Here is a 257,500-nt window from a genome sequence, read left to right on the forward strand (position 1 = left end):
GAATTCCATATAATTTTCATGTGTTTAAAATATTATTCTTTTGATTTTTTTAAAAAAACTTTTAAAAATGTAAAGCCATTCTTAGCTTGAAGGCCAGACAAAAACAGGCAGTAGGACTGGATTTGGCCTGTGACCCATAGATTACTATAATCTTTACCTTAGCTACTTGGTAACTTACGCTGACTCATGTCAGACCTAGGAGAGGAATGACCTAGTTCTGTCATCTGCATTGCCATAATATGGTTTCTAACCTCTGTCATCACATTTATCATGTTGCATATTAATCATGTGTATGCTTATCTCTCTTATTGGACTCTGAGCTTCTTGAGAGGAAGGCCATGACCTAGTCATGTCATCTTTGCATACTTAGTATCTAACACTTGACCTGACCCATAGTGGGTGTTCAAAAAATATTTAATATGAATTTTATGCTCAATCAATATAAAATGCCATTACTGCTGCCTTAAAGAGAAACACCTGAGTGATACGCAGTATACCTTCCCCCTAAGGAGTCCATGGCAACTGCATTTGCTACTAGTGAATCTTGTGACTCAGTGGTTACATAAAAAAAAGACTTTTCATTTTAGAATTCTCTTTCAGAGAAGAGATGGTTGAACTTTATCTTTAAATCAATCATCATGATAAATAATGGCTTTCATTTTTCTTCTGAACCAGTGCTATATTCTGGATGCAAAAATAATACTAGCTATTGTTTACTGAGCACATACTACATTTCAGTCTCTTAGTCAACTCTAATTTTCCTTTAGACTTTTGGTAACTTCCTTACTACTATCAATTTACCTCTTTTCCTTTGTTCCCTACATCTGAAACAAAACTAAGCAACAATACTTATGCTTTTCCTCCATGCTATTGTAATGAATGAAAACACGGTCCATTCAGTCCTTCAAGTCAAATACGAATTCATCTAGACTCCTTTCTCTCCTCCCCATATCTAATTGACCACTAAGTCTGATCAATTAAAAACAAATCTATGGGGTCTTCCCTGGTGGCACAGTGGTTAAGAATCCACCTGCCAATGCAGGGGACACGGGTTCAAGCCCTGGTCCAGGAAGATCCCACATGCCGCGGAGCAACTAAGCCCGTGTGCCACAACTACTGAGCCCGCGTGCCTAGAGCCCGTGCTCCACAATGAGAGAAGCCACTGCAATGAGAATCCCGCGTACCACAATGAAGAGTAGCCCCTGCTCACCACAACTACTAGAGAAAGCCCACGAAAATCCAATGTAGCCAAAAATAAATAAATTTATTAAAAAAAAACACAAATCGATGGAGGTTTTTTCTTTCCATCTCTATGTCATTTGCTGTAGTTGGAGCTTTAATCATTTCTCAATTCTTTCAATATATAGTTGAACGTCTTTACTGGTTTTTCTGACCCCGGTTACCCCATCCTTCAATCTTCTCTTCCCATAGTTTTCAACATTGAATGCAGATAAGAACAATCTAGTCTTGTCAGTCCTGTGATTAAAACCCTTCTATCATTACCAACTTCCAGTCATGACATATGAGACCCTATGTGTGACTTCAGTGCTTAACACAGATGTTTCAGAATTCAAAATTTTTGGATTCTAGAAAGGTCATATGATGTACATAACACATATTATATAACATCCTCTGTTTGTTCTGGGTCAACACGCTATAATCAAGGACATCAGTATTTCTGCATTAAAGAGTATGATTGTTTATGCCAAGAAGAATAAAGACTTTAAATAGATTCCTATCAGTTCAGGTTATGTTTTGCTGCCACATGAGTTACAGGAAAATGTTTAGTTTTTGGATTTCAGAATTTGGGACAAGAGATCGTGACCCTATAGATATCCAGTGGTCTGCTGGAGCTGGATTGTGCCAGCTACAGTGAACCCATTTTTGTGCATCTCTTCTCAACTCTGTGGTCAATGACATCATGTTGGTAGCTTGAAATCATCCATGGTGGGAGTATTTACACCATTGGTCATCAGTAAATGCTACAAATTATGACCTTTCCCTTCTCAGAGATCAGGTTGTAAAGTGTTACCGGCACAGCGCTGTGTATACCTATTACATGTGTAGTATGTTATCACTGTGGCAAAACCACTTAGTCTATGCAGTATAGAACAAGAGGCCAAAGTTTTCAGGGAAGCGTAGAATGTAAAAATCAAGATGTGATTTGACGTCAATAGGACGGCAGTAAGAGAAACTGGATAAAACAGATGCTTTGGAGTCAGACAGGTTCAGTAGGTTCAAATTCTAACTCCATTATTTCCAGACTGTGTGACTTTGGATAAATCACTTATGGGTCTCAGTTAACACAGTTGAAAAATAGGGACTGATAATATTTCTCTTAAGGTTGTTTCAAGGATTAAAGTAGATATCATATGCAAAGTACCTGACATAGAATGAACAGAAATTATTTTTTACTATAAAGCATTTTTTTCTTGAGATGTTTATCTCTACAGATGTGACTCCCATTCTCTAATGTTCCTAGTGCACCCACAGTAAATATGCAGTTCAGCGCTTGGATGTTCTCTAGTTATTTCATTTTTTTTTTTATAAAGTATGTTTGGTTATATACTAGATATTTTTATTTTCTTTTTATTTATTTACTTGGCTATGTCAGGTCTTAGTTGTGGCACGTGGGATCTTTCGTTGCAGTGTGTGGGCTCCTCTCTAGTTGTGGCACATGGGCTCTAGAGCGCAGGCTCAGTTGTTGCGGTGCGTGGGCTTAGTTGCTCCGCGGCATGTAGGATCTTCCCAGACCAGGGATCGAGCCCATGTTCCCTGCATTGGCAGGCGGATTCTTAACCACTGCGCCACCAGGGAAGTCCTCTCTTGTGTATTTTTTAAGGAGTGGAGCCCCTTTGAGGGATTCTTCATCAGATAATGGTTATCTGCAGCGAGAGATCGAAAACTTAAAGAAAAAGATCTTTTTAACCTTTTATTAGAATAGTGTGTTTGAATGACTTCTAATGTATTATGATATAAAACTCTCTTAGGTACTTTTGTTTGAATGTCATTTGGCCAAAATCTGCTAGTTCAGATCCAATTTCAATCTAGATGTCATTTTAGATTATATTTTACCCTAAGATTATGAGTTATTTAGTCAAATATAGTGTCACTATAAGCTTAAAGTAAATTTCTAGGTCAAGAGGTAGAACACATTTATTTTGTAATATCAAAAGTCATAAATAGCACTCCTTTTTCTTCCTTAGAAAATAGGGTTCTTTAGGAAATCAACAGAAAAATAGGACAAATGAATATTTTGCAGTCTTAGTGGATTATGGTTGACTATTTTCCCCCCAATATTTTATTATGAAAAATTTCAAACATATAAAGAACTGAAAGAATTATACCCACTAGCTACAATTAACATTGTGCTGTATTTGCCTTATCACATAATCTGTCCATCTTTATGTTCCTCTAGTCATCATTCATCAAGCCATCTTATTTACTTGTGGTTTTTATTTTTATGTATTTCAAGTAAGTTGACGAGCTGTTTTTCTAAGCAGTCTTATCTTTGTTATGTTTTTCTGAATGTTGTAATTAAAATGTCAGTACATTCTGTGCAGATGTTTTCACCTGACCGTTTTTCCTATTTCTAGGAATCTGAGGTTGCCAATAATTGCTGTCAGATTGAGAACATTAAAAAAAAAAGTCTAGTAAGTGATGTCAAGCCTGAAAAATACACTCTTTCTCAATAGCTTTTATAATCTGAAGACTTGTAATTTTTAGAGTCATCAAAAATAATTTCCAAGGGCTTCCCTGGTGGCGCAGTGGTTGAGAGTCCGCCTGCTGATGCAGGGGACACGGGTTCGTGCCCCGGTCCGGGAAGATCCCACACGCCGCGGAGCGGCTAGGCCCGTGAGCCATGGCCGCTGAGCCTGTGCGTCCGGAGCCTGTGCTCCGCAACGGGAGAGGCCACAACAGTGAGAGGCCTGCGTACCGCAAAAAAAAAAAATATGTTTCCAGTACTGTTTTCAGTATTCTAAATACATGTTTATTCACATTATATTGTTTTCAGAGTGGAGAGATCTACAGACCAGGTCATCAAGCCAGTCAATGTGGGAGCTCTATCAAAATGGGTTGGGAAGATACCTCCAGATGTTTTACAAGACATGGCGGTGATTGCACCCATGCTTGCCAAACTTGGATATGACCCGTATGCCAATCCACCTAACTATGGAAAACCTGATCCCAAAATCCTTGAAAACACTAGAAGGGTAAGTGAGATTTTTAAAGTGAATTGAGAAAACTGGGTATGGAATTTGGGTCCTAAAAAGTTTTTTCTTATTTTGTTCCTTGCTTTTTTATGATCAGAAAATTATTTTAAATTAGAAAAATCCTATTTGTAAAATGCTTTATCATCAGAAATCTTCCACTGCATTTTAAGGATAACTGTGGCTCTTTCCAGGGACTATAGGGACAATTCTTTAATCTCTTTTTCCCAATTTCTAAGAATGGTGCTTACTGTTGGGGAGATTTATTCTCATAGCTGATTATCATAAATTTGCATAAACACCAGAATTATTAGTGACCTCACTTACTTCTAGTTTCTTTTTACTTTGAATCTAATGGCTACTTTACTTTTAAACCTTTGTTTAGATGAGGCATGATTTCTTGATACTTGAAAACTAAACATTGGCTACATGAGAAGAATTATTACATAGGTACAATAAACAACCCTCTGATTGAGAGAAAGTTACTATTAAAGTGTAGTTACAACTACTTCTTTTATAAGTTATGCTCACATCTTTATAATCCTATTTGAGAAAAGCTGAAAACTCAAAAAATGTGAATATATACCTTACCTGTATAATCTATTTCAAATCATACCTTAATGTATTTTTTTATTGTAAAATTTAAATAACAAAATTTACCATTTTAACAATTTATAAGTGTATAGTCCAGTATATTTGTATTGTTGTAGAACTGTCACCACCATCCATCTCCAGAACTTTTTTCATCTTTTCAAACTGAAACTACATAATCATTACCCATTCCCCCTTCCTCTAGCCCCTGGCAACCACAGTTCTACCTTCTGTCTATAGATGTGGTATTTTTTGAAACTACAGTTTAAATAAGACAACCGTGTTAGCGTAAGTTCACTGTTAGGCTGTTGGATTTCAAGATTAAAATTCCTTGCCTTTCTCTGGTATGTTTTTTGTTTTGTTTTGTTTTGTTTTTTACGGTACGTGGGCCTCTCACTGTCATGGCCTCTTCTGTTGCGGAGCACAGGCTCCAGACGCACAGGTTCAGCGGCCATGGCTCACTGGCCCAGCCGCTCCGTGGCGTGTGGGATCTTCCCAGACTGGGGCACGAACCCGCGTCCCCTGCATTGGCAGGCGGACTCTTAACCACTGTGCCACCAGGGAAGCTCTGGTATTTTTTTTTTTATGTCAGTTTCCTCTCCTCCCCACAACCTTATAATATATCATCTCTTTATTCTGTTCTTCTGTTGATACCTTTAATCGAAAAACAAACTTATATTTCATGAGGCTGATTTCCATCTGGATTTTTTACACTTAGATATTACTTTTGTTTTCTTTTTTCAAGTCATTAGTGGCTATATACGAAGAGCTATTTTCTTATAAACCATCATATATGGAGGCAGATTTTTTTTTATTTTTAAAATAATCTTTATCCTTTTTATATTTTTCATACATACAAGCATTATTATAAAACTATAAACTTAGGGGCTTCCCTGGTGACACAGTGGTTGAGAGTCCGCCTGCTGATGCAGGGGACACGGGTTCATGCCCCAGTCCGGGAAGATCCCACATGCCGCGGAACGGCTGGGCCTGTGAGCTGTGGCCGCTGAACCTGCGCGTCCGGAGCCTGTGCTCCGCAACGGGAGAGACCACAACAGTGAGAGGCCCGCATACCGTAAAAAATATATATATATATATATATATATATATATATATATATAAACTTAGTTTATAAAACTTATAAAATTAAAAAGATAAGAGAATAAAATTCACCTATAATGTTACCACCCCGACAAATACCATTTTTAGCATTTTGATGGATTTCTCTTTCTTCTTTGCATGTTGTTAAACAAAGGTAAGAATACTTGTCTTACATCTCACTTTTGCACACACACAATCTTGTATTCAGCCCTTTCCATTTAATATTCATGAGCATTTTCTCATTGTGTACATGATTTTTAAACATAATTTTTCATGGTTGTATAAATAAATCATTTTATGAGCCACCTTAAATCCTTTATGAAACACAGTAGTAAGTGAATGAATGAATGAACAAACAAATAAAATGTTTCCCTAGTATATGTTCTATAATTTATTTTACCATTTTTCTTTTGCTGTTTACAATTTTCTGTTTGACAGATAGTGCTACAGTGAACATCTTTGCACATACTACATTTTAGTGGGGTTTTTTTTAGGGCTAGACTAATGAAAGTGGAATTAAACCACGTCAAAATATCTGAAATTTTTTTAAGGTGCATGATATATGTTGATAATTTTTTTTTATTCTTTTGAACTACCAGCATAATATAGGTAATTTTATTTTAGATATTTGCTAATTTTAATAGGTTTCATTGATTAATATAATTGAACATTTTCCAGTTATTACCTATATGTATATATTCTTTTACAAAACATTTAAGTTTGAAAAAAGTTTTATATGTGTTAAAGTTTTGTGAATTACATTCTGCTAAAGGCGAAGTATACAGTGCATTATCATAGTCCTTTTAATCTCTTGGTAATTGGTAATTCATAGCTTTCTCCTTTGTACAATACTGAAATGGTTTTTATAAACCAAGGTACATGTGTAAGTGATATTTAGAGGTTCCCCAAGTAGTAGACATTATAGTTTTCCTACATGTGAGTTGACCAGCTAGATTATTCTTGGCTTGCTTGAGTGGTTAAGTAGGGAAGAATGCTGTGGTTTGAATCCTTGTGACTAGAGAATTTGTTTCATACACATTTGTGGCTTTTGAAAGAGTTTCAAAATGCACCCTGGAAAAAACCTTCCCACCATCTTTGTCTACCTCTAAAGTGACAAATAATTTTGAGGAAAAAAAGGTAAAGTGTGAACTATAATTGCATTTTTGAGCACTTTGTGATAATGCATACAAGCTGACATCCTTGTTTTGTGGGGTTGGATTATATATTTTCAGAGCTTTTTGCCTGTAAAAACTCAGATGCTAATATATCCAGCATTGATGATCATGAAGTTTCATAAAGTAATGCTTAAAAAGTGATCTTCGATTGTCAGCTGTGACATGAGATGGACTCCAGAGAAAGAAGGTGGCTGCGGAGATTGTGCCCTTTATTTATGGGATGGGAGTGGGGAAGAAATTCACGTTTTGACTGGGAATATAGAATCCAAAGCTCTAGGCCTAAAAATTCTAGTTTTCATACAATTTTGGGTAATCTAGAAGTACTGGTGTCTGAGTCAGTGTATTTTGGGGACGTGTTGCCCAATCTTGAATAGAAAATCATGTGCTTCATGGTTGCTGTGACTCAGATGGTAAATTGGAAATGAAATGCTAACATATTCCATACCTTTCCCACCATGGTCTCTAATCCCACAATTGTAGCACATTTTAGTAAGGAGTGCCCTCTAGGTTACATTCTAGCCATCTCCCTCCCGCATAGGTTTTTAATAATTTTAGAGTTAAAGACATTTGAGAATCTGATGAAATTTATGGATCCCTATCTGAGAAGTGCAGACACATACATACACAGAATTTTACCCACAATTTCAGTGGATTCATAGATGCCCCTAAAGCCTGTCAGATTAAGGACTTCTGTTCTATAGTCTCCTTATGCTCATCCACTCATGTGATTTTGATTACAACCTATTTGCTGATGATCATAAATCTTTATCTCCTACTGCGTCTCTTTCCTGAGCCCTAGGCTCATTTTTTTCCACCTGCTTTCTGTGTCTCTCCACTTGGATATTCACAAAGACCTCAAACTCAATGTCAAATGAACTTATTGTCCAAAGTTGTTCCTCGATAGGCAGAAGCTAGATGGATTGTTCACTAAACTGAGCAAGAATCTAGAATAGGGGTGGAATGAGGCTGTGTTTATCTATATTTGCGTTGTCTATGAGCCAGTGAGCAGGTATGAGGAGCAGAGTCCTCAGGACACGTGGGTCAAGCCAAAAAACAGTTCAAAGACCTGGTTACTAAACCTGGAGAGTGAGCTGAAAAGCAGATCCAAGTGTGAATGGAATATCCAGTTGAAAACCAGACTAGACAGTACTAAAGAAGAGCAAATAGTCAAATGGAAAAGCACGTATCAGTGTGCAGAACCCACAGAGCAAACAAGAAGGAACTTGAATATTAATTAAGTGAGCTGGGAGGGGGAGTTGGGTTATATCCCTGAGCCAAACAGTAAGAAGCTGCAGCAGTTAGAATTGATGTTCTTGCATTAAAGGGAGAGCCTGTAATGCACACCTGTGTTTTCTAGTTCCTGTACCCATCAGAAACTGCTTCTCCCTGTTTTTCCTGTCTCCATATGTAGCATTCCTATTTGTCTAGTCATCAAAGTTAGTTAGGATTAACTAGCTTTGCAGATCACGTGTAATTAATTGGTCACCAAGTCCCCTTGGTTCTGCATTTGAAAATATCTTGATTCAATCCTATTTCAGGTACCTTAATTCAGTTTCTCCTCATTTTTTACATGAATTATGGTTTATTCCCCTTTGTGTTATGTGAGTGTGTTCAGTCATTCTTCTGCTACATTTTTAAAATATTCAATGAAAGTTATTTTTTATAAGTTCAAATCTGAATGTATTATATCTGAATGTATCATTCCCTTGCGTAAACCTTGAATAGCTCCACTAGTACTATAGGATAGAGCCCAGACGTCTTAGAATGGCATGTACTTTTCAGGTCTTTGGAGATTTTCTGGTGATCTTTTTATTGTTTGTTTCTAGGTTAATTCCTTTACGATTAGAGAACTACTCAGTGTGGTTTCAGTCCTTTGAAATATATTGAAAATTGCCTTATGGCCAGCATATGTTCTCACATGTCACTCGATAGGATGTGTATTCTGCAGCTGTTGCAGAATTCTATAAATATCAATTAAGTCATGTTGTTTCACAGTGTTGCTCAAATCTTCTAATTCTTATTGGTAGGGGGTGTCTAATTTTATCAATTTTGGAAAAAGATTATTTTTTATTTCTGTTAATTTTGCTTCATGTGTTTTGAATCAGTATTATTAGGAGCAAACCCTTTTATATATTCTTGAGGAATTAACTCATCATTATGAAGTGTCTCTCATCATCTCTGATGTTTCTCTCTGGAAGTCTAGTTTGTCTGACGTAAACATAGCCACTTCGTTGTTTTTATGCATACAGTGTACATGGTATATTTTTTCCATCCTGTTACTCTTAATCTGTGTCTTTATATTTAAAGTATGTTGCTGATAAGTGGATATAGCTGGTCTTGTTGTTAAACTCATAATCTCTGACTTTAAATGGACTAGTTAATCTACTTACATGTAACGTTATTACTCACCTGTTTGGGTTTAAATCTACCACCTTGCTGTTTGTTTTCTATTTAGATGTCTGTCTTTGTCCCTTTCTTTCTTTTTTCCTGCCTTCTTTTGCATCAGTCTAGTTTGTTTAAGTATTTCATTTTATCTCCACTGTTGGCTCTTAGCTCCCCTTGTTAGCTATACCTCTTTTTTTATTTGTTTGTTTATGGTAGTTGCTCTCTGACAAGAGCTGCAAACTTTTCTGTGGGCCACAAATGGTCTTTTTCATCTTTTCTGAAGACTCAGAGTTTCATCTGGAATCATTTCTTTTTACCCTGATGAAATTCTTTTAGGATTTCTTATAGTAAGGGTATGCTGGCTACTAATTCTCTCAGCTTTTGTTTATCTGAAAATGTCATTATTTCTCCGTTATATGAGAATATTTTGCTGAGTATAGAGTTCTAGGTTGACAGGTTTTTGGGTTTCGTTTGTTTGTTTTACTTTCAGCACTCAGAATATGTTATTTTATTGGCTTTCATTGTTTTTATGGGAAGTCAGCTAAAATTCTTATGAATGTAATAGTTTTTTGGGTTTGTTTTGGGGGGAGCTGCTAATAAGACTTTCCTCTTATCTCCAGTTTTTGGCAGTTTGACTAAAATGTGCCAAATTCACTGATCGTCTCTTTTGCCATCTCTAGTTTGGGCCTCAGGTTTGATTTGTTTTTAATTAAACTATCTTTGAATTCATTGCTCCTTTCTTCTTCTGTGTCTGGTCTGCCATTAATCCCATCCAGTAACTTCATTTCAGATAGTTTATTTTTCAGTTTTAGAATTTCTGTTTCTCTGCTGGAATCCTCCATCTCTCCACCCATTCTGTTCATCTTTTGCTCTAAATTCTTATTTATTTATTCATTTATTTATTTTTGGCTGTGTTGGGTCTTCATTGCTGTGCGTGGGCTTTCTCTAGTTTTGACAAGCGGGGGCTACTCTTCGTTGCGGTGCAAGGACTTCTCGTTGCGGTGGCTTCTCTTGTTGTGGCTCATGGGCCCTAGAGCGCAGGCTCAGTAGTTGTGGCGCATGGGTTTACTTGCTCTGTGGCATGTGGGATCTTCCCGGACCAGGGATCGAACCTGTGTCCCCTGCATTAGCAGGTAGATTCTTAACCACTGTGCCACCAGGGAAGTCCCTAAATTCTTTTAACATATTTATAATAATTATTTTAAAGTACTTATACATGGGTCTCTCTTTTGGCCTTTTTTCTTAATTATGAGTTATACTTATTTGCTTCTTCACATGTCTTAGAAGTTTTGATTTCATACTGCACCTTTTGTATAAAAGAAGAGAAGAGAGTAACCTAGATAATATTTTTGATTTATTTTTCCCAGAGAGGGCATATTCTTTTTTCTGTCAGGCAGCTAGGGTAATTGGCTGATCATTCAAATTTCAGTGTGTCAGGCCGAGCTGTGGCTGAGCAACAGTTTTATTTAGTTTACTTCTGGATTTAAATGAGATTATGGAGATTTGACCTTTAGCCCAACCCACAGTTTCCTGTGTGCTGTAGAAAAAAGGTTGATTTCTTTGACTTTTTAAAAATAACAGCTGGCAGGGAGTTGGGTTGAAGCTTAAATTAATTTATTTCACCTCTGGATGGTAACTGCAGCAGGGCCCTGGAAGCTAAGGACCACACAAGACTGGGCGATCTCGGACTTCCCTGGTGGTGCAGTGGTTAAGAATCCGCCTGCCAATGCAGGGGACACGGGTTCAAGCCCTGGTCCGGGAAGATCCCACATGCCGCGGAGCAACTAAGCCCGTGCGCCACCACTACTGAAGCCCGCATGCCCTAGAGCCCATGCTCCACAACAAGAGAAGCCACTGCAATGAGAAGCCTGCGCACCGCAACGAAGAGTAGCCCCCACTCGCCACAACTAGAGAAAGCCCATGCACAGCAATGAAGACCCAATGCAACCAAAAATAAATAAATAAATAAATAAATTTATTTTAAAAAAAGATTGGGCGATCTCTCCTTTCTAGCTCTGCTCCCACTGTTACTTAACAAAAGGCCCTTGGGGTACAATTGTTAGACCAAGAGATTTATTTTTACACCTGGGGCTCTTCTAGATTTGGATCCATCATACCAGTCCACACTGCCACTAAAAGTTCAGCTTCTTTTTGTCTCATCAGCAAAATCTTTCACCTCTGGTAGGCCTGCTTTTCTGCCTACCTATATGCAGACTAGGCAGTTGATTCAAGGTAGAAAGGGGCTCTTTGCTCACCTTTGAAGAACTCATCCTTCTCTGGAATTGGGTTCATTTAGACTTCTTTGCATCCACTGCTCTTTGATGGCTCTAAAGAATAGTATGAAGTTTAGTTTATCTGGTGTTTTCTGATTGTTTTGATGAGAGCGGTGGTGTTTTGAGACCTCCTGCTTCGTAACCATAATGGAACTCAGAATAGCATTAAGATTCTTTGTCTTCTGCTTTCAACCTTCCTTTTCAACCTTATCTCGTTTTATCCTTCTAATCACACCCCACTACCTGCCTTTCATTCTTTTGGCACACTTGTATACCTCTGTACCTTTGCACTTACTCTTCTTCCTGCCTTGATCATCTTGCTTCTCTTCTTCATTTTACAACTTTGTCCTTTAAGACTCAGCTCAAATGACACCTCTTCTGTGCCACAGATCCTTCTACTATACTTCGTGCCTGCCTTTACTCTTGCAGTTATCACACTATATTATGATTGTTTATATTATATGTTGCTTCTTTTATACTAAGGACTTTTCAAAGGCAAGGACCACATATGCATTTTGTATCCTGAGCACCAAACTTAATACTTGAGAATTAGTAGGTGTTTAATAAAATGATTTTTATTAGGAAAATAAATCTTAGACATAGGAACAAGAATATTTCTTCAACCAAAAATACTGTATCCTGATATGAAGCTCTTGTAGACAATATTTGAAGTTATGGCCCAGTTCATAGGTATTCTACCTTATGTGAGAAATGCTCCATCACCCAGAAGTGAGCTCCAGTGGCTACGGCAGTACTTTATTACTGTATCAGTCTGCATTCAGTTGGGGAAAGAGAGCTACTGTAAGTATTATAGGAGTGAGGGGTTTAATATGTTAATTATGGCTTACACAAATGTGGGAGAACTGGAGAACTGAGGGTCTGGAAAATTTTTATCATACACTGGACATTTTATATAAAAGAAGAATAGAGAATGAACTGATAAATCTGTCATAGAAAGATTAGGAAAATAGGCATTAATGATTTAAGCCTGAGGTGGGTGGAAAGCCAGAGTTTGCAGAGAAGCCCTCAAAACTGCATCTAGCTGTCAGAGTGGGACCTCAGTAAGGGAGCCTAAGGAAGGACCTGTGAGGCATGCCATGGGGATGAAGTGGGAGCTTTAGGAGAGGTCTGTGGAAGCACTGCGTGTCTTGAGAATAATGGCTTCTGCTTCATTTCCATTTTATAAATCCCTTCCATAAAAGAGAAAATCATATTTTCTCTTATTGGCAGCCTTTTACTCAGAACCACACAGGGAAGGGAATTATGGGAGACTTAATTTTCTGCCTTAGACAAAAGTAGTTGGTGGTACCAGTTGACCACGGACAGTCCAGCACAGTTCATCTCTTTGCCAGCCTGACGTACATATGTTCCCATTTTAACCCTATTTAACTTCCAAATAAAGATAATGACATTAGGCTTCCCTGGTGGCGCAGTGGTTGAGAGTCCGCCTGCCGATGCAGGGGACACGGGTTCGTGCCCCGGTCCGGGAAGATCCCACATGCCGCGGAGTGGTTGGGCCTGTGAGCCATGGCCTCTGAGCCTGCGTGTCCGGAGCCTGTGTTCCGCAACGGGAGAGGCCACAACAGTGAGAGGCCCGCGTACCGCAAAAAAAAAAAAAAAAAAAGATAATGACATTGTACTTCCACCTTACATGATGCAATGATCCCTTACAAAACTAAAAGCATACTAACCATCTCCCCAAAAGAGGGGACTCTGTGTTACACATTGCACTTTATTCATTTCTGGGTGATATTTATTTACTCCCCTAGCTGAGTCACATTCCGTCTTTGATATCCTGAAACCTAAATACTGAGATATAGAGTCAGCCCTAAGTAACACACCTTATATTAGAGCGTATGGGAATGGTAAAGGGAGGGGAAAAAAAAGAAATAGTTAATCTATTCAGGTATATTCATAACAAAGCAGGAAGAATATAACACTATTGCAGTCCTCATTTCTGCACCTGCCACGTGATCATGGATGGTATTTGTCATTTCTTTCTTTCTCTAGCTATTTCATATTCCATTTGCCCTCATTAACCATGTTGGTTGTATGGTGACCCAAACCTTCATTCTAAAAGCATGTGTGCCAATAATGGTCATGCCTATATTGTTTCCTGTAATTTTCCATTAACTTTCCATTGTAAACAAGTGTAATAGCGGATCTTCTGGGTTCTAAGAAATGTCTTTCCTTCCTCCATTGTGTATTTCATTTATTTCTTTTAATTTATTTTATTTTTGGCTGCCTTGGATCTTCGCCACTGCACATGGGCCCTCTCTAGCTGCGGTGAGCAGGGGCCACTCCTTGCTGCAGTGCGCAGGCCTCTCACTGCGATGGCTTCTCTTGTTGCGGAGCACAGGCTCTAGGTGCATGGGCTTCAATAGTTGCGGCACGCAGGCTCAGTAGTTGTGGCACAGGGGCTTAGTTGCTCCACAGGATGTGGGATCTTCCCAGACCAGGGATCGAAACCGTGTCCCCTGCATTGGCAGGTGGATTCTCAACTACTGCGCCACCAGGGAATCCCCCCTCCATTGTGTACTTAAAATCCCATTTCCTAAGACTATACTTTCAGGGATCAACCAAAATTACTCTACCCAGCAAGGATCTCACTTAGATTTGACAGAGAAATTAAAACCTTACAGACAAGCAAAAGCTAAGAGAACTCAGCACCACCAAACCAGCTTTACAACAAATGCTAAAGGAACTTCTCTAGGCAGGAAACACAAGAGAAGGAAAAACTTACAATAAAAAACCCAAAACAATTAATAAAATGGTAATAGGAACATACATATTGATAATTACCTTATATGTAAATGGATTAAATGCTCCAACCAAAAGACATAGACTGGCTGAATGGATACAAAAACAAGACCCTTATATATGCTGTCTACAAGAGACCCACTTCAGACCTTGGGACACATACAGACTGAAAGTGAGGGGATGGAAAAAGATATTCCATGCAAATGGAAATCAAAAGAAAGCTGGAGTAGCAATTCTCATATCAGACAAAATAGACTTTAAAACAAAGACTGTTACAAGAGACAAAGAAGGACACTACATAATGATCAAGGGATCAATCCAAGAAGAAGATAAAACAATTGTAAATATTTGTGCACCCAACATAGGAGCACCTCAATACATAAGGCAAATACTAACAGCCATAAAAGGGGAAATCAACAGTAACACATTCATAGTAGGGGACTTTAACACCCCCCACTTTCACCAATGGACGGATCATCCAAAATGAAAATAAATAAGGAAACAAGCTTTAAATGATATATTAAACAAGATGGACTTAATTGATATTTATAGGACATTCCATCCAAAAACAACAGAATACACATTCTTCTCAAGTGCTCATGGAACATTCTCCAGGATCATATCTTGGGTCACAAATCAAGCCTTGGTAAATTTAAGAAAATTGACATCATATCAGGTATCTTTTCCGACCACAACGCTATGAGACTAGATATCAATTCCAGGAAAAAATCTGTAAAAATACAAACACATGGAGGCTAAACAATACACTGCTTAATAACGAAGAGATCACTGAAGAAATCAAAGAGGAAATTAAAAAATACCTAGAAGCAAATGACAATGAAAACACGATGACCCAAAGCCTATGGGATGCAGCAAAAGCAGTTCTAAGAGGGAAGTTTATAGCAATACAATCCTACCTTAAGAAACAAGAAACATCTCAAATAAACAACCTAACCTTACACCTAAAGCAATTAGAGAAAGAAGGACAAAACCCCCCCAAAGTTAGCAGAAGGAGAGAAATCATAAAGATCAGATCAGAAATAAATGAAATGAAGGAAACAATAGGAAATAATCAGTAAAACTAAAAGCTGGTTCTTTGAGAAGATAAACAAAATTGATAAACCATTAGCCAGACTCATCAAAAAACAAAAGGGAAAAGACTCACATCAATAGAATTAGAAATGAAAAAGTAACAACTGACACTGCAGAAATACAAAGGATCATGAGAGATTACTACAGGCAACTATATGCCAATAAAATGGACAACCCGGAAGAAATGGACAAATTCTTAGAAATGCACAACCTTCCGAGACTGAACCAGGAAGAAATAGAAAATATGAACAGACCAATCACAAGCACTGAAATTGAAACTGTGATTAAAAATCTTACAACAAACAAAAGCCCAGGACCAGATGGCTTCACAGGCAAATTCTATCAAAACTTTAGAGAAGAGCTAACACCCATCCTTCTCAAACTCTTCCAAAATATAGCAGAGGGAGGAACACTCCCAAACTCATTCTACGAGGCCACCAACACCCTGATACCAAAACCAGACAAAAATGTCACAAAGAAAGAAAACTACAGGCCAGTATCACTGATGAACACAGATGCAAAAATCCTCAACAAAATACTAGCAAACAGAATCCAACAGCACATTAAAAGGATCATACACCCTGATCAAGTGGGGTTTATCCCAGGAATGCAAGGATTCTTCAATATATGCAGATCAAGCCATGTGATACACCATATTACCAAATTGAAGGAGAAAAACAATGTGATCATCTCAATAGATGCAGAGAAAGCTTTTAACAAAATTGAACACCCATTTATGATAAAAACCCTCCAGAAAAAAAAAAAAAAAAAAGGAAAAAAAAAAAAAAAAAACCCTCCAGAAAGTAGACACAGAGGGAACTTTCCTCAACATAATAAAGGACATATATGACAAACCCACAGCCAGCATCATCCTCAATGGTGAAAAACTGAAAGCATTTCCACTAAGATCAGGAACAAGACAAGAAATTGTTAGTTATTCCCAGGTACTCAAGCTTAACACATTGCATCCAAAATCTCTGTATCCATATCAATAAATTTGGATTAATCCAACATTACATTTCTTCTGCTCTGGTCTTAGGATTTCTACTACACTTTACTTAGGTTTTGCAGATACAAAAAGACAAAATCTTGAAATTCTTGTGGTGTGTACAAAACCTCTTCTAGGGTCAGACTTAGTGTTCATCTCTCTGGGGCCTGCTGAGATTTAAGTCTAGTTCTAAGTTTAGAAGCAATAAGAGGTGGTGGGTGGGTCATTGTTCTCCTGCTAGGTGACTACCTCAAGAGAGATCATGAAAGGTTCTTTCGGCAAGAGGATGCCAACTTTTTCAGAGAGAAAAGACTGCCTCTATTGGCAAGGAAGGTAGGATGACCAACTATCTTGGTTTGCCCAGGACTGAGGGGTTTCCTGGGGTACAGGACTTGCAGTGCTAGAACCGGAATAGTCTTGGGCAAACTGGGAAGGTTGGTCGACTAGTAGATATGTTGTATTGTTCTGTTGTCAACTTGGTTAAGGCTGGGAACTGCCCCTCCCAGAATTCTCTTCTTTGTATGGTTCTAGGCGAGAGCTTGTCCATAGAAGAAATTGTGTGAGATTGAGAGGTGGAAGTAAAGCGATGGCCATTTCTTCCTGGAGGTTTTGCAGGCAGATGCAGTGATAGACACAGAGGAGGCTGGTGTTGTCGTGCTTGTCCTTGCTCTTTTCCATTCCACATCCAGCTCTTCCACCTGAGTGCTGGCCCTCCTGACCGACAGTGGCTCCAGGTCCACCACCATTCCGTTGGCAGCTGACCCACAGAGGTGGTGTGCTACCCAAAGGCAATAGCTCCCTGTGGACTTATCCACAAGCTCTCTTAATAATCATAGTGGTTTTACTGCCTTAACATTAATATGATACCTTACATGGCTGTGAATTCAATTAGCATTGTTATTCAAGCATATGCAGGCTCACACTTTGGGCTTGGTTTTCAGAAATATTGATTCAGTGGCTGTAAGTGATACGGACATTCAGGGCATCCATTATTTGAAGTCCTGTTCTAGTTGTCTATGAAAATCATCTCCAACTCTGCCCTTGCCACAGCTATGGGAGACATCCTAGTTCACTTCCAGGAAAAATTCCCTCTTTTGACTACATTACTGTAATTGAGCTTCTCCTGTGTATATCGAGGCATAAGAAAATAGGTTACTTACAAAGGAACAAAAATTATGCTGGTTGCAGAATTCTCTTTTGCAGTACTAAATAGAAAATGACGGAGTGGTAGTTCTTAACCTGCGTGTACTTTCTGGTGTCTTTGAGTCCCTTGAAATAATATGCAAACTTATGTGTGTTGATACAAGTTGCTATTCCTGGAAATAGAATTCATATCTTCTTTTAAATTTTATTTATTTTTTTATACAGCAGGTTCTTATTAGTCATCAATTTTCTACACATCAGTGTATAATGTCAATACCAATCGCCCAATTCGTCACACCACCATCCCCACCCCCCCACGGCTTTCCCCCGTTGGTGTCCATACATTTGTTCTCTACATCGGTGTCTCAACTTCTGCCCTGCAAACCGGTTCATCTGTACCATTTTTCTAGTTTCTACATACATGCGTTAATATACGATATATGTTCTTCTCTTTCTGACTTACTTCACTCTGTATGACAGTCTCTAGATCCATCCACGTCTCAACAAATGACCCAATTTCGTTCCTTTTTATGGCTGAGTAATATTCCATTGTATATTTGTACCACAACTTCTTTATCCATTCATGTCGATGGGCACTTAGGTTGCTTCCATGACCTGGCTATTGTAAATAGTGCTGCAATGAACATTGGGGTGCATGTGTCTTTTTGAATGATGGTTTTCTCTGGGTATAGGCCCAGTAGTGGGATTGCTGGATCATATGGTAATTCTATTTTTAAGGAACCTCCATACTGTTCTCCATAGTGGCTGTATCAATTTACATTCCCACCAACAGTGCAAGAGGGTTCCCTTTTCTCCACACCCTCTCCAGCATTTGTTGTTTGTAGATTTTCTGATGATGCCCATTATAACTGGTGTGAGGTGATACCTCATTGTAGTTTTGATTTGCATTTCTCTAATACTTAGTGATGTTGAGCAGCTTTTCATGTGCTTCTTGGCCATCTGTATGTCTTCTTTGGAGAAATGTCTATTTAGGTTTTCTGCCCATTTTTGGATTGGGCTGTTTCTTTCTTTACTATTGAGCTGCATGAGCTGTTTATATATTTTGGAGGTTGATTCTTTTGCAAATATTTTCTCCCACTCTGAGGGTTGTCTTTTCGTCTTGTTTATGGTTTCCTTTGCTGTGCAAAAGCTTTTACGTTTCATTAGGTCCCATTTGTTTATTTTTGTGTTTATTTCCATTACTCTAGGAGGTGGATCACAAAAGATTTTGCTGTGACTTATGTCAAAGAGTGTTCTTCCTATGTTTTCCTCTAAGAGTTTTATAGTGTCCGGTCTTACATTTAGGCCTCTAATCCATTTTGAGCTTATTTTTGTGTATGGTGTTAGGGAGTGTTCTAATTTCATTCTTTTACATGTAGCTGTCCAGTTTTCCCAGCACCACTTATTGAAGAGACTGTCTTTTCTCCATTGTATATCATTGCCTCCTTTGTCATAGATTAGTTGACCATAGGTGGGTTTATCTCTGGGCTTTCTGTCCTGTTCCATTGATCTATGTTTCTGGTTTTGTGCCAGTACCAGATTGTCTTGATTACTGTCACTTTATAGTATAGTATGAAGTCAGGGAGTCTGATTCCTCCAGCTCCGTTTTTTTCCCTCAAGACTGCTTTGGCTATTTGGGGCCTTTTGTGTCTCCATACAAATTTTAAGAGTTTTTGTTCTAGTTCCATAAAAAATGCCATTGGTAATTTGATAGGATTGCATTGAATCTGTAGATTGCTTTGGGTAGTATAGTCATTTTCACAATATTGATTCTTCCAATCCAAGAACATGGTATATCTCTCCATCTGTTGGTATCATCTTTAATTTCTTTCATCAGTGTAGTTTTCTGCATACAGGTTTATTGTCTCCCTAGGTAGGTTTATTCCTAGGTATTTTATTCTTTTTGTTGCAGTGGTAAATGGGAGTGTTTCCTTAATTTCTCTTTCAGATTTTTCATCATTAGTGTATAGGAATGCAAGACATTTCTGTGTATTAATTCTGTATCCTGCAACTTTACCAAATTCATTGATTAGCTCTAGTAGTTTTCTGGTGGCATTTTTAGGATTCTCTTTGTATAGTATTGTGTCATCTGCACACAGTGACAGTTTTACTTCTTCTTTTCCAATTTGTATTCCTTTTATTTCTGTTTCCTCTCTGATTGCCGTGGCTAGGACTTCCAAAACTATGTTGAATAATAGTGGTGGGAGTGGACATCCTTGTCTTGTTCCTGATCTCAGAGGAAATGCTTTTAGTTTTTCACCATTGAGAATGATGTTTGTTGTATATGGCCTTTACTATGTTGAGGTAGGTTCCCTCTATGCCCACTTTCTGGAGAGGTTTTATCATAAATGGGTGCTGAATTTTGTCAAAAGCTTTTTCTGCATCTCTTGAGATGATCATATGGTTTTTATTCTTCAGTTTGTTAATATGGTGTATCACATAGATTGATTTGCGTATATTGAAGAATCCTTGCATCCCTGGTTTAAATCCCACTTGATCGTGGTGTATGATCCTTTTAATGTGTTGTTGGATTCTGTTGGCTAGTATTTTGTTGAGGATTTTTGCATCTATGTTCTTCAGTGATATTGGTCTATAATTTTCTTTTTTTGTAGTATCTTTTTCTGGTTTTGGTCTCAGGGTGATGGTGGCCTCATAGAATGAGTTTGCGAGTGTTCCTTCCTCTGCAATATTTTGGAAGAGTTTGAGAAGGATGGGTGTTAGCTCTTCTCTAAATGTTTGATAGAATTCATCTGTGAAGCCATCTGGTCCTGGACTTTTATTTGTTGGAAGATTTTAAATCACAGTTTCAATTTCATTACTTGTGATTGGTCTGTTCATATTTTCTGTTTCTTTCTGGTTCAGTCTTGGAAGGTTATACCTTTCCAAGAATTTGTCCGTTTCTTCCAGGTTATCCCTTTTGCTGACGTAGAGTTGCTTGTACTAGTCTATTAGGATGCTTTGTATTTCTGCGGTGTCTGTTGTAACTTCTCCTATTTCATTTCTAATTTTATTGATTTGAGTCCTCTCCCTCTTTTTCTTGATGAGTCTGGCTAATGGTTTATCAGTTTTGTTTATCTTCTCAAAGAACAAGCTTTTAGTTTTATTGGTCTTTGCTATTGTTTTCTTTGTTTTTATTTCATTTATTTCTGCTCTGATCTTTATGATTTCTTTCCTTCTGCTCACTTTGCGTTTTGTTTGTTCTTCTTTCTCTAGTTCCTTTAGGTGTAAGGTTAGATTGTTTATTTGAGATTTTTCTTGTTTCTTGAGGTAAGCTTGTATAGCTATAACTTCCCTCTTAGAACTGCATTGGCTGCATCCCATAGGTTTTGGATCGTCGTGTTTTCATTGTCATTTTTCTGTAGGTATTTTTTGATTTCCTCTTTGGTTTCTTCAGTGATCTCTTGGTTATTTAGTAATGTAGCGTTTAGCCTCCATGTGTTTGTGTTTTTTATGTTTTTTTCCCTGTAATTCATTTCTAATCTCATAGTGTTGTCAGAAAAGATGTTTGATATGATTTCAATTTTCTTAAATTTACTGAGGCTTGATTTGTGACCCAAGATGTGATCTATCCTGGAGAATGTTCCATGCACACTTGACAAGAAAGTGTAATCTGCTGTTTTGGGATGGAATGTCCTATAAATATCAATTAAATCTATCTGGTCTATTGTGTCATTTAAAGCTTCTGTTTCCTTATTCATTTTCTGTCTGGATGATCTGTCCCTTGGTGTAAATGAGGTGTTAAAGTCCCCCACTATTATTGTGTTACTCTCTATTTCCTCTTTTATAGCTGTTAGCAGTTGCCTTATGTATTGAGGTGCCCCTATGTTGGGTGCATATATATTTATAATTGTTATATCTTCTTTTTGGATTGATCCCTTGATCATTATGTAATGTCCTTCCTTGTCTCTTGTAACATTCTTTATTTTAAAGTCTATTTTATCTGATATGAGTATTGCTACTCCAGCTTTCTTTTGATTTCCATTTGCATGGAATATCTTTTTCCATCCCCTCAGTTTCAGTCTGTATGTGTCCCTAGGCCTGAAGTGGGTCTCTTGTAGACAGCATATGTATGGGTCTTGTTTTTGTATCCATTCAGATAGCTTGTGTCTTTTGGTTGGAGCATTTAATCCTTCACATTTCAGGTAATTATCGATATGTATGTTCCTATGACCATTTTCTTAATTGTTTTAGGTTAGTTTTTGTAGGTCCTTTTCTTCTCTTGTGTTTCCCAGTTAGAGAAGTTCCTTTAGCATTTGTTGTAGAGCTGGTTTGGTGGTGCTGAATTCTCTTAGCTTTTGCTTGTCTGTAAAGCTTTTGATATCATTATTCTGAATTCTTTTCCTGGAAAGTGCCTATCTCCACTTTGTTTAGTTGTTTTACTGGGGTTTTATCTTGTTCCTTCATCTGGTACACAGCCTTCTGCCTTTTCATCTTGTCTGTCTTTCTGTGAATGTGGTTTTGTTTCACAGGCTGCAGGATTGTAGTTCTTCTTGCTTCTGCTGTCTGCCCTCTGGTGGATCAGGCTATCTAAGAGGCTTAAGCAAACTTCCTGATGGGAGGGACTGGTGGTGGGTAGAGCTGACTGTTGCTCTGGTGGGCAGAGCTCACTAAAACTTTAATCCACTTGACTGCTGATGGGTGGGGCTGGGTTCCTTCCCTGTTGGTTGTTTGGCCTGAGGCAACCCAACACTGGAGCCTACCTGGGCTCTTTGGTGGGGCTAATGACAGACTCTGGGAGGGCTCACGCCAAGGAGTACTTCCCAGAACTTCTGCTGCCAGTGTCCGTGTCCCCACGGTGAGCCGCAGCCACCCCCTGCCTCTGCAGGAGACCCTCCAACACTAGCACGTAGGTGTGGTTCAGTCTCCCCCGGGGTCACTGCTCCTTCACCTGGGTCCCGATGCGCACACTACTTTGTGTGTGACCTCCAAGAGTGGAGTCTCTGTTTCCCCCAGTCCTGTCAAAGTCCTGCAGTCAAATCCCACTAGACTTCAAAGTCTGATTCTCTAGGAATTCCTCCTCCCGTTGCCGGACCCCTAGGTTGGGAAGCCTGACGTGGGGCTTGGAACCTTCACTCCAGCGGGTGGACTTCTGTGGTATAAGTGTTCTCCAGTCTGTGAGTCACCCACCCAGCGGTTATGGGATTTGATTTTACTGTGATTGTGCCCCTTCTTATGTCTCTTTGTGGCTTCTCCTTTGTCTTTGGATGTGGGGTATCTTTTTTGGTGAGTTCCAGTGTCTACCTGTCAATGATTGTCCAGCAGCTAGTTGTGATTCTGGTGTTCTCACAAGAGGGAGTGAGAGCACATCCTTCTACTCCACCATCTTGGTTCCTCCTCCCAGAATTCATATCTTTCATCATATTTTTGAAAATAATTTCCATTACCATTCTTTGTTTCATTTGAAAATATGAATTCTTATAGTATTTCGAACGTTTTCACTATTATATTTGTTGTGATCTGTGATCAGTTATATTTGATGTTACTATTATGATTGTTTTGGGCACCTCAAACCATGCCCATGTAAGACAGTGAACGTAATTGATAAATGTTTTGCGTGTTCAACTGGCATTTCCCCCATCTCTCTCCCTCTTCTCGGTCCTCCCTGTTCCCTGAGACATAGCAATATTGAAATTAGGCTAATTTATAACCCTACAATGCCTCTAAGCGTTCAAGTGAAAGGAAAAGTTGCGCATCTCTTACCTTACATCAGAAGCTAGAAATGATTAAGCTTGGTGAAGAGAGCAGGTAGAAAGCTGAGATGGGCCAAAAGCTAGGCTTCCTGCACCAGTGGTTAGCCACGTTGTGAATGCAAAGAAAAAGTTGTTGAAGGAAATTAAAAGTCCTACTCCAGTGAACACACAAATGATAAGAAAGCAAAGCAGCCTTATTGCTGATATGGAGAAAGTTTTACTGGTCTGGTTAGAAGATCAAACCACAACATCAAACCACAGCATTCCCTTCAGCTAAAACCTAATCCAGAGCAAGACCCTAACTCTTCAATTTTGTGAAGGCTGAGAGAGGTGAGGAAGCTGCAGAAGAAAAGTTTGAAGCTAGCAGAGGTTGGTTCACGAGGCCTAAGGAAAGAAGCCATCTCCATAATATAAAAGTGCAAGGTGAAGCAGCAAGTGCTGATGCAGAAACTACAGCAAGTTATCCAGAAGATCTAGCAAAGATAATTAATGAAGGTGGCTACACTAAGCAACAGATTTTCAATGTAGACAGAGCTGCCTTATACTGGAAGAAGATGCCATCTAGGACCCTCATAGCTAAAGAGGAAAAGTCAATGCCTGGCTTCAAAGCTTCAAAGGATAGGCTGATTCTCTTGTAAGGGGCTAATGCAGCTGGTGACCTGAAGTTGAAGCCAATGCTCATTTACCATTCTGAAAATCCTAAGGCCCTTGAGAATTATGCTAAATCTATTCTGCCTAGGCTTTATAAGTAGAGCAACAAAGCCTGGATGAAAGCACATTTATTTACAAATACTGAATATTTTAGCCCACTTTTGAGACCTACTGCTCAGAAAAAAAAGATTCTTTTCCAAATATTACTGCTCATTGACAATGCACTTGGTCACCCAAGAGCTCTGATGGAAATGGACAATGAGATTAATGTCATTTTCATGCCTGCTAGCACAACATTCATTCTGCAGCCCATGGGTCAAGGAGTAATTTTGACTTTCAAGTATTATTATTTAAGTAATACATTTCTTTTTTTTTCTTAAATAGTCAGCACAGCACCTGACATTTTTTAAAATTAATTAATTAGTTTATTTATGGCTGTGTTGGGTCTTCGTTTCTGTGCGTGGGCTTTCTGTAGTTGCGGCGAGCGGGGGCCACTCTTCATCGCGGTGCACGGGCCTCTCACTATTGCGGCCTCTCTTGTTACAGAGCACAGGCTCCAGACGCGCAGGCTCAGTAATTGTGGCTCACGGGCCCACTTGCTCCGCAGCATGTGGGATCTTCCCAGACCAGGGCACGAACCCGCGTCCCCTGCATTGGCGGGCAGATTCCCAACCACTGTGCCACCAGGGAAGCCCCAAAGTAATACATTTCATAATGCTTTATCTTAGGCAGAAAGTGATTCCTCTGATGGATCTGGGCAAAGGAAATTGAAAACCTCCTGGAAAGGATTCACCATTCTAGACGCTATTAAGAGCATTCATTGATTCATGGGATGAGATCAAAATATCAGCATTAACAGGAGTTTGGAAGAAGTTGATTCCAACCCTCATGGATGACTTTGAGGGGTTCAAGACTTCAGTGGAAGAAGTAACTGTATATGTGGTGGAAATAGCAAGTGTACTAGAATTAGAGGTGGAGCCTGAAGATGTGACTGAATTGCTGCAATCTCATGATAAAACTTTAATTTATGAGGAATTACTTCTTCTGGATGAGCAAAAAAAATGGTTTCTTAAGATGGAATCTAATCCTGGTAAAGATGCCATGAAGATTGTTGAAATGACAGCAAAGGATTTAGAATATCACATAAACTTAGTTGATAAAGCAGCAGTAGGGTTTGATTGACTCCAGTTTTGAAAGAAGTGCTACTGTGGGTAAAATGCTATCAAACCGTATTGCGTGGCTACAGAGAAATCATTCATGAAAGGAAGAGTCAGTCAGTGCAGGAGACTTCATCGTTGTCCTATTCTTAAAAACTGCCCCAGCCACCCCAGCCTTCAGTAGCCACCACCCTGACTGGTCAGCAGCCCTCAACATCAAGGCAAGACCCTCCGCCAGCAAAAAGATTACGACTCACTGAAGGCTCAGATGATGGTTAGCATTTTTTAGCAATAAGACATTTTAAAATTAAGGTATGTACATTATTTTTAGACATAATGCTATTGCACATTTAATGGACTACAATGTAGTGTAAACATTAGTTTTGTATGCACTGGGAAGCCAAAAAATGTGTGTGACACGCTTTATTGCAATACTTGCTTTATTGCAGTTGTCTAGAACCAAACCCACAATATCTCCAAGGTATGCCTGTGTTATTTTCTGTTGTTGTTGAATCTGCATAGCTGACATTGATAGAAGTTCAACATTGCTTTTTTCAAGTGTTCATTTTTGGGACTTGAAATCTTGAATAAGCATCAATGGGCTTCATGTGAATTCTTCATATATTTTTCACTTAATGTATTTTGCATTTCAGCAAGTGACACATTCTCCTAGATAGTGATTTGACAGGCGAGAGAGCATACAAAGACCTCATCTTGTAGCAAAAACCTATTGATCATGTTTTATAATTGAAGGAAGATTGTGCAGACTATTGCCAGTTCCTTTCCGTTTTTCTACCATTTTTCAACCCAGAGATGCTTCTTTTTTCCTTCCAAGGAGATAGTAACAGTACCCCAGAAGCCTTCTGCCTGCCCCTCCAAATTATTTCCTCCTCCTCTTTCCTTCTTCCCACAGATAACTTCTGTCCTGAATTCTGCCATCATGGATTTAATTTTGCTTGTTTTTAAATTTCATATAAATGGAGTCACTCAGTATATTTTCAAGAAAGATGAAAAGCAGTCTCTGACATCTAAGAACTGATCTGACACAACTTCTAGGCCATGGTTTATTAGGAACTGGCTTGGTCAAATAGTTGGACTTCCTTGTCCACCCCATCTCTGCCTTTAAAAGCCTTCCATTTTGCACAGCTCCTTGGAGCTCCTCTCTGCTTGCTAGATGGAGTGCTGCCTGATTTATAAATTGTTAAATGAAGCCAATTAGATCTTCAGTAAAAAAGCAAATAGTTAAAAAAAAAAGAAAGAAAAAGAAACTGGCTTGGTGCTCACCACTAGGACATGTTGGTCTCTTATTGGGTATAAATGATCTCACCAAATACAAACACAAGACAAGATTACTCTTTAACCATGATGAACTGAGAAAAGACAAGGCCACTTTATAATTTTGTTTGAGCACAGAAAATATCAAGGTCACTGTGCAAACCACAAAATACCCAATACCCACCTCTTGTTTAATATGAGTTGATTGCTGCTTCTTACAAGTAGCTTTAGTCTCACTTCTAGTCTTCCTTCCTTTTAGATAAGATTTATTAAGATACCCAGTTATAGAATCATCCCTGCTTGCTGACAGCACCCAGTCCAGAGCAAACCCCTGTTTCCTTGGACTCTTCCCAAAATCACCTAACCAAAACCTGAATCATGAAAGTACTTTCTAATACTCTTTTACTGAGACATCCCCCATTTCCCACGTTGTGTGTCTTCCCTTGATTAAATGAGTAATGAATTCACCATGTTCAACTACAACTATATTCCTGGTAGTCTTCAGCTGGAGGGTATTGACAGTATTCTTTTGTGTCTGGTTTCTTTCCTTTAACATTCATGAGTTTCATGTTGTTGCATTTCACAGTAGTTCATTTTTGTTATTTAATGTGACACTATAGTTACACAACTATTTGGACATTTGAGTTGTTTATAGTTTTAGGGATGTTTTAATGTTGATATGCAGTATCCTTGTACATGTCTTTTGATGAAAATGAGTATGCATTTTTGTTGAGAATATGCCTAAGATTTACATTAGGAGTTCCGAAGACCACTCACAGTAATCCAAAATTCTTATGCTTACAGTTGCAGTTGATTATAGCAAAAGGATATAAAGTAAAATCTACAAAGCGAAAAGGCATATGGGGGAAACTCTGGAGGAAACCAGGTACTGTCTTTCAAATGTCCCTCACAGTGGAGTCACACAGGATTTGCTTCATTCACCCAGCAACATGTGTGACAACACATGTGAATTGTTGCCAACCAGGGAGCTCACCAGAGCTTTTGAATCCAGGGTTTTTATTAGGGGTTGGTCATGTAGACATGTAGACCCCCCCAGAGAAAAAACAGATGTTCACCGTAAATAAATTACTAACATAAACTATCTGCTGAAACTGGTACAGGCTGGCCCAAGGCCTCAGACATGGAAAAACATTCTTATAGACAGAACATTCCAAGCTCAGATCCCAGGAGCCAGCCAAGAACCAGTCCTGAAAATAGGCCTTTCTTGGAAATGTGCAACATTTGAGCAAGCTTAGGCCTGCTGAGTTATTCTTTTCCCTTACAGAATGAATGTATGGAGGGCATTTGTATGTACAAATTTAGCTGTTAATGCTAAAGAGTTTCCCAGAGTGATTATACTCTATCACTAGCAGGTGTATGAGAATTTCAGTTACTCTACATTGTCAATATTTGTTGGTCAATCTTTTAAAATTTTAGTCTTTCTTGTAGGAGCATAGTGATGTTTTATGACGGTTAAAATTTGTATTCCTTAATTACTAATGAGAGCTAACACTTTATATTATTTGCCACTAAACTATGTTATGAAATGCCATTTCAAGTCTCTTACCCAATTTTCTACTGAATCATTTGCTTTTTCCTTAATGATTTTTAGAAATTCTCTACATACTTTCATGTGTGGAGTTTATATGTATTTCACATATCCTTCTCCCACTTATCTGCCTTGCCTTTCTCTCCATTAAGGCTGTCTTTTCAAGAATAGAAGTTCCTGGGACTTCCCTGGCAGTCCAGTGGTTAAGACTCCATGCTCTCAATGCAGGGGGCACGGGTTCGATCCCCGGTCAGGGAACTAAGGTCCGCATGCTGCATGGCACCGCCAAAAACAAACAAACAAACAAAGAATAGAAGTTCCTATGCTCAAGCTAATGAATGGCTGCAGGTATGTCTGAGTATAGATCCCTTGTACTGAGATGTCTCTGGAAAGAATGAAATGAAGATTTATTACTTTTTTTGGTCTGCTCAGCATTTTTAAGCTTTGGAAATGGGCTGTCAGTCATGTAGCCCTGCCTTTCCTGTCGTGGGGATGAGGGGAATGAGGGGAGCAGGGAGTGGCTGGACTTGGGCTGGCCAATCAGATTACTCAGTATCCCTGGGCTTAGTGAATTGTCTGGGAGATCATATGAACCAAGGGGGCCAGAGTATTTTCATAGATTGATATAGATGCTGGGGGAAAGGGGTTCTCTTTCTTCTTACTGGGATTGGAAGCCAAAAGATGATGTAAACCTAGAGCTAATGGAGGCATCTTTCTCACCATTTGGAGAGAGCCTGTCTAAGGATGAAATCATTGTGATGATAAATTTGAGGACACTTGATAACATGAGGGAAGCATATCCTTTTTTGTTTCCTTGAGCTATTTTGATTTGGGTCTCTACTATTTACTGTGTATTTTGACTAATATAATACCAATTACCCAAATTTCTCCTGGTGTTAAAACTGATATTCCCTCTGAAAAGTGTTAAGCTGCTAATCAGAAACTAATGTGATTTTTTGAAAAATAAAAACACCTGTTTCTAATTTTTAAAAAGTTCCTAATTTTAATGCCTAGTAGTATCCTTTTCTTTATGTTTAGTGGTTTTGTTATACCATTTAATAAATCTTTTTCATAATCCAAGGCCATGAAGATATTCTCCTATGTTATCTATAAAAGCTTTATTGCTTTACTTTTCTTATTTCGATCTGTAGCCTACCTGGAATTGATTTTTTTTTATTGTGGTAAAAAATGCATAGCATAAAATTTACAATCTTAAGTATTTTTAACTGTACAGTTCAGTAATATTAAGTATATTGATATTGTTGTGAAAGAAATATCCAGAACTTTTTAATCCTGCAACATAAACTTTCTACCCATTAAACAACTCCCCATTTCTCCTGTCCCCTCAGCCCCTGACGGCCACTTTCTATCTCGAATTTGACTCTACTCTAGGTACCTAATAAAAGTGGAATCTTACAGTATTTGTCTTTCTATGACTGGTTTATTTCATTTAGCATAATGTCCTCAAGGTTCATCCATGTTGTAGCATATGACAGGATTTCCTTCCTTATGAAAACTGAATGATACTCATTTATATTTATATGCCATATTTTGTTAATTCATTCATCCATTGATGGATATCTGGGTTGCTTCTACCTTGTGAATAGTGTTGCTGTGAACATGGGTGTGCAAGTATCTCTTTGAGACCCTGCTTTCAATTATTTTGGATATATACCCAGAGATGGGATTGCTAGATTATATGGTAATCTTATTTTTAATTTTTTGAGGAACTGACATGCTGTTTTCCATAGCAGATGTACCATTTTACAATTGTACCAACAGTGTACAAGGGTTCTAATTTTTATACATCCTTGTCAACACTTGTTATTTTCTGTTGTTTTTTTTTTAATAGTAATCCTAATGGGATTACTAATGGGTGTGAGTGGTATCTCATTGTGGTTTTGATATGTATTTCTCTGATGATTAGTGATGTTGAGCATCTTTCCATATGTTTGTTGGCCGTTTGTATATCATCTTTGGAGAAATGTCTGTTCAAGTCCTTTGCCTATATATATATATTTTTTTTCTTTTTTTTTAATTTAGGCTGCATTGGGTCTTAGTTTCGGCATGTGGACTTCTTTTTTTTTTTTTTTGCGGTACGCGGACCTCTCACTGTTGTGGCATTGGCCTCTCCCGTTGCGGAGCACAGGCTCCGGACGCGCAGGCTCAGCGGCCATGGCTCACGGGCCCAGCCGCTCCGCGGCATGTAGGATCTTCCCGGACCGGGGCACGAACCCGTGTCCCCTGCATCGGCAGGCGGACTCTCAACCACTGCACCACCAGGGAAGCCTGCTAGATTACCTTTTTATCTGTGATGATGTTTCCTGTTTCATTTATACTATTGGTTATTTTTATGGTCTTTCTTTTTTGTTAAACCAGTTTTGCCTGAAGTTTTTGAAGTTTTTTAGTCTTTTAAAATCATCTTTTTGACTTTGTTGATTTTTATCTACTGTATCTGTGTTTTCTATTTTACCGATTTCTGCTTTTATCTTTGTTATTTCCTCTTTTTCATGTTTTTGGGTTTAATATGCCATTCTTTTTTTTTTTTTTTTTTTGCGGTATGTGGGCCCCTCACTGTTGTGGCCTCTCCCATTGCGGAGCACAGGCTCCGGACGCGCAGGCTCAACGGCCATGGCTAACGGGCCCAGCCGCTCCACGGCATGCGGGATCCTCCCGGACTGGGACACGAACCCGCATCCCCTGCATCAGCAGGCGGACTCTCAACCACTGCGCCACCAGGGAAGCCCTAATTTGCCATTCTTAATCTAACTTCTAGAGATGGATACTTAGATCATTGGTTTCAAACTTTATTCTTTTTTTTATTTTTTAAAATTTTGGGGAGGACTTCTCTGGTGGCGCAGTGGTTAAGAATCCACCTGCCAGTGCAGGGGACACAGGTTCGATCTCTGGTCTGGGAAGATCCCACATGCCTCAGAGCAACTAATCCTGAGCGCCACAACTACTAAGCCCTGCGCTCTAGAGCCAGGGAGCCACAACTACTGAAGCCCGCATGCTGCAACTACTGAAGCCCACACGCCTAGAGCCCGTATTCCACAACAAGAGAAGCCCCCGCTCGCCACAACTAGAGAATGCCCGCATGCAGCAACGAAGACTCAATGCAGCCAAAAATGAAATTAAAAATTAAAAAAAATTTTGGCCACACGACACGGCATGCAGGACCTTAATTCCCCGACCAGGGACCACCAGGGAAGTCTCTCAAGCTTTAGTCTGTCCTTAAATATTCATTTAAGGCTATAGATTTTCCTTACAGCAAGGCTGTATCAGCATTCTAGGTGTTTTTATGTGTAGTGTTTTTTTTCTATTTATTTCAAAATATTTGGCAATTTCCATTTTGATTTTTTTTGTTACTGTTTAGAAGTGTATTTCTCAATTTCCAAGCATCTAGGAATTTTCTAGTTGTCTTCTTATAACTAATTTCTACCTTAATACTCCTATGACCAGAGAATCTATTATGTTATTTTTATTAATACTTGCTTTTGCCCTAGCAAATTATAAATTTCAGTAAATCTTTTTCATTAACATGAAAGGAATATTTATTCTGCAGTTTTTGCTGACAGATACTATGTAATGACATTAGGTCAAGGTGGTTAATTGTAAAAATCTCTATAACCTTACCAATTTTCTTGTCACCTTGTTCTATCAGTTACTTAGACAAGTGTATTAAATCTCCTACTGTCACTGTGGTTTTATTTATTTATCCTTTTAGGTCTGTCAGTTTTTGCTTTAGATATTTTGAGACTAGGGTATTTAAAATATGCAAATTTAGAACTGTTATATATATCTAGTGAACTTAACCCATTACCATTTAGAAATGTCTTTATTTCTAAATATTCCTCTTACCTTAACGTCTGCTTTGTCTGATATAAGCATAGATATGCTAGCATTGTTTTGCATGGTATATCGTGTTAGGTCCTTTTCCTTTCAGTCTTCTTTTTTTTTATATTTAAGATGTGTCTCTTGTAAGCAGCATATCCAGTCTGACATTTTCTTTTATTTGAATTGGTTTGTTTTCATTTAATTTAAATTAATACTTATTTGATTTTAATCTGCCATTTTTCTATCTCCTCTGTATTTATGCTGCCTGTTATATGTTCCCTTTTCTCTCCTTTTTGGACACCTTTTGGGTTCACTAATTCTTTTTAATTTCATTTTTAATTCCATTAGCTTATAAATTATACATATCTTTTTTTACTGTTTTTCTCAGGGTTACCCTAGAGATTAAACATACCTTTTTGGCTGATTAAATCTTAACTAATTAAGTTAAGTAGTATTTTACTACTTTCCTATTTAAGGACCTTGGCACACTTTAGTATTTTAATATCCCCTCCAACCTTTTGTGCAAATTTTGGTTTATATTTTAATATCATATATAGGCGTACCTCATTTTATTGTGCTTTTGCAAATACTGTCTTTTTCATAAATTGAAGGTTCGTGCCAACCCTGCAGCTAGCAAGTCTATCAGCACCATTTTTCCAGCAGTGTTTGCTCAGTTCATGTCTCTGTGTCACATTTTGGTAATTCTTGCAATATTTCAAACCCTCCACCAGCAAAAAGATTGTGACTTGCTGAAGGCTCATATGATGGTTAGCATCTTTAAGCAATAAAATATTTTTTAATTAAAGTATGTACATTTTTTTTTAGACATAATGTGGTTGCACACTTAGGAGACTATAGTATAGTATACACATAACTTTTATATCACTAGGAAACCAAAAAATTTCTGTGATTTGTTTTATTGCAATATTTGCTTTATTTTGGCGGTCTGGAACTGAACCTGCAATATGTCTGAGATATGCCTCTGTGTGTGCGTGTGTGTGTTTCCATAATATATTTTTATTTTTGTATTATCAAGTCCATATTCTTTTATTGTTCTTTGTTTTGTATTTGTTTCTTCTTTTTTGGCATGCTGCGTGGCTTGTGGGATCTTAGTTCCCCGACCAGGGATCGAACCCGTACCCTCAGCAGTGAAAGTGCGGAGTCCTAACAACTGGACCACCAGGGAATTCCCAATATTCTTTTAACTTTATCCACATATTTACCCTTTCTACTGCATCTTCCTGAAACTTTCTGCCTCCATCTGTGATCATTTTCCTTCTTCCCAAAGAACCCCCTTTACTTTTTTCTTTTCTGTGAGTCAGTAGATGACAAATTCTTCCTGTTTTTGTTTGTTTGAAAATATCTTTTCTTTATCTTTTTACTTGAAAAGCATACTTACACTAATTCTAGAATTACACACGTTTATTTTCTTTCAGTAATTAAAGTTATTTCATTGTATCTAACTTCCATCTTGTCTCTTAACAGTTCTGGGTAATTCTCAGCTATCATATCTTTAGATATTGCTCCTGCCCTACTTACTCTTTTCTTCTAACATTGAAATAACACATATGTTAGAACTTTTCAACATAATTTATGTCTCTTATGTTCTTTTATTTTCCTTCTTTTTGACTTTCTGTGCTTCAGCTTAGATATTTTCTTCTACCCTATCTTCTAGTTCATTAATTTTCTACTCAATCATATGTAATATCTATGAAACCCCTCCTCTGAGTTCCTAGATTCTTTTTTTTTTTTGACTACACCTCACGACATGTGGGATCTTAGTTCCCTGACCAGGGATCAAACCCATGCCACCTGCAGTGGAAACATGGAGTCTTAACCACTGGATTGCCAGGGAATTCCCCTAGCTTCAGTTTTTAAAATATTTTTATAGAATTTACATCTAGTTCCTTTTCATAGTTGTCTGCTGAAATTCTCAATCATACTTCTGAGTTTCTTAAACATCTTAATTATAGTTATTAAATTAAATATCTGTGTTTGAGTACCCCATTACTTGGGTCTTCTGTGGGTCTGTTTCTTTTGCCTATTTTTCTTCTTGGTATCGAGTTACATCACTCTTCTCCTATATGTGTATATTTTTTAAAAACTGGACATATTTATTTGAAAATCTATAGAGCCAATTTGAAATCTTGGATGGTGTCTTCCTTTAGAGAGGATTTATTTATGTTTCTGGTAGGCAGTTAGGCTGAGGGTACTAACACTTTGAGATCAATTTAATCCAGTGTGGAAATATTTGAAGCTGTGCTGAAGTCTCTATAAAGGTTTGTCTGTTTCCAGTTTATCTTTAGTGTGTAGTCCCTTGGAGTCCCAACAAAAGCCTGGGGTATTTGCTTCTGTTTTAGTGGGTCCTACATTTCAATTTTCATCCCTTCCCACTTCAAAGTCATAAGTATGTCAGAAGTTTTGCTCAGCTTCTCATCCTGTCAGCCACTAATTTCAGAATGAGTAGCCCCAAGAGCCAGGACTGCCTTTCTAGGTTTTCCTTCTTTCCCAGTCTTTGCCTTGCAATTTCTTACTAAGCTTACTGAGTCTCTAGTACCTTAAGACAGCTTGTTGTTTGTTAGTTGGCTTCTATATTTTGTCCTGCTTTTCTGGTTGTTCTTAGTGTAAGGATAACTAAAAACATCTTGGTCTACCATTGTTGGAAAGGGAAGTACATTCTTGATAGTCTGGTAGTGTTTATTTTGGGGAATGTTAAAATGGTGGTTGATTTGTTTTAATTTCACTTTTATTTTGAAACAACACCAAACTAAAAGAAAAGTTTCAAGGACAGCACAGAGAGCTTTTTGTTTGCCTGAACCATATAAGAGTAGTAGGTTGCTGACTCAATGCCCCCATCACTTCTGTATACTTTAGTTTGTATTTCCTATAAACAGGACATTCACTTATAAAGCCACAATACAACCATCATAACTGATAGATTAACACCTTGTGTTTACTCCTGTCAATCATCAGACACCATTCAAGTTTTGCCACTTGTCCTAACATCATTTATTTTAGGAAAGTATCCAGGTCACGGTCACCTTTATAGAAAATTATAGCCGTCAGAGTCATGTTGCATGTAGTTATTATATTATTAGTTATTATGTCTCTTCAGTCTCTTTCTCTTTGGAAGAGTTCCTTAGTCTTCTCTTGACTTTTGTAATATTGACACTTTTAGAGTATAGGCTGGTTATTTTGTAGAAATTCCCTCAGTTTGCATTTGTCTGATGTTTCTTAATTCTATTCAGGTTATTCATTTTTGGCAGGAATATCTCAGAAATGATGCTGTATTCTACCCATTGCATCTTATCAGGTGGCACACAGTTTCAGTTTGTCTAATACTGATGATAATCAATTTGATAATTTATTAATATTTATGGTAATTTGATCGCCAGAATTATTCTCTGTGGTGACTCTTTTTCTTTACAATTAATTAGTATTTTTTGAGGAGGTTCTTTGAGACTATGTAAATATCCTCTTCTTCAACAAACTTTCAAAGTATTTATTTATATCACTGTAAACTCACAGTGTCCTATTTTACTCAAAGAGTTAACACCATTATTTTGATGCTCAAGTTGTCCAAAATCTGTTTGGTGGGAGCCCTTCCAAGCTGGCCGCTGTGTCCTTTAGACATGGCCCCATCTGCCTTTGAACACTTTCTTACTTTCTGGCATCACCAGATGTTCTCGGCTTATTTGGTAGTTTGTCTTAGCCCTGGTTCTGTTGTCTGGAGAATGGTATTATGAACCAAAGATCAGGATGCCAAGTGTGCTCATTGCAGGTGGGGTATTACTAACCCTAGACTCTCTCATTGGGCAGAGCTAGAGAGTACACACACACACATATTTTACATCTGTATTTATTTCTGTGTCTGTCTATATATGTTGCAAACTTTAAATTTATACCCATACTTTAATTCCAATACAACATCAGAGTTCTTTCTAGCTTTCTTTTAGTATTTGTGTCCTTAATAATAATGCCCTTGACTAGTAGTGAGAAACCTGGCTCCCACTATCTTTAATATATTTAGTTTTTTGCTCAGTCTCTACATATGTAATAAATTTCTCATCTCTGCTGCCCCTTTACCTGTGGAAATGCTCTACTCACTCCTCTCTGGCTCTGATATACTGTGTTATGTTGGGCTACCCCTCTGTGACCTGTCACCCCACCCAGGCTCTGACTCCTTGCCAGTATACTCCCTCACATGGATTCACACTCAGAATCCATCACTTTGTGCCAGATTGTTTCTGTGACCCCGCTAGAAAGATCTCTTTACCCTGCTGGGATTACAACATCCCACACTCCTACGTGAATGGCTTCCTAATTCTGCCCTTACATCGCTGCTTTCCTCACTCCACTTGAGTCAGTATACTTTTAAAATAAAGACCTAAAAACTGTGTTTGATATGGCTACTCTGTTAGTTGCATTTCACTCTATTGGGAAGGTGTGTCTTATGGACCAGATTGTGGTCTATCTTGGTAAATTTTACATGTGAGCTTGAGAAGTGTATTCTGCTGTTGTTAGATGAAGTAGTCGTTAGATGTCAATTTATATCCAATTGATTAATGATGTTGAGTTCAACTATGTCCTTACTGATTTTCTGCCTACTAGATCTGTCCATTTCTGATAGAGTGGTGTGAAGTCTTCAGCTATGATAGTGGATTCATCTATTTCTCCTTGCAGTTTTATCAGTTTTTGCCTCATGTAGTTTAATGCTCTGTTGATAGGCACATGCATATTAAGGATTGCTATGTCTTCTTGGAGAATTGACTCCTTTCTCATTATGTGTTGCCCTTTTTTATCCCTAATAACTTCCCTTGCTTTGAAGTTTACTCTGTCTGAAATTAATATAGCTACTCATGCTTTCTTTTGATTAGTGTTAGCATAGTATATATTCTCCATCCATTTACTTTAATTTATATGTGCCTTTATTAAGTGGGTTGCTGCTGTAGAAGTAGCCAATATGCTTAACATCATTAGCCATTAGAGAGATACAAATGCAAACCACAATCAGGGGAATTTCCTGGCAGTCCAGTGGTTGGGACTCTGCGCTTTCACTGCTAAGGGCCTGGGTTCAATCCCTGGTCGGGGAACTAAGATCCCGCATGCTGTGCAGTGTGGCCAAAAAAACACCCCCCAAACCCCCCGCCCCCGCCACAATCAGATATTACTTCATGCACACTAGGATGTCTATAATAAAAATATACAGAAAACAGTATGGTAGTTCCTCAAAATACTAAAATATGATCCAGCAATTCCACTTGTGAGTATAAACACAAAAGAAATGAAAGCAGGGACTCAGATAATTTTACACCAACGTTCATAGCATTATTCACAATAGCCAAAAAGTGGAAACAGCAACACATGGTCCATCAATAGATGAATACATAAACAAAATGTAGTATATACATACAGTGGAATGAAATTCCTTAAAATGGAATGAAGTTCTGATACATGCTACCACATCGATGAACCTTGGAGGCATTATGCTAAGTGAAATAGCCAGATACAAAAAGACAAATGTTATGTGATACGACTCATTTTAGTTGCCTGGAATAGTCAAATATACAAAGACAGAAAGTAGAACAGTGGTTATCAGGAGCTGGTGGAAGGAGGGAATTAGAAGTTATTATTTAATGAATGCAGACTTTCAGTAAGGGATGAAAAACAAGTTCTAGAAATGGATAATGGTGGTGGTTGCACAACAGTGTGAATGCACTTAATGCCACTGAACTGTACACTTGAATATGGTTAAAATGTACTTAACATGTATTTTATGTTAAGTATATTTTACCACAATAAAAACAAAAGAAAAAATATAATAATATGTTTCCAAGGATGTGGAGAAATTAGAACCCTAATACAATGCTGGTGGGAACGTAAAATGGTGCAGTCACTTTGGAAAACAGTCTGGTAGTTCCTCAAAAAGTTAAACATCAAATGGACAAAGGCCTTGAATAGATATACAGATGGCCAATAAGCATATGAAAAGATGCTGGTCTTATATTCTTTTATTAGATGGTCAGTCAGGTGTGGCTACAAGAATCAGAGGAGAGACTCGGGAATACAAAGTTTCTGGTACTCACAGGTCCTAGAGAGAGGAGCCCATGCAGGGCTACATGAGAAAGCCGCCAGGGTGGTCAGGAGGCAGAAGACAGGAACAAGGGGAAGGTTTAAGTCAGAAACTTAATTGAGATTTCCAAGGAAATGGCAAGACAGGGCAGGGTGAACAGTTTAAGACTGGCTATTTTTAGTGATTTTGGTGGGCTGTGGGCTATAGGGATGGTCCCTACTTACCTGGTACTTGACTTGGGATGATTAAGGCAAAGGAATATTGTCTACTGTGGTATAGGGGACAGATAGAGGAAGTTTGGCCCTGGATTATTGATTAATTTGTATAACAAAAATATCCTTCAGGTGAGGCCCTTTTCTATCTCTAAGAATTGGCTAGTCCTGGAGGGGCAGTCTCTAACCAGAAAGGTTTTGTTTTGGTTTGCTTTTTAATGATGGCAAAACATCATAGTGTACAATACAGTGCTCAGTATCACTAGTCATTAGGGAAATGCAAAGCAAAATCACAGTGAGATATACCTCTTCATGCCCACTGGGACAGCTACTATTTTAAAAAGCAAGGAAAGGAAATTACAAGTGTTCGTGAGGATGTGGAGAAATTGGAACCCCCATGCATTGCTGCTGGGAATGTAAACTGACGCAGCCACTTTCTGACAGCTCCTCAAAAAGTTAAACATAGAATTACCACATGACCCAGCATTCTGCTTCTAGGTATATACCCAAAAGGATTGAAAGCAAGGACTCAAACAGATTTTTGTACACCTGTGTTCATGGCAGCATTATTCACAATAGCCAAATGGTGGAAAAAACCCAAATGTCCACTGATGGATGAATGGATAAACAGGTGATATCCACACAATGAAATATTGTTCAGCCTTTAGAAGAATGAAATTCTGGTACATGCTTCAACTTGGATGAAAATTGAAAACATTCCACTAAGTGAAATAAGCTAGACACAAAAGGATAAATAGTGTATAATACTCTACTTATATGAGATGCACAGAATAGGCAAATTCATAGAAAAAAATCAGATTATCGGGGCTGGGCCATGATTTTATTTCTATAAAGTTCAAAGTTACTCTTATTGGAGGAGATATAACTTTTTGACTAGAAGGAGGCACAAGAGAGGCTGCTGGGTCATGTTCTATTTCTCAATCTATGTTCATTCTGTAAAATTTCATTGAGCAGTTCAGCCACAATTTGCACATTTTCCTTTATATGTTATACTTTAATTAAATTGTACTTAAAATCAGGAGGGGAAAAGATATCTGAATTTCAGTTTTTAAATGCCAGAGTAAAAGATAGTCGTTTTCTTCTTATCTTGGAAATCATCTAAACGCAATAACCATAACAAGAAATAGAGACATAAATTCTATGTTTGACACTTGGAGAAATCCACAGCCCCAAACCACAAGACACTGAGGAAGAGTAGACAAATACAGTGAAGAGAAAACAAAAATAAGAGGGATTGTTGAGAGAAGACATTAAGGAATGATCAACCAATGCAGTGAAGGTCGAGGAAAGGTGAGGGGGACACCCAATGTGGATGCTTTTAGGCAAGAACACAGGTTTCTACAGAATTGGCAAGCACTGAGGGCAAAACCAACAGTCTTTTTTTTTTTTTTTTTTTTTTTTTCCGCGTTACGCGGGCCTCTCACTGTTGTGGCCTCTCCCGTTGCGGAGCACAGGCTCCGGACGTGCAGGCTCAGCGGCCATGGCTCACGGACCCAGCCGCTCCGCGGCATGTGGGATCTTCCCGGACCGGGGCACGAACCCGTGTCCCCTGCATCGGCAGGCGGACTCTCAACCACTGCGCCACCAGGGAAGCCCCCAACAGTCTTTTTTTTTTTAACTGGCGCTGGAAACCAATTTATTTAACCTGAAAAGTCAGGGACAGAAGTGACAGCGTCTGTGGGTAAAAATCAACAGTCTGTAACAAGAACAGTACACAGCCAAGTTCCAATAGCTTCCCTAGACAGGGTTTGGCATGAAATATCACAAAACAGGGAAGATGGGGACTAAACACAGACCTTTTAAACCATATTTGTATAATGCTGTTGTAAAGTCGGTTGAAGGAGAGTTTTAGCAATGAAAGCAGCTTTGCAGTGTGGATCTTTGTTAGTTGTAGAAAAGTAAAGGTAAAAAACCCAATTCTCACACACAATCTGTATCATAAAGAGAATTCCTACTAACCTAGAATGTAGCCCTGGGCCTTCCCCAATGTGAACCTCTTATAAATATTTGACATATGAACAACTCTTCTCTTTCAAAAATGAATAATAAGGCAAAAAGGGATCAGCACCAGATGAAAATTTGACCAAGCATGTAGCCCTGAATTTAAAAAAAATAATGAAAAAAATCACCTTTAACAATTATTATAATTATTATTAATTATATAGAAGGAGATATGAAGCAGGGCATGTATGTGTTGTTTGCAGTTTTGATACAGGAGACAAGATTTGTCTCCTCCCGAGACTTATGAGGAGAGGCATTTCCTAAATGTAGGAAGGGGATTCAAATCCTGGGCAGCCACAGAGAGTAAAACTACTGCTATGTGGAGATGTACAGCGGGAGAAATACATGCACACACAGGGTTTGGTCTCCTTTTCACTGATTTCAACACTTACCAATCTCTGTTAAGTAAATCAGATTTTACTTTATGCTTTAAGGAAACTTTGAACGCTTTCCTTCTGCCCCAGTACTGATTTTGAGCTCTTCAATCTAGTTAAACTAAATATCTTAACAGAGTGAAGGTGTGACATACTTCCTTGTTCTTAGCCTCCCCTTTTCTTTACAGGTCTGCTTCTCTACACAGAATATGATTGTTCTAGCCTTGCTTTCCTTTTCTCATTGTGTCCATTTTATTCATTTATTTATTTATTTATGGCTGCGTTGAGTCTTCATTGCGGTACGCGGGCTTCTCATTGCGATGGCCTCTTGTTACGGAGCACAGGCTCTAGGTGCGCAGGCTTCAGTAGTTGTGGCATGCAGCCTCAGTAGTTGTGGCGCACGGGCTTAGTTGCTCTGCGGCATGGATATTCCCGGACGAGGGCTCGAACCCATGTCCCCTGCATTGGCAGGCGGATTCTTAACCACTACACTACCAGGGAAGCCCCCGATTTTTAAAAAAGAAAATAAGGCAAAGCACTTGTATCTGCAGCATGCTTTTTTTTTTTTGGCTACTTGGCACCAATTGGTTCCTTCATGAACATTTCAAAGTGCAATTAAGCAAAAGGGAACACTTTTTCAAAAAGCTATGTAATTTCTAATCAAAAAATAATTTAAAATTCTTGAATCCTTTTATTTCCAACAGTAGAACTGAATAGAATGAATAACAGTATTCTATAAGGTAATGTATCTGTAGCCCTGAAGGGTCAGCAGGTTCAAATCAGGGAGGGCCAGATGGAGTTGCTTCTTCTGCTTCTCTGCTCAATGTATACTGTAAGTTGGCCTCAGAAACTGTTCTCAGTCCATCATCTGTAAAAATGGAGACCACTATGAAAGGATCTCTTCATTTATTTCTTTTTTTTTTTTTTTTTTTTTTTTTTTGCTGTACACGGGCCTCTCACTGTTGTGGCCTCTCCGGTTGCGGAGCACAGGCTCCGGACACGCAGGCTCAGCGGCCATGGCTCACGGGCCCAGCTGCTCCGCAGCATGTGGGATCTTCCCAGACCGGGGCGCGAACCCACATCCCCTGCATCGGCAGGCGGACTCTCAACCACTGCGCCACCAGGGAAGCCCTATTTCTTTTTTTTATATTTCTTTTTTATCTATTCATCCCTGGATCCAGGATATACAGATGATTAAGGGTTTATCCTTCTCCTTAAGAAGTATGCTGAAAATAGATCTGTAATTAACTATAATTCAACGTGATAACTGCCATAAAAGTAGGGTATTTGGGATGCCATGTGGACACAGAAATGGCACTACTGGATTCTCATGTTTAAAGGATAACTAAAAGTTCCCTAGTTTGAGAAAAGAAGGAAAAAGCACCCCAGTGAAGGAAATTGATGAAATTATTATTGACTGTACTTGTATGTATGAACTATCCTTCATTGTTTCTGCAAACTATGTTCATTACATTTACCTTTGAATAGAAATGACTTAGCATTCTTGCCTGATAAGTGTCCCATAGTAAAATGATGTGATTTCTTAATCATTCTGCATGCTCAACTTTTCTCCCCAGGAAATCAAAGTCCTAATGCTATAATTGCTATATTTATACTCCTTTCTGTAGAGGTTCCTATAGTTACATGTTCACAATTCAATTTACATTCCAATCCATCATGTCCAACTTCACCCAAAAGTCAATACACTTTTTTTAAAAAACATTATTGGAGGAGCAGATCATGCTTCTGAGCTGATTAATATTTTTTCTTCTTGATATAGGGAGTATAGTATTAATAACATTTCTCTGTTGATTCTAGCACAAGATTATTGAATGCTTCAGGAGCCCAGTCTGAGACTTGCAAAGCTGCCAAAATATTTTAAGACAAATGAGAATATGTAAACATACATGTTATCAGCTGTTTCATATTTGTGTTTTAGAGATAATGAGTCTCTAGTGGGCCACAAGAGCCCAATGGGATTAAAGATGTAAATTTCAAAATCTAGATTCCTTCCTACATTATCATATCTGGCTGGAGTTGTGTTTTCTCTGCATGTGAAACTATCAAGTCATTGTTTCTCAAGGGGGAATGCTTTGTCTATTAATAAAAATAATGAATTGCATAACAAATAACAGCAGGCCAAGCATGGACCAATAATGAAAATTTGTCATGAACTGAGGATTATGAATAATCCAATTCTGTGCACTTGAGCACACTTGGAAAGAGGATGGCAAGAAGGAAGAGGGAAGGGAGGGAAGGAAGGGAGAGAGGGAAGGAGGGAAGAGAAGGAGGGAGGGAGAGAGGAAGGATTAACTATATTATAGAGTTTACAGTGAGTTTACAGAAAGGAGGAATAAATTAGGTCTGAGCTTACAGTGAAATTTGAATTCACAACCAGGGGTTATGAGACTAATCTTTTAACCCTTGGAGAGCAAGAGCGAGAGCGAGCAAGCGAGCGAGCGAGCTAGAGAGAGAGAGAGAGAAAGTGTGTGTGTGTGTGTGTGTGTGTGTGTGTGTGTGTGTACACATATGTGTATATGTACCTACACTTGAGCAAAACAATTTATATGTACACACATACACTTCGAAGAAAACAACGAGCAAAAGCAACACCTTAAAGTCTGCAGTGCGCATAGTGTGGTCATTAGTATGTATTTCTGGAGATTGTTTAAAATTCTCTTATTTTGAAAGAATGTTTTGAGTTAAATCAGCAATTGGCACTTCACAGCCTACAGGCCAAATTTGGCCTGCCACTTGTTTTATAAATAAAATTTTTGTAGAACACACTACACTTATTTATTTACATATTGTCTATGTCTGCTTTCACGCTACACAAGCCGAGTTGAATAGTTGGGAAAGTGACTGTAGCCCACAAAGCATAAAGTATTTACTCTCTGGCCTTTTGCAGAGTAGGATGCCAACCCCTGAGTTTAATCCTCAATTTCAGCCCCTTCACAAATTATATATTTCTTATAATCTAATGAGCTTTCTAAGGCTAATATGTTTGTTCTGTTGAAAATTGTTTTGATCTCTCTGATTTTTTCCCAACTTTTTCATACTTATAGAAAAATCTAGAAAACATCTATATACTGTAACAGATTCATTAGTTAAAATTTTGCCATATTTGCTTCATCTCTCTATGTACATGTATACACACATGATTTCTTTGTTTTGTTTTTTTTTTTTGCTGTTGAATTATTTGAAAGTTGCAGATATTATGCTCCTTCAGCACACATCTCTAAGAATAAGAGCATTTCCTACATAAGTCATTGTTTTAAAATTTAAAGATACATGTACGGGCTTTTTGTTTATGTGTAAGAACTATTTCATTTCTATAGCATTTTATTCAACCCTGTGTTCCTATTTATAAATGGGAATTCCAAGTATCGTAATTATTTAGCTATTGATTATAACCTGAATAATGGTCCTCTAAAGATTTCCATGTCCTAATCCCTGGAATCTGTAAACACGTTCATTACCTTATATGGCAAAAGGGACTTTGTAGATGTAAGTAAGGAATCTTAAATGAAGAGATTATCCTGTATTACCTGGGTGGGCCCAGTGTAATCACAAGGGTCCTTATAAGAGGGAGGCAGGAGAGTTAAAAGGCAGAGAAGGTGATATGACATTGGAAGCAAAATCAGTGAAAGAAATGTGACAGCGCTACGCTTCTAGCATTGAAGATGGCGAGGCTAAGAATTTTCAAACCCATTTCAAAACCAGCAACTCATGGCTCCTTTTTTTTTTTTTAAACAATGTTTCCCTCAATATCTCTCTTCTCTTGCATACTTTATTATAATTATCAAGAAGAAACCTACTGATACCTTCAGTACTTTGCTTGGAAGTTTCCTTCGCTGCTTCAGTACTTTGCTTGGAAGTTTCCTTAGCTGGACCATCCAGTTTGTTTGGTTCATTTTCTACTTTCTGTATAACTACAGGTGACAGGGTTGGTAAACTTTCTGTTACTGTGTTATAAGACCCCCCTGCCTCTAGTGTCTAATCAGGTGTCCCTACATTCCTTAAAACCTGCACAGGTGGCCTCCTCAAAGTCTAAAATCTACTGTCAATTCATGTCCATTTAGACTTTTACTGCTGCTCCCCTTAAAGTCCCTCTAGCTACCTCCTCCTGCCCAGTTCCAAAACTTCTGCCACGTTTTAGGTGTTTGTTACGTTATCACCCTGCTTATGACACCAAAATCTGTATTAGTTATTTACTTAGCCATAGCAAATTACCCTATAATTTAGGGTAATTAGCTTAAAACAACAAATTATTATCTCACAGTTTCTGTAGATTAGGAATCCAGGTGCAGTTTATCTAGATACCTTGGGTCAAGGTCTTTCATGAGGGTGTGGTCAAACCGTGAGCTAGGACTGCAGTCATCTCAAGGTTCAATTGGGAGAGGATCCCTTTCCAAACTCCCTCCTGTGAGTGTGGGCAGGCCTCAGGTCCTTGCTGGCCATTGGCTGGGCATATCAGTTCTTTTGCCACTTGGGCCTCTATAAGGCAGTTCACAGCATGCAGCTGGCTTCCTTCCAATCAAATAAGCAAGAAAGAGTACCCAAGACAGAAGAAACACTTTTGTGACCTAATCTCAGAAATAACATCCCGTCACTTTTGCCATATTCTAGTTGTTAGAAGCAAGTCACTAGATCCAGCTCACACTTAAAGGAAGGGGATTACACATGTCATGAATACCAGAAGCAGGGATCATGGGGGCTCAGTCTCAGGGAGTGTGGCCACAAACACTTTTAGCATGAAAATAATTTCGAAAAAGTTTAATATTCTCCGTAAGATCAAGCCAGATTCAGAATTAGGCCTCATAACATGTCTGACACTTTCTCCTGTAAATTGTAGAAGCTTGACTGTCTGAAACCCTTGGGGAACCCGTCATTCTAGAAAGTCAGGTTTCTGGAGAGATTTGTCCCATTTAAGACCAAACCTTAATATTTTGGTGTAGAATTCCTCTGCATTTTGATGACATATTTCTTTACCTTCTTAAATAAATACTTGATCATAATTAAAATTTTCATTTCATCCAAAGGAAATTATGTGTTATAAAGAGAAAAATGCCCATCTTCTCTTTATATAGGATATAGAACTGTTGGTCCCTTTCTTAAAAAAGGCTTCCTGTCTGCCTTTTATAATTTCTGTGTCTTCCTTTGTTTCATTTGTCACTTCTCAGTTATCAGTACTTGCCCATTGCCTTCCTGTTTGCTGTATCTGATTGCTACAGGTTGAGACCAGATAACTTACGATGGTTAAAACCGTGTAAAGGAAAAGGGACCTAATGGAGGACTGTATCTGCAGTCTGCAAGTGTGTTAACTGGATCTGCAGTCTGCAAGTGGCCTGAGGACAAGTAACAAGAATGATGCAGGGCTTCCCTGGTGGCGCAGTGGTTGAGAGTCTGCCTGCCAATGCAGGGGACACGGGTTCGTGCCCCGGTCCAGCCTGCGCGTCCGGAGCCTGTGCTCTGCAACGGGAGAGGCCACAACAGTGAGAGGCCAGTGTACCGAAAAAAAAAAAAAAAAAGAATGATGCATTGCTTGCTTCAGCCAGTATTCAGAACCCCTTCTTTCTTGGGTTTTTGAAACTTCACAGGCAGCTTAGATAAATTCTCCTCCCTTCTCTAGCTCTGTAGCCTAGGTAGTTCCACGATTGAAGGCTTTGCTTATAACAGAGTTAATTATACCTCACTCCAGAAATTTGAATCTGACTTTAGTCTATAAACCCAAAACAACAAATACAATTTACTTTTCTATTTAAGTTATTTCTTTTGAAATGGTGTACGTCACCAGCCAAAGCCTCTCAACTGGAAGCGTGCTATCACCGTCACAAGTAAAAGCTATAAGGCAGGGTTAAATATGCGGAGCTCACTTTTTTTTTTTTCCGGTACACGGGCCTCTCACCGCTGTGGCCTCTCCTGTTGTGGAGCACAGGCTCCGGACGCGCAGGCTCAGCGGCCATGGCTCACGGCCCCAGCCGCTCTGTGGCATGTGGGATCCTCCTGGACCAGGGCACGAACCCGTGTCCCCTGCATCAGCAGGCGGACTCTCAACCACTGCGCCACCAGGGAAGCCCTCACATTTTTATATGCATTTCTTTTAGACCTTGTTTAGTGTTTTGCTCTGTGAGAAGATCAAGAGCAGTGTGGTAATCTTTATAAATTGCTAGACACAGACCAGGAGGCCTGCTCGAGGGGGCAAGGGTGGAACTGAGAAAGGATTCCTTGTGGTATTCAGGCTTTGAGAAACTTCTTTCAGAATCGCAAAATGTTAGAGCTTGTAAGGGAGTGGTTAAAAAAAAAACCCTTAGTCCTTTTCCCTCAGCTCCAGTGTCTTGCACATAGTTAACAATACAGCTCAAGTTTTTGGGAAGTACACATCTCTCCTTCTTATCTTTTTTCTCTGCATAACATAGAATTCCTTTTCCAGTAATAATGTGTTCCTTTACTTAGCAGTCTTATAAATAGTGGTTTCCAGCTTCTGCAAAGCTTTCAGCCACACGTTGCTCACATGGACCTCAGAGAACATACATACTATGAGTACACCCTCACCACATGTTTCTTTAAAACTAAGTACTATTGGGTCCTTTAATTTTAGCATCTCTTCTTCTCCTTTTCTATCTCCAGCTTTGCAGAGACCACCAAACTAGAGACCCCAAACCCGTTTGTCACCACTAAAACGTAATATATGAAGATGGAAAGCTGTTGTAGGAATAGTAAATGACTTAGCAGAGTGGAAGATAGCTGAATTTATATGCCTGAAAAGAGGGGGATGCAAGCAAGCAGAGGAACAAGAAACAAGCCAGTTCACCCTGAACCCTACAAAAGTTCAGGGATTTGGAAACATCAGGTATTAGGGGAGGGGGATGAGGTCTGATACTAAAAAGAGAGAGATCAAAAGTCTGTATAGAGCAGTTAGACTTCCAGATCACCACCCTTCCCCTCCCCTTGCAGAAGAAGTACATTCTCTTAGAGGGAAAATAGGGACATTAGGAATAGAGTTAGGGCTCCAAATTGAAAACCAGAGCGTTAAGTGAAAGTCTGCTTTCTGAAAAAATAAATTATCATTAGATGATGCCTCAATTCTCTACCTCTACCCAGCTGAAGAATGCTGGTACCAAGGTAAGAGATTGTGGTGCTTTCTCTATGTTCTTAACTACCCCCAAAAAAAGCCTACAAACATGATACATGGAGAGCCCTGACCAAATAAAAGCTGGCTGAGGAAGTATACCTGCAGTTAGACTCAACCCTTATAAACGGAACTCTGCTTCATAGCCAAGACTCACTGGACGTTTGTAGAACTTCTCTAACATGAAAGAGACTAAAAGAAAGATAAAAAAGAACCTCAGAAGAAACAACATGTAAAGAGCAAAAGAAACGTAAATGAACTATAATTAACGTTCTTTAAAAGTAGAACAGGGACTTCCCTGGTGGCGCAGTGGTTAAGAATCCGCCTGCCAATGCAGGGGACACGGGTTCAAGCCCTATTCCGGGAAGATCCCAGATGCCACGGAGCAGCTAAGCCCATGCACTACAACTGAGCCTGTGCTCTAGAGCCCGCGAGCCACAACTACTGAGCCCGCCTGCTGCAACTCCTGAAGCCTGCGCACCTAGAGCCCGTGCTCCGCAACAAGAGAAGCCACTGCAATGAAAAGCCTGCGCACCGCAACAAAGAGTAGCCCCTGCTCGACACAACCAGAGAAAACCCACACACAGCAACGAAGACCCAATGCAGCCATAAATAAATAAATAAATTTATTTAAAAAAAAACAACGTAGAACAAAAAGACAAAGAGATGACTTGGAGAGGAAAAAAAAATTAGAGGCTTAATTCAAGTGGTCTAACATTTGACTAATCGGAGTCCAAGAAAAATAGAGAAAATGATGAGTGGGAAATTATCAAAGTAATAATTTAAGGATATTCCCAAGAACAGAAGGACATGCATCTCCAGTACCGATGAGTGAAGAAAATGAGCCTCATCAAGGCACCTTATCATAAAATTATAGAACCACCAGAGATAAAGAGAAAATTCTTAAATAGTGCAGAGTGAAAACAAAGGTCACATACAAAGGACCAGGAATTAGAATGATATCAGCCTTGTCAGCAGAAACATGGGAAAATAGAAGACAATGGAGCAATGCCATAATTTCAGAGAGAAAATTACTATATTCTAGAATTATATAACCAGATGAACTTTCAGACAGGTGTTAGGATAAGATAAAGACATTTTCAGACATGCAAAAAGACAAATACTGTATATTATCACTTATACGTGGAACCAAAAAAAATAAAGCAAGCTAGAGAATATAACGAAAAGAAACAGACTCACAGAAATGGAAAACAAACTAGTGCTTACCAGTGGGGAGAGGGAAGGGGGGCGGGTCAAGATAGAGGTAAGGGATTAAAAGGTACAAACTACTATTGTAAAATAAGTTACAAAGATACATTGTACACCACAGGGAATATAACCAACATTTTATAATAACTATAAATGGAGTATAATTTTTAAAAATTGTGAATCACTATGTTGTACACCTGAAACTTATGTAATATTGTAAATCAACTGTACCTCAATTTTTTTTTTTTTGGATAGGAAAGTAGGATTTATTGATGGGCATGAGTAAGGAGGGGACAGCGCCAAGGCTGTCATGCGGGCAGGGCACGCCATTCGTCCAGGGGCCACAATTAGGGATGTATTTGACTCCACAGCCTTCTGGGATGAGCTGCTTTTCTGGCACCATGTTTTCAAGTTCATCTGCATTAAACTTAGTGAATCCCCACTTGGAGATGTGGATCTTCTGGCAGCCAGGGAACTTGAACTTGGCCCTGCAGAGGGCCTCAAGCACATGCTCCTTGTTCTGCATCTTGGTGCGGATGGACATTATGACTTAGCCTATGTGGACCCTGGCCACTGTGCCCTGGGGCTTTCCAAAGGCACCGCGCATACCCGTCTGGAGCCTAGAGTGGGGACAGCATGCCAGTTTTTAATGTCCACTGGAAAGGGCTGTCTCCAAGGTCCCTTAGGGCAACCCGTACAGGCAAAGGGCTGCATACACTACTGAGGAGGCTGCTGTTTGCAGCCATTGTGCACCGGGCCCCCATGGGGATATGCCTCAATTGAAGAAAAAGAAAGAAAGGGAAAATGGGGAAAATGGGCAAAAGATCTGAATAGACACACCTTGCTGAAGGAAAATATACCAATGGCAGCTAAGCATATGAAAAGGTGCTCAACATTGTATGTCATTAGGAAAATCCAAATTAAAGCAATGAGATACCGCTACGCACCTAGTAGAATGGCCAAAATTCAAAACACTGACACCACCATATCATTGTGAGGATGTGGAGTAACAGAAACCTCATACATTGCTGGTGGGAATGCAAAATGGTGCAGCCACTTGGAAGACAGCTTGGCAGTTCCTTATAAAATTAAACATACACTTACCTTGTAATCCAGCCATCACATTCCTTGGTATTTACCCAAATGAGTTGAAAACTTATGTTCACACAAAACCTGTACACAGATGTTTACAGCAGCTTTGTTCATAATTGCTACAACTTGTAATTTGTAAGCCACCAAGATGTCCTTCAGTAGGTGAATGGGTAAATAAATATCCAGGCAATGGAACATTATTCAGTGATTAAAAGAAGTGAGTTATCAAGTTGCAAAAAGACATAGAGGAACCTTAAGTGCATATTACTAAGTGAAAGAAGCCAATCAAAAGGCTGCATACTGTATGATTCCAACTCTATGGAGATAGTAAAAAGATTGGGAGAAGGTAGGGAGGGCTAAATAGATGGAGCACAGGGCACTTTTATGCTAGTGGAACTATTCTGTGTGCTACTGTAATGATGGATACATGTGTCAAAACCCATAGAAAGTACAACACAGAGAGTGAACCCTAGTGCAAACTAAAACTTCAATTAATAACAGTGTATCTGTGCTGGTTTGTTAATTGTAACAAATGTACCACAGTAACGCAGGATGTTAATAATTGGGGAAAACTGTAGGAGATGGAGAGGAAGTATATGGGGACTCTGCTTTCAACTCACTTTTTCTATAAACCTAAATCTGCTCTACAAATAAAGTCTATTATTTAAAAAGTATATGAGGCAATTATTAACTCTAGCTAAAACAGCACAAATTGTGTAAGAAAATGTAACTGTGATATTTATATTGTCATAATAATGAAAACTTACAGAATGTGGCTTTAAACAAAAATTATTGTATAATTTTTGAGAGACTAGAGGAAGGGAAGTATTACAACCTAATATCCTCATCTGTCATAATAGAAAGTCTGTGTAACAGAAGTGAACGTCTGAACGTGTTCCTGTCCAAAGGCGTTTCCTCCCCTGTGTACCCAAGCCCATCTCCCTGTTTCCTATATCATCACATTTTGCATTCCAGCAGAATCTTTCCCATCAACAAACAAATATGCCTTTAATTCTTCTATCTTAACACACACACACACACACACACACACGCACACACACACACGCACACACACACACACACACACACACACACACCCTACACTTATGCCAGGTGCCCTGCCACTGCCATTCCATTTCTTTGCTTCCCTTTACTTAAAAGCTTGTTTTCTGTACTCCTGTCTCCAGTTCCACTCCCTCTATTTTTTCTTACATTCACTCCATTCAGAATTTCACAACTACCATTCTACTTAATTTGCTCTTGTCAAGTCACAGTGACCTTCACACTGCTTAGCCAATGGTCAGTTATCATCTTGTCTCCCAGCCTCTTTTGATACAGTTGATTACTCCCTCCTTGATACGTTTGCTTCACCTGGCTTCTAGACACCACTTTTTACATTTTTCCTTCTGTGTCATTGGTGACCTCTTCTCAGTCTTCTTTGCTGATTCTTCCTTTTCTCTCTGACCTCTTAATGTTAGAATGCCCCCATATCTCAGTCTTAAGTCCTCTGCTCTTCTCTCTCTACCCTGAGCACTTGGATAACCCAGGTATCAGGTATCAAGTTTTAAATACCATCTATAAGTTGATGATTCTCAAATTTATAGATCCCAGCCCAGACCTCTTCCATGAACCCTAGATTTGTATATCTAACTGGCTACTTGACATTTTCATTTATTGTCTAATAGACATCTGAAGCTTAACATTTCTGAAATTGAACGCCTGAAAAGCTGCTATATCCAGGACCTTGCCCAACTGAGTTGATGGCAACTTGATATTTCCAGTTGGTAGTTGCTTAGGCCAAAAGCCTTGGAGTCATCCTTGACTCCCCTTTGCTCTCTCACATTCCACATCCAGTCTGTTAGGAAATCTAGACATGATTAGGAAAAGAAAATCCACAAACGTACCACTTCTCACCACCTCCACCGCTGCCTCCTTGTCATCCTGTCTTGTCTGGATTACTGCTGTTGCCTCCGCACTTCTGTCCTTGGCCCTTTACAGTCTAAACAGAGCAATTAGGATGACCCTTTTAAAATCTAAGCCCCATCATGGTACTTAGTAGCCTCCCATTTCACTACACTGGAAAAATTAATTTCTCTGTGCCTCAGTTGCTTCATCTGTAAAAAGAGAATAATACCTCCCTCAGGAGACTGTGGGATTCGATAAGGTGATAAATGTGAAACGCATGCTCAACACTAACCTGATGCAGAGAAGATAACAAAGTTTAGCTGCTGTTCGTATTATTTTTATTGCCAATGCACCCTCTAAATCAGAAGCCTACTTTTGTTTCCTTGTTGTTCTTCAGTGCTTGAGGTGGGAGGGCTCTGTACGAGCATTTGGATTCTGACTGCCTAGCTCATTTCTGTCTAGCAAAATCCTCAGTTCATTAGTACCAGAGATTAGTATGTCCAGAAACACTGTTCCTTTAGCCAGAGGAAATTCCACTCCTAACTTTGCCGTGCTTGGTTTCCTGGACTAAATAGGAACTGCTTTGTCAGTAGAAAGTGTTCTTTTTGTCAGTACTGTAGTTCCTAACTTTTGAAGCATTTTTTCCCTAAAGGATAATGAGAGGAGACAGCTTCCCACTTATTTTTTGATTGAGCCTATTTTTTGATTGAGCCTTTTGATTGATGTCTTATCCTGAACTCCCCCCCCCCCACCTTTTTTAAATTACATTTGTAACATCACATATTTAAGGTTTTGGTTTTTCCCCCCTTTCATATAAGCCTTACCTCTCTGGAACTGTTGATTTCTGGAAGACACTTATAATATTTAATGTTCCCACTCGTATATTCTGTCATGCCTTACAACAAACCAAAAAGAGAAGGGAAAATTTAACAGTTAGATTTGCTAATAGTAGTAAAATGCAAAGAGCGTGGTATAATGGGAGAGTGCTGAGCCAGGGCCTTCTGAGCCTCACTCTGCCACTAACTAGCTGTATGACCCCGTGGGCTTGCGTTGAACCTTCTGCTTGAATTCTAGCAGAAGAGGCTAGCTAAGAGAGAGGAGAGTTGGTTTCTGAGAGGATGTGAGGAATATAAGAAAAGTTTCTTAGGGACCAAACCCACTAACACTGGAAGAGGCACTGGGGCAAACAAACTTGTTCTGGTTCGGTAAAGGAGCCAAGGCACAGGACCCTAGGCCTGAGCAGCTTATGCTTAGAGACTTGGAGGATGGGGGTTGGGACTCAGTTTCCTGAATAGAGGGAGAAGGAAAGACACTTGAGAATCTGGTAAAAAGCAAAAACAAAAAAGCTATTCTCATGACTTGAGCCCCTGCTTTGGATATAGTGTCTGCTTGTCCCACAGATAGTAGAGACAGGCACAGTGGAAGTCAGTGTTAACATGATACACACACACTTCCTACATCAGAAAGCTGGAACAGTAATACAGTGTTATATGTCAATTATATCTCAGTAACTAACTGGGGGGAAATGAAGAAAGCTGGAACACTCTCTGGACTGTGGTGCTGGGGTAAAGCAAACAGGATTCTGACATGCAGCTTCTTCAGGGAGCAGTTAGGCCAACCCTCCAGTGACCTGGGACTCTTTGAGGGTATGAAGGTTTCGAGGCACTCCTAGCAGCTGCATTGTTGTTATCCTGCACTCACCTCAGCTTCCAGTGTGATGCATATCTAAAGAAATATCTTATGCATAAGCCTCTTCTCTCTGCTTTAATTTAGCCTTCCTAGAACTGTAGCAGAGACCCTAAAGAATAGACCAGGTTTTAGAAATTGCAGAGAAAGAGACAGGAAAACAGTACATTCATTCTCTCAATCTCAGAAGGAATACTGCTACTTTTAGAAGTGGATCAGTCATCGTATGACCAAGTAAAAATCCTTTAGGTCTGTAGGCTTCAGTAGTCACCATTTAGAGGATTTCTTTGTGCTCTGAGGGGCTACCCAGTGGCTCTCTTCCCAATGACAATCCATAGTTTCTTCCTGTAGTTTCTCGAGTCCAGCAGTTAACAAACTGTAGCTGATGGAGACTTTCTTCACTCTTGATTGACATGAATAGTTCCCAGTTTTTTTCTGTTGTTGACAGTGTTGAAACAAACATCTTTGCACTTAAAGTGTGTGTGTATGTGTGTGTGAAAGAGAGAGCAAGACAGAGCGAGAGTAGTAAATTCCTAAGCTACTGGCTTGTTTTGTTATTGAAGTGTAACATACATAGAGAAAAGTATCCAAGTCATAGCTCAATAAATGATCACAAAATGAACACATCTTTATAATCGCTACCCATATCAAGACAGAAAACTACCAGCACGCTGGAAGCCTCTCTCATCCCCCTGCCAATCACCACCACCCTGCTCCTCCCCAGAGTAAACAGTATCCCGATTTCTAACATCAGAGTTGCTTTGCCTATTTTTGAGCTTCAAAAGTTTGAAATGGAGACATGTGTCAATAGTATATTATTTTTGGAGATCTGGCTTGTTTCTCCTCATCATTATGTGTTGGGATTCATCTACATTGTTGGTTTAGTAGTAGTTCATTTTTAAAATTGCAGTATGGCATATCATTATATAGATAAACACATTTATTTATTCGTTCTAACTGTACTGCTCTGCAGTGCCACCTTTGTCATAAACCAGTTATCTCTAAATGGGGGTCTGTTTCTGGACTCTTCATTTTGTTTCATTAATATATTTGTCTATCCTCATGCCAAAACCTTACCGTCTTGATTATAGCTATGTTTTTTGTATGTATAGGTGTATAATATTCTATTATGATAGAATAAGTCCTTCCACTTTGTTCTTTTTAAGATTACCTTGATTATTCTTGGCCCTATGCATTTCCATAAAACTTCTACAATCAGCTTGAAATTATTCCTACCCCTATCCCTACCCCTACCCCTACCCCTACCCCAAAAAAGCATGCTAGAGTTTTTATTGGAAATCCTTTGAGGAGAATGGACAGCTTTACTATGTTGAATGTTACAATCCCTGAAAGTGGTATGTCTCTCTATTTATTTGGTCTTTAATTTCTCTCAATAATATTTTATAGTTTTCTATGTAAGCATCTTATACACCTTTTAAAAAACTATTGCCTAATTATTGCTGCTATTAGAAACATACTTTTATATGTTGAAAAGAGTAAGTTTTTAATTATAAGATTTTACAAGGTTAAAAGTATATATCATTTTAAGAACCACCTAATATTCAAATTATTATGGGAATATTGGGTACATTAAGAAAAGTAAAGCTGAATTAAATCCAGAGTTGTAGGGTTGGAGATGTCAGAAGGAAATCAGGAGGAGCCTATTCCTAAATTATGTGAATTCTGTGTTGGTTGCTGGAGAGAGAAGGCTTGGGCTTGCTTTCTCTCTCAGCTAAAATGATTGGAACTTGGAATGTTAGGATGCTTTTCTTTCTTCTTCAGAGACTCTACGCCCTCTCCCAGCCAGCCCACAAGTTGGGAGCACCCAGGCAAAAGTAGAGCAAGTGGGGTCAGAGTGAACAGGGATTTCACTCAGTCCTCAACTCAGGCTGCTTCTGCACTGACGGGCTTCCTTCCCATTCTAAAACTTGCCAAAAATGAAGCAGTGAACCCATCCACTATCAGTCCTTGCAAGCATCCCAAAGTGATGATGACAGTACCTGTTTCCTTAAACTCATACTTGGCTTTGTTTTTCCAGGTCTATAAAGGAGAATTTCAGCTACCTGAATTTCTTAAAGGAAAACCTCAGGTACTGTGTCTGCTTCCTCCTCTTGATATACAATAAGATGGGCTCTTGCATTGAAGTAATCTTTTCAAAGAGATAAATCTATGTGCTGGTGGTAGAAAGACTGGCTTCTGCTGGGATATCAGCTCGGTGCTTTGTGACCACCTAGAGGGGTGGGATAGGGAGGGTGGGAGGGAGACGCCAGAGGGAGGAGATGTGGGGATATATGTATATGTATAGCTGATTCACTTTGTTATAAAACAGAAGCTAACACACCATTGTAAAGCAATTATACTCCAATAAAGATGTTAAAAAACAGAAAAAAGAAAGAAAGACTGGCTTCTGGTAATTGTTGGTTTTAACAATCTGTGTTAAACAGACTTGTTAAATTTAACAATTTAACACAGTTTGAATTTCAGAGGGCTCCGTGTCTTCCAAGAGTAGGGAAATACTTTATTGATAACTAAAATCTGATTGCTTGAGGTCGCCCACAAGCCACACAGTATTCCACATATAAGGAGCCTGCCTTGGTGAATCTGCTCCAGGCTTCTGATACCTAACTTGAAATAAAAATGTATAGCCACCCTTTGTTCTTATTACATATACATCCATGGCCTTTTCATTTTTCTCATTTGGAGCCTAGAAGACTTGTGAATACATTATACACACAGCCATTGACCCTCAACTGCTAAGTCCCCCAAGTTGGGAATGGATGGTATGAGTTTGAAGTTTATAACTTTTACTTTTTAAAAAATTAATTAAAACAGATCCAGAGTTCTCCTTGTAATGTCACACTGTCACTTACTTGGATTCCAATACTGTTTCTTGAGTTGAAGAGAAATAGGTGACGTTATGGCCGACAGGCCTAGAGTAGCCCAGAGTGTCCTGCATGAGCGCATCACCTGCCATTCCTATGTAGTAGTGGGAAGAAATCAATGACTACAGCCTGAGTCCAGCAGAAGACTTCCCTGTCCAGCATGGTGATAATACATGTTGCCTCCAGGCTGCTGCTATCAGTGATTAGCTTGTTAATAGGAAATGAAGACCCAGCACTGAACTCAGTTTCTAAAAGTGTTCCAGATCTGGGTTGTTGAGGGGAACCTCACAGATTGTGTGAAGTCGTGTTGCCTAAAGCAAGCCTAGAGTACATGGGCTTCTCTGTAAGAGCAGCTGTGTCTCACACCAGGATTGAAGGCTCTGTCTTCTCAGATCCTTGTCTCATAACAACCATCAATAACTGATACATATTACTTGACTATTTTAAACTACTTTCATGGTATATGCTTATTAACATATATTTAATTTTAATCCATCCATTCATTCATTTAAAAAATGTCTACTGAATTACTTTTATGTGTGAGAAATTGAAATAAGGCCTCAAGAGTCAGAGGAAAAAAAAAGATCTTCTCAGAGGAACTCCTTATGTATCCAAAAGACTCTGATCAACTTTTGCAGACAAAGGGGCACAGGGGCCCTGAGCCTTGGCTGGGCAAGATGTGCCAGAAACCTGGATGGATTCGTGAACAAGTTGTCACTCACTCACAGGCTATGGTAACTGGAGCCAGAGAATAATCCAAGAGGGAGAGTCTTGAAGAAATGTCAAATCCAAAGGCTGTTTTGCATAGTAATTCTGAAGGAGTCAAGAAAGGGAATTTGAGACTAAAACTAAAGGGACACCCCTGCTTCGCAGCATACATAAAAATCATTTCCAGGTAGGTTATAGGCCTAACTGTGAAAGGCAAAATAATAAAGTTTCTAGGAGGCAATAAAGGAGAATATCTTCATGACCTTAAAAGAGAGGGATTTCTTAAGTGAGTTATAAAAAATACTGATCATTAATTTAATTTAATTAATTAATTTATTTAAACATCTTTATTGGAGTATAATTGCTTTACAATGGTGTGTTAGTTTCTGCTTTATAACAAAGTGAATCAGCTATACATATACATATATCCCCATATCCCCTCCCTCTTGCATCTCCCTCCCACCCTTCCTATCCCACCCCTCTAGGTGGTCACAAAGCACCAAGCTGATCTCCCTGTGTTATGTGGCTGCTTCCCACTAGCTATCTGTTTTACATTTGGTAGTGTATATATGTCCATGCCACTCTCTTACTTTGTCCCAGCTTACCCTTCCCCCTCCCCATGTCCTCAAGTCCATTCTCTACATCTGCATCATTATTCCTGTCCTGCCCCTAGGTTCTTCATAACCTTTTTTTTTTTAGATTCCATATATATGTGTTAGCATACGGTATTTGTTTTTCTCTTTCTGACTTACTTCACTCTGTATGACAGACTCTAGGTCCAACCACCTCACTACAAATAACTCAATTTTGTTTCTTTTTATGGATCATTAATTTTAAAATGGATAATTTGGACTACATTAAAATTGAGAACATTTACTTATTAGAAAGCATCATAAAGACAGTAAAAAAGGACACCTTAAGGGGGGGAAATTTTTTTTTTTTAACATCTTTATTGGGGTATAATTGCTTTACAATGGTGTGTTAGTGTCTGCTTTATAACAAAGTGAATCAGTCATACATAAACATATGTTCCCATATGTCTTCCCTCTTGCGTCTCCCTCCCTCCCACCCTCCCTATCCCACCCCTCCAGGCTGTCACAAAGCACCGAGCCAATATCCCTGTGCCATGCGGCTGCTTGGGGGGGAAATTTTTGAAACAAAAGATTCATCAGTATAGAGAATTCCTACAAATAAATAAGGAAAAGGTAATAAAAAATTGGGCAAAAGACTTAACATAGGCACTTCAAGCCCCGTTCTGGTTAGTTTCATTTAATGTATCACACACATGCTAGAAAAAAGCCTATAAAAGGCTTTTATTTAACGTCTAATACATGAGAAAACTGAAGCCCACAGAACTCTCAGGATTACATTTAGCTAGAATTCTGACAAAACTCAGGAAAGTGCTATACTTAAGACTATAGTCTTGGGAATTCCCTGGCGTCCAGTGGTTAGGACTCTGCACTTCCACTGCCGGGGGCCCGGATTCGATCACTGGTGGGGGAACTAAGATCCCGCAAGCCACACGGTGTGGCCAAAAAATATATATATAGTTTTGTTATAAAGGAAACAATTCAAGACCAACCAAATGAAGAGACACATAGGACAAGGTCTGGGAGAGTCTCAGGCTCAGAGTTTCTGTGCCCATTCCCTGTGGAATCAGTGTACTTCTCCCTCAGAGCACATCAGCATGATCACCAACCAGGGCGCTCCACTGAACTTCGGCATCCAGAATTTTTACTGAAGTCTAAGTACATAGGCATGATTGATTGACTCATTCGCATGGAATTGAACTCAATCCCCAGTCATAGTCCCCTTCCCAGAAGCTGGGCTGGCTCAGAGCCCCAACCCTCAAATCACAGGTTGGTCTTCCTGGTGACCAGCCCTCATCCTGAGTCATCTCATCTCTTAGCAGAAACTCAGGTATGATCTAAGGGGCTCATGAATAACAAAGACACTCCTGTTACCTGGAAAATTCCAAGGATTTAGAGTCTCCCTACCAGGAACGAGAGCCAAAGGCCAGTCATCTTCTTTATTATACAACAGTAGCAGACGGAATTCATTAGAAAGTCTCTGATCACAGCCTGCAAGCTACACCTGATATTTTGACAAGAGCAGTCACTTCTCATGCTAACCAACGTTAAAACATCTTTTGCTTCCTTCCACAGACTGAGCAAGTGGAATAACAGAGCCAGGAACCTCTTGCATACTTGAGGTGAGGTTGGGGACATTGCTGGGTCTTTGGGTTTCACTGCTTAGGCTCTCGGGAGGCAGCGCAGCAGGTGGAGGGCACAGCCCTGGGGTCAGTTCACCTGCTTTGGAATCTCGGCTCTGTGTGGCATTGAGCAAGTTACTTAACTTCTCTGTGTCTTAGTTTCTGCATCTGTAAAATGAGGACCATGTTAATAAGAGAGTGGTAGAATTAACCATGATAATGTCTGCCAGAAGCCTGGCACATAGTAAGCACTCAAACAGTGTTAGTTATTATTTTCAGTATGAGGAGGGGTTTAAAATGATAAAATATTTTAGCTGAAAGAAACCTGAAGGCCATCAACCTCAACCCCCTGTTTACTGATAAGGAAACTGATCCTAGAAAGAGGATTTGTCAAGTTCACATCATAGGTCGGAAAAACCCAAGGCTAAAGAGCACCGTCTCCTGACATCCAGCCGGGGATTCTTTCACCACCCTGTACTGCTTCCTCTGTATGCTGGATGTGCAGATGTTTTTGCGCTAATATTTTCGGGAGTTGCCTGGTTGGTTTTTCAACCTTGCTGATGTTAATGCATTATGCTGTCTTAATGTTTGTAACCTATGTTGTCTCATTGTAGTTAAAGGCTACAGTGTGGAGCAGGACTTATCAGCCCTTTCTATCTGAGTAATCATGAGGTGCATGTCCAGGGATACCAGCCAATTAGTGGCAAAGCTGGTTTCTGAACCTAGACCTCCTGACATGGCTGCTCAGACCTCACACCCCTATCCCACACTTTCTTAAGATTCTGTTTTGCTCTGAATATTTTGGTTATGCCTTAGATCATTTGGAACTTGAAAAGCTTTCTTTAAAATATGATTTTTCCTGGGAATTCCCTAGCAGCCAAGGGGTTAGGGCTCCGTGCTTCCACTACAGGGGGCAGGGTTTGATCCCTGGTCGAGGAAGTAAGGTTCCACAGCCGTGCAGTGTGGGGAAAAAAATTAAATAAAGTAAAATAAAATAAAATACTAAAATAAATAAAAATAAAACATATTATAAAAAAGTAAAAAATAAAATCTGTTTTTTTCTTACAGTTTTGTTTGCTGTTTTATTTTTATTTTTTATAATAACCATGTATTGAGTGTGTACTCCATACCAGGTGTAAAATACCAAGCATCATATATATATATATATATAGTATATATGATATAGGATATACTATATTATATCTAAAATAAATATATATATTATTCATATACATACATATATGAATGATTTCATTCAAGTTTCAAACCACTCTGGCAAGTAGGTGATATTATTCCTCTTCTACTGTTGAGAAAATTGAGATTGAATAATTTGATTTGAATAAGAGGTTTTTATGACTTGCTGTGTGCTAATAGATTATGTGCTAATAGATTATAGATAGAAAAAACACATGAATGCTGCTGTGCCATGTCAAAATCACGGATGGCAGTGAGTTAATATTCATAGGTCTTAGGAATTATGATTGCCTTTTTTGCTAAGAAGCAAATGCTAAATGTAGACTTCAACTCGATGGGCATACAGGTATAACAGCCGTTATCAGGCCTTGGATAATTTTGTTTATTCAAAAATACTTTCAAAAGTATAGATAGGGCTTCCCTGGTGGCGCAGTGGTTGAGAGTCCGCCTGCCGATGCAGGGGACATGGGTTCATGCCCCGGTCCGGGAGGATCCCGCATGCCGCAGAGCGACTGGGCACGTGGGCCATGGCTGCTGGGCCTGCGCGTCCGGAGCCTGTGCTCCGCGACGCGAGAGGCCACAGCAGTGAGAGGCCCATGTACCGAAAAAAAAAAAAGTATAGATAAATTCCCTCCTGGAAACATGCATACAGGGATTCATTACTGACCAGCTGTTTTACAAGACAGAATGCAGTGTCAGTGGACTCCAGCCTTGAGTGGCCTCCACAGCAGCATTTCATCCTTGTTTGCTTATCGAGGCTTGTAGGTGCCCACGTGCAATGAGAGAAGGACTCAGGAGAAGCTAGGAAGACATCAAAGCATCTCAAGACAAATCATAGTCTTTCTCTTGTCTTTTGGATCCCTTTGGCATATGAACGACAGTCACTGTGTTTCCTAAAGCTTCCTATAAAGAATCTCAGTATCCACTTTTTCATACTGAGCCAGCATGTTCGACCCCTGGACATTTGACGTCCCTGTCAGTGCCCCTGCAGTAGCTTCAATTGCAGATGACAGTTGCAGTCATTTAGAAATGGTCAGGAACAGCCCTTGCTTTGGCTGCCATCCTTTTGTGTTGCACATCGAAGCTACTGGCAGGCATCTAAAAGCATCCCAGACTGAGGGAGAGTGTGCCTCTCTCATAGTCCTGAGGTAGCTGTTCTCATAATGGTCCATCCCCCTACCTGTCTACCTGGCTTGTGCCAGGCCCACAGCTGGAAAGGAGGCGGTGTCATGCAGGGGAGAACAAACTGACTGCATACCTGTAACACATTCTGTTTGTTTGCCCTAGGGAAGACTGCTGCCTTTTCAGCAGCAGAGAAGTTTCTAGGACTGGCTGTTTCTAGAACTGGCTGTCCCCTGCTGAGATCAGTGGAGCATAGGTACCATGGCCCGCATCTCTTTCTCATTTGCCAGTTCTTCCCACTGAGAGGGTGGGATGTCAGCACACATTCGGACCCTCCTGAGTGACCTGCTTCTTCCCGAGTACAGTGCTCTTGATTACGTGCACGGGCCTGTGGAGAAGGAGCCCAGAGAGGATGTGTGCTTTCTCTTAAAACTGCTCTGGTCCTCATCTTTTCTTACCAGATTCCAAACTTTGTTTTCAAGGGGAGGGTTTAAAGATGGGATTCTGTAAGCAAAATTGGGTAATTTCATCTTGGAATAGGTTGTCTGTACATGTTCTAATGTTTTGTAGAACACTTGTACCTGTTTAAATGTATTGATGTGGATAATATTAAATATCTTAATTATTTAAATAATTCATTGTATTGTTTCTGAGAAGTTGAGGAATTACCACATACATTTACAACTTGATGACTTTTGTATTTTATTTTTCAAAATAAAAGCTTTAAATGTGAAGCACTGGTAGTTTACATGTTTTCATTACTGTGATTTCTGAGAAGCAATAAGACCTATCAGATAATGATCTGATAAACCAGTTTCTTCAGTTGCTGTATTTTAGATATTCCCCTCTATATATCATAATTTCTTAGTGAAGTTTTTGCTATAATTTATTTCAGAGAGACCTGCTACCATCCTTTTGTCTCAGAATCCTGTTCTTCTCTTTCCTTCTCAATTCTCTGGTCTCCATAAATTCTAATTCCTCAGAAAGACTTTCCCTGATCCCCTTCCTGCCTGCCTTATTCACAATATCACCTTATCACACTTTGCAGTTTTTAATGTTTCTTAACTTCTTAAATTGTCTATCTCTTATACTAGATGGTAAGTTCCTGGAAGACAGAGACTATGTCTTTTCTTGTCCATTTTTGTACCCCTGACACCTAGCAGAATGTCTGGCACATTGTAAGAACCTAGTAAAATATTTGGTAAATGATTAATCCTCCCAGACAGAAACTTCTAACATATCATTTTCAGATGAAGAAACAGAGGCTCAGCCAGGTCAAGCCACGTACACAAGGCCCCTCAGCTACTGCCACAGTGGTGACCTGGTATCTAAGCCTGACTCTAGTATCCTTCTTTCCGCTCCACGCCCCAGCCGTGTTCCCTTCAACTGAAAATTAATACTGCTGCCACATCAATCCTTTGTTCAGCACTGTGTCTTAAGTCACTCTTTTGTTCAAAAACCTTCTTTGATTCTCCGATGCCTCGCACGTTACATGTAAACTGTTCTGTCTCTGCAGTGTAGCCTCACCACCCACTTGTGAACAGTACACCTCTTCCCTGTCTCCTTACACTCTGCTTTCTGCTTCTTCCAGATGCCCAGAAACCTAATCCCCTCTCCCCTCTCCCTGGGAAATCCCAGCCCTGTTAAGGGCTCAGCTGTTGTAAGTCCCATTTCTTGTTACTGCTCTAGTTACTGCTCCAGCCTCCAGATAGCAATAAAATCAGCTTCAGCGTAACATAATTTGTTTTTGGTTTTGGTTTTTTGCTTATTTCTTGTGTTAGTCTTATGTTACCAGCATTGTAGGGAGGAGGTCACATATCCCTCTAGAGCCTATCAGAATGGGAGGCGAGGACATTTCTAAACTATAACCCATCCTGACTCCAATACGCGCCCCTAGGTGAACATAAGGATTTTTATTCCCTACGCCTGCCCACCCCTGGAGACTCCACTGTCATGAGTGGGAATGTATTGGAATAGGAAAAGGGCAGAGAACCACCGCACAAAAACAGCTGACTCAGGAAAGAAGAAACCGCTGCACAACTGGCCCGGAGAAGCAGATGCTGTAATATCTCCCTCCCTGTTAACATTCCCTCCTTCACAAAGCCTTCTTTCTGGTCTGAGCACATTTCTCTTGAGCCTTGCGAAGCAAAGCATTTCTGTTCCATGTGACATCTTAGAAGACCTGTAGGAAGATGACTATATTTGTGAGATGTTGTGATTTGATGGAATCAAATGGAATTCCTGCCAAACAAATGAAAGATGCCTGGAGTAAAATTAAAAAATTGGTAACTGGGGGACTTCCCTGGTGGTCCAGTGGTTAAGAATCCACCTTCCAATGCAGGGGACGCAGGTTCGATCCCTGGTTGGGGAACTAAGATCCCACGTGCCGTGGGGCAACTAAGCCCGCGCGCCACAACTACTGAGCCTGCACAGTCTGGAGCCCACGTGCCGCAAGGAAGGGCCCACGCACTGCAGATCCCAAGTGCCGCAGCTAAGACCCAACGCAGCCAAAAATAAAATAAATAAATATTTTTTTAAATTAAATAAAAATTGATAACGGGGTAAGGGACCAGGGTAGATGTGTTGCCTGTGAAGATCAGAGAGCTGCCCAGGGCCAGCACAGCCATGGCTATAGCCAGCGGGTGAGCCTGTGGAGCCAGGGAGAGGCTGGCATCCTCAGTGGCTGCAGGAGGAGGCTGGAGAGAGCATCATCCATGAAGAATCAGAGAATTTTTAAATGAGAGAAAAAAATCTTAGTAATCACTTAGCCACGTAATCATTCTAGAAACATTTATCAACAGCTTCTCATTGTCTAGATCCTGTGCCTGAGTTTACATGTTTAAACTCATTTAATTCTCAAAATCACCGTCTGAGGTAGGTACTGTGACTACCTGCATTCTATAGACATTGGCTTGGGAGGCAGTACCAGCTTTCTAGACCAGCTAGTAAGTGACGGGATCAGAATACAAATACAGGCAACCTGGCTCCAGAGCCTACACCCTTAACCACCACTCTACCTTCAGTAATCATCTTTATACTAGAATAAAAACTTGTCATTAGCATTGAGTGACAACTATTTAAATACCTCCCTTGTACTTAGTAATTTGCTAAGAAGTATAGGCAGATTGCTGCCCTTGGGAATTTATGGTCTTGGTGAAAATCAAGAAAAATGTACAGAAAACAATTATTTCAAGCTTATCTAACAAAACCTATAGTATTACCTACGACAACCTGGCTTAGTAGGTGATGAGTAAGTAATAGTCTAGGCAGGACTCCATTCAGTGTTGCCCCAAAATTTGTTTTTCTAGGGAGCTACTGATCCTGGGGGCTGTCTGAGCTTTTCTCTGGCAAGGTCAGTAATTTCAGCATTGAGTTCCCTTTCCTGATTGTTTGTCACTACCCAACAGTCTTCTGCAGGGAATTTAGGCCTTTGCTTAAAGCAGAGCAGTCACTTTGTTATTCTGAGCAAAAGATCATTTTTATTCATTTTGGGTTTAAGTCCTAACAAAGCTCGTCATTTGAGGGGTTTTTTTGGGGGGGGTGATTCTGGCTAGACAGAAAAATAAATGACTTTGATTCTCCCTTTGGAGTTTGCTGATTATTACTGAACATCCAAAATTGAATCATTCTTCACAATAAAACCACTATTTTTGTTGTTGTATACTGTAGAAATGGCTGTGGCCTTGCCCTGAGAAGGAAAACCTTAAATGCCCTCTGTTGGTCAAACATGGAATAACTGCTGAACGTATGAAAAAGTGTTAAAAGTTACAAGAATTAGGGAAATTAGGGAAATATATCACAAAGGTGTGCAAAGCTTTCTCTACAAAGATGTCCGTTGCAATGAAGTTTATAGAAACAAAAAACGGGAAAAAAAACTTAACAAAGGGGGGGCTGAGTTAAATGAATTATGGTACATCCACGTAACAGAATACTCTTCAGCTAATACAGTATTGTAGAAAAATATTTCATAACAGGAAAAATGTTCATGTTACATTAAGTGAAAATTTGAAATCACAAAGCTGTTTAGTGTGCTCCCACTTTTATGATTGAAAGGGTAGACAGAAAACTAGAGTCACTAAATTGATAGAAAACAGAAAGGACATGTGCCAGTGTCCCTTGTTATCTCTTTATGTTGGAATTTTGGGGAATTCTTATTTTCTTTGTGCTTAACTCTGTTTTCTAGATTCGGCATGAATTACTTTAAGTAAAAAAGTGAAAAACAATGAGAATTTTTTAGAAAAGAGAAATCGAAATTGAACCGGCCTAATCTTAGAGATAAAATCGGGGGTCTAGAGTAGTGCTGTAACTTACCCAAGCCTACCCATCCAGTGAGACTTAACGTGGACTTTCAGTTCATTTATTTTCTGGTAAGTCTCATTTAGCTACTTCTTTTGATGAAAAATTAGTAGTGTTAATAATCTGAAGACTTGGCTATTGGTTGTTCTTCACAAATGAGTAAATGAGACTTGAATTAGAAATGAAACTGCGCTGAGATCTATTGAAAGTCAACCCTCGACACAAAGGTTTGTTTAAAAAAAAACAAAAAAGAAGAAGAAAAATTTTAAAAAAAACAAGAAATGAAGCTGAGTATTAGCTATTAGGACATTTAGATGGAGCACATTTGAAAAGATCACAATGCACTTAGAATTGATCTATTTCTCTTGTGTAGGGGTTGGTAAACTACAGCCATTGGGTCAAATCTGACCACACCATTTATGTCTTACAACATAATTTATGACATAACCTCTATGACATCACTTATGTCTTGTGTATGGCAGCTTTTCTTCAACAGCAGCAGAGTTGAGTAGAGACAAAGACTGTGGCCTGCTAAGCTAAAAATATTTACTCTCTGGCCCTTTACAGGGACTTCCCTGGCAGTTCAGTGGTTAAGACTCCACGCTTCCACTTGAGGGGTCATGGGTTCAATCCCCGGTTGGGGAACTAAGATCCCACATGCCACGCAGCATGGCCTTAAAAAAAAGAAGAAAAAAAAAAAAAAGTTTTCAGACCCCTACTCTTATAGATTATTTTCATTCTATATTGCCTCAGGATATTTTAATGTTTCACCAAAGGACTCTTAGCTGGCAGTTCAGAACAAATATTAGCAGCTAGGAAGCCCCCAAATGGCAAGTGGTTTTTCTCTGATACTTTTTTACTGCCTCAGAGAAGCAGGCCACTCCCAGCCTCAAATACAAGGCAGTTTCTAAGTGGGTGTGGGTACCTGGGGGAAGAAAGGCTGTGGAATGGTGGAGAGGCCCCAAGAGATGAGGACACTAAAAGATAGGGTACTTCTTGTCAGGGTACAGGGAATTATACTTCCAGCTAAATTATTTTTCCACTTGATGGAATCATATTGAATAATAGATATTTAAACTGTGAAGTGCTTAAACCTGAACTGACAGACCAGTGGAAATGCCACACAAATGGGCCATGGGGATGGGAGGGAAAATTGGGGATGTGTCTCCAAGATACTCACCCAGCCGCCAGTGGGGTTTGACCATAATGCTTCCAGAGGTGACTGGAACAAGAGCTCCCTTAGAGACACAAGGGATGAGAGAGTAATAGGCAGCAGCTGGTAGGACAACTGTGGACGCTGAAACCACATAAATAAAACACTATTTTCATTGAATTCTGGATGTGAGTTATTTTTTTAAATTAGTTTTTATTAGAGTATAGTTGATTTACAGTGTTGTGTTAGTTTGTGCTGTTGGATGTGAGTTATTTTTGCATCTATATTTTATGTTATTTGTTTTATTATAATTAAGTAATAAATGAAAAACAACATTCATCAAAAGCTTACCTATAAAGAGCTTGGGGTGAGAGCACTTTTGGGGCCCATATCATCTTGCACAGTGAAAACATCCATGGTTACCAGTGTGTACTCCAAACCAAAGAGCCCCCCCCCAAAATGTTCTGCTCTGAATAACACCCCTAGGACCTCTCACAACTTGAGGGGAGCCCCTTCCCACCAGCCCAGCATGATGGCATCCTGGAATTCCCTACCTCTATGATACCAGCAACAATCCATGCCCTTATATACTAATAATACCAATAAAATACATGAGAAAAAAATCTACATGGAGAGGTAACTCTTTGAATGTGATCACAGCACAAATTTCTTTCATGTATTCATCTACTGAGTTGCTACTATATGCCAGGCATTGTGCTGGACTTCGGAGGTTGATTACAGAGAGTAATGAGACAGTAAAATGGATGCCCCACCCTGCTTTCTGACACCCAGGAAGGCAAAGACCAACATGGGACCTCTGCTACAGCCACAGCAAAAAGGAAACGTTTTTAACACTCCCATATCCAAACTTGTCCACCGAAAGAGCAAGAAGCCTGGCCTCCAACTCAGTGTTCACTTTCCCCCTCCAAATCTCAAGTGCAGGGATCTGCTTGGTGAAGTTAGGTCACCTGGGGAACCCAGGATACAAGGTACCATGAGACAAGCAGCTTTTAGATTTCAAGGTTCTAGCATTCAGTGAGGCATACTGGGGTGGTGGTGGGGACCGGGGTTCAGAAACGAGATGTGAGAGGCAATCTGAACATCGGCTACATTTACCCTGTGCACTGTGCGAAGAGAAGTCCAGGAGACAGAACAGCAGTGGTTAACGAATGGGGGTGTGTCAGAGGCTGGGGGAGAGCTGAGCTGGGCTGAGAGCAAGTGGGCCCTTAGCCAAGCTTCTGTGCCTTGGGAAGCTGCTGGCAAACAACCTCCTCCTCAAGGCTGGGAGAGAAAGGAAAGGCGAGTCCTCCAACTGGAAGGAAAAGAAGATGGATGCTTTTGTTACCGTTTTCATTTCCGTTATTGTTGAATAAATTAGAATCGGAGAAAAAATTCAGTAGCTGAATCAGCACTTTGTTAATCTGTTGCCATTCAAAAGGTTTTTTCTTTGGTGAGGCATGGAGAACAGAATCCAATTGACTAATCTCAGGACTCCATGCCTGTAGGACTCTTTTTTTGGTTGACTCCTGGAGGAAAAGTAATCCCAGGGCTATAAGTGCTCGTGTTCTGAGAGCAGCCCACACCTCTGCGCGGCCATGTGCTACCCATCCCCCCCCACCCCCACCCCCCCCGCCGAGGCTCACTGACCCTTCCCTACAGCCCTCAAGCGAACTGGCCTGGAAGTCATTTCACTGCAGGGTGGGGATGGCCACTGCCAGCAAACTGCCCTGCTTTCCCAGAACGCCTGCTCCAACCCCTGCCTACTCAGTCAGCAAGTCCTCATTCCAGGCGGCTGCCCTTGGACTTCTCCCCACCGTGTAAACATAACCAACTGGGAAACTATATTCCTGAAGGAAATCCTCAGCTGAAGAGGAAGATGAAAACTCCAACACATTCAGTGACGTAACCGTGATTGCACATGGATTTTCCTACCTCCTGAGCCTCTGGGGTTCCTGTCCCATTCTCTTTATACAGCCTTGCTTTAAGGTGTAGGAATAACTGTCACTCTGATAGACCTTAGCTCTCTGGTTTCCTCATATGGATTCCTAGAGGAGGAGGGGTCATCTGGCAGAGTGGGTAACTGGAAGGAAGCTGGTCCAGGTAACTCCTTGTTGCGTTACTTAATGAACCAACCCAGAATCTACTCAGACTTCTTGTTATGTAAGATAATAAAATTCTCCTATTATTAAAGCCACTTTGGATTGCAGTTTCTATTACAGCTGAAACATCCAAAGGATGGAAAGAGGAAATTTTGTTATAGATATTGTTGAGAAAGGCTGGAGCAGGTAGTGATAGCTAAGAGATGGCCTCAGGGGGCCTTCTTTAGGGCAGTGCCATTCAAAATGTGATTCAAGGACTTGCAGCATCAGAATTACCTAGAGTGGGACTTCCCTGGTGGTGCACTGGATAAGACTCCGTGCTCCCAATGCAGGGAGCCCAGGTTGGATACCCAGTCAGGGAACTAGATTCCACACGCATGCCGCAACTAAGAGTTTGCATGCTACAACTAAGGCGCCCGCCTGCCACAACTAAGGGGCCCACGTGCTGCAACTAAGACCTGGTGCAACCAAATAAATAAATATTAAAAAAAAAATTACCTGGGAGTTTGTTAGGAATGCAAATTCAAGGGCTTCATCCCAGATGGACTAAATCAGATTCTATGGAGGTAGGGCTGGGAATCTGTATTTTAACAAGTTCTCCCTCCAGTGCTTTTGATGCAAGTATATTTGGAGAAAACACTGACCTAGGAGACTCCTAACAGCTGGGAGTGTGATTGGTCCAAAGAGGAAGTGCTGTGCCTCTTGCTCATGGCTGACCTCCCTGAAGCTGTTCTAATCTTCTAGGACTCAGTTTCCTTTTCTGTCACAACAATGTGAGATTCAAATGAGGAACTGGGTGTAAAAATGGTTTGAAGAGCTAAAACCTTGGCCCCCTAGGAGAGTCTCTGAGCTGACCCTGTCATGCCAGGGGACACAGCATCCGAGGCTGCCGACAGATGTGTTGGACCAGGCTGGACTCTGCCTCAGCAGCCTGTGAGCTTCTTTGGACAGGGCCTGTTTCCATCTGTGTCTCCAGGTGCCCAGCAGAAGAACTGACACATAGAGGGTGGAGAGTCACTGTCATTCTTAATTGAACTCAACTGCCCCTATTTTGAGTTTCCTTTTCGGACTGCTGCTTGAGTCAGTCAGGAAAGACTGGAGACCCAGGTTTTACCCTTGTGGTTAGAGGAGAGCCAGCCCCTGTCGCAGTGCTGCCCTTCCTCTCCTACAACCTCAGTGACCTCAGCCGTCCTCCCTCACAATCCTCCAGGAAAGGATGCTCAGGCTCTCCATTGAGGTGACCTGGTCCTCCCAGATTTCCCTGGCCTTCGACGCCCAGGGATGCACAGGACCCGTTGCCCTGGAAACGTACGAACGATTAAGTCACTAGCCCTCCCTCGTCTCAGGTTTCTAGGTGTGGACTTGGACGCGGGAGCCACTCCCCAAGCCTATAAAAAGGCCTGGCTTAGAGGTGGGGGCCTCGCGCGCACCCAGCGCGCCGAGCCAGTGTTAGCTGGCTGGAGAGGGCGCGCCTGCTGGCCAGAGGGCCAATCAGAGCAGGGCAGGCCAGCCGGTCCGGCTCCCGGTGGCCACTTAGACGCTGGCTGAAAGCGCTGCCTGCTCTGCGATTGGGCGAGCTTCCTGCCAATCAGGGGAGGAAGCCAGCAGGGGTTCGGCCAATAACGGCAGGCGACCGGGTCAGGCCGGTCGCCCTGCGGTCGTCAGGGTGGTCGGCGAGCCCGTCGGCGCTGAGGGAGCGACGGCCCTCCGGCCCGCGCGCGCTGCGCTTTCCGCCCCTCCGGCCCCGCCCGTCGGCCGCGCCGCGTCATGCCAGGCGCTGCTGGGTGCTAGTACCCGGGCCGCCGCCCTCCCGCCCGCCTGAAGCCGCGCCCACTGCCCAGAGCCAGAGGGATGGTGGTAGTCACGGGGCGGGAGCCAGACAGCCGTCGCCCGGACGGTGCCATGTCCAGCTCCGACGCCGAAGACGACTTTCTGGAGCCGGCCACCCCGACAGCCACGCAGGCGGGGCACGCACTGCCTCTCCTGCCGCAGGAGGTACCTGGACCGAGGGCGTGCGGGGGTGCGGGAAGGGGCGCGGGGGGAGGAGCCGGTGCCAGGCAGAGCTGACCTTGGGATGTGAGCAGCGCTGCCGCGCTGAGGCAGGGGTGGGGGTCGGGCTGAGGGCGGCGCCAGAGGAGCCGTGCTCCCCTGCCCACCCCGCTCCCACCCACCACCCGACCCCACCCCACCCCCGAAATGCACCAGGTGTGTCTTCCCAGCCCCAGGCGGCACCTGGCCCTCCCATCCCCCTCCTTCCAGGATTCACTGCCAGCAGGGTTGGTACTCCCATCCCTATGTCCCACCTTACCTACTGGAGGAGGGAGGGTAGGCCGTGGGAAGGGGCCCTTGGAGCCCCAAGAGATGATAGTGTCTCCTAGAGAATCCAAGAGGAGGCCTCAGTGGTTGCCCAAACCCAGTCTCCAGCTGCCCAGAGAGTGGGGTTACGGGCTGTGTGCAGATAAGAAGCAGGCCAGTTAATAGATGTGGCCTCACTCACCTGACACCTCCATGGCTTTCCCTCCTAGCTGCTGTGCTGTGATGCACAGTGGCTTCCACTGGTCTTACTTAACGCATGTGACACTATCACACGAACACCTGAAATGACCCTCAAGAGAAGGGAAAGGAGGGAAGGTGGGGCTCTGCTGGGCAGTGAAGACAGAGGCTAGGAGGTAGGGGCTAAGGTAGTGGCAGACATGACCTGTGGAGTCCTAGGTGAAGAGACTGAGACCCAGAGGGGCACGATGGGGCTGGGTGAGGCTCTCTGGGAACTGTAGTGTCCTCTTTGGTTACGAACCAGTACTCTAAACATCGTGGGGCAGTTGTGAAAATGGGCAGATCTCCAGAAGGACTCTTTGTAATTGGAAAAAAAGAAGGGAACCGTTGGAGACCCAGGGTGCCATTTTTTGTGCACTGTCACTGGTGAGACGGTGTGGCTTGAGGAAAAAAGCACAGGACCCGGAGACCATAGGCCAGCACTCCAGTGCCAGCTCTTTCACAAATTACATGGCTTCATGTGAGTAATGTGAAGTATTATTATCTCCAAATAATATTGGGGTCCTTGGTATGCACATAAAATAGTTTTAGAGGAGCTAGCTATAGAATAAGCAGAAGGCGTTTCCTGTCCTCTGGGTGCAGAAGAGTAACAGTACCTACATTCACAGAACTGTAAGTGCCCGTCCGTTTCATTCATCCATTCATTCAGTGCATATTTGGGGCTTTACTATGAGCCAGGCACTGCACAAGACACGGGGCAACTTTGATGTAACGTATTTGTATCCTACTTTATTTCACAAAGGATTTGAAAGTTGGGGGAAAGGACTGTCTAGATAAATACACATAGACTTTCACAGAGCCAGAGAGATGTCGTAATATTGAAAAGTATGCACTGGGATAAAATTTTAGTTAATCTGCAGGAGGTTTGTGGGAAAATTAGGGAGAACTGGCCTCATTTCTTTCAAAACCACAAACAGTGAAAGAGATTTAAAAAAATAAATAAAGGTCCTGAGCATTTTAGGGAGACCCTAGAGCTTCTCAGGGCAAATGTAGGTACCATCATTCCCTGCCCTTGCCTCCAGAACTGTAGCTGGACTGGGCACTAATCTCCCTGCACAGATTAAGGAAAGAAGTGGAGAGGTACAGAGGATGAGGAGTGGATGCCTGGCATTATTCAACAAACATCTGTGGGCCCTGCTCTGGGTGGCCTCAGTATAGGTGAACAAGATGCTGTTCCTGCCCTCGGGAAACTTGGGCAATAATAACGACCGATAGCACAAAGCTCCCGTTGTGCAGAGCTCTGTTATACAGGAGAACGTGGGCTACAGTGAAGGCACAATGGCTGGAGTGTTCAGTGAACCCTGTCTTGGGGCAGGCAAAGGACAACAGAGCAGAAATGCTCACGGAGTACGGGACCTTGAATAGAAGCTCTCAGAATGAGTGGATGCTGCTAACCGATATGGCGCCTTGGTGTGAATTAGCAAAAGGGTGTACAGCTGGGCTGGCAGACCCCGCTCACGCAGGTGCCCCTGTGCAGTGAACAGCGCACACTGCCAGATGGGGCCATTGCATTTGCTGGATGGACAGAGGGAGGGTGGCAGGAGCGCTGGGGACGGAGAAGACAGCATGAGCAAGGGCACAAAGGTGGGGAGTTCAGGAAGTGGAAGGAGGACAGTAAAGGCTTTGAACTCTAGAGCAGAGATTGTAGGACTGCGGTGCAGAGACCTGATTTAAGAGCTGTGGGAGGATGGGGAGGACTTGGTAATTGATGAATGCAGGGAAAGGGAGGGGAGAGAAGAGGTCAGAAAGATGCCTGGGTTTGGGCCTCGGGTGGCGCTCATCAGACCCAGGAAGGCGGCAGACGGGGCAGCCCCGGCTTGCCTCCCCACCGTGGGACTAAAAGTGCCGGTGATTCCTCCCCAGTTCCCTGAGGTTGTCCCCCTTAACATCGGAGGGGCTCACTTCACCACACGCCTGTCCACCTTGCGGCGCTACGAGGACACCATGCTGGCGGCCATGTTCAGCGGGCGGCACTACATCCCCACGGATGCCGAGGGCCGCTACTTCATTGATCGGGACGGTGCGCACTTCGGGTACGTTCCTCCCTCTGCCATCAACTGCAGGGTCCTAGCAAGTGAGCAGCCCGGGCTTGGGCATGGGACTTTGATGTCTTCCATAACACCTAGAAGAGGAGATAACCTGCTGGTGGAATTTAATAAATGTGCATATTGCATTGCATCAGAATTCTTAGTTTCTTTCCCAGAGGAGGCAAGGACAACCGGAGAAACCCCAGGTGACACACATTGGCTGGATGTGATGAAACTGATTCTCTGCTATGCAAATTAAGACTGGGAAGTTGTCATCCCTGTGGAATAGGTGTGACCGCACCGAGAGGCAGGGGAGTTCCAACACAGCTTCTGGGAGAAGACCCTCAGATCCAGATTCTGGGGCTCGGCATCGCTGTTAGGGAGAAACATGGGGTGTGGCAGTGGTTCCCAAACTTCTTTCAATAGTTTGAAACAAATAAATAGGACAAAAAAAGGTGAGGGAAGGGCCAACATAGGGTTGCCATCCTGTAATTTTGCCAAGTCTTTAAAAAACAAAACACCTTCAGGGACTTCCCTGGCGGTTCAGTGGTTGCTTCCACTGCAGAGGGCACAGGTTCAATTCCTGGTGGGGGAGCTAAGATCCTGCGTACCGCACCGTGCAGCCAAAAAAAAAAACCCCCCCAAAACGAAACAACCACAGCAAAAACACACACACAAAAACCCCACTTTCAATTGTTACTGTCATTTTAACAGTAAAACATGGAACAACACAATCTCAAAAAAAGATAGCCCTTCCCAAGAGAGGACTTCTGACAACCTTACAGATAAACAATTTAAAGACTTTATGTTTTGGTTTCCTTGTTTGTGAAATGAGAAGTAATTATAGCTGCCTTGCAGGCCTGTCATGTGGATTAAATAAAGAGGCTTGGTGTGACCCCTGGCCAGGTCCTTTCAGAGTATGTGGCTGAAACTCTTTGCCCCATCCGTCTAACTTTGGAGATGACTGGAGAACTAACATGGTCTTTGACCTTGAACAAAAGGAGACCCTCCAACCACTACGTCTCTGTGCCGGCCTCCAAGTAGGATTGCCCACACTGGGAGAAGGGTCATTTTCATCCTCAGAAAGGAGCCTCGTCAAATAATTTGCTCTGAAGCATCTGGGTTTCCCCATTGGGCGGTCAGCTGCCTCCAGTGCTGAGAAAACAAAGTGTCACATCGCTCTGCAGAGCTATAAAAAGATTTTTGTTTGCAGGCTGTTTGGGAGAGGAAAGTGCTCGGCCCGGCTGGCAGCTCCCACAGCACTCTTCACTGGGCCTTGCCCGCGGTTATGTTTTTCAGGACTCACCAAGATTTGCTTACGATCCTAGAGGACTGATTTTCGAAGGAGTGACGGGGAAGGGGAACCCGGTTTGGCCCTAGGCTGATGCGCCCATACCCAGGTGGCCACAGCTGGAGAGTGGCAGGGCCAGGCAAGGGCATGGCAGCAAGCAGGATATTGTGGTGTTTATCCTCAGGCTACTGGACTCCAGTGGCCTAAGATTCATCAGCAGCCTGTGGAGCTGTTGAAAGATTCAGATAAAATAAAATAGGGATTTAGGGCATTTCTCTGCGGGTGAGCTCACGTAGCCCCAGCAGCCACCATGGAGGCTGCCTGGGCCTCCACCTGGGGCACTTTCCCGTTGTGATCAGTGCACAGCGGCTTGGACTGGAGTCTGGACCACTGTGGGTGTGGATTTGGAGTCCCCCGTGTCTGCATCTGGCTAGCTGTGGCTCCTTTAGCAAGGGTGTTCCTTAAGCTCTCTGAGCCCCACTTTTTCCTCATTTATAAAACGGACGTAAGAAAGCACTTACCCCATGTCGTTGGAAGGATTAAATGGGATAACTCCTGAATAGTGACTGACACAGATTAGTACTTGGTGAGTGTTGGCTGGTGTTGCTTCATGGTCATAGACTCACTACTGAGGTAACAGCTTGGTCTTGGGGTTTACTGATACATCCTCACAGAAAAGCCCTTCCCACACCTACCAGTGATGGGTCTGATTACTTTCAGCCCTAAAGAATCTGAAGAGAGAATTAAAAGAACTGAATTGTTATTTTAAGAAGGTGCAGTATGTGATTTTTTGTTCACTCCTGAAGCCAGTTTATTCAGGTGTCAGGGTTAGGCATTCCTCTTCTCCGTATAGCTACAGAATGATACTGATGGCAAGGATCTGTGGGGAGTGCAGAACTCTTCCACGTGGCTGGTGCGAATAAAATGCTACAACCACTTTGTCAAACAGGCACTTATGACCGAACAGTTCTCCTCCTGATGTTTACCCAAGAGGAATCGGTGCCTGAGTCCACAAGAAGATTACAGGGAATGTTTATCACAGCTTTACTCTTAGGAGACCCCAACTGGAAACAATTCGAATGTCCATCAACGGGAGAATGGGTAAATAGTTTATAGTGTATCCATACAACGGTATGCTACTTAGCGATAAAATGAAGGAAACTTCTGCTACACATGATGACGTAGGGAATCAATCTCAAAGACACTAGGTTGAGGGGAAGAAGCCAGGCACAAAAGAGAACATACTGTGTGATTCCACTTACATGCATTTCAAGAAGAGGCAAAACTAATCTTTGTTGATAGAATTAGAAGTTAGAGTGGTTGTCTCTGTAGTGATTGGCTGGGAAGAGGCACAGGGAAACTTTAATTAGGTGGACATGTTCTATATCTTGATGTATGTGGTGGTTGTGTGGGTATATTCATACGTGAAAAAGTAATTGGCCTGTACAATTAAGATGTGTACCTTTATTGGCTATTATCTGTACCTCAATTCAAAATATAATTAAGGGGCTAGATATCATATCTTCCCATTTTTCCTGTATATACTTAACAATTATAATAAAAACGATACAATAACAACTACTAACACTTAGTGAGGGCTTGCTCTGTGCCAGGTATTTTCTAAGCACTTTTTATGTATTAACTTATTTAATCCCCTCATAACATTATGGGGTAGTTTTCTTATTTTCCCCCATTTTACAGAGGAGAAAGGGCACAGAGAGGTTAAGTTCACTTACCCAAGGTTACACAGCTGGCCATCTGGGTCCAGATCCTGTGCTCTAACCACTGGGTGGCACTGTCCGGATCCATTTACTCCTTCTCACCAACCCTCTTTCCTTCCTGCTCAGAGATGTGCTGAATTTCCTGCGCTCGGGGGACCTGCCGCCCCGGGAGCGCGTGCGGGCCGTGTACAAAGAGGCCCAGTACTATGCCATCGGGCCTCTCCTGGAGCAGCTGGAGAACATGCAGCCACTGAAGGGGGAGAAAGTGCGCCAAGCGTTTCTGGGACTCATGCCCTATTACAAAGGTGAGGGGCTCACTGTGCGGGGCAGTCGGGGTGTGAGGAGGGAGGGTAGCGAGGCATCTGTCAGTGCTGAGGTCTCCACCAGAACAAGTGGGTCATGGCTCGCCAAGACACCTGTCCTACTCAAGATGGGAGAGGATCCTGCTTCCCTTCCTGCCGCCCTCCCAGTCCCGCAGGAAGATTCAGATGAAATAGGGACCACCTTGCCTGCAACGTCATCAAATCGCATTTCAGAAGGGTGGTACTCATCCCATCCCCTTTGTTTCCTTTTGCCCTGCAGAACCACGATTCCTGTTTAAGTTTGTGCCCTTCATGGGCCCAGAGTCCCTTCCCCAGGGATCTGTCTCTTCCCTCTTGGGTCCACTGTCACTGGGGCTCTCTCTGTGCCCCGCCCCCCTCCCCACCCCCGTCCCACTGATGGGTGACGTGTTCACCCCCGCAGACCATTTGGAGCGGATTGTGGAGATTGCCCGGCTGCGCGCCGTCCAGCGGAAGGCCCGCTTTGCCAAGCTCAAGGTCTGTGTCTTCAAGGAGGAGATGCCCATCACCCCCTACGAGTGTCCGCTTCTCAGCTCCCTGCGCTTTGAACGGAGCGAGAGTGACGGACAGCTCTTCGAGCACCACTGCGAAGTGGATGTGTCTTTCGGGCCCTGGGAGGCCGTGGCTGACGTTTATGACCTGTTGCACTGCCTGGTCACGGACCTCTCGGCCCAGGGCCTCACCGTGGACCACCAGTGCATCGGGGTGTGTGACAAGCACCTCATCAACCACTACTACTGCAAGCGCCCCATCTATGAGTTCAAGATCACATGGTGGTGAGTAGCCCTGGCAGGGAGCAGAGTCCTGTCAGGGAGGGTGTCCGTTCCCCTTGGCAGCTCTGGGAGCAAGGTCCCTGGAAGGGCTGCTGGCTGCCCCAGAACCTGCTGAGGTGAGGACGGATCCTGAGGCACAACTCCAGGCGGACGGAGGTGCAGCCCCAGTCTCCTTGGCTGTACCTTGGGGCCAGGTTCAGGGCTGGTGGCCCACGAGGACTTGGTGCCTGCGCTCACCTGGCCTTTCCTCGAGGCACGGCAGTCTCTGCCTGAGGCTTATGGGGTCCGGCTAGCGAGGGCTTGACCAGGAAGTCCAGAGAGGTTTTGTCACTTTCTTGATCTTGCAAGAGAGTTTCTGCCCTTTTTAGAGTCACGTTACCAAACTCACGTAGGCATAACCACTCCTCCATCCTGTTCAAGAGTCCCTTCCTGTGCTCAGTGTATCAGTATGAATGTGGAACATGATGGGGGATTTACCCAAGGAGCCACCTAGAGCCCCTGGCTGAAGAAGGAACATTTTCTCTCCCTCTTCCCTCAACAGTAGCCCCACGCTTTGTTTTAGGATGTGGACTCTTTTCCTCCCAAAACATATTCTTCACCACCTTTTGGAGATGTAACCATAGTTGCCAAAGCCATGCACCAGGTTGGCCTTAGAAAAGCACAATGTTTACAGCCCTGCCTCAGGGCCTTGGCTTCTCCTACCTTCCACTAACCTTCCTTGCTTGAAGGGTTATCTTCTCATGGGGCTGGAATGCACATTTCAGGGACTCCTTTTGAAGATCCCTAAGTCAAGCAGGCAAGATGCCTAGTTGTTGTGTTATCTTTGAGATGTAACATCCTTTCTAGAGGCTCAGAATACATCCTTGACTGCTATTCCATGTTAGGATCCAATTTGTGGTGAACCTCCTTGGATGGGAACTCCTGTTGCTTTTTCCTGCCAACGTTCTCCTTCTCGGAGATTGTCTATCTTGGGGAAGGAAAGAGAGGGCCGGAGGAGAGGCGCAGCTATCCCAGGAGCTGTGGGAAGAGAGCAGCAGCCCTCCGTTATGTTTGCCTCTGCACAATTCAGAGAGAAAAAGATCCACCAGCTTCTGTTCCACTGCGTTTCCTTCTCGCGCTGTCTGCAGCCTGGGGCAGCCAGTCGGGGTGTGGGCCTGCACCCCCTAGAGGAAATGCTCTGCAGCACCAGTCACTGGAACGGGGACGTTCCCTTGCTGCGTGCAGGGCTTCTCCCTGTAATCGTGATTGAACTTGACTGCTCCTGGGTGTTGTTGTAGGGAGATTTTTTTTCTGTCAGCCTCATCGGTCTCAGTCTTACAAGACCAGATTGGCGAGGAGGGTAGTGGGGGAGCTGAGGAAGAGAAGGCCAAGCCCTGGGGCCTTGGCTGAGCTCCTTCACGGGGCAGGGACCCCTTGGCCCCTGTATGGGAGGATTCCAGGGCATGGTCCCCCGCTCTTACACTGTATTCTTATGTGCGTGGAGCAGGTGTCCAGGCTGACATCTAAGGGGACGGTCCAGTCAGTGGTTCAGGTTCTGAGATAACATGTTCTCTCCTTGTTCTCATCCGCAAACGGCTTGTCGCTTTTCCGGAGCTGATGTCCCTGCTTGGATCTTACCCCGACAGCACAGCTCTTGCCTTGTCCTCAGAGAAGGGTCTTTCATTTAAGTTGCCCAGATCGGCAAATAGATTGAACGCTAATACAGGTTCGTTTTTTGACAGACACTGAGGCAGGCTCTTCAGGAGGGAGCCAGTGTGAGGAGAGAGCAGATAGGTAAGCCCAGTGCCTGCAGTGATCCGACCTCGGCCCCTTCTCTTGCCTTCCCTGGCCCAGAGCATCGCAGCACTCGGTTATTGAGAGTCCATACACATAAGACAGGGAGGGACTGGTTCACGTAAGCTCAAGTCAGCTCAGAATCAGGCCCTGAAGACCTGCTTGGGGCTTCAGGGACGCTGGATAGGAACGCTGTCCCTGCGCCTCTTGCTGGAGCCCCTCCATTCCTCTGCCCCTGTGTTGTCCTCGCGGAGGTGCTCTGTGCCGTCGTGGGGGGACAGGGCTGTGGCCAGTAGCCCAGGCAGAGCAGGGACACTGGCGGCCAGCTTAGAGCTCCTTCTACATGGAGTAAAAGAATTCGGTGGCCCTGTTTGGCCATCGTCTGTTGAGAAGCCAAGGCCAGGCTGCGAAGCGCTCTTGGATGTGGAGGGTTTGTGGTGATCGCCTCCAAATAAAGGTCATCTCTGAGGAAGTGACTTCTCCTAGTTGGGTCCCTTTTCAGCTGTCAGCGGCCAAGCCCAGAACATAAGAAGCGTTGGGTAAGGAAGGAGGGCTCCAAAGGACGGCTGCTTCTCCCAGATTGAAAGGAAGTCTGTCTTCATGGAATTCTTGTGTGTAACGTCCTTGGGTCAAACCAAGGGGCCTGCCTTTGGAGCTTCCCTTATGTTTGACTTCGGGTACCTTTTCTCCCAGGTGCTCCATTCACTGGTTGGGAAGGTGATAGTTACAGGAAATAGGACCGCATGGTGCAATGCTAGCTGCAATTCAGTAAGAATGAAAAACTTAACTGCAGCTAAGTTTGAAAAGATTGAAACAAAACCACAGTGAAACCCAGCACACCATCCCAGGTGGGGGAATTCTTTGGGTAACGCTCTAAATAGAAGACATAGAGGAATCGTCACCATCCTTATTCTACCTCTGGTGAATTCAGCAGGCTGTCCAGCGCTTATCACGTGGAAAGCAGTCGACTGTGCTCTGAAAATTTCTGTTCTTTCTCTCTGGGGCTTGGGATGTTCTGGGAGCTGTCTGAGCCTTGTGCCTCAGGCTGCTCAGGTGATGTAATCTTCCTGTTCTGGGTTGCTCCTTGGAGGACTAGGAAATTGACATCTGCAAGCCACAGACTAGGAAATTGACATCTGCAAGCCACAGATGGGTGAGCCTTACTGTGTGCTCTTGGTCTAAGTTGGATCCTGAAATGGTTAAGACATATAACAACAACAAAACAAAAACCACTCACACTAATCATTTTGATCCCAGTTAGAATTTCAGATATCATCCTTCTGCATACCTTCTGTCTGTATTTGATTGTGCTACAAGTGAGTAAGCTTTCTCGGGTACCATTTTGCTGGGGCTCTTTCATGAAGGTGGCGCGCCTGCCTCGTGATCCTTAAAAGAGGGAGGCTTTATTCATCAGAAGCCAGAGTGTTGGGAACTGGGGTGGGAGAGGCACTTTTTGGAATTCTGGAAGAAACATACATGTATACATATGTTAATTGGAGGAAGGGCGGGCTGGCAGAGGGTCAGAGGAGGTGGGAACAGAGACGGGGAGGAGGGATAGGCAGTTGCCTCTGGGAGTGGGAGGTCGCGGGGTGGTCGGTCGTCTTCCTTCTGTACAGTGTGGGCTTTGTGTTCACAAGATAACGCTGCCTGTGTTTGTTCATTTCCTGTCTGTGAGCGCTTTGGTGCATGGAGCCTCAGTACCCTCACCTGGCATTAAAGTCAAGAATTAGAACCTGGGTGCCGTGCCTTTCTTGTTTAGAGACTTAACTCCTCCCTCCTCCGCCCTCCACGCTGCCAGCAAATATGTGTTGATTTCTGCTTAAAACGTGGTATGTTTTGGGATGCCATACTAAATCAAACAGGCTCTTCCCTGAGACATGCGGCTGAGCTTCCGCCCTGACCTGAAGTTAAAGGGAGACGGGCCCCTGGAGGTTCCTCTGCAGGGAACCTCCTGCAGAGGAGGTTCCTCACCTGCTCTCCGTCCCGGCAGGCGTACTCACCCGTGCCCCCAGATTTCTGGGGTTTATAGGCAGTGCTGGCCATTCGTTCATGACCCTCAGCTTCCTCACTTGACCATTCTGTCTTTTAGGAAGTGGGTTCACCTGATCCCTTACTGAAGACCCAGTGTTCCAGTAGCTGAAAGCCCTGTACATCTTTTCTCCTCTCCTGGCCCTATACATCCAAGGCACACTCCAGTACCTCAGTAGGGGTCCCAGGGAGGCACCAGCATGGGCAGCCTCTGCTCCGTGTTCCAACATCTCCATGATGCTGGGATTGGCTGAGCCCAGCAATCCTTATAGGTATGAGAGTTGGAATACATTGGGTTGGCCTAAAAATTCGTTCGGGATTTTCCATAAGATGATACACAAACCCGAACGAGCTTTTTGGCCAACCCAGTAATAAGCAGATTCAAGGTCCAGAGGCACCATGTGAGTATCTGTCCGTGCAGCCGCCTGGAGCGGTCAAGGTGAAACTGGCAACTTGGTCCACACAATGAGGGCAGGGCAGGTTTTTCAAACACTTTGGCTTCAGAAGATGCTGCATTACATGTGCAAGATCCCAAGAGGCCAGCAGAGGAACGGCAGCTCTGGTCGTAGTGGACAGAGAAGCCGCTTCAAGCTGCAGGTAGGTGCCCATGTGCAGCAGAGGCCAGCCAAAACCCAGAGCTTCCCAGAGCAGACACAGAAAGGGACAGTCTTCTCTTACAGCGGCTGACTGGCGTGCCAGAAGAGGAAACTGAACTCCCGCGCACCCTTTTGCCAACCATGTGCCTTTACATCCCACCCGTTCAAAGTGGAAAGTAACACAGAGACTCCTTGGGACCTTACGTCTGTCTCCGTGCCTGACTTGCACTTGGAGTCATTTGTATTAGTCAGGAGGGAAAAAACCACACGGTAATTTGAATAATATATATCTTTAATATAAATAGCTATTAATTATAGGAAGATTGGAGTAATGAGGGATTGGCTAATAAAGAGTAGAGATAACTATAAAGAATATAGGAATAGCAGATGTAAGAAGCAGCCACTAGGGCAGAGAGAGAGAGCGTCCAAGGACGAGTACCCCGTCCCCCCAGAGCTGATACCCAGACCTTTTTTGGAGAAGGCGTGACCATGGCTCACCGAACAGTAGAGGGAAGCCTACTTGGGGGAACTTGCTGGAAACCCACCCTCTGGGATGCTGGAAAAATCCGTTCCTTGGGAGGTGTCTTGCCAGAGGCCCTCCATGGCAAAACCACCCCAGGGGAGTGCCGGGGAAAGCTGTGGGCCTCTTTGTGCTGCTGACTACCCTGCATGGCAGGAGCTGGGTGCTGGAGAAGCTGTGTGAGCTGTGAGCAAGCACACCTGAGCCAGAAAGGAAACATCTCCCTCCTTGCAGTGTCTCACCAATGCCCTCTACTAACAAAGAATCATATCATGTTAGTCGGCAAAGGCAAAAACTACTCCTAAGTCCCAACCCAATTTTTGCGGAGGCAACGAAGGATGAATATGGGACTAAAAGGCAGTCAGTACCTGGCACATCATCTACATGTGCTGATGACTCCGCAGATGTATACTCCTGTCCAGGCTTCCTGCCTCAGCCTCGAATTATACACCCAATAACCTGCCAAATATTGCCACTTCAATATCTGTTAGCCATCTCAAACTTAATACATCCAGATGGAATTCCTGATCTCCCCTCCCACCCCAAACATCCTCATTCCACCTCCTCCCTCTCAGGAAGTGGCACCACCGTGCACCCAGTCAACAAAAACCTGCATCACCTTTCACTCCCCTCCTTCACCTTCCCCTTCTCCTTGCGATCCATCACCAAGTACTTGAATACATCTTCAAGCTGTATCGAGTTTTCACAGATTCGCTTGTTTGACTCACCATCATCTTTCATCCTGAGTTACTACAAAGGCCTCCTGGCTTAATTTGGCTCTCAATTACCCCGACTAACCTATTCTCCAGAATAGTCTTTTGAAACGGTTGATTAGATCCTGCACTATGCTGACTTAAAACCCTTTGCTTTTTTCTTTTTTTAATTAATTTTTATTGGAGTAGAGTTGATTTACAATGTTGTGTTAGTTTCGGGTGTACAGCAAAGTGAATCAGTCATACATATACATATATCCACTCTTTTAAAAATTCTTCTCCCATATAGGCCATTACAGAGTATTGAGTAGAGTTCCCTGTGCTATACATTAGGTCCTTATTATCTATTTTATATATAGTAGTGTGTATATGTCAGTCCCAATCTCCCAATTTATCCCTTCCCCCATGGTAACCATAAGTTTGTTTTCTACATCTGTGACTCTGTTTCTGTTTTGTAAATAAGTTCAAACCCTTGGCTTTTAAAATGAAATTGGAAAGGCTAACCATGTTTGATCTGGTTCCTGCCAACCCTTCCAGCCCCAACACACCACCCCGCTCCTTGTTTCCCATCCTCCACCCTGGCCTTCTTTCAGTTCCTGCCTCAGCTTTTTGTGATTGACATTTCCTCTGCCTGGGATGCCCTTCCCCCCACCCTTCTCATTTATGGCTGGCTCCTTTTCATATTTTATGTTCCAGCTCAAATGTTACATACTCAGTGAGACCTTCTCTGACCATGCCATCTCAAGCATACTCCCTCCCATTACCATCTATCACGTCACCCTATTTCTTTATAGCCTTTATTACCAATAGTAGTTGTTTGTTATGTCTCTATTTTCTTTCAAATAAGCCCCTCGAGGGCATAGATTTTGCCTCTGTTGTTCACACGTATATCCCAATGCTTGGAACAGTCAGTGCCTGGAAAAGAGGTGCTCATAGTCAAGATCTGTTAAACAATCTGTCCAGTATATGGACAGGAGACCACTTGGAGCATCTTAGTACACGGCCTGTGATTAAAGTCGGTGGGAAACTGCAAAAGGCCAATCCAGGCAGGATTACTAATGGGCCAGACCTTTCGTGAGTGAAAGTTTGGGTCACCCCACCAGGTAAAGAGATTGAGTATGGAGATTAAGTTTGATATAAGGAGATGCATATGGGTGCCAAGTTGACAGGGGGTGGAGTTATGAGAGCTAATTGTATGTGTCATCTTGATTGGGCCACAGTGCCCAAATATTTGGTCAAACATTATTCTGGATGTTTCTGTAAGGGTGTTTTTGGATGAGATTTACATTCAAATCAGTGGACTTGGAGTAAAGCAGATTACCCTCCATAATGTGGGTGGACCTCATCCAATCAGTTGAAGGCTTGAATAGAACAAAAGCCTCCCTCAGGCAGAGGGAATTCTGACAGCCGTCTGTCTTCAGACTTCACTGAAACACCAGCTCTTCCTGGTTCATCAGCAGACTGCCTTTGAACTTGAACTGTAATTCTTTCCTGAGCCTCCAGCCTGCCAGCCTCTCCCATCAGATTTTGGACCCACCAAGCCTCCACAGTCACATGGCCCAATCCCTTAAAATAATTATCTTCCTATATATACTGTATCTATCTATCTGTCTATCTATCCCAGGATATGTTATCTCTATATATATATCGTTATTCTAGAAAGAGATTTAGATACATCCTAGGAGAATATATATAATGAAATGCAAAGGTAGCATACCACATGTTTTGCCACCTTACTATTTTCATTTAACGTTATCTTTTGGAGATCTGTTCCTTTCAGTTCATGTAGAGCTGCCCCTCCCCCCCTTTAAAAATTTGATAGTATTCCATTAAAAATATGTTCCACAAAACTATTTAAAAATAGTTTCTGCTGCCTTTTGAGATACACATGCCTCTAACTATTTATCAACGGATTAATAAGCCTTTCCCACATTTAAGCAAATACAGCCCTCAGCTCTCTTGTTCTTGATATGATAAAGACTACTTAGAAACGTTAAAAAAAAAAAAGGAAAAGTAAGATGGAGGTCTTGGGTTTTTTAGCTGATTGATTCTATAATGCTTATAGATTTGAGTCATGGTTGACCACAATATGGTTCAGCAAGAGAGAATGTACTCCTTTGCTTATGTGAATGATCTGTTTTCCTTGATTTTGGGTCCTATGGAAAATGGCTTAAGTTACGTGGTTCCTGGATTGCTTCTCACTTGGGAACTTGGCAATTTGATGAGCCCTTCTGCTGTCACTAATCTGATTTTCTCCCAGAGTCTATCCCTGCGGCTTTCCCCTGGGTTGCTTCATTCTTAGGCAGCCTTTATCTACTACTGCAGAGATCGCCTTTGCCAGAAAACCAGAGAAGAGAGAGCGTCACTTTCCTGAAAGCTAGAGAAGTCCTAGAAAGGAATTATGGGCAATCCTCACGCATTTGTTGAGGCCAGGGGAATGGCAGAGCTCACATGCCTATTCTTGGAGCCAAGGGATAGGGTCATCAATGGCTGAACTCTGTGGGCTAATAATGTAGGGAGGTGCGGTTCCCCCAAAAGAAGCTAGGTAGACAAAAACCACACATCCTCTACTAGTTCTACAAAAGTGTATACTCTTTCTCTCTTCTGATAGGGACCTCTGTTTTCACTGGCAGACATTAGTCATAGCCACGTCTATGAGTTTAGCACAGATCTCTAGCTGTTAATGGTTTCTTAAAGTCTTGCATTCTGCAAAAACCAACAAAAAAAAATAATTTCCTCTGTGGGGTGAAGTAGGAGAAAAGGGGGAGAGGGTCAAGTTTTAACTCCTTTTCTCTTTAATGTATATATTAAATGGTTTGATATTAGTTTTTGATGAACTGATATGTGTCCTATCATATAGCAAGTAGAAAATTTAATTCTCCTTCTCTATGATAGTGATGTGATTTTACTATTACAAACCAGGCAAGTCTCATTAAGAAAGATTTGTTTCTTTTATATAACTGCTGCAAGAAAATGTTGCAACTGACAAGGGCTTATCTCCAAAATATACAAACAGCTCATACAACTCAACAACAAAAAATCAAACAACCCAATCAAAAATGGGCAGAAGACTTTAATAGACATTTCTCCAAAGAAGACATACAGGTGGCCAGTAGGTACATGAAAAGATGCTCAACATCACTAATTATTAGAGAAATGCAAATCAAAACTACAATGAGATACCACCTCACACCGGTCAGAGTGGCCATCATTAAAAAGTCTACAAATAACAAATGCTGGAGAGGGTGTGAAGAAAAGGGAACTCTCCTACACTGTTGGTGGGAATGTAACTTGGTGTGGCCACTATGGAGAATAGTATGTAGGTTCCTCAGAAAACTAAAAATAGAATTACCATATGTTCCAGCAGTTCCACTCTTGGGCATATACCTGGACAAAACTATAATTCAGAAAGAAACATGCACCCCTATGTTCAAGCAGCACTATTCACAATAGGCAAAACATGGAAACAACCTAAATGTCCATTGACAGATGAATGGATAAAGAAGATGTGGTACATATATACAATGGAATACTACTCAGCCATAAAAAAGAACAAAAAATGCCATTTACAGCAATATGGATGCAACTAGAGAGTATCATACTAAGTGAAGTAAGTAAGATAGAGAAAGACAAATACTATATGATATCACTTATATGTGGAATCTAAAATATGGTACAAATGAACTTACCTACAAAACAGAAACAGAGTCACAGACATAAAGATCAGACTTGTGGTTGCCAAGGGGCAGGGGGAGGGAAAGGGAAGGGAAGGACTGAGAATTTGGGGTTTGTAGATGCAAATATTTAGAATGGATAAACAGTCCTACTGTATAGCACAGGGAACTATATAATTGCTGCAAGAAATAATGGCTCAATGTTATATAAAGTCAAAATTCCTGTCTTAGTCACACATTATTAAAATTTGAAATGATAGGACAATTTGAACATGAAAATAAATAATTATAGCAATGGGTTATAACCCATTGAATAAATAAGAATCCATGAATTCATGTTGACACAAATGAATAAATAATTACATAAAAGAGGTAGAAAGGAAAGTTCTTAGAGTAAAATGTCAGCTAATAAATATAGAGAAAGAATGATGGGGTTAGAAAACCTCCATTTAGCAACCATCGTAATTATAACTGAATCATCATTAATCATCAAAGTATTTTCCTATAAATTACTAATTAATTATAAAGGTAAAAATAGTAACTTCACAGTGGAGACACCTGAAAGACTCCACCTTAATCATTAACCAAAGTTGTTAGCCAAAATGGGACAAACAGACATCATGCACATCACCTATCAATGCCTTGAGGAGAATACAACATTATGCCAGTGATTTTTCTGCCAAAAAATGAATAACCTGAATCTAATCATGAGAAAAAGTCGGAGAAACCCAAAGTGAAGAACATCTTTTAGAATGACCATCTTATACTTTACAAAAATGTCAAGATTATGAAAGACAAATTGAAATGGAAGAACTATTCCAGATTAAAGAAGGCTAAAGAGACATGGCAATCAAGTGATCCTGGGTTAGATTTGGGATCAGGAAAAACAATAGCTATAAGGGGCATTTTGGGGACAATTGAGAATTGAATAAAGGCTGTAGATTAAATAATGGAATTTTATCAATGTTAATTTTCCTGATTTTGATAATTTTGCTTTGGTTTTTCTCAGAGAATATCTTTATTCTTAGGAAATACACACTGAAATATGTCAGCATCAAGAACCATGATATTTGCAAGTTAAATTCTTTAGGAAGAAAGTGAGATAGAGAGGGTGCAAATGATAAAGAAAATGGGACAAATCTACAAGTTCAAGAAGCTCAAAAAACTCCACGTAAGATAAAGTCATAGGGCTTCCCTGGTGGCGCAGTGGTTGAGAGTCCGCCTGCCGATGCAGGGGACACGGGTTCGTGCCCCGGTCTGGGAAGATCCCACATGCCGCAGAGCGGCTGGGCCCGTGAGCCATGGCCGCTGAGCCTGCGCGTCTGTGCTCCGCAACGGGAGAGCCCACAACAGTGAGAGGCCCGTGTACCGAAAAAAAAAAAAAAAAGTCATAGAGACCCACAGCAAAACACATTGTAATCAAACTGTAGAAAGCCAAAGGAAAATACTATGGAAGCCAGAAGGGAGTCAGATGTCATATTTAAAGTGTTGAAATAAAAACCTGTCAACCAAGAATTCTGTATCTGGCAAAACTATTCAAGAATGAAGGAGAAATTAAGACATCGTTACTAGTAGACCTGCTCTGTGAGAAATGCTAAAAGGACTTCTTTGGGCTGAAGAAAAAAGGACACCAGAAGAAGCCACATGGAGAAATAAGAACACCAGTAAAGATAAATACCTAGGTAAACGTAAAAGCATTATTGTACTAAAGGTTTATAACTCCTCTCTTTTCCCCTATGTGATTTAAAAGACATATATGCATAAAACATTAATTATAAACCTGTGCTGATAGGCACACAATTTATAGAGATGAAATCTGTGACAATAACAGGATAAAATGAGAGGGACATAGTTGTATTGGAAGCAGAGTATATACTATTTTAAATAAGTTGGTATTATTCAAACTAAGTTGTTATGAGTTCAAAATGTCAATTGTAATCCCAAAGGTAACCACTAAGAAAATAACGAAAAAAATGTACAGAAAATGAAAATGGTAGGCTACAGAAAAACAATTAAATACCAAAATATGAGGTAATGGAAGAATTGAGAAAAAAAATATAAGCTATATAGAAAACAAGAAGCAAAATGGCAGAAGTAAGTCATTATTTAGCAGCAATTACTTTATTTGGTTTGTTTGTTTGCTTTTTAATATAGTCAATCGTAGCAATTACTTTAAATGTAAATAGATTACACTCTCCAATTTAAAGTCAAAGATTGGCAGAACGTATTTCCCAAAAAGTTGCATCTATCTGCTCTCTATAAGAAATTCACCTTAGATACAAAAACACAAAGAGGCTGGAAGTAAAAGGATGGAAAAATATATTCCATGAAAACAGTAACCAAAGGAGAGTTGGGGAATGTAAAAAAAAAGTTGGACTTCCCAGGTGGCTTAGTGGTTAAGAATCCGCCTGCCAATGCAGGGGACATGGGTTCGAGCCCTGGTCCGGGAAGATCCCCCATGCCACGGAGCAACTAAGCCCGCGCGCCTACAGCCCGTGCTCCGCAACAAGAGAAGCCACCGCAGTGAGAAGCCTGCACACCGCAACGAAGAGTAGCCCCCGCTCACCGCAAGTAGAGAAAGCCCATGAGCAGCAATGAAGACCCAGTGCAGCCAAAAATTTAAAAATTAATAAGTAAATAATTTTTAAAAAAAAGGTTATAAGAGACAAGAAAGACATTATAGACTGAAAAAGATTTAATCCAACAAGATGATGTAACAATTATATGCATATATACACCTAATAACCAAGCACCAAATATATATGAAACAAACAAAAAAGGCAGATTTAAAGGAGACATCAACAGTTTTACAATCAGAGTTGGAGACTTCACTATCCCGCCTTCAATAACGGATAGAACAACCAGAGACGAGATCAGTAAGGAAAGAGAGTACTTGAATGACACTATAATCCAATGAGACCTAACAGACATATATAGAATACTTCACCCAACAATAGTGGATACACACAGAACATTGTCCAGAATAGAACATATGTTGGGCCACAAAGAAAAGCCTTAGTAAATTTTGAAAGGTTGAAATCATACAAAGTATCTTTTCTAATCACAATGGAATGAAACTAGAATCAGTAACAGAGGGAAACTCACAAAAATGTAGAAATTAAAAAACATGCTTTTAACCAACGGTCAAAGAAGAAATCACAAGGGAAATTAAAAAATACTTTGAGGCAAATGAAAATGAAAACACAACGTACAAAACCTTTGGAACGACGTGAAAGCAGTGCTCATTAGGAAATTTGTAGCCATAAACATCTACATTAAAAAAGAAGGATCTCAAATCAATAACGTAACTGTACACCTTAAAGTAACTAGAAAAATGAAGAGCAAATTGAACCAAAGCTAGCAGAAGGCGGAAAGTAAAGATTAGAGTAGAGATAAATGGAATAGAGAATAGGAAAACAAGAGAATATAGAAAATCAATAAAACCAAAACTTGTTTTTTTTTAAAGATCATCAAAATTGACAAGTCTTTAGCTAGATTGACTAAGAAAAAGAGAAAACAAATTGCTAAAATCAGAAATAAAAGAGGGGACATTACTACTGACTTTACATAAGTGAAAAGGATTATGAGAATTCTATGAAAATATGTGCACCAACAAATTGAATAACTAAATGTAATGAACTAATTCCTAGACACATAAATCCTACCAAGTCTGAATCACAAAGAAATAGAAAATCTGAATATACTTATAACTAGTAAGGAGACTGAATCAGTAGTCAGAAGTTTCCCAACAAGTAAAAGCCCTGGACTTTATGGCTTTGCTGGTGAATTCTACCAAATGCTTAAACAACTAATATCAATCCTTCTCAAATTCTTCAGAAAGAAATTGAAAGTGGAGAGAATGCTTTCTAACTTATTCAGTGAGGCCAGCATTGCCCTAATACTGAGCCAGATAAAGACACTACAAGGAAACTACAGACCAATACTCCTTAAGAACATTAATATAAAAATCCTCCCTTTCCAACCCGGGACGGGCAGGATGGCTCCGGCAAAGAAGGGCGGTGAGAAGAAGAAGGGCCGGTCCGCCGTCAACAAGGTGGTGACCAGAGAATACACCAACAACATTCACAAGCGCATCCATGGAGTGGGTTTCAAGAAGCGTGCCCCTCAGGCACTCAAAGAAATCCGGAAGTCTGCCATGAAGAAGATGGGAACTCCATATGTATGCATTGACACCAGGATCAACAAAGCTGTCTGGGCCAAAGGAATAAGGAATGTCCTATACCATATCCGTGTGCGGTTGTCTAGAAAACGTAATGAAGATGAAGATTCACCAAACAAGCTCTATACGTTTGTTACCTATGTATCTGTCACCACTTTCAAAAATCTACAGACAGTTAATGTGGATGAGAACTAACTGTGCTTGTTCAATAAAGTTACAGAACCACCAAAAAAAAAAAATTCCTCAACAAAATACTAACGAAGAATCCAGCAGCATATTAAAAAGGTTACATGCTGTGACCAAGTGGGATATATTCCCGGAATATACAATGATGGTTCAACATATGAAAATTGATCAAATGTTATTCACTATATTGAAAAAACTACCCAGTCTTCTCAATTGATACAGAAAAGGCTTGTGACACAATTTAATACCCTTTCATGATAAAAACACTACAAAAAACTAGGAATATAGATATAAGAAAGCTACATATAAAAAACCCATAGCTAACATTGTACTCAGCAGTGAAAGATTAAAAGCTTATCTGCTAAAATAAGAAAGAAGACAAGGATGACTGTTTTTGCCAATTCTATTCAATGTAGTATTGGAAGTTCTAGTTAGAGCAACTAGGCGAGAAAAGGAAAAGCCATCCAAACTGAAAAGGAAGGAGTAAAATTATCTGTTTGAAGCTGATATGATCTTATATGTAGAAAACCCTAAGGATTCCCCCCACCACACACACACACACAACCTGTTAGAAGCAATAGACGAATTGAGCAATGTAGTAGTACGGAATCAACACAGAAATCAGTTGCATTTCTAATAATGAACAATCCAAAGAGGAAATTAGGAAAAGAGTTCCACCTACAATATCATCAAAAAGAATAAAATACTTAGGAATTAATTAAGGAGGTGAAAGACTTGTACACTGAAAACAGCAAAACCATTGCTGAAAGAAATGAAAGACGATGTAAATAAATGGAAAGACATCTCATGTAAATTGGTTTGTTGTTGAATTTTAGGAGTTCTCTATATATTCTGGATAACAGTCCCTTATCACAGATAGGTGATCTGCAAATATTTTTTTCCTATTCTGTGAGTTGCCTTTATACTCTGTTGATTGTTGCCTTGGATGCACGAAAGTTTTTAATTTTGGTAAGTCCAATATGTCTATTTTTTTCTTTTATTACCTGTGCCTTTGGTGTCATATCTAAGAAATTATTGCCAAATCCAATGTTTTGAAGCTTTTCTCCCCCGTGCTTCCTTCTAAATTTTATCTTTTACATTTAGGTCTTTCATCCATTTTGAGTTAATTTTTTTACATGGTGTTGGGTAAGGGTCCAACTTCACTCCTTTGCATGTAAATTTTATATTATGTATATTTTACAATTAAAAATAAAGTTAAAGAATTAATACCCTTTGATTAGAAAAACACCCAGTAAACCAGGAATAGCAGGGAACTTCCTCAACATGATAAAGACCATGTATGAAAAACCCACTGGTAACATCATATCATGGTGAAAGACTGAAAGTTTTTTTCGCTAAGATTGGGAACAAGACAAGGATGTGTAGTTTAAGCACTTCTATTAGTATGTTTTCATTTCTCTCTGGTAGATTCATCTTACCTAACTTTTCTGCAGAATTTGACTCATCTGATCAATCCCTTGGCTTTCTCTCTCTCCTTAGCCTCCACATTACTCCTCTTTTATAGTTTTCCTCTTTTTTTTTTCTCTTTGATGGCTCTTTTTCTTTTGACACACTCCAGGATTTACTCTTAGCCCTCTTTTATCTTCACTTTTTCCAATGGGACTGATTTTTATAAGTTAATATGCAAAACAACACATAAATTGAAATAAAGAATAATACAGTGAGTAGCCATATACCTATCACCCAGCTCAAGAACTAAAACATTGCCTGTTCAGTTGACTGTAACTTTGGTGCCCCTTTCCAATAGCCTTTACTGCCACCCCTTCTCCCAGAGGGAAGTGTGGTAGTTTGTTGCATTAATGGCCCCAATGAGTCAGACTTTGTCCTCACTTTTGCTAGTCCCCTCCCACTTTGACTTTGGAGTTTGCCCCTTACCTTTTGATCTCTTCTCCTTTCTCTCCTCAGTTCACTGCTACAGCTACACAAGTTGGCATCAGGAGGGCCTTTGCACTTGCTGTTCCCTGTGCCTAGAACACTCTTGCCCAAATACTTGCATAGTACTGTAGTATAGCTAGCTCCCTAACCCTTTGCTCTGGTCATCTTCTCAGCCAAGGCTTTCCTGTCCACCCTAAAACATCAAACTTCCTGGTTGCACTGGCTATCCCTCTCCCTTGCATTATTCTTTTCCATAGCAATGGTCACTATGCTATGTACTTTTGTAAATAATTTATTGTTTGGTGGCTCCTCCACCTCTTCCCTAGAATGTAAGCTTCTCAGCTTAGGTACTTTTTTTTTTTTTTTTTTTTAATAGTCTGGTATCCTCAGCCTAGCATACATTAGGTACTGTAGGGGAGGGAAAATAATTTTCCCTCTGAGTTCTCTTCTGAGTTCTTGGCTGAAACCCTTATAATAAAAGAGTAACAAAGAGGAAAACAAATAGAGATTTGTTAACATGTATACCTCACATATACATAGGAGATACCCAGGGAAAAGGCTTAGAATGCCAACTTAAATACCATTTTCCGGTGAAGACAAACAAGGAAAGGTGTCTGTTGGGGGGGTGGGGTGGGGGGAGGGTGGAGACCAGTTATGGAGGTGACCAGGGAAAGAAAACTAAACAAGCTAAGAAGTTTGTTATACAGGTTTAAGTCAGTGTCTTCTCCACTGATGAGTCTCTAGTGATTTATTGGAGTTGTCCTTTTCTTCCAGGTACAGAGGGGGAGACACTTTTACAAATAGCGATTTCCTTCCTAAATGTACGTTTCCCTTACAAAAGGTTAACTTCTAGTTTATTTTCAGGGCTTCTCTGTGTTTACTTTCTCAGAATAAGCCCTATGTCAAAGAGGCATATTTTGGGGTGGCATATTCTGCTACCTTCCAGCGTTTAGGAATAATTTGAGGAACAAATCAATCTCCATTTTGCAAATAACGAGCAAAGACTGAGGTATTAGGCAAACTGTCCAAAATCGCAGAGGCAGCATTTAGCAAACCTGGGATTCCAACCCAGGGCTCCCTCCCAGACACTGTACTATAGTATTTTCTTTTCTGTCTCTTATTTATTTATTTATTTTCCAGTCGTGGCTGCGCTTTGTGCCATAGATGGCATCCAGAATACAGAGGCAGCTGCTGTCTCCTACATTCCTGAGATGGGAATCACGGAGAACTGGATTCCATTTATAACTCGACCATTAATACTGTGTGACACTGGCTAACGTATTTAACTTCTGGAACTCAGTTATGCTCGGCTGTAAAACCGGCTAATAGATCAGCCAATCTCTTTAAGTAACTCAAGAACTTTTAAAATCCTAAAATCCGTGTGAAGCGATGGGATTCATTAGTTTCTCAGGCAGCCTCATTCCCTACGGGATGGAACCTCCACTGGCCCAAACACCGCTCTGCCGCAGCCTTTGCCACCGCCTCCCATTCCAAGCTAAGAATGGGCAGTGTCACCCTCAGGCTACTCCTAGTGGGATCCCGGTAGCAGGGGTTGAGGAAAAGACAAGGAAAACACCCGCTTCTCCGCTGGCTCCCGAACGCTCCAGGTCAGCGCCCCGGGGCCAGCGTCGAAGCCGCCTCCTTCCCTTCGCCCTACGGCTCTGTCGGTGCCGTCATCCACGCCAGCCTCGCACCCCCTCTCCACCCAAGGCAGACTCGGACTGACACCCTCATCCTCCCGGCGGCGCGCAGAGGCCCCGGAAGTGACGTCCGTGCGTGCGTGGCGTGCGCGCGCGGCGCCGGGGGCGGGGCTGCGAGAGGGAGGGCCGGCGTGAGGGCGGGTTGTGACTAGCACCCGGACCTACTCCAGCGACGCGGAGAGAGCGGCGGTCTGGACGTCGGTGGAGCAGCAGGTGAGGTACGGGGCGGATGGACGGGGGCCCAGGGTGGCGTCGGGGCAGTGGGGCGGCGGCGCCGTACCGGTGACGGTTACTGGGTCATTGGTTCGGGCTGTACACCCGGTTGGGGCCGTCTCGCACCGGTGCCTCCTGCCGCCCTCCGGCTCAGCCCGGGGCCCGGCGGCGCGGCCCTGGCCGGTCCCAGGCCGTCGCCGGCCCCCCTCATCCTCTGCGTGCTCGGCCTGCCCGTTTCGGGCGCTCGTCGCCAACTTCTCCGAGGCCCGGCCCAGCTCCGACGGGCAGACACGTATCGTTTCCTGGCCGCCGCCTGCCACCCGTCCACCCATCGCGGGATGGCTGTGCTCCAGCCGGCTCCCTCCTCACTGTCCAGTCGGCGGAGTGCCGAGGGACACCTGTAGTGGTGACCGGGCAGGTCGTGCCCCGAGCCCCTCGGGGACCTGTCGCAGCCCGGCTTGGGCAGGGGCGCCGGGACCTCAGGGACCCGCGTCGGTCTCGGGGAGGGAAAGGTCCTGGAGGTGGGAGGATGCTCTCTTTCGCAGCGCGGGGACTGGAAGACTGGTCCTAACTTTCGCCCCGTGGTTGAGGGCGAAGTTGTGGGCCTGGGGTTAGGAGCAGAAGTCCCTGCTTCCGAATCGTCTCGGAGGAGAGCAGAGGTGATGCCCATCACGGAAGTTTAGTCGACAGGGTGGAAGGACTCAGGCGCTTCAGAGAATAGGTCAGAGCCTGCTGGTGGTGTCTCAGCGCTGGTGACCAAGCCCTGTGGTTGGGAAATGTGTCATTGGGCGCCGGGACTCGCCTAGCAGAGAGATTAGATGTGAAAATTTGTCAGGATGAGTTCACAGCATCACTGGGGAATAGTTTTTTTTGGGGGGGGATCTGAAGAGTTTTGTTTGTTTGAGTTTAAAAAATAGTTGTACCTGTTTTCTCAGTAACTCTAAAACTGCAAAACAAACCCCCCAAAATCTATCAAGGTTACTAATTAAAATAGTTGTACCAAGAAAGCTTGCTGGAGTTGCAAGGAGATTTGATTTTACTTAATCCCTTTAATGATAAATAATGTTAATTTTAAGAGTTACTGGTTCTTAGGTGGAAGATTAAGGTGTTCAAGTATTTGAATTTTTATTGACCTTCCAAGCAATCATTTTCTTCTCTCTAAAAGTTAGCCACTTCAGGAGAGAGGGACAGCGAGGATACTCGCCATGCAGTGTGGTGAGCAGCAGAGCCCAGAGGGGGGACACCCCAGGTGTCTTGAGGGACTGCAGGGCGTGGAGGGTGGAGGAAGGTACCAGGGAATATTTCTGGAAGTGTCTTGAAGAATGAGTAACATTCAGCCTAACAAGGTGGGGTGAGAATTTTAGAGGTAGTGGGAATGTGGACGTGGGGCAACTAAAGGAGAAGAGGCCAGCAACTCCCAGGAGGTGGTTTTTGAAAAGTGAAAAAATGCAGGCAGAGGCGGGTGGCAGATAGGGGCAGAGATGCAGGAGATTCTTGGGCGTTTCTCTGATGGTGACAGAACCAGGGAAGGGTTTTAAGGAGGGTTATTTGCCTGCTTAACACACGGGCTGCTATGTGGCTGATGAGGATTGTGCCCTGTATAGTGCTTGATTATGTGCTAGCTTGTATTTTAATCGTTTCTGCTTGTTAAATGTTTGAATTGATTTTTTTTTTTTTTTTTTTTTTTTGCGGTACCCGGGCCTCTCCCTGTTGTGGCCTCTCCCGTTGTGGAGCACAGGCTCCGGACACGACGTGCAGGCTCAGTGGCCATGGCTCACGGGCCTAGCCGCTCCGCGGCATGTGGGATCTTCCTGGACCGGGTCACGAACCCGTGTCCCCTGCATTGGCAGGCGGACTCTCAACCACTGCACCACCCGGGAAGCCCTGAATTGAATTTTATATTCATTTACTAATTGTTTGTATGAGAGTGTGTGACCCTGCTTATTTGTAAACTTCTATAAACAGGAATTCTGCTTTTATCTCTTTGCATCTCAATCCAAGTCAGGCATTCATGAGTGTTCCATCAGGACGATGAGCAATCATTGATTTCTGATGTTGATTTTCAGTGAAAAAAAGACTTGACCGGTACTTATTTTATTATCTATGTATAGAAGAACTAAGGTCTTGTTTCATTTACTCTTCTCAATCTTTGGCTAGAGACATAGAATTTCTGTGTTGACAATGTGAGTTTAATTTTTGGCACATGTGTTTATATTGGTTGCAAAGTAAACATCTCTAGCAGAGATGACCCATCCCTAAAATATAGGAGATACCTATGTGACATAACATACCTGTCTATTCTGTGAGGTAGAATAGAAATGCTCTTAAGTAGCTTCTTAACCCAGCAATAAAGTTGTCACCCTAAAAAAAAGTTTCACAATAGAGGCCAAACATTTTGAAAGTCATATTAAATGTTCATTTCTGTCATAAAGCATTGTAGGAACATAATGTATGTTGTTTCACATGACTGAAAGGCCTTGAAATAATCTAGACTATTGTTTGTTGAATAAACACTTAGGAGAAACAACGATTGACTCATCTTTATCCCACATAATATTATGTGGCTCTTACTTTGTCTGTTTGTTATTTAGATAAAGCTCCTAAAATGCTTTAAGAAAAGGCTATACTTTATGGTGCTGCTTTCAAGTTACCCTGGGAGATTCCTGTTGTTGATGAAGTTACTGTTGTTGGGGTAGGCAGTGTAATTTTTATTGTGTAGTAAAACAGTTTTTCAAGTCTCTGGTAGCATAGCTCACTTGTTTGTGGTCACTAGGAGGGTGAAGGACTATAATTATAATCAATTAATTAGATAAATTTGTAGTTAGAAGTTATGATCAGAATGCTAAGTATGAGTTCATGATAGGGTAAAATTTTACCCACTAAGAGAATATTAAGCTTTTTGTTTTGCTCAGATGACAGCAATAAGATTACTGAAATCCCTGAAGCAAGAATGTAGCAAGAGCATTTGGGGCTTTAAATTCTGTGCTGTCTCCCAGTAAGGAATGGTTGGCAGCATCCCCTGTGCTAGGCACAGGGCAACTCAGAAGGAGCTGTACAAAAATTTTATAAATCATTTTTGAAGCTAGCCTATTCAGTTCTCGTTCAGAATAAATACTCAAATGCAACTGCATTTGTGGTGATTTCGTCTGTATTTTAAAAATAAAAATGACTTTTGGGGGATTTTTACATGGGATATATTTACAAGTTTCTGTGTGCTCCACAGTTAAAAATACATAATGAAAGTGTTTTATTTTGGTAGTTCCTCTGTTGTTAGAATTTCCTAATTTTAAATACAAAGTTTGCTACAACACTTTCTTTTTTTTCTTTTGGAGCACAAGAAAGATAATGCCTCTAGAAATTGAACTCGTAACATGTTTGTTAATGGAAGAAAATATCTTCCTATTGTGCTATACTGTTTTTTAAGTGGAGCATACCATTTACTTATATCACCTCTTGTTCCAGAAAGGATTCATAGTGACTTACAAAGATACAAACAACATGCTGTTTGGTAACAGACAGAAATAAAGGGGTGATGGATTTAGGACTGTGGGAGAAAAATTAAGATGGAAACAGAAATGAGATCTGTACACAAAGTAGCACTGAAGTCTTAAGTATTTGTTAGAGGGCCACAAATTTGACTCTGCTTTTTAGTAGCCAGTTCAGAAAGAAATGTAATCAGTTACATGGTTCAGTGACCATAAGATAAAAGACCAGTTTCTCCTTTGGATTCCCAAAGATGCCTTGTATTGAGAAACTCCTCAACTACATCCTTAAGTATAAATACAGCAAAATTCCTCATTGCCTCACTGTGTAGGGTGACGACGTAAGATCAAAACATAATTCAATAAAAACAGTTCTGGTGTTGGCAAAATAATGTGGACTAAGCACTTAGCTCTGTAGACTGATTTAATTTAAGGATCTGTTTTACATTATCTAGATAAGTAGATGGGGATCACACATTTTTCAAGTTACCTTTCATAAATGTTTTGTTTCTCAGTGGAGCTTTTGTTATTAATTTATCAGCAGTGGTGCTTCCCAACAAGGTCCTTAAGTACATACATTTTTTGTGTTGTTGGTTAATCACAGAGCCATATTTTTAGCAGGCATGCTTTATCGTGGGGGATATGAAAATGGAGGAGACTGACAAATATTTAAGTAAAAGTCACTTCACCTCCACACTCAGATGGGCTGAAGGAATATCAGTGAATACCAAGATTCATTTCTGGAAGTAGGTTTGGGGTGTTAGCTCCAGCACAGAGAGCATTGGCTTGAAAAGTCCAGGCATGTAATTAATTAATTAATATTAATTATTTTATTTATTTATTTTTGGCTGTGTTGGGTCTTTGTTGCTGTGCATGGGCTTTCTCTAGTTGCGGTGAGCAGGGGCTGCTCTTCATTGCGGTGGCTTCTCTTATTGCGGAGCATGGGCTCTAGGCGCGTAGGCTTCAGTTGTTGTGGCACATGGGCTCAGTAGTTGTGGCTCGCGGGCTCTAGAGCTCAGGCTCAGTAGTTGTGGCGCACGGGCTTAGTTGCTCTACAGCATGTGAGATTTTCCCTGGCCAGGGCTCGAACCTGTGTCCCTTGCATTGGCAGGCGGATTCTTAACCACTGCGCCACCAGGGAAGCCCTGTAATTTATTTTTAAGAAGGGAACAGATCCACTTATCTTAGATGTAGTGTCCAGTAAATTAATGTATCTGTATTTTGCTCAAGCTAAATAAAAAGTTGACCTTTTAAGTAATTAGTTAGAACTTATCAAGTGCTAGCATGGGCCAGGCATGCTAATAATAAGCTCTTTACATGCATTATCTCAATGTTGTCATCTTCCTTTATTCCCTTTCTTAAAAGAAAAATATAAAGAAATGTGGTTCGCAGCAGTAACTTGTTCCAGGTCATACAAGAGGTGATGGAGATTTGAACTCAGGTAGTCTGACAGACTCAGTGGTCTGCACATATGACTTTATACTGCTTGAGGTGGACTAGACTGGGCCCACAGATAGGGCTAGACCATACAGTTAATAGAGGTAAACCCACTGGCCAGTATTAGAACCCACCACTGCAGAAGGGCCTTGAACAGTTCTGAATCTTCCATCCAGAAGATGAGCTGAGAGCTACAAGTTCAGGGCATTTGGCCATAGTTTATAAAGCTGGGAAACATACATCTTCTAGGCATCTATCAGGGTTAGAAAAGTGGGAATATTATTTTATGTGTTTGTTTGCATCTGAAATGCATGTATTTTTTCTTTCTATTTGTTACAAATTTGTCTCATCAGATCAGGAAAACCACAATGATATAGTTTTAAAGATAGTGTGCCATTCTGGAAAGAGAGGTCTATATTTATATTTTAGAGTAAAACTTTAGCTGGTGATCTCACTGCTATGATTTGGGATGAATTTAGGTTATGCCTCTGTAGTGACATTGCTAGGTGTATATGTTCTTAAATCTTATTCCATGTTTTATTAGGAATTGTATTGCATTAGAGTTGTACAGATAAGTAAACCATTATTTATTGTGAGTTTTCATATGAGACTATTCCAGGTTATGCCAGATTATTTTATTTTGAAGTATTGTAATATAGTTCCTACAGTATATTGTAAATTGTGACCTAGCCTACAAAACTAAAGAGTAGAGAACATCCTTATTCATCCTTAATTAGTAAACAGTGGGTGGAACTGTCCTTGCCTAAATATAGTTATGTAATGTAGTGTTTCCTTAATTGCATTTCCACAGAGCTTTTGTCATTGTTAAATAGGTTCCTGAAAAATTAGGTAGGCTAGTGACTTGAGTTTTGAATAGGATATTATAAGAAGAATACAAATTAAAAATGTGAAAACAAACAAACAAAAAATAGGCCAATGAAACAGAATGTCTAAAATCCATTATAATTAGTGTCTCAGGAAGTAATATGCTTGGCTTTTACTTAGCAAATTGGATTATGTATTTGTGTAAATTAATTAGCCTTTGCAGTTGGGGTTGTAGTGTGATAAGTGTGTAGATTTCATTTGTGGTCTCAAATGTTGTATAGTTATGAATGGACACATCTTAAATATCATTTATAAGGAATAATCAGATGGCAAAGTATTTTTATACGACATGCTAGCTGCTGATACCTTTACAAAGCATCATGTGATGTTACCTGCGCCAGGAAATAGAGTGGCTGATGAGAGACAAAATTGAAATTAAGTCCTTTGAATATCAACTGTATGAAGTAGACACCACTTTCTCCCAAGAGCCTACTTTCATTTTATTTTATTTTATTTTTTATTGGCGTATTGTTGATTTACAATGTTGTGTTAGTTTCAGGTGTACAGCAAAGTGAATCAGTTATACATATACGTATATCCACTGTTTTTCAGATTCTTTTCCCATACAGCCCATGACAGTATTAAGTAGAGTCCCCTGTGCTATACAGTAAGTAGGTCCTTATTAGTTATCTATTTTATATATAGTAGTGTGTATATGTCAATCCCAATCCCCCAATTTATCCCTCCCCCCGGTAACCATAAGTTTGTTTTCTACATCTGTGACTCTGTTTCTGTTTTGTAAATAAGTTCTTTTCAAGAGCCTACTTTTATTCTTGCACATATTTGAGAACAAATTGCAGCAGATTTTCTTGTTGTTGTTACCCATAAGAGGTTGTAACCTATTTCCCTAAAGAAGAATTTTTGCCTTTTCAGTATGTTGGTCTAATGACTGACCCCCCCATATAAATAAATAAATAAATAAATAAATATATATATATATAATCTCAACTTATTTCTTACAAAATAATGCTTGAGAAATAAGTTGAGGTTCTTTTGAAGTTTAAAGTTCTTAGATTCTGACAGAAAAACTGACTAGGAGGTTGGATTTTAGTCCAATCACTTCCAGCTCCAAACACCACCAATAATGGTTATAATGGTGAGTCTGCCGTTTAAGTAAATGTAATACAAAGATTTCAATTTCAGTCTTCAGTGAACGCTTCAGCTGTGTTTGGAGGAGAACAATCTGAGTACTGAAAAATACTTAAAATTTTTTTTTCTTTTTCTGAGTGTTTCATTTCAGGAAGTCTAGTTTTTATAGTCATGAATTTTAGTGGCTTTACCAAACTACCTAGTCTAGTAAACACTACATCACCCCAGAATATCTTCTGATCTTTATTAATGTGTATGTTTTTGTTGTCTAAATCTGTCTACCTGTTATTTCTTGATTTTAAAGTTTTAATATTTTGTGTAAGCATTTCAGAACTCACCATAAGGTACATATGTGAGTCTTATTGTATTGCAAAGAAGTCCGGTATTTAAGCTCTATGTTACTGTGTAGTTCTACCCTTCTTTGAGCTGCTATAGATTTCTTAAACAGAATTGGTTTCAGCCAGTGTATTCTTCTTAGCTCCCAGTGATGACTAATTTCTAACCGGTTGGCTCACATTAGAATTTTCTTGGTGGATTAACACTGTTATCCTTAATTCATTAGTAGTGCTTTTTGCCTTAAAGTCTACTTTGTGTGATACCAGTATAGCTCTACTTGCTTTCTCTTGATAAATGTTGCATGCTATATATATCTTTTTCCATCCTTATACTTTCCAACTTTCTTTGTCACTGAAAGCACCATGAAGTTAGATTTAGTTTTTTTTTCTTTAGTCTGACAATTTTAGTCTTTAAATTAGAATCATTAGTCCATTTAATGTAATTGTCACTATATTTGGTATTATATCTACCATCTTCTTTTTGACTCACCTGCTTTGTTCCTTTTTCCTTTTTTTAACCTCTTTTTGGATTATTTATTATTCAATTATTATTTAATTTTTCCTCTCTAGTAACTTCTTAGTTATACATTCTTTTATTCTTTTGTGGTTACAATAGAGATTATAGCATACACCCTTGACTTCTTATAGTCTAATACAAATTATAACTTTGTTTTTTTTTTGGCTGCACTGGGTCTTTGTTGCTGTGTGGGGGCTTTATCTAGTTGCAGTGAGCAAGGGCTGCTCTTCCCTGCGGTGCATGGGCTTCTCATTTCGGTGTCTTCTCTTTGTTGCGGAGCACAGACTCTAGGCACGTGGGCTTCAGTAGTTGCAGCACGCGGGCTCAGTAGTTGTGGCTCACAGGCTCTAGAGTGCAGGTTCAGTAGCTGTGGTGCATTGGCTTAGTTGCTCTGCGGCATGTGGGATCTTCCCAGGCCAGGGCTTGAACCCGTGTCCCCTGTGTTGGCAGGCAGATTCTTAACCACTTCACCACCAGGGAGGCCCCAAATTATAACTTTTATCACTTCTTCAATAATGCTAGAACTTTATTTATTTTTTTAATTTTATTTTTTGGCCATGCCAGGAGGCATGTGGGATCTTAGTTCCCCCACCAGCGATCGAACCCAGGCCCCCTGCATTGGAAGTGCAGAGTCTTAACCACTGCCCTAGAACTTTAGATACTAACTCCATTTGTCTTTTTCCTGTATTTTTGTGTTACTCTGTTTTATCCATTTTAATTCGACATATATTTGAAGACCCATAAGAAATTATTGTTTTTGAATAATCAATATTCATGTATATTTCCTTACATATTTACTCTTTGCATTGCTCTTTATCCCTTCCTGTATTTTTGTTTCTGTTTGGGATAGGATAATTTCCTTTCCATCTAAAGAGTTCCCTCTGGTATTTCTTCTAATACAAGCCTGCCTATAATGAACTCTTTCATTTGTTGTTTGTCTGAAAAATATCTTTATTTTGCCTTCATTTTTAAAGGAAATAATCACTGAGCACCGCATTCTAGGTGGAAATTTATTTTCTTTCAGCACTTTTCTTTTTTTTTTTTTTTTGCGGTACGCGGGCCTCTCACTGTTGTGGCCTCTCGCGTTGCAGAGCACAGGCTCCGGACGCTCAGGCTCAGCGGCCATGGCTCACGGGCCCAGCTGCTCCGCGGCATGTGGGATCTTCCTGGACCGGGGCACGAACCCGTGTCCCCTGCATCGGCAGGCGGACTCTCAACCACTGCGCCACCAGGGAAGCCCTCTTTCAGCACTTTTAAGGTGTCATTCCATTGTCTTTTTTTTTTAATTAATTAATTTATTTATCTTGGTTGCGTTGGATCTTCGTTGCTGTGCACAGGCTTTCTCTAGTTGTGGCGAGCGGGGGTTACTCTTCATTGCAGTGCACAGGTTTCTCACTCCTGTGGCTTCTCTTGTTGCGAAGCACAGGCTCTAGGCGCACGGACTTCAGTAGTTGTGGCACATGGGCTCAGTAGTTGTGGCTTGCAGGCTCTAGAGCGCAGGCTCAGTAGTTGTGGTGCACAGGCTTAGTTGCTCCGCGGCATGTGGGATCCCGGACCAGGGCTAGAACCCGTGTCTCCTGCATTGGCAGGTGGATTCTTAACCACTGTGCCATCAGGGAAGTCTCTCCATTGTCTTTTGTCTTTTATTATTTCTTTTGAGAATTTAGCTGTTAGTTTTATTGTTGCTCTTAAGAAAGTAATGTGTCTTTTTTCCACTGGTTACTTTTTTTTTTTTTTTTGCAGTACGTGGGCCTCTCACTGTTGTGGCCTCTCCCCTTGAGGAGCACAGGCTCCGGACACGTAGGCTTAGTGGCCATAGCTCACGGGCCTAGCCGCTCCGCGGCATGTGGGATCTTCCCAGACTGGGGCATGAACCTGTGTCCCCTGCATCGGCAGGCGGACTTTCAACCACTGCGCCACCAGGGAAGCCCATCCACTGGTTACTTTTAAGAGTTTTTTATTGTTTCTTTTGAGAATTTAGCTGTTAGTTTTATTGTTGCTCTTAAGAAAGTAATGTATCTTTTTTCCACTGGTTACATTTAAGAGTTTCTTTGTTTTTGATGATCAGCCGTTTAATTATGCTGTGTCTTTGTATGGTTTTCTTTGTCTTTATTCTGCTTGGGGTTCACAGAGTTTCTTAAATTTATGGGTTGTCTTCATCAATTTGGAAACCTTCATTCTTTCCTCTTAATATTACTTCTGACCTAATTACTCTCTCCTCTCCTTTTGGGACTCCAGTTACACACCTGGTAGACTTTTTCACAGTGTTCCTCATTCCCTTTTACGTTCCCACCTGCCCTTGTATTTTCTGTTAGTTTTTATCTCTGCTTCAGTATGGTTATATTTTATTGACTTGGGTTCTAGTTACTAATCCTCTCTTCTACTGTGTCTGACCTGCTCTTAAGTCTACCCTTTGAATTCTTTTAGTTAATATACTTTTCAGATCTAGAATTTCAGTTTGATTCTTATAGATTCCAATTCTCAGTTGCAGTTCTTCATTTTATATGTTGTTTCCTCTTACTTCCCCTGTTTTTTGAAATAGGAAATTTAAATAGCCATCATTATTTAAAAGTCTTTCTGTTAACTTCAATGTCTGGATTATCTGAGCATCTGTTTCTATCTATTTTTTCCTTTTGGTTTTCAGTTATATGAATGCTGAGCGTTATGAATAAAATGAAGCTCCAGATGATGCTGTTCTTTTTCAGAGGAAATCCTCCCTCCCTTTTGCTAGCCAGGTAGAGTAGGGGCTCATCACCTAATCCTATTAGGGACTGAGTTGTTGGTTGAGGTTGTGTTGCCGGTTTGGTAAGGCAGTGTTTCCCTCTAGTTTGGCTTTAATGCTAGCAAGTAGCCAGGCATCCAGGGCTTCCAACTGATAGTTTTGTGAATTCACAGGGGTCCCTCCTCCTTGTATCTTCTGTACTGTAATTTTTGTCTCCTGAGAACAATGAGATTGTTGAAAATTCTACTCTTGATTTTCAGAGGCTTTTAGTTTTGTTTTGAAGCCTTCTTTGTGCAACTGCAGAATTTAGTAAATGTCTTCAGCGGAAAGCCAGCCTTTTGTTAGGCCCAGTTCTTCAACTCTCCTCTTTCACTGGGATCTTGACTCCTTGAGTCTTGCTTTTCACCTCTTCCAAAAGCTCTCATGGTTCCTCTGCTGAAGGGAAGTCTGGATTCTCGGCTTTTTGCCCCAGAATCGGCAAATGCACTTGGGGGAAAAGTGGCTGCAGAATGTCATTTTGTTTCTCTACAGTTCCTCTCTTTTTCCAGAACCTAGACCCTTCTAGTCTTGGTTGCTTCAGCTGCTTTCTCATGCCTTTAAACATTGATTTTTAAAATGTATCTGGCAGGCTTCCCTGGTGGCGCAGTGGTTGAGCGTCCACCTGCCGATGCAGGGGACACGGGTTCGTGCCCCGGTCCGGGAAGATCCCACATGCCGCGGAGCGGCTAGGCCCGTGAGCCATGGCCTCTGAGCCTGCGCGTCCAGAGCCTGTGCTCCACAATGGGAGAGGCCACGGCAGTGAGAGGCCCGCGTACCGCAAAAAAAAAAAAAAAAAATGTATCTGGCTTTCCTAATTCTCAGCAGGAGTGTTGGTGTGCCTCAAGCTACTCAGTCATATTCAGAAAAGAGAGTTTCCTGCTAGGAATGAAGTTATAAGAAGAAATTAATCTTTTAGTAATTGTGGTGCTTACTTTATAGCAGTGGTTCTCAAAGAGTAGCTCCTAGCTGCATCACCTGGAAACCTGTTAGAAATGCAAATTCTCAGGCCTTACCTACCCCAGACCTCCTGTATCAGCAAGTCTGGGTTGGGGCCCCGTACTGTGTATTTTAACAAGTCTTCCAGGTGACACTTATGCATGCTAAAATTTGAGAACCATGGCTTTATAAGCAAGTCATTTAGCTGTTTAAGTTTCTTTTCCTACCTCCTACGCCCCAGAGAGTATATAAGGGTGTTAAAACCAAAACTTAGCTGAGTAAATTTGAAGAGCTAATTGGCTTTATCAAGTGATTCATGAATCAGGCAGCATCTCATCTGGCAAACAGAGATACTCTGAGGGGTTACACAACATGGAAGACTTTTATAGGGAGGAGGGGGGACAGGAAAGGAAGTCATCAGCAAGGAAAAAATGAAAGTTCATTGGAAGCAAGTAAAAGTTCAGGTGACGCCAGCTTCTCATTGGCTGAACTATGGCATTTTCTGTTGGCTAGGCTGGTTGCTGGGAAAGAAGGAAGTCTTTCTCTTGCTGACGTAGTAAAGTAGTGTACTTCCTGTTTGGGAGTGCAAGGTACATCTTTTCCTGTTGGAGTCAGTAACTGACCTCTTTCTCTTTGGGTAATTGATGGCTTCCTGTTTGGGGTAACTGACGTAGAGGATGATGAGTGTAGTGGTAGGGCGTGAGAGCTCCCTTTCCAGGCCTTCCCGTCACCAGTTCTAGTCGAGATTTTCTTTTTTTAATTTTCACAAGGGACAAAAGTGAAAGAAAACCGTCTCTGCAGGTACTTTGTCAGTCTCCTGAATAAATCATTTAATACATTTAGAAGATACCTGTTGAGTATGCATTCTGTTCCTGGCACTGTGTTGTCTACGAACATGGAGTGGACAAGTAAGCAAGTAATTGTAATAAAACATGAGTATTATAATAGATGTATTTATAAAATGCTATAGAAGCCAGAGAGATGGAATTATTCTGAGGGTGGGGAGGGGGCATTTGACGTTATTTGAATAGGTGGGATTTGAAGGCAGACAAACAGAAGTGTATTCTAGGCTTGTTCATACATAAGATGACCATGTACTTTATTATCGAAAGCAGATCACTTTTGAGAACCAAAGGGATGCTTTTATACCAGGACAACAGGCATAAGCCAGGACTGTTCTCATTAACTGAGATATATGATCCTCCTGTTTGTAAAGAGCATGTAATGCTGTGAATCCACAGTTCTGTCAACTGGTGGAAAACTCATTTCTTTAAATTATTTCTAGAATTTACCACAATTCTTGTTGGATGGTTTATTGTTTCCTAGGGCTGCTGTAACAAATTACCACAAACTAGGTTCTTAAAACAACAGAAATTAATATTTTTGGAGTTCTGGAGGCTAGAAGTCTGAAATCAAGGTGTCAGCAGGGCCATGCTCTCTGAAGGCTGTAGGGAAGATAATTGCTGGCAGTCCTTGGAGTTCTTGGCTTGTAGCTTCATCCTTCCAGTCTCTGCTTCTGTGGCCACACGGCCTCTATGTGTCTCTGGGTCTCTCAGGGCCTTCTTATGAGGACACTAGTCATTCAATTTAGGGCCCACCCTAATCCAGTATGACTTCATTTTAACTAATTACATCTGCAAAGACCTTATTTCCACATCAGGTCACATTTACAATATTGGGGTCCAACCTATCTTTTGGGGGGACACAATTCAACCTAAAACAGATGGGATGGTTTTAGTAGCTTTTGAAAGTTTCTGCAGATGGGATGGTTTTAGTAGCTTTTGAAAGTTTTTGCCGTTTAATTTTTTGTTATGCACAAGGCACTTCTCAAAAACTTAGAATATACTACTAATATTTATTTGATTGAACCCTCTAACAAGTCTGAATAAATACATTTCTGTCCAGGCAATTGCTTTTTATATTTCTCTTATCTCATAGATATGTGTATGTCTAGCCCAGCCACAGCAACTGGCTAAGGTTGAAATGGCTGCAGCAAAGCTAAAACTAAGCTGTAAGTTTGCAGAAACAAAACCAAAAACCTTTGATCATTGAAACCACCTTATATATTGCAGTTTGCTGTTACTTTAAGTTAAGAGACATAATTTTTGGTCAGTTACTTATTGAATAAATAGACCAGTTGAGGAATTGGCTGTTTCTACGGAAGAGAGAGGGTAGAGCATGGTAGAAATAGACTCGAGCAGCCAGGTTGTTTTGCATGTAATTTTGAGTTATTTGCCTGGGGAATGGCATGCTCCGATTGGAGTCATAATTTCACTTTGATGAAGAGGGTGTGACATAATACAATAGAAGATTGTTGTCTAGAATTCATTCCTTAAGAATGTTGCTCTGCTGGCTCTGCTCATTCCAGCAGCATAAACTCTACATTATATTCCATGGGTTTGATTATCATTTGGAATTATTTGGGCAGGCTAGTGTTTGGATACTTTGTATTGTTATATTTAACATTGGAACTCTGCCACTGATTATCTGTGTGACATTCACATTCATTTTGGAGGCAATGTATTTAACGCTATGAAAGTCAGTGAAACCTGGATACAGTCTTTGATTAAAACTATAGTATCGGGGCTTCCCTGGTGGCGCAGTGGTTGAGAGTCCGCCTGCCGATGCAGGGGACATGGGTTCGTGCCCCAGTCTGGGAAGATCCCACATGCCGCGGAGCGGCTGGACCCGTGAGCCATGGCCACTGAGCCTGAGCGTCCGGAGCCTGTGCTTCACAACGGGAGAGGCCACAACAGTGAGAGGCCTGCGTACCGCAAAAAAAAACAAAGAAACCCCAAAAAACTATAGTATCTTAACATACACAGCCAAAGGCTAAAAGATAACATAAAAAGAGCACCTATAAAAAGAAAAAAGATGTCATAGAAAAGTGAGCAAAGAACAGGAACAGTTTAATTCTCCAAAGAAAATATGCTAATGGCCAATAAATATCTATAAAGATGGTCAATTTAAGGACATGGGTATTAAAACAAGAAATGCTTCTTTTTTTGCCTTTCAGATTGGCAAAAATTAAAGACTAATAATGCAGTTTTTATGAGTTTGTGGGAAAGTGGATCACTGTAGGTGGGAATGTAAATAGGTATAACCTTTTTGTGAGGCCAATTTGGTGATATAAATCAGAGTTCACAAGGCACAAACCCTCTGACATTCTATGTCTGTTCCCAGGAAGCTATTTCCGTTTTGTGAATGGTCGGCTCATATCCTTATACTGCATACCAGAGTTTTACAAATCTTATTAGTGTAATTTCTAAATATGGTAAAACACTCTCGTCCTGTTTACTTAAAATATTCTGCCTAGTCTCTTATTTGCCTTTCTATTTTGGTTCTAAGTGGGGCCTTTTAAAAACTAGGTAGAAGTTTCAATGTACTTATTCAAATCGGTTTCCTTTCTGATTTCTCCTGCAGCCTGTGAGCTTAGATAGCCCTCACCTCTTTAGAAGTTTCATAAATACTTAATTTTAGTCCTTTCTATTTTTTCATTAGTCTTTTAAAAACTTTAACTCTTTAAGATTCCTGTTTAAGATTCCTGTAATTAATTTGGGGGGTACCAGATTGCTGACCAGTTATCCCTGCATTGTTTATTGAAAGTTCTTCCCTTCTCCTCCTTCCTCTAATAATAAATTATTTTATGTATTAGCAATTCATTTGGGGGTTAATCCATTCTGAAGTGATTTGCTAGTTCTTTTGCTAAGTTCACACTATTTTAACTAGTTTGCAGAAAATTAAAGTTCAGTAAATTAAGAGGTTTTTTGGTTTTTTTGTTTGTTTTTTTTTTTTTTTTGCGGTACGCGGGCCTCTCACCGTTGTGGCCTCTCCCATTGTGGAGCACAGGCTCTGGACGCACAGGCCCAGTGGCCATGGCTCACGGGCCCAGCCGCTCCGCGACACGCAGGATCCTCCCGGACTGGGGCACGAACCTGTGCCCCCTGCATTGGCAGGAGGACTCTCAACCACTGCGCCACGAGGGAAGCCCAACTTAGAGTATTTTTTAAAATTCTTGCCTGTTTATTATTGCTGATAAAATATGGAATAATTTTGTCAAGTTCCAAAAAAGTCTTCTGGAATTTTTTTTGTCATTTATAGTAAACTTAAAAATTTTGAAACATTTGCCATTTATAAAATATTTAACTTTCTCATACTGTGCCCTGGTATGTGTTGCCAACTATTTAAGCCGTCTTTATATCTCAGTATTTTTATGTAGATGACATAATTTTCTTATTAAAATAGTACCTAGATGTTTTTACATTTCGATACTATTGGGAATGAGATCGATCTCTATATATCCTAACTTCTTATTGTCAGGCTATTGTAAGAATTTCATAGATTTCATGTACACATATTTAGCTTGTTTCATATAAATATAAATTCTTTTATGAAATTCAGTAATTTTAAAATTAATTAATTCCTCAGTGTTCATAGTGCTTTAATTTCTTCTTTCAGGCCTTCTAGGTATATAGTCACATCTTCCATACTTGACAGTCAGCTCTATGAGGACTGAAACTTTATTATTACTTAAATTTGTATCCTAAGTGCCTGTCATGTAATGTAAATCAGTATATAAATATTTGTTGAATAAATGAATGAGATCATGATGAGTAGAGAAAGCACTATGAAAATATAGTGACTGCCTCTGGGTGATGTTTTATTTTCTACTTATGTCTCAGGTTTTTTAGAGTAACCATCTTTTACTTCTATAACTGGAAAAAAAACAAATTTAAGGGAAAAAGCTTAACTTTAAATTCTATTTCTTAACTGAGGTTCAAGGATAGTTTATCATTTTAGTAGAGTTGATTGGATGTTTTCTGTAAATCCCAGGTGTGTTGCCCAGAGGAATGATCTATGAGGACATTACATCAAACCTAAGAATAGGAAGCAGGACTCTTACAAGGAAGATAGTGGGAAGCTACTCAAATCTACAAAGTATTTTTTGTTTTTTGTTTTATGAAATGAACGTGGTTTGCATGCAGAGCCTTAAGGAATAACATACACAGCTCTGTGGGCTTTGTGCTCCTCTGGCCCTTTTTAGGGTACCTAGCCCTGAGGCAGAATTCACAGGAATCTCAGCTATCTCAGCAACAGAGATCATTTTTACTCTGTCCTCCCTAATGTGAGTGGGCCAATTGAATTATGCAATCTTTGTACCCAGGTTGCTCAGTAAAAGACTACTTACTGGAGTGCAGAGCTCAAATAGGAGCTGGGTGTGGCCCCTCTGACGTCCCCCACTGGGTGCAGTAGTGATGGTAGTTGCCTCTGGATTGTGGCTAGTGATAGATCTTTCTGCCTGGGAAAGACGGAATTGAGTCTCAGAATTGATTCCCCCATGTTTCTCCCTAACTGAGGAGGGTATGGTGTCTATATACTCTGATGTCTAATCTGGATGTGCTGACTGTACCTGCTTTGCCTCACCAAAACAGCTTCATCATCACTGCATAGCCTTTCAAATCAGGGCGTGTACTTTTTTTTTGGTTGCTCACTTTGTTTTCCATACTTAGGAACAGAAATGATCTGAGTGATATGTACAACTGTCTGATACATGTTAATTCAATCATAGGTGTTTTTATTTAATAAATTTTAAGTGGAATTTTTAAAAAACACTTTTAGTTTGAAATTACAGATTAACAGGAAGTTGCAAAGATAATACAGAAAGGTCCTGTGTACTCTTCACCTAGTTTGCCCAATGGCTATGTCTTATGTTAACTATAGTATAATGTCAAAACCAATAAGTTGACATCTCTACAATGTGTATTATAGTTCTGTGCCACTTTATCACATATGTAGATTCCTGTAGCCACCAACATAGTCAAGGTACAGAACTATTGCCACTAAGATCTCCCTTTTACCACCCCTTTATAATCACGTCCTGTCGGCAGACCCCAAGACTGCCCCCAGGTCTGGTAATTCGCTAGAAGGGCTCGCAGAACTCATGTACTCCTGGCTGTGTTTTATTACAGTGAAAGGATATTAAACAGGATCAGTGAAGGAAAACAGTGCATTGAGCAGAATTTGGAGGATACCAAGCATGAGTTTCCAAGAGTCTTCTCCCAGTGGAGTTGACAGGGTGCATTTAATCCCTCAGCAACAAACTCTAGCAACATGTGTGAAGTGTTTTCTGTTGGGGAAGTTCACTTAAGCCTAAGATTCCAGGGTTTTTATTGGAGGCTGGTCACATAGGCACAAGCACCCTCATGATTGACCCCCCCTGCCCAAGAAGGAAAGCAGTATTCACCATACATCACACAGTCTGCACAAACTGTCTAGACAAGTTGGTACAGTGTGGATCAAGACTCCAAGCATACAAAACACCCTTATCAATTAGTACATAAAGATACTCTTAAGACCTCAGTTCCCAGGAGCTGGCCAGGAGTCAGCCACAGAAGCAGGCCCTTCTGAAAACGAGAATGTGCACAATTTGAGCAACTCAGGCCTGCTTGGTTAACTCTTCCTGGATATGGAGAAACAATTCTGGGCCCACAGTGGAGGTGAGGGTTGGGCAGGTTGGGGTAGGTACTGCTTTAGATAGAGTGGCCAGGGAAGGCCTTTCTGAATGTATGACATGAAAGCCGAGACCTAAATGAGGAGAGGGAAATCAGCATATAAATAGCAAGGGTCCCAGCATTTAGGCATTAGAACACTTGTGCAAAGGCCCCCAAAAGAGAGAAATTGAAAGGAGGCCTATATTAGTTTTCTGTTGTTGCCATAGCAAGTTACCACAAACTTATCAGCTTAAAACAACACCCAGAGTATTGTAAGTATTGTTAAGTCAGCACTCCTGGCCAGCTCAGCCAGGTACTCTGTTAAGGCTCTCAAGAGGTCCAAATTAAGATGTCATCCAATCTGGGCTCTTATTTGGAGGCTATGGGGAGAATCTGCTTCCAGACATACTTAAATGTTGGCAGAATTGAGTTTAATGAAGTTATGCAAGTGAGGTCTTCATTTCTTTGCTGGCTGTCAGCCAGGGGTCATTCTCAGCTTCTAGAAGCCACCCACATTTCTTACATTTCTCCACCTTCAAAGCCAGCAATGGTTCTTTGAATCTCTTTGACTTCCCATTCTGCCCTCCTCTTCTGCTTTATATTTTAAAAACAATTTTATTGAGGTATAATTCACATACCATAGAATTCACCCATTTAAAGGGCACAATTCAGGACTTCCCTGGTGGCGCAGTGGTTAAGAATCCACCTGCCAATACAGGGGACACAGGTTTGAGCCCTGGTCCGGAAAGATCCCACATGCCACAGAGCAGCTAAGCCCGTGCACCAGAACTACTGAGCCTGCGCTCTAGAGCCTGCATGCCGCAACTACTGAGCCCACGTGCCACAACTACTGAAGCCCCCGTGCCTAGAGCCTGTGCTCCACCACAAGAGAAGCCACCGCAATGAGAAGCCTGCGCACCGCAGGGAAGAGTAGCCCCCGCTTGCTGCAACTAGAGAAAGCCCATGCATAGCAACAAAGACCCAACACAGCCAAAAATATTAAAAAAAAAAATCATTTGAGGAACCATCAGATGGTTTCCAAAAGCATCTGCACCATTTTACATTCCCATCAGCAATGTATGAGTGCTTCAGTTTCTCCACATCTTTGTCAACACTTGTTATTATCTGACTTTTTTTTGGGCGGGCTGTGTTGGGTCTTCGTTGCTGCATGTGGGCTTTCTCTAGTGGTGAGCGGGGGCTACACTTTGTGGCAGTTGCACGGGCTTCTCACTGTAGTGGCTTGTCTTGTTGCGGAGCACGGGCTCTAGGCACGTGGGCTTCAGTAGTTGTGGCGCATGGGCTCAAGTAGTTGTGGCTCGCGGGTTCTAGAGTGCAAGCTCAGTAGTTGTGGCACACAGGCTTAGTTGCTCCGTGGCATGTGGGATCTTCCCGGACCAGGGCTCGAACCTGTGTCCCCTGCATTGGCAGGCGGATTATTAACCACTGCACCATCAGGGAAGTCCTATCTGACTTTTTAATACTAGCCATCCAACTGAATGTGAAGTGGTATCTCATTGTTGTTGTTGTTGTTTTTCTCTCATTGTGGTTTTGATTTTTATTTCCCTAATGACTAATGATGTCAAAAGTCATTTAACGTGCTTATTGACCATTGGCATATCTTCCTTGGAGAAGTGTCTATTCAGATCTTTTACCCATTTTGGAAATTGGGTTGTTTATCTTTAAAAATACTGAGTTATAACAGTTCATTACACATTCTGTATATAAGTTCTTTATTAGATACATGATTTGCAAATATTTTCTCCCATTCTGTGGGTTGTCTTTTCACTTTCTTGATGGGGTCCTTGGAAGCACAAAAGTTTTTAATTCTGATGAAGTACAATTTATCTCTTTTCTTTTGTTGTTTATGCTTTTGGTGTCATATCTAAGAATCCTTTACCAAATCCAAGATCATGAAATTTTACCTGCTTTTTGGCCAAGAGTTTTTATAGTTTTAGCTTTTACATTTAGGTCTTTAATCCATTTTTAGTTAACTTTTATACGTGGTGTGAGACAAGGATTCGTTTGCATATGGTGATCCCATTGTCCCAGCACGATTTGTTGAGAAGACTCTTCCATTTGATAGTTGTGACTATAGATATGTGGGTTTATTTCTGGACTCACAGTTCTATTCCATTGCTCCACATGTCTGTCCTTGTGCCAGTTCCACACTGTTTTGATTATCATAGGTTCGTAGTAAGTTTTGAAATTGGTAACTGTAAGTGCTCCTACATTCTTTTTCCAAGATTGTTTTGACTATTCTGGGCTCCTGTCCTCTTTTGCATTTAGGGTTCATGTGCTTATATTGGCCCCACCTGGAAAATCAGGATAATCTCTCTATTTTAAGGTCAACTGATTAGTAATCTTGTCTGGAAAGTCTTTTTTTGGCCATGTGAGATAACATAATCACAGGTGTAAAACAGAGTGAAGGTCATGGGGGCACAAAGCCTATGACGCTTAGATTTGTGAAAAGGTGGGAGCAGAAGTTGGATAGAAGGGTATGAATGGAAGTTTCAGAAATATTAATTTGTCCAAAGTCACATTTCAGAGCTGGGATTTGAATGCAGATTTGACCGATCTCCATGTTCTCATGTGCACATCAAATTGGTCTTCATAGACACATAGCTATTATTTTTAAGTTTTCATCTTAACCTGTTGAGTTCTTAGTATATGCTAAGTAGTCCTCACAGCAATTCTATTATGTTTTTCTGGCTCTCACATAGTACCTGGGCAAGTCTCTGAGTGCAGGTAATAGGCTCTACTGGAGCTGGCATAAGAAAAAAACAGTCAGGGATCAAGGGTTGTGTTTCAAAATCTGAGGGTAGGCAAGCAGCTAAACCTTAGAAAAGGATTGGAACTGAGAAATGGAAACCCCTCAGGACCTAGAGAGTATTTTTCTTCTGCCACTTTTCTCTGCTTCTTGTTGTATATCTTGTTGTATACCAGTCTGTTGTATCTGCAGACTGGTTACTCAGACCACTTGTTGGAAGGTGGTCATGCCACAACTTCTCCGTCATTCAAGAAAACAGCCCAGACTTAGTCCCATTTCCAAAACTTCATTTTGGGTCAAGTGTCCACCTCTGGATCAATCAGCTGTGGCCCTGCAGTGGTGGGGAAGGGGGGACTGCACCACATACAAACATGGCAGCTGACCTTTGTAGATTTGGGGAACAGTTCCCTGAGGAAAGGGAAGTTGCTGACACATGTGTTAGGTAGACTCCCTAAAATGTGTTCATTTTAGTAACAGACCTGTGCTATAGTCTTTGTAGTATAAAAAAATTTAAACTTACTGAATTGGTATAAGGAAAAAACATATTTCTTTTTGCCTACTCCTCTTGGAATTGAAGAAAGGGACCACAGGATGTTTATGGTGAGATTAGCTCAGACGCTCAAAATAGTTTGATGGCACTCAGGACTTAGTACAAGTGTAGGCTCTTGTGATGTCCCTGCCACTTACTACCTTTTTGATTGAACAAATCATAATTTCTCAGTCTCAGTGTCTTTATCTATATTATAATAGGAGAAAGTAGATGGCCTTTAAAGTTTCTTAACTTATCATTTTAGACTCTGGCTATATTTTGTTATTCTTCCTTTCTACCTCAGCCTCATTTACTAAATGATAAGTGCGATAGATCTAAATCCTGTCCTTGGAGGGCTTTAATCTCATAGAGGCAGTGAAGAGTATTTGTAAACGTGCAGGTCTCCCTGCCATGTCTCATTAGTTAACTCTTACAGACCCTACTGCCAGAGTGTGTTGCCATCCCTCCCCTTTCCATTCCCACTGTATTACCTCTATTATTATAACCTCTTACTGTATCTGTCTCTTGATCACTATCCCTGTCTCCTGTTCTGCACTTTTCACCAATCCAAACTAGAAATTGCCTCTCAAATTAAAAAAAAAAAAATCATACAGTAAAGTTGAATTTTGGGGGAGTATACAGTTCTGTGAATTTAAAAACATGTATAGATTTCTGTAAACACCTCCATAATCAGAATACAGAACAGTTCTATCACCTCTAAAAAAGTTCCTTGTGCTATTCCTTTATAGACACCCTCCCTCCAACCCTAATTCCTAACAAACCCTGATTATACAGTATGTAAACTTTTTTCAAAAATATTTATTTTATTTACTTTATTTATTTATTTATTTTGGCTGTGCCGGGTCTTATTTGCAGTATGTGGGATTGTCGTTGCAGCGTGCGGGATCTTTAGTTGCGGCACGCGGGCTTCTTAGTTGCAGCATGCATGCGGGATCTAGTTCCCCAACCGGGGATTGAACCCGAGCCCCCTGCATTGGGATTGTGGAGTATTACCCACTGGACCACCAGGGAAGTCCCTACAGTATGTAAACTGTTAAAACTGGCTTCATTCACTCATCATAACGCCTTTGAGATTTCATCCAAGTTGTTGGGTATGTTTTTTTTGTTGTTGTTGTTGTTTTTGCTGAGTAGCATTCCACTGCATGGATGTACCACACAGTTTGTTTATTCATTCATCTATTGAAGGATATTTTGGTGGTTTCCATTTTTTAATGATCATAAATAATGTTACTAGAAACAGTTTTGTATAGATTTTTGAGTGAACATCAGTTTTATTTCTCTGGAGGAAATAACTGGGAATAGGATTGCTGGGTTGTATGGTAAGTGTATTTAACTTTTTATGAAACTACCAAATTGTTTTCCATGGTGGTTGTACTATTTGCATCCCACTAGGAGGGTTCTAGTTGCTCTGCATCCTTGCTACCACTTGGTATTGTTCTTAATTTTAGCCATTCTAATAGGTGTGTAGTGAAATCTCATGGTGGTTTTTTTTTTTTTTTTTTTTTTTTGCGGTACGCGGGCCGCTCACTGCTGTGGCCTCTCCCGTTGCGGAGCACAGGCTCCGGACGCGCAGGCTCAGCGGCCATGGCTCACGGGCCCAGCCGCTCTGCGGCATGTGGGATCTTCCCGGACCGGGGCAGGAACCCGTGTCCCCTGCATCGGGAGGCGGACTCTCAACCACTGCACCATCAGGGAAGCCCTCATGGTGGTTTTAATTTACATTTCTCTAACGGATGATGATGTTGAACAACTTTTCATGTGCTTATTTGCCATGTTGTCAAGAACTGTGACTGACATGGGTTTTTACCCTCTTAAACGTAACAAGTTAGCCTGCCAGTTTCATGGATGCTGGCAGAAGTCATGAGACTCTGGAGTCGGAGACAAAGGACTTTATTATTCATAGGACATCAATAAAACAAGCTTCATCTCACATGGGCTACCTTTGCCCCCAAGTCCCATGGAGCTGGTGTCACAGCTGAGGAACCTAAGCTTAAGGGACCCAAATCCTTTATAATGGGCAGCTAACAAACCCACCTGACTTTTGACCTGGAGGGAAACATTATATCTATTTTACTTGACAGTAAACAAACTTGCCCTTTCTCTGGAGGGAGACAGTGATCTGTTCCTCCTGAGAATGTTAGATATGCAAATATCCTTGAAGAGATAGTCTGTCACGAAGGCCTCTTGTACAGAAATGTGAGACACCCGTGGAGAATTGTCTCCCAATGTGTATATCTTCTTCGCATAAGTCTGTTCAAGTCTTTTGCCCATTTTTTTAATTGGGTGGTTTTTCTTTCTGTTGAGTTTTGAGAATTCTTTATATATTCTGGATGCAAGTCCTTTGTCAGATATATGATTTGCGAGTATTTTCTCCCAGTCTGTAGTTTGTGTTTTCATTTTCCACGTAGTGTCATTGGAGAAGCAAAAGTTTTTAGTTTTGCTGCCAAGTTTGGGCCGCAGGTTCCAACCCTACTTCTGTGAGCTGTGGTTCCCACGTTGGTTCATTTTTCAGAGGCTTCGCAGTGCTATTTTGATCTGTTTCCTGCATGTGTCAGTCTGAAACCTGTGCAGTGGTCTCTATTAGTGTGAATTTTAGTCTCTGATCCTGAATAGCATCAGACCCATGCACACATTTTCAGCTTGCTTTCTTGAGTTCTCCTCATTGATTCCTCCTGTATTTTTAAAGTTCTCTTGGGGCTCATCTTCTCTCCTCTGGGTGGAAAGCTGTGGAATTAGTTACCCCACTCTGTCTTGTACTCCCATCGCTGTCTAGGAGACTAGAGAGTGGGAAAAATGGATAGTTCCCCTTCCTCCGAGTTTAGCTCCTGCAGTCTCTCATTCCAGCCGCTTCTGTGAACACCATGTGATTGCTCATGGCTCAAGAGAAGGAGGAAAAAAAAAGACAAGAAAATGGAGGGATTTTCATATTTCCTCTCAGTATTAGGAGTTCTTTTTCTCATTCTTTGAGCCAGAGCTAGAGGAGCTCTCTCTGTGCCCTGGTGTCCATTTCTGGGTTGGCTTGGTGATACTGGAGGGGAAAAAAGGGTAAACTCACTGAGGATTCAGTGATATTCTGAATTCTGGTCTTCTTCCTTAATTCTTCTCCTCCCTTTTGCCTTTGAAAATCCTCAAAAATAGTGCTTAGCGCATGCCATCTAGGTTTTATAGCTGGACTACACCTGTGAGGTCTCTCTTCCCCACACCCTGTGGCTGCTTATTGTCTGTCCTCATTTTTTTTTCTTATATTTATTTTTATCCTTGATTTCCTTCTCGGGGTCACCCATCTGCCTGCATCCCTTAATGTTTAGCCGAAGATTGTTGTTTGTTCAAAGACTGAATTTGTGCACAAACATCTCTAGCCAGTAAGGCTTCCAATGTCTGGCCAACAGAGACTGTGCATACACACAGGAGATGCGAGAGAGCCAGTTGGTGGCTTGAAGTTTGAATGCATTCCTTGGTTCACACTTTGATCCATCAGCAGAGAGGACGTTTTGTCTATCTTTATAGTTGATTTTGGTGGAGAGGATTTATTGTCCTCCTCACTTCATCATACTGGAAGACAGAACTCCACCTCTCAAGTTTTATGTCTTAAAATAAACACCCCTATCCTGATTTCCCCTTTTCACTGAAACAACAATGCTGTAACCCAGACTCTTGCCTGCAGTTTTAAAAAGCCATTATAATTGAACTTCACACGTAACTGCTTCTGTTTACCTCCTACTTATACCACATCATTCATGTTCTGCATTTGCTGTCCTGTCTCTGAGTGTTTTGCAAAAGATGTTCTTCCTGTCCGGAATGTCTTCCCTCTTTTGTGTCATCGCTCCAAGACCCTCTAAGCCTCAACTCAAGGCTCTTGAAGGTCTACATCCCCCACCCTTCACTCCTTGGCCCAGGTGGTCTCTCCATGCTCCCTAAGTCAGAATGACCTCACCTTCTCCCACCACCTCTCGATTTCATAGCACTTTTCTCTTTTTCTTCATTGTTCATGCTGCCTGTGTTTTTGTTTATGAATTTTCACATCTAATAAAATGGAGATAATATCTACCTTGGTTTTTGTGAGAAATAATTATCCTGAGTACCTGTCACAATATTAGGCATGTAGTGAGTGGTGGCAAACAGTAGGGCCTTGAATGCCGTCTCAAGGAGTTTAGATTCTATTCTGATGCTTTAATTACACTTGTTTTCTTGGTGAATGTTAAATTATCTCATTTGGGACAAAGTATTCACTTTTATATCGTTGAAATGAAGTTGTCTTTTTGAGCCAAATGACATAATGTAGTAAGAACACAGAGTATTTCAAGAAGATTGTACTTTGTCCCTCAGGTTTAAAATGGTAGCAAATAAGAAGGATCTGGGCTTCCCTGGTGGCGCAGTGGTTGAGAGTCCGCCTGCTGATGCAGGGGACACAGGTTCGTGCCCCGGTCCGGGAAGATCCCACGTGCTGCGGAGCAGCTGGGACCATGAGCCATGGCCGCTGAGCCTGCGCATCCGGAGCCTGTGCTCCACAACGGGAGAGGCCACAACAGTGAGAGGCCCGCGTAACGCAAAAAAAAATAAAAAAAATAAAAAAATAAAAAAAAATAAAAAAAAAAGAAGGATCTATTAGTCCCCCTTTTTTTAATATTAAAATCTTTTTTTATTGTGGTAAAAAACACATAACATACAATTTACCATCTTAACAATTTTTAAAGTGTACAGGGGCTTCCCTGGTGGTGCAGTGGTTGAGAATCTGCCTGCCAATGCAGGGGACTCGGGTTCGAGCCTTGGTCCGGGAAGATCCCACATGACACGGAGCAACTAAGCCCGTGTGCCACAACTACTGAGCCTGCACTCTAGAGCTCGCGAGCCACAGCTACTGAGCCCATGTGCCACAACTACTGAAGCCTGTGCGCCCTAGACCCCGTGCTCCACAACAAGAGAAGCCACTGCAGTGAGAAGCCCGCGTACCGCAACGAAGAGTAGCCCCCGCTCGCCACAACTAGAGAAAGCTTGTGTGCAGCAATGAAGACCCAATGCAGCCATAAATAAATAAATAAATTAATTAATTAATTAATTAAAAAATAAAGTGTACAGTAGTGTTAACTATGTGCACCTTGTACAACAGATCTCTAGAACTTTTTTGTCTGGCAAAACTGAAACCCTATACCCATTGAACAGCAACTCCTCTTTGCCTCCCTTCCCCCAGCCCCTGGCAACCATCATTCTACTTTCTGGTTCTGAGAGTGACTAATTTAGATACCTCATGTAGGTGGAATAATGTCTTTGATTTGCCTTTTTGTGATTGGCTACTTGACATAATGTTCTCAAGGTTCATCCATGTTGTTGCATGTGATAGGATTTCCTTCTTTTTTAAGGCTATATAATATTCCATTGTATATACCATGTTTTCTTCATCCATTCATCCTGTGTTTATAGATTCATCCTTTGATAGATATTTAGATTGCTTGGCTGTTGTTAATAATGCTGTGAATGTTGTGAATAATGCTTGAATGTTGTGAATAACAACTCTTGGCTGTTGTGAATAATGCTCAGTGAACATGAGTGTGCAGGTATCTCTTCAAGATCCTGTTTTCAGTTCTTTTGGGTGTATACCCAGAAGTGAGATTGCTGGATCATATGATAATTCTATTTCTAATTTTTTGAGGAACCATCATACTGTTTTCCCCAGTGGCTGTACCATTTTACATTCCCACCAACTGTACACAAGGGTTCCAATTTCTCCACATCCTTGCCAACACTTGTTATTTTTGTTCTTTTTGATGATAGTCATTCTATCAGGTGTGTGGTGCTATCTCCTTGTGGTTTTGATTTGCATTTACCTGATGATTAGTGACATTGAGCATCTTTTCACATGTTGGCTCTTTGTACATCTTCTTTGGAGAATTGTCTGTTCATGGCCTTTGCTAATTTTTAATTGGATTTTTGTTGTTGTTGAGTTTTAGGAGTTCTTTACATATTCTGAATATTAACCTCTTATCAGATATATGGTTTGCAGATATTTTATCCCATTCTATAGGTTGCCTTTTCACTCTGTTGATTCCTTTCCTGTGTAGAAGTTTTTAAGTTTGATGTAGTCCCATTTGTGTATTTTTGCTCTTGATGCTTGTACTTTTGGTGTCCTGTCCAAGAAATTGTCTCCAAATCTAACGTTGTGAAGTTTTTCCCCTATGTTTTTTTCTAGGAGTTTTATAGTTTCATGTCTTCTGTTTAGGTCTTTAATCCAGTATTAGTCCTTCTTAAAGTGTTCTTTATATTATTGGGCAGGAATAAGAAGTTTGTTCTTTAGTATGACAGTAATTTGTAATATTTAAACTTTCTTTTTCCCTCCTTTCCTCCCTCTCTCCTTTCTTCCGTTATAGCTTGAAGATGATAGACTCATTCATTTTTTTTTCTTAATTGCTTTGCTGTGAGTAGAATGATAGTGAATTCATTTTCAACAAAACTTTCTTGTTTGCTCTTTGATTAACAGGAAGAAGATGAGTCTTAAGTCTGAGCGCCGAGGAATTCATGTGGATCAATCAGAGCTCCTGTGCAAGAAAGGATGTGGTTATTACGGCAACCCTGCTTGGCAGGGTTTCTGCTCCAAGTGCTGGAGGGAGGAGTACCACAAAGCCAGGCAGAAGCAGATTCAGGAGGATTGGGAACTAGCAGAGCGGTAAAAGGACTTAACTAGGGGTGGTTTAACAGTGATATAACTGGATACATAGCTCTGTCATTGTCAGAATACATTTTTTTCTTCTGTTTTGATCTGTCAGCAAGTCAGTTTAATATTAAGAGAAATGAATTTTTTCCCCTCATTCAGCGTTTAATGAGTAGCTTTCAGTGATTTCTTTATTTTGTCTTTGTCTTCACTTTTAATTGTTCTGTGTTTGGGATGCGTTAGTCTTAGTTCTCTAATAAAGACAGTAAGCTCCTTGGAGTGGAAGAATGGAGATAAACATATTTTGTGGTGAAGATTAAATGAGGTTATTGCACATGACTTTCATCAAGCATTATTTTCCTTGTTCTTTTAATATATCCAGCATGGCATCTGGCACAGTGATAAGCACATAATAATAGAAACCTGTTGATTTGTATATATAATCCTTACATTATGGAAATTTAACTTTTCTTTAAAAAAATGGCATTTGTTAGTATTATGCAGAAATATGATTATGATAAAAATTAAAACATAGAATGTCTAGTGAGCATAGGAACTAATAAAATACCATGAATAATGTTAATCCTTTACCAAAACATCCTAGAAACTGTGAAGCTTCTCAATAAAAGAAAGACTGATCTCTGACAGCTTTTGCTAGTTTTTTTTTGTATTTAATCAGGTATATTCGTTGAGTGACTACTTTGCTACCATCTGTGATGAACTCAATATTATAAAGTACACTCGCTGCTTTCAGTGACTCCATAGTCAGTCAAAGACAGCAAATATAGACATATAACATTAACTCTTTCCTCGGGTTTCCCATTGCATTCCTGATAGTCTCTGTAGCTGATCCTATTTTAGAAAGAAAGTAGAGGCCACTAGGCATGAATTCCCTTAGCTTTCTCCCTGGTTATCAAACTGTGTCTTTATAGTAACTTCTGTTTTGTCTCAGAGAAAGATGTGTGCGTATTCCATTCTCACACCAACACCTCTACCTGTGATTTTGTTGCTGTTTCTTACTGCTTCCAATTGCGACCTTGCTTGAGATTTCCTACAGCACTTTCTGATATTTGAACAGGCATGAGAATCACCTGGAAAGCTTGTAAAAACCGTGGTCACTGAACCTCACCCTCAGAATCTCGGATTCTTGTAGGTTGGGAGTGAGGCCTGAGAGTTTGCATTTTTAACAAGTTCCAAGGTGATGTTGATGCTGCTGTCTGGGGAATCCACTTTGAGAACCATAGTTCTATAGATAGCCTTTGAGATTTACTATAAATACCTCAAATTCAGCTGGTCCAAGGCCAGATTTCTTGCTTTTATTTACTCTAATCCCCACTCCCAGCAGTTCCTCCTAACCCTCCTCCGGTATCAATTAACGACATCACTATTTATTCAGTTGGCTAAAAAACATTAATTTCTCCTTCACCTCCCACACTGTTTACAACTAATTAAGCAAGTTCTGCTTATTCTAGCTAAGAGAAGTGTTTTGAATTTCATCCTTTCCTTTTTTCCAGGTTCTTATTTCTCTCACTTAAATCTTTGTAATATATTCTTAATTATTGTCTCTGTCCCTAGTCTCTCTGCCCCTCAAGTTGTCACACAGCTACCTGCATTACCTTTAAAACACAGATCAGATAATGGTAACTTACTGGATTATAGTCTTTCTTGGTTCCCCACCACATGATGAAATCCAGGATTATAGCAGGCTTGGCAGTCAAGGTTTCATACCACCTGGTGCCCAACTGTACATCCAGCATCATAGTCCATCACACCGTCAGTGATCTGACTACGTTGAATGAGCTTGGTCCACAACAAACGCCACATCCTTCACATGTGTAGTACCTTCTTCCTGGAATGCCCTTTTACTTGGCGGAATCCTCTTGATCCTTCTAAGACTGGCCTAAATGTCACCATTATAAAACCTTCTTGGACTCCTTCAGCAGATTTAGTTTATTTTTTCCTATGTTCTCATAGCACTTGGGTTTTGCTCTCTACTCTAGGCACTGTTACATTGTGTGGTAATTATTTACTTGTCTTTTTCTCTCTTCCAACCTTGAGGTTGTCAGGGAAAAGGACTAGACTTTACTTGCTTTATGTAACACTAGTACAATTGCTGAATGAACATGATCCACGGAGAAGTCCCTCTTGAAGTTTGTAGTAGCACATAGGAGAGCTTCCTGTCAGAGACCTCAGACCTATTTGGTGTATTTAGCCACTAGCTCTACAAATTTTAAATCCCCAATTCATTGAGTTATTACCTTTAGATACAAGGAGAACTTGGAGAATATCAGGGTTAAACTTAACCTCTTCTTGACTTACAGACTACAGCGGGAGGAAGAAGAGGCCTTTGCCAGCAGCCAGAGCAGCCAAGGGGCCCAATCCCTCACATTTTCCAAGTTTGAAGAAAAGAAAACCAATGAGAAGACCCGCAAGGTTACCACAGTGAAGAAATTCTTCAGTGCTTCATCCAGGGTTGGATCAAAGAAGGGTAATTTTCTGATTCTCTTTTTTCTTTTGTGCCCAAAGAGGTATAGAGTAGATCCACAGTGTATGTGGGCTCAGCTTTCTAATTTCTGTAAGCGTTCAGAGAATATCAGCGCAGACTTGAGATGTTGGGTTTGAGGTGCAGATGACGTTTGAAATCTCTTTGGTTGGAGGACATTGTGTTTTAGAGAACTTATTTACTCTATAAGAGGAATAAAAGTAATTGAAACATGTAGTTTTGGTTGTAAAATTCATTCCCATCCCATCTGTTTGGATGTTTTATTTTTTGTGCCTTTAATTTTTGGATATTGGTTTATTCTCCTTTGTTTAATATCCTCACTATCCATACCTTATCAGAAATGACTGTTTCTAGCCTTAAAGTTGTCTAAAAAAGAAGTTTTCTGAGAGCTTGTTAGAGAGACAGCCTGTGTGTTGAGGAAATACTATGTAGAGAACATGTAGGAAAAGGCTTACTTTTGTATGTACTTGACCTTATTCATCCTACTTCTTAAAATTCGATATTAAACAAGCAGGAAGATTCTCGCTAGTGAGCAGATAGGCTAGTTGAAGTGGCCTAGTAGGAAGCAAGAAAGAATGTCTGTTGTTAGGGCTTAGTCTCTGAACCTTTATGTTGGTAATCAGAGCTATGCAGTAAATTTGAAATGGTGAGGGATACTGGGAACCAACACTGATGCTTTCGGTAGAGCTGTTCTCTTAGACACTCCCTTGCACCCCCTCACCCCCTGCCCCCCAACCTGGGGTAATTGTCATGAGATTTTTGGTCTGCTTAAAGGAAGGGGCATAATAATATCACACCTTTAAAAAATTAATAATAATAATAATAAATATTACACCTTAAGATCTTTTCTGGTCTTTCAGATTTAATGACTTGGTTTTTGTTTTATTAAAAGGAACAATTGCTTATCTAAAAACACAGCACGTCTCTTTAATAGAGGCAAACCTTTAAATAATCTTTTTGTTCACGTGAGTTGTTCTTGGTTGGCTGTCACTCAGCAGTTTTCTCTACAGTAGTAAGAAGGGAAATAATCAGTACCTGCTAGAGATTAAATGTATTTGATAAGAATGTATTTGGCTCATGATTTATTTATTAGAAGATAATGTAGTAGGGTGATTAAAACTGTAAGCTTTGGAGTCACCCTGGTTTGAGTCTCAGCTTTGCAGTTTGCTAGCTGTGTGACCTTAAGCAAGCTAATCTCTTTAAGCCCTGTCTATTCTGAGGGACAGTAATACCTATCATAGGCCTGTCTTGAGGATTAAATGAGCCGATGTGTGTACAGAGTTCAGCACAGTACCTGACACACATAGTTAATCTCCAGTAAGTGTTAGCTATTTTAAAATGCCTGTTGTTTTTCTGACAAAATAATCTCTGCTGGTAAGGAGCTCAAACGTATTGATCAAAGCCATGCATTCCTATTTAGCTTAAATTCTGTTTCCTGCTTTGAGAAAGTCTCATTAACCTTATGAATTTATAGATGTATGGTGAAATGGTATATGACAACAGATGAAATAGTAAAGAAATTGTAAAACACATCAGCTGTAACTGCCACATTTTACATAACAATATGAAAGCCCATAAAGGTTAACTAATTTACCCAGGGTCATATAATGAGTTGATGTATTAGACCTCAGGTCTCCTAACTCCTGGTTAAGCTTTTTTCCATTATATCCCTTGACCTTGAAATATGTGTTTTTATCTATAACTGTATCTGTGTCTGTATCTAGATAGATAGATAATGAAGTTTCTATTACTGAAGTGCTTAATAGTCACATACATTCATTGACTATACTTGGCAATTTAAAAAAATCATGTCCTAAGACCTTCTGTACAGTATACATTATATTATGGAGAGAAGATTTGTACTTTAAAAGAAAAATTTCAAGTGATTTTTTATCTTAAAAACTCTTATGTGGAATAGTTCTTACTTTTTTCTTCTCTTTAGAATGATAGATTTTTACTTTATTTTTTTTTTGATCTTTAGCTGTTTTTTTGTCTATAGAAAGCATATGGTGAGAAAGACCTCAGAGTGTTGAGGAAAAAATTGATGTGTGTACATTAGAAAAGAGGATGCTCTTGGATCTTTGTTTCACAGATTGCTTATGTAACTCTGCCAGGCGAACTTTGCATTTCAGGCTGATTATTTGTTTGGCCTTTGCCTGTGGATAAAGTTAGCCTATACTAAATGCAGTTTTAATTTATTGACTGTAGACTACAATAAACCTTTTGTGTTCTGTATTCTTTATTTCACTTTGTTCATCCAAGATGTCCTTGCTCTTAATATTTTACTTGCTTCTATTGGTAGCATGAAAGAAAGCTCTTAAGCCAGGGCAGGTTGGTAGTATATAGAAGTCAAATAACCTAAGGGATTTGAAAAGTATTTTAACTTCCTGTTAGAATTGGCTGTCCCTCCAGAGGAGGTAAATGGAACAGCTTGACTGTAAAGACTCAGAGAATTTACTTTTAGTTCTTTACTCTCCAAAGTAAGGTTGAGTGAGCTATAGTTTAGAGTAAATCATATGGGGTCAGCCAAGTCGAAATACGTGCTCATATGTTCTAAAATGCCCTTTTCTTTTGGAGCTCAAGTAGATGTTGTCACCCAGAGTAGACTCTTGTGTACATCTTTTACAAACTAATCTGAAAGCAGTGCTCTAAGGAGGAATATCTTTTCTTTTTTTAGAATTAAAATACCAATCTTTCTACTCAGACCTTAGAGTCTAAATACTGTTCTTCACTGAAGTGAATTAAGGTTCCTTGGAGAAATGACTGATTCTGGAACTTGAGCTGGGAAAGAAGGGCCCCTCAGAAATGTTGGGGACAGGTCAAAGGCCCAGAAGTCAGCTTGAATGGGTTCCCACTGGCCAAAGACAATAAATGGAGTGTAAATGAATAAAACAATAATTCATTAGTCCGTCCAACTAATAAAATAGATAAATAATTAAATAAAGAGGAGGAGAACCTTACCATAGGATCTTGACTAATAAATATAGGAGTGATGGAGATAGAAAATCACCATTTTGTAGTCATCCTAATAAGAATTGATTCAGACAAGTTTCATCAGTGTGGATGCTAAGTCTGGGATGAGAGGAGGGGGTTTCCTGAGGAACAAGTTATGAACATGATCTCAAATTAACTCCCACAACTTATTTATTAATTCCAAGTAGGGAAATGGCAGCTACATAATGATGGGGGGAAATGGACATCCTGTGCCTCTAGATATGTTACTTTGAGAAGAACACAACATGAATTATGTAATAACTAAGCTGAAAATTTATAACCTGAAATCCAGTCATGAGGAAACAGTAGAGGAACCCAAATTGAAGTGCATTGAATAAAATAAACTGGACTGTATTCTTCAAAATTGTCAGTGTCATAAAAAAACAAAGGAAGTCTGGAGAACGTTTCTAGATGAGAGGAGACTAAGTATACATGACCACTAAATGAATGTGTGACCCTCAAGTTGATCCTGTGTAAAAAACAAATACTTTTTTTCAATAACTACAGTTAGCAACAGAATATCCTTGTTGCTGAGAAATACTCATACTATAAGGGGTAAAGCGCATGAAACATACAATCTACTCTGAAAAAATTTAGAAAAATAATACACACAGACATGGAACAAAATGTTAAAATTTTGTAAATCTGGATAAAGGGTATAAAGGAATTCTTTGTAACAATCTTGCAGATTTTCTGTAAATTTGAAGTTATTTCAAAATAAGATTTAAAAAACAAAACTATAATCCTCTTACACTCAGTGCTATCCCAAGACCCGAATTTCAGATGTTAATTAAGTTGAAGCATGGTGTTAATTACATCATTTGAAGAATTACTAATGAATTGCTACTTTAATCATGTGGGCCTCTTTGGTACTTAGATGAAACTGAAGTAACGATTCCCCAGGTTGAATTTGGAACCAGTTTTATAATTGTGCCTGTTTTTACAGTCATTTCTCAGGTACACTCAGCTTGATTGCCTTTTCTTGTCTACTCCAAAAATTTTTTTATCTTGTAAAATCATCTTTTATAATGTTTTGAATATAATGTATTTGGAACATGATCAGTTTCTGACTTTCATTGATAAGGACAATGAGAAATTTTTTCCCTGAACCAAATATGTGGTTTCTTTTATTTTACAATACCAACTGGATATCCAGCAAGTCTGTCCTGTTCCGACCCCAACTACGCAGAGTCAGCACAGACTCCATAGGTTAAGGGCTGGACCCCACAAGACTGCCCCCACCTCAGATGCCAGTTGCAATCCCCAGGAGTGGGGACACCCGTACTTCTGACCAACCAGGTGTAAATAGGGGGTTCCCACAACCTTCTCCTTAGGTTTGATAATTTGTTAGAACTGTCTCAGGAAGACAGTTTGTTTATGCTTATGGGTTTATTAAAGAATACAACTCAGGAACAGCCAAATGGAAGAGAAATGCCTAGGGCAAGGTAGGGGAGGGGGGCACCAAGCTTCCATGCCATCTGGGCATTTGCTCCCAGCACCTCGATGCGTTCATCAATGTGGAAGCTCCCCAAACCTTGTCATATAAGGGTTTTTATGGAGGTTTCATTTTGTAGGCATGGCTGATCAAATCATTGGCCATTGGTGATCAAAAATATCTATCCCTGGGCCAAAAACCAAATATATATATTTTTTATTATACTACAGACTATCTGCCTTTTAGTCCATATTATATATCTATGGTCAAAACAGCTGAAAAAGTCAGAAGAACTATAATATTCTACTGAGTTATCCTTATTCTATTTGGATAATCTGAGAAACGTGGGATTTTCAGTAAATTTTTTTAACATTGAGATACAAAATATGTTTTTAGTACTAAAATAGTGTTAACCATCTTTACTACATGATCACGCTCTATTTTGATATTGACATTTTTAGGTTGTGTTTACTCTTTCACAGCTATCCTTCAAATAGCCTTTTTGTTGAAGATTTTGCTTTTATAAATTTATTTATTTATTTTTGGCTGCATTGGGTCTTTGTTGCTGCACACGGGCTTTCTCTAGTTGCGGCGAGAGGGGGCTACTCTTTGCACAACTGCAAGCGGTGCGCGGGCTTCTCATTGCGGTGGCTTCTCTAGGCGCGTGGGCTTCAGTAGTTGTGGCATGCCGACTCAGTAGTTGTGGCTCACGGGCTCTAGAGCACAGGCTCAGTAGTTGTGGTGCACGGGCGTAGTTGCTCCGCGGCATGTGGGATCTTCCCGGACCAGGGCTCGAATCCCTGTCCCCCCTGCATTGGCAGGCGGATTCTTAACCACTGCGCCACCAGGGAAGCCCCTTGAAGATTTTGCTTTTATAGGTTTACTTTATTGAAGATTTAATTCGATTTAATATGTCATCTGGCTTGCAGACAGCCTTACGTAGTAGGTGCTCAGTTGATACTCGTTGCTTAATTTAAATAGGAATAAATATGCTGTAATGATAGGAGGGAATTATGGTGTGACTGTGAAGAACTTGGGCTTGGGAGTCAAACAGATCTGGATTTAAATCCCAGATTATCTTCTTTTTCTTTGTTTTTTTTGTTTGTTTGTTTGTTTTTTTGCGGTACTCGGGTCTCTCACTGTTGTGGCCCCTCCCGCTGCGGAGCACAGGCTCCGGACGCGCAGGCTCAGCGGCCATGGCTCACGGGCCCAGCCGCTTTGCGGCATGTTGGATTTTCCCAGACCGGGGCACGAACCCGTGTCCCCTGCATCGGCAGGCGGACTCTAAACCAGTGCGCCACCAGGGACGCCCTCAGCTTTTCTTCTTAACCTGTGTAACATGTCTCACGTAAATGACTTAACCTCTAACCTCATTGTATTCATGTGTAAAATGATAATTCCACCTACCTAACAAAAAAATTTTATTGGTGTGTACATTTATTATTTCATATGGTTTCAGGAATATAACAAAATTGTTAAGGGTTGATGAGAATGTGGAGTAAAGCACAGTGTCTGCCATGTAGAAAATTGTCATTGAATGATAGCTTAAACATTATAATTCAAGAGCACATTTTGTTCTGCTGCCAAGACTTTTTAAAACTGAGTGTTTGGATTGGGAAATGGAAAGCTTGATAATCATAACAGACTGGCTATACTTGAAATACAAGTTTTGCTTCTGTATTAAAAACACAGGGCTATTTAGACTGCTTATATTTAATGAAATTTTTGATAAGATGGAGCTTAAACCTACCATTTTGCTCTGTTTTCTATTTATCCCATCTGGATATAATTCTTTCTCTCCTCTTTTCTTGCCTTCTTTTTGTGTTTTGTTTTTTTTTAATTATAAATTTATTTATTTATTTTTGGCTGCGTTGGGTCTTCGCTGCTGCATGCAGGCTTTCTGTAGTTGCAGAGAGCGGGGGCTACTCTTTGTTGCGGTGCGCGGGCTTCTCATTGCGGTGGCTTCTTTTGTTGTGGAGCACGGGCTCTAGGCAGGCGGGCTCAGTAGTTGTGGCCCACAGGCTCTAGGGCACAGGCTCAGTAGTTGTGGTTCACAGTCTTAGTTGCTCCGCGGCATGTGGAATCTTCCCGGACCAGGGCTTGAACCCGTGTCCCCTGCGTTCGCAGACGGATTCTTAACCACTGCATCACCAGGGAAGCCCTTAAGTAAATTTTTGAATGAGACAATGTCTTTTATAGTTGCCCACATATTTGTCATTGCTGATACTCTTTGTTCCTGCCTAGTAGGAAAAATGAATCATTTCCTGTCATGTGTGCTCAGGAGATTGTTCTGCCCACTCCTTTACCCAGTTTTTTCTCACGTGCATGTGCAGTACTCAGTCAGAGACTCAAGGGAACCCCTCTGCAGTTATCTGGAGATTTTTCTTTGCAGCCCATCCTCTATGTGTTTTGCCACGCAAATTCTGGAAACTCTGGCCTTCTTGAGCTCTAAATATTGTTTCCCCAATTCAGCAAGTCTGCTAGGCTCTGTTTGAGTTGCCTCTCCCTGTGCCAAGGCCTAAAAACTCTACCTGCAGTGAGCTGGGGCACTTGTAAGATTTACCATGTTTGTCCCCTTCTCTCAGGGGTTACTCTCCCCACTGCCTGTTGGCCAGTGTTGAAAACCATTTTTTCATATGTTTTGTCTGATTTTTCTAGTTGTTAAGGCAGTAGGGTAAACCTAATCCCTGTTGTTCCATCACGACTAGGGGTGGAATTTATCAGATTGAGTGAAAGGTTAAATTCCAAGTATTAAAGAATATTTTCTAATTGTACAGGGTGTCAAATATAATTTTAGGTTTTCCGTATTGGTAAAAAAAAGTTTCAGAAACGATGTGCCAGTTTTTGTTTTGAGTTAAATTATGCCTTATTTGCTTAAAAAAAAAAGGTACATCCAAATGGCTCAAAAATAAAAGGTATATATGGTCCCTCACCCGTCTAGTTCCCAGACCTTCCCCCATATTCAGACAACTTTTGTTACTAATTTGTGTATCATTCTTTTGTTTTCATTTATAAACACATTTGTTCTTATCCCAGTCCTCCTATTTTACATAAAAGCACACTACGCATACCCTGCTTTTTTAGCTTAGCAATATATTTAAGAACTCTTTCCTTATCGGTACATAAAAAGGATACTTTTAAAATTTTAAGCTACGTAATATTCCACTTTATGGATTAAGCCAAAGTTTATTTAGTCCTTTAGTAGTGGCCATTTATGCCATCTTCAGACCTCTCCTTTTACAAGTACTAAAATGAGTAGCCTTGTACATATTTCATTTTGTACATGTGCAATTATGTCAGTGGAAAATTTCTCAGAAATGGAATTGTTGGGTCATAGGATAAATGTATTTTTAATTTTGATGATTATTGCCAAATTGCATTCCATTGCAGGTGTGTCATTTTACATTCCTACCTCCATAGTATAAGTGCCTTTTCCCCTATATCCTCATCAGCATCAAACTTCAGATTTTTGCCGACTTGTTAATTTTTAAAATGACCTTTAATAATAGTTTTTTTTCTTTGTCTTTTTTAAAAATCTTATTGGAGTATAATTACTTTACAATGTTGTGTTAGTTTCTGCTGTACAACAATACTAGTAGGTTTAATTTGCACATTTGTTATCGTGTGTGAGATTGAGTATATTTCCTATGCTTAAGATCCATCTATGTTTCCCTTCTGTGCAGTGTTAGTATTCTTCACGCATTTTTCTATTGAACCGTTGGATTTTTCTTCCTCTATATTTATAGGAGTCCTTGTATATTAGGGAGAACAGCCCTTTGTGATGTAGCTTACAAACATTTTTTCCAGTTGGTTGTCTGACTTTTGACAGTATTTTTAGCCATACATATAGTGTGTTTTTATGTGCGCTTCTTGTCTTCTTTATGTTTTCTTTTAATATGATTGAATTCTTTTAGGGTGTCTACATTTTTTTTCATAACTTAAAAAAATTTTTTTCTTTAATTTAATTAAATTTATTTATTTATTTATTCATTCATTCAGGTGCGCCAGGTCTTAGTTGCGGCACTCGGGATCTTTTAGTTGCGGCACTCGGGATCTTTTAGTTGTGGCATGCAGAATCTTCATTTGTGGCGTGTGGGCTTTTAGTTGCAGCATGTGGGATCTAGTTCCCTGATCAGGGATCGAACCTGAGCCCCCTGCTTTGGGAGCGTGGAGTTTAAACCACTAGACCACCAGGGAAGTCCCAGGGCTTCTCCATTTTGAATCATAGTTAGGAAGCACCTGATACTTTAGAAGATAGGCAGATACGTGATTTGGAAAGATAACCATAAAGTGCAATTTTGATCTGCTAACTACTTAATATCAACATGCAGTTTAGAGGGGAAAAGGGGGTTTTTTGTTTGTTTATTTTTTCAGATTCTTGTCATTATGGTTTATTACAGGATATTGAATTTTGTTCCCTGTGCTATACATTATATCCTTGTTGTTTATTTTTATATGTGGTAGTTTGTATCTGCTAATCCCAAACTCCCACTTCATCCCTCCCTCACCCTCTACCCACTGTGGTAACCATAAGTTTGTTTTCCATGTCTGTGAGTCTGTTTCTGTTTGGTAAATAAGCTTATTTGTGTCATATTTTAGGTTCCACATATAAGTGATATCATATGGTATTTGTCGTACTCTTTCTGACTTACTTCACTTAGTATAATAATCTCTAGGTCCATACATGTTGCTGCAAATGGCATTCTTTCTTTTTTATGGCTGAATAGTATTCCATTGTGTATATACACCACTTCTTTATCCATTCATCTGCTGACATTTAGGTTGCTTCCATGTCTTGGCTATTGTACATAGTGCTCCTGTGAACATTGTGATGCATGTATCTTTTTGAATTACAATTTTGTCTGGATATATGCCCAGGAGTGGGATTGCTGGATCATATGGCAACTCTATTTTTAGTTTTTTGAGGAACCTCCATACTGTTTTCCATAGTGGCTGCACGAATTTACATTTCCACCAACAGTGTAGGAGGGTTCCCTTTTCTCCACACCCTCTCCAGCATTTGTTATTTGTAGACTTTTTAATTGAATTTTTTTTTTTTTTTTTTTTGGCCACACAGTGCTGCATGCAGGATCTTAGTTCCCTGACCAGGGACTGAACCTGTGCCCCCTGCAGTGGAAGCATGGAATCCTAACCACAGGACTGCCAGGGAATTCCTGTAGACTTTTTTTTTTTTTTTTTTGTGGTACGCGGGCCTCTCACCGTTGTGGCCTCTCCCGTTGCGGAGCACAGGCTCCAGATGTGCGGGCTCAGCGGCCGTGGCTCACGGGCCCACCTGCTTTGCGGCATGTGGGATCTTCCCAGACTGGGGCACGAACCCATGTCCCCTGTATCTGCAGGCAGACTCTCAACCACTGCACCACCAGGGAAGCCCTGTAGACTTTTTAATGATGGCCATTCTGACCGGTGTGAGGTGGTACCTCATTGTAGTTTTTATTTGCATTTCTCTAATAATTAGCAATGGTGAGCATCTTTTCATGTGCCTTTTGGCCATCTGTTTTTCTTCTTTGGAGAAATGTCTGTTTAGGTCTTTTCCCCATTTTTTGACTGGGTTGTTTGTTTTTTTGTTACTGAGTTATATGAGCTGTTTGTATATTTTGGAAATTAAGCTCTTGTCAGTTGCTTTGTTTGCAAATATTTTCTCCCAGTCTGTAGGTTGTCATTTTGTGCCTTTTGGTTTCCTCTGCTGTGCAAAATATTATGAGTTTGATTAGGTTCCATTTGTTTATTTTTGCTTTTATTTCTATTGCCTTGGGAGACTGACCCAGGAAAACGTTGGTGGGATTTATGTCAGAGAATGTTTTCCCTATGTTCTCTTCTAGGAGTTTTATGGTGTCATGTCTTACACTTAAGTCTTAAAGCCATTTTGAGTTTATTTTTGTGTATGGTGTGAGAATGTGTTCTAACTTTGTTGATTTGCGTGTGGCTGTCCAGCTTTCCCAACACCACTTGCTGAAGAGACTATCTTTTCTCCATTGTATATTCTTGCCTCCTTTGTCTTTGTTTTGGGGTGTGTGTGTGTGTGTGTGTGTGTGTGTGTTTTGTTTTGTGGCTGCATTGCTTGGCATATGGGATCTTAGTTCCCTAACCAGGGATTGAACCCATGCCCCCTGCAGTGGAAGCATGAAGTCTTAACCACTGAACCACCAGGGAAGTCCCTCTTGCCTCCTTTGTCAAAGATTAATTGACTGTAGCTGTGTGGGTTTATTTCTGGGCTCTCTGTTCTGTGCCATTGATCCATATGTCTATTTTTGTGCCAGTACCACACTGTTTTGATTACTGTAGCTTTGTAGTATTGTCTGAAGTTTCAAAGGGTTATGCCCTCAGCTTTGTTCTTTTTACTTAGTTTTGCTTTGGGAATTCTGGGTCTTCTATGGCTCCATATAAATTTTAGGATTTTTGTTTTAGTTCTGATAGGGATCACATTAACTCTGTAGATTGCTTTGGTTAGTATGGCCATTTTAACAATATTAATTCTTCCAATCCAAGAGCATGGGATATCTTTCCATTTATTTGAATTATCTTCAGTTTTCTTTATCAGTGTTTTATAGTCCTCAGCATGTAAGTCTTTTACTTCCTTGGTCAGGTTTATGCCTAAGTTTTTTTTGTGTTTTTTTTTTATGTGATTTTAAAGGGTTTTTGTTTGTTTGTTTTTACTTTTCTGATGTTTCATTGTTAGTGTAAAGAAATGCAACAGATTCCTTTATGTTAATCCTGTATCCTGCTACCATGCTGAATTTGTTTATCAGTTCTAGTAGTTTTTGTGTGGAGTCTTCAGGGTTTTCTGTGTATAGTATCATGTCGTCTCCATATAATGACAATTTTACCTCTTCCAATTTGGGTACCTTTTATTTCTTTTTCTTGTCTGATTTCTGTGACTAGGACCTCCAATAGTATGTTGAATAGAAGTGGTAAGAATGAGCATCCTTGTCTTGTTTCAGATTTTAGCAGGAAGGCTTTCAGCATTTCACCGTTGAGTATTATGTTGGTTGTGGGTTTGTCATAAATAGCTTTATTATGTTGAGATATGTTGCCTCTATAGCCATTTTGGTAAGAGTTTTTATTGTGAATAGATGTTGAATTTTATCAAATGCTTTTTCTGCATCTGTTGAGATGATCATGTGGTTTTGTCTTTTCTTTTGTTGGTGTGGTGTATCACATTGATTTGTGTACGTTGGAAAAGGGTTTTTTTGAAGTGAGAGGTGGAATCTTTAGTTTGACCTATGTAGTTAAGATATATTTTTACATGATCTGTGTGTGTTTGTCTCACTTGAATAAACCAGTCACTCTAATAGGGGTAATGCTTTTATTATCTTAAAACTTTATTGCTGCTACATCATTAAAATGTATTTCAGATACTAAAGCTCAAAAAATAAGGTTGTAAGAAGTTACTCTGAAACAGATTGACAGACATAGAAACAAACTTATGGTTACCAAAGGAGAAAGGGGGTAGGGGAGGAATAAATTAGGAGTTTGGGATTAGCAGATACAAACTGTTGTATATAAAATAAACAACAAGGTCCTACTGTATAGCACAGGGAACTATATTCAATATCCTGTAATAAACCATAATGGAAAAGAATATGAAAAAGAATATATTTGTATGTATATATAACTGAATCACTTTGCTGTACACAAGAAACTAACAGCATTGTAAATCATCTATACTTCAGTTAAAAAAAAAGAAATTGCTCTGAGAAAGCATGTAATAGGTTGATTTTAATACCTACAAAAGGTACTTTTTCTTCCTAATTATCTTTTTTTGTGTGTGTATAGAAAAGGATCATGGGTATATGAGATACTTTAATTCCTTTCAGGTATTGCATTAGAGAGCACAATTCAAACTCAGGAGGCTTAGAAGGTGATCAGAAACCAAGTGATAGTTCATGTTTTCTGAGAGCACTTACCCTATTACAACACCCTTATCTCTGTTATGTAAAGGTCTTATTTTCCTTTCAGTGTATTTATTTGAAGAGGGCAAAGAGTTGTGTGGCCAACTGATTGGACAGTGGGTTTTTTTTTTGCTTCTCTTGCCTCTGCTCTGTCATGGTCACTGTGCTACTTTGGATGCATACTTTCACTTTGAGCAGTATGACTTGAAGTTTGAATGGTGGGTAAATAATTGTTCATCTCCACATAAAAATTGTTCATCTCTTTGCCTTTTTGGCAAATCAAGTGGATTTGGGAAGCTTGTCTAGCATAAGTCATCTATAATTTTTGTGCTTCTACTGATTGTTATTTTACATGTTGACTGGTTCTGTAAATTCATGCAGTCTTTGAGAGAGTTGTTCAAGATAGCAATGCCATTTCAGTGTTAACGATTAAATATATAGATCAAAGCATGATATATTTTGGCTAAGAAGATACTGATAGAGCACCTTTATTTGAATAGGAGTATCTTTTAGATATGTAGTTTTATCTAATTGTACTTCCTACTCATAAAATAGATATAGCTTACTTTAAGGAAAATCCAAATATTTAAACATAAAATAATTTAAATTCAAGTTTAACTTTGATTTAGCATAATTTAAATAATCTTAAATTAGATACTGAAAGTAATTCCATGCATGGCTCTTCTGTGTAATGAAACTTACTATGTTTAATTTTCCCAGCAGAAATTCAGGAACCAAAAGCTCCCAGTCCTTCTATAAACCGGCAAACCAGCATTGAAACGGATAGAGTGTCTAAAGAGTTCATAGAATTTCTCAAGACCTTCCACAAGACAGGCCAAGAAATCTATAAGCAGACCAAGCTGTTTTTGGAAACAATGCATTACAAAAGGGTAGGTTGGGAACCACTTAGAAACATAGAGTTTTGGTTTTAGGAAAGGTCTTAGAGATAATGTAGTGCAACTTTGTCATTTTACAACTGAGAAAATAAAGACCCAGAAATGTTAAGTGACTTACCTGAGAAATGTCACTGAACCAAGTTAAACACGCCTCCTAGGCTAATACTTTTCCTCTGCAACTCAATGGTGTTTGGATCATCTTCGCATGGAACGTCTGGCATCAGAGCTACTTATGTTGTGTACTTTAGTAATAAGCCTTCCTAACTTGTCACCTTGTAAATAGTGTAAACTGCCAAGAGAGCCATAGTAGACCTTGAACTCTAAGTAACAGTCATTAGACCAATAGTAATCATTTTAGGTTTATTTAGTTTTGTTTTGTATTCATTTTTTTTTTTTTTTTTTTTTTTTGCGGTACGCGGGCCTCTCACTGTTGTGGCCTCTCCCGTTGCGGAGCCCAGGCTCTGGACGCGCAGGCTCAGCGGCCATGGCTCACAGGCGCAGCCGTTCCACGGCACGTGGGATCTCCCCGGACCAGGGCACGAACCCGTGTCCCCTGCATCGGCAGGCAGACTCTCAACCACTGCGCCACCAGGGAAGCCCTGTATTGATTTTTAATTTTCCTCTCCTTTCTCAGGTAGAGAAGGGAAAGCTAAAATTTAAATATTGAAAGGGACCTTAGCAACTATATAGTTACCGTCCCTTTATTTTACAGGTGGGGAAGTTGAGAGCCAGAGAGGATAAGTGACTTGTCCAAGGTCACTTGGATAACACCTTGTGTCTTCCACACATGTGTCTTTGACCTGTACTTTCTAACCCATAATTTCAACAATGAACCACTCTTGCCCACATCTTTTTCCTCTTCATTCCTATTTTCTCTAGTCCTAGTGTATGCCCAGTGGTGAGCAACCTTTTTACCACATATGGGTCAAGTCTAGAAAATTAAGTATTTTCAGAATTGCATTAAATTTTTTTCAACCATTTTATCTTTATCAGGAAACATTTAATATCTCTACCGAGATTTTTTTTTTTTAATTTCCTCATTCCCAGAAGGTATCTCTTTTGGCTGAAATTTCATTCAGCACCTACATAATCCACACACATTGCAGTATTGCAATGTAACGCTTGACTTTTCAACTAATGTTGTTTGCTAAGACTCTTCAGAAGCTGAAGGGTTTATTTATTTATTTATTTATTTTGTGGTATGCGGGCCTCTCACTGTTGTGGCCTCTCCTGTTGCGGAGCCCAGGCTCCGGACGCGCAGGCTCAGCGGCCATGGCTCACGGGCCTAGCCGCTCCGCGGCATGTGGGATTTTCCCGGACCGGGGCACAAACCCGTGTCCCCTGCATCGGCAGGCGGACTCTCAACCACTGCGCCACCAGGGAAGCCCAAGGGTTTATTTTTTTACCCTTTTTTCTTTTTGATTAATCTCATTAGCTGCTTAATAGTCCCTTGTAGTCCCTTTTCACATTCTTTAAGAGATATTTCTATTACACACAAGACAGGCAGTGACATCATTAGCACAGAATTCATTTATGTTGAACATACAGTTGTCATCAGCTACTTTTTTCTTCTTTGAAGTTACCACAGCAAGAATTTAAATTTTATTGAGAAAATGAGAAGGTGGGGGAGGGAGTGGGGTGCTAAGAAGAAGCTAAAGAAGAATTTACAAGGTTTAGTTTTTTAAACTTATTATTGTTACATATTTAGTTTACATAACTAGAATTTAAGAATCTCACTGTGAGAACCAAGCTTCAAATAGGTTTAAGAGTGGCCATGGACTCAGGGATGTATATGGTCACCAGTGAAATGAAGAATGTCTAGATTTCTTTGACATTTGGACGAAAAACTGTATGTGCCCAGGGTAATTTTAAAACATTATGTAGACCCAGTTAGATGTTCACCTTTCCCATCATAACTTGAAAACCATATTTTCTAACTTAATAAGCTCCCTGACTTGGTAAAAAATTTTTTTTCCACAAATTTATTCATATGAAAATATTTTCAAAACACACAGACCACAGTTAAATCAAAGTAAATAAGACTCCTAGAGAAACTCTTTTGCTGCCCAAACCGTTTAAATACTGTCCTTGCTAATTGTTGATAAATCCCTCACATACATTTTCCCCTGTTCTGAAAGTGTAGCTTGCCCCATTTTTAAAAGTATAACCTTTGTAACCCTCTGCTGCCTCAAAATTTAGACCCTTTAATTTATTGGATATTGCATTAAAGCTTTTTAATAAATGAACTTTCTGGGTTTTTCAATGCTGTTTTTAAAACATGATTTCTTTATTAGTAGTAGTTCAAATATGCTCTTTTTCCTTGCGAAGGAAGCAGTCAAGCACAATGTTAAGACCTTTTGCTGATTTCAGTGTTCTTTTCCCAGCCATTCATTCTGTAAAAGTCTGGTATTGATTATATTATATACTTAAAGTTTTTCTGATACTAATTCTCCTGAAAAACTGTTTTCTAAACCTGAAAGAGGAGAAAGAAAATATAATAATTTAAAATATGGCTATATCTTCTCTTCCCCAAAATAAGTAAAAAGTTAGGTGTTCTCCTATATTTTAAAATAGATTTATAATTCTAAACCATATGTGTGTGTAAAGAGTAGTTTCCCCTGCTATGTAATTACTGTTAGGAGAGCAGAAGCATGTATCCTACATGACCTCAAGGTATATTCCCTGATAAGGTGGATTATCTTAAAATCTGAGGACTGCATGCTTGTCGTACTTTAAATGTTAATGTTTAATTTTAAGTTTTATTTAGGAGGAGTAAAGCCCTAATGTGTTTAGTTTCGTAAAAAAAATTATTGAAGGCAGCAGAAAGTAGCAATACAAAAAAAAAAATGAACATTAAAGTTAAAACCTAAATAGATCAAACAGTTAACTGTAGTACAAAAGAAAATTAATCCAGAAAACAGATCATGGAGATCCAGTTTCTAAAGATGAAATACACAGAAAACATAATTAAGGAAGTAGTCAAAGATTTTCAAAATGGGGGTGGAAGAAAAGATTTCAGCCATACAGTTAAGAAAGAATACAGAGAGCCTCTCGGAATATTCAAAGGAATATACCCACTTGTCAAACTTTTACACTACAAAGAAAAAGTTTTTTAGGAAAAAAAATAAAATGGCTTTACACAGACATTATAGAAAAGATGATCCCAGGCATTGGCTAGAGAATACTTAAAGAAAGTATTAGAGAATACTTAAAGAAAAGGGTTCATTTACACTGCTAGACTGTGTTTTTTCTTAGAAAACTATGAAAAAACCTTTAAAAGAATTTACCAGCACAAACCTACAATCATATCACTTAGCTCCTTTGGCAAGAACTTTGAAGGATCTGAGATGTACTCTCCTTGCAAGTTAAAAGTTAGCCTGCCATAGTTTCATGGATACTGGCAGAAGACGCAAGCCTCCTGGGTCAGAAAAAAAAGAGGCCAGTTTATTACAGCACTAGCAGTAACCAGAGTATATCAGTGTTTGTACCAATTCCCTACGTATCAATTCCCACAGGGCAGTGCAAAGAAGACCAGGTACCGAGTAATGCCTGCACATGCAGTAAGTTATAATAGAGAAGAGGGTCTTTTATAGGGCCATGAGCTTGCCTGACCTTTGCCCCAGAGAGAAACATTATTATACTAGACAGTAAACAATCTACCCTTTTCACTTAAGGGAGGCTCTACCTCTGTCTTCCAGTCCTGTCTGCTATACAGCTATCCTTGAAAAGGGTGCAGAACAAAGGCAGTCAGTGTCTCTCCTCACAAGATGTGTAGAAATAGGAGAGGTCTATGTAGAATTGTCTCCCCACATCTTTACAATATTATAAAGGGTGGAACAGTAGTAAATGGCCACTTTCATTCTTTCTTGCATTCAACTAGTGTTGAGCACTATGCCTGGCTCTGTTGTAGGCACCAAGGGTGCAGTAGTGAACAGTGCCCTCATGGAGCTGACATTTTAGTGGAGAAGATAGACAATAAACTAATTTATAATATATAACAGTGGTAAGTCCTCCAAATAATCTAAAGCAGGAAAAGAGGACAGAGTGGCAAGGGAGTTCACATTACGAATTAAACACTGGACTGAAGTGTAAATCTGTGCAAGAGAAATAGAGATATACAAAGGAGTTTTCTGAATTGTAACAAAATTAATGATTGTGTGGAACTGGTGTAGGAATAGGTGATCCATTGCCACCTGTGAAACAAGCCATTTAGGCCTTTAAAAGGAGGTCACGGTTTCTGGTTAGAAGTAAGTACTAGTAATAATCACAAGAATGAAGTGTGTTCTTAGTGTTACGATTTGGTGCAAATGAAAGGTAGCCATGTGTAAGCTACCTAAGTAGATAATCCATTGCAGAAAGTACTGAATTATTCAGTCTTCCTGTTTAACCTGATTGCCCTCTGAGAATTTTAATATTTTTTATATTATTGTCTTGTACAGTGGCTGGCAAGTCTATTAACCATGTAGTAAATGTTTTTAGAATGAATAGAAATATCATTTTCCAGAAATTGGGGAAAAATAATCTTACCGGAAAATCCGAGGGAAAACAGAATACTAATAGAGGTATAAGTTTAGCAACATGGTGCGATAAATCCACAAAATTTAGTTATAGTACAAGATGCCAGAGATAAAAAGCTAAAGAACCTAACACATTTTTTAAAAAATAGCAATTTTTAAAGACAATAGCAATAAAAAGATTAAATATTAAATAATAACTTAATCTAATATAGAAAGTTAGAGGCTCATTCAAAGAATTAAAAGACTTTCTCGATTTTATCTTGGATTTAGCTGAGGGAGTATAATATCCTGGATCTAGCTGAGGAAAACAAAAAGATAAACTTACTTTGACTTTGCAGGTCAATATGAACACTTAAAATATTAAATTACAATGTTACATTGTTTATTCTAGAAAAAGAAGGAAGCAAGGGTTTGTGAGGGAAGGTTTCTAAATGTAGCAGACTTCAAAATATACTAAAATGAACGTTACCACAACTACATATGATTTTCATATATATATATATTCAATATGTAGAGAGAAAGAGAGCAGTGAAATAAACTAGGGATTCCAGAAATAAATTCAGTTTCTCAGGAGCAAATTGTATGAGAATTGGAAAACAAAGGGGAACAGGATCGCTTTTTACTAATTGCCGCTGAAAAAGGGAAGTTTGTATGCAGATTATTTAAGGTCTGTTTTTCATACTTTGAACCTTACATGCCAGCCAAATAAAAGAGCTAAGCAGGAAAAAACTTAGAAGAAAGCAGATTAAGATTTGTTTCACCTACAGAGAGGAGCTAAATTCAGCTGTTGAAGAATTGTTCTTAATGACCAGAGAAAGGTTTAACGGTATTAGAAAACATTCAGGCAGTAACAAGTGAGCAGTCAAGGTGGTCACAGAGCGCTCTGAGTACTGTGAGGCCTGCCAAGTTATTTTGACCGAGAGAATGGAGGGCACCTTCTTAGAGGAGGCAAGATGTGGACTGAGCCTTAAAGGAGGTACTGTGGAACTTCCTTGGGCAGCTGTTGGAGGATTGGAGAGGAGTAAAAGTCATCTGGACTGGGCTTCCCTGGTGGCGCAGTGGTTGAGAGTCCGCCTGCTGATACAGGGGACACAGGTTCTTGCCCTGGTCCAGGAAGATCCCACGTGCCACGGAGCGGCTAGGCCCGTGAACCATGGCTGCTGAGCCTGCGCGTCTGGAGCCTGTGCTCCGCAACGGGAGAGGACACAACAGTCAGAGGCCCGCGTACCGAAAAAAAAAAAAAAAGTCATCTGGACAGAGAATAATTTCACAGTGTTAGAGAGGCGGGAAAACTAAATGCAGATTCTCAACAGTAGGTAACCTGGCAGGGTAAGTGGGGACCAGATCATAAGATAAGATGGTCAGTTGAGAAGAGAAAGATCAAATGTGGGGAGAGCAGCTGAACTCCAGGTGAAAGATAATGAGGACCCAAACCAGGGAAGGTTCAACGGGAGAGACATTGTAAAGGCAGATAGGCAAGGTTTGGTCACTGTCCCTCACCCCAAGGCATCTTTTCTAAGGTAGCCAAAGCATCAGGGTCTGCGTGCTTCATCGGGGCTTTATTGGCCCGTGTCATTGGCCTGTGCAGAGGTGGTCTGTGAGAAGCAGTCCTGTGGAATTTGTCTTGGGCCGTATTCATGCCCATCTGTGATGAAATCTATGAGAACCCTTGCAGAAATTCCTGATTTTGGTGTCAGAATTTCACCTGAAGAATTAGTTTGCTTTTACATTTTGGACACTCAGTTATGTGACTCTTTTCATCTTAGTGATGATTGCTAGAAAGTTTAGTTAGAGACAAATTTATGGGCTGACTTTTTGCTAACTTCTGTATCTTCAAGGAATACATTTTTGTGTTATCTTTCCTGGCTCTACTTTCTGTTTCTGTTTCTGTCCGTGTTTTGTTTTGTTTATCATTTTCTAGGTTATTGTGCTGAACTGTGTTTATCTTTTATATAGACTTCAGATATTTTTTGGAAGAAAGTATATGTGAATATATATATTTGTGTTACACCTATAAAATCAGTAAAACCAAATAAAAATGATAAAGCCCAGTGTTAGAGGGGGCTGTGGAGAAACAAGCACACCTACATGGTTAGTGACTGTACTTGGAGTTTCTGAAGGTTATATATCTAGCAATGGATGTTTAGAGCTGTAAAGTTGTCCAGACTTACTAAGCTGTTAATGCCGCTTTTGAAAATGAATCACAAAGAAATAACCTAAAAGAACCAGTCTTCGCATAGTTGTTAATAGCTGCAATATATAATTAGCAAAAAAAGGGAAAGAACCCAAGTACACAGTGGTAGAAGTGGTTAAATAAATCGGTTAATATAGTGGAATATTATAAAGCCATCAGATGGTTAAGTAGATTAGATAAATCAAAATGTACATAAACGTGCAAATTATCAAAGTATGCATTGTACCCATATAAAAATGTGTATATACAGCAAAAAGAAGTGAGAGGTCATGGAATGTTGTAAATAATGTTAATGGACAGGCTTTTCTCCCCTGCAGCATTAATTTAATTTGTAAGTACTTTTGAGATTAGTTCAAGGAGTGGGTTTCGTAAAATTTAGAGCTTTCCTCGTGATCTTTCTTCAGCTACTAAGCAGACTCTTCGTCCCTTTGTTTCAGGATTTAAGCATTGAGGAACAGTCAGAGTGTACTCAGGATTTTTACCAGAATGTGGCTGAGAGAATGCAGACTCGTGGAAAAGGTAATACCTTGTTAGCCTGCCTTTGAGGGATTGCTGGTATTTGCTAGGGCCTACTGCTGAGTCTCTTAGCAGTTTCCCTCTTTCTCAAAAGGCTTGGTTGGTTTGCCTGCTCTGTTCTGTAAATTACTCCACTGACATTCAGGTAGCTGGTGTTATACTTAACAGTGTCTTTGAATACCACCATGTATATCATTCCAAGATAATTAAGCAATTGGATAATTTCTTGAGCAATGTTTAATAATTTCATTAGGGATAGGGACAGACTAAAACCCCTTGGGAGGCTTCTAAATGAAACCCCCATCTTGGAATTGCCATCTTGGTGAGTCGTTGTTCATGGCCCTGTGTTCCTCATGTGAGTTGGGGCAGGAAAGAAATTGAGAACCACTGGCCGTGCTGTAGGTTTTTAGGGATTCTTCTTGAATTTGACTTGCATTGATGTAGATTTTAGGGTGTACTTAGCGTACATGTATATCTGAGAAATCTGCCCTATATGTATACCTCAGAGCAACCCCTAAGGTTTCATAGGAAACCTCAGAAAAATGAAAGGGTGAGTCTTGCCAGCATTCATCAGTCTTGGGAATTTCATGTGCTTTTCTAATGTAGCAGTAGGGAATGACCCATGCTGAGGTCTTCCCACTTGGCAGGGTGTACAACTGTTAGGTCCTGCCATACAGCTTAAGTTAGAAGTAGGGGTTCTATAAAAGGCAGCCCCAAAAGTTGAGGTAATTTTTTAAAGGGTATTTTTTAATGTGACATCTTATACTTTTGTTTCTGAGTATATTTAATGTATTTCTGGTAAATTAGTTTTCTGCTACATTGAAAGTACTGTGAAAACATACTTTTAATTTTAAATGTTCATCCTTCATTCAAATATCCATTTGGATATTTCAGTGCCTCCAGAAAGAGTTGAGAAGATAATGGATCAGATTGAAAAGTACATCATGACTCGTCTCTATAAATATGTGTTCTGTCCAGAAACTACTGATGATGAGAAGAAAGATCTCGCTATTCAAAAAAGGATCAGGTAGCTGATTGTTCTGCTTTTTCTTGTTGTTATTTATTTACTACCTCCTGTTGGAAGAACACATTGCAGGAAAACAGGACACTTGAGTTTCAAACCTTCAGAGCAAGTAACAGCTTAGGTACCTGCCATCCTTAGCGTATAAACTCCTTTGTGGTGTCAGAAAGAAAAGGAATGTGGTAAATTGACAGGATGAAAAGGCTTAAGTCACCATCTTGCTTATTCATTTGAATCCAGGCAGCTTTAGATAAGAACCGTGTTTGATATGTGAGACTGTTTAAATCCCCAAAATCTCCAAGGAACAGGAGGAAATTTCATTGTTTTCTCATTTCACTGCACTAACTATCTTGTCAGGCAGGAAGCTGTGAGTATCCATATCAGGGCAGTGTGTGTCGTTTTTCCTCATTCCTACCACGGGTGCTTGTGATATGATTCAGCCATTCCTCCAGTCGCATCTTTCCGCTACCACTGGGTTGCTAACACTTCGCAAAGCACCCACTCTTCCATGGCCAGAAGAGTGAGCCCCAGTGCTCTGCATTCCAATGGCAGCAAAACACTGAGGAAAGAGGCCGTCTACATGTGGGAACAGGGCCAAGCCCGAGCATGATGAGGTGCTTCTGGAGGAGAGAGACCTAGGAATCGCAAATGGGGTTCCCAGACAGCGGGGCTGGTAATTGGTAGCTTTGTACTTGATGATGTCTCACCAGAAGTGAGGAGCTGATCTTGGGAAGATGGAAGACAGAGCCAAAAGTAACTAGGTGGGCTTTGGACTGAGGTGCAGGGTGAGAGTGTTAGTCAAGCAAGTGGTGAGGGTCAGCAGCAGAATCTCTGGAGCAGAGGTAGCATGTGACCAGGAATGTCAGTGATTCAGGCAGAGGTGACACATGCTTGTTGACCTCTTACTCAGGCTCTGGTGTGCCTCAGAAGTCGAGGGCAGAGCCAAAAAGGCAACAGTAAGGCCAGGGAGCAGCAGAGGCTTCTCAGATCCTCATTCAAGTATCAAGTGCTTTTCAATCATAGTATAATCTCATTTCAGCTAGTAAAATTGTCTTCTGCTTTCTTGTGATAAGTGCAGAAGAGAAGCCTTGTTTTAGGATTCCAGTTACTTCAGCACATCAGCTGAGCTCCTAGTATGTGCGTGTGCCTAGGATTGCCTGATTAGTCAGTGGTGCCCCATCCCCATTCCCTTAACTGAGGAAATGGCAAGGTAATTGCTTACAGTCCATCCTTGGGACTTTTTTTCACTGTCTCTCTCTCTTTCTCTCTCTCGGTAGAGCCCTGCACTGGGTTACACCTCAGATGCTTTGTGTCCCTGTTAATGAAGAAATTCCAGAAGTGTCTGATATGGTGGTGAAAGCAATTACAGGTCAGTGAGACTGAGAGCTTTTATATTTGGATGCTTTTCCCTTGAAGTTAGCATTTGGCTTTATAAATCTATACTTATTTCAGTGAGTAAAAAGACAGTCTTCCTAAAGTACTTTTAAAATGCAAACTGCCAAAGCTGTGTTGGAATGTGGTAAAAGTGATTTAAGAGTGTTAGTTTTATGAATTTGAAGCATGCAGATTGGCAGGTAAACCACTTTCCCCCTTCATTTTCCATGACTTATTTCTTGAGCATTGAACTAAAGCCAAATACAGCTAGGGTAAATTTCTTAAAACTCAGTTGCATTTATATATTCAAAATAATTTTGAGAAGTGGAATTGGTGAGGTAGGGTCATGCCCAAGCTAGAATTATATATTAAAATGATGCCTCTAGGGACTTCACCGGTGGCTCAGTGGTTAAGACTCTGCCCTCCCAGGTTCGATCCCTGGTCGGGGATCTAGATGCCACATGCATGCTGCAGCTAAGAGTTCGCATGCCACAACTAAGGAGCCCGCAAGCCACCACTAAGGAGCCCATGTGCCGCAACTAAGGAGCCAGTGAGCCGCAACTAAGACCCAGCACAACTAAATTAAAAAAATATATATATATGTGTGTGTGTGTGTGTGTGTGTGTATTTTTTAAGAAATCTAAGAAATCTTTGTCTATGACAAGATCATAAAGCTTAAAAAAAATGATGCCTCTAATTAGTTGTTCATCAGAGATGTGCTTTGAATTACTTTTCTGGTTTGTTCAAGAAGTAAATGAAGTGCCCTAAATCGATGTGGCTCTGACATTCTGGACAGGTCCAGGCATCTAATAAGGTTTCTGTTTCTTATTCATAGGAATAATCCAGCAGAAGTGCAACACAAAAGTTTAAAAAAAACCCAGAAAAACAAAAATAAACGCTCCTAATGGAGAAGACATCCAACTTGCCCAACTTCTTAATTAAGGAGAAGAGTTGGAAAGACTTGATGCTTTAGAGATTGTTAATGAAATTCTGCTGGGAAGGAGAGTGGGCCAGCTGATGTTAGCCATGCTGGAGGCGCGCCATTAAGTAGGCTCCGCTGGTTTTCAGAACCAGAGACTCAAGTTACAGGAAGAAATGGGGGGGGTGGTTTGCTTAAGATACTCTCAGGGTTGGAAGGGAGGTGAGGCTGTCACAGAAACTTAGCTTCAAGGCCCCTCTAGGGACTGAATTATCTCCCGGTTAACATGATTCTTCCACTTTCTCAGGTTCTGCTTCTCTTTGTACGGCTTTGCATTTCAGCTCTCATTAAGAAATGAATTATTTTCTGTATTTCCCTTTGTAGAGTTTAATTGGCCTCACTAAATACTGTCCACTTTGTTGTTCAGAGCTTTTCTTCTAGGCTACTCATGGGTCCCATGAATGACTACTTTGGGTCAAGACCCACCTCCAACCCCATCTTTTGCTCAGGGAACATCTGTAAGAGATCGAAGATGAAGCCTGAAACTTGTACTTAAGTTTTCCCAAAAAAATGGTTCTGAAGAACCTAGGGGAAGTACAGGAATAAAGACGCAGACGTAGAGAATGGACTTGAGGACATGGGGAGGGGGAAGGGTAAGCTGAGACGAAGTGAGAGAGTGGCATGGACATATATACACTACCAAACGGAAAATAGATAGCTAGTGGGAAGCAGCCGCATAGCACAGGGAGATGAGCTCCGTGCTTTGTGACCCCTCTAGGTGGTCACAAAGCTTGGAGGGTGGGAGGGAGATAGGGAGGGGGGGAGGGAGACGCAAGAGGAAGGAGATATGGGGATATATGTACACGTATAGCTGATTCACTTTGTTATACAGCTGAAACTAACACACCATTGTAAAACAACTATACTCCAATAAAGATGTTAAAAAAGAATTTGAGAGGTGGAACTTTTCTCTTGAGGCATCTAAGATGGTGTTTCAAGAGATCTTTTGATAGTAAAAATACAGCCACAAAATTTTAAAAGCCTTCTTACTCTCTCATCTTAGCCCCCTCTTCTTGCCAATCCAAGTGCAGACACATTCTGTCTCTGAGGACCAAAGTTTATATGATCACTTTCTTCCTACTCTAAACTTGTCAGCCTTAGAAAGGACAGTCTGTAACAACGGTCTTAAATATGGAGATAATCAGTGAAATTTCTCCAAATTGTCCTGTGTGCTACTAATGAGGACTGTCAGTTTTGTTTATAAATACACTGAGCTGAGGCCTTTGCCATTTCTGTTGACCTCTGTCTTCTAGTGAGTGGAACCCCCGGATGCTACTAAATATCCTGCAATGCACAGGACAGTCCACTACAACAGAATTATCCAGTCCAGATGTCAGTAGTGCCCAGGTTGACTGACCTAGAAGTATAGCCTACTTTGTTTTCAAAACCCCATTAAAGATAAGCCTGGACATCTGCTAAGATAGAGTACCCACACTCAACCCTATCTTTCATACTAATTAAAAGCCCTGAACAGAAGGTGCAAAGCAGTATCTGAGGACTCTGAAAAGTAAATAATAGCAGGTAGATTGGGAAGGGAAGGTCATTACTAGAGGAACAACTAATACAGTGGTGAGTTTCCTGTTTTGTTTACTTTTCTTTCCATGTCTCCTAGTTTAGACTTTAGCGCAGTGCAAATCATGGAACTGCTCATTGGGGTGGGCGATCCAGAAACTAAAAGAAACTTCTCTCAGACTAAAGGATACTTAGGAAGGGTGGTGTTCACAACAAGATGAAGAGTGTGGGAGAAATCCCTTGGGTTTTCCCCTTTATTCTCCTTCCTTTTCCTTCTGTTCTCTTCCTTTTTACACTACTGGCCCTGCTCCTTGGCAGTGGCAGCTACACATGCATCCAGATAAAAAGTACAGATAGGCCTCGGAGATATTGCGGGTTCGGTTCCCGACCACTGCAATAAAGCAAATATCGCAATAAAGTGAGTCACACGAATTTTTTGGTTTCCCAGTTATGTTTACACTAGACTGTAGTTTATTCAGTGTGCAATAGCATTATGTCTTAAAAAACAATATACATACCTTAATTAAAAAATACTTTATTGCTAAAAATGCCAAAGCAGTTACTATGATAACATCAAAGATCACAGATCATGATAGCAAATATAATAGTAATGAAAAGGTTTGAAATATGCAAGAATTACCAAAATGTGACACAGAGACATGAAATGAGCAAATGCTGTTGGAAAAATGGTGCTGAGAGACTTGCTTGACGCAGGTTGCCACAAACCTTCAATCTTTAAAAAGCACAATATCTGTGAAGCGCAATAACATGATGTATGCGTGTAATTCACATTTCATTCATTTTAAAACTTAAAGAATAAAGATTAATGAGAAAATGGTTAAATGTTTGAAATAGAGAATGAAAACCAACAGTAAAAGGCAGAAGGCTAAATAGGATGAAAATGGTATAAAAAATATACATTTCCCCAGATCTTTTTGGTAATAAGTTCTATTTAAATAGAAAAAGAAATAGACTGAGACATAGTAACAATAATTACAACCCAGAATTAAAAGATTAAAGGAACTAAACAATAAAACAAAAATTATATCATTCATACAATAGACAGGTAAGTGGGGGAATGGAAATATTAATAAGTTACAATCAGGCCTCTGCACTGTCCAGCGTTCCTGTTCCACACACATTAGTCTTCCATGGCTGGTGGTCCTGTGAGGGTTTCCCCAGGTAGCTGACCTCAGGGATGAGAGCTAAGAGCAGAAAGAACTTTTTGGCATGTACCACCATCCCATGTAAATCTGGAACTTATATTCCTGCTAATGGCAAGAAATTGGTGTCAAATTAAGCTGCCTCAGCTCTTTTCTTTCATGATGTTCTAGACTGCAACCGATGTGTCCATCTTCAAAGGCACACACCTGCCCTCCTCTTGTGTTGTTCTGACAGTGCTGAGTTTGCACTTGATTATTCCTCATTGCCCCCTAGTCTTTGTGACAAAGAATGAACTTATAAGAGCCCACCAGATGGACTTAGTGGTAGTTAAGGGCAGTGAAATATTTCTGTGAGAAATAAAATATTGTTTATGAGGTTAAATGTATACCCATGCTCATCCTCTCTGCTAACCAGCAGGTTATAAGTATCATAAAGGTGTTGTAGATATTCGCTGCTAGTGGAGATTTACATGCCACGAGGACTGGCCACCATGGACCTCCATGTGATGGATTTCAGCCGCTTGCACTTTGATATCCAGTACAGAGATGCCTTGTATCAATATAGTAGCCACATTTCTAAAAAGCATTATGCAAATGAGGCCTTCTAAACTGAGTTATACAATGTATTAAGAGGAAAAAAAACAGTAAAGAGACTCTACTTATTTCTCTGTGGAGCTCATAAACACTTGTACCATCATGATTAAAAGAATGGGCTTTAGAGTCAGATAGATTTGACTTCAGATCCCCCCTATGTCCCTTTTTATTGTATGATCTGGGGCGAATCACTGAACCTTTCTGAACCTCAGTTCCCTTAATGATAATAGTGCACGTGCATAATCTGGGGATGCAGAGAAATATGCTTGTAGAGCACAGTGAGTAGGGCCTGGCTCATCGTCATGTGTTCCCTAAGTGTGAGCTAGTATCGACTGTTGTTACAGTCTAAGTTTTTCATACACTAAGTTAACTGGTGGAGAAGGGGTTAGCGAGGGTACCTCTGTAACTTAGTAGATAAAATATGATTATCCCAATGCCTCTTTGATGTAATGACTTTCTCACTGGAAGCAGCATCTTTTCTCCTTTACAGATATCATTGAAATGGATTCTAAGCGTGTGCCCCGGGATAAGTTGGCCTGCATCACCAAGTGCAGCAAGCACATCTTCAATGCCATCAAGGTCACCAAGAACGAGCCAGCTTCAGCTGATGACTTCTTACCCACTCTCATCTACATTGTTCTGAAGGGCAACCCCCCACGCCTTCAGTCCAATATCCAGTATATCACCCGCTTCTGCAACCCAAGCCGATTGATGACTGGAGAGGATGGCTACTATTTCACCAACCTGGTGAGTATTTGATTTCTTGGTGTTGCGGAGAAGAAGCAAGAAGGTATTTATTTTAAGGATGTGACAGGTCACTCACAGGCCTGTGACACATTAGTGCTCCTGAGTTGAGGGGTCAGCATAGCTGAGGATGCTTGCTTGGTGTCACAGAGCACATGTGACCAGGCCATGCACACATGCCACCTCCTGGGACTTAGCCATTGTGGTTCCCCTACAGGACACATGACGGCCACATTTAGGGGTCTCTGCTGCTGCTGGGCATTTGCCTCTGGGCTCCTGGGTATAAGAGCCTTTCACTTAGTTGGTTGTTTCAACCATGAGTAAGTCAGATCTTGGACTGTTTCCTTTATTAAAAGACTTAATATTTATTTTTTGTTTTATTTTTACAAGTTATGTCTTAAAACTGAATACTGAGATATTTTAAGAAAGCATCAGGTTAGAGGATGTGAAATGATTTTCAGCTGTTGTTTTTCTACAGTGCTAATTAACTCTAGGCAGAACAGTAGTGAAGTATGCACATCTCAGTTATAAGACAGAATACTTCCTTTTACTGACCGCTGGACTACTGCTTGTTTGCTTTAGACTAGATTTATTGTCAAGCCAGTGAGTTTGAGCCTCGAGACACCCTGTGTTCTCTGTTTCCTGTGCTGGAAGTTGTACAGGGTGATAGGTAGGCAGGGGAGGCCAGGTTACATAAGGAAGCATTTCTGGTGAATTGTCTAAAAAAGATGGGTACTTGAATCACCTGCACTCTGCAGCCTCCCAGCCCCCTGACCTACAGCCTTAACGGTGTTTGCATCTTCTTTCTTCATCCTCTTGTTGCCTGACTCAGAGTCTGGCTTCTACTCCCACTGCCCCAATGAAACTGCTGTGGCAAAAGTAAAAAACCTGCCAGTTGCCAAATCTCATGGGAACTGTCAGTTTCACTTCACTTCTTTAACACTCTTCCTGACTCCTTCCTTCTGGAACTTCTCATGCGCCTTGGCTTCCATAATTCCACTCCATCCTCCTGGGTTCTTCTTAGGCCTCGTGTCCTCCACTTCCCCTAGAATGAGTTATTCCCTGGGGTTCTGTCCTCTGTGCATCTCTCTCCCTAGACTGTCTCCTCTGGTCGTAATTCTGCCGGTCACCTGTACAGTGAGGACCCGCAGGTCACCTGTTTTGACCTCACACTGAGCTCCACTCCCAGCTGTTTATCGCGCCTCAGATTTAATTTGTTCAAAACTGAAACTGCTTTCCCATCAAATGTTTCTTTCTTTTCCAATATACACTATCTCCATTAGTGGCAGTACCGCACATCTACTCCCCTAAGCCAGGAATGTTAGAATCGTCTTAGATGCCTCCTCTTTCCAGATAATGGGCTGCAGCGATTCCACACACATAGTGTGAGCCCATGGGGAAGGGTCAGACGGGCACATTATCATCAGATGAGTCTGTTGAAATAGATTTGCTAAATATTCTTTAAGGAGGTGATTCGCTTTTTTATGAATAATAAGGTAAGATCCCATGAATGAGTTTCTCAGAAGAAATTCTGAGAGCTGCCTATTTTCTTCTGTTTATAGTGCATGTTTTTCTTATGAAAATAGCTTTTTTTAAAAAAGTGTGAAAATGGTATGTGCTCCTTGTAGAAAAATTTAATATAAGAAAGTATAACTACCATGTCTGTGTCACTCAACATTTGCATTTGTTGTACTAATAGTTGCTACCATTTATTCATTGCTTACTACAGACCTTTGAGCTAAGCATGTTACATGTGTTATGTTGTTTAATTCTCACAATACATCTGGGTGGTATTTCCCCCATTTTACAGATGTGGAAACCACAGAGAGCTAAGGTAACTTTTCTAGGGTCACACAACTCTGGGCTGTCAAAGTGACAGAGGTGGCAATTCACTCAGCCTGTCTGATTTCTAAGCTTATTCTTTTAACCGTTTGATGTTAAAATCTCTCTTTGAGGACCAAAGATCTGTGTGCCACACCAGTACCTGAGGACACGCTCAGTGGCTGGCCGTGCGCTGGGTGGGCCTTGTGGAGCTGGCACGGCCTCAGAAGCAAAGGGCCTTACGGGGCATGGCCCCAGATCCTTGGCCGTGGAGCTCCTGGCCACAACAGGGATTCCTCTGCCCTGCAGCATGGCAGGGAAGCAGAGAGCCTCTGACCTCAAGGAACCACACAGGAAACTCTGTGATAACCATTGCAGAACAAATACTGAAGGTGCCTCTTCAAATATTTCACTCTGTACAAGACCCTAGGACCTGCGAACAACCCAAGGAGAGGACGGAATTTCTGACAGACTCGATGGAGATGACAATTAGATTTAATTTTTTTTTTTTTTTAAGGAGGAAATGTATTATTGCAGATGGGAGTATAAAGGAAACAACATGAGTGGCTGTGAAAGTCCATGGAGGCTCATGAGATTATTTTGTCGACTTGATTCTGTTTTAAATTCTCCATAATAAAAGGATTTTTAACATTCTATTTGAATATTTGTAGCTTTCCTCATAGAACTATAATAAATAACATTCTCTTCTTTATATTTATAGTGTTGTGCCGTGGCTTTCATTGAGAAATTAGACGCTCAATCTTTGAATTTAAGTCAGGAAGATTTTGATCGATACATGTCTGGCCAGACTTCTCCCAGGAAGCAGGAATCTGAGAATTGGTCTCCTGATGCTTGCTTAGGTGTTAAGCAGATGTATAAGAATTTGGATCTCCTGTCTCAATTGAATGAACGGCAGGAAAGGATTATGAATGAAGCCAAGAAGCTTGAGAAAGACCTAATAGATTGGACGGATGGAATCGCAAAAGAGGTTCAAGACATTGTTGAGAAATACCCACTTGAAATTAGGCCCCCAAATCAGTCTTTAGCTTCTATTGACTCTGAAAATGTTGAAAATGATAAACTTCCTCCACCATTGCAACCTCAAGTTTATGCAGGATGATGAAAATTTACATGGATAGTATTTATTTGAGCCTAAATTACAGCCAGCCCTTACTACAGTCCACTGATTGGGGTCTAGAGTATAACTTAATTGCTTATAAATATCAGAGCATTTTTAAAGGTACAGTTTGTGGGGATTGTTTTGTTCATTTTGTTTTGTTTTTCCTGTCTGGGGAGACTTAGTAAAAAAAGTACTATTTATTTGAGTCACTGAATAGATTCATTTAAGACTTGTTTGAAAGTTTTGTCTGCAAATCTGTTTTTTCTCCATGATTTTCCTACGTGCTTTCTCTGTGGCATTCAGTGTGTTTTGGATTTGGTTAAATAATTGCCTTTTAAAGGATAAAACAAATGAATGCTACAAAAATGTATGTTTAAGAAAATACAACGGTACCACTGTTCTACAGTTTAAAATAATTTTATAATTGTAAAGATAGAAGATATATTGCTAAGTAAATATGTAAAATTGTAAATATGTAAAAAAAAGGAATGGTGTCTGCTGTGCATGGCATTTCATGTGTTTTTTTTTTTTTAAGTTTAAAATGAAGTATATTGAATGTTTGCCTTTAACACCGTTTTATTTGGTTTGCCCCACTAAAATGAATCTAGAAGTATTTAGACATACTCCCCTAAAATGTTAACTCCATCGTTACAATGTGTTAGCCCTAACTTCAAGGTCCTGTACAGTCAGAGAATGTGACACTATTGAGGTTGAGGATACTTTTTAGGTCATGTAAAGTTACTGAAGTAACTTGTCAATTGAAGGCTGAACCATGCTTTCGGCACCTCTTTCCTCCTTTCATTCAGCAAATATTTACTGAGCTCTTGGTAAGGGAGGTGGCCCTGGGTCTGGGTCAGAAGACAGGACTGAATAGGTCTCTGCAGATGAGAGCTGACGGGGAATCCCTCTGAGCTTTAAAGTGCAGGGGGGCCTTTCTGCCTCCATGGTGTAATTCTGACTTTATGGACAACCCAGACACACATCATATAAGCCTCTTTCAGGATTTCTCAACCTCAGTACTGTTTGGAGCCTGAGGACGTTTTTGTTTGAGTGCCGCCCCATGCACTGTAGGGTGTTTAGCGGTGTCCCTGGCCTCTACACCCACTAGATGCTAGTAGCAGTCCCCCCAGTTGTGAAAAATCATCTCCAGACATTGCCAAATGTCTCCTGGGGGACAGAATTGCCCCCGGTTAGGAACTACTGATCTGCTTTGTAAGCAAAGGAGTTTTCCTCCTGGTGGGTAATACGATGTAACCAAAGAATATTGCACTAAATGCATAGTATGACGTGAACTGATCGCTTATGCAGTGAGGCTTCGCAGCCCCTGGCAGCGTGGGACCTTTTCTAATCCTAATGGAACCTTTCATAACCTAAATACACCATTATGATCCTCCTTGCATTCAGTGATTTCTACAGATTCTCAGTGTACCTGTGAAATTGTAATTCCCAGGGCACCATTTTTGAACAAGATCGCATCACACAAGCAGTTAAGAAAGCTTCCTTTGCTTTTCCAGTATCTTCCTAATGGTGTACCACAGATCTGTAGTGCAGTAGTTTTGGAATAAAACTGGGGTGGGTATAAAACTTTTTACCCTTAAACTAACATATAAAATCCATCACGTTGACACATCTGTTGTCCTAAAGCACTGAAGACATGAAGCAGTTAACTGAGTCAGCTGATAGCCAAGCTGACTTGGAATGTAAAGAGTTACCATCAAATACAGGGAGAATCTGCTCATAGAAACCTGGGCCCAGATGGTCTTCGTAGAAAGCTTTCCTCTTTTTTCTTTTCTATGTACTTTCTAGGTGCTAATCCAGGTATACACACTCTTAATTCTCCTGGGAATATACCGTTCTTTTAGTCGTTGTACATTATGTTTGTTAAATAAAATGCATATCAGCCTCCCCAAAAAGCTGTCTTCTCTTGACTTCTTACCTATGTTTAAAGTAAATCGTTGAACTGTTTTTTTGTATATATCTCATATTGGTTGAGTTCTTCATATTTGGACTCTTATATTTCTCTTAAGTCAGCATCAGTACTATGGCCAGAGTTTGTTTTCTCAACAAGAAAGTATTGATATTTTATGTACTATAAATGTGATTAGAATAAACTTTTGGAACAGAAGTCCTTATCAATAAAGTTTCCTGATCCATTCCTCTTGCAAATAGGTTAATTCTTGGTTCTTCATCTTAGGAAAATAGACATTATTAGTATTCTCATGTTATAAAGGTTTCCCTTTTAAGCCACAGCCATCATTATCATACTTAAAAATGAAACAGGCATTAAATTAATTAAAATTAAGAACAAGAGAAGGATATTTGCTGTCACTACAATTAGCCTTTTTCTGACGCAGTCAGAAAAAGGCACTCAGTCTTCAGACAGAAATCAAGGGGGTTAATCTAATCAATATACAGTTATTATAGCATGGTGTTTGAGGACATGGACTCCAGCTAAAAGGCTTGGATTTGGTTTTGAATTTAGACTCTGCCACTTACTTATTATCTCTTTGGCCGTGGGCAAGCCTCTCATGTTTCACATTCCTCATCTGTGAAATGGGGGTAATAATGGTACCTGCTTCAAAGGGTTGTGAGGATTAAATGACTTAGAACAGTACCTAGCAATGCTAAGTGCTCAAGTGATCGCTGTTACTTGTACGTGACTTTTTTTTTTTTACATCTTTATTGGAGTATAATTGCTTTACAATGGTGTGTTAGTTTCTGCTTTATAACAAAGTGAATCAGTTATACATATACATATGTTCCCATATCTCTTCCCTCTTGCGTCTCCCTCCCTCCCACCCTCCCTATCCCACCCCTCTAGGTGGTCACAAAGCACCGAGCTGATCTCCCTGGGCTATGCGGCTGCTTCCCACTAGCTATCTACCTTACGTTTGGTAGTGTGTATATGTCCATGCCACTCTCTCACTTCGTCCCAGCTTACCCTTCCCCCTCCCTGTATCCTCAAGTCCATTCTCTAGTAGGTCTGTGTCTTTATTCCTGTCTTACCCCTAGGTTCTTCATGACATTTGTTTTTCTTAAATTCCATATATATGTGTTAGCATACGGTATTTGTCTTTCTCTTTCTGACTTACTTCACATGACTTATATGTAGAAAACCTAAGAACTGATACTGAAACTTTACTAAATTTTACTAAAGTGGTGAGATAAGAAATACTAAAATAGCCATCAAAAGTAACTAAAAAATGACTTTTCTATATTCTCATTACTAGCCAGTTAGCAAATTATAATGGGAAAATTTTATTCACAATAGAAACAAATATAAATCACCTATAAGTAACAAGAGCTTTTAGCATTTATATGAAACAAAATTACAAAATTGAGTGAGAAACAAAAGAATAAACATACACGGGGATTGTGCCCAGAAGTTCCCTGCACTTGGACTTTAATGCTCTATCTTTGCCATTTTGGAATTCTTAATTTTATCTTTGAATTTGTGCTTTCAAGTGAAGCCTGATGGGACAGTGGAGCCTAATGGGGGCTTGGAGTCCAACTCATGCACAGTCCTGTCTCCCCCTCCTCAAACCCCAGGCTAGGTTCTTGGTCTCCCTGCTCCCACCCTGTGGACACTCTAGCCAAGGCCTGGGCACTCAGGAATGGTTGGGGCTGGGTGTACATGCCTGTGGTGTCTTGGGCGAGGGCATGAAGGTGCATCTGGCTGTTAGCCAGCTGGCCATTTGGGAGGGGGTTGGGGGTGAGGACAAACCTCTCGGCCACCCCTGATTCAGCATGCTCGTTGGAGAAAAGCCTGAATCCAGGACTGGGGAAGGAAAGAAACAAATGAGAAAGTCCCAGCAAAACAAAGATACAAGGAAGAAATAAGGGGACTTCCCTGGTGGCGCAGTGGATAAGACTCTGCGCTTCCAATACAGGGGGCCCGAGTTAAATCCCTGGTCGGGGAACTAGATCCCACATGCATGCCGCAACTAGGAGTTCACATGCCACAACTAAGGAGCCCACGTGCCACAACTAAAGAGCCAGCAAGCCACAACTAAGAGCCCTGGAGCCACAACTAAGGGGCCTGCCTGCCTCAACTAAGACCCGGCACAAATAAATAAATAAATAAATAAAATCTTTAAAAAAAAGAACAAATGGAAATGTTAGAACTGAAAACTACAACAACTGAAATTTTAAAAAAACCCAAAACCTCACGGATGGGCTACATATCAGAAGGGAGATGACAGTGAAATGAATTTGTGAACTGAAGATAGATCAATAGAAATTACCCAATCTGCTAAACACAAAATAGACTGAAATTAAAAAGTGATAGCCTCGGGGGCCTCTGGGACAATAATGAGAGATCTAGCATTCTTGTCATCGGAGTCCCAGAAGGAGAGAAGAAAAAGTCTATGGCTAAAAAAATATTAAAATAAAGTGTCTGAAAGTTTACCAAATTTGGCCAAAGGCATAAACCTATAGATTCAAGAAGCTGAGTGAACCGCAAACAAGATAACCCAAAGAAATCCATGCAAAGACACATCACAAACTTCTCCAAATTAAAGGCAAACAAATCTTAAAAGTAGTTAGCAAGGACACATTACCTATAACGGAGCAATGACTTGCATGACATTGGATTTCTCATCAGAAACCATGGTGCCTAGAAGGAGATGCTGACAGTGATGTGGAGAAAGTGAATCACTCATACAATCCTGATGGAAATCTAATATGGTAAAACTACTCTGGAAAATAATTAACTGCTTATAAACCAAACATGTAATTATCATACAACCCACCAGCTGCATTGTTGGACTTTTATCCCAGAGAAGTGAAAACTTACATTCACACAAAGGCATATACACAAATGCTCATCGCGCCTTTATTCATGTTAACTCCAAACTGGAAACAATCCAAATATCCTTCAACAGATGAATGATTAAACAAAGTGTGGTACATTCATACAATGGAACACTATTCAGTAATAAAAAGAATGAACTACCGATAAAACTCCTTGGATGGATCTTAAAGGATATATACTGAGTGGAGAAAAAACAATCTCAGAGGGTTACATATTGTATGAGTCAATTTATACATATAATTTTTAAAATATATAATTTAAAATGACAGTTATAGAGATGGGGAACAGATTAGTGGTTTACAGGGATTCAGAATAGGGTGAGAAGGGAGCTGAATGTTATAAGAGAGCAGCACAATGGATTCTTTGGTGTGGAATCTATCTGTGTCTTGTCTGCAGGGGTGATTACACAAATGTACACATGTGATAAAATTGCCTAGAGCTAAACCACAATATTAGGCAAAACTGGTGAAATCTGTAAAAAACCAGTGTATTGTTGCAGTGTAAATTTCCTGGTTGTGGTATTGTACCATAGTTATGCAAGACGTTACCATTGGAGGGATCTATTATTTCTTACTCCTACATGTGAATCAGTGATGATCTCAAAATAAAAAGTTTAATTTTTAAAATCTAAAATCATGTAGAAAAATGCTAAATGCCCATCAGGTGATGAATGGATAAACAAAAATGGTATATCCATTCCATGGAATACTATTTGGCCATAAAAAAAGAATGAAATACTAATACATTCTACAGCATGGATAAACTTTGGAAACATTATGGTGAGGGAAAGAAGCCAGACATAAAATACCACATATTTCACAATATTCATATTGTATCAAATCATTTCACAATATTCATATTGTATCAAATCATCACGTTGTACACCTTAAACTTACACAATGTGATGTGTCAATTATATCACCATGAAGCTGGGGGAGAAAAAGAAAGACAAATTACCAATACAAATATGAAAAAAAAATTAAGTACTTTTTCAAACAAGAAAATGTAAGAAAATTCAAACATTTAAAAATACAACAAAGGACATGAACAATTCACCATTTAGACTTAAAAATGGACAACAGATGAAAAATATTCAACCTCATTAATAATCAAAGAAATAGAAAATAATTCAATAACAGAATGAATGTTTTTCTTGTCAAATCGGCAAAGGTGAACATCTTATGGCAAATATAGCATTTTATGACTATGAATGTCCAGAGAAATGTACCGCATTGATGAAAGCACAAATTATAACATTTGCCGAGAGCAGATCAGGGCTGCGTGTCAAGAGCCTTAAAAATCTTTTTACTTTTCTGGCACAATAATCCTATTTCTATAAAGCTATGCTAAGAAAATAATTAAAAAACAAAAATTTATATAAAAATATTAAGTACAGAAGTTAAAATATTCAGTGTTTAAAGTGTGTAGAGGGGAATGTTTTAATTAAAGAATAAGTATGAAGATAGCTATCCTTGCATAATATTAAGCATAGTTCCAAATTTGTTTTAAAATCCCAAGCAATGCTAGAGAAAAAAAAGAAATACAGTAAAATCTCATCAGTAGTTACCATTGGGTTAGGGGATTACAGATGGTTTTAATTTTCCTTTTTAAAGTTTTCTAAGTTTTCCTAACTTTATACAATACCATGGTTGTTTAGTCATCAGAAAACAGGAAAAAATTATTCTCATAGTATAAAAACAAAAGCTCCAAACCACTGCATGACACAGAATTGTAATAATACACATTAGCTCTTAAAGGGAGAAGTTTGTTTTAAAAGTGACACAGCTGTCTCTGAACAGGGTTTCCCAGGCAACCTCTTGGTGGTTGCCAATACAGAATGCCACCTCTAGGGGTGGAATCACCCTCTTGGAAGGTTCTGAGGCCTGCCCCTCTTTAAAAGAATAATGAGTTGTGTGCAGGGATAGGTATCTGGTTTAAATTTCCTCTACAGAAGTACGCACCTGCTGCATGGTTTCCCTGCCAGAAGAAAACTGCTTGTTCCCTTAATAAAAAGTCAATGAAGCTGAAAGAAATCTAGTTTCTTGGATTTGGAGTGGCAGCCAGAAGACTGGTAAGCATTCTTAAATATAGAGGAATCTCCTCTAAGCACTAAGAAGAGTCTGTCGTCAGAAATAACCTGAAATTCTGGTGGCATCTGCTCTGGGTGGTGGACAGGCGGGATGCAGGAGGAGTCTGGTCATTTTCTCCTGATTTGGAAAGTGAGGGGGTGATGCACACGGTCACTATTTCAAGTGGAAACTTTCGCTTAGTACTTTGTAAATAAGAGTGACTCATTCTGAAATGAGCCCTTTCTGTGTGTTTAAGTGAACCAGTCAGCAGGGGGCTGGACGAGGTAGTCTGTGGAAGGGTCTTCCTTTAAACCGTATTAATTCTCTGCCCTAAATATAGGTGGAGTCCAGGCTACATATATAGAACAGTGCTGGTGGGACTGTAAAAAGGCACATGTCCTGGACTTTGCCTTCAGCCTATTTACAACCCAGTAGAAATAGGAAGCTGTAAAAATATGAAAAGTCAAATAGCTCAAGACTTAAATGAGTGTAAGATACACCAAAAGTGACAAAGCACTTTTTTTTTTTTTTTTTTTTTTTTTTTTTGCTGTACGTGGGCCTCTCACCGCTGTGGCCTCCCCCGCCGCGGAGCACAGGCTCCGGACGCACAGGCCCAGCGGCCATGGCCCACGGGCCCAGCCGCTCCGCGGCACGTGGGATCCTCCCGGACCGGGGCACGTGGGATCCTCCCGGACCGGGGCACGAACCCGCGTCCCCTGCATCGGCAGGCGGACTCCCAACCACTGCGCCACCAGGGAAGCCCCGACAAAGCACTTTTAAATGTGGATTCAACTGCCCAGTGGAGTAATTATAGCACCTCACATGTATTCAGCTGTTACGTACAAGGTACCCTTAAGCAAGCCTGTAAAATGTATTACTTCTTGAATGTGTCTAATAAACCTAGTCTAGCGGGAATAATAATAGGTAGCCTTAATTAGTGCTTAATACGGTGCTAGGCACTGTGCTAAGTGCTTCACCTAGAACAATACATTTCATCTTCTCAGGTACCCTGCGGGGAAGTATTACTATTACCCTGAGACACGAAAAGGAAGCTGATGCACAGAGATGTGTCTTGCCCGAGATCACAGAGCTGAAGTGGGAAGCCAGGATTCAAATCCAGGCCTCTAGCTCCAAAGCCCCACTCTTTTTAGTTTAGTTTTTTTTTTTTTTTTTTTACTTTTTATTGTGGTAACAACACTTAACGTGAGATCTATCCTTTCAATGTGAGATTTATCCTCCGAACAATTTTTTGTTAAATTTTGTACGTGATTGTTGACTCTAGGTAGTGTTGCACAGCAGATCTCTGGAGCTTATTCTTCATCTTGCTTAACTGAAACTTTACGCCTATTGATGAATAACTCCCTATCTCCCATTTCCCCAGCCCCTGGTAACCTCCGTTTCCCATCTTCGATTTTATGAATTTGGCTCTTTTAGGTACCACCTGGAGGTAGAATCAGGCAGTACATGTCTTTTTGTGTCTGGCTTATTTCATTTAGCATAATGTCCTTAAGGTCCATCCATGTCCCATATTGCAGAACTTCCCTTTTTTAAAAAAAATATTTTTTAATTTTTAATTTATTTTATTGAAGTATAGTTGATTTACAGTGTTGTGTTAATTTCTACTATACAGCAAAGCGATTCAGTAATACATACATATATATATATATATACACATTCTTTTTCATATTCTTTTCCATTATGGTTTATCACAGGATATTGAATATAGTTCCTCGGGCTATATAGTAGGACCTTGTAGTTTATCTGTTTTATATATAATAGCTTGCACAGAATTTCCTTATTTTTTTAAGGCTGAGTAGCATTCCATCGTTTGTATACACATTTTCTTTATTCATTCATTTGTTGGTGGACATTTAGGTTGTTTCCACATCTCAGCGATTGTGAATAGTACTGCAGTGAACACGGCAGTGCAGATATCTCTTCAGTATCCTGATTCTATTTTTTTAATATGTATACCCAGAAGTGCTGGATTACATGGTGGGTCTCTTTTTAATTCTTTGGAACCACCATACTGTTTTTCATAGCAGCCACCCCGTTTTACACCCGCAGAGTTCCCACTTCAAAGCACCGTTTTATACCAACTCTCCCCAGAGAACTGAGAAGGGAGAGGATGGTAGGCATTGGTGCTTTAGACCTTGGGCTTCAGGAAGATAATGAGATTTGAAGAGTTTTTATTAGAGAAAAGTTGAAGAGGAGAGAATTTTTTAAGTGGGACATGGCTGAAGGTTCTTAGTTATTAGGCAATTAGGATTACAGCATTTCAAGCTGTAATATTTGATTCATGTTTTAAGAGAATTTGTCACTTTCAACCATAAATTTCCAGTCGACCATGGGATGCAGCCTTGAGTTTCTCACAGCCTAAAGCAGGGGTCAGAAAATATGGCCGGCAGCCAAATCTGGCCCACCACCTGCTTTTGTAAATAAAGTTTTATTAGAACACAGCCACTCCCATTCATTCTGTTGCTTTCATGCTGCATGGCAGAGATGAACAGTTACAAGAGAGACCCCACGGCCCTTAAAGCCTAGTGTATATATATATATATATATAGAGAGAGAGAGAGAGAGAGAGAGAGAGAGAGAGAGACACTGTGGCCTCTCCCATTGTGGAGCACAGGCTCCAGATGCGCAGGCTCAGCGGCCATGGCTCATGGGCCTAGCCGCTCTGCGGCATGTGGGATCTTCCCGGACCGGGGCACGAACCCGTGTCACCTGCATCGGCAGGTGGACTCTCAACGACTGCGCCACCAGGGAAGCCCCTGTTTTATATATAGTAGTGTGTATATGTCGATCCCAATCTCCCAATTTATCCCTCCTCCCCGTTTTTTGTTTTTCTTAGCTATCTAGTAGATACAAAATTAAACTTTTAACTTACACATAAAATATAAACAGTAACTTAAATTCATTAAATAGCTGTGTACCCATGAGACTTTTTAAAATAGGGAACATTTCCCTTACCTTTGAAGTGCCCTGTGTGCCCCTCCCCAATTCCATCATTTTAACACTTAACATGAAGTTTGTGCATCTTTTCTCATGGTGCTTGTCAGAGTTCTACCAATTATGTATGCATCTCTAAACAATATGTCCATGAGATTAGCATGTTTTGGAATTTTATATAATGGAATTATGCTGCAATGAATCCTTTTTTGATTTGCTCCCTGAGGTTGCGCCCCCTTGTGTGTCAGCTGTTTTCAGTTATTTTCACAGCTCTTTTGTATTTGATTATTTATGAATACACCTAAGTCTAGGTTTACATTTGACTGTATGGGCGTTTTTTTTCCCCTCAGTTCTTCGTGTGTACAAATAGTGACGCTATCAACATTATTTGGTTTACTTGTGCATATACGCAAGTGTTTCTCCAGGGTCACACATATTCTCCAGAGATGATGTGTATCTTCAAGTTTACTGGACAATGCCAAATTTATTTTACAAAATTATTTTAAATCATTTTACAAAATTATTTCATAATTTTGATTGTACCAAGCGATACTTTCATCAGCAGTGATTAATACAGGAGCAGAGAAACACACAGACACACACGCACACATCTTGCACTCACACCAGACACTAAACTCGCGCACAGATTCAGAGATCCACGTATGTGCACCAGCCACGGCTTTGTACATGATACACACTGACACACACATCCACAAACGTGCACCACGCACGCACACTCTCACAACATCCCACTCACAAAGACACACAAAACGACGTCCCGCTCTCAACGCCCGCACGCACGCAGCCCACGTACTCACGCGCAAGCCCCCTCACGTGACCCAGCCAGGAGGCGTGGTCTCCGCCACCCGCGACTGAGGAGTCTTGTCCCGGCCGCGCCGCCGTCGGACGCCAGGTGTCGGGGGTTAAGGTGGCGTTGGCGGTGGTGTTTTTTTCTACCCGGAAACTACGACTGCCGGACCCGGACACCAACCCGTGTCGCGGCGGCGCGAGCCCTACTGGCTTCTGGTCTTCGCGTCGGCCCCGCGGAGCCGGACGCTGCCCCCGGCGCGGCGGGGAGGATGGTACCGAGCGGCCCCGGGCCCGCCGCGCGCCGCCGCGAGTGAGCTCCGAGCGGCCGCGGGCGTCCGGCGAGCAGCTGGCCCGGCCGGGCCCGGGGCGCGCCGCTGCCCACCGGGGCGGGGTGAGCCGGGGCGGGCGGCCCGGGGTTGGGGCTCGGCCGCGGCTGACCCGTGGCCGGGAGGGGACGAGCTGGCCGGGTTTCTTCCTCACGTCTCGGGCTCCAGCCCCTGCCCCAGCCGCCGGTGGGAGTTGGCCCGGGTCTGGCCTGCTCTGTGGCCTCGGCCTGGTCGCCCGCCACTGGTGTTTGTCCACTCGCGTCCCCGGAGCCGGAGTTCCCTGGCCGCCCTCAAGATGGTGGGGCTTCTCACGTCTGGAGCAGAGGCCTGGATAATTTGGGTTTGGCACTGGGAACGTGTTGGTAGTTTGCCGTTTTTGAGTTTGGGTTGTGTTTGCGTTACTCCTCCGTTTGCAAAGGATACATATCTCAGAAAGAAGATGGGAGGGAGAGACTTGCGTATGTGCCGACACTTGAAATGAAATAGTGGTATTTTTTGTGTCAAGCTTGCTAAGCTTCCAGAGGTGGGGTGGATTATCATCTTCACTCACATTTTAATAAACTAAATTGTGTGGCGTCAAGATAATGTAGCGGCACGTAGTTGTACTTCCCTTGATAGGCACCACCCGGAATAAATCTACGCCTGTTGTGCTGTTTTGAATTGTGCAAACACCATAACCGGTGGACAGCTGGTGAGGGGGCCTTTGTTGAAAAATCCGACGTCTGTAGTTTAATTCTCAACTAGCAGATGACAGCCTTGGCAGAGTGTTGAATGATGAGCTTCTTTGCGGTCTGCTTGAAAGCAGGAAAGCTCCTGAATTGCTACTTTCCTGTGTCAGGTGAGCCCGCTCTGGGAGGTGGCGGGAGGCAGAACTCCAGGGTTGGTGATGACTGTTGGTTTGTCCCTATAGCCCTCGTTTTGGTCAGCTTGGAATCTGAGCATTTGTATCCCACGTGTAGATGAATGCTCCATCAGTGCTTGCTGGTGTGCGCACCTTCCTGCTCCCTCATTTCATTTCAGGATTCTCAAAGGATATGGACCTGTTGTGCAGTCATACTTCATGACTCCAAGCCTATTTACTCTCTGGGAGTAAGGAGGCAGTGGGTTGACTTACTAGTAAAGGTCCGGGAAGAATTTCTGTGACCTAATTGAGATGGACTGGAATCATGGCTGCCACTGGCCTCTGGGTACTAAGGTCACAGATGCTGATTGAGCGCACCTGCTTTTTGGGGCCATAGCTGTAGCTACTGCAGGGAAGTGAGACACACGTAAGTGCAAATACAGTTTCTGCCCGCAGGGAACTTAATTAGAGAAGGCAGTAGGCTGTAAGATGTGGCAGGACTTAAGTGTCATATGGAGGTACCAGCTATTAAGGATTTTCTTCTGATTAGGATCAGAAAAGGCTTCATAAAGGAAGTAACTTTTGAGGTGGACCTCGAAGGATTGGGAGGATTTGGGTCATTCAGAATTAGCTGGGAAGTGAAAAAGCTCGGGCCAGTTGGTGGAAGGGCACTTAGGAACTGGGCAGTAGATGCCTGGAAGTATTGACAGAGGCAGCTGGTTAAGGGTTAAGTGCTTTTCTAAGACAGAAAACACGTGCTACCTAATCTGGCTTCTGGTGGATTTCTGGGTTCTAGAGAATTGTTTTCATTTGGTGAGTTTGTCTTGTTCTGTTAAACAGCCAATGACACAAAGCAGTGCTTAACTTACTTTAAAGACAATGAAAAAGAGGCTGATTGTGATTCCTGTCTGGTGTTAACAATCAGGAAATTAAATTTGCTGTGTGCAATTTGTTTCAGTGCCTGTGTTTAGTGTGCAGGAGCGCAGCTCTAGTACCATCTCTGCTCCTCTGGCTGCAGCCAAGTGTCAAATGGCAGGCTCTTAGCCGTCTCCTGAGGGTTTTTAATGACATCTAGTTCGCTTCACAGAGATGCTGTTTGTTTCTATTACTCAGTTGTTGAAGAACCTTTGAAGCTGTTAAAACGGGATGCCATGTAATCACCCTGGAACATTATGATTAGTCCTAGGACCACACTGGCCTCAACTCTAGCTTTTCTCTAAACGTGGTCAGGACCGTGTTAACTTTTCTATGCTTCTTTTTGACTCTTCTTCCCTCTCTACCCACTGCTCTGTCTCCTCCTTGTTATAGACAAATGTCTGAGAAAGGGTGGTCCTAATAGGCATGGCAGATCTATGGGATGTTTTTGTCAAATAATATTGCCATGTAAGAGGGCTTTAGAATTAAAAATTTTTTTTCACCACGACATTCCAATTAAAATGAAAAAAGAAATGGAGGAAAGATGGGGTTTTTAGCAAATGGAATTTCCGTGGAGTTCTTCTGATAAACATAGAAATCCTTAAATTATCTTTTCCATACAGAAAATAAATTTGACCAGAGGTCTACAGCTCGTTCTGTGTATAATTATATACCTAAGTGTAGTCCTGGGGACTATAGAACAATGTTTGGTGATGATAGTTTGCAAAGCGCTGTCATTTGTCATTTGGACTTTTGTGCTGTTTGTTTAAAAATGCTGTTTTCAGAACATCTCCCAGTCTTTACACTGAGTTTGGATGTTATAGTTTCATATTGAGCTTTTAGTGTTCGTTTAATCTTGTCATCACTCATGATTTGTTTTCTTAAGTATCTGTTAATTAAACCCCAGATCATTACATCTTAATATGGGGATACTTTTAATTTGGTTTTTAAGTAGGTCAGCAATTTAAAAACAATTAACAAAAAAGAGATAAATTTCTTTCAATTTCGGGACTAAGATGAACTTATTTGTTAAAAGGAGAGAGGGAGCATGTTGGAAGTTCCCGCGATTTTATATCATGATTTTGAAAATGGAGCGATGTATTAATTAGTTGTAAGTGAGTAGAAATACAGCCAAAGTCTGAATTTTGGAAATAAGTCCAAATTTCATGGAAATGAGTCCGTGAAATTATTATCTGCCCATGTTGTTCCTTTTCCTCTCGTCTTTGAGTACCGATGTTGCCTAAAATGCACGTTTAGCAACTAAAACTTTATGCTTTCTGTCATAATTTCTCTTCTGATCATTTAAACTTGTTGAGTGAAACAAGTTTTTGAAAGTCTCTCTGCACTGTGAGTTGTATTCGATTAACAAACAAGAAACCATTGGCAGGAAATTCCACTTGTCTTTGCTTTATACCCTGATGAGGGTGCTGAGGTGGGAGTTGCCTTACTGAAGAGATGGGAAATAAGGTAACCTCAGTAAAATCCATTTTAGTTGTGCTTCTATTGAAGTCGGTGGCTAAAATACACTGTCCATGGCATGTGAATCTTTTTTTCCTGTCTGGCATTGGACTTGAAACCTACTTATCAGTCCTGGTATTGTGATTGATGGCCCAGCTTGGGGTCAGATGAATTAAGTCAGAGTCTTAATTACTTACTGCCACTTTTTTGTAGTATAACCTTGTATAAATTACTTAACCTCTTTTGACTCAGTTTCCTCTTCGGTAAAATGAGGATAGTAATATCTACTTAGTGTTGTGAGGATTAGAACATATGACGTATGTAAAGCACTTGGCATGGGGCCTGGCCCACAGCACATTTTAAATGGTGGCTATTAAAAATGATACTCTTTTCTTAGCCCCTAATGAGAGAGGTTTCTGCTTACATCACTATTGATATTTTAATTACAAAATTGTATGGATGCTTTTCAGTGTTTATCTCATTTGATGGGGTCGACTCTTTATTTAGACTAATAACGTTTACTGGGAGGCAGTAGAGCACTTAGTGGTTAATGCACGGGCTCTGGAGGCCAACTGCATTTGAATCCAGGTTCGCTTAGGACCTTGGGCAGCTTAGGTAACTTCCTTATGCCTGAATTTGCTCATCTCTAAAATGCAGATGTTGTGAGGACCATATGAAACATGTGCAGAACTCTTAGAACAGCGTGCCTCGTTCACAAAAGTGGGCGGTAATGTAAGACATTACTGGTAAGCACCTTCCCGGTGCCAGGCCCTGCCCGAGGTAGGAGGGTGCAGAAACGGTGTCACGGAGATGAGAGGGCATGGGAGCAGGACACATTTGGGGTTCAGTTTGGCTGAAGGAGGCCGTGGGCTGGAGCAAAAGCTGCTGTTGAGAGACACTGCAGCGATGGGCGTGACAGGGCTGGTGATGGGTAACTGTTCAGTTGTAGGAGAGAGAGTCCAGAATGGGTGCCAGGGGTCCCTGGGTAGAAAGCTCTGTTTTTCTTTATAAGGAGGAGCTGATTTGGGGATATTGGATGAGTTTTGGCCTTGATGGTTCAGGAGCCTGTGGGTCATCTGCGTGGAGTGTTGGGTAGGTAGATGTTTCCATCTGGAGTGAGGGGGTAGGTGAAATTGACAGGAAGCTGAGAATGAGTGTGTCCACCTTGAGCAGAGGCCCAGCCGGAGCCCACGGGGAGCCCCAACTTTTGAAGAATAGTGAGAAGGAAATGTGGCCAGACAAGTGAGAGGGTGGCCAGGAGAGTGAGGTCCCGGAAGCCAGAAGGTGGTGTGGCCCTCGGTGTGACCCATACTTTGGCTTTAGCATTGAGACCTTAGTGGAGACTTGAAGTTCTCTTTCGACTTTGTTGCTCCGCGTTTGCCTCTTTGAGGGTCTTTTCCATCTACATTCGCTGTGTGGTGGGGGAGGGAGGGTGGTTTCTCCTCAGTGCTGGATAGTTGGGTGTTGAGATCGCCCAGGGTCTCTCTGATACCAGCCTGTGTCCTCATCTCTGCTGAGTCTTGGATAATCCGGCATCGCATCCATTAACGTTCTTTATTAGGCTCAGAGTTTACAGTCCCAGCCTTAAAGCCCTTTGAATATCTCAAACATCACAGGACATTTGAGAAATGCTACTTTAATTCTTACATTCAAAATGGGCCTCTCCCACATCAAGGTGAGTTCCTGCTATTCTCTCTTAGCACAAGACCAGTGTATTTCCTGCAGTGGGTATTAGAGGAAGCTTGCCTCTCTCATCCTCCCCTCTCAGTCCCCCTGTGGTGTTCTTCTACCACTTCTCTGACTCCTAGTCTCTTCAGAACTTTGAAAAGGGCATGACTTTATAGGAGAGCTTTAAGGAATTTCTCATTTAGCCTAAGGTGGAAAATCCAGTTTAATAAGATGAATGGTGGTTTTGTTGTTCATGTGAAGTGAACTTTTTCATCTGGGTCACAAGTAGTGGTTTAGTGTATCTTAAAATAAGTTAGGAACTATTTAGGAAATATCATCTGGAAATGTGGAATCCCCATCCTGTCCAGAGATTCTAGTTTTAAACTTAGACAGGTCACCATGTGGTACACTTTAAAGTTTGTGGGCTCTGGAGAGAGGGAGAGAGACACACGAAGGACTCATGTATCTGGCATAATGAATGTTAATTTACTTCCTTTCTAATAAAATATTATAATCAAGTTGCAAAATTATACATTTCTGCCTTCACTGGTCCCTTGGGAGGCCTTCCTCTTTTACTGGCTTCTTTTCTGCTTACAGATATGTTTGTTTCCTCACTTCTCGTGACCCCACTGTCCCTCCTGCCTCCCATTTGAACCAGTGATGTTCCGCTGTTGCCTCTGTTTCCCCTTCCCTGTTATCATCTCCTTACTGTCTGACTTCCGCCCCCTGCCAGAGTGAGGTTTCGGAGGCCACCGGTGATCTTGCCAGGTGGAGAACTGTGATTAGGCAAGCACAGGTTCACCTGAGTACTTTTTATAGCACAGAGGGGCCTAGAGACCCTTTCTTTGTACTCCTCACACTTGGTCACTTCCCAGCAATATTTGGCTGATACCTCTTCCTTCTTGAAACTCTTCTCCGCTGCCTTGCAGGACCCCTCTTCCCGTCCTGGGCACCCTTTTGGCTTGTGGTTACCCCCACACCCTCGCAACCTCTGCCCTAATGGGGGCAACTGCGCTTGTCTGGAGAAGCTGTGTGCACCTCCTGACCCGGGAGCGTGCAGCGCTGGGTTATCTGGAGGAGTCTAGTCAGTGTTCTTTCTCATTTTATTTTTGGTTTCTCACAGATCCAAGTACAAATCACTGCAAGTTAAGCTTTGCCTTTCTTTAGCACCAGGACGTATTAAAGGACTGTCCTGTTTTGTTTTGTTTTTTTCCTAGGTGGGTTTAAGAAATCACTCTTTTTTTTTTTCCCTGTATATTGTCTTTATTAATGAAGAAAATGAATGGAATTAAGATTTAATGAAGTTTTATTTGGGCCACAAGGCCATCAGGATCAATGGAAGATTATTTATAAATTTTATTGTTAGAAATTACTGCAGAGGAAATACATATTCATGATGGAAACGTTAAAAAAAGAAAAGACATATGTAATCTCACCAGCTAGAGATAACCATCCCTGTTTACATTTGAAGGTACGTTATGTATTTTTTTGCCATGTGAGTGCTTGTGTAGCTCTCATACATTAAAAACCTGAAATAGCCTCATTTTGTATATTTTAGGTCCTGTGTTTTTTAACAGCTACATAGTTTTCCTACTGATGATATATTATACTTGAACCATTTCCCTACTATTGTTGGATATCTAGTTTTCCAGTTTTTACTGTTTTATACACTCCTGAGATAACTATCTTAGTAGTTAAGTCTTTGTTTTCAGCAGTGGGTGTCTTCTCAGGTGAACTTTTTAGAGGCAGAATCACAGAAGTAAGAGTGCGCTAAGTGTTAGTGCTCTTGGTATGTATGGCCAGGTTGGTCTCTAGAAAGTTTGTAATAGCCTCCCCTCCCCTTTTTAGGATCTCCTAACTTGTGGGTTGCTTGAATTAACTCTAGGATAATCTTAGTACTGCCTTTTGCTTACTTGAATTGCAACCTGATGTTTAATGTTGTCATTGAACTAGTCTCGGAGCTCTAGGTACTGAGTCGATGGACTTCAGTCGTGTGCTCTCACACACGTGTGAAATTGGCTTTTGGCCGTGTTCTGTGTACCTTAAATCCCTAGACTTTCCAGAGAGGCAGCTTCACAGCCCTGGTCGTTTCTTATCTTTATCCTGGTGAAAGTCTCCAATTGGAGTTGGGATGAATGAATATAGGGGATGGAGGTCGGATAGTGTGATTTCTCTCCATCCACTTTTCTTCTCCCCATGGAGCTTGACTTATTTTTTAATTAAAAGTGACATTCACTGTTGAGAAGATTACAGAAATTTTCTTGTAATTCTTTGCAGGGGAAATAACATTTGTTTAGCCCTTGTTAATTTCATATTTGAAAACACTTGTAAATGGTGGAAAGGAATTTTAAGTTTATGAAATATTTGGACTTTTAATAGTTTTACTAAAAAAACAAAAATGCTTTTACTTTTTGAGTAAATACAATTGGCCACCTCTAGAACTTTCTCTAATTAAATTGGCTTATGTTGACATTGCTTGCTAATTTGTGGGTATTTATGTTGAGATATATATATGTATATATATGTTTAAATTCTAGTGTGACGTGGTTTTAACGACCATTAGTTTTATCTAGAAGGGAATTTAATTCAAATTTTTTTGCTTTTCTAAATGTTTCATAATTGTAGTTCCATTTGGTGAATAGTTCCTATTTATTTTATATATGATTCAGATTTTGTTGTCTTTCTTAATAAATGGAACTGTAATTTACTGTTGATGTTTTTGTTTCTGAAGCCTATTAATGTTTTTTATTTTATTTTTTAATTGAAGTATAGTCGATATACAATATTAGTTTCAGGTGTACAACATAGTGATTCAGTACTTTATAGATTATACTCCATTTAAAGTTCTTATAAAATATTGGCTGTATCCCCTGTGCTGTACGTTACATCTTTGTAGCTTGTTTATACATAGTGGTTTGTACCTCTTAACCCCCTACTGCTATCTTGCCCCGCCCCCCCTTCCCTCTCCCCACTGGTAACCACTAGTTTGTTCACTATATCTGTGAGTCTGTTTCTGTTTTGTTATATTTGTTTGCTTCATTTTTCAGGTTCCACATATAAGTGATAACATACAGTATTTGTCTTTCTCTGTCTATTTCACTAAGCATAATACCTTCCAGGTCCATCCATGTTGTTGCAAGTGGCAAGATTCATTCTTTTTTTATGGCTGAGTAATATTCCATTGTATATATGGAATATCTTCTTTATTCGTTCATCTGTTGATAGAAATTTAGGACACATGTTGCTTCCATGTCCTGGCTATTGTAAATAGTGCTAATATGAACATTGGGTTGCATGTATTTTTTTGAATTATTGTTTTCATTTTCTTCAGATATATACCAGAAGTGGAATTGCTAGATCATATTGGTAGTTCTATTTTGTTTTTTGAGGAACTTCCATACTGTTTTCCATAGTGACTACACCAATTTACACATTCCCACCAACAGTGTACTAGGGTTCAGTTTTTTCCACATCCTTGTCAGCATTTTTTTTTATTCTTATTTATTTATTTGGCTACATCGGGTCTTAGTTGTGGCACGTGGGATCTTTCACTGTGGCGTGTTGGCTCTTTGCTGTGGTGCATGGGCTTCTCTCTAGTTGTGGCACACAGGCTCCAGAGCGCGTGAGCTCAGTAGTTGTGGCACGCAGGCTCTCTGGTCGTGGCGTGCCGGCTCTAGAGCGCGCGGGCTTGGTTGCCCCGCGACATGTGGGATCTTCCCCGTCTAGGGATCAGACCCGCATCCCCTACATTGGAAGGCGGATTCTTAACCACTGGACTACCAGGGAAGTTCCCATCCTTGCCAGCATTTGTTATTTGAATCCTATTTAATGAATAGAGAGTTCCTGTTGCTCAACATCCTTGCCAGTGTTTGGTATTGTCAGTGTGCTGGGTTTTGGCCTTTCTAATAAGTGTGTCATGGTATCTTGTTTTAATTTGCATTTCCCGATGACATATGATTTGGGAGCATCTTTTCATGTGCTTATTTGCCATCTGAAAATCTTCTTTGTTTAAGTGTCTGTTAAAGCTCTTTGGCTAATTTTTAAAATGTGTTATTTATTTTCTTATTGTTGAGTTTTAATAGTTCTTTGTATGTTTTGGAGAACAGTCCTTTATCAGATGTCTTTTGCAAATATTTGCTCCCAGTCTGTGCTTATTTTCTCATTCTCTTAACTGTGTCTTTTGTAGAGCAGAAATTCTTAATTTTAATGAAGTCCAGCTTACCACTTCCTTCTTTCATGGATGGTGCCTTTGGTGACCTCATCTAAAAAGTCATCACCGAACTCAAGGTTTTCTCCAATATTACCTTCTAGGAGTTTTATAGTTTTGCATTTTACAGTCAGGTCTGTGATCCATTTTGAGTTCTTTTTTGAGAGTGTAAGGTCTGTGTCTAGATTTATTTTTTTGCATGTGGATGTCCAGTTGTTCCAGCACCATTTGTTGAAAGACTTGTCTTTTGCTTCTTTGTCAAAGATCACCTGACTATATTTATGTTGGTCTATTTCTGGGCTCTCTATTCTGTTTCTTTGATGTATATGTCTGTTCTTTTGCCAGTCAAAACCACACTGTCTTGATTATTGTAGCTTTATAGTAAGTCTTGATGTCAAATACAGTCATTCCTCCCACTTCGTTCTTCTCCTTCAGTATTGACTATTCTGGTTCTTTTATCTCTCCGTATAAACTTAAGAAGAAGTTTGTTGATATCCACAAAATAACGTGCTGGGATTTTGATTGGGATTGTGTTGAACTTGTAGGGCAAGTTGGGAGGAACTAACATCTTGACATGTTGGGTTGTTGTATCCATGAACATGAAGTATTTCTCCATTTATTTAGTTCTTTGATTTTGTTCATGAGAGTTTTGTAGTTTTCCTCATATAGATCTTGTACACATTTGTTAGATTTATACTTAAGTATTTTATGGGGGAAGTGCTAATATAAATGATATTGTGTTTTTAGTTGCAAATTCAACTTGTTCCTTGCTAGTATATAGGAAAGCAGTTGGCTTTTGTATATTAGCCTTGTATCCTGCAATCCTTGCTGAAATTGCTTTCTAGATTATTTTTTAGTTTAAGTCTGGATTCATTGATTCATTCATTTAATGAACTTGCATTTTTAAATCACCTATTTTGTGTCTAGATATTGATAATATAGAGACGATAAGATATACCTGCCCTTGAGAGGCTTACAGCTTGGTTGGGAAGATAGACGTATACACAGGCAGCTGCAGTAAGGTGTTTCATTCTGTGTGAGAAATGTTTGGAGTATAGTGGGGGCATAAAAGTGAAAGTGGTCACTTCTCCCTGAGGGGCTGGTGGGGGAGGGAAAAGTTTCATAGAGTAGGTAACCCTTCAGCTGAGCCTTGAAAGAGGGGAGTTGAAGTAGTAAGATGTGGTTCGTGATGGTCAGGAGGACCAGTGGACTCAAAGGCCTGAAGCTGTAATATTGTCTAATATGTTCTGGGAATTGCAAGCAGTTAGTCAAACCATTGAGAAGTAGACAAGACCTAGTTTGTGGTAGACTGCCATTGCAAGGAGCTTGGACTTTATCCCTAGGTCATTTGGAGCTCTGAGCTAGTTAAGCAGTAACGTGATTAGATTTGCATTTGGAAAAATCACTCTTGACAGCATGTGAAGATGGATTATTTGACTGATAGCAGGAAGATCCAATTGAGACTCTTAGCGATAGTTGCACAAGAAGATGATGAGGGCCTGAACTAAGGGGAGTAGCAGAGGAGTGTGGAATGGAAGAGTCAGAAGTAAGCAATGTTAAAGAAATAGAATCTTGGACTACCCTGGTGGCGCAGTGGCTAAGAATCCGCCCGCCAATGCAGGGGACACGGGTTCGAGCCCTGGTCTGGGAAGATCCCATATGCCATAGAGCAACTAAACCCGTGTGCCACAACTACTGAGCCTGTGCTGTAGAGCCTGCGAGCCACATCTACTGAAGTCCATGCACCTAGATCCCGTGCTCCACAACAAGAGAAGCCACGGCAATGAGAAGCCCACGCACCACAACAAAGAGTAGCCCCTGCTCGCTGCAACTAGAGAAAGCCCACGCACAGCAACGAAGACCCAACGCAGACAAAAATAAAAAATATAAATAAATAAATTTATTTAAAAAAATAGAATCTTTAGCACTTAGTAGTTACTTGGATATGGGGCAGAAGTAGTCTAGGATGTTTTCCAAAGTTCTAGATTGAGATGGGGAATACAGGAGGAAGAGTCAGATTAGGCAGGAATGCAGATTAGTTCAGTTTTGGACATGTTGTAGAATATATAAGGATGTTCAGTGGGCACTTGGATATAGAGGTCATAGGGCTGTAGAGACATGTAGAGGACTGATACAGTGATCAGTCTCTGTCATCTTTACAAGAAGATAGGGCAAAGTGGGTAGATGCGAGATGCATTTTGGAAAGAAAATCAAGATTTGCTGATGGATTAGATTGATACTAATGGTGAGGGAAAGTAATGCAGCTAAAGAAGGAGTATGTTGAGGGAAGTTTGTATTTTGAAATGCTTCTATTAAAAAAGAACAAAAAAATCCGAGATAAGATTCCAACTGAAGAGGTTAGAAAAACCAAACTGAGTTAACCCAAAGAAGGCAGATGGAGAAAAATAATTTTTTTAAATGTAGAAATTACTGAAAAAGAAAAAAAAAGAAGTTATCTGGATATACTCTATAAAACCAAATACTGGCTTTTTGAAAACACAAATACAATACAGCTCTGGTAAAACTGATGACAAGGAGAGAGGAGAAAACACAAAAACATCTGTAATGAAAAAGAACATGACTACAAGTAAAAATTGAACAAATAACAAGATAATACTGTGCCAGCAATCTTAAAAAATATATAAATTGGGTAATTTCCTAGAATAATACATCTTATCAAAATTGACTTACTAGAAATAGAAAACATAGACTTACTTTTAAAACATGAATAAATAGTTAAGACAGCCCACCAAAATACAAAACTAGAGAAAAACTTGGAGTCCAGATGGTTTTTTGGTCAAGGTCTATCAAGCTTCCCAGAAATAGAAGCAAATATCTTACACACATTGTTCTAGAAAAAAGATGAGTGGACACATTCAGTTAATCTTATGGTACTAGAATGACTTAGTCATACTAGTCAAGGAGTATATACAGTCAAAGAGAGAATGATAATGGCTTATAATTTTTTTTATCTCACTTGTGAATAGGTGTGGAAATTCAGAATAAAATTTAGCAAACATAAGTCAGCAATGTAGTTTTAAAAGATCATGATTAAGTTTATCCAAAGAATGCAAATGTGAGTCATCGTGAAAAAAATGAATTAACATAGTTCCTTTTAACAAATTAAACGAGAAAAATTGATTGTTCAGAGGTTGCAGATAAAGCATTCATTAAAGTGTAACATTTATAATGAAATTATCTTTGCAAACTTGAAGTAGAGGGTACTTTAACCTGGTGAGGAATTTCAGAAACCTTTAACCTATGCCATATTTAATAGTGAAGCAGTAGAAGCATTTGCTTTAAAGCCAGGAATGAGGCAAGGATTCCTATTGTTGCCACTTCTAGTCATCAGTTCACTGAAGGTTCTAGTCAAAGTAGTAAGAAAAAGAAAAAACAATGAAATGTGTTGGAAAGAAACACTGTTATTGCTTGCAATACTTTATTTTTTTAATTTTTATTAGAGTACAGTTGATTTACAATGTTGCATTAGTTTCTGCTATACTACAGTGGGGTTTTTTTAAAATCTTTATTGGAGTATAATTGCTTCATAATACTGTGTTAGTTTCTGTTGTACACCACGGTGAATCAGCCATATGCATACACACGTCCCCATATCCCCTCCCTCTTGAGCCTCCCTCCCATCCTCCCTATCCCACCCCTCTAGGTCATCGCAAAGCACCGAGCTGATCTCGCTGTGCTATGCCGCTGCTTCCCACTAGCTAACTGTTTTACATTTGATAGTGTATATATGTTGATGCTACTCTCACTTCACCCCAGCTTCCCCCTCCCACCCCATGTCCTCAAGTCCATTCTCTAAGTCTACGTCTTTATTCCTGCCCTGCAACTGGGTTCATCAGTGCCTTTTTTTTTTTTTTAGAGTCCATATATATGCGTTAGCATATGGTATTTGTTTTTCTGACTCACTTCATTCTGTATGACAGACTCCAGGTCTATCCACCTCACTACAAGTAACTCATTTCTCTTTATGGCTGAATAGTATTCCATTGTATATATGTGCCACATCTTCTTTATTCATTCATCTGTTGATAGACATTTAGGTTGGTTCCACATCCTGGCTATTGTAAATAGTGCTGCAGTGGAACATTGTGGTACATGACTCTTTTTGAATTATGGTTTTCTCAGGGTATATGCCCAGTAGTGGGATTGCTGGGTCATATGGTAGTTCTGTTTTTAGTTTTTTAAGGAACCTCCATACTGTTCTCCATAGTGGCTGTATCAATTTACATTCCCACCAACAGTGCAAGAGGGTTCCCTTTTCACCACACTCTTTCCAGCATTTATTGTTTCTAGATTTTTTGATAATAACCATTCTGACTGGTGTGAGGTGATACCTCATTGTAGTTTTGATTTGCATTTCTCTAATAATTAGTGATGTTGAGTATCTTTTCATGTGCCTCTTGGCTATCTGTATGTCTTCCTTGGTGAAATTTAGACATTAAGGTCTTCGGCCCATTTTTTAACTGGATTGTTTGTTTTTTTGATATTGAGCTCCATGAGCTGTTTGTATATTTTGGAGATTAATCCTTTGTTGTTTCATTTGCAAATATTTTATCCCATTCTGAGGGTTGTCATTTTGTCTTGTTTATGGTTTCCTTTGCTGTGCAAAAGCTTTTAAGTCCCATTTGTTTATTTTTGTTTTTATTTCCGTTACTCTAGGAGGTGGGTCAGAAAAGATCTTGCTGTGGTTTAGGTCAAAGAGTGTTTTTCCTATGTTTTCCTGTAAGAGTTATTGAAGAGGCTGTCTTTTCTCCATTGTATGTTCTTGCCTCCTTTGTCATAAATTAGGTGACCGTATGTGTGTGGGTTTATCTCTGGGCATTCTATCCTGTACCATTGATCTATATTTCTGTTTTTGTGCCAGTACCATACTGTCTTGATTACTGTAGGTTTGTGGTATAGTTTGAAGTTGGGGAGGCTGATTCCTCCAACTCCATTTTTCTTTCTCAAGATTGCTTTGGCTATTTGGGCTCTTTAGTGTTTCCATACTAATTGTAAAATTTTTTGTTCTAATTCTGTGAAGAATGCCCTTGGTAGTGTTTTTTTTTGTTTTTTTTTTGTTTTTTTTGTTTTTTGTGGTACGTGGGCCTCTCATTGTTGTGGCCTCTCCCGTTGCAGAGCACAGGCTCCGGACACGCAGGCTCAGCGGCCATGGCTCACGGGCCCAGCCGCTCCGCGGCACATGGGATCTTCCCAGATCGGGGCACGAACCTGTGTCCCCTGCATCGGCAGGCGGACTCTCAACCACTGCGCCACCAGGGAAGCCCCCCTTGGTAGTTTGATAGGGATTGCCTTGAATCTGTAGATTGCTTTGGGTAGTATAGTCACTTTCACAATATTGATTCTTCCAGTCCAAGAACATGGTATATCTCTCCATCTGTTTATGTCGTCTTTGATTTCTCTCATCAGTGTTTATAGTTTTCTGAATAAAGTCTTTTGCTTCCTTAGGCAGGTTTATTCCTAGGTATTTTATTGTTTTTGTTGTAATGGTAAATGGGATTGTTTCCTTAATTTCTCTTTCTGATTTTTTGTTGTTGGTGTATAGGAATGCCAGAGATTTCTGTGCATTAATTTTGTATCCTGCAACCTTACCGAATTCATTGATTAGTTCTAGTAGTTTTCTGGTGACATCTTTAGGATCTTCTATGTATAGTATCATGTCATCCACAAACAGTGACAGTTTTACTTCTTCTTTTCCAATTTGGATTCCTCTTATTTCTTTTTCTTCTCTGATTGCCATGGCCAGGACTTCCAAAACTATGTTGAATAATAGTGGCGAGAGTGGACATCCTTGTCTTATTCCTGATCTTAGTGGAAATGCTTTCAGTTTTCATTGAGTATGATGCTTTCTGTGGGTTTGTCATATATGGCCTTTATTATGTTGAGGTAGGTTCCCTCTATGCCAATTTTCTGGAGAGTTTTTATAATAAATGGGTGTTCAATTTTGTCAGAAGTTTTTTCTGCATCTATTGAGATGATCATATGGTTTTTTATTCCTTAATTTGTTAATGTGGTGTATCACATTGATTGATTTGAGTATATTGAAGAATCCTTGAATACCTGGGATAAATCCCACTTGATCATGGTGTATGATCCTTTTAATGTGTTATTGGATTCTGTTTGCTAGTATTTTGTTCAGGATTTTTGCATCTTTGTTCATCAGTGATACTGGTCTATAATTTTCTTTTTTTTAATTAATTTATTTTTGGCTTCATTGGGTCTTCATTGCTGCACATGGGCTTTCTCTAGTTGTGGCGAGTGGGGGCTACTCTCATTGCAGTGCGCAGGCTTCTCATTGTGGTGGCTTCTCTTGTTGCAGAGCACAGGCTCTAGGAGCATAGGCTTCAGTAGTTGCAGCACGGGGGCTCAGTAGTTGTGGTGCACGGGCTTAGTTGCTCCACAGCATGTGAGATCTTCCCAGACCAGGGCTCGAACCCGTATCCCCTGTATTGGCAGGCAGATTCTAAACCACTGCACCACCAGGGAAGTCCCTATAATTTTCTTTTTTTGTAATATCTTTTTCTGGTTTTGGTATCTGGGAGATGGTGACTTTGTAGAATGAATTTGGGAGTGTTTCTCCCTCTGCAGTTTTTTGGAAGAGCTTGAGAAGGATCGGTGTTAGCTCTTTTCTAAATGTTTGATAGAATTCGCCTGTGAAGCCATCTCTTCCTGGACTTTTTTGTTTGTTGGAAGATTTTTAATTATTGTTTCAGTTTCATTACTTGTGATAGGTCTGCTTATAGTTTCTAATTCTTCCTGGTTCAGTCTTGGAAAATTGAACCTTTCCAAGAATTTGTCCATTTTTTTGTGGTTGTCCATTTTATTGACATAGTTGTTTGTAGTAGTCTCTTATAATCCTTTGTATTTCTGCAGTGTCAGTTGTGATTCCTCCTTTTTCATTTGTAATTTTATTGATTTGCATCGTCTCCCTTTTTTTCTTAGTCTGGCTAATGGTTTATCAATTTTGTTTATCTTAAAGAACCAGCTTTTAGTTTTATTGATCTTTGCTATTGTTTTCTTCATTTCTATTTCAGTTATTTCTGCTCTGATTTTTATGATTTCTTTCCTTCTACTGACTTTGGGTTTTCTTTGTTCTTCTTTCTCTAGTTGTTTTAAGTGTAGGGTTATATTGTTTATTTGAGAATTTTCTTGTTTCTTGAGGTGAGATTGAATTGCTACAAGCTTCCCTCTTAGAACTGCTTTTGCTGTATCCCATAGGTTTTGGGTCGTAGTGTTTTCATTGTCATTTGTTTCTATGTATTTTTTTATTTCTTCTTTGATTTCTTCAGTGATCTCTTGGTTATTTAGTAGCGCACTGTTTAGCCTCCATTTATTGTGTTTTTTGCACTTTTTTTCCTGTAATTGATTTCCAATCTCATAGCATTGTGGTCAGAAAAGATGCTTGATACGATTTCAATTTTCTTAAATTTTCCGAGGCTTGATTTGTGACCCAAGAGGTGATCTGTCCTGGAGAATGTTCCATGTGCACTTGAGAAGAAAGTGTATTCTGCCACTTTTGGGTGGAATGTTCTATAAATATCAACTAAATCTATCTGGTCTATCGTGTCATTTAAAGCTTGTGTTTCCTTATTTATTTTCTGTTTGGATGATCTGTCCATTGGTGTAAGTGGGGTGTTAAAGTCCCCTACTATTATTGTGTTACTGTCGATTTCTCCTTTCTTGGTTGTTAGCGTTTGCCTTATGCATTGAGGTGCTCCTCTGTTGGGTACATATGTATTTATAATTGTTATATCTTCTCCTTGGATTGATCCTTTGATCATTATGTAGTGTCCCTCCTTATCTCTTGTAACAGCCTTTATTTTAAAGTCTATTTTATCAGATATGAGTATTGCTACTCCAGCTTTCTTTTGTTGTGCATTTGCATGGAATATCTTTTCCCATCCCTTCACACCTTCAGTCTGTATGTGTCCCTAGGTCTGAAGTAGGTCTTGTAGACAGCATATATATGGGTCTTATTTTTGTAGCCATTCAGCCAATCTGTGTCTTTTGGTTGGGGCACTTAATCCATTTACATTCAAGGTTATTATTGATATGTATGTTCCTATTACCATTTTCTTAATTGTTTTGAGTTTGTTTTTGTAGGTCCTTTTCTTCTCTTGTGTTTCCCACTTAGAGAAGTTCCTTTAGCATATGTTGTAAAGCTGGTTTGTTGTGATGATTCACCTTTGTTGTAAAGCTTGGAGTAGTTATATATGTCATTTTAAAAAAATTGGAAAAGGCTCAGTGTCTAAAATGTCAAAAAATTATTTTAAACATTAAGAAGACATAGACAAACATCCTACTGGTAAATGGCCAAAGATTCAGGCAGTTCACCTAGGAAGAATCTAAATGGCCGATAAAGAAGTAAAAGGATATTCTGTTTCAGGGAGCTGTAATTTTAAATAATGGTGAGATACAATTTCACATGATCTCGTTGGTCCAGATCCAAAAGATTGCCTTAGAATATCAAGCGTTGGCATGAATGTTGGGAAATGGAGCGAACCTTTTCCTTGCTGGGGGAAGTGTAAACTGGTATGACTTCCTCGGAGAGTCTGACAATATAAAGTCAAGTTGCAGACGGGCCTACTGGTGACCTCGTTGTGTTAGAACCACTCTTGTGCCTGCTCTGGTGCCCTTTGTGAGTGAAACAGTGGGAAGAACCCAGCTGGGCTTCTATGCCTGTGATAATTCAACTGTGATACACTTGCATCCTATACAGCAGGTAAACCCAGTAGACTGAATCAACAGAGATAAATCTCAGAAACAGAATGTTGAGTCAAAGACTCTTGTGAAAACAAACAGGTACACAGCCTGGCTTGTTGCACGCGGTCGCTATTGGTTCTTAGGGGCTGTTGATGCATCTTTTTCTCTCTAAAATTTAAAAGCTGGCACAGATTTTTTAAATCGTTTTAGTGTTGTAGTCTGATCATGTATATAAGAGCTCATTACATGCCAGCTACTGTTCTGGGGACCAGGAGCCAGGGCCATAGCAGTGAGCAAGACTGGCAAAATGTCCGCTCTCTTGGAGCTCACAAATGAGGGGTGATAGACTATGAACAAGTAGAAACGTAACTAGACAGTGTGAAGGAAGTCAAGCAGGGTCCTGGGAGGCCGGGGGCTGAGGGTGGTCAGGGAAGGCCTCTCTGAGGAACTGACTACTGAGCATAGACCTGCATTCTAAGAAGAGCAAGCATGTGGAAATTTAGGGCTAAAGCATTCCAGGCAGAGGTAAAAAGCCTGCAGATAGGACATGTTCAAAATTCCAAGAATAAAATACTTAGGAATAAGTTTAACAAAAGAAGTGCACACATATGCTTTGATAAATACAAAATATTAAAATAAATGAAAGAGAACGGAAATAAGTGGAAAGGCATCCCAGGTTCGTGGACTGGAAGATAATATTGTTAAAGTGGTGGTACTCCCCAGACTGATTTGTGGATTCAGTGTAATCCCTATCAAAGTAACAGCTGACTTCTTTGCAGAAATTGACAAGCTGATCCTGAAAAATAGCAAGGCCAGTGTGGCCAGCGGCCGGTGAATGAGGAGGGAATGTTGGTGGAGAGGTAGTCATAGAGGTTGGCGGGGCTTCTGGATCATGACACCCTGTGGGCCTTCACAGGAATCTCATGCCAGGTCCAGTGGGAAGCCTTAGGAGGGCTTTAAGCAGGGGAGTGATAAAATTCAGTACTTGTTGAGTGCCTGCTCTCTGCCAGGTGCTGGGATGGGCATGAGTATGGTGATGAACAGGACAGAATGTTGAATAAATAGGATTCAGCTCTTCAGTGGTAGGAAATAAGAGTATCCTCAGTTTATTTTTGTACATGTTGGCATGTATTTGTGTCGTATTACTGACTTAAACATTTTCTTAAGTAATATGGAAGTAGCAAGTGTTCATTAAAGAATAATTAGAAAATTCAAACTGAAAGAATGCCTATCTTTCAAGATCCTACCACTTGGAAATAATGACAGTTAGCATTTAGTGGTCTTCTATTTCCTTCTAGTCTTTTGAATGGATTTATGATTAGATAGTTCTCAAGTTCAATAACGAGTGACCTCCTCATCCCCCCAAACCGTCAAAGAAACAGAAGTGAGAGTCATAGGTTTTCTTTTGGCGAGTCAGTGGGTGAATCTTCTGATTCATTCCTTTCAGGTGGAGCTGATCAGAATAATGTTCAACATCAACCCCCTGGAGAACCTGAAGGTGTACATCAGCAGCCGGCCCCCCTTGGTGGTCTTTATGATCAGTGTAAGCGCCATGGCAATAGCTTTCCTGACCTTGGGCTATTTCTTCAAAATCAAGGAGATCAAGTCACCAGAAATGGCAGAGGTATAGTAAATTCTAAGTTCTCCTCTCAGACTGGCTGGACCTTTATAGAGTGGGAAAACACCTTTTGGCTCTCCATATACCTTTCTTTGGTTGTGACTTTTATCCCAGTGAGAAAGAGTAATATTTATTCAGAATTTTTGGTCTTGCATCTTGCTGTGGCTCACTTTGTTAGGAAATAACCTAGTCAGATAGTTATTGATTTAAATAATGCTACCAGCTTTAGTTAGACTGTTTCAGCAATGAAACATGTATTTTGGAAAATATATTTGCAAAATGTTTGTGTCAAGAAGATCAAGAACTAACTTCTTTGCTATTCATATTAAATTAGCTAACTACAATTTTTAAAAACTGTAAACTTTTTTTTTTTTTTTTTTTTTTTTTGCGGTACGCGGGCCTCTCACTATTGTGGCCTCTCCCGTTGCGGAGCACAGGCTCCGGACGCGCAGGCCCAGCGGCCATGGCTCACAGGCCAAGCCGCTCCACGGCATGTGGGATCTTCCCGGACCGGGGCACGAACCCGTGTCCCCTGCATCAGGAGGCGGACTCTCAACCACTGCGCCACCAGGGAAGCCAACATTTGTTATTTTAAAGCCATATATTGTCATGGAGTTTTATCAGCTGTACTGATAGCTTTTTCATTGGAGAAGAAGAAATTCTAAAGAAATTAGAAAGCAGGATCTTATTTCCAAAGATATTTGCCTTTTTCTTATCAAGGAAAGCTTCAGTAATCTACAAACTTGCCTTCTAGATTTTATTTTTTGGTCAATTTAAGTGAATTATTTGGGCGTTGCTCTTTATTCGCTAGTCTAGGCATATAATAATTTTTGAACAGTCATAATACAGATTTTAAAAGATGTGTGTGGGACTTCCCTAGTGGCACAGTGGTTAAGACTCTGCCTGCCAGTGCAGGGGACACAGGTTCGAGCCCTGGTCTGGGAAGATCCCACATGCCACGGAGCAACTAAGCCTGTGTGCCACAACTACTGAGCCTGCGCTCTAGAGTTCACGAGCCACAACTATGGAGCCTGCATGCCACAACTACTGAAGCCCGCATGCTTAGAGCCTGTGCTCCGCAACAAGAGAAGCCACCGCAGTGAGAAGTCCACACACCACAACAAAGAGTAGCCCCGGCTCACCACAACTAGAGAAAGCCTGCATGCAGCAACGAAGACCCAATGCAGCCAAAAATCAAAAATATCATAAAATAAATTTAAAAAGTGTTTCTGCATATCAGAAAACAATACAGTTGATAATCTTGTTTAATAGAGGTGAATAACAATATCCCTATTAATAAATTTATTTTATGCGTTAGAAATTATGCTGAATCAATGATATGGTGAATTTACTGGTGGATAAGTGTCTTTTAGGACAAATTAGTTCCCGTCTTAGATTCTGTGAGTGTCTTCTCTTACACTTTTTCTTCTTGGGTGTGTTCGTTGGTGGGAGTGGCCATGGGGGCGGGGATAGGGATTGCATTATTGTTGCATCGTGTGTGCCTTGTGATGAAGAGGAGAGTTTTGCTCAGTGTTACGGGGATTATGCTTCCTCTTGTGCTCTGTGGCATTCTAGATCATAGGTGATGTTAGCAAGAAGGGACCACCTTCCCACATTAAGTCTCTAATACAAAGTAACAAGTTTTAGCTGTTTCTCCTGTGAAACCCTTCCAAAGAGTTTCTTACCAAGATACCTGCTGGCTGGCTTCGTTCTCCCCCTTTTCTGACCCTGCCTGAATCTTTAAAGGTTATCGAAACAGGCTGTACCTACATTAGGGCTGAAAATGAACATTCTAGTCGCAACCAAAGTTCTTCAGCATCCTGGCATTGCTCTCCCTCAAAGCTCAAGTCCATGTTGAACACGCAGCCAAGATCAATGGTTAAGATGTAGCCCGGATAATTAGCCCTTAATCAAAATGGGGCCTGACATTGGCCTTGGCCAGCTGTTCAAAATGGACTCGAACTCTGCAGGAAAGCAGAGCTGCAAGATGCTGCAGAACTTTGATTATGATTAATTTAGTGATTTTATTTTCAAATGAGGATCCTAGGTCTATGGGGAAAGTTTGGTGCTGTGAATCAGAAAACAATTCTAAGTCTGCCTTCAACTCAGCTGGCATTGGAGAGTCCCTGATTTGCTCTGGGCCTCAGTTTCCTCATGTCTGGAATAGGAAGGGGTGAGACTAGGATGTTCATTTTCAGCCCTAATGTTCTTTAATGGTCTGCTGAGTTTGTAGGTGTCAGGGAAAATGTAATTTGAAATATCTGGTTGCCTTCTTACTAAATGCCAGATACTGATAAACTGAGGCTATAAAGGTAGACCTGACTGGTTAGGGATTACTCCGAATGGCATTTTTAATCAATGTTAGAATTATTCAAAATGTAACTTGGGGCTTCCCTGGTGGCACAGTGGTTAAGAATCTGCTTGCCAATGCAAGGGACATGGGTTCGAGCCCTGGTCCGGGAAGATCCCACATGCCGTGGAGCAACTAAGCCCATGTGCCACAACTACTGAGCCTGTGCTCAAGAGCCTGCAAGCCACAACTACTGAGCCCATGTGCCACAACTACTGAAGCCTGCATGCCTAGAGCCCGTGCTCCGCAACAAGAGAAGCCACGACAGTGAGAAGCCCGCGTACCACAACAAAGAGTAGCCCCCCTCTCGCTGCAACTAGAGAAAGCCTGTGTGCAGCAACGAAGACCCAATGCAGCCAAAACTAAAAAAAAATTTTTTTTTAAAATGTAACTTGGGGCTTCCCTGGTGGCGCACTTGTTAAGAATCTGCCTGCCAATGCAGGGGACACGGGTTTGAGCCCTGGTCCGGGAAGATCCCACATGCTGTGGAGCAACTAAGCCCATGCGCCACAACTACTGAGCCTGTACTCTGGAGCCCACGAGCCACAACTAGTGAAGCCCACATGCCTAGAACCCATGCTCCGCAACAAGAGAAGCCACTGCAATGAGAAGCCTGCACACTTCAATGAAGAGTAGCCCCCGCTCGCCGCAACTAGAGAAAGCCTGCATGCAGCAATGATGACCCAGCGCAGCCAAAAATAAAATGAATAAATAAATTTATTTAAAAAAAATGTAACTTGGTTTGTCTTCACCTTTGGCACCTTTTTGTAGATAATGTTGCTTGGGAGAAAGAAGTTGTATGTAACAGCCTCAGTTGATTTGTTATTGCTATTTTAGCCTGAGTTCATCTTTGGGTGTCTGCTAAAACTAAAAACACACACCCTGGTGGGTACTTTGTTGGTGTCAGTTTTAAAACTGCTTATAATTTAAACCATCAGTACAGATATTAAGAGAAGCCTGAAAACATCTTTTCTCCTCCCTTTTGAAATTGTTCCTGTTCTAAAGTGGCATCCAAAGTCCATGACGAGGGGGGAAAGTACCACACGAGTGTTGGTAGTTACTGCAGTTTTGCGTTCCCAAGACAGAAAGCAAGGTGTAGAAAATTGACCTTATGAGAAAATATTTTAAGGTGGCCTTAATTTTTAAAAAATAACTAATTGTAACTGTTAAATGAGTTTGGATTAATACTTTTAATATTTTACTACTTTTGTTCAATCTTTCTTTTCAAGCTTGATTCTGAGGCTAGATCATTTCCTGTAAGTTTAATACCCTTTTTTTCTTTACATATTTTCCTAAGTTGGCTTAATCTCACAGTGTAATAGCTCATGCCAATGAAGAGTTTATATTTTAGATTTTGAATGTGAGAGTGGTTGAAAAACCACACTATTACGCCAGCACAAGAGGCTGAATGCTGTGTTGTTGTATTTTGAAGGACTGACTCTGAGGCATGGTCCCCTGTTGTGTGATGCCACACCGTGGGTTGTGACTGTCACTGCACCGGCAGCACTTTCAGTCGGCTCAGGCTTGTTTTCCTCTCTCTCGTTTTACTGAAGGATTGGAATACCTTTCTGCTGCGGTTTAATGATTTGGACTTGTGCGTATCAGAGAATGAAACACTAAAGCATCTCACAAACGACACCACAGCTCTGGAAAGCACAGTGACCAGCGGCCAGGCCAGGATGTCCACCCAGTCCCCACAGTCCCTGGAGGATTCAGGCCCAGTGAACATCTCAGTTGCAATCACACTAACCCTGGACCCACTCAAACCCTTTGGCGGGTACTCTCGCAACGTCACCCATCTGTACTCGACTGTTCTCGGGCATCAGATTGGACTCTCAGGTATGTGAGTGTTAGCCACTTCTCTCCAGGCTTTCTCAGGTAACAGCTGTTACAACACAGAGCATTAGAGTGTACGGTTTTACTCATCAGACTGTTTTTTATTTTTTGTATATGTCTTCCCTTTTGTTGAGTTTGAACTAAACGAAGCCAAGAAGGGACCATTTCTACTACATCTTCACCTATTAAAGTGTTTGGTATGCAGTAGGCTCTCAATAAAAGCCCATAAGAGTAGGAGACTGGGAAAAAATTATAAGGCCTATTTCTGGTCTTAATATTTAAAAACACACATTTTAAAATTTGAGTTTTTATTTTTCTTTAATTTTATTGAAGTATAGTTGATTTACAATGTTGTTAATTTCTGTACAGCACAGTGACTCAGTTATACATATTCTTCATATTCTTTTCCATTATGGTTTGTTACAGGATATTGAATATGGTTCCCTGTGCAGGACCTTGTTTATCCATCCTGTATATAATAGTTTGCCTCTGCTAATCCCAATTCCCAATCCATCCCTCCCCCACCAGCCCACCCCCTGGCAACCACAAGTCTGCTCTCTATATCTTTGAGTCTGTTAAAAACACCAATTTTTTATTCTGGCTCATCATTTTGGAGTTTTCAGTACATACTACAGATATTGCTACTAGTCTTAAAATTTTGTGAATGCGCTGGGCTAAGAACTAGAAAAAGCCTGGTCTCTTCCCTTTGGAATTTTGGGATAAGGAAGAGACAAGCGTAATGTGAGTTAATATTCATCAAGCACTTAAAATAGTTCCTGGCACAAAGGAAATGCTATATAAATGCTTGTTAAATAATATTAAAAATAAACACTTATGGAACATTGAGCACTGCCCTTGGACTAGTGCTAAACCCATGACAGACTGTAGGTGATTCAGGTGATTGTAGGTGATTTAGGAGAAGGTTGGAAAGTAGAAGCTGGAATAATCAGGAAAGGCTTTGTGCCAGAGGCTTGGGCCTTGGAAGAATCATCTTTGGTTTGGTTACCAAGAACCTTTTAAAGTCCTTGAAGGAACTTGGGAGTGCCTGCCAGCCTCCTGTTGGCTGTACCAGGTGAGAGCTGTTCCCATGTAAGGAGGTAAGGGCGACATCTGGGTTTTCCACATAGCAAGTGGACCTTTTTCTTCCGCTGTGATGTTCGAATACCTTATTCATTTACGCTTCATCACTCACCCGTCTCATGACCTTTCTTAAGTCTGTTTAGCCGTCTGATCCTCAGTCTACTCGTTTGTAAAGGGGAACAGTAACACTTCTTTGGTCATGTTCTTAGGATAGTGGTACATCTTAAGTGAAGTAGTACATATAAAAGCAGTTTGAAAATGGTAAGAGTGCTGTATGAAAGCTGTAACAATGGTGATGACTTACCCAGCCCCAGCCTTCCCACTGAGGCATGGCCTGGGCCCTTGCGTGGCAACTCCAGGCCTTGGCTGAAGGTGACCCCCCTCCGTTTGCCATTTTGTGGCTCTGCCAGGTGAGCAGGCCTCAGTCTGGCTCGGAACTGCTGTTATTCCTGAAACCCCACAAAAGCAGGGGTCCCAATTCAGTGGGCTGATAGGTGATTCCTGGGTGGGTTTGATGTCAGGATTCATTCAGATTCCAGAGAATAATAAATGTATGAATTCTCGCTTTACTTACCAAAAAACCAATTTCTCTTTCCAGGCAGAGAAGCCCACGAGGAGATAAACATTACCTTTACCCTGCCCACAGCCTGGAGCTCGGACGACTGTGCCCTTCACGGCCACTGTGAGCAGGTGGTGTTCACAGCCTGCATGACCCTCACAGCCCACCCTGGCGTGTTCCCTGTCACTGTGTAAGTACTTTCCTGACCCCATAAGAAGCTCCATTTACTGTAAACGTGACTGGGATGCCTGAGCAAATTCTCAGGACAGCTTGCCTCGTGTTACTTTGTAGAATTGTCATTACTGGGGCCTGTCTATAAGATTGTTTCAGTTTAATTTTGGTTTTCTAAAGGTAAAACTTCTGCATAGAAGTATCAGAGGGTTAGTGTTTCAACAAGGTTGTGAAAGCATCTGGTTGCTGTGTGTAAGTTTTAGGTGGCCTTTCCTGTTGGTAGAAGAAGCCACAGGAAAGATGAATAAGAGCTGATCCTGTGACCATAATGACATTTAAGGCTCCTGAAAGATAAAGGTTTTGTTCGTCTCCATTATCCAGGAAGAGTTATTTTTTAAATTGATAGTATAAATTGAACATTATTTTCCGTGATATAGTTACTGTTTCTGAAACTTTTGCTTCATATATATATATATATATATTTTTTTTTTTTTTTTTTTTTTTGCGGTATGCGAGCCTCTCACTGTTGTGGCCTTTCCCGTTGCGGAGCATAGGCTCCGGACGCGCAGGCTCAGTGGCATGGCTCACGGGCCCAGCCACTCCGCGGCATGTGCGAACTTCCTGGACTGGGGCACGAACCCGTGTCCCCTGCATCAGCAGGCGGACTCTCAACCACTGCGCCACCAGGGAAGCCCTGCTTCATATTTTTTTTGAGCAGCTGTCAGTGTAACCGCTTTGCCTTTAAGGCTTTTCTTGCCTCTCCTTTCTCTGGAAAGGAGATAATGATCTGTAATTACATGAAATACACAAGATGTAGCCTATTTAAAAGAATCTTAGGGTGAATCCTTTAAAAATAATAATCCTGGGATTTATCTGTTTTAGACATTTGGAGGTTTGTAGGACAAGTTAAGCATTATTTGCTGTTGGTTGTAATATCTGATAGAGAACTTTGTATGTAAGACTTCCAGTTGTGACTAAGAGTTTAGATAATTTGAGAAAATGGGCTTAAAAGGAGCGAGTCCTTTTCTGGCCACATCATATGCGAGAGGACATGTGTTGAATTCTGAAGGCAGAAGTCTAACACCCAGACTCCTAAGTGCCGGATGCCTATTTCTTATTCTTTACGTGTTTATTAATTTTTTTAAAGAAATTGGGCTTCCCTGGTGGCACAGTGGTTGAGAGTCCACCTGCTGATGCAGGGGACACGGGTTCATGCCCTGGTCCAGGAGTATCCCACATGCCACGGAGCGGCTGGTCCTGTGAGCCATGGCCGCTGAGCCTGCGCGTCCGGAGCCTGTGCTCCACAACGGGAGAGGCCACAACATTGAGAGGCCCGCGTACCGCACAAAAAAAAAAAAAAAAATCACTGAACTAAAAATATAATGGTATTTATCTCAAGAGAATATGTTTCTTATTCATTCTGCACGTGTGGCTCTTCTTGGTGCTATGCCAGCGCTGGTGGCTGAGACACAAGTAAATGTCTCAAGGCCACTGAGCATGTGTCTTGCCCCGTCTTCTCCTGCAGACAGCCGCCGCACTGTGCTCCTGACACCTACAGCAACGCCACGCTCTGGTACAAGATCTTCACAACTGCCAGAGATGCCAACACAAAATATGCTCAAGACTACAATCCTTTCTGGTGTTACAAGGGGGCCATTGGAAAAGTCTATCATGCTTTAAATCCCAAGCTTACAGTTATTGTTCCAGATGTAAGTGAGGACAGTTGGTGTGTATGTGTGTGTGTGTCCAGGAACTGTTAGAGCAGGCCCTGTTTACCTCCTTGGGTTAGCTTAGCCCCTGCCATTCTAGCTGTCCAGCTGGGTTGGGAGACCAGGTGGAGTGCTGGAGACTTGGAAAAACATGCCGCCCATTGGGTTAAGAAAATTGCTTCTGTTCTGTTTCCCGCTTTGTTCAACAGCAGTTATTTATTGAGCACTGCTGTGTGCCTAACCTGGGGCTACAGCAGAGGCTGGTTCAGTCTTACTCATCCACGCAGCCACTCACTGAAGCGTATTGGGTTAGTGTCAGTCTGAGCAATAAATAGTTCAGAATCCAGAAAGGCAGAAGTCAATAGGAGGAGATGACTCTGGCTAGTTATTGATGCCTGTGTAGGATTTTACTTTGTAAGGAGGAAATGGGCAGAAGGCACTGTACTATGGACTAGTGGATGATTTGCTAGTTTAGTTTGCTGCTCTGACTTGAGCCCACCTTTAACAGACTGCACTGAATTTTTGTAAATCCTCTTTTCTTCTGTCCGTATATGCCAGGTGGATTTTTCTTTTTGCCCGGTCCGTCCTTCTCTTTCCTTATGCCGCGTTTTTATCAAGTTGTGGACAGTGGTATACCAGGGGCCTGCAGCAATGGGGATCAGGCTGTATGGTGGGCAGGGGCCAGGCTCCAGAAGGCCCTTTGTGCCTCGCTGAGGTGTTTAGACTTTCTCCTCGGACGAGGCCATCACTGCCTGAGTTTGGGCTCTAGGGAATTTGTAGAGCAGTGTGTCAGGAAGACTTGTCTGCCCAACTGATGTGTGTAAATGGGATGGCGCCTGAGGCCTGGAGCTGTGAGAAGGAACAGGAGTGGGGGCCTGGCTGGGATCTCAACAACTGGCCGAGCCCGGTGGCTGCTTGCCTGTGGGACATCAAGGAGGAGTGAGTCAAGGCCGGCTTCAGCGTTTCCAGCCAGGGGCTTGTCCAAGTGGGGAAAGGCCCAGGAAGGAGTTAGGAGTTAGGAACACAGGCTTGGGCTGTCAGCCATGCAACCTGAGGGCTGTCAGAGCAAGAGGACGTAAAGAGAAGAGCAGGGGTTAAAGACTATGGGGCCTTGTCAGGGGCGGGGGGATTCGGACATAGGACCCCCTTAGGAAGGGAAGGTATGGGTGGTGTCGGGAACACTCTGTCTTCACTTAACAAGCTCCAGCGTTAATAGCTTAGCTGTCGATTCCCGTGTGAATTGATAGTTGCGGCAAGTCTGGAAATTGTGCACCCTGATTCCAGGAACCCAGCATTAAAATCCTCAGTAACTCAGTGCACATGTTTCTGGTTTGTTCTCTTTGTTTAGGATGACCGCTCATTAATAAACTTGCACCTCATGCACACCAGTTACTTCCTCTTCGTGATGGTAATAACGATGTTTTGCTATGCGGTTATCAAAGGCAGACCCAGCAAACTGCGTCAGAGCAATCCTGAATTTTGTCCTGAGAAGGTGAGCAGTGGGTGGGGTCTGACCCAGCATTGCACCAGAAGGTCCCAATTAGTCCTTATTCCATTTATTGTGGGTGATTCCTTTCCTCCAGCGAAATTACTTCCTGTCTTTTTATCAGCAGTCATCTCCCCTCAGCCTCAATTATGGTGTTGCATCTTCAACCATATACCCAGGCCTCAGCTGGGAAAAAAGTGTTCTCTAATCCCCACTGGCAAGCGGCTGAACCTGAGGGCTGCCTCCCCTCCGATTCCACGAGCTTGAGAAGTCACCTCCCAGAATGCTCTTCCGGGTTTCCAGACACATAACGCTGTATCGCAGCACAGTGGCTCTGCAGGGTCAGCTGCGTCTTGCAGGAGGCTCAGATTTCTATTCATTCCCTCCTAGATGAGGTCTATTTTCTTAGGGGTTTAATAGTTCCCCTGACTGATAATAGTTCCCCTGACTGATAGATGTGTGCGGTGTGGCTCCCTGGGTTTGGGATAGGACCAGAACCTGGTAAGAGTGCTGGTGGGGCCGAGTTATCCAGGCTTTGCTGCGTGACTGGGCTGCCGTCTTGCTCTCTTCTAGGTGGCTTTGGCTGATGCCTAATCCCACGGCTGCCGTTTTCTGAGAGAGACTGAGAGAACCATAATCATTGCCTGCTGAACCCAGCCTGGGCCTGGACACTCTGTGAATACATTATCTTGCAATGTTGGGTTATTCCAGCCAAAGACATTTCAAGTGCCTGTAACTGATTTGTATATATTTATAAAAAATCTGTTCAGAAATTGGTCCAATGATGCACGTGCTTCGCACTGGGCACCGCCAGAACCCTTCAGCCTCACCTGCGGACTTGGTGGGATGATCCTGAGTAGCGCCGGAGAGGATTCGTGACCTCGCCGCCAGAGCAGGCCATGCTGTCTTTCCCAGGGTCCCAGAGGCGCTTCACTGCTGGTGGGGTTGAGGTTTGCTTTGGTTCTTGTTTCAGCCCGATCTGTACAGAATGTTCAAAACAGTCTGCACCTTTGATATGATACTGCATTTCCAAAGCCACCCCAATCCATTTTGTGGATTTTATGTGTCTGTGGCTTAATAATTATAGTAACAACAATAATACCTTTTTCTCCATTTTGCTTGCAAGAAAACATACCTATCTAAGTTTTTTTTTCCTTTGAAGAAAAAATAGTCACATTTTAATACTACAATTAAGACAGATTTGTGCTTTTATGTTGAGTAAAAAGTTAAATATTTAAAAGTCACCTACATGGTACAGATCTAAGTTTCATTTTCCACGTGGACAGCGAGGAATTCGGTCTTGTTTGAGTTGAGTTGGCACAGAATGTTCCACTGTCTTTTTCTTCTCTGTTGTCCCTTCCCTCCATTATAAAAGTTAAAACAGCTTCCTCACTCAAAAGGGCTTAAAAATGAAGTACACACGGCTCTAGAGTGAAAACGAGCTGTTCTCTTCTGGAATGCAGATGACAGTATGGAGAGAGAGGGTGATGAGTCGGTCTAATAGTTATGACAGGGTTTCTTGTTTTCTTTGAAGAGGGGATGGGTTTTCTTTCCTGGGTGTTCTTTGGTTTTTTGGCATTTATTTTTATGCAATTAACATTCTCAGAAGGAAATGGCAACTAGTAGTAGATCAGTAACATTAAGTAAACGATGCCTGTGAAATTTGAAGGAAAGCAATTCTGATTTGCCATTTATCTGGAAAACCAAAAGCATTTTTCTTTCCTATAACATTTTGATGATCTAATTCCTTTATCCCTGTTTTCCTTCCAAACCATCTTCATTTTAAAACAGTTGTGCATCTTTTCCAGCCCTTTCTTGTTACTTGTATTCTTACCATTTTTCTTTTTCTTAATAGCTTTTTGCCTTAACCCATAGTCATTAATGATTTCTGTGTTCTCCCAAGCCATGTTATAGCAGAAGGGCAGTTAAAACCTTGGGCGCGACTGTCAGTCAGCACTTTTTTCTCTTAACTCCAGGTCTGTATTCTGTTCTAAATTAGAACCAGCCCTGCAGTCTGAAATATATTGGCCTAGAACATTTTATCCCAGGCTTTTTTTTTTCTTTTAATATCCAGGCATTCTTAAATGGAAAACATTTGTGGGCTTTTACTTAAGGTTGTTATTAAAATAATCATCATAGTAACTTGATATGTTAATATTCCTTTTTTTCCTTTTAGTATGTTTCAAGCGCAGTAATCATACTTGTCTATCCAGTTTTTTTATGATATGAGTTGCTTACATGATGCATGGCTAACCGGTTAATTTAGTTTTCTCTTTAGAGACTTTGAGACAAGATTGAGAAAGAGCCATTTGGCTTGGCCTTTAGAAACATCAGTATCACTAAGACCAACAGATTTAGAGGAAGCTGCTACTGAATTAATAAAATCCCCATGAAGTAGAGTTACAGGAATAGATTTAGAACTGGCAGAGTAATATAAAAGGAAGACAGGTGAAAAAAGTCACTTTCACTGGTTTGTTCGATCCAGCTTGTTGCTAACATTAATGGCCCTTGTTTTAATCACAGGGACTGGCTGGCATCTGTAGCCAGGGGAGCAGGGACACTGTTAGGCATGAGGAAAGGAAGTGCCCAAAATGCCTGGATGGTATGACTTGTCATGAGGTCGGGTCACTCACTTTAAAATCCAGCATTCTCCCTCGCAGGTGATTCTCAGAGATCTTCCGGAAACCCAGCATCAGCCAGGTGTACAAAGGGAGGAGGGGAGCCCATGGGGCCTGGGCCCACTGACCCTCAGCAAGCCCAGAGGACCTGTTACTACCTGGGCACTAGCAGACAAGGCCTCGTCCTCTGCTGTCTCCTGCTGGAGGGCCTCAGGATGAGAAGAGTGTCACAGACAGGGTCTGTCTGCCATTCAGGGGTGACCCCGTGCAGGAACACTGGCTCATCCTCAGGCATCTTGGACCAGAGTCCAATAAAAGGTCAGCAACTTACTATTAAAATGGTTGTTTCAGATCATATTGATCTCTTTCCTTTTTCCTTTTGTCCTTTCACTGTATGACTTGAATCAGTTTTGATTCTATCTAGCTGTAAGTTTTTCTCGTCATTAGGAACCTGCCACTTCGGTTGCGTTTTCTTTGGCAATACGTAGGGATTCAGCATCCTAGTTTTTCAACCCTCCTGCAGGCACTGTGGGGTTTCGAGGGCCAGCGAATCCATTTCACTTACCTTGCTGCATGATGGTCAGTAGCTGATCTGTTACGGCATTCACTCCCAAATTAATTTTCTGTGTTTGAAATATGTGCATATGTGCTTTCCAGAATAAAAAATCTGAATTTGCTGTGTCTCCATTTCCTTCTGTCTGATGGGTGTTTTCTAAGGGAAGAACACGTGCGGTAAGTAATTGGGGGTGTTCTGTAAGCTGTTCTTTCCAAGTGTCACCCGTCGTCAGGATGAGGGGCGGGCAGTGGTATCCTTCTGGGTCTCACCAAGCACACGGGTCTTCTCGCTGAGAGTACAAACCTCTTTTAGTGTATTGGACCAACAAGTGCTCGCAGAGCTGACTCAACTCCTGCCCAGAAGGAGGACGTAATACAGAGCGTGAGGAGCATCTGCACGGGGATGGGAGTTTAAAGACACCCTTCTTCTTATACACGCGCCCTCTGTGTGCACTCAGCCCGGGGCTCCAGAAGCCGGCTCTGACTTCCCGGCACAGAGCTCCCGCGTGGGCCGGGCCTGTTTTGCCAGGAAATGCATCCTCCGCATTTGTAAAGGGCAGTCATGTTCACTAACGTGAATTTTTCCCTTTCCCAGTGGGCAGGGGCTCTGTGGCTCTTCCCTCCCTCGCTCTCCAGCAGGGGCTGGGTGGTAGGGGCCAGCCTCTGGGTGCTCTGTGGGACAGGACAGTGCTGAGGACGGGACACCTCAACGGGCTTTTGCTTCTACCTCCTTCGCTTCGTCCTGCCGTCTCTAGTGCGTGGAACGCTGCTCCCTCCTCGGACTCGGAGGTTTGTGTGTGGTGTTTCCATCGCGATGCAGAAGCCCTTGGAGAATAAGAGCTCACATCTTCCTTCCCTGCCGTCTGTAAAATCTGACATGGACCCAGCCCACAAGTCCAGTTGGAGATGGTGCTTTGTAAGCACCTCTTTGTCCTGGTGGGTGCACTGTGCCAGAAGGTCCTCGGACGTGCCCACTGTCCTTGCGGATTTCAAGAGAAGCGGAGTGAATGCACAGACCCGAGGTGTGCTGTGGAGTCCAGTCCAGCTCATTGTGAACTTACTTGCTGTCTTGAACAAACTCTCTCTCTGCCCGTCTGTGAGAGCCCATCTTTTTTTTTGTCGCTGAAGACCCCAAACTCCTTACACCATGCTAGTTGATGATGGATGAACTAGAGTGGTTTGATCATTGCAGGAGCAGATAGCAGGTTGAAGGGGGATAAGTTTTGCTTTTGAGGTTATTCACCCTCTTTACTCCAAACTCTTGGTCAGTCAGTCAATGACAGATTTTTCTGGGGTTCTTCGTATGTGCCATCACCCATCCAGGAGCTAGAGGCACAGCAGCACGTAGACAAAATGCCTGCCCTCTGGTGGGGAGACGGTCCAGACACACAGAAATACATTTATAATCTCATGGCAGCCAGTGATGCGATCAGGAGGGTTACCTGGATGAGGGTGATGGCTGTGACGCCAGCTGCGGTGGTCGCAGCAACCATCTTGAGGAGGTGTGCTTTGAAGGCACACAAAGGGGGGGAATCCTGGCCTGGAGCATTCCATGCGGAGGGCAGAGACTGCACTCCTAGGACCCTGGCTTACTACGGGGTGGAGGATGGGAGTCCTACAGGGATTTGTCTTCTTACCTGAGGACAAGATTCCTCCAGGCTGCTGACGGGGTGGCCACGTAGGCGTGGCAGGCCACAGGCTCTGCAGGGAGATGCTGCAGCGCCGTCTGGTCCAGGAAGGGCGTTCTCAGGACTGGAATCGGCATGGCAGGTCCAAACCCTGGCTCCAACTCCGACGGGCCACGTAACTTTGACTGAGTGGCTTAACCTCTCTGTGCCTGTTTCCTCATCTGTAAAATAAGGATAACCGTACCCACTTGAATGCAGTGAGGATTGAGCAGGTTTGTTTTTTGGGGGTCATTTTTGGCCACACCGTGCGGCTGGTGGCATCTTAGTTCCCTGACCAGAGATTGAACCTGGGACCTCGACAGTGAAAGCACGGAGTCCTAACCACTGGACCACCAGGGAATTCCCAGGAGCAGGTTAACAAAGCGCTTCGAACAGTGCCTGGCACTCTGGAAACATTTAACAGTGTGCTGTGGAGGGTGTCCAAGAGCAAGGCTAGTGGGTCACCTCTGGTTACCTTTGGTAGATGAGAACTAACAAAGCAAAGAGATCTCCTCTAAGCTCTAGTCTTCCATCAACAGTGGTGTTGCCTTTGCAATGGGTTCCTGTCATTTGCTGAAGTATTTGAGAACTGATGTCTGAAAAGGATGCGTTTATAACAAACAAATTTCATGAAATAAAAACCACCCTCACCACACATAACACGCACTGATGTTCAAAATTTTTAGTTTCTTCTATTTAATTGAAAAACTGGGCTTACCCACGAAATTGATTGCATGGCCAACTTAAAGGCAGGCAGCCTGCAATTTCAAAAGCACTGTCCTAGTGCCAGCAGTAATAGTGACCAGGTCATCGACAGATGGTAGCATATGGGGAGGCAAGAGAACACGGTGTTTAGCAGCTTGGGTTTAGGATTAGGAACCGGATTGTCTGGGTTCAAATTCTGTCACTGCCAACTTTTCTCTTGGGGATCCTTGGGCAAGTTTCATTTATACTCTCTGCCACCATTTTTTTTCATCTGTAAAAATAAGGATTGATAATAGCGTTTACTTCCTAGGGTTCTTGTGAGGATTCAGTGCATCAAAATGTGTGGAGCCTATAGAGGATAAATGCTGGTTGTCGTCGTGGAGGCCCAGAGTCAGCCGCTTACCTAGATCCCCTCCATGCAGGGGATCTGGTGGGGGCGTAGGGGCCAGCACTTGGGGGTCAGTTGGTGGAAACAGGACCAGAGCTGAGCCCACGAGCCCTGTCTACTGTCCTATTCACACGCTCCCTACTTTGGTCCCTGGAAAAGTTAAAGGTTAATGGTGCAATTCCACCAGTGATCTGATCCATTGTACAGATTGAACTGTGTGAAAGATGACACTTCTCATGACCTCTCTGATGGAAGATGTAGAGACCAGGACGTAGCCCATCTGCAGTCACGAGCACCCATTGATAAAGTGGGTACCTTGGGATGAGGCAGGGGAGTGATGTCGGAGGACGCAGGGATCAGTCCGCTGGTTATGTACTGAGTTCTGGCCCTGCAAGCTCAGCCCCAAAGCTGCATGACACTGAGCCTTCCCTCCCCAGCAGCGCGAGGTCTGCTTTGAATGGAGAGCTTCATTTACAGAAGGCTGATTCACCCACTGGGGCTGTAGCTGGTAGGGTAGAGTCTGGATCCCAGCTGGATCCCAAGCTGTGTCCAAGGCTGAAAAGTTCAGTAATGCCTGGATATTTCTGGCAAAGTGTTGGGCAACTATAAAACAGGACAAATTTGTCTAAACCAGCCATTTCAGGGCGCTGGAAGTTGACCAAAGGCAAGTAAATTAAAAAAATTGAGAAGCATCTATTTATGGAAAAACTTGCTGAACTTCAGGAAAGAACACTGAGTATCTTGCCTGGAGCTGCTTCCATTTCCCTCCTCATCCCCAGTTTGTAGTGCTAGCAGGGTGAAGGTGTCTCTAAAAACTAGCAGCTTCATTGTTGGGCTTGATCTGGAGGGAAAGGTGAAAGACCCGTGTGCAATGGCATTGTCTGTAAAAATAGCATGAACGGGGAAAGCCCACAATTTTGTTAGCCTGAGGCTGCAGTCCCACTTGGGGCAGGTGGCAGACCAGTGGACTCTAGAAATTTACCAAGGAACTCCTGGAAAAGCGAGAACCAGAGAGGTTCCACACATCCCTGGTTGAATGGGAGGCTGTGTGCACACACACGGGAGACTCAAGAAAGCTCAAGCTCTGTGGTGGAAAGTAAAAGCTGGGATAGGCTTGAAAACAGATTGAATTTTGAATAGGGTTCCCCACTCGGCCCCAGACCTATGAGCAAAGGGTGAAAGCCTTACTGGCTCGAGTGTTTGATCAGAACCTCAAACCAGTCATTGCTGGTCTCCTGTGCTATACAGATCCAGGGGCAATCTCTCGGGAGTTTTTATTTTACAAAAAAAAAAAATATATAAATTAAACTGAGCAGAGACATCATGGGCTACATACCATGGAGAAGATAGTTTCCACAGATTGAGTATAGGCAATTTACTAAAAGCAAAACAATAACATCAGCCTTGGAGGAAAATCAGAATCCACAGTTGCTACAATGTATTATCTAAGATGTCCACTTTTTGGGACTTCCCTGGTGGCGCAGTGGTGAAGACTCACGCTCCCAAAGCAGGGGGTCTGGGTTCGATCCCTGGTCAGGGAACTAGATCCCACATGCACGCCGCAACTAAGAGTTTGCATGCTACAACTAAGGAGCCTGCCTGCTGCAACTAAGACCCAGTGAGCTAAAACTAAGGAGCCCACGTGCCGCAACTAAGACCAGGGGCAACCAAATAAATATTTAAAAAATAAAACGTCCACTTTTCATCAACAAAAAAAGGAAAGTAAAATTAAAGATACAGTACCATTTACAACAACTTAAAAATGTTTAGGTATATCAAACTACCACTGGCATTTTTCACAGAACTAGAACAAAAAATTTCACAATTTGTATGGAAACACAAAAGACCCCGAATAGCCAAAGCAATCTTGAGAACGAAAAACGGAGCTGGAGGAATCAGGCTCCCTGACTTCAGACTATACTACAAAGCTACAGTAATCAAGACAGTATGGTACTGGCACAAAAACAGAAAGATAGATCAATGGAACAGGATAGAAAGCCCAGAGATAAACCCACGCACATATGGTCACCTTATCTTTGATAAAGGAGGCAGGAATGTACAGTGGAGAAAGGACAGCCTCTTTAATAAGTGGTGCTGGGAAAACTGGACAGGTACATGTAAAAGTATGAGATTAGATCACTCCCTAACACCATACACAAAAATAAGCTCAAAATGGATTAAAGACCTAAACGTAAGGCCAGAAACTATCGAACTCTTAGAGGAAAACATAGGCAGAACACTCTACGACATAAATCACAGCAAGATCCTTTTTGGGGAGGGAGACGCAAGAGGGAAGACATATGGGAACATATGTTTATGTATGACTGATTCACTTTGTTATAAAGCAGAAACTAACACACCATTGTAAAGCAATTATACCCCAATAAAGATGTTAAAAAAAAAAAAGATCCTTTTTGACCCACCTCCTAGAGAAATGGAAATCAAAACAAAAATAAACAAATGGGACCTAATGAAACTTCAAAGCTTTTGCACAGCAAAGGAAACCATAAACAAAACCAAAAGACAACCCTCAGAATGGGAGAAAATATTTGCAAATGAAGCAACTGACAAAGGATTAATTTCCAAAATTTACAAGCAGCTCATGCAGCTCAATAACAAAAAACAAACAACCCAATCCAAAAATGGGCAGAACACCTAAATAGACATTTCTCCAAAGAAGATATACAGACTGCCAACAAACACACGAAAGAATGCTCAACATCATTAATCATTAGAGAAATACAAATCAAAACTACACTGAGATATCACCTCACACCAGTCAGAATGGCCATCATCAAAAAATCTAGAAACAATAAATGCTGGAGAGGGTGTGGAGAAAAGGGAACACTCCTGCACTGCTGGTGGGAATGTGAATTGGTATAGCCACTATGGAGAACAGTACGGAGGTTCCTTAAAAAACTACAAATAGAACTACCATATGACCCAGCAATCCCACTACTGGGCATATACCCTCAGAAAACCATAATTCAAAAAGAGTCGTACCAAAATGTTCATTGCAGCTCTATTTACAATAGCCCAGAGATGGAAACAACCTAAGTGCCCATCATCGGATGAATGGATAAAGAAGATGTGGCACATATATGCAATGGAATATTACTCAGCCATAAAAAGAAATGAAATTGAGCTATTTGTAATGAGGCGGATAGACCCAGAGTCTGTCATACAGAGTGAAGTAAGTCAGAAAGAGAAAGACAAATACCGTATGCTAACACATATATATGGAATTTAAGAAAAAAAAATTTCATGAAGAACCTAGGGGTAAGACAGGAATAAAGACACAGACCTACTGGAGAACGGACTTGAGGATATGGGGAGGGGGAAGGGTGAGCTGTGACAAAGTGAGAGAGAGAGGCATGGATATATATACACTACCAAACGTAAGGTAGATAGCTAGTGGGAAGCAGCCGCATAGCACGGGGATATCAGCTCGGTCCTTTGTGACCGCTTGGAGGGGTGGGATAGGGAGGGAGGGAGGGAGGAAGATGCAAGAGGGAAGAGATATGGGAACATATGTGTATGTATAACTGATTCACTTTGTTATAAAGCAGAAACTAACACACCACTGTAAAGCAATTATACACCAACGAAGATGTTAAAAAAATGCTTAGGTATGAATCTAGCAAAAGCATATATAGAACATATATGCTGAAAACTATAATATACTGATAAAAGAAATCAAAGAAGACCTAAATAAATGGAGGGACATATCATGTTCATGATTGGAAGACTCAACATAGTAAAGATGTCACTGCTTGCCAAATTAAAGATATAATACAATTCCTATCAAAATCCTAGCAATGGTTTTTTTAGACATAGAAAAGATTATTTAATTTATAAATTTAATTTATAATTAATTTTTATAATTATATAAATTTATAATTTTTAATTTATAAATTAAAATTCATAAGGAAAGCTATAGGCCCTAGATATCTAAGGTAATCTTGGAAAAGAATAAAATCACCCAAATAAGCCTTACTATATAGCTACAGTAATGAAGACAACAGAGTATTGGTAGAAGGACAGATGCATAGATCAATGAAATAGAGGAGCCCAAAAATAGACCCACACAAGTATGCTGCTGGATTTTTAAAATATAAATCTATAATTTTATTAAGACGAACTGACAGTGTTGGTGCGAAGTTTACATTTAAAAGTTTTCACAGAAACCTAACACGTGCCTTTTACAATGGAGTTCTAGATGCAGGCCTAGATGATGTCAAGAACTGATGGATCTCATGAGTCATGACAGCATTTGGGGTTTTAGTTAATGCTTAGGATTAAAAAAAAAGTTTTGTTTTAAAGTGAACCACTGCCCCAGTGTGAAAATTTAATCTTCTCCTGAGACCAGGGCTTTTGAAATCATTCAACTCTTGAAGTGCTTCAGTGAACTTGTGCTGTCAGTGACTGAACTCTGCCACCAACGGTTTCAAAGTTCAAAAAACAGAGGCTCCAAGAGTTTTCCACCCTAAGAGCACCGGCCTTTGTCTTTCCCTACTCTCCCACCTCCTGTACCACCCTCTGCCCTTCCCCAGATACTTCAGCCAGTGGCTTGGATGGAGAAGCTGATATTTATAACCTCATGACTGGAGAAGAAAGGGTCTTCTTGTCAATTTCAGGAATCAGCACCTCTAGGACAGAATGACCTGCCTGTGTATACACTCCAATAAGACTTTTCCTCCTCAGCCGGCTTCAATCCCCCAAAATGGCAGCTTCGGTAACTTCGTAACTGGCTTAGTCCTTTGCTGGGAACAGCATTATGCTGAGGCAGGGAACACCTTGGCTTCTAAGTTTCAGGCATTCGCAGCTTACAAACGATCTCTCACAGTCCTCATTTAGGTTGCCAATGACATTTTTTGAAAGGATAAAATATTCTGGACACAGAATCAAATCATCATTAGTTGTTCTTTCCTTTGTTTCACCATTTACTCGATCAGTCCCCAGATTTTAACAAAAATGACCCTAACCCATCTCCCTTCTTCCCACCCCATCCCTCCCGCCCCAAATAATACACCAGTAACGGCCAAAAACTACATCCATGCTATGCTGTAAAAGTGCAGAGTTAACACTATTGGGAAGAAGGCTGTGGGTTGTGGAGATGCTCTTTGAAGATCTACAGTATCTTCTGCTCTCCCACATCCCAGCCTGCAAGTTTTGTCCTATGTAGAAGGCCCTTTGCCTTTCTCAGTAAAGTTCAGAATGGGTGGCCTTGAAACACTGACCGTCCTTCCCCTCCACTGGGATGGGTGTGCAAACTATACAGCATAGAGCAGCTTTAAAGCACTTGGGCTGCTGTAGGGCACAGAAACTATACTGGCTCTTCGAAGGACATCTTCTCAAGCCACCTCCATGGTGTCAAGACAAGTAGAACTCCTTTCCCCACTCGAACCCCACGGTCAGACGTGACAAGGGCTGGTACTCAGGAGAGTTAATTCTTGTCATCTTTTTTGTCATCATCCTCTGAGGGGTAGGAATGCCACGTCAGCCTTTCCTCATAGGAGGATATGACAACCTGTGGGCACTTGACATTGGCTTCCTTGGCAGGGCCCAGGTCAGCCTCATCAGTTTTTCCATTTCATCAGGAAAATGAGTTCTCCACTGGAGTCTATAGCTCCAATAATCCACTCCAGTTCCAAACCCTGAGCAAAGCCTCGTGGCTTTTCTGACTCTTCTTTCTTCTTTGGTTTGCTCTCCTCCCCCTTATCTTCCGAATCAGAATCAGCTTTGCGTTTGCCCCCCTCTGATTTGTCTGTCTCGTGTGCTGTTTCCTGTGACTGCAGGAACTCGGCAATGAGGTCGGGGCAATCCAGGTTTTCTTCTGGCTCCCATGTGTCGTCCTCATCTAAGAACCCCTTCCGTTTTAGGAGGTACTCCACTTGGCCCTTTACCACTCGATGGTCGAGAACTTTTTCTACCACATATTCTTTTTCCTCTTCTTCTAGCACCTCCTCCACTTGCTGCTTGTTTTGTTTTTCCCCCACAGTGCCCGCCAGCTTTCTGCTATAAAGGGTGACGCTGCTCAGAGCAGCGCCCACGAGCCTCAGAAGAATCAGGGCCACGCTACTGGCGCTTTTTTTTTGAGGAAAATAATTATTTAACAAGTAAACATGAAAACAATGGTTAAAAAGTCATGGCACAGACACATGGTAAGTCATTTATAGACATTGAGTTAAGGTTATTAGGAGTTTTAATAAGCTAGGAAAATGCTTACATTTTTTTTGAATTTCTGAATTTTATTTTATTTTTATACAGCTGGTTGTTTCTTCTTTTTTTTTCAGTAAAATTTTGCAATTTATATCATTCCTGTCCATTTCTTTATTTTTTGAATTTTATTTATTTTTTACACAGCAGATTCTTAGTAGTTATCCATTTTATACATATTAGTGTATATATGTCAATCCCAATCTCACAATTCATCACAGCACCACCACCTCCCTCCACCGCTTTCCCCCCTTGGTGTCCATACATTTGTCCTCTACATCTGTGTCTCTATTTCTGCCCTGCAAATCGGTTCATCTGTACCATTTTTCTAGGTTCCACATATACGCATTAATATACGGTATTTGTTCTTCTCTTTCTAATGTACTTCACTCTGTATGACAGTCTCTAGGTCCATCCATGTCTCTACAAATGACCCAGTTTTGTTCCTTTTTATGGCTAAGTAATATTCCATTGTATATATGTACCACATCTTCTTTATCCATTCGTCTGTTGATGGGCATTTAGGTTGCTTCCATGACCTGGCTATTGCAAACAGTGCTTCAATGAACATTGGGGTGCATGTGTCTTTTTGAATGATGGTTTTCTCTGGGTATAGGCCCAGCAGTGGGATTGCTGGGTCATATGGTAATTCTACGTTTACTTTTTCAAGGAACCTCCATACTGTTCTCCATAGTGGCTGTATCAATTTACATTCCCACCAACAGTGCAGGAGGGTTCCCTTTTCTCCACACCTTCTCCAGGATTTATTGTTTCTAGATTTTTGGATGTTGGCCATTCTGACTGGTGTGAGGTGATACCTCATTGTGGTTTTGATTTGCATTTCTCTAATGATCAGTGATGTTGACCAGCTTTTCATGTGTTTGTTGGCCATCTGTATGTCTTCTTTGGAGAAATGTCTATTGAGGTCTTCTGCCCATTTTTCGATTGGGTTGTTTTTTTAGTATTGAGCTGCATGAGCTGTTTATATATTTTGGAGATTAATCCTTTGTCCATTGATTTGTTTGCAAATATTTTCTCCCATTCTGAGGGTTGTCTTCTCATCTTGTTTGTAGTTTCCTTTGCTTTTAAGTTTCATTAGGTCCCATTTGTTTATTTTTGTTTTTATTTCCATTACTCTAGGAGTTGGATCAAAAAAGATCTTGCTGTGATTTATGTCAGAGTGTTCTTCCTATGTTTTCCTCTAAGAGTTTTATAGTGTCCAGTCTTACATTTAGGTCTCTAATACATTTTGAGTTTATTTTTGTGTATGGTGTTAGGGACTGTCCTAATTTCATTCTTTTACGTGTAGCTGTACAGTTTTCCCAGAACCACTTACTGAAGAGACTGTCTTTTCTCCATTATATATCCTTGCCTCCTTTGTCATAGATTAGTTGACCATAGGTGTGTGGGTTTATCTCTGGGCTTTCTATCCTGTTCCATTGATCTATATTTCTGTTTTTGTGCAGGTACCATATTGCCTTGATTACTGTAGCTTTGTAGTATAGTCTGAAGTCAGGGAGTCTGATTCCTCCAGTTCATTTTTTTCCCTCAAGACTGCTTTGGCTATTTGGGGTCTTTTGTGTCTCCATAAAAATTTTAAGATTTTCTGTTCTCGTTCTGTAATAAATGCCACTGGTAATTTGATAGGGATTGCATTGAATCTGTACATTGCTTTGGGTAGTAGAGTCATTTTCACAGTATTGATTCTTCCAACCCAAGAACATGGTATATCTCTCCATCTGTTTGTATCATCTTTGATTTCTTTCATCAGTGTCTTATAGTTTTCAGCATACAGGTCTTTTGTCTCCCTAGGTAGGTTGATTCCTAGGGTATTTTATTCTTTTTGTTGCAATGGTGAATGAGATTGTTTCCTTAATTTCTCTCTCTGATCATTGTTGTTAGTGTATAGGAATGCAAGATATTTATGTGCATTAATTTTGTATCATGCAACTTTACCAAATTCATTGATTAGCTCTAGTTTTCTCGTGGCATCCTTAGGATTCTCTATGTATAGTATCATATCATCAGCAAACAGTGACAGTTTTACTTCTTCTTTTCTAATTTGTATTCCTTTTATTTCTTTTTCTTGTCTGATTGCCATGGCTAGGACTTCCAAAACTATGTTGAATAATAGTGGTGAGAGTGGACATCCTTGTCTTGTTCCTGATCTTAGAGGAAATGCTTTCAGTTTTTCACCATTGAGAATGATGTTTGCTATGGATTTCTCATATATGGCCTTTATTATGTTGAGGTAGGTTCCCTCTATGCCAATTTTCTGGAGAGTTTTTATCATAAATGGGTGTTGAATTTTGTAAAAGTTTTTTTCTGCATCTATTGAGATGATCATATGGATTTTATTCTTCAATTTGTTAATATGGTGTATCATATTGAATGATTTGCATATATTGAAGAATCCTTGCATCCCTGGGATGAATCCCACTTGATCATGGTGCATGATCGTTTTAATATGTTGTTGAATTCTGCTTCCTAGTATTTTGTTGAGGATTTTTGCATCTATATTCATCAGTGATATTGGTCTGTAATTTTTTTTTGTAGTATCTTTGTCTGGTTTTCTTATCAGGGTGATGGTGGCCTCATAGAATGAGTTTGGGAGTGTTCCTTCCTCTGCAATTTTTTGGAAGAGTTTGAGAAGGATGGGTGTTAGCTCTTCTCTAAATGTTTGATAGAATTCACCTGTGAAGCCATCTGGTCCTGGACTTTTGTTTGCTGGAAGATTTTTAATCACAGTTTCAATTTCATTACTTGTGATTGGTCTGTTCATATTTTCTATTTCTTCCTGGTTCTGTCTTGGACGGTAATACCTTTCTAAGAATTTGTCCATTTCTTCCAGGTTGTCCATTTTAGTGGCATAGAGTTGCTTGTAGTAGTCTCTTAGGATGCTTTGTATTTCTGTGGTGTCTGTTGTAACTTCTCCTTTTTCATTTGTAACTTTATTGATTTGTGTCCTCTCCCTTTTTCTTGATGAGTCTGGCTAATGGTTTATCAATTTTGTTTATCTTCTCAGAGAACCAGCTTTTAGTTTAATTGACCTTTGCTATTGTTTCTTGTTTCTATTTCATTTATTTCTGCTCTGATCTTTATGATTTCTTTCCTTCTGCTAACTTTGGGTTTTGTTTGTTCTTCTTTCTCTAGTTCCTTTAGGTGTAAGGTAGATTGTTTATTTGAGATTTTTCTTATTTCTTGAGGCAGGCCTGTATTGCTATAAACTTCCCTCTTAGAACTGCTTTTGCTGCGTCCCATAGGTTTTGGATCATCGTGTTTTCATTGTCATTTGTCTCTAGGTATTTTTGATCTCCTCAGTGATCTCTTGGTTATTTAGTAACGTATTGTTTAGCCTCCATGTGTTTGTGTTTTTTACTTTTTTTCCCCCTGTAATTGATTTCTAACCTCATAGTTTTGTGGTCAGGAAAGATGCTTGATATGATTTCAATTTTCTTAAATTTACTTAGGCTTGATTTGTGACCCAAGATGTGATCTAACCTGGAGAATGTTCTGTGCACACTTGAGAAGAAAGTGTAACCTGCTGTTTTTGGATGGAATGTCCTATAAATATCAATTAAATCTATCTGGTCTATTGTGTCATTTAAAGCTTCTGCTTCCTTATTAATTTTCTGTTTGGATGATCTGTCCATTGGTGTAAGTGAGGTGTTAAAGTCCCCCACTATTATTGTGTTACTGTTGATTTCCTCTTTTATAGCTGTTAGCATTTGCCTTGTGTATTGTGGTGCTCCTACGTTGGGTACATATATATTTATAATTGTTATATCTTCTTCTTGGATTGATCCCTTGATCATTATGTAGTGTCCTTCCTTGTCTCTTGTAACATTCTTTATTGTAAAGCCTATTTTATCTGATATGAGTATTGCTACTCCAGCTTTCTTTTGATTTCCATGTGCATGGAATATTTTTTTCCATCCCTTCACTTTTAGTCTGTATGTGTCTCTAGGTCTGAAGTGGGTCTCTTGTAGACAGCATATAGATGGGTCTTGTTTTTGAATCCATTCAGCAAGCCTGTGTCTTTTGGTTGGAGCATTTAATCCATTCATGTTTAAGGTAATTATTGGTATGTATGTTCCTATTACCATTTTCTTAATTGTTTTGGGTTTGTTTTTGTAGGTCATTCTCTTCTCTTGTGCTTCTGACTTAGAGAAGTTCCTTTAGCATTTGTTGTAGAGCTGGTTTGGTGGTGCTGAATTCTCTTAGGTTTTGCTTGTCTGTAAAGCTTTTGATTTCTCCATCGAATCTGAATGAGATCCTTGTTGGGTAGAGTAATCTTGGTTGCAGGTTCTTCCCTTTCATCACTTTAAGTATGTCATGCCACTCCCTTCTGGCTTATAGTTTCTGCTGAGAAATCAACTGTTAGCCTTATGGGAGTTCCCTTGTATGTTATTAGTCATTTTTCCCTTGTTGCTTTCAAATTTTTTCTTTGTCTTTAATTTTTTGCCAACTTGATTACTATGTGTCTCGGCATGTTTCTCTTTAGGTTTATCCTGTATGGGACTCTCTGCACTTCCTGGACTTGGGTGGCTATTTCCTTTCTCATGTTAGGGAAGTTTTCAACTATAATCTCTTTAAGTATTTTCCCGTGTCCTTTCTCTCTCTTCTCCTTCTGGGACCCCTATAATGTGAATGTTGTTGCATTTAATGTTGTCCCAGAGGTCTCTTAGACCCTCTTCATTTCTTTTCTTTCTTTTTTATTTATTCTGTTTTGCAGCAGTGAATTCCACTGTCCTGTCTTCCAGGTCACTTATCCGTTCTTCTGCCTCAGTTATTCTGCTATTGATTCCCTCTAGTGTAGTTTTCATTTCAGTTATTGTATTGTTCATCTCTGTTTATTTGTTAATTCTTCTAGGTCTTTGTTAAACATTTTTTGTATCTTCTCGATCTTTGCCTCCATTCTTTTTCTGAGGTCCTGGATCATCTTCACTATCATTACTCTGAATTCTTTTTCTGGAAGGTTGCCTATCTTCACTTCATTTAGTTGTTTTTCTGGGGTTTTATCTTGTTCATTCACCTGGTACAAAGTCCTCTGCCTTTTCATTTTGTCTGTGTTTCTGTGAATGTAGTTTTCCTTCCACAGCCTGCAGAATTGTAGTTCTTCTTTCTTCTGCTTCTGCCCTCTGGTGGATGAGGCTATCTTAGAAGCTTGTGCAAGCTTCCTGATGGGAGGGACTGGTGGTGGGTAGAGCTGGCTGTTGCTCTGGTGGGCAGAGCTCAGTAAAGCTTTAATCAGCTTGTCTGCTGATGGGTGGGGCTGGGTTCCCTCCCTGTTGGTTGTTTGGCCTGAGGCAACCCAGCACTGGAGCCTACCCAGCTCTTTGATGGGGCTAAGGGCAGACTCTGGGACGGCTCACACCAAGGACTACTTCCCAGAACTTCTGCTGCCCGTGTCCTTGTCCACACGGTGAGCCACAGCCACCCCCCGCCTCTGCAGGAGACCCTCCAACACTAGCAGGTAGGTCTGGTTCAGTATCCTATGGGGTCACTGCTCCTTCCCCTGGGTCGCGATGCACACACTACTTTGTGTGTGCCTTCCAAGAGTGGAGTCTCTCTCTGTTTCCCCCAGTCCTGTCAAAGCCCTGCAATTAAATCCCACTAGCCTTCAACCTCTGAATCTCTAGGAATTCCTCCTCCCGTTGCCGGATCTCCAGGGTTGGGAACCTGACTTGGGGCTCAGAACCTTCACTCCAGCGGGTGGACTTCAGTGGTATAAGTGTTCTCCAGTTTGTGAGTCACCCACCCAGCCATTATGGGATTTGATTTTATTGTGATTGCACCCCTCCTAAGCATCTCATTGCTTCTCCTTTGTCTTTGGATGTGGGGTATCTTTTTTGGTGAGCTCCAGTTTCTTCCTGTACATGATTGTTCAGCAGTTAGTTGTGATTCTGGTGCTCTCGCAAGAGGGAGTGAGAGCACGTCCTTCTACTCCACCATCTTGAACCAATCCCTACTGGCACTTCTTGTTGGGCTGGCTGGGGGAGTCTTTCCCATTGGAATTTTGACACAGGTATAAAAGCAATTCAGTGAAGGATGACTAGTCCTTTCAATAAATGGTGCTGAAGCAACTGGACATTCATAGAAAAAAAATTGTACTTTGACCTAAGTCCCATATGTTATGCAAAAATTAACTCAAAATGGATCATGTCAACATAAAACTATAAAACATTAGAAGAAAACATAGGAGAAGGCTTCCCTGGTGGCACAGTGGTTAAGAATCCTCCTGCCAAAAGACCTGTACTCAGAAAACTGTAAGAGACTGATGAAAGAAATCAAAGATGACACAAACAGATGGAGAGATAGAACTCTTGGATTGGAAGAATCAATATTGTGAAAATGACTATACTACCCAAAGCAATCTACAGATTCGATGCAATCCCTATCAAATTACCAGTGGCATTTTTTACAGAACTAGAACAAAAAATCTTAAAATTTGTATGGAGACACAAAAGACCCCAAATAGCCAAAGCAGTCTTGAGGGAAAAAAATGAACTGGAGGAATCAGACTCCCTGACTTCAGACTATACTACACAGCTACAGTAATCAAGACAAAAAGGTACTGGCACAAAAACAGAAATATAGATCAATGGAACAGGATAGAAAGCCCAGAGATAAACCCACACACCTATGGTCAACTAATCTATGACAAAGAGGCAAGGATATACAATGGAGAAAAGACAGTCTCTTCAGTAAGTGGTTCTGAGAAAACTGCACAGCTACGTGTAAAAGAATGAAATTCTCCCTAACACCATACACAAAAATAAATTCAAAATGTATTAGAGACCTAAATGTAAGACTGGACACTATAAAACTTTTAGAGGAAAACATAGGAAGAACACTCTTTGACATAAATCACAGCAAGATCTTTTTTGATCCAACTCCTAGAGTAATGGAAATAAAAACAAAAATAAACAAATGGGACCTAATGAAACTTCAAAACTTTTGCACAGCAAAGGAAACTACAAACAAGATGAGAAGACAACCCTCAGAATGGGAGAAAATATTTGCAAACAAATCAATGGACAGAGAATTAATCTCCAAAATATATAAACAGCTCATGCAGCTCAATATTAAAAAAACAAACAACCCAACCCAAAAATGGGCAGAAGACCTCAATAGACATTTCTCCAAAGAAGACATACAGATGGCCAACAAACACATGAAAAGCTGGTCAACATCACTGATCATTAGAGAAATGCAAATCAAAACCACAATGAGGTATCACCTCACACCAGTCAGAATGGCCATCATCCAAAAATCTAGAAACAATAAATCCTGGAGAAGGTGTGGAGAAAAGGGAACCCTCCTGCACTGTTGGTGGGAATGTAAATTGATACAGCCACTATGGAGAACAGTATGGAGGTTCCTTGAAAAAGTAAACGTAGAATTACCATATGACCCAGAAACCCCACTACTGGGCCTATACCCAGAGAAAACCATCATTCAAAAAGACACATGCACCCCAATGTTCATTGAAGCACTATTTGCAATAGCCAGGTCATGGAAGCAACCTAAATGCCCATCAACAGATGAATGGATAAAGAAGATGTGGTACATATATACAATGGAATATTACTCAGCCATAAAAAGGGACAAAACTGGGTCATTTGTAGAGATGTGGATGGACCTAGACTGTCATACAGAGTGAAGTCAGAAAGAGAAAAACAAATATCGTATATTAATGTATGGAAAAATGGTACAGATGAACCGATTTGCAGAGCAGAAATAGAGACACAGATGTAGAGAACAAATGTATGGACACCAAGGGGGGAAAGCTGGGGGTGGTGGTGCTGCTGTGATGAATTGTGAGATTGGGATTGACATATATACACTAATACGTATAAAATAGATAACTCATAAGAACCTGCTGTATAAAAAAATAAAATGTAAAAATGTAAAAATAATTTTAAAAAATAAAATTAAAAACAAAACAAATAAATAAACAAAAAGAATCTGCCTGGGAAAAGTCTGGACCTGCCAAAGAGGCAAGAGACTTTTTCTTCCCTCTTTGTTTCCTGGTGTGTGAGGAGAGGGGATTAAGAGCGCTGCTTAAAGGAGCTCCAGAGAAGAGCGCGAGCCGCAGCTAACAGTGCGGTCCCCAGAGATGGGCATGAGACGCTAAGGCTGCTGCTGCCGCCGCCACCAAGAAGCCTGTGTGCAAGCACAGGTCACTCTCCACACCTCCCTTCTGGGAAGCCTGTGCAGCCCGCCACTGTGAGGGTCCCGGGATCCAGGGACAACTTCCCCAGGAGAACGCACAGCACGCCTCAGGCTGCTGCAACATCATGCTGGCCTCTGCCACCGCAGGCTTGCCCCGCACTCCGTACCCCTCCCTCCCCTCGGCCTGAGTGAGCCAGAGCCCCCGAATCAGCGGCTCCTTTAACCTCGTCCTGTCTGAGCGAAGAACAGACGCTCTCCGGCGACCTACACGCAGAGGTGGGGCCAAATCCAAAGCTGAGTCCCAGGAGCTGTGAGAACAAAGAAGAGAAAGGGAAATCTCTCCCAGCAGCCTCAGAAACAGCAGATTAAAGCTCCACAATCAACTTGATGTACCCTGCATCTGTGGAATACATGAATAGACAACGAATCATCCCAAATTGAGGAGGTGGACTTTGAGAGCAAGATTTATGATTTTTTTCCCCCTTTCCTCTTTTTGTGAGTGTGTATGTGCATGCTTCTGTGTGAGATTTTGTCTGTGTAGCTTTGCTTTCACCATTTGTCCTAGGGTTCTATCTGTCCGATTTTGTTTACTTAAAAAAATTTTTTTTCTTAATAATTATTTTTTATTTTAATAACTTTATTTTATCTTACTTTATTTTTTCTTTTATCCTCTTTCTTTCTCTCTTTCTACTTTTTCTCCCTTTATTCTGAGCTGTGTGGATGAAAGGCTCTTGGTGCTGCAGCCAGGAGTCAGTGCTGTGCCTCTGAGGAGGAGTCAGTGCTGTGCCTCTGAGGAGGAAGACAGGAACACAACCCCACCCATTAGCAGAGAGGCTGCCTAAAATCATAGTAAGTCCACAGACACCCCAAAACACACCGCAAGACGTGGACCTGCCCACTAGAAAGACAAGATCCAGCCTCATCCACCAGAACACAGGCACTAGTCCCCTCCACCAGGAAGCCTACACAACCCACTGAACCAACTTTAGCCACTGGGGACAGACACCAAAAAAAAATGGGAACTATGAACCTGCAGTCTGCAAAAAGGAGACCCCAAATACAGTAAGATAAGCAAAATGAGAAGACAGAAAAAGACACAGCAGATGAAGGAGCAAGATAAAAACCCACCAGACCTAACAAATGAAGAGGAAATAGGCAGTCTACCTGAAAAAGGATTCAGAATAATGATAGTAAAGATGACCCCAAATCTTGGAAATAGAATAGAGAAAATACAAGAAACATTTAACAAGGACCTAGAAGAACTACAGATGAAACAAGCAATGATGAACAACACAATAAATGAAATGAAAAATACTCTAGAAGGGATCAATAGCAGAATAACTGAGGCAGAAGAACGGATAAGTTACCTGGAAGATAAAATAGTGGAAATAACTACTGCAGAGCAGAATAAAGAAAAAAGAATGAAAAGAACTGAGGACAGTCTCAAAGACCTCTGGGACAACATTAAACACACCAACATTCGAATTATAGGGGTTCCAGAAGAAGAAGAGAAAAAGAAAGGGACTGAGAAAATATTTGAAGAGATTATAGTTGAAAACTTCCCTAATGTGGGAAAGGAAATAGTTAATCAAGTCCAGGAAGCACAGAGAGTCCCATACAGGATAAATCCAAGGAGAAATACGCCAAGACACATATTAATCAAACTGTCAAAAATTAAATACAAAGAAAACATATTAAAAGCAGCAAGGGAAAAACAACAAATAACACACAAGGGAATCCCCATAAGGTTAACAGCTGATCTTTCAGCAGAAACTCTGCAAGCCAGAAGGGACTGGCAGGACATATTTAAAGTGATGAAGGAGAAAAACCTACAACCAAGATTACTCTACCCAGCAAGGATCTCATTCAGATTTGATGGAGAAATTAAAACCTTTACAGACAAGCAAAAGCTGAGAGAGTCCAGCACCATCAAACCAGCTTTACAACAAATGCTAAAGGATCTTCTCTAGACAGGAAACAAAAGAAAAGAAAAGACCTACAATAACAAACCCAAAACAATTAAGAAAATGGGAATAGGAACATACATATTGATAATTACCTTAAATGTAAATGGATTAAATGCTCCCACCAAAACACACAGACTGCCTGAATGGATACAAAAACAAGACCCATATATATGCTGTCTACAAGAGACCCACTTCAGACCTAGAGACACATACAGACTGAAAGTGAGGGGATGGAAAAAGATATTCCATGCACATGGAAACCAAAAGAAAGCTGGAGTAGCAATTCTCATATCAGACAAAATAGACTTTAAAACAAAGACTATTAGAAGAGACAAAGAAGGACACTACATAATGATCAAGGGATCGATCCAAGAAGAAGATATAACAATTGTAAATATTTATGCACCCAACATAGGAGCACCTCAATACATAAGGCAAATACTAACAGCCATAAAAGGGGAAATGGACAGTAACACATTCATAGTAGGGGGCTTTAACACCCCACTTTCACAAATGGACAAATCATCCAGAATGAAAATAAATAAGGAAACACAAGCTTTAAATGACACATTAAACAAGATGGACTTAATTGATATTTATAGGACATTCCATCCAAAAACAACAGAATACACATTTTTCTCAAGTACTCATGGAACATTCTCCAGGATAGATCATATCTTGGGTCACAAATCAAGCCTTGGTAAATTTAAGAAAATTGACATCATATCAGGTATCTTTTCCGACCACAACGCTATGAGACTAGATATCAATTACAGGAGAAGATCTGTAAAAAATACAAACACATGGAGGCTAAACAATACACTACTTCATAACGAAGTGATCACTGAATAAATCAAAGAGGAAATAAAAAAATACCTAGAAACAAATGACAATGGAGACCCGACCACCCAAAACCTATGGGATGCAGCGAAAGCAGTTCTAAGAGGGAAGTTTATAGCAATACAATCCTACCTTAAGAAACAGGAATCATCTCGAATAAGCAACCTAACCTTGCACCTAAAGCAATTAGAGAAAGAAGGACAAAAAACCCCCAAAGTTAGCAGAAGGAAAGAAATCATAAAGATCAGATAAGAAATAAATGAAAAAGAAATGAAGGAAACGATAGCAAAGATCAATAAAACTAAAACGTGGTTCTTTGAGAAGATAAACAAAATTGATAAACCATTAGCCAGACTCATCAAGAAAAAAAGGGAGAAGACTCAAATCAATAGAATTAGAAATGAAAAAGGAGAAGTAACAACTGACACTGCAGAAATACAAAAGATCATGAGAGATTACTACAAGCAACTCTATGCCAATAAAATGGACAACCTGGAAGAAATGGACAAATTCTTAGAAATGCACAACCTGCCAAGATTGAACCAGGAAGAAATAGAAAATATAAACAGGCCAATCACAAGTAATGAAACTGAAGCTGTGATTAAAAATCTTCCAATAAACATAAGCTCAGGACCAGATGGCTTAACAGGCGAATTCTATCAAACATTTAGAGAAGAGCTAACACCTGTCCTTCTCAAACTCTTCCAAAATATAGCAGAGGGAGGAACACTCCCCAACTCATTCTACGAGGCCACCATCACCCTGATACCAAAACCAGACAAGGAGGTCACAAAGAAAGAAAACTACAGGCCAATGTCACTGATGAACATAGATGCAAAGATCCTCAACAAAATACTAGCAAACAGAATCCAACAGCACATTAAACGGATCATACACCATGATCAAGTGGGGTTTATTCCAGGAATGCAAGGATTCTTCAATATACGCAAATCAATCAATGTGATACACCATATTAACAAACTGAAGGAGAAAAACCATATGGTCATCTCAATAGATGCAGAGAAAGCTTTCGACAAAATTCAACACCAATTTATGATAAAACCTCTCCAGAAAGTAGACATAGAGGGAACTTTCCTCAACACAATAAAGGCCATATATGACAAACCCACAGCCAACATCGTCCTCAATGGTGAAAAACTGAAAGCATTTCCACTAAGATCAGGAACCAGACAAGGTTGCCCACTCTCACCACTCTTATTCAACATAGTTTTGGAAGTTGTAGCCACAGCAATCAGAGAAGTAAAGGAAATAAAAGGAATCCAAATCGGAAAAGAAGAAGTAAAGCTGTCACTGTTTGCAGATGACATGATACTATACATAGAGAATCCTAAAGATGCTACTAGAAAACTACTAGAGCTAATTAATGAATTTGGTAAAGTAGCAGGATACAAAATTAATGCACAGAAATCTCTGGCATTCCTATACACTAATGATGAAAAATCCGAAAGTGAAATCAAGAAAAGACTCCCATTTACCATTGCAACAAAAAGAATAAAATATCTAGGAATAAAACTACCTAGGGAGGTAAAAGACCTGTATGCAGAAAACTGTTAAGACACTGATGAAAAAAATTAAAGATTATACTGACATATGGAGAGATATACCATGTTGTTGGACTGGAAGAATCAATATTGTGAAAATGACTCTACCACCTAAAGCAATCTACAGATCCAATGCAATCCCTATCAAATTACCAATGGCATTTTTTACGGAACTAGAACAAAAAATCTTAGAATTTGTATGGAGACACAAAAGACCTGAAATAGCCATAGCAGTCTTGAAGGAAAAAAAACGGAGCTGGAGGAATCAGACTCCCTTACTTCAGACTATACTACAAAGCTACAGTAATCAAGACAATCTGGTACTGGCACAAAAACAGAAATATAGATCAATGGAACAGGATAGAAAGCCCAGAGATAAACCCACACACCTATGGTCAACTAATCTATGACAAAGGTGGCAAGGATATACAATGGAGAAGAGACAGTCTCCTCAATAAGTGGTGCTGGGAAAACTGGACAGCTACATGTAAAAGAATGAAATTAGAACACTCTCTAACACCATACACAAAAATAAATTCAAAATGTATTAGAGACCTAAATGTAAGACTGCACACTATAAAACTCTTAGAGGAAAACATAGGAAGAACACTCTTTGACATAAATCACAGCAAGATCTTTTTTGATCCAACTCCTAGAGTAATGGAAATCAAAACAAAACTAAACAAATGGGACCTAATGAAACTTAAAAGCTTTTGCACAGCAAAGGAAACCATAAACAAGATGAAAAGACAACCCTCAGAATGGGAGAAAGTATTTGCAAATGAATCAATGGACAAAGGATTAATCTCCAAAATATATAAACAGCTCATGTAGCTCAATAATATTAAGAAAAAAAACAACCAAATCTAAAAATTGGCAGAAGACCTCAATAGACAATTCTCCAAAGAAGACATACAGATGGTGAAGAAGTACATGAAAAGCTGCTCAACATCACTAATTATTAGAGAAATGCAAATCAAAACTACAATGAGGTATCACCTCACACCATTTAGAATGGGCATCATCAGGAAATCTAGAAACAACAAATGCTGGAGAGGGTGTGGAGAAAAGGGAACCCTCCTGCACTGTTGGTGGGAATGTAAACTGATACAGCCACTATGGAAAACAGTATGAAGGTTCCTTAAAAAACTAAAAATAGAATTACCATATGATCCAGCAATCCCACTACTGGGCATATACCCAGAGAAAACCATAATTCAAAAAGACACATGCACCCCAATGTTCATTGCAGCACTATTTACAATAGCCAGGTCATGGAAGCAAACTAAATGCCCTTCAACAGACAAATGGATAAAGAAGATGTGGTACATATATACAATGGAATATTACTCATCCATAAAAAGGAACAAAATTGGGTCATTTGTTGAGACATGGATGGATCTAGACACTGTCATACAACGTGAAGTAAGACAGAAAGAGGAAAACAAATATTGTATATTATTGTATATACGTGGAACCTAGAAAAATTTTACAGATGAACCAGTTTGCAGGGCAGAAATTGAGACACAGATGTAGAGGACAAACGTATGGACACCAAGGGAGAAAGCGGCGGGGGGTGGTGTGGTGGTGGTGTGTTGAATTGGGCGATTGGGATTGACATATATACACTGATGTGTATAAAATTGATGACTAATAACCTGCTGTATAAAAAAATAAAATTCAAAAATAAGATTAATATATAGAAATCTGTTGCTTTTCTATACACTAATAATCAACTATCAGAAAGAGAAAACAAGAAAACAATTCCATTTAAAATCACATCAAACAGAATATAGACCTAGGAATAAACTTAACTAACAAGGTGAAAGACCTATACTCTGAAAACTATAAAATATTGATGAAGGAAACTGAAAGATGACATGAAATGGAAAGATGTCCTGTGATCATAGATTGGAAGAATTAATATTGTTAAAGTGTCCTTACTACCCAAAGCAATCTACAGATTTAATGCAATTCCTATCAAAATACCCATGACATTTTTCACAGGCCTAGAACAAATAATCCTAAAATTTATATGGAACCATAAAAGACCCCAAATAGTCAAAGCAATCTTGAGGGAAAACAAACAAACAAAGCTGGAGGTATCATGCTCTCTGACTGCAGACTGTACTGCAAACCTACAGTAATCAGAACAGTATAGTACTGGCACAAAAACAGACACATAGATCAATGGAACATGATAGAGAGCCCAGAAATAAACCCATGCACTTATGGCCAATTTATCTATAACAAAGGATACAAGAAAACACAATGGGGAAAAGACATTCTCTTCAATATGTGGTCCTGGGAAAACTGAACAGCTACATGGAGAAAAAGACAGTTTGTTCAAAAATTATACTTGGAAATTTCCATACCACACTCTCAAAAATTATTAGGATAACTGGACATAAAATCAATAAGAAATGGAAGAGTTGAAAAACACTATCAAAAATTGAACCTGGGGCTTCCCTGGTGGTGCAGTGGTTGAGTCCGCCTGCCGATGCAGGGGACATGGGTTCGTGCCCCAGTCCGGGAAAATCCCACATGCCGCGGAGCGGCTAGGCCCGTGAGCCATGGCCTCTGAGCCTGCGCGTCCGGAGCCTGTGCTCCGCAACAGAAGAGGCCACAACAGTGAGAGGCCCGCGTACCACAGAAAAAAAAAAAAATTGAACCTGATGTTTATTCAGTTAACTCCACACAGTAGCAGCAGATTACACATTCTTTTCAAGCACACTTGGAGCACTGTCAGGATGTTACACTATAAGACTGAAATTGAAGACGACACACACAGATGGAAAAGTATAATGTGTTCATGGACTAGAATAACCAATATTGCTAAAATGATCATACCACCCAAGGCAATCTACAGATTCAATGCAATCTCTATCAAAATACCAATGGCATATTTCACAGAACTAGAATAAATAATTCTAAAATTTGTATGGAAACACAAAAGACCTCAAATAGCCAAAGCAATCTTGAGAAAGAACAGAGCTGTTGGTATAACACTCCCTGACTTCAAACTATACTACAAAGCTACAGTAATCAAAACAGTAAAGTACTGACACAAAAACAGACACACAGATCAATGGAATAGAATAGACAGCCCAGATACAAACTCACACACGTATAGCTAATTGATCTATGAGAAAGGAAGCAAAAATATACAATGGGGAAAAGACAGTCTATGCAATAAGTTGTGCTGGGAAAACTGGACAGGTACATATAAATCAATGAAATTCGAACATTTTCTCACATCATATACAAAAATAAACTAAAAATGGATTAAAGACCTAAACTTAAGACTGGAAACCATAAAACTAGAAGAAAATGTAGGCAGAATACTCTTTGTCATAATCATAGCAATATTCTTTTAGATCTGTCTCCTAAGGCAAAAGAAACAAAAGAAAAAATAAACAAATGGGACCTAATTACACTTAAAAGCTTTTGCACAGCAAAGGAAACTCTTGACGATACAAAAAGACAGCCTACTGAATGGGAGAAAATATTTGCAAATGATATGACTGATAAGGAGTTAACATCCAAAATATATAAACAGTTTATTTAATTCAGTATCAAACAAAAAAATAACCTGATTTTAAAAATGGGCAGAAGGGAGGCATCTCCTGAGAACTTAGAAGTAAGTAGAATTGACTTCCGGGAAGATGGCGGAAGAGTAAGACGCGGAGATCACCTTCCTCCCCACAGATACACCGGAAATACATCTACACGTGGAACAACTCCTACGGAGCACCTACTGAACGCTGGCAGAAGACCTCAGACCTCCCAAAAGGCAAGGAACCCCCCACGTACCTGGTTAGGGCAAAAGAAAAAACTAAACAGAGACAAAAGGATAGGGACGGGTCCTGCACCAGCGGGAGAGAGCTGTGAAGGAGGAAAAGTGTCCACACACTAGGAAGCCCCTTCGCGGGTGGAGACGTCGGGAGGCGGAGAGGGGGAGCTTGGGAGCCGCGGAGGAGAGCACAGCAACAGGGGTGCGGAGGGCAAAGCAGAGAGATTCCAGCGCAGAGGATCGGGCCGACCGGCACTCACCAGCCGAGAGGCGTGTCTGCTCACCCGCTGGGGCGGGCAGGACTGGGAGCTGAGGCTCCGGCTTTTGTCGGAGCGCCGGGAGAGGACTGAGGTTGGCGGCGTGAACACAGCCTGCAGGGCGTTAGTGCACCGCGGCTAGCCGGGAGAGAGGCCGGGGAAAAGTCTGGACCTGCCGAAGAGGCAAGAGACTTTTACGTCCCTCTTTGTTTCCTGGTGCACGAGGAGAGGGGATTAAGAACGCTGCTTGAGAGAGCTCCAGGGACGGGCGCGAGCCGCGGCTAAGAGTGCGGAGCCCAGAGACAGACATGAGACGCTAAGGCCGCTGCTGCCGCCACCAGGAGGCCTGTGTGCGAACACAGGTCACTAGCCACACGCCCTTCCGGGGAGCCTGTGCAGCCCGCCACTGTGAGGGTCCCGGGATCCAGGGACAACTCCCCCGGGAGAACGCACGGCGCGCCACAGGCTGCAACGTCACGCAGGCCTCTGCCGCCGCAGGCCCGCCCCACACTCCGTGACCCTCCCTACCCCCCGGCCTGAGTGAGCCAGAGCCTCCGAATCAGCGGCTCCTTTAACCCCGTCCTGTCTGAGCAAAGAACAGACGCCCTCCGGCGACCTACACGCACAGGCGGGGCCAAATCCAAAGCTGAGCCCCTGGGAACTGTGAGAACAAAGAAGAGAAAGGGAAATCTCTCCCAGCAGCCTCAGAAGCAGCGGATTAAAGCTCCACAATCAACTTGATGTACCCTGCATCTGTGGAATACCTGAATAGACAACGAATCATCCCAAATTAAGGAGACCTGTGGATGAAAGGCTCTTGGTGCTGCAGCCAGGAGTCAGTGCTGTGCCTCTGAGGTGGGAGAGCCAACTTCAGGACACTGGTCCACAAGAGGCCTCCCAGCTGCACATAATATCAAACAGCAAAAATCTCCGAGAGATCTCCATCTCAACGCCAGCACCCAGCTTCACTCAAGGACCAGCAAGCTACAGTGCTGGACATCCTATGCCAAACAACTAGCAAGACAGGAACACAACCCCACCCATTAGCAGAGAGGCTGCCCAAAATCATAATAAGTCTACAGACACCCCAAAACACACCACCAGACGTGGACCTGCCCACCGGAAAGACAAGATCCAGCCTCATCCACCAGAACACAGGCACTAGTACCCTCCACCAGGAAGCCTACACAACCCACTGAACCAACCTTAGCCACTGGGGACAGACACAAAAAACAACAGGAACTACGAACCTTCAGCCTGCAAAAAAGGAGACCCCAAACACAGTAAGATAAGCAAAATGAAAAGACAGAAAAACACACAGCAGATGAAGGAGCAAGATAAAAACCCACCAGACCTAACAAATGAAGAGGAAATAGGCAGTCTACCTGAAAAAGAATTCAGAATAATGATAGTAAGGTTGATCCGAAATCTTGGAGATAGAATGGACAATAGAATGGACAAAATGCAAGAATCAGTTAACAAGGACCTAGAAGAACTAAAGATGAAACAAGCAATGATGAACAACACAATAAATGAAATTAAAAGTACTCTAGATGGGATCAGTAGCAGAATAACTGAGGCAGAAGAACGGATAAGTTACCTGGAAGATAAAATAGTGGAAATAACTACTGCAGAGCAGAATAAAGAAAAAAGAATGAAAAGAACTGAGGACAGTCTCAGAGACCTCTGGGACAACATTAAACGCACCAACATTCGAATTATAGGGGTTCCAGAAGAAGAAGAGAAAAAGAAAGGGACTGAGAAAATATTTGAAGAGATTATAGTTGAAAACTTCCCTAATATGGGAAAGGAAATAGTTAATCAAGTCCAGGAAGCACAGAGAGTCCCATACAGGATAAATCCAAGGAGAAATACGCCAAGACACATATTAATCAAACTGTCAAAAATTAAATACAAAGAAAACATATTAAAAGCAGCAAGGGAAAAACAACAAATAACACACAAGGGAATCCCCATAAGGTTAACAGCTGATCTTTCAGCAGAAACTCTGCAAGCCAGAAGGGACTGGCAGGACATATTTAAAGTGATGAAGGAGAAAAACCTGCAACCAAGATTACTCTACCCAGCAAGGATCTCATTCAGATTTGATGGAGAAATTAAAACCTTTACAGACAAGCAAAAGCTGAGAGAGTTCAGCACCACCAAACCAGCTCTACAACAACTGCTAAAGGAACTTCTCTAGGCAAGAAACACAAAAGAAGGAAAAGACCTACAATAACGAACCCAAAACAATTAAGAAAATGGGAATGGGAACACACATATCGATAATTACCTTAAATGTAAATGGACTAAATGCTCCCACCAAAAGACACAGATTGGCTGAATGGATACAAAAACAAGACCCATATATTTGCTGTCTACAAGAGACCCACTTCAGACCTAGAGACACATACAGACTGAAAGTAAGGGGATGGAAAAAGGTATTTCATGCACATGGAAACCAAAAGAAAGCTGTAGCAATTCTCATATCAGACAAAATAGACTTTAAAACAAAGACTATTAGAAGAGACAAAGAAGGACACTACATAATGATCAAGGGATCGATCCAAGAGGAAGATATAACAATTGTAAATATTTATGCACCCAACATAGGTGCACCTCAATACATAAGGCAAATACTGACAACCATAAAAGGGGAAATCGACAGTAACACATTCATAGTAGGGGACTTTAACACCCCACTTTCACCAATGGACAAATCATCCAAAATGAAAATAAATAAGGAAACACAAGCTTTAAATGATACATTAAACGAGATGGACTTAATTGATATTTATAGGACATTCCATCCAAAAACAACAGAATACACATTTTTCTCAAGTGCTCATGGAACATTCTCCAGGATAGATCATATCTTGGGTCACAAATCAAGCCTTGGTACATTTAAGAAAATTGAAATTGTATCAAGTATCTTTTCCAACCACAACGCTATGAGACTCGATATCAATTACAGGAGAAGATCTGTAAAAAATACAAACACATGGAGGCTAAACAATACACTACTTAATAACGAAGTGATCACTGAATAAATCAAAGAGGAAATAAAAAAATACCTAGAAACAAATGACAATGGAGACATGACGACTCAAAATCTATGGGATGCAGCAAAAGCAGTTCTAAAAGGGAAGTTTATAGCAATACAATCCTACCTTAAGAAACAGGAATCATCTCGAATAAACAACCTAACCTTGCACCTAAAGCAATTAGAGAAAGAAGAACAAAAAAACCCCAAAATTAGCAGGAGGAAAGAAATCATAAAAATCAGATCAGAAATAAATGAAAAAGAAATGAAGGAAACGATAGCAAAGATCAATAAAACTAAAAGCTGGTTCTTTGAAAGGATAAACAAAATTGATAAACCATTAGCCAGACTCATCAAGAAAAAAAGGGAGAAGACTCAAATCAATAGAATTAGATATGAAAAAGGAGAAGTAACAACTGACACTGCAGAAATACAAAAGATCATGAGAGATTACTACAAGCAACTCTATGCCAATAAAATGGACAACCTGGAAGAAATGGACAAATTCTTAGAAATGCACAACCTGCCAAGACTGAATCAGGAAGAAATAGAAAATATGAACAGACCAATCACAAGCACTGAAATTGAAACTGTGATTAAAAATCTTCCAACAAGCAAAAGCCCAGGACCAGATGGCTTCACAGGCGAATTCTATCAAACATTTAGAGAAGAGCTATCACCTATCCTTCTCAGACTCTTCCAAAATATAGCAGAGGGAGGAACACTCCCCAACTCATTCTACGAGGCCACCATCACCCTGATACCAAAACCAGACAAGGAGGTCACAAAGAAAGAAAACTACAGGCCAATGTCACTGATGAACATAGATGCAAAGATCCTCAACAAAATACTAGCAAACAGAATCCAACAGCACATTAAACGGATCATACACCATGATCAAGTGGGGTTTATTCCAGGAATGCAAGGATTCTTCAATATACGCAAATCAATCAACGTGATACACCATATTAACAAATTGAAGGAGAAAAACCATATGATCATCTCAATAGATGCAGAGAAAGCTTTTGATAAAATTCAACACCAATTTATGATAAAAACCCTGCAGAAAGTAGACATAGAGGGAACTTTCCTCAACATAATAAAGGCCATATATGACAAACCCACAGCCAACATCGTCCTCAATGGTGAAAAACTGAAAGCATTTCCACTAAGATCAGGAACCAGACAAGGTTGCCCACTCTCACCACTCTTATTCAACATAGTTTTGGAAGTTGTAGCCACAGCAATCAGAGAAGAAAAGGAAATAAAAGGAATCCAAATCGGAAAAGAAAAAAAAATAAAAAATAAAAATGGGCAGAAGACCTGAATAGACATTTTTCCAAAGAAGACATACAGATGGCCAACAGACACATGAAAATATGCTCAATATTGCTAATCACCAGAGAAATGCAAATCAAACCCACAATGAGATATCACCTCACACCCATCAGAATGGCTATCATCAAAAAGACCATAAATAAGAAATGCTGGTGAGGATGTGGGAAAAGGGGACCCTTGTACACTATTGGTAGGAATGTAAATTGGTGCAACCACTGTTGAAAGTAGTATGGAGGTTCCTCAAAAAACTAAAAATAGAACTACCATATGATCCAGCAATCCCACTGCTGGGCATATATCTGAAGAAAAGGAAAACAGTAATTCAAGAAGATACGTGCACCCCAATGTTCATAGCACCGTTATTTACAATAGCCAAGAAATGGAAGCAACCTAAGTGTCTACCAACAAATGAATGAAGAAGATGTGATATATATATATATATATATATATACACACACACACACACAATAGGATATTACACAGCAATAAAAAAAATGAAAATTTGCCATTACAACAGCATAGATGGACCTGGAGGGTATTATACTTAGTGAAATAAGTCAGACAGAGAAAGACAAATTCTGTATGTTACCACTTATATTTGGAATCTAAAAAATCAAAACTGATGAATGAATATGAACAAATCAGAAACAGACTCACAGATACAGAGAACAAACTAGTGGTTACCAGTGGGGAGAGGGAAGGGGTTTAGAGGATTAAGAGGCACAAACTACTGCATAGAAGAAAAATAAGCTACAAAGATGTAATGTACAGCACAGGGAATACAGCCAACATTTTATAAGAACTTTAAGTGGAGTATAAACTATAAATTTTTGAATCACTATGTTGTACATCTGAAACTAATATTGTAAATCAATTATATTTCAAATTTTAAAACATGACTGAATGACGAATAAATGGGGGAGAAGGGACAAATCTTCCACACAGAAGAATTCCAAATAATATGTGTAAATTATCCCTGCCCCCTTCTGGGAGATGGAGCTTAATTCCTTTCCCCTGGTGTGTGATCTGGACTGAGTGACCCACTTCCAAGGAATAGAGCTCAGAAAGGAAAAAAAATAATAACTTTACAGTGGAGAAACCTGGCAGATGCAATCTTAACCTACTGATTAAAGTTATATCGCCATTAATGTCATGCTGTTAACGCCCTAATATGATGCATTGAGAAGGGTACTTCACTCTGAATATTCTTTCCAGAAACCTACAACCCCATTCTAATCATGAGAAAATATCAGAAAAATGGAAGGACATTCTATAAAATACTTAGCCAGTATTCTTCAAAAGTGTTAAGGTCCTAAAAATACAAATAGATTGAGAAATTGTCACAGATTGGAAAAGACGAAGGGGACACGATGATTAGGTGTTATGGTACCCTGGGTTGGGTTCCGGAACAGAAAAATACTGTCAGTGGACAAATTGGTGAAACTGGAATAAATTATGTCATTTCATTAATAGTATTGTACTAATGATAACTTCTTAGTTTTGATAAATGTGCCACAGTTGTTAGATGTTAATATCAGGGGAAGCTGGGTGAAGGGTGTATAGTAACTGTATATTGTCTTTGCAATTTTTCTGTAAAACTAAAATTATTCCAATGCAAAAAAGAAAAAGTGTTAAAGAATGAGAAACATGTCTATGGAATGATCTGGAGAAAACTCTGAGACATAAGTGAAAAAAAATCAAGTCGTAGAATGATAGGTATTGTTTGCTATTGTTTGATTGTAAATGCTGAGACCGCTTCTAGAAAGACGCCCCCCAAAAACTGGTAAGAGAGTTGCCTCAGCGGGAGGGTAACTGGGTGGGGTGGGGAGAGGAGTGGGAGGGAGACTTTTTGCTCTGGAACTTTTGTACCTTTCAAATTTTATACCCTGTGCAAAAAAGTAAATTAAAAAGTGGGTAGGAATATTGCCTTTGGTCAAAAGTGCCCGTAAAGATCCCTTAAATTACCCAGGATTAAACAAAAATCAATTATAAAAATTTGGTTGAGTTCTCCCAGAGAAGCAGCTGGCCTGAATGTAGGAGCCACAATGTGTGGTTCTCTGGTGGGAAGGGGCCACCCTGGGAAGCTGTGAGCCCGAGGCAAGCAGTGCTCGGCAGCTTTACACCCTCCTGGACGCCACAAGTCACGGTTCTCAGTTCTTGCTCTGCCCCTCGTCCTGGCTCGCTTTTTTTCTTCCTTAACAGCTTTGGCTGAAGTCACTTCATTTGCCACTTTCCTCGTCAGCACTTCCCCTCCCCTGCTTTTCTTTTTAACACTGCTGTTGCATAACACTAACGTTATATATTTGCTTGTTCTGAATATATACTGCTACATAACAAACCATCCCAAACTTGGTGAGGCAATAGCCATTTTGCGGTGCTCACGAATTCTGTGGGTCAGAATTTGGACAGGGCACAGCAAGGATGAATTGTCTCTGTGCCACGATGTCGGGGGTGACCTTGATGGCTGGGGGCTAGAATCACGTGTCTGGATTCCTGCGCTGTGCTCATTGGAAGACGATGCTCACCTGGGACTGTGAGTACAGTGCCACCATGTGGCTTTTCCACCTGGTATGCGCTTCTGAGCTCATTTACAGGTGCGCCCGCAAGAGGAGTCAGAAGAGCAAGTGTTCCGAGAGACATGGCCTTTTATGAGCTAGTCTGGGAGGTCACTTGTGCCGTTCTCTATTGGCTGAAGCAACCCCAGGCCCGCCCAGACTCAGGGCGGAGAGGTATCAACTCCACCTCTGCCTGAGAGGAGCGCCAGAGAACTGGGGCCATGTTCTAAGACCACCACCACACTCGTTTATTTTGCCGTCTTCTACGACGGCAGGGACTCTCTTGGTTTTGTTTTCTACCATATCCCTTGTAGGCACACAAAGATATTTTGCTGATGAGTGCTGTATAATGCTCATGTGGAGTAAGTGTCATTTCCCAAAGCGGAACGCCTCTCTGCCACTGTGTGTCGTCTTGCTGGGACGGCAAATCCAAGTCACCTGCTATTCTGCTATAGAAACCCATGTGGTCCCCTCACTGGTCACTTTCTCTCCCCTCTCCCAGCCAAGAGCTTGACGTGTGATCTACATGTAGCTGGTCAGTATATCTGTCACGGGACTGCACATCTCAAAGGCAGTGACACAGGGCAGAAAAACAGCTAAAGCCACTCTGGCAGTAGCTCCAAGGCAGGACTGTTGAGCAGTTCCTACTATTGACTGTCCCCCCCAAAGGTGTCAGATTCCTGTCTGTTCCAAGACTATGTCTCCATCCTCCCTTGAATTCTGTCGATTCTCCCACACAGGAAACGATGTTCAACATCATTAATTATTAGGCAGGTGCAAATCAAAACCCCAATTAGCGATCACCTCATGCCTGTTAGAATGGGTATTATCAAATAGGCAAGAAATAACAAGCATTGGTGAGGATATGGAGAAAAGGGAGCCCCTCCTACAGTGTTGGTGGGAATGTGATTTGGTGTTACTACTATGGAAACAGCATGGAGATTCATCAAAAAATTAAGAAAAGAACTACCATGTGATCCAGCTATCACACTTGTGGGTATTTACCCAAAGAATTCTAAAGCACTAATTTGAAAAGATATATGCACCCCTATGTTCATTGCAGCACTGTTTACAATAGTTTGTCATGCGAGATGAAAAAAATTATTGGGATCTGTTGTATAACAATGTGCATATAGTTAACAATACTATACGATACACTTAAAAATTAAGAGGGGCTGGGGCTTCCCTGGTGGCGCAGTGGTTGAGAGTCCGCCTCCCGATGCAGGGGGACACGGGTTCGTGCCCCAGTCCAGGAAGATCCCACATGCCGCGGAGCGGCTGGGCCCGTGAGCCATGGCCGCTGAGCCTGCGCGTCCGGAGCCTGTGCTCCGCAACGGGAGAGGCCGCAACAGTGAGAGGCCCGCGTACCGCAAAAAAAAATACATAAATAAAGAGAGGAGGAGGAGTCCTTGTCTCTGCCTATACACAGACATACGCTTAAAATTTATAAACACGGTTTCCTGTCTCCTGGATGTCTCTGAACCTTTATATGCTGCTGTGCATTGGGACTCTGGGACCGGGAAATCTGTGGAAGCAACCCAAGTGTGACATATAATACAATGAAATAGCCATCATCTAAAAAGAAGGAAATTCTGACATACACTACAAAGTGGAGGAACCTTGAGGACATTTCGCTAAGGAAGATATGCCAGTTCCCAAAAGACAAATACTACATGATTCCACTTGTGTGCAGAGCTTAGAATAGTCAGAACCATAGAGGCAAAATGTAGAATGGGGGCAGAGTGACGTCAGCACCACGCCCGATTGAAACACTCCCTCTGCCTCTCCTTTTCACTCTACACCCAGTAGAACATCTACAGCTCAACAAAGATACCTCTGCCCAACAAGGTTCCAGAGAATTCCACACGTCTGTGCGTCTAAAGGTGGGTAGACTGGAACACATAGAGGATGTGGAGCCAGGGAACCTGGAGGTGGTGTCTGCAGCCCTTGTCTTCTGGCTAGGACGGCTAAGCCCACAGCACCAGAGAATCTGGTAGCATCAGGGGAGGCGGTGCACATGACTCCAGCCTTCAGGCAGCAAGGCATCTGTGGCCACAGGTAACTAGGAAGCAGTGGCAGTGGAGCCTGGGACCCATTCTTCCAGCTGCTGAGGCGCCCACAACTCTGGCCCCGACTCCCATGCCCCACAGTGGTGGAACCTACAAACCTTACAACACTGGAGGCAGCAGAGGTGCCCCCACTATCCTGGCTACCTCCTCACCCTCACAACCCCCCAGCTGCAGCAGAGCCTGTGAATCAGGGGATCTCAGTCATGGCAAAAAGAGCTCACTATCCAAGTGCCCTAGGCAGTGATGCCAGAGTCACTGAGAGCAGCTAGGTACCTAAGACCCCAGAGGCACAAGAAGCAACAGCAAGGGCACAGGGCAACACCTCTGACAGAGGCTGTGGACAGTGGAAAGTGCAAACTCTCAAATATGAACAGAAGCAGCTCAGGTAAGAGAAACCAAAAACTTGTGCTATAGCGCCACCTACTGAGAAACAAAAGAATGGCCTCCAAATTTTTACCGGATGATTCTTTAGAGTCAAATAAAAACGCTTTTGTTATTTCAAACGCACCAGCAGAGGGACAACTCATCAAGCACCATGAAGAACCACAGTAACACCGTGCCACAAAATGAAACTTACAATTCTCCAAAAACCAATCTTAAACTGATGGAATATTGTGATCTAAAATTCAAAATAACTGCCAGGAATAAACTCAGTAAGATACAAGAAACTCAGAAAGGCAGTGCAATGAGCTCAGGAATAACACTAATGAACAGAAGGAATACTTTACCCAGGAGAGTGAAATTCGAAAAAGAACCAAACAGAAATTCAGGAGCTGAAGAACTCAGTAAATGAGATGAAGAATGCATCAGAAAGCATTGGAAATAGAGCAGACCATATGGAAGAGAGAATTAGTGAGCTCAAAGATACAAACCTAGAAATGATATAAGTAGAAGAGGAAAGAGAAATAAGATATTAAAAAATGAGGAAATTCTATGAGAGATATTCAATTCTTTTAGGAAGGGCAACGTTAGGGTAATGGGTGTCCCAGAAGGAGAAGAGAGGGAGAAGGGACCAGAGAGTTTATTTAAAGAAATAATAGCTGAGAACTTCCCAAACCTGGGGAAGGAACTGGATATATAAGTTCATGAAGCTAAGAGAACACCTAATAACCTCAATGCGAAAAGGCCTTTTACAAGACACATTACATTAAAATTGTCAAAATTCAATGACAAAGAATTTTCAAGGCAACCAAGGAAAAAAGGATGGTAACCTACAAAGGAACTCCTGTTAGGCTATGAGCAGATTTGTCAGCAGAAACTCTGCAGGCCCAGAGGGAATGGAATGACATTCTCAGAATACTGAAAGATGAAAACTGCCACACAAGAATACCCTATCCAGCAAAGTTATCATTCAGATGTGGAGGAGAAAGAAAGACTTTTCCAGACAAACAAAAGCTGAGAGAATTCATCAACATTAGACCTATCTTACAAGAAATGTTAGAAGAAATTCTACCAGAAACAAAAAGGCAAAACTACACAAAACATTGATTAAGGTGATAAATAGACAATCAGAAAATTGCAACTCTGTACCAGAATTGGTTTTTAAACACTATATTATAGCATAAAGGTTAAAAGGGGAGAGTAGAAAAATAACTATAGCTACTTCAATTTGGTAACATACTCACAGAATAAAAAGGGATAATTTGAGACAAGAAAAACACAAAAGGGAAGAAGGAAAGGACAGCACCTATATAGGTAAATGAACATAAGATGTTATCAGCAGAAGAAGAACTATTTTATAGAACATTTTATAAAAATCCCATGATAGCCACAAAATATAAATAAGAGACACAAAGCATTAAAAAAGAAGAAACTAAGAAAACATCATAAAAAACCCACCAAACCAAAATGGCAGAGAGAAACACAATGAAAAGGCAACAGCAAAGGTGCACAGCAACCAGAGAAGATAAAATGGTGGTACTAAGTCCTTATCTATCAATAATCGCCCGAAATGTAAATGGATTGAATTCACCAGTCAAAAGACACAGAGTGGCTGGATGGATTAAAAAACAAGATGCAACTATATGCTGCCTCCAGGAGACTAACCTCAGCTCTAAAGAGAAACAGGCTCGGGCTTCCCCGGTGGCGCAGTGATTGAGAATCCGCCTGCCAATGCAGGGGACACAGGTTCAATCCCTGGCCCGGGAAGATCCCACATGCCACGGAGCAACTAAGCTCGTGTGCCACAACTACTGAGCCTGTGCTCTAGAGCCTGTGAGCCACAACTACTGAGCCCACGTGCCACAACTACTGAAGCCCACGTGTCTAGAGCCTGTGCTCCACAATGAGGGAAGCCACTGTAATGAGAAGCCCGCGCACTGCAACAAAGAGTAGCCCCCACTCGCCGCAACTAGAGAAAGCCTGCGTGCAGCAATGAAGACCCAACACAGCCAAAAATAAATAAATAAATAAATAAAATTTAAAAAAGAGAAACACAGGCTAAAAGCAAAGGGATGGAAGATGATACTTCAAGGAAATGGAAGCCCAAAGAAAGTGGGTGTAGCCATACTTACATCAGACAAAATACACTTAAAGCCAAAAAAGGTAACAAGAGACAAACATAGACAATGTATAATGATAAAGGGGACAATTCATCAAGAAGACATAACAGTAATTAATATATATGTATCTAACACAGAGATACCAAAACATATAAAAAAGTGCTTAATAGACCTAAAGGGAGAAATTGACAGCAACACAAAAATAGTAGAGGACTTTAATACCCCATTTACATCAATGGATAGATTGTCCAGACAGAAAGTCAACAAGGAATTTTCTCAAGGATAGACTATATGTTGGGACACAAAACAGGTCTCAGTAAGTTTAAGAAGACTGAAATCATACTAAGCATCTTTTCCAATCACAGTGGTATGAAACTAGAAATCAACTACAAGAAGAAAAGTGGAAAAATTATAAATATGTGGAGGCTGAACAACATGCTATAAAACAACTATTGGGTCAATGAATAAATCAAAGGGGAAATAAAAAATTACCCAAATGCAAATGAAAGTACAACACACCAAAATCTATAGGATGCAGCAAAAGCAGTACTCAGAGGGAAATTTATAGCAGTACAGGTCTACCTCAAGAAAGAAGAAAAATCTCAAATAAACAATCTAACCTTGGACCTTCCCTGGTGGGGCAGTGGATAAGACTCCACACTCCCAATGCAGGGGGCTAGGTTCAATCCCTGGTCAGGGAACTAGATCCCACATGCATGCTGCAAATAAGAATTTGTATGCCACAACTATGGAGCCTGCGTTCCTCAACTAAGACCTGGCGCAACCAAATAAATAAATAAATATTAAAAAGAAACAATCTAAACTTATACCTAAAGGACTAGAGAAATAAGAACAAGTGAAATCCAAAGTCAGTAGACAGAAGGAAATAATAAAGAAAAGAAATAAATTAAATATACCCTGAGAAAACCATCATTCAAAAAGAGACATGTACCACAATGTTCATTGCAGCACTATTTACAATAGCAAGGACATGGAACCAACCTAAATGTCCATCAACAGATGAATGGATAAAGAAGATGTGGCACATATATACAATGGAATATTACTCAGCCATAAAAAGAAATGAAACTGAGTTATTTGTAGTGAGGTGGATCGACCTAGAGACTGTCATGCAGAGTGAAGTAAGTCAGAAAGAGAAAAACAAATACCGTATACTAACACATATATAGGGAATCTAAAAAAAAAAATGATGATGAACTGATGAACCTAGTTTCAGGGCAGGCATAAGGATGTAGACATAGAGAATGGACTTGAGGACACAGGGTGGGAAGGGGAAGCTGGGGTGAAGTGAGAGTAGCATCGACATATATACACTATCAAATGTAAAATAGTTTACTAGTGGGAAGCAGTAGCATAGCACAGGGAGATCAGCTCAGTGCTTTGTGATGACCTAGGGGGGTGGGATAGGGAGAATGGGAGGGAGGCTCAAGAGGGAGGGGATATGGGGACATATGTATGCATATGGCTGATTCACTCTGGTGTACAACAGAAACTAACACAGTATTGTGAAGCAATTATACTCCAATAAAGATCTATTAAAAAAAGAGGAATAAATGAAATAGAAGGTAAAAAGACAATAGAAAAGATCAATGAAACTAAGAGCTATTTTTTTAAAAAGATAAACAAAATTAACAAACTCTTAGCTAGCCTCACTAAGCAAAAGAGAGAATTCTGTAATAAATAAAATCAGAAACAAAAGAGGAGAAATAACAATGAATAGCACAGAAATATAAAGGATTATAAGAGAATATTATGAACAGTTATAAGCCAAAGAAATTGTACAACCTAGAAGAAATGGACAAATTCTTAGAATAATACAATTTCCCAAGACTGACTCATGAAGAAATAGAAAATCTGAATAGACTAATCACTAGTACAAAGATTGAAACAGTAAACAAAAAGCCACCCCCAAAACAAAAGCCCAGGACAAGACAGCTTCACAGGTGAATTCCAAGAAGATTTAATACCTACCCTTCTCAAACTCTTCCAAAAAACTGAAGAGGAGGGAACACTTCCTAACTTATTTTATGAGGCCAAAACCAGACAAGGACAACACACAATAAAGAAAATTACAGGCCAGTATCTCTGATAGACACAGATACAAAAATCCTCAACAAAATATTAGCAAACCAAATACAACAATACATTAAAAGGATCACACACCATAATCAAGTGGTATTTACCCCAGAGATGCAAGGATAGTTCAACACCTGCAAATCAATCAACATGATACAGCACATTAACAAAATGAAGGATAAAAACCACATGATCATCTCATATGCATCTCAGATGCAGAAAAAGCATCTGACAAGATTCAATGCCAATTTATGATTAAAAACTCTCAATAAAGTGGGTATAGAAGGAATGTATGTCAGTGTAATAAAGGCCATATGTCATAAACCCACAGCTAACTCAATGGTGAAAAACTGAAAGCTATCCCTCTAAAATCAGGAAGAAGAATAATATGCTCACTCTTGCCACTCTTACTCAACTTAGTATTGGAAGTACTACCCAGAGCAATTAGTAAAAAAAAAAGACATCCAAATTGGAAAGGAAGAAGTAAAACCATCACTGTTTGAGGATGACATGATTTTATATATAGAAAACGCTAACGACTCCACCAAAAATCTATTAGAAATAATAAATACAGTAAAATCAACATACAAAAATCTACTGCACTTCTATACATTAACAATGAGCTAGAAGAAAGAGAAATTAAGAAAACAATCCCATTTACAATTGCAAAAAAGTAGATGAAAGACCTGTACACTGAAAACTATAAGACATTATTAAAAGAAATTAAAGAAGACACAAATAAATGGAAAGATATCTGTGCTCTTGGATTAGAAGAATTAACATTGTCTTAGGTGATAAGGACATATATATAATCTACACATTCAATGCATTCCCTATCAATATCCCAAGGACATTTTTTAGAACAAAAAATTCTAAAATGTATGTGGAACCACAAAAGACCCTAAATAGCCAAAGCAATCCTGAAAAAAAAAAAAGAACAAAGCTGGAGGAATCACACTCCTTGATTTCAAAATGTATTACAAAAACACAGGAATCAAAACAGCATGGTATTGGCAGAAAAACAGATACATAGATCAATGGAATACAGTTGAGAACCCAGAAATAAACCCATGCATATATAGACACTAATATTTGACAAAGGAGCAAAGAACATACAATGGAGAAAGGATAGTACCTTCAATAAATGGTGTGGGGAAATCTGAACAGTCATGTGCAAAAAATAAGACTAAACCACTATCTCACACCATACACAAAAATCAACTCAAAATGGATTAAAGACCTGAAACCATAAAACGCCTAGAAGAAAACATAGGCAATACGCTCTGACACAGGTCTTAGCAATATCTTTTTTAGATATGTCTCCTCAGGCAAGGGAATCAAGAGCAAAAATAAACAATCAGGACTACATGAAATTAAAAAGCTCTGCACAGCAAAGGAAACCATCAACAAAATGGGAGACAACCTATGGAATGAGAGAAGATATTTGCAAATGATATATCCAATGAGGGGTTAATATCCAAAATATATAAAGAACTCATACAACTCAACAATAACAAAAAACAAACAACTTGATTAAAAAATGGGCAGAGGAGCTGAATAGACATTTTCCCAGTGAAGACATACATATGGCCAACAGGCATATGAAACGATGTTCAACATCACTATTAGAGAAATGCAAATCAAAACCCCACTGAGATACCACCTCATGCCTGTTAGAATGGCTATGATTAAAAAGTCAAGAAATAAGTATTGGTGAAGATGTGGAGAAAAGGGCATCCTTGTGCGGTGTTGGTAGGGATGTAAATTGGTGCAGCCAGTATGGAAAACAATATGGAGATTCCTCAAAAAATTCAGAATAGAACCACCACATGATCCAGCTGTCCCACTTCTGGGTATTAGCCAAAGAATATGTGAACACTAACTTGAAAAGATACATGCACTTCTATGTTCATGGAGGCCTTATTTACTATAGCCAAGATATGGTAACAATCTAAGTGCCCATCAACAGGTAAATAGATAAAGAAGATGTAGTACATATATGTGTATATGTGTACACACACACACACACACACAGACACAATGGAATACTACTCAGCCATAAAAAGAGGAAATCTTTCCATTTGCAACAACATGGTGGAACTTGTTATTATACTAAGTGAAATAAGTCAGACAGAAAAACAAATGCTATAGGATTTCACTCATATGTGCAATATAAAAAAATAAACATAAGATAAATGAACAAACCAAACCAAACCAAACAAACATGTAGATACAGAGAACAAAATAGTGGTTGTCAGAGGGGAAGGAGCACAGGGGAGGGTGAACTAGGGAAAGGGGATCACTGTATGGTGATGGATGGAAACTAAATATTTGGTAGTGAGAATGTGGTAGGGTATACAGCAGTAGAAATGTAACGCTGTACACATGAAAGTTACATAATGTGATAAACCAATGTTACTTCAATTTAAAAATGAATAAAAACATTCATCAGGATAGAAAAGATCCAAGTGTATCACATGCATTCAGTTCATGAAACTCCTATTTCCATTTCACTTACATGCATGTATAAGTATGTGTTAGGTCATTTTGTAAAATGTACTTATTGCGGTTGTGGTTTAAAAGGTTTGAAGGCACTTGCTCTGGGAGCTGCTCAAGGAGACGGCTCTGAGATAACTTAGGAAACAGAGGACAGTCGTAGGAGACCAGCCTGGCCTGCGTCTGTCTGGTTCCGTCCAGTACTCTGATTTCTAGCCCTCTGAGCAAGCCTGCCTCCTGGATGAAGGATGCACCCTCAGGCCCGGTGCCTATCAGCAGAAGTCCCCCACAGGCACTAGTATTGCATGCAGCTTTTCTTCCTTTACTGAACGGCAACTAGCCTTCATGAGCCTGGCTTTCTCACCCAGGTGGAGCTGCTGCCTCAGAGTAAATATCTTCAGGACCACCATGTGCTGGGTGGGTCTCCTGTGCTTTGTGAAACTTAGGGACAGAGGCCCAGGGGGTCATTCCTGATGGCCAGGAAGGGGTCCAGTGCTGCAGCTAAATATCCTCCTCACCTTCCCCTCGGCCTTAATTCTACCTGTTCTTGTTTCTTAACTACCATCTCCTCCTAAAAGCCTTCATTTTCTCTCCTTATTTTCTGCACCATATTTTTGGCTTAGATTCTGTCCAGTTTCATACTTTTAAATATATCACAGGATGCCCTCTCTTTGCTAGGCATTGTTTTTTTGTGGTATAGATCTTGTCTTTTCTCAGGCATCAGACTCTTGTGAGAAAGGCCTGCATGCCTTTAAAAAATTCTTCACCATGCTAGGCACTTAGTAGATGCCTAGTAAATACTCATTGAACTGAATCAAAATATAGGCTCAGATTTGTCAAATAAATAAGGATCACACCTATTTAGATTATGAGCATGAGTGCTGGTGCAGCCACTATGGAAAACAGTATGGAGGTTCCTCAAAAAACTAAAACTAGAGTTGCCGTATGATCCAGCAATCCCACTCCTGGGCATATATCCGGAGAAAACTATAATTCAAAAAGATACATGCACCCCAATGTTCACAGCAGCACTATTCACAATAGCCAAGACATGGAAACAACCTAAATGTCCATCAATAGATGAATGAATAAAGAATATGTGTTATATATACAATGGAATACTACTGAGCCATAAAAAAGAATGAAATAATACCATTCGCAGCAACATGGATGGACCAGAGATTATCATACCAAGTTAGAAAGACAAATATTATATATCACTTATATGTGCAATATAAAATATGACACAAATGAACTTATCTACAAACAAACAGACTCACAAACAGAACAGACGTGTGGTTGCCAAGGTTGGGGGGGGAGGGGGAGTGGGGGAGGGTTGGATTGGGAATTTGGGATTAGCAGGTGCGAACTGTTATATGCAGAACAGATGAACAACAAGGTCCTACTGTAGAGCACAGGGAACTATATTCAATGTCCTGGGATAAACCATAATGGAAAAGAATGTATATATATGAATAACTGAGTCACTTTGCTGTACAGCAGAAATTAACAAAACATTGTAAATTGACTGTACTTTAGTAAATCTTTTAAAACAGAGGATGAGTGCTTATTTCTCAAATTTGGGCTGAATAAAATCATGATAAGAAGAATCATAATAATCACCATTCATTGACTGCTTACTATGTGCCAGGACTGTGCACGTGCTTTATATGTATTATTTAATTTTTATCCTCGCAACAGCCCTAGTGTGTTACAAATTATGACCATCGTTGCCATTTTGTCAGTGAGGAAACCGAAGCTTACAGAGGCTGAGAGACTTGTCCAGTGTCACATCACTGGTAGGTGGGGTGAGCAAAGACTCCAATCCAGGCTGCGAGCCCCAAAGCTGGGGGCTCCATCATCATTTAGTGACAAATAAAGCAAGGCAAAGAGCTCAGCTCTTACAGTCATCACAATCACGATCCAATAATTCATGGACCACAAATCAGACATCGCCATTTGATCCTGCACAGTTGCTTCCTGAAGGAATTACTTACCCTCAAGCTGACTTGAATTCCTCATTTAACAGAGTGGGGATGACGCTATAAACTACCTCCAAAGGGTTGCCATGGTTAAATGAGATGGTGTGCGAAGTCCTCAGCCCTGTGCCCGGCCCGCAGTGAGTGCTGAGAAAATAGTACCTGGTACCTGCTGTCTGGTTATTATGGGATGGCCCATCCAGCCCTGGGCCTGATTCCATGATTTGCAAGTGGCCTTGATGATGACAATCACATCAAGGTAAAAATGACTACAAAAGAGGCCTTCAGTAGACACTTTTGTCCGAAGATAAGAACTCCATCTTTTTTTAAATGATAAAACCATGACTTACTGAAGTTAAGGAACCTTCTGGAGGCTTCATGCTAATAAGTGATAGAACCAGGTCTGTTTCATCTGTACTTTTGTTTTTGTGATATTAAACATGAAGTTAATGTTGCTACTTGGAAACTCTTTGGGACACATCAGATTCATAATTCTTTAAAAAGTTATGCTTATCTAGTACACAGTGCAGAGATAACAAACCCTCCTGAAACTGTTGGTGGCATTCTTATTTTAGTATTTAATGATCACTAAGCACTATAAAACAGAGACAGAATTATAGGGCATGAGTGCAGCTGTGGCAACATTGCTGCTCTCGACTCCTTTTCCACGGAGACCCAATTTTGTGAAATATGAAAATGTCCTCACAAACTTCGTGGGCAAAGAAATACTAGACCTACTAAACTAATAAAAAATCCAAAGTGGGCACCACCAAAGCAGAGATTATTTCAGGAATATTATTAAGGGCAAAATAATAGCTTTAAAGCAAAATGATGGAGATTAGATGCCAGACATTTTGGAACAGCAAGTATAATCACTGACCTGTTCTAAAAGGATGAAATCGAGATGATTTATCTGAACGTTGCACAAGATTTGGAAATGTCTGGTGTCCTTTACTTCCCCCTCACCGTGAGCATGCTTCATGGTGATTCAGCCTCATTTCTGGCTTGAGGTGTCATGCATTTCTCCATGCGTGACTGAGTTTCTCTTTTCAGGGTGGTTTGAGGAGCTCCTCATGAGATATATTTATGGATCATTTCATGGGAAAAGGCTAGGGCTGTTTGCATCGAGTTCTAGTAGGAGTAACATGAGTTCTGAGACTATTAGGGTGAGCAAAGGTCAAGGGGCAGGGATTTTCTTTGCAAAAAATCGACGTCCTTTTTTCTCTATAGTGCCCACCTGGAGGGACATTCTGCTGACCTCAGGTGTCCAGGCTCACAGGTGTGTTCCCTGCCCTGGGAAGACACAGTTCCCTCAGGACATCATGTTTCTTCTTTAGGGTCCCTTTTTTGGGTCTTTTTCTCATATAAGCCTGTGATATCTGTGACCTGATGTGATACTCAGTTTCCTGTCTCTGGTCATCACAGGACTTCCTGAAGGCTGGGCATTAGAATGAAGACTGACCATGAAAAAGTGTGTTCGGCCTTAAAGGTGGCTTTGCAGGTGGCCTGAGGACCACAGGGGCTTCCCCAGGGACACTTAGTGTTTACCAGTGCAGTGGATTCCTCAGAGACTGGGGATGGAAGGTCCAGCTCAGTGCTGTGCTGTGTCATCACCCCATGTTTTTGTTATTCCCTGTGAGCTGTGTGGAGACAAGTTGGGGCAGAGGTTAACGGGCTCATAAATTATTACCAACATGTACCAAGTTCAAAATGGCTTTCACGTAACATTGTTTCTCATGAAAGGAAGTCTGGAGATTCTAATCCCCATCCACCAGGGGGTCAACTGAGAATCCCCCATGGGAAGCAAGAGGTTGCTGAGGCGGGTGGTTGGCAGTGCTGGAACCTGCCTTCTGACCCCAGAACCCCCTCCACCCCACAGGCCCTCCTCCCTCCTGGTGAAGCAGCGGGAAGGAGGGGGCAGATGTTCTGGGCCCCCAACACCACTTGCTACTCTCCTTGTAGGGGAGTTGGCTCTTGTGAAGATGGCCGTTCACCGCTAGCCCAGCTGGGCTCAGTGTTTGATGGACAGTGACAGTGTGAGTTAGGGTTTCTCAAGAAAACCCCAAAGTTTTGTCACTCGTAAATGCACGTTTCAGTCAACTTGAAATTTTACAACAGTTCCCCTTAGGCAGTTTACTTTTCCTGGAAGCTGTTCAGGATTGGGGTGTTCGGACTCAGGAGCAGTCTGGTAACCAAGGCTCTGGCAGGAGAACGTTCCAAGAAGCTGCAGCAGCCCCTCCCTCTACAGGGTGTGCCAGGGCAGCCCTCGGTCACCCATGGCCTCAGACCCTGCTTTGCTCTGGTTACACATCTCCTGAGAGTTACTGGGGAGGATAAGGGCAGGGATGATTCTAGAAACCCCAGTATCTGCTCCAAGAACACTTCCAACACTCTATTGAGGCAATATATAAATAAGACATAAAGAAAATCCATCTCTATTATTTACCCGGAACTAAAATCAAAAAGCTCTCTAATATTTTTCTTCTCTGCCTCCATATTTTAGTAGAAATTCTATTTTTAACATCTGCCATGATTTTAAAAATATTTTTTTAATACCGTGCATTTAAAAAAAATTATTTATTTTTGGCTGCATTGGGTCTTCGTTGCGGTGTGCGGGCTTCTCACTGTGGTGGCTTCTCTCAGTTGCACAGCACGGGTTTCAGTAGTTGTGGCTCGTGGGCTCTAGAGCGCAGGCTCAGTAGTTGTGGCGAACGGGCTTAGTTGCTCCGCAGCATATGTGATCTTCCTGGACCAGGGCTCCAGTCTGTGTCCCCTGTATTGGCAGGCGGATTCTTAACCACTGCACCACCAGGGACGTCCCACCATGATTTGTTATTTTGCAGCAAAATAAAAACTACGTAGCTCTTTTAGTTGATGTGGACACCCAGAGGAATTCACTTTTATAGCATCAATAATTGTTTTCCTCCAAATCAATCATTTGAACGGAACAGTCCACAAAATATTTCCTACAGAGAGAAAGCAGTAGGCACATCTGATTTCTTAGCATGTTCTGGGAGTGAGTAGAATTGACTGGAGCATTATAAAGTAAAATCTGCATTTATTCCACGACAATGGGATGTGAGGCAATGATGTATTTTTAGATATACAATAGTTACCCCTTACCTGAGGGGGTTACATTCCAAGACCCCCACTGGATGCCTAAAGCCTTGGATAGTACCAAGCCCTATATATACTATAATGAAGTTTAATTTAGAAATTAGGTACAGTAAGAGATTAACCACTAATAACAAAATAGAACAATTATAAAAATATACTGTAATAAAAGTTATATGAATGCGGTCTTTCATAATAATTGGGTTAGCCGAAAAGTTCATCCCAGTTTTTCCGTAACATCTTATGGAAAAACTGGAATGAATTTTTTGGCCCACCCAATATCTTATCGTACAGATTTAATGTCTTTTCTATCTTAACTAAGCACTTATGTGCTGTGGCCATATCTTTTACAGTTTGAGGTGGGACAGCAAATCTAGCACGAATTTCTTTTTCCTTCTTCACAGTGTCATGGACAGATTTGTTCTTAACAGTATATCTTGGCAACTTCAGCATATTTTTTCCCTTCCCTTATTAAGTAGAGAACTTTCACATTTTCACGTAACGGAAGCACTTTACGGCTTCTCTTTGGCACATCCAAATTGCCAACATCCCTCCTCTGGCACCCTGGGGCCATTATTAGGTAAAATAAGGGTCAGTTGAACACATTCAATCTGATAACAGAGCTGGCTACTAAGTAACTAATGGGCAGATATGCTGGACAAAGAAATGATTCGTGTTTCATGTTTGGTAATTGCAATCATTGTTGCTTTTTATTTTATTTTTTTTTTTGCGGTACGTGGGCCTCTCACTGTTGTGGCCTCTCCCGTTGCGGAGCACAGCCTCCGGACGCGCAGGCTCAGCGGCCATGGCTCATGGGCCCAGCCGCTCCGCGGCATGTGGGATCTTCCTGGACCGGGGCACAAACCCGTGTCCCCTGCATCGGCAGGCGAACTTTCAACCACTGCGCCACTTAGGGAAACCCCCATTGTTGCTTTTGTTGTGGTCATCCATTTACAATGCTTGGTGTCAGTTTATTTATCTCTTGTAAAAATAAAATACAGTGTGTGTGTGTGTGTGTGTGTGTGTGTGAAAAAAAATGATTCGTGTCCTGGGTGGGACAGAGCTGACGATGTGAGATTTCCTCACACAACTCAGAATGGCAAGCAGTTTACAACTTATGACTTGTTGATTTCCAGAATTTTTCATTTAATATTTTTGGACTGAGGTTGACTGCAGGTATCTGAAATCGCAGAACGTGAAACCACGGATAAAAGGAGACTACTGTATCTCCTTTATTGCCTGTGGGCTCCTTGAGGGCAAAGGGTATGACTTGCTCGCCACTGTGTCCTCAGCATCTGGCACTGTTTATTATTGATTTGCTTTAAGTTGAGGAAGAAAAAGCTCTGTCTTTGTTATTTGAAAGGTTTATTCTAAAAGGCCCGGGAAGGCTATTCTTAAAAGGAAATCAGCTTTTTGAAAACATATCTCCAGATACTGAAATCACAGAAAGGCACCTTAGCATTTCCTTGCCAGTCAGAACGAGTTCTCTGTGGATGCCCAGGCTTCCAGGCAGAGACCGCGTAATAGTCACGGGAGCCACCCCAGTCCTTCTGCCCCAGAGCAGGGGGCAGTAGAGTTCCCTCTTACGACTTGAGGGAGCAACTTTACTGAGCCCATTGTGTGCTAGACATTGTTCTAAGTATTTTGCATGTATTATTCCACTTAGATCATCACCAACTGATGAGGTAGATATTCCGCGCCTCCTTTTATAAATACAGACATTGAGGCTTAGTGAGATTAGCAATTATGTGAGCAATTTTGCTCACAGGTCTTAGCAGGCTCTGGTTGCAAGTCACAGAGACCCACTGGGGCTTAATCTTGCAAAGGAAGAAAGGTAGGGAGGGGCAAGGAGGGTTATTTTAAGGATCCTGGGATGTTTTGCTGAACCCAAGGGCAGACTTGCTACTAGACTCAGGAAGGTGTTTTGAGTCCGAATCTGGAAAGTGCTGGGAACCCAGGAAACACACCCACGATTCATCTCTCTCCTCCTGCAGAATGGTTTCTTTTTCTTGGCAACCTCATCCTTGTAGAGAATAATAGCTGCCCCGCAACTCAAGTCATAAATTATAGGTCCAGGCACTTGTAAAACCTGATTGTTCCTCTGTCTCGATTCTAAACTCCTTAGAGAGACACTTGTGTCTTCTTAGAAGGGCCTGGAGCCAGGCACACACATATGGTTGCAAGAATCTCTCCACGTGTAGAAAGATTGAGAGACAGATTCTAGACAAACAATGGAAAGATCATGGGATGGGCAAACACTAAAAACCTACCAGCTGTATACCAAGCTCACACAACTAGTAAGATTTAAATTACTGTCTATCCAACTCTGTTTCAAACAGACTTTGGGCTTTTTCTACTCCTATGATGCCTTTTTTTTTTTTTTTTTTTTTGCAGTACACGGGCCTCTCACTGCTGTGGCCTCTCCCATTGCGGAGCACAGGCTCCGGACGCACAGGCTCAGCGGCCATGGCTCACGGGCCTAGCCGCTCCACGGCATGTGGGATCTTCCCGGACCGGGGCACGAACCCGTGTCCCCTGCATCGGCAGGTGGACTTTCAACCACTGCGCCACCAGGGAAGCCCCCTATGATGCTTTTAAAAATCCTGTTTGATACTTTCTTTTTTGTGCCTTTTAGCCTCCCAAGAAGGCTATCAGTTTAAAAACCATATGATCTCAATACTCACAGAAAAAGCATGTGAGAAAATGCAACATCCATTCATGATAAAAACTCTCAAAGTTGATATAGAGGGAACATATTTCAACATAATAAAGGCCATTTATGACAAACCCACAGCTAATATCGTACTCAATGGTGAAAAGCTGAAAAATTTTTCTCTAACGTCAGGAACAAGACAAAGATGCCCCCTTTTGCCAATTCTATTTGACATAGTATTGGAAGTCCTAGCCACAGTTATCAGACACCAAAAACAAATAAAACGCATCCAGATTGGAAGGGAAGAAGTAAAACTATCACTGTTTGCAGATGACATGATATTATATATAGAAAGCCCTAAAATTTTTACCAAAAAACTTCTAGAGCTCCTCAATGCATTCAGTAAAGTTGCAGGATAGAAAATTATTGAAGTCTATTGCATTTCTATACACTAATAATAAAGTATCAGAAAGAGAAAGCAAAAGAAAATCCCATTTTCCATTGCATCAAAAAGAATAAAATACCTAGGAATAAATCTAACTAAGGAGGTAAAAGACCTGTACTCAAAAAGTATGACATTGATGAAAGAAATTGAAGATGACACACATGGAAAGATATACTGTGTTTTCAGACTGGAAGGATTAATAATGTTAAAATGACCATACTACCCAAGGCAATCTACAGATCCAATGCAATCCTTATCAAAACACCAATGGCATTTTTCATAGAACTAGAACAAATAATTCTAAAATTTGTATGGAAACATAAAGACCCCAAATAGCCAGAGCAATCTTGATAAAGAAGAAAAGAGCTGGAGGTATCATGCTCCCTGACTTTTGATGACAAAGCTACAGTCATCAACACAGTATGGTACTGAGAAAGACACATATCATATGATATCACTTATATGTGGAATCTAAAAAAGAGTACAAATGAACTATCTACGAAACAGAAATAGAGTTACAGATGTAGAAAACAAACTCATGGTTACAAGGGGGGTAGGGGGAGGAATAAATTGGGAGATTGGGATGGACATATACTATGTATTACATATGTGTTAATACACTGTATATATTAATAAAATAGATAACTAATAAGGACCTGCTTTAGAGCACAGGGAACTCTACTCAAATCTATGTAATGGCATATATGGGGAAAGAATATTAAAAAGTGGATATATGTATAACTATTCACTTTGCTGTACACTTGAAACTAACACAACACTGTAAATCAACTATACTCCAATAAAAATTAAAAAAAACCCAGCATGGTACTAGCACAACAACAGACACATTGATCAATGGAACAAAATATGGAGTCCAGAAATAAAGCCATACACTTATGATCAATTAATCTATGACAAAGGAGGCAAGAATATACAATGGGGGAAAGACAGTCTCCTCCATAAGTGGTGCTGGGATATTTAGACAGCTACATGTAAAAGAATGAATAGAACATTTCCCACACCATATACAAAAAGAAACTCCAAATGGATTAAAGACCTAAAATGTAAGACCTGAAAACATAAAACTCCTAGAAGGGAACATAGGCAGAACACTCTTTGACATAAATTGTGGCAATAATTTTTTTGGGGTCTCCTAAGGCAAAGGAAAGGAAACAGCAAAAATAAATAAATGGGACCTAATTAAACTTAAAAGCTTTTGCACAGCAAAGGAAACCATCTACAAAACAAAAAGACAACCTATTGAATGGGAGAAAATATTTGCGAATGATATGACTGATAAGAGGTTAAGATCCAAAATGTATCAACAGCTTATACAACTCGGTATCAAACAACGCAGTTTAAAAAATGGGCAGAAGACCTGACTAGACATTTTTCCAAAGACATACAGATGGCCAACAGGCACATGAAAAGATGCTCAACGTTGCTAATCTTCAGAGAAATGCAAATCAAAACGACAATGAGGTATTACCTCACACCAGTCAGAAGGGCCATCATGAAAAAGTCTACAACTAATAAATGCTGGAGAGGGTGTGGAGAAAAGGGAACCCTCCTACACTGTTGGTGGGAGAGCAAGTTGATGCAGCCACGGTGGTAAACAGCAGACCCTCCAAGCTTCACATAGCTTAGACAATATGTCACAAGACTCTTAACCACCCCCTATAGATAACACCTCTGATGTATGGGTCACTATAACAGTTGCCTAAGTTGTTTTTTAGGAACTAGTTCTTGCCCAACTCAAACTGGCCAAGACCACTGACCATTCATCTGGGCCTGTGTGATGTCCACCTTTTGACATCAGAGGGCAGAAAACTTCACCCTCAGATAGTGCTAATGCTGCCATCTTCTGAACACGCGCACTACGAAGCGTGATGCTCAGTTGCACCCGCGCAGAACAACAATCACCTCCCCTGCACCTCTGACAACCCTACACTCTTTCCCCATAAATATCCCAAGGCCCTGGCCTTGAAGGAGGCAGATTTGAGACGTATTCTTCCATCTCCTCTCTTGGCTGTCTCGTGAATAAACCCTTTCTTTGCTACAAACATTGGCATCTGTTTGGCTTCCTGCCTGTTGGGCAAATGAACCTGGTTAGGTAGTACTTTCCTCTATAAAAGCAACCTTCTCTCCTCTGTTCTCTGGACTTGCCTATGGTTTGCCATATTTTGCATGTCCTGATTGCGATTCTCTGCTATTCACGAATAAACACGTTTTGTTGGTACTATAACTGGCTCTTTTGTTTTTTTTAAGGTCAGTATTACATGATGATCAGAAGTGGAATCCCAAGGAGACAAACTCCTGAGAAATTAACGAACCCTGGAGCCACGTGAGGTGCTCACTCAGGCCCATTCTGCCCTCTGCTTCTGTGAGTTGTCTTTTTCCTTTCAGTTAAGTCTTCTCTCAGATGGGAGCTCCCTCCTTTCAGTTGAGCTCCGGCTTTATTTGGGATCTGTTTAAAGGTTTTGTCCTTTCTGGGGAGTGCTTGTTTTTTTTTTTTTAAAACTTAAAAAAAGATTTTTGTTTATTTTTGGCTGCGTGGGGTCTTCGTTGCTGTGCGCCGGCGGCGAGCGGGGGCTACGCTTTGCTGTGGTGTGCAGGCTTCTCATTGCAGTGGCTTATTTTGTTGCGGAGCACGGGCTGTAGGAGCACGGGCTTCAGTAGTTGCGGCACGTGGGCTCTAGAGTGCAGGTTCAGTAGTTGTGGCGCACAGGCTTAGTTGCTCCGCAGCATGTGTGATCTTCCTGGAACCAGGGTTCAAACCCGTGTCCCCTGCAATGGCGGCGGATTCTTAACCACTGCGCCACCAGGGAAGTCCCTCGTTTGTTTTTTGAACCTCTGGTTTTGAGTAATGGAATCCCAATCTGCTAAATTTTCTCAGGAGGGTCCTCCTTCTGGGACTCCAGCAGGTTTTATGTTTAAAAAATAATACACCTTGGGACTTCCCTGGTGGCACAGTGGTTAAGAATCCGCCTGCCAATGCAGGGGACACGGGTTCGATCCCTGGTCCAGGAAGATCCCACATGCCACGGAGCAACTAAGCCCGTGTGCCACAACTACTGAGCCACTGCTCTAAAGCCCGCGTGCCTAGAGCCCGTGCTCCACAACAAGAAGTCACCGCAATGAGAAGCCCGGGCACCGCAACGAAGAGTAGCCCCCGCTCGCCGCAACTAGAGAAAGCCCACGCACAGCAAGGAAGACCCAACGCAGCCAAAAATCAAATAAATTAAAATAAAATAAAAAAGATCTCTAGAGTATATTTAAAAAATTATACACCTTTAAAAATATCACTTATATGTGGAATCTAAAATAATAATACAAATGAACTTATTGACAAAACAGAACAGATTCACAGACATGGAAAACTTATGGTTACTGAAGGGAAAAGGGGCTGGGGGAGGGATAAATTAGGAGTTTGGGATTAACAGATACACACAATTATATATAATATAAACAACAAGGACATACTGTATAGCACAGGGAACTACAGTCAATATCTTGTAATAACCTATAATGGAAAAGCGTTGGAAAAAGTATACATACACACACATATTATACATATGTATATATACTGAATTACTTTACTGTACACCTGAAACATTGTAAATCAACTATACTTCAATAAAAACCCAAACCAAACCAAAAAACAAAAGGAAAAAAAAACCAAAAGCTTATACACATTTTAAACTAATTTGACCAGCCTAACCAAAAACAATTTAGAACTCCAATTGCCATTATGGGGAACTTAGGATCTCCCCAGACTTGCTTCTCTTAGAACCAAATTAGAAGACCGAGGCTCTAAAGTACAACAAACTGAACGGGACGCCTGTTTCAAACGCCTGTTTCAACTGGTACCTTGAGGCTTCTAAGCATATTTGGGACACTAAAATTGCCTCTTTACAAAATACCATTTCTAAATAATTAATCAATGTGAACAAACAACTGAAGACAAAAAAACCTTTGAAGCTTCCTTTTCCCCTTCCCCGTCCTCTTTGTCTCCAACCCCACCTCCTTCATACCCTCCTCTTCCTCATTCGAATTCTCTCACTGAACTTTGCTTTTTCTCCAAACCTCTCCCTACTTCTTCCTCATCTGAACCCATCAGAACCTGTCGCATTAAAATCAGACCCTCTGAAGATTCTAATGCTAAGCCCCTAATTTTCAATGCCCCCGCCCCCTGGACTAAGGCTGAACTACAAGCCACAAAGATTTTCCTAGAGTAGAGCTAAGGATCCCCCATATATTTCCCGAGGAATTTAATGTAGCTGTTCAGACTTACCGACCAGGTTTCTCAGACTTATACCATGGAGCTCACATGTTTGCTGGTGAAAGCCAGGCCCAAGACTGGATGAAAACAGCGCGTTGGGAGAGTCCTGAGAAATCTCTAGTGCTGCAAATGAAAGCTCAACCCCCTGCCTTGATATAGGATCAGGCTCGGGCAAACTTAAATGACTTCACCTGGCTTTCCCCAAGCCTACTGATTGAAATAAGATTCAGCCTTGCACCCAGACACACAATGAGCCTGTGCATGATTATTATAGCCAGTTCCCAGTTATTTTTAAGGAAAATTCTGGCCTTTCTATGGATGTTGATTGCACTTGGGTAGCCTTCAACTCAGTTTATTAATGGGCTGAACCGGGATCTTTCCCTTCTAGTTAAAAGGACCAGGATGGAATGGGAAACCATGTTCCCTCCTAATTCCCAGTGACGGGACTCTGGGCTTTCCCCTATCCTTCCTCTTAACCAGCTTGGAGTGGGATGAATCTCTGTCTTTAACGATACCAGAGTTACCCTCTCAGTGTTCAATCCCACTATTATTCACATCCCTTGCCTGGGAGTACTGAAACGGTTCATATAGTGGGGGTCTCTAATAAACTTAACATGTTCCTATCTCTGAACCTGTTCCCTTTTGTTTAGTTCCTCTAAGAGATACACTTTTCCCCTTTGTTCCTCCACCCCTACCCATTTATTAGGTGGAGATTTCTTAAAGAAATATTGTCTGGAATTTCTTCCTCCCCAAAAGGGGAGCTAATTCTAGAATTTGACAGTAGTGTTACCAAGCAAGGGCTTGCTGCCAGACACGCATAGAAGTCAATTCTATGGTACCGGCTTTTGAAAAAAAAAGAGCTTTATTGTGAGGTTGACCGGCAAGCAGATAGAAGGCAGGGCTCAAATCTGTCTCCTTGATCCCAGGTTAGGGGGTTAGGGGAATTTCAAACTTGGCAGAAGTTGATTGGATAGCCTCAAATCAGTACATATATGATAATCAAGGTACTTAGGCTGCTGGAAGCCAGATTTTCCTTATTTTAGGACCTCTCCCTTCTTAAAGCCCTCTGGTGGCAACACTTTTATTCTCTGAGTTCCATAGACTGAAGATATTTGGTTCTGGGCTCATCCTGGAGACATGGGTTCCCAACTTGCACATGCACAGTGCTGTCTCTATAAAACAACTTCAGGTCTGATTAATCACCAACCTGTTTTAAGAAAGCAAAACCAGTTTAAGCCAGTTGACGTTTTATGTGCCATTTCAGTAGCAACCAAAACAGCCTACAAGGTGAATCCAATGACCCTTTGGATGATATAACGTTACCTGGATCCTCTAGTTTATTTCAATAGGTAAACAGCTTGCTTCTCTGCTTCCTTTCTCAGGTCTCTTTGCAGGACAGCATTTACCTGTTAAAATTTTTAGCCTTTAAGGGACACAAAGTCTCCAAGGGAAAACTGCAGTTTGTTCAAACTCAGATTTCATAGTTGGGGCACCTGATCTCAAAACAAGGGTTACATTTAGATCCAAATAGGTTTCATGGCATCCTGAACGTCCCCAAACTCAAAGATAAGCTTGGGCTAGTTGGCTACTCTTGAAATTGGAAAAGCTTGATAAATCCCACTGCCCTTGCTTGGCCTGTGAAATCTTTTGCTAACAGCTCTTTCTCGCTGTAATAATCTTAACACTGCCACTCTTCTCCCCTCCTCTATGGACAATATTCCTCATGACTGACTCTGACAGATTACCTCCTGACGCCCATGATGACTTATAGGGAACTCCTTTTGGATAACACTGACTTTTTGTGGGTTTACCAATGGTTCTTATTTAAAAGGTGAACACGGTAAGTATTATGCTGGGTATGCTCTTGTAACTCTTTTGAAGCCATCAAGGCAGCACCTTTGTCCTTGGCTACGTCAGCCCAATAGGCTGAACTGTACGCTCTTGCTTGGGCCTGCGTTTTGGCCGAGGGTAAAGCTGTAAATATCTCTACAGACAGTAGATATGCTTTGGAGTAGCTTATGACTTTGGAATGCTATGGAAAGAGTGAGGCTTCCTCACTTCCAGTGGGGACCAAATTTAAAATGGCCCTTATGTTCAGGAATTATTAGATGCCATACTCTTGCCAGGGAATGTAAATTGGTGCAGCCACTATGGAGAACAGCTGGGGCACGTCCCTCACAGCCCCCCACATTAATGACCATCATGAGGGCAGGTGTTTCCCTTTAATAAACCAGCAGGTGGAGCCGTTCTGGCCTAAGGATTAGCAATCACTAGCTGGGGCTGGGAGCAAGTAGGGTGTAGGGGAAGCAGGGGCTGGTCAAGCAGAGGATGTACAAAGAGCAAGAAAACAGCCTGACCAAACACACGGCAGAGGTTTAGTTGTTGGTTCCTTTGATAGTAGCGTTCTTTTCAGAAATATCAGGGAGGTGGTTTCCTTCAACCTCCAGGGAATCAAGCTTGGAATGCCCAGGGACCTTGATAACTGGCCAAAGTGGCTGGCATAATCTTGCTGGTAAAATGAGCGGCTCTTTTGCTCTTTTAAGATCAACATTATTAAACCACGTCACAGAAAAGCTGAAGTTAAAATTTTTATCTTCACAATTGAGGGTGAATGAACTGGTTGGTTAGCCCATGTCTGCTACTTCACTTACTGAATGAGTGTCCTAAAAATAAAATATTAATATCCTGATACTTATACTAAATCCTGGACCCTGAAATGGAATCCTGCCCCCAGACCCTTATTTAACTTCACATTCTCCATCTGTAAAGGATGTATAAAAACAGGAGAACTTTGTAGACAGTCAGGGAAATGAAATGATATCTGAAAAACACTCAAGACACACAATTACTATTTGCTTTGTACTAATGGAAAGTACTGAATTGCCAACACATGCAGGGAAAATTTAGCTGTATTTGTTATTTTGTTTGGGCACAACTTGGTAAAGAAATTGCTCAGAATAGTTTCTCTGAAGAGCTTTGGGTACACTTACTATCATTTGCAAACCTTGGAAAAGGACTTAATTTTTATTGAAGGGAGCTGGAATCAGAAAATGGAACTTCTGCAATGAATCTGTAAAATAATAAAGAAGTCAGAGAAAAGTCTGTCATTTGATATTGTTTGGTCCTTTAAAAAGGGAAATATTTCCTATAAAGACATTTAATGCCAAGGCGGAGGGGGTGGGAGAGGGGTGGATTGGGAGTTTGGGATTAGCAGATGCAAACTTGTATATACAGAATGGATAAACAACAATGTCCTACTGGAATTCCCTGGCGATCCAGTGCTTAGGACTCCACACTCTCACTGCTGAGGGCCCAGGTTCAATCCCTGGTTGGGGAACTAAGATACCACAAGCTGCACGGCATGGCCAAGAAAAAAAAAAAAAAGTCCTATATAGCACAGGGAATTATCTATATTCAATATCCTGTTTTAAACCATAATGGAAAAGAATATGAAAAAGAATGTATCTATAACTGAATCACTTTGCTGTACAGCAGTAATTAACACAACATTGTAAATCAACTATACGTCCATAAAAAATTAAAAAAAAAAGAATGTAAGAGACCCATGAGCTCTTTGGGGGTGTTATGGTATGAAGTAAAGAGAAATGGCAAATTACCTGTCACCCCTGCCTGCCTCTCTGCCTCACACCATGGCTTTTGAGAGAGGTGCAGGAAGTAAACATGGGGTGTTAGATGTCATGAGGCAGACGGCTGGGTAATAGGTGAGTAGCTGCATACTCTGCATTTCACAGATTTTACAAGTGTGTATTGGAAATCACGATCGATTTATGAGGAGGAGGAAAGTGGACTCTATTGAGATGCAGCAAATGAAAACAGGCTAAGGAAATAAAGGCTCAGAATAAAGTGAATTTTAATTCTCTTAAAAAAAATCTGTGTTTTGCACTCCACTTTGTTTCTGCACCATTTGCTGGCTATTCCTGAAGGAGAAGGACTAATTTTAAAAACTGAA

The 257,500-nt window shown here is 40.9% G+C and overlaps 4 protein-coding genes and 1 pseudogene across 14 annotated transcripts in view; 4 read left to right on the forward strand and 1 right to left on the reverse strand.

Moving 5' to 3' along the window:
- The window catches only part of TPST1 (tyrosylprotein sulfotransferase 1), a 117,948-nt gene extending 55,507 nt beyond the window's left edge, over nucleotides 1-62,441 (forward strand). For 2 of the 4 annotated variants that reach the window (XM_079945704.1, XM_079945705.1), the window contains exons 3-4: nucleotides 4,016-4,214; nucleotides 27,297-27,789. In XM_079945704.1, coding sequence (XP_079801830.1) covers nucleotides 4,016-4,214; nucleotides 27,297-27,539 — 442 coding nt within the window. In that variant the 3' untranslated portion in view covers nucleotides 27,540-27,789. Of the gene's footprint in view, nucleotides 1-4,015; nucleotides 4,215-27,296; nucleotides 27,790-28,193; nucleotides 28,693-55,621; nucleotides 55,673-59,338; nucleotides 59,386-61,866 lie in introns of those variants that run through there. The other 2 variants (XM_079945707.1, XM_079945706.1) reach the window with 2 other exon arrangements.
- An 8,417-nt stretch (nucleotides 62,442-70,858) lies between these two features.
- Nucleotides 70,859-159,006, forward strand: RABGEF1 (RAB guanine nucleotide exchange factor 1). Of its 5 annotated transcripts, none has more exons than XM_079946128.1 (12): nucleotides 70,859-71,244; nucleotides 73,666-73,835; nucleotides 76,968-77,146; nucleotides 77,586-77,958; nucleotides 123,157-123,342; nucleotides 125,649-125,815; nucleotides 138,890-139,059; nucleotides 146,214-146,295; nucleotides 147,187-147,319; nucleotides 148,591-148,682; nucleotides 153,426-153,682; nucleotides 156,222-159,006. In XM_079946128.1, exons 1-12 carry the CDS (start codon nucleotides 71,101-71,103, stop codon nucleotides 156,618-156,620), a joined length of 2,352 nt encoding a protein of 783 aa, XP_079802254.1. In that variant the 5' UTR covers nucleotides 70,859-71,100; the 3' UTR covers nucleotides 156,621-159,006. The 5 variants fall into 5 exon arrangements, with proteins under 5 accessions (XP_079802254.1, XP_079802255.1, XP_079802256.1 ...); XM_079946129.1 differs by having other exon boundaries at nucleotides 138,893-139,059; XM_079946130.1 differs by lacking the exon at nucleotides 73,666-73,835 and having other exon boundaries at nucleotides 71,115-71,244.
- Nucleotides 91,257-91,634, forward strand: LOC307198232 (large ribosomal subunit protein eL31-like; the record flags this gene model as incomplete). Its single annotated transcript, XM_079944994.1, has 1 exon — nucleotides 91,257-91,634. One exon carries the CDS (start codon nucleotides 91,257-91,259, stop codon nucleotides 91,632-91,634), a length of 378 nt encoding a protein of 125 aa, XP_079801120.1.
- An 8,348-nt stretch (nucleotides 159,007-167,354) lies between the features above and the next one.
- TMEM248 (transmembrane protein 248) lies at nucleotides 167,355-197,455 on the forward strand. Of its 3 annotated transcripts, none has more exons than XM_079944808.1 (7): nucleotides 167,355-167,655; nucleotides 186,848-187,024; nucleotides 190,922-191,207; nucleotides 192,883-193,033; nucleotides 194,540-194,723; nucleotides 196,072-196,215; nucleotides 196,783-197,455. In XM_079944808.1, exons 2-7 carry the CDS (start codon nucleotides 186,866-186,868, stop codon nucleotides 196,801-196,803), a joined length of 945 nt encoding a protein of 314 aa, XP_079800934.1. In that variant the 5' UTR covers nucleotides 167,355-167,655; nucleotides 186,848-186,865; the 3' UTR covers nucleotides 196,804-197,455. The 3 variants fall into 3 exon arrangements, with proteins under 3 accessions (XP_079800934.1, XP_079800933.1, XP_079800932.1); XM_079944807.1 differs by having other exon boundaries at nucleotides 167,461-167,574; XM_079944806.1 differs by lacking the exon at nucleotides 167,355-167,655 and adding an exon at nucleotides 168,338-168,428.
- A 10,043-nt stretch (nucleotides 197,456-207,498) lies between these two features.
- LOC307198521 (chromobox protein homolog 1-like) lies at nucleotides 207,499-255,289 on the reverse strand (annotated as a pseudogene). The gene is made up of 2 exons: nucleotides 255,276-255,289; nucleotides 207,499-208,229 (listed from the first exon to the last, which is right to left on the reverse strand). The product of its transcript is annotated as a chromobox protein homolog 1-like (transcript).
- Between the last annotated feature and the right edge of the window lie 2,211 nt (nucleotides 255,290-257,500).

Source organism: Stenella coeruleoalba (assembly GCF_951394435.1).
Source record: "Stenella coeruleoalba genome assembly, chromosome: 15".
NCBI classification, from domain to species: Eukaryota; Metazoa; Chordata; class Mammalia; order Artiodactyla; family Delphinidae; genus Stenella; species Stenella coeruleoalba.

Bases quoted from the DNA above. Each gene is read 5' to 3' on its own strand.
- RABGEF1 (XM_079946128.1), top strand. From the start codon at position 71,101: ATGGTGGTAGTCACGGGGCGGGAGCCAGACAGCCGTCGCCCGGACGGT. The intron at 71,245-73,665 runs GTACCTGGACCG...ATTCCTCCCCAG, and splicing joins TGCCTCTCCTGCCGCAGGAG to TTCCCTGAGGTTGTCCCCCT. The intron at 125,816-138,889 runs GTAATTTTCTGA...TAATTTTCCCAG, and splicing joins CAGGGTTGGATCAAAGAAGG to CAGAAATTCAGGAACCAAAA.
- TMEM248 (XM_079944808.1), top strand. From the start codon at position 186,866: ATGTTCAACATCAACCCCCTGGAGAACCTGAAGGTGTACATCAGCAGC. The intron at 187,025-190,921 runs GTATAGTAAATT...GTTTTACTGAAG, and splicing joins AGTCACCAGAAATGGCAGAG to GATTGGAATACCTTTCTGCT. The intron at 193,034-194,539 runs GTAAGTACTTTC...CTTCTCCTGCAG, and splicing joins GGCGTGTTCCCTGTCACTGT to ACAGCCGCCGCACTGTGCTC.